General features: G+C 49.3%; 9 protein-coding genes across 22 annotated transcripts; 7 read left to right on the forward strand and 2 right to left on the reverse strand.

Annotated features, from left to right (window-relative positions):
- Positions 1 to 924: 924 nt before the first annotated feature.
- SPEGNB (SPEG neighbor) lies at positions 925 to 2808 on the forward strand. Its single transcript, XM_049889001.1, is given in 6 exon segments — positions 925 to 1052; positions 1385 to 1440; positions 1443 to 1622; positions 1625 to 1684; positions 2279 to 2420; positions 2585 to 2808. Coding segments are annotated over 6 exon segments (705 nt in total). The 3' UTR covers positions 2724 to 2808.
- Positions 2809 to 3739: 931 nt separating this feature from the next.
- Positions 3740 to 13809, forward strand: GMPPA (GDP-mannose pyrophosphorylase A). Of its 7 annotated transcripts, XM_049888289.1 has the most exons (13): positions 3740 to 3826; positions 4660 to 4720; positions 4832 to 4929; positions 5696 to 5799; positions 6058 to 6244; positions 6565 to 6624; positions 8365 to 8495; positions 11981 to 12115; positions 12236 to 12333; positions 12499 to 12545; positions 12750 to 12842; positions 13067 to 13235; positions 13519 to 13809. In XM_049888289.1, the coding sequence occupies exons 2-13, from the start codon at positions 4681 to 4683 to the stop codon at positions 13617 to 13619; spliced, it is 1263 nt and encodes a 420-aa protein (XP_049744246.1). In that variant the 5' UTR covers positions 3740 to 3826; positions 4660 to 4680; the 3' UTR covers positions 13620 to 13809. The 7 variants fall into 7 exon arrangements, with proteins under 7 accessions (XP_049744246.1, XP_049744240.1, XP_049744245.1 ...); XM_049888283.1 differs by having other exon boundaries at positions 12499 to 12842; XM_049888285.1 differs by having other exon boundaries at positions 3778 to 3826; positions 4666 to 4720; positions 12499 to 12842.
- A 7673-nt stretch (positions 13810 to 21482) lies between these two features.
- On the forward strand, positions 21483 to 47268 carry ASIC4 (acid sensing ion channel subunit family member 4). 2 transcript variants are annotated; one of them, XM_049889004.1, is made up of 10 exons: positions 21498 to 22079; positions 42881 to 43025; positions 43123 to 43250; positions 43408 to 43570; positions 44063 to 44119; positions 45011 to 45164; positions 46226 to 46317; positions 46399 to 46478; positions 46840 to 46944; positions 47155 to 47268. In XM_049889004.1, exons 1-10 carry the CDS (start codon positions 21498 to 21500, stop codon positions 47266 to 47268), a joined length of 1620 nt encoding a protein of 539 aa, XP_049744961.1. The 2 variants fall into 2 exon arrangements, with proteins under 2 accessions (XP_049744960.1, XP_049744961.1); XM_049889003.1 differs by lacking the exon at positions 44063 to 44119 and having other exon boundaries at positions 21483 to 22079.
- Positions 47269 to 48351: 1083 nt separating this feature from the next.
- On the reverse strand, positions 48352 to 53898 carry CHPF (chondroitin polymerizing factor). Its single transcript, XM_049888290.1, has 4 exons — positions 53238 to 53898; positions 51664 to 52237; positions 50381 to 50560; positions 48352 to 50082 (listed from the first exon to the last, which is right to left on the reverse strand). Exons 1-4 carry the CDS (start codon positions 53549 to 53551, stop codon positions 48823 to 48825), a joined length of 2328 nt encoding a protein of 775 aa, XP_049744247.1. The 5' UTR covers positions 53552 to 53898; the 3' UTR covers positions 48352 to 48822.
- Positions 53899 to 54289: 391 nt separating this feature from the next.
- Positions 54290 to 59871, forward strand: TMEM198 (transmembrane protein 198). Its single transcript, XM_049888291.1, has 5 exons — positions 54290 to 54378; positions 54664 to 54868; positions 57028 to 57603; positions 58658 to 58860; positions 59194 to 59871. Exons 2-5 carry the CDS (start codon positions 54703 to 54705, stop codon positions 59329 to 59331), a joined length of 1083 nt encoding a protein of 360 aa, XP_049744248.1. The 5' UTR covers positions 54290 to 54378; positions 54664 to 54702; the 3' UTR covers positions 59332 to 59871.
- A 1005-nt stretch (positions 59872 to 60876) lies between these two features.
- Positions 60877 to 83512, reverse strand: OBSL1 (obscurin like cytoskeletal adaptor 1). Of its 2 annotated transcripts, XM_049888293.1 has the most exons (20): positions 82168 to 83512; positions 80138 to 80407; positions 79803 to 80054; positions 79339 to 79641; positions 78921 to 79217; positions 77307 to 77579; positions 75723 to 75995; positions 73138 to 73410; positions 68802 to 69074; positions 67402 to 67677; positions 67040 to 67327; positions 66592 to 66867; positions 65671 to 65940; positions 65242 to 65514; positions 64002 to 64268; positions 63027 to 63139; positions 62310 to 62466; positions 61983 to 62144; positions 61562 to 61666; positions 60877 to 61263 (listed from the first exon to the last, which is right to left on the reverse strand). In XM_049888293.1, the coding sequence occupies exons 1-20, from the start codon at positions 83177 to 83179 to the stop codon at positions 60986 to 60988; spliced, it is 5691 nt and encodes a 1896-aa protein (XP_049744250.1). In that variant the 5' UTR covers positions 83180 to 83512; the 3' UTR covers positions 60877 to 60985. The 2 variants fall into 2 exon arrangements, with proteins under 2 accessions (XP_049744250.1, XP_049744249.1); XM_049888292.1 differs by lacking the exons at positions 60877 to 61263; positions 61562 to 61666; positions 61983 to 62144; ... (7 more) ...; positions 67402 to 67677; positions 68802 to 69074 and adding an exon at positions 72198 to 72768 and having other exon boundaries at positions 82168 to 83505.
- A 659-nt stretch (positions 83513 to 84171) lies between these two features.
- Positions 84172 to 86956, forward strand: INHA (inhibin subunit alpha). The gene is made up of 2 exons (XM_049888295.1): positions 84172 to 84519; positions 85898 to 86956. Exons 1-2 carry the CDS (start codon positions 84249 to 84251, stop codon positions 86755 to 86757), a joined length of 1131 nt encoding a protein of 376 aa, XP_049744252.1. The 5' UTR covers positions 84172 to 84248; the 3' UTR covers positions 86758 to 86956.
- A 13036-nt stretch (positions 86957 to 99992) lies between these two features.
- Positions 99993 to 126506, forward strand: STK11IP (serine/threonine kinase 11 interacting protein). Of its 4 annotated transcripts, XR_007517970.1 has the most exons (26): positions 99993 to 100071; positions 100258 to 100343; positions 102493 to 102698; positions 102884 to 102958; positions 103236 to 103331; positions 103673 to 103780; positions 103957 to 104028; positions 104393 to 104519; positions 104786 to 104889; positions 105021 to 105116; positions 105341 to 105382; positions 105578 to 105724; positions 105908 to 105992; positions 106537 to 106896; positions 107106 to 107311; positions 107631 to 107738; positions 107848 to 108025; positions 110248 to 110469; positions 110586 to 110689; positions 111774 to 111871; positions 111965 to 112143; positions 112363 to 112444; positions 112691 to 112761; positions 113311 to 113558; positions 114248 to 116234; positions 117194 to 126505. XR_007517970.1 is itself a non-coding variant. In XM_049888296.1 (25 exons), exons 2-25 carry the CDS (start codon positions 100283 to 100285, stop codon positions 114395 to 114397), a joined length of 3225 nt encoding a protein of 1074 aa, XP_049744253.1. In that variant the 5' UTR covers positions 99993 to 100071; positions 100258 to 100282; the 3' UTR covers positions 114398 to 126506. The 4 variants fall into 4 exon arrangements, 3 of the variants coding, with proteins under 3 accessions (XP_049744253.1, XP_049744255.1, XP_049744254.1); XM_049888296.1 differs by having other exon boundaries at positions 114248 to 126506; XM_049888297.1 differs by having other exon boundaries at positions 100035 to 100079; positions 114248 to 126506.
- Positions 126507 to 136805: 10299 nt separating this feature from the next.
- On the forward strand, positions 136806 to 151507 carry SLC4A3 (solute carrier family 4 member 3). Of its 3 annotated transcripts, XM_049888300.1 has the most exons (23): positions 136806 to 137033; positions 137125 to 137268; positions 137580 to 137745; positions 138340 to 138620; positions 138740 to 138855; positions 139368 to 139567; positions 141139 to 141287; positions 141424 to 141604; positions 142018 to 142153; positions 142400 to 142583; positions 142982 to 143081; positions 143507 to 143691; positions 144360 to 144585; positions 144746 to 144964; positions 145848 to 145996; positions 146137 to 146331; positions 146816 to 147046; positions 147397 to 147486; positions 148217 to 148383; positions 149011 to 149264; positions 149612 to 149781; positions 149946 to 150119; positions 150973 to 151507. In XM_049888300.1, exons 2-23 carry the CDS (start codon positions 137218 to 137220, stop codon positions 151048 to 151050), a joined length of 3702 nt encoding a protein of 1233 aa, XP_049744257.1. In that variant the 5' UTR covers positions 136806 to 137033; positions 137125 to 137217; the 3' UTR covers positions 151051 to 151507. The 3 variants fall into 3 exon arrangements, with proteins under 3 accessions (XP_049744257.1, XP_049744256.1, XP_049744258.1); XM_049888299.1 differs by lacking the exons at positions 136806 to 137033; positions 137125 to 137268 and having other exon boundaries at positions 137281 to 137745; XM_049888301.1 differs by lacking the exons at positions 136806 to 137033; positions 137125 to 137268; positions 137580 to 137745; ... (1 more) ...; positions 138740 to 138855; positions 139368 to 139567 and adding an exon at positions 140314 to 140670.
- Positions 151508 to 281092: the final 129585 nt, after the last annotated feature.

Consider the following 281092-nt stretch of genomic DNA (forward strand, 5'->3'; position numbering starts at 1 on the left):
CACCAGTTTATGTCCCAAGCAAGGACTGGGTGACCTAGAGGAGGAGCGTTGGTAGGAGTAGTGCTAATCTACAGGGACCCTGCCATGTTGGGGGGCGGGGAGAGCAGTGGAGCTGAGGAGAGGGCTTTCTTAAAAACCTTTCCAGTCCCTTCTCTGTTTATCTCGATTTACCGCCAGGGGGCACAGTCTGGAAATGACTACCCTGGAAGTAAGGCGCTTCCCGATTGGTCCTGACAACCACGTGGCCCTCCCGTGATTGGCTATAAGGACAGAGAACTCTGCTGTTACTCAGGCTTCGTTCAGGGACACCCGACAAACACTCGCACCCCCTTATCCGACGGTGTCCCGGGAGCACGTGTGGTCCAACTGCCCGGGAACAGGCCTGAGTGTGGCCCCAGTAGTGACCTGAATCTCCTGTCCGCTAGGGGCCGTGCCTGGCCCCCCGCGAGTGGGATGGATACCCCCGTCCTGGGAAGGGATGGGGCCGCGTCCAGCTGTGCAGCTGTTCGATGCCCCCCAGGCCGCTCGAGTTTCCCCCCCGGGTCTGCTGCAGCGGCTGAACCAGCATCGCAGGCGTTCTTGGGCTAAATAAGGAGACCGCATAGGTCAGGGAGCTGGGGCTGGGGTGCCGGGGGGGCTAAGCGCAACCACGCCAAACAAGGCAAGGAGGGGAGCGATATATAAAACCGAGGCCCGGGGCTGAGCACCTGCCCGCGGCCCCACTGTGCCATTCGGAAGGGCTCGGTGCAGCCAGCTACCCAGCCGGTCAACCCAAGTCCCAAAGTCGCCCCTCCACGGTGAGTCCCGATTTCCAGACCAGCCCCTAACTCTCCCATCCTCAGGAAGTTCTGACAAGGCTGGGACAGGGCTGAAGGTCGGAGCCTCTCCCTCAGCCTGTCCTCATATTTGTTGTCCGCTCCTCAGATGTCCAAAGCAGCTCCTCCCAAAAAACCAGCTCCTGCGGCCCCGCCCCCGGGTTGTACCCTGGATATCAAGGACCCCAAGGTCCGGAGCGCGGCCATTCGCATCCAGGCCTCTTACCGCGGCCACAGGTGAGGGGGAGCCAGGGAGTCCTCAGGAAGAAGGGAATTGGAGCTGCAGAGGCATGTTCCTGCATTGGTGGAGGAGGAGACGAGGATGGGCACAGTGGCAGGGACCCTTGGGTCACTGGACTTGGGGAAGAGCAGTTATTGTCGTGTGAAGCGGGGCCGACCAGAGTGAATCATTTCATGATAACAGTCCAGGAGCAGTCCCTTCCCCCCATCCATTTAGGGGTCTGGTGGGCTGAAGAGTCGGGAGGGGCCAATATCCGGGCGGACCGGACGGCAGGCGGGCGGGAGTCATGTGGTGGGGTGCTCTGGGCCCTGACCTAGCCCGTGCGTAGGTCCCGGAAGGAGCTGCGCGAGAAGGGGCCGCCGCGGGTGCTGGAGCCTCTGAAAGACTGATCGATGGCAGCGCGGCCAAGCTGACTTGCCGCATCTCGGCTTTCCCGGACCCGTTCATCCGCTGGAGCAAGGACCGCAAGGAGCTACGCGACGGGCCCAAGTACCGCTACGTCTTCGAGGATCCTGACCTAGTGGCTTTAGTGGTGCGTGACGGAGAACTGGCTGACCTGGGCCAGTACAGATCAACGTAACCAGTCCCTTCGGCCAGTGCTCCGACTCGGCGCGCATCCTCGTAGAAGGTACCGGCGCACCCTGCGCACCGCATCCCCGCCCAGCGCGCGCGTCTCCGCTGGGCCTACCCGAGTCCGGATAGGGTCGTGGCCCGCCCAGCCCTGGCAGAGCCTGGAGCGCAGGTCAGGGCGCAGCGCCGTGCCCGCCGTGCATGTCCTTCTCTGCCTCGGGATCCGACCCCTCCAAGCTGAGACGTCGCTGTGGGCTTCGATCACTCCATCGCAGGGCCCCAGGGTCACAAGGCGAGCCTGAGGCCGAGCCAGGGTTAAGCCCTGGTCTTCTGGCGCCTGATCCAGGGCAATTTCCACGACCGGCAGCTGTTTCCAAGGCCCCACGAGATGTGAACCGAGATTCCGAGTTTTCCCCTCTGTATCTCTGATTCTGTAATCAACCTTTTGCAGTAGGAGGGGCAGGGATTATCAGTCCCGTTTAACAGTTGAGGAGGAAAAGCCCCAGAGGTTAATGACCTGTCGGCTGCGAGTTTAGATGCAGGTCAGACTGCTAGTTTTTAGGGTTCGGGTATTGGCTGGAGAAGTTGAGCCCCCTGCCCCGGCTCACCTCCGGGTGCCTTTCTGTGTCGTGTTCCCCTTCTTTTTCTCTAGTCCCGGCGAAGATTCAAAAGGGACCGGATAACACCAAGGCGCGCACAGGCACCACGGTGACGCTGACTGCGCAGATCATGGGCGAGCCTGCGCCAGACGTGGGGTGGAGCAAGGACGGGGAGGACATCGAGGAGGATGACAGGCAAGGGCGGGGACTTGAGATTGGGGCCTGGACAGGGACGGGGCCCAGTAGCCCAGCGGGAGTGGGACGGGGGGCAAAGGAGAGGCAAATGAACACAGCTGGTTAATATCCGGGCCCAGAGCACCCTTAAGCTGACCCAAGGCCCTGCCCTGCCCTGCCCCCAGGGTGTTCTTCGAGATCGGCAGCACCACCACGACGCTGACCATCCGCAGGGCCACTCCGGAAGACAGCGGCAAGTATGAGATGTTTGTGGAGAACAGCCTGGGCATGGACCAGAGCTTCGCTCGCGTGGACGTGGCCTGAAAGGGTCCCGCAGACCTCTCCCTGGTTCCAAGTCCAGGGGCGAGTGGGACCCACAATCTTCCTTCGTCTTGTTTAATAAAGCTGTTCCCTCTGACCCCCTCGTCTGTTCTATTCTTTAGCGTCGCCATTCCCTCTCCCCAGATCCAACACCTGCACCCACAATTATTCCATACCCACCAAGGTCACGGAACGTTGGGGTCAGAGGGAGTTTCGAAGAGTGCGTACCCCAGTGCTTCGTTTTACAGGTAGTACACCGCAGACGGGCTTTCTCCACTGCCTCTTGCCTCTACACTTCCCGATGGGTGGGCAGTGGAAACAGTGACTCCGCCTTCTCGCGGTTCGTATCCCTCCAGCCCCACCCCTGGCGGCCATTCGCGCTCTGGCCCAGGCCCTTCGGCATTGGCCACACCCCCCCTCATTTCCAGCTCCGCTTCTCCCTGGGACCTAGTTCTCTACTTGGAGTGCTGCCCCTGCGCTAGCTCTCTCTCGGACACTTCGGGCTGCTGCTAACGTTAGGTCCCAGCCTCGGCTTCTCAGGCCCCAACCCCTCTTCTCACCTAGACCTGCCCCCTGGATCTTTTGGCCACGCCCCGCATCCTCCCATAAATTCCACTTTTATCCTTTCTCAGAGAGTTAAAAAAAAAAAACAAAACCAAACCCGTTGTCATTGAGTGGATTCCAACTCACAGCGACCCTAGAGGACAGAGGAGAACGGCCCATTAGGGTTTCAAAGGAGCGGCTGGTGGATTCGAATAGCCGACCTTTTGGTTAGCGGCGGATCTCTTAACCACTACGCCACGGTTTCCAGAGTTAGAATACCAAACCGAAAAACCAAACCCAGTGCCGTCGAGTCGATTCCGACTCACAGCGACCCTATAGGACAGAGTAGAATTGCCCGATGGAGTATCCAAAGAGCGCCTGGCGGGTTAACCACTACGCCACCAAGGTTTCCCAAGGTTAGAATTAAACAAACAAACAAAAACCTTTAGAACTACAATTCCCGGCAGACCCTGCGAAGAAGTTCTCGCGATTTGCGAGAAGACACGTGCGCCAAAGGAGCCATCAGTAATCCGGCAGCAGACCTGGAGTAAAGGGTGCTAGTGGTAAAGGAAGCTGATGGTGGGGTGGTGAAAGGGGTAGGGGGTGGGGGACGGCCCCTAGAGGGAGGATGGGCTTGGAGGCCCCGGCCGGCATGTCTACGCCAGTTTCGATCCCATGACCCCGGCTACGCGGGGCCAGGGTTTGTTGAACAGAGTTAGTTTTGGGGTTCAGAGGGTCGGCAATAAATCCACCGAATCCGGATGCTCAGCACCAATCGTCAGTATCGGGACTTGGGAGGTTGGTAGGTTCAGTGTTTGGGATGCCAGGGAACTTGTCTTTTGATTTGCCGTTCATCTCCTGGAGGTCAGGGTTTAGGATTCAGGATTCATCATCTAGAGGGGTTTCGCTAGAACTTAGGTTTCCTCAGGTGCAGATCAGCGTTCAGTACTTGGGGCTCACTCTTAGGATTGAATTAAATATCTGGGGCTCACTTAGGGTTTGCGGTTCAATATTCGGGGTTCATTATTGGGATTCAGGGTTCAACGTCTAGAATGGGGATACCAAGATTTGGGGATCTGTTGGTGGGCTTGGGGCTTCAGTTTTTCTGAGGCTTGGGGTCTGAGGAAGGGGTCTTTGCTGAGTTTGCTCAATTAGTTCGTGGCCAGAAGGAAGTCTTTTGGGGTTCAAATTGTGGGGTGTGAGTTTTGGAAGGAATCAGTGAGGTTTGGGAGTTGATTGGAATCTCAGTTGGTATTTGAGGTGTGTGGGATTTGTGAGGTGTATGTCCGGGGATGTACCATACTGAACTTAGGGTTGACCGCCCTGGGAGAGGGCTAAGTGTAAATTGGGGTTTGGGGTGTGAGGTCTGAGCTTGATTTCTTTGTTGGGATTTGAGGTTTAGGTAGCGATCACCATCATGCTCAAAGCTGTGATCCTGATTGGAGGCCCCCAAAAGGGTGAGAAATCAGGGATGGTAGGTGCTGGGGGTGGGGTGGACTGGAGTGGTTGGTGTGGTGGGGCAGGGCAGAGGGAGGCAGGAGACTGAAATATTCTCTCTCCTCTCTCAGGGACTCGCTTTAGGCCTTTGTCTTTCGAGGTGCCCAAACCGCTGTTCCCTGTGGCAGGGGTTCCTATGATCCAGCACCACATAGAGGCCTGTGCCCAGGTAACCCCATAGGCACCCCCTCTCCTGTACATCTCCTTCACGCCGCATTTTCCCCTTTCCAAACATGATCTCTTCCCACTAGGCTTAACTCCAGGGACCACCATTCACAGATGACAGTAGGAGTTGCGCCCCCTGGAGGTCTGCAGTGTAGCTGCCCTGCTTTCTCCACCTGATCTATTCTCTCATCTGGCCTCTTCCTGCTCAGATTTCACTCCTATTTTTATGGAATGTGAGATCTGACGAGGATCAATCTAAAGCCATAGCCTGGGGAACCTTAAAGATAATAAAGCACAGAACTCATCCCCTTGCTCACCATGGATATCATTTCTTTATTGCTTTTGGTGTTGGGACAGGCAAGCGTGGGTTCAAATCCAGGCTCTGCCACATACCTGCTGTAAGGCCTTGAGCAAATTTCTCAACCTTTCTGAGCCTCAGTTTCCTTGGTTGCCAGGCACTTGGTGGTGAGTGGTTGCCCTTTCCTCATGCAGATCAGATTGGCAGATAATAAAAATGGAACACAATGAATGGATTGTTCTTTAATGCAGCTTGATAGGCAGAATCTTTCCAACGGGAGCCCCAATCCAGGTGGGTGAGGGAGGGGGAAATAATAAGAGAATAAAATAGGTCAGAGTGATTGAGGGAGTGCCCAGGGTCCTCACAGCTGAGACTAAAACTGGCTTCTGGACTTCTGAGCCAGTACCAAGGATTTGCCCAAAATTCCCTCCTATCAGATGTTTTTCTTCCCAATTTCTTTCCCTGCCCTCAGGTTCCTGGAATGCAGGAGATTCTGCTCATTGGCTTCTACCAACCTGATGAGTCCCTTACCCGCTTCCTAGAAGCTGCCCAGCAGGAGTTTAACCTTCCGATCAGGTGTTTGCACGCACATGCATACCAGGAGGGGTGCCCCAGACCTCTGAGTTCTCGAGAGTAAATTGAGTTAACACTTCCCAGAGTTTCCCCTTGTACACTAGGAGAATTTCTTATTTGGGCATCTCTGGATCCCTGAATATATTGCACTTCCTGTTTGGCTTGGGCAGGAGCCCCTCTGGGAGCAGGCACAGGTGACCAGGCTCTTGTTATGTGTCTCTTCTGATCTCACCAAGCTGGCTCTGGGGTCCCTGGGGACAGGTACCTGCAGGAATTTGCTCCCCTGGGCACGGGGGGTGGTCTCTACCATTTCCGAGACCAGATCCTGGCTGGAAGCCCTGAGGCCTTCTTCGTTCTCAATGCTGATGTCTGCTCTGACTTCCCCTTGAGTGCTATGTTGGATGCCCACAGATGCCAGCCCCATCCATTCTTACTCCTAGGCACCACGGTGAGGGGGCTGGGAGGGTTGGGGGGTGGGGGAATGACCCAGAGAGGTTCCTGAGATGCAAAGTGTCAGGGAGGCAGGAGCAGCCTGGGGAGTTGGAGACATGCTGGAAGCCCTAGCGGTAATGGAGGTCTCAGTGACAGCCCCGAGCCCTTTGGCTGTTCTGTGTAGGGAGGGGGAAGGCTGCTGTCAGTTCTCACTCTTGCTGAAGGCCTGTCAGTGGGAGCTGTGTGCCAGGTGCTAGAGGTGAGGGAAGAAAGAGAAAACAGGCCTCGCTGCCCTGGAGCAGGCGGGTCACTGTCTCCGGCGTGTCTGTCTTTCAGGCTAACAGGACGCAATCCCTCAACTATGGCTGCATCGTTGAGAATCCACAGACACATGAGGTGAAAGCAGAGAGGGGGCTGGGTGGGGCCTACCCTGTGTATCATTGTCCTTCCCACCCCTTGGCCTCTACAGAATGTGGAATGCTATGAGACGAACCCCAGAAAGGAACCCTCAGTCTTGATCATCTCTTACCAGTTAACTGGTTGCCATCAAGTCGACTCCGACTAATGGCGACTTGGTGTGTGGCAGAGTAGAACTGTGCTCCATAGGATTTACAATGGCTGATTGTTCGGATGTAGATTGCCAGGCCTCTCATCCAAGGCACCTCTGGGCGAACTGAAACCTCCAACCTTTTGGTTAGCAACGAAGCGTGTTAACAGTTTGTACCACCTGGGGATTCCATAGTCATCTCTTATGTCCTTTTAAGTAGTGATGTCCTCAGAGAGGTTGGCAAGGGAGAAGGGATAACAGTTAATGTTCAGAGATGTGGCACACTGAGGGGAGAGTGCCCAACCTTGCCTTGCCTGGGTGGGAATGGGGAGAGCTTCATGGAGAAGCTGAGTTGGATTCGGCTAAATGATGAAGGGAACAGGAAGGTATTGTAGGCAGAGGGAATGATGTGTGCAAAGAACCGGAGGCAGGTAACAGCATGTTGTTGTGTGCCATTGAGTCTAATTCCAGCTTATATCGACCCCAAGTGACAAAGTAGAACTTCTCCATAGGTTTCCTAGGCTGTAATTTTTACAGAAGGAGCCCTGGTAGTACAGTGGTTAAGCACTTGGCTGCTAACCAAAAGGTCGGCAGTTGGAACCTACCAGCTGCTTCTCAGGAGAAAAGACCTGGCGATCTGCTCCCATAAAGATTACAGCCTAGGAAACCCTATGGGGGCGGTTCTGCTCTGTCATATAGGGTCGCCGTGAGTCAGAATCAACTCAGTGGCAGACAACAGCAGCAGCAATCTTTACAGGTCTTTTCTCCTGCAGAGCCACTGGTGGGTTTGTTCACGGGTTCAAACCCCTGGCTTTTCGATTGGCTGCTGAGTGCTTAACCATTGCACCACCAGGGCTCCTTGTAAACAGCTTAGTGCCTCCACAATTATGGAGGTGGGAGTATGATCAACAAGGCAGAGGGTCTGTGTCCCTGTCTGTGAAACTCCTTGCCAATGAGTCTGACTCCCACACACCCCTTTATGTGTCCATGCTTCAGTGTAAAACTTACATATATGAACATACACACATATACATATGTACATATATACACACATATATGTACATACATGTTTTTAAAGTCTTGTGCCAGGCATTAGCTAAGTGTGAGAGAAACAGAGCCAAAAAGGACACAATCCCTGCCTCACAGGACCCTCAGTCTAGTGGGAGAAACAGAGTCAAAAACCAACCATTGCAAATGACACAGGTGAGGTGTGACCAGAGCCCAGGGGTACCCAGGCCCGAATGGCTAACTCTGGGCAGGCACCGAGAGTGACAGTGTTTTAGAAGGTAAGTTTTCCAGATGAAGAGGTGGGAAAGGGCATTCCAGGCTTAGTGAGCAGCATGCAATGGCATGGAGTTGTGTTCCGGGAGTGCTGGGAGGTGGGGCGGGGAGGGAACTTAGTCTTGAAGGTGAACATGAAGGGCAGTCACCACGGGTTTAAAGCCAGGCTGTAGTGGATATGCTCTGCATTTTAGGAAGACTCTTCTGGCCAAAGGGAGGAGGGGCGGGAGGGCCCGTGATCAGAGAACCTGCTAGGGGATTGTGGCAGTGGTCCCTTCCTCTCTTAAACCCCACCACCCTATCCTCAGGTTCTGCACTATGTGGAGAAACCCAGCACTTTTGTCAGTGACATCATCAACTGCGGCATCTACCTTTTTTCCCCGGAAGCCCTGAAGCCCCTTCGGGATGTCTTCCAGCGTAATCAGCAGGACGGGCAACTGTGAGGCAGGCCCCATGGCCCCATTACCCCCAAGAACCCCCAGACACAGATGCCTCTCCTCCCAGTCTCTGCAGGCTCCATCTCAACCTGCTCACCTTCTTCCTCCTCCTATCTCCACTTGTCATCTCCAGCCCGAGCCTCCCCTGTCCCTCCCCTTCTAACCTCATTCTGTCCCTCTTCCTTATCCATTCCAGTTCCTTTTCTGTCACTGCCTGCCCACTCCCCTTCTGGTCCATTTCTCTCAAGCCCTGAGTATCCCAGAGACATCTTTTGGAACAGACGGCAAGACACACCCGGGTGCACACATGCTCGGTTGCAGACATACGCATGTGTCCTCTCGGGCTGAGGCCCCCCTTGGATCGTAGCACCCCAGAGCCCTGCTCAGTCCCAGGGGTGTCCTCCTGGGCCATGGCCTGTACCCTTCTCTGCATCCCCTGCCTTCCTTCCTCGCTTCCCCAGCCCATCTCCCTATCTCCCGCCTCATCGGTTCGGAGCCATCTTCTCACTCCCACCCACTTCTCTGCTCTCTCTCCGTTTCTCCTGGCCTCTGTCTCTGTTTCTGCGGGGCTGGCATCTCTACCATCTCTCTCTCCCTCTCTCTGTGACTGTCTCTGCCCTCAGCAGCTGCCTTGCTCTTGGGTGAGTCTGTCTGTATGTCATTCCATCTAGTGATGGGAGGGTGACCTTGAGGGTGAGAGGAGTGAATGGGGGGAGAGGAATGTGAAAGTGGGGGGAACCCAGGTCTGGTCCAGCTCCTGGACATGGGACAGGGGTGGGAAGCAGGTAAGTACCTGGGGCTCCCTCGTGATGGGATCCCAGCCTGGGGGATGGGGTGTCATAGTTATCTAGTGCTGCTATAACAGAAATACCACAAGTGGGTGGCTTTAACAAGAAGAAACTTATTTTTTCATGGTTTAGAAAGCTAGAGAAGTCCGAATTCAGGGTGCTGGCTCTAGGGGAAGGCTTTCTTTCTTTGCCAACTCTGGAAGAAGATCCTTGTCTCTGAGCTTCTGCTCCTGGGCGATCTTCATGTGACTTGGCATCTCTCTTTCCTCATCTCTGCTTTTCGAATCTTGTTTAATCTCCTTTATATCTCAAGAGATTGACTCAAGACATACCCTACACCATTCCTGCCTCATTAACAAAGACAATCCATTTCCAAATGGGATTATAACCACAGGCATAGAGGTTAGGAGTTACAACACATATTTTGGGGGGATGCAATTCAATCCGTAGCATACTACACTTTGGCCCTCAAAAATTCATGTCCTTCCCACATGCAAAACACATTGACCCCATCACATCATCCCAAAAGTCTTAAATAAACTCCAAGTGCAAAAGCTCATCTTCTGAATCATCTAAATCAAATATGGGTGAGACTTTAGGCGTATTCCATCCTGGGGCAAAATTCTTCTTCATCTGTGAACCTGTGAAATCTAGATTACAAATTATCTGTTTCCAAAGTTCTGTGGTGAAATGACACAAGGTAGACATTTCCATTACAAATGGGAGAAATTGGAGGGAAAGAAGGGATCATGGGCACCAAGCAAGTCCAAAACCCAGCAGAACAATTTACATTAGTTCTCAAGTCTCGAAAATAATCATCTGTTCTCTGAGATCATGTCAGCAATGGCCCTGCCCTCTAGACTCTGTGTGTTGGCTACACCCTCTGGATTCTGGGTGGAGGAGGCCCCTCGGCCCTGGGCTTCAGCTCTGCCTTCCAGGCCCACAGGGATAACATCTCTGCTCCCTTGGCTTTGGGTGGTCCCATTCTCCTTGTCCATCTGAGTGGTAACCCTACTTCCTCAACCCTGGCAGGCCCCATTCTTCTGCCTCTTGGGCATGGCAGCCTCCTCCCCTCAACTTTGAATGGCAATGGTGACCCCATCCCCCTGGCACACTTTAATGGTAGCCCCACACTTTGGACTCTTTGAAACCTAGAAGGCTGTGGCCCCCCGCTTTGAGATCCAGGAGACCATGGCCCCACCCTTTGAAACCAAGAAGGCCCTGCTTCCTGTGTTCCTTCCAACAGTTCTGCTGACCTCCAAGCTGCTCTAGGGATGGTCTTTTTCTTTTCTTGGAGGACAACAGATGTAGCTCCTTTGACCTGTTTCCTGAGTGTAGGATTCCAAGAGGCAGACAGCTTTCTTCCCTTTTGTTCTTTTTCTGTCCCCTTCAGTCTAAGCTGATGGGTTTTCTACTGTGGTAGTTGGATAGATCAATCAGTCACAGGCTTAATCTCTTTAGCAAAAGATTGTGTAGCTGTGTGCTTGGTGAACATTCTAGGACATGTGTCCTTAATTTGTACAACAGAATTTTCCAAATCTTTAAGTGCTGTCTTCATTTTGCACAGTTCATTTTTAAGTCCATGTCTTTCCTTTCACATTTTGCTGTAAGTGGCAAGGAGAAACCACATGGCCCCTTTAAGGTCTTGGTCAGAAATCTTATCAGCCATATATCCAAGTTCATCACTTACAAGTTCTACCTCCTATCAAACATTTGAACATACTTCAGACAAGTTCTTTGCCACTGCATAAAAAGCATTGCCCTTCATCCATTGTCTAATCACATGTCCATTATTTTCTTTTAAAGCTTCACCAGAAGTAACATTTAGTGTCCACATTTCTAGCCACATTTTGTTGCTGGCACCATATGTATTCTCTAAGACAATAGAGTTTTTCTCTATAGCTCTCCTCACATCCTTCTGAGCCCTCACCAGAATTGCCTTTGATGTCCATAAATCCTACCAACATTCTCTTTGAGGCAGTCTAGGCTTTTACTATTCAGTACCTTAAAACTCCCCATTACCCAATTTCAAAACTGCTTGCACATTTGAGGTATCTGTTAGAGCAACATCCCATTCTCCTGGCACCAAATTCTGTCTTAGTTTTCTAATGCTGGTATAACCTAAATACCACAAGTGGTTGGCTTTAACAAAAAGGAATTTATTTTCTCACGGTTTAGGAAGCTAGATGTCCGAATTCAGGGTGTTGGCTCTACAGGGAGGCTTTCTCTCTCTGCTGGCTCTGGAAGGTCCTTGTCTCTTTGAGTGTCTGCTCCTGGGCGATCTTCATGTGACCTAGCATCTCTCTTTCCTCATCTCTGCTTTTCGAATGGTTGTTTACTATCTTTTATATCTCGAGAGATTGACTCAAAACGTACTCTACACTAATCCTGCCTCACTAACATAACAAAGACAACCCATTCCAAATGAGATTATGACTACAGGCATAAAAAAAAAAAAAGAGGTTGGGAATTACAATACATTTTAGGGGGACACAATTTAATCCATAACAGGGAGTAATGTGCGTGGGGGTGGTAGAAGGGACTGGGATGGGCACGCCCCTCCGGACAGGGTCTTACCTGTCTTGCGGAGGGGCCCAGGGAGATGGGGAGACCCCTCTGATTCCTGTCCCAGTCAGACTGGGTTGCCCCCCCCCAAGCTGGGACTCAGCTGGGGAATGGCTGTCCTTCCTTCCCAACAGGGAGGATTCTCCAGGCCTCTGGCCAGGGGCGGGCACCATTCGGTTGGAGCAGGATGTGTTCTCAGCACTGGCCGGGCAGGGCCAGATATACGTGCACCTCACTGATGGCATCTGGAGCCAGATCAAGTCTGCAGGGTATGTGGCAGGGAGAAGGCTCTAAAGGGGAGGTGGGCTCTTCCAGGGCTAAGAGACTTTGGAGTGGTGGGCACAGGTCGTGCTGGCCCCTGAGCCCTCCCCGACTGTGTGGCCCCCCAGCTCAGCCCTCTATGCCTCCCGCCTCTATCTGGGCCGATACCAGTTCACTCATCCAGAACGGCTGGCCAAGCACACCCCAGGGGGTCCACGGATCCGAGGTACCACCCTGCCGTAGTGCTTCCCCTTGCCCCCAGCCAGCCTTCTCTGCCTCTCTGAGCCTCGACTCCCAACTCTGACCCCAGGGTTGAAGTCTCAGTCCCTGCCCCACCCGCTCTGCATACGGTTTGGGGTATTAGCCCCCAGGCCCTCTCTTCTGCTTCTAGGAAATGTTTACATCCACCCAACGGCTAAGGTGGCCCCATCTGCTGTGGTAAGTGGTGGGTCCAGCCCCAGAAGAGTCAGGGTGGCTGTCAGGATGGATAGGGGTTTCAGATACCTCCTAAACCCTCGGTGCCAGCCTCTCTGCTTTATCAGAACCTGCTGTGGGACCTTGAGCAGCTCCTTTCGCCCTTATCTGTTGTGGGGATTGGATTCAAGTCCCTCCAAGGCTCATGATATGTGCTCCTTTCCACAGCTGGGGCCCAATGTCTCCATTGGGGAGGGGGTGACAGTGGGCGAGGGTGTACGGCTTCGAGAGTGCATTGTCCTTCATGGAGCCACGCTGCAGGTAGGCACCTGGGCACACGCAGCAGGGTGTGGCTCCCCAGGAGGCTGAGGGGAGGGCCTGGGCATCCACCCCAGGGCACAGAAAGGTGAATCCCACCGGCCATGCATCTGGCCTCTTCTCTCACAGTTCTTGCTGCCTCCCACCCTGCATCCCCTTGCACCCTCCTCACCCTGCATTGGCTCTTCACCCAGCACCGCCTTCACCCACACTGTCCTGTTTGGCAGGAGCACACATGCGTGCTGCACAGCATCGTGGGCTGGGGGAGCACTGTAGGGCGCTGGGCCCGAGTGGAGGGCACCCCTAATGACCCCAACCCCAACGACCCCCGAGCCCACATGGACAGCGAGAGCCTTTTCAAGGATGGGAAGCTGCTGCCAGCCATCACCATCCTGGGTATGGTCACCACCCTGGGCACAGCCTCCTGGGGCCCAGGGCTGTGAGGTCAGGAGAAACTTCCACAGGTCCCGGCCATGCTCTGTGGGAGCATTTATTCTAGAGTGTGTGTATTTATTTGTTTAGCAAACATTTGCTGAATGCCTGCTGCGTGCCAGGCCCCATGTGAGTCACTGGGGGCACAAGGCCAGGGCACAGATGGGTAGGGAGGGATGCCTCCCTATGGCCATGGCCCCCAGCTCCCCTTCTCATGACCTCCTGGGTTGCCCTGGTCCTGCTGCAGGCTGCCGTGTCCGTATCCCCGCCGAGGTGCTCATCCTGAATTCGATTGTTCTGCCACACAAGGAGCTCAGCCGCAGCTTCACCAACCAGATCATCCTCTGAGAGGGTCCACTGGAAGGCCTCCCCACTCCTCCCTGCTCCTCTCCAGCTCCTGCCTGCCTGCCTGGCCATCTTCTGTCCAGAAAGGCCCAAAGGAAGCCAGGCGGGAGCGGCACAAGGCTGGGAGCAATGTGGGTGGCCCTGGGACTCCAGCCTCCCTCCCCATTCGCTAATAAACCCCGTGAACCTTGGAGCCAGCACCTACTCTCGCTTGTGCATGGGCTGGTGGGGGCAGAAGGGGCGGCAGCTGAGTCAGGCCCCCCGCCCCACATTAGCATTTAAATTGGAGTCCTTGCTCCGGGCTCATGAATAATGAATCCAGAGCCCTGGTAAGTCTCCCCTCCCACCACCTCAGCCTCTTGCTCCAGAGGCAGGACCTCCAGGAGCTGCAGCCTCCTGGGCCCCGCCTTCACCCCTGCCCTGCTGATGCCTGCCTGTTCCCCTTCACTGGGCCTGGCTCAGGCTCTTGATGCCAGGTTTCCAAAGGCAAAGGAGAAGGACTCTGGTCGGGAAGTGGGGTGCGAGCGGCAAGCCCAGAAAATAGGGACCCTAGGCCTGGAGGATGATCACCCGGCAGCCTGCTCTCTCCTCGGTCCCTGCCGAGCCCCAGCCCTGGCTTGCTTTCCGCTTTGCCAGCTCCATCTGCTCCCAGCCTGGCTCTTGGCGGGGTGGGGGTTCTCCCGACCAGAGGCCTCGTGTGTCTGTCTCCTGCTTCCCTGGCAGGCAGGGAGGACAGGATTGGTGCCAATCTCCGGAAGCACAGTGGGAGGCACTCAGTTCTGGGAGGGCCCCGGCCACCTCTCGCCACCTGGGCTCAGCCCTTTGGGAGGTCTCAGCCTCCTGTTCACATTCCAGAAGCCCCAAAGAAACTCACCCATCTATCATGTGTGCCCATGACCCCCACGTGCCCCTTTTGGTGCCTCCCCCCTTTCCCCAGCTGTGGGTGCAGAGCATCCTTGCCAGATGAGCTAGTAATGATCGTAATCTGCTAATTGAGAGGAATCTAATTACCCGGAGAGAATGGGGGGGCAGGGCGTGGGTGGGAGGGAGAAGGGGGTCCTGGCAGCAGGCAGAGATGGCAGGCAGCAGGGTGCTGGGGCCTTGTTATCAGCACCCTGGGTGGGGGTAGGACCCAGGATGTCACAGCTTTGTAGCGGGGCTGGGCTGAGGGGAAATGGGCTAGCCCTGTTCAGGCCCTGCAGGCTGGGTGAAGGGTTGTGAAGTGACCCAGGGCTGAGCAGTTGTGACCTCTAATGTGGCCCCCCCCACCCTGTGTTCTTGCTCCCACCTCTAGGCTAGACCTTCCATCATCTCCCTGCGGGGGTGGGAGGGGCTGCAGATGCTGACTCGGGGCCTGGGGTCTCCTCCCAGAGGAAGGGGTGGGGAGAGAGTGGGCCATGGGGCCAGGGGCTGGATCCCTTCCTCCTCCTCCCCCACACCTGACCCTTCTGTTCCAAGTGGTTGGCAGAGGCCATGGCAGCTCCATCATAAATATGATAATTTAATTATTTTCTCAGCAAAACACCGTGAAATCCAATAAGTCTGTGTCAGGCCCTGGCCCCCGGGACCCCCCTCCTAGGCCTGGGGGTGGGGTGGGGACTGGGTGTGAGGCACTAAAAGGGGAAAGGGTCAGTGTTTGGGGGAGGGGGCAATAAAGCTGAGGTCTTCGTGACATGATCCCCCCCAGGGTGGTAGAGTCACTGTTGTGTGTGTGTGGAGGGGTGTCTAAGGAAAAAAGAGGTTGTAGTCCCCCCCCCATCTCCAGCTCTTGCTGCCCTGGGAGGGCCCTGGAGTCTCATCCATCTCTGAGGGGACAACCAGGGCCCAGAATGTGGAAGTCCTGCCTCTGGGGAGGGGACAGCAGGGGGCCCCCCTCCACCTCAGGGACCCTTCCCTCAACTTCATTGGCCCTGTAGGGGTAGGAAGGCGCTGGCCCCTGGAAGGGGTTGAGGTGGGAGAATCAAGAGGGAACTGGGGTGGAAAGTGGGGGTTGAGCAGGGGGAGGGATGCGGGGGAGGGGTGCGCTCCTGCCATTAGCGCTTTTTTCGGTTTCCATAAAAAGATTATTCTGTAAAATCAGCCAGGGGGAAAGAGCTGGGGACCGGGGAGGGGGCCAGGTCCCTGGCACCAAGCTGGATGGGGGGACAGGGGAGGAGCGCTGGGGACGGGGACCAAGTATGGAGAGCGATTTGGATGGGCTTTCAGGAGCCAAGAACGCATATGGGGGAGGCTGGCCAGGCCCGGGCGGGGGTGCCCGGGGCCCCGGCCCCATCCCCAGCTGGCTCCCCTCCCCTCCCCCGGCACTTAGAAGCCATTATCGGGGGAGCAGATTGCAGCCCCCCCCCCCACTCCGGGAAGCAGGCACAGCTGGGGCCCCGCCACATCTGCCTCATCAGCACAGAGCACAGCTGGGTGTGCCTAGAACCAAGCTCCCCAAAACACAAAGGAGGGAGGGCGGGGACCAAGGAGAGCCCAGACCCCCGAGATAGATACACTGACGCCTCTGCCAACAGACACGCACTCCTCGAGGCGCAGCTACACCCACCAACACACACGCTCCCTCGTGCGCAGACAGGAGAACTGACAAACACGCAATTACTCTGCCCCGCCCGCCACCCCCGCTTCCCTTTCCCCACCCCTCTCCTCCTCCCCTTCCTTCCCCTCACGCTCCCCACCACCAGCATGGCCACCTCAGAACCGCCGTCGGCTGTCATCTGGAGGGAGCATGGGCCTCCCGCTTCAAGCACACCCTTTGGGGTGGCTTGGAGAGCAGGAAGGCAGGGCTTGGAAAGAGGCACCCATGTTCAAGGCACAGGCCCTAAGGAAGCCACGTGTCCTCCCTCCCAGCCCACACCCGTCCCCACAAAGACCCCTCCTCGGGAACCCCGACACTCGCCACAGCCTGGCCAGGTGGGCTGGGCGCCCTTCGCTGTTCTCTTTGACCCGCCTGTATACCATGGGCCACCTCAAGGAGGCGCAGCGTGCCGTCGGTCTCTAGCCGTCAGCTGCGGGCCGGGGCACCACCCCTGCCACGCCCCCTCCCACTCCCAGGTACCCTGCCTTCAGGAATGCACCCCTCCGCTAGGCTCTGCTGCCCGTGCCATGCACAGGGCTTGGGGGCTCCGTCAATGGCAGGAAAGCCCACCTCCCGCTCCCTGGAATAGGGCCTCCCCAGAACAGACGACCAGGAGTTCCTTCTTTCCTCCCTCGTTCCAGTCAGTGGTCACGTCTTGGCCGCCCGATTCCATCCCGTCGCCTTCGCAGCCCTCATTTTGCCCACTCATCTCCTTGGCCGTGGTGTCTTGCCCTCAACTCTCTCCTCCCTGTCCCCCCACCTTGTGTCCCACGCTGCGCCGGCCCCCCTCCTCCGCCCCTCGGTGCTTTAATCCCTCCGCCGCTGTGTGGCCTTATCTGCTCCCAGCAGCTTTAGCTGCAAAAAGCCCTCTCCCCCTCCTTCCCGGGATCCTCTCCCTCTCCTTTTCCAGGCTCTCTCTGCTCCCTGACCACCCCACATCATCCCCGCTGGCACTCAGGTCCTATCCTGGCTCCTAGCTGCCACCAGACCTGCACCCCAGTGCCCTTTGCCGCAGCTCATAAGATTCACCCAGGCCCACCTGGCCTCCTCTCACCCGCCCTGCCCCGGCAGATTCAGTGTCTGGCCTCTACAGCCCCACAGACGTCGTCGTTCTGTCCGGCCAAGATTTTTCTTCTTTCCTTGCCCTCCTTTTCTGGCCCCCTCCCCAGTTCTTCTGGACGTCGTCCATCTTAGGCTTGGTCCTGTCCCTTCAGTCCCGGTGACCATTACCTTGGCTTGGGAGTATATCTTAACGGGGGCGTGGGGGTAGAAGCCACACACAGGAGAGGTTGCTGGGCTGGACTTGCCCTAGGGAGACCGGGTGGGGGGTGTGCAGAGTGCTGGCGGGTAGTGGGGGCAGGGCCTGGCGCAGGACGCTAACCCTCTCCAGCCGCCTCAGATCACGTCCGGGCCTCCCCACCCCCTCTTGCTGGGACTCTCATTAACCGCTTCTCCTGACTCGTCCGCGGCATAAATAACCCAGATAAATCAGCCACCGTCCGCCCCCCGCCCCTCGCACAGCCCGTTTGTCACAGCCGCTCGCTCACCAGCCAGGCCTGGCCCAGCCCCGGCCCCCCCCATCTTTGTCCCTGCCCGCCTACGTCTGCCCCACACTGGCTCATCCCCCTTTCTGTACCAGGGCCAGGTGTCTGGACTGGGGAGGGTGACAAGTGGGTGTCCCCCGGAAGCAGGGGAAGGCTGGGAACTCTCTAGGGCAATGCTGTCTAGGTGTTCGGGGTTCATGTCCTTTATGAGTCTGGGGCTCACAAATGGCACAACGGGCTGGCGCACGGGTGGCGGGGGTCCCAGTACTGGGAGAAGAGGCACAGACCCAGAGAGAAGGTTGCTGGGGTTCCCTTGGAACCCCAAGCTGAGTCCTGGGAGGTCTGTGGTCTCCCTTTGGAACATTTTGCCCCAGTAAAACCTCTAGACCTCTTCCCAGGTACCCCGAGCCAGCGCCATACTGCCAGTCTCCCCTCACCCTCAGCCCCCCAATTCCTACGCTCTGCCTTGTCAGGCTGTGCCAATATCACCCTAAAAGCTCCGCTCCCAGTTCCTCTTCCCTTCTGTCAGGAAGCCTAGGGCATCCCTGGGGGAATGAAAGGCAGAGAATTGGACTGTGAGCAAATCTGGGGAATGGGGACAGTTGGAGGGCAGAGGAACCCTGGCTGAGGCTTCACATCCTGACCCTGCAGGGTGTGAAGACCGCACCCCCTCAGCCCCAGGGCCATCTACCCCTACACATCCAGTTCAGGTTGAGGCCAGCCACACTTGGCCCTGATACTTCACTAAAGGGGCAGCTGGTCCCCTGAGAGTGAGGGGGAAAGCAGGGAGAGGATGGGGGAGCCTGGGCATAGGATTGGGGATGGGGGTGGGGAAGAAGCTGGGCCGGGCCCCAGGGACCAGCTGGGCAATGAGCCGGGGAAGCAGCCGGGAGGCTAAATGAGGGAGATTATCACCCAACTGCAGCCGGGCAGAGAGGGAGGCAGGCAGGGAAGCGGGGAGAGGGAAGGGAGTGGGAACGGAGGCCAGAGAAGGGGGTGTAGAGAGACAGGCTGGCAACCAGAAGAGACTGGGGAGGAGTGAGGGGAAAGGCCAAGAAATGGGCTGGAAGGGTGAGGGGGACTCCCACTAAGCATAACCAGATTGCTGGGGGCCTGGGAGACTGGGTGATGGGGACTTGGGGACAATCAGAGACAGTTGGCTGCGGGGCAGTGGAGGGGGTGGGTGGGAGCAGGTAATTGCTGCTCCATTTCCTAGTGGCTGGAGCTCCCCTCCCCCCATACCCGGTTGCTACCCAACTTTATTGCTGGTAGAGGTCAAGGGCTCCCTGCCATTTCCTCAGGAGGAAAGAGTGTGATTTGGGCTCATGATGGAGGCCAGTATGTGGGTGGGACCCTGAGATCTCCATACGTGGCAGGAAACTTCAGGGGCATGTGTGGACTCCAGGGCAGCAAGGAGTGCTGGGGAGAGCTTGGGGGGCAGCTCCCCATTTTCTTGGCAGAGCCCCAGACCGAAGTAACCTTAAAAAAGCAATCAAATCACCAAAAAAAAAAAAAAAACCCAGTACAGAAAAATCAATACTAGGAAAAAGGGGAAGAGAGAGAAGGATAGGGAGGAGGGGAAAGTGCTAGGACTGCTGGGGAACCTACCCGAGGGAGGAGCTTGGGAGGGTGCTGTTTGGGCAGGGGGCAGTGAGAGGGGGCTGTCTGTGCCACTTGTACACTCTTAGCGCTAACTCAGCAGCTGCTTCCCGTTCCAACCCCACCTTCCTCTGGGGGAGGCTGAGCCCAGCTGGAAGCCGCCACTGACCCCAGGGGTCTCATTCCAGCTGGGGGAGCCGATGACCAAGGCTCATCCAGAGGCTTGTGGGAGCCCCGATGTGGGACCCCTGGGGAACAGCCACTTCGCTGAACACTTGGAGCAACCCAGGCAGGGTGCCAAGCGTGGCCAGGGCTGGGTTGCATGGTGAGTGCCCCCTGAGGGGGACCTGATCTGGCCTGAAAGCCAGGGTAGGCAGAGTGGCTCCCTGCCCCCCAGAGCCACCCCTGGGCCCCTCCCCGGGGCCAGGCCAGGGCTGCGGTCTCGGTGAGCCCAGCCTTACGTAGGGGAGGGGTGGCCGTTGGGCAGCGGCGGGTAGACCTCAGGCTCTAATCCCCAGCAGCTGCCGTTTTCCTCAGATCGATTCCCTTCTCACTTTTTTTTTCAGCTGCTGGTTTCGTGGCTCCGATCGATGGAGCCGCCTCCCCCGCCCCTCCGAGCTTCCTCTCCCTGCTGCTCATTAGCGCCCCGATTAATCAGCCCCCCCTTTCCTCCAAGGGACAACTGCTTCCTTCCCCTGGAGGGCTCATGCTCTCACGCGGGTCCCCCAGAGCACAGCTGTTCACTCTTTCTGCCCTCTACCCTGGGGGCACCGATGTCGCCCCTCCTGGCCAGCCAAATGGGCTCCCACCCCTGCCTGGGGTAACAGTCCCTGGACCTGCTTCCCCTTCCCCAGGAAAACACAGCCTGCCAGGGCTTCCCTGCCCTACTCTGCCAGGCAGCCAGGCACCCCCTACGTCTGGTTCCTTAGGACAGCGACCCCTTCTGGGAAAGCCCAGCACCTCTCCCCACTCTCCCCAGTGCCCCCGCCTTGTGTCATTCCTCTCCCTCCATTCCACATCTTCTCCTCCCCATGTGTGAGGGCTCCCCTACGTCTGTTCTGCTCCCTGGCCTGTTTCCCTGACACCCTCCCCAGCCTGGCTGTGACAAGCGGTTTGGGGACATTTGGGGAAGCAAAGTGGCCACAGACATGCAGGTCAGCCAGACAGCCCTCTGTCTCTGATGCATGAATGGCTGAGATGGGGGTTGGGGGCCAAGTTGGAGAGCAGGAGGCCAGCCTCACTGAGGGGCAGGGGTATGGTGGGTGCTGAAGTCGGTAGTCAAGCTCTAGAGCAGCTGAGAATCTTGGTGGAGTCAGAGTTGTCCCCTTGTCTGTCTTGCCTGCTCTCTTTTCCCCTCTGCACCCTCATTCAAACAAGTGGCTCTCCCAAGGAGTTTCTGGAAGCTGCTTTGAGCGGGCTAGTGAGCTGAGATGGTGGCTGGGTGCTAGTGAGGAGTCAGGGATGCCAGGAGGTGTGGTGGGGGGTGGAATTGGCTGACCCTCATAGGGCGTGGTCCAGAAAAGTGGCAAAGAGGAGCCGAGGACTCTGGGTATGGCACTCTTTCCTGGGTGGCCTGGGAATGGGGCCAACTGGGGTCCCCATGAGTGGCTAGGGTATAGCAAGAGTTTTGGGGGGCAGCCCGACAAGGTCTTGGGCAGGGATGACCTGGGATCCCTGTGCTGGGCTGGGGCTGCCCCCTCGCCAGCCAGGCTCCTGCAGCCCGTGCCGCCGGCGAAACGCTGTTGACATGTCCTGAATTATTAAGCATGGGGTGGGCTCCGGAGCACATGCTGAGTGGAGCGGCTGGGGCTGCGCGGCGTGGCGGAGCAGCGCTCTCGCTCCCTCGCTCGCTTGCAGGGACACACGCAGGGGCTGACAGCTGTGCTGGTGCTGATAAGGGAAGCCACAAGGAGACGATCGAGGAGAGAGACAAGCGGCAGCAGAGGCAGCAGCGGCAGAAGCAGCACCAGCGCTGCGGAGCTGTTGGGAGTGGGAGTGACTCCCCCAGCTCAGGCCCCCACCCTGTCCCCATCCTCCTCACGCTTGCCCTGAGTTTAGAAGAGCAGCCGCTGCCACCACCGCCACTCCGGAGGGCACCAGGGCTGCTGGCCAGGGAGGGACAGGGGCAGGGTGGCTCTGGCCAGTCCCAGCAGCCAGGGACAGATGCCGATCGAGATTGTGTGCAAAATCAAATTTGCTGAGGAGGATGCGAAACCCAAGGAGAAGGAAGCAGGGGATGAGCAGAGCCTCCTGGGAGCCGCGCGGGGGCCCGCAGCCCCCCGGGACCTGGCCACCTTCGCCAGCACCAGTACTCTGCATGGGCTGGGCCGGGCCTGTGGTCCAGGCCCTCATGGACTGCGAAGAACCCTGTGGGCACTGGCACTACTCACCTCTCTGGCAGCCTTCCTGTACCAGGCAACCAGCCTGGCCCGGGGCTACCTCACCCGGCCTCACCTGGTGGCACTGGACCCGGCTGCCCCAGCACCAGTGGCGGGCTTCCCAGCCGTCACCCTCTGCAACATCAACCGCTTCCGGCATTCGGCACTTAGCGATGCCGACATCTTCCACCTAGCCAATCTGACCGGGCTGCCCCCCAAAGACCGGGATGGGCACCGTGCAGCCGGCCTGCGCTACCCAGAGCCTGACATGGTAGACATCCTCAACCGCACTGGCCACCAGCTTGCCGACATGCTCAAGAGCTGCAACTTCAGTGGGCACCACTGCTCTGCCAGCAACTTCTCCGTGGTGAGTCCTGCCAGCTGGCCCTCCCTGCCCGGGGTGGCCAGAGACTGGCGGGGAGGGAGGGTGCGTGGGAGCATCCTCAGCAGGGCTTCCCTTCCTTCTGCCACCAGAGGCTGGCCTCGTGTCTCCCCCAAGTCTGGTGTTTCCCTCTGGCTTCCCAGCCATGGAGCTGGAGTTGCTTGGAGGGGCTTACCCTGTCGCTGCTCCACGTCTTGGTCCTGCTGCTCCTGCAGTGCCAGGTCTGGGGGCCTGGGGGCTCCTGGGAGTGGGCCCAGGGGTCCTGAAGCTGGTCAGTTTGCAGGGAAGGGGTGCACCCTCCCAAGGCCAGGCCAACGGACTCCTACCTTCCTCTTGCTCCCTTTTCTTCTGCAGCTATGGGATCCCTCTCCCCACCATGCAGAGAGTGATAGAGAGGGCGTATCTGGGGGGCTTTAGCTGGGGAAGGAGTCAGGACTGCCCCGACAGGCAGGGTGGCTAGAGAAGACCGTGGTGGACACTCAGTGCCACTGTCTCTTCTGTCTCTGTGGGTCTCACAGCCCCCTTTCACAGACTCCCGCACACATCCCTCTTTCATGCTGTCCCTCCAGCTCTCTGCTTCCCAGTCCCTCCCTCTGGCTGCTCCCTTGCCCGTCTCCAGCTCTTACACTGAGAATCACTCATTCACTCTCATGTGCATAACTCACCCTGGCTGCTGCCCAGTGCTGGCACATACACATACACACACACGTATACACATCCTGCTCAGGGACAGTTTCTTGCACACTGCCTCTCTCATACACTCTCAGTGTCCCTGTCACTACACTCATGTGCATACCTGCACACCCACACACCGCACACCCGGAGAGCTACTCATCTCCATGTTCACATCCCAGCTCTGACTTCACTGCCAAGGGTAGGGCTGCACTGTTACTATCCCCTCTTGTGACACCCCCGGCTCCCCATGCAGGGGTTGCTGGTACCAGCTACCACACACGTGTGGATACAGCATACACCCTCTGCACTGGGAACGAAGTGTCAGCTTGGGCTGCTTGCCTGTACACACCTCACACCTTCAACAATTGGGCCAGGGCCCTCACCCATGTGTGTGAGGGTGGGTGTGTACGTCTTCTATGTTGTCTATCTGCCAGGGCTCCATTTACCCACAGTTACAGGGCATCTATTATTCATGGTGCTGGAGATGCCTGTCCCCAGCCCAGTTTACTCCCACCATTGTGTATGTATGGGTGTGTTTGCATCCTTGTCACCATTGCCCACTGCATATGCAAATATGTGGCGTCAACATGGTGCCCACTTGGGCCCAGCCTCCAAGGCCAGTCCCAGAGGTGGGAACTTTACCTGCTTTCTGCCCAGTGCCCCCTACCCCATCAGACCCCAAGTTCTCACTCACCCACTGCCCCAGCTTCACCAGGAAACAGGCTCCAACTAGGTTCCTTGCCACCACCATGCCTGCCCCTCTGGGGCTTCCTGCCACTGGGTGGGGGGAGTTAGGAGAAATGGAGGAAGGGAAAGGAAGGAGAGGATTTGCTGGGAGAAGAGTCAGCCTGTTGTCCAGCTGTACTCATACTCCCTCTTCTAGGAAAAACCACCATTCCCCAAAGCCAGGGCTGAGAGAGTCCCCAGGGAGGTGGTGTGTGGAGTATGAATGTGGCCTCTAGGATCCCTAGGCTCTCTGTCCCACATTCTCACCCCTCTGAGTTGGGAGGGGGCAGAGCCCAGTCTCAGCAGGTGCTGATGGGGCAGAAATCAATGAGATCTTTGTGTCCCTGAGCAGGAGTTTGTGTCTCAGGCCCCTGTTGGGGGTGGGCAGGAAAGGGGAAGGGTGATGAAACCTCAGTGGGAGAGGAGGGGGGAAGAGATGGAGGAGAGCAGTGAGGGAGAGGGTGAGAGAGTCAGGGGTTTCCTGCCTAGCTTCTAGGAAAGGAAGGGGTGTCTGGAGGATGTGGGAGCAGGGATTCCCCAGATCAGGCTGGTGAGTCCCTCTGCATCTTGGGGGTGGCTGGGAGGAGGAGGAGGGGGACTTCCCTTTGATTCTCTGGGAGCTGGAGAGAGGAAGTTTATGGGGCTCAGCTCAGGGGATCCCCTCTGGGAATCCTGGTCTCCCACCTGCCCTCAGCCCAGCCTAGTCCCCTTACTCTTTGCCCACATCCCTTTCCCTATCTGCTGAGTGTCACACTCCCTTGGACCTGGCATTCTTGGGCTGAGTCTGCTGCAAACTCAGAAACTGCTGGAATCAGTGGGCTAGGACGAAGGCCCAGGAATGGGGAAGATGGGGTGTCTGATGGGGTGAGATTGGAAACGGGGTATAGAGATGAAGGTCTGGGGTCTGATGAGGACACAAGCCCATGATAGACTCTGTGATGAGGAGCTGGGGTCTGTGATGGGAAGATGGGTGCATGAACCGTTTGGTGGGGAATCATCCAGAACGTGGGTTGTGAGCTAGGCAGTGACAGCGACAGCTTTGGGTAAGGGGCTATTATGTTTTCTCTTGCTTTCCCCTGTTTCCTTCTCCCCACTCCCCACTCTGCTGTGACCTTTCCTCCAGAATCCAAGTTAATAAATGTCACATTTTCCAGCCTATTTTTACTCTGGGTAATGCACCCTCCCCCAGTCCCCTAAGCTGCTGCTCTTGCTTCTGCTATCACTGCAATCACTCTCACCCCCACACTCCCTAATAGCCCCATCAGACAGTCAGCCAATCAATCAACATGATGCTCAGCGAGCCTACTATGAGCCAGGCTCCCTGCTAGGTACCGTGGGACAGAACAAAGAAGGGAAAGCCCCAGTCCCCCATATGTCCCTGTCCTCAAGCAGCCTACAGTCTTGTGGTAGAGTGGGGACAGGGACCCTCAGAAGCTTAACCAACCATGCAAGAGTTAACCAGCCATGCACACCATGTCATAAGGTGCCAAGATTAATTGCCAAACGAGGTGCATGGTTCAGAGCCTGAGTTCAGAGACAGAGGCCACTCTGGGCTGAAGAGAGTTGTGAAGGCTTAAGGGAGGAGGGAGGCTGGGGGAGGCTTGAAGAGGAGGAGAAGGAAAGGGAGAGAGAGAGAAGAGGGCTCCCAGTGATGGGGAAGGATGGGGACGTGTTCTCTCTCCCTCTCTCTCCACCCATGCTCCCCTCCACCCAGGTCACCCTAGCTATTCCTTATCTCTTTTTCTCCTCCTGTTTCCCCTCCTCACCTAGCCTCATACTAATCCAGTCCTACCTACACCCCCTACTCTCACTTATCAGTGTCTCTCCCTTCCTTCCCACCCTACCTTCATCTGCTCCCCTACCCCAATGCTCCAAGCCCCATCTATTCTTTACCCAACTTGAGGCTTGCTCTCAGTCTGCCCACTTAAAAAAAAAAAAAAAAACCCATTGCCTTCGAGTCGATTCTCATAGTGACCCTATAGGACAGGGTAGAACTGCCCCACAAGGTTTCCAAGGAGTGGCTTGTGGATTTGAACTGCTGACCTTTTAGTTAGCAGCCGAGCTCTTAACCACTGTGCCACAAGGGTCCACTTACTAGAAGGCAAAAAATTCCTCTTTCTCCCTAGGCTTAGTTTCTTCAGTTGTAAAATGCAAGAGTAGCCCTAAAATTCAGCACTTCCTCTCAGCTGGAATCAGGACAGCAAGCGGGCTCTGGAATCAGACTGTCTGGATTTAAACCTCGGCTCTTCCCTTTAAGCTGCGTGGCTTTGGGAAGTCAAAAGGCTTCCATGAGCATCCGTTTCTGCAACCGTTAAATAGGATATTTGCTGTTAGCTGCTGTTGAGTTGGCCCCTGAATCATGGTGACCCCATGCACAATAGGTTTTTGTAGGCTGGCTTTTGGGAAGTAAGTCACCAGGCTTTTCTTCCTAGTCCTTCTTAGTCTGGAAGCTCCACTGAAACCTTTTCAGTATCATAGCAACACGCAAGCCTTCACTGACAGGTGGTGGCTGCACTTGAGGCACACTGGCCAGAAATTGAAACCAAGTTTCCAGTATGAAAGACGAGAATTCCACCACTGAACCCTTAAACCCATTGCTGTCAAGTCAATTCCGACTCATAGTGACCCTACAGGACGGAGTAGAATTGCCCCCTAGGGTTCCAAGGGGCAGCTGGTGGATTTAAACTGCCAACCTTTTGGTTAGTAGCGTGAGCTCTTAACCACTGCACAGCCAGAACCTAACAAATCCGGGTTGTTGTGAAAATTAAAGAGAGGATGCCTGTAAGGGCTGAGCACACTGCCTGACATGTAGTATACACTCTGTAACAAGTACCACCGCCCCAGCCCTGGCTATTGTTAGCCTGACTGTTCTCAGCACCACCTACTGCTTTCTGACCCATGCACTGGCATCACCTGGTCTCTAGACCCACCTCCTCTACCCTATCGCAGCATTCCTATTCTATCCAGCGCTCCCAACTATTCATGCACATGTGCGTACGTGCAGGCGTGTGCACACACTCTAGCTCAGTGCCATCCGATAGAACATTCTGTGATGATGGAAATGTTCTGTACCTGTGCTGTTCAATGTGGTAGTCACTAGCCACATGTGGCTATTGAGCACTTGAAATGTGATTTATGTGAATGAAAATCTGAGCTCATTTAAATGGCCACATGTGGCTAGTGGCTACCATATTGCACAGTGCACCTCTAGGTGGTCCTGGGAGTGAGACCCCAAGTGCTTGGGTTGGGCGGGGCTAGGAATTACAACTCGGACCAAAGGGTATAAGGCGATGACCACAGGCTGTGACTGGAATTTTGGGCTGAGGTCCCCACTGGGCTAGGATCAGTACAGCCTTGTCTGGGGGAGGGGGTTGAGGTATCCGGAAACACCATGTGAGCAAACACCCTCCTTCCCAGGTGCAGGCCATGACCTTGGTCTTTTTTCTTGTATTCCACTGTCTGGAAAATTGAGGCGTGGAGGAGGTAGAAAATCCCTGAAGGGGGAGGGAAGGGCAGGACCCAGCCCTTCTTGGTGTGGCATTCAGGGGCCCAGGCACCCCCTAGTGGGGCAGGAGACCAGGGAACAGGGACCTGTGGGTGCCTCACTGTCTCCGTCCCCTCTTGGCTCTCAGGCTCTCGTGCTTCTCTCCCCCCGCCCACACGCTGGTGACTGCCGTGCCTATTAATCACTCGCCCTGTTCTCTTCCTCTCTACTAATCAGGCACAATTAGACAAGGCCTCTTCCAGCTGGGCAGTCCCCCTCCCTGCCCTCTTCTCTCCTCACCAGCCCCTCCCAGCCCTCATCCACGACAGCTCGGAGGAAGCGGAGCAGAATGCCCGTTATCACTCTCTGCCCTCTCCCCTACCCCCAGTCGGGGCTACTCCGCAATCTCTTTCCTTCCCTCCAACTTTGCCCTTGGCCCCTTCTCTTCCCTGGTGTGGTCAGGCCAGGATTGATAGTCTCAGCCCCTCCTTGGTCATGGGAGGGGCTACTCACACTCCACCCCAGCTCTATACCTTTCCCATTGGGTCAAGGGTCTGAGGGCTGCCCCTTGCCCCTTTGGCTCTGGGAAGAAGGGAGTTCCCACTGAGGTTGGTGCAGGCCTCTTATTCGCCAGATAACCCCCACCCCCTGTCCAGCCCTCTATTCCCTTTGGTCCCCATCTTCTCCTGAGACATAAATCTTGAGAACATTTAGTTCAACATCTAGTTCAGGGTTGGTTCTGCCTTCAGGGGACAGGCAATGAGGAGCCAGGGCACATCATAGGGGGAAAGGTGGGGTCTGAGGAGCTGAGATCACCCATCCTTGAAGGGTGCAGCTGCTCCTTAGCTCCAGCTAACTGTTGCCCTATGGTGAGGGATGCCCAATGTTGGCAGGCCTTCCAATTGGTCAAGAGAAGCCTCAAACCTTGATTATTTTAAAAACACTTTTCCTCATTTGTAAAATACTCTGAGGGCTGCCTAGAGCTCAGACCAGGCTGCAGTTCTGCGTCCACACTCTCCCCACTGCCTGCCCTGCCACTGGCTGTTGCCCTTCAGGTCACCTGGAGGGGGCGCTCTTACCTCTGGATGCTTCCAACTTGGCAATGGAGTTGATGGAGGGGCATTTATCGTGTGGCCCAGCAGGGAAGGTACGGCTGTTACTGTCACAGAGGGCCAGTCTGCAAGGGCAATGGGAAGGGCCATGAGGGAGGTGCCCTACCCGGCCCCACTCAGCAGCCCTGTGGCCTCTTCATTAATCAGGAATCGGCCCCGAGCTGGGCTCATTATCAGCTCAGCTTCTGGAAGCACTGCCGGAAGATGCTGATTAGCATTTGAAGAAATGGCCCCCATGTCCCCCTCCCAGCCTCCTACTTTCTTCTCTCCTACCCGTGCTCCTTCCTGGACCCCTACCCCTGCCCTCCTGTTCCCAGGAGGAATCCGTTCCCTCTCGGGGCTGCCAGGCTCAGGCGGGGGGGCAGAAAGGACATGGAATGGCGGGCAGGGAGGCAGGGGCATTCCAGGGAGCTCTAGAAATGCTGAGTCTCAGGCTGCTCTGGCTGAGGCCCCTGAGTCAGTGGGGTCCTGCTGGGTGGGAGGGGTGAATGAGCTGGGTGGTCCAGGTGAGATGGACAGCCAACCTAGCCAAGAGGTGAGAGGGCAGGCTGGGCTGTGAGTTATCAGTGCTTCCCTGCCCTTCAGCCTCTCCGGCAACCCCACCTCCTTAAAGCAGCTGGACAGAAGGGGGTGGGGACAGCGGGAACAGCAGACTGGAGGACTGAGAGGAGGAGACCTGCCTGTTTTTGGCAAATCATGGTGGAGGCTTAGGGTACTCAGAACCAGCAGGTCCAGCCCCGATGGATGGGGGCGAGAAGGCAGGAGGCCAGAGACCCCGGGGGTGGAGACAGGAGGGTTCAGAGTTCTTGCGTTTTCCAGGAAGGGGGAGCCGGGGTCTGCACTTCTTCCCTGGGCTCCCAGGCAGGAGGCGGGGTGGTGGTGGGGGGAAGCCCTGAAAGCCAGCCCCCCTCCCAATTTTCCCCATGCCCTTGGGACTCCCATTTTGGGTCGGAGGGGGACAGTTCCAGAGAGATGGGCAGAGGCTGCAGCAGCCGAGGCGGCAGCCAGAGAGTTCAGAGAGGAGCCACGGGATGATTAAGGGGAAATGGAGGATTGATTTAGGAGGAAAGATTAAAGGAGCTAAATCCGTGGCGCTTGGCTCAGCGGTGACTAAGCGTGGACAGGATAATAGCTTACAAATGTGTGAAAGGTGTAAATACCAAACGGGGGGAGGGGAGGCGCTTGGCGGGCCCGGGGAGCCGGCACTGGGGTTGCACAGGCCCCCCGGGGGGCTGGGGACCCCTGGGCGACCGCCCGGGAGGCTGGCCCTCTTCCCATTGGGGGCGTGGGGGAGCCGTGGGCTCCAAGTAGGGGTTTCTTTCCCGGGCCGCGGCTGCCCTGGCCTGGCGCTGACCTCCACGTCTCACTCCCGCCTGCCTCCTCGGAACTGAGGGCCTGGGTTCAAGTCCCACCCCGAGTCTCTCAGCGCCTCTCCACACCCAGGCCTTTCGGCCGTTCCCCAGGCCCGCCGGTCGCCCTGGCTCGGCACCCATCCCCTCTAGGCCCCCGCCCTGCGCCGGAGCCCCCGCCCCGCGCCCCTCCCCAGCTGTGGCGGGCAGCGGTGTCCCCCTCCGCCGTGGAAGCCTCTGGTGCTGCTGTGTGCGGAGGTCACTTTGCGGAGGAGCCGGGAGCCGGGGGAATGCAAATGAGGCAAACCGGGAGTGGAGAGTGGTGGAGCCCGCGGAGACAGAGGGAGGGCGCGCAGTGCGGTGATGGATGCCTGCCCCGCGGGAGGGAGCGGGCGGCGGGGAGCGAGCCGTGGATGCGGCCCTGGGGTGCTGGCAGGCAAGGCCGGGCTGCCGGGGGATGCGGGTGGAGGACGCTGGGGGGCTCCCACTCACCCACCAGCACCGCTACCACCACTGCAGGCCGCAGACCCTGAACTCCCGCCCGGCCATGGGGGTGAGCTCCACAGTTTTAAGCAAAACTCTTCCCCAAGAACTTTGCATCGAGGGGCGGGAATGTCAGGGAGGGACTCTGTTGTAAATTAAAAACATTCCCGCCTGGAAAATTGACTTTCTACGGTTTGAGGCCTAAGCGGTCGCTACCTAGAAGAGGCTTGGTTGTTTACCTGGGGGCCCTGAGGGCTTCTCCTCGCCTTTGGAGACGCTGCTCAGGCCTGAAACCACCGCCTTCTTGGACGCCCCAGCCCTCCCCGGTTCCCAGCTCTGGCCTCTGCCAGAGTCACGGACACTGACCCACCCTCCTACTTCTCTTCTGCCTCCCCTCCCCTGGCCGCTACAGCTCATACATTTACATTTGAACACCGCCACCATTTCCTCTTAGGCCCACAAGCACCACGCCCCCCAAAGGCACGCAGGTGCCTGTGGGGTGGAGGCTGAGCGACTGCGTTGATCCCTGGCAGAGGAGGGTGGGGAGATGTATGCACGTGTAGACGACAGACCTGCTGGGGAAGGGGCATCCCCACTGTCCTGACAGTGGCCCGAGCCCATACCCTTCCTGGGTGGGCAAGGCCACTTGCTGAGGGAGGCTTTTCCTGACCTGTTCCCGTTATCACAGCACAGATGGAAACTGGTAACCATCCATCTCTTTGTTAGTTTTGTGTGTTTGGTTCCCGGCTGTATGCCCAGCACTTAGAACATGCCTGGCACATGGTGTAGATGCTCAAATAGCACTTTTGAATGAATGAATGCCTTGGCAGCCAGACAGCACATGCCTTGAGGGCAGAGACGGGTCCATTCTGTTCTCTGATGCATCCCCAGCAGCGAGCATGGTGCCTGACACGATACACAGACTCAAAGACAAGTAAGTATTGTTGGAACAGTCATGATTTCTCAAGCACCTACTATTTGTAGGTTCTGTACTAGGTTCGTATCGCACAATAGCTGTGAGAACAGACTCCAGTGTACCTACGGTATAGGGTTTTTGTGAGGATTAATGAGTTATTTTATATAAAATGCTTAGGACTGTGCCTAGTGCAGAGTAAAAAAAAAACAACCAAACCCACTGCCGTTAAGTTGATTCTGACTCATAGCGAGTCTATAGGACAGAGTAGAACTGCCCCATAGAGTTTCCAAGGAGTGCCTGGTGGATTTGAACCACTGACCTTTTTTTAGTTAGTAGCACTTAACAACTATGCCACCAGGGTTTCCTAGCACAGCCCAGTAAAACCCAGTGCCGTCGACAGAGTAGGCACAATATAAATGTTGTGTGCCATTAAGTCGATTCCAACTCATAGCAACCCTATATGACAGAGTAGAACTGCTCCACAGGGTTTCCTAGGCTATAATCTTTTTTTTTTTTTAATTTTTATTGTGCTTTAAGTGAAAGTTTACAAATCAAGTCAGTCTCTCACACAAAAACCCATATACACCTTGCTACACACTCTCAATTGCTCTCTGCTTAATGAGACAGCCCGCTCTCTCCCTCCACTCTCTCTTTTCATGCCCATTTCGCCAGCTTCTAACCCCCTCCACCCTCTCATCTCCCCTCCAGGCAGGAGATCCCAACATAGTCTCAAGTGTCCACCTGATCCAAGAAGCTCACTCCTCACCAGCATCCCTCTGCAACCCATTGTCGAGTCCAATCCATGTCTGAAGAGTTGGCTTCGGGAACGGTTCCTGTCCTGGGCCAGCAGAAGGTCTGGGGGCCATGACCACCAGGGTCCTTCTAGTCTCAGTCAGACCATTAAGTCTGGACCTATGAGAACTTGGGGTCTGCATCCCACTGCTCTCCTGCTCCCTCAGGGGTTCTCTGTTGTGTTCCCTGCCAGGGCAGTCATCAGTTGTAGCCAGGTACCATCTAGTTCTTCTAGTCTCAGGATGATGTAGTCTCTGGTTCATATGGCCCTTTCTGTCTCCTGGGCTCGTAATTGCCTTGTGTCCTTGGTGTTCTTCATTCTCCTTTGATCCAGGTGGGTTGAGACCAATTGATGCATCTTAGATGGCTGCTTGCTAGCGTTTAAGACCCCAGATGCCACTCTTCAAAGTAGGATGCAGAATGTTTTCTTAATAGATTTTATTATGGCAATTGACTTAGATGTCCCCTGAAACCATGGTCCCCAGACCCCTGCCTAGGCTATAATCTTTATGGGAGCAGATTGCCAGGTCCTTTCTCCAGCAGAGCAGCTGGTGGATTCAAACTGCCAACCCTTCACTTAGTGGCCGAGCGATTAACCATTATACCACTATTCATGTACATTCTCTTTCCTCTTACCACCTCTGAAGGGTGCATATTATTATTCCCATTTTACAGACGGAAAATGGAGGCTCAGAAAGGTTAAATCCCACAGACAGTAAAGGGCAGGGCTAGGGCATGAACCAGGTTGGGCTGCAGGCCTGCACCCTCTGTGCTGATTCTCATTTGGTAGGAGAGCCATGTCTCAGAGCCTCAGGCTGTCGTCTGCCAGAGCTCTGTCCTCTAGGAAACACCAACCAAAACCAAACCCGTTGCCGTCGAGTTGATTCCTCCTCATAACGCCGCTATAGGACAGAGTAGAATTGTCCCATAGAGTTTCCAAGGGGTGCCTGGTGGATTCGAACTGCCCACCTTTTTGTTAGCAGCCGTAGCTCTTAACCACTACACCACCAGGGTTTCCTTAGGAAACACAGTGGCGCTCACACTACAGAGAGGCTTTACCAAGGTGCACGATGCCCTAGGGGGTTGGTGCAGTGGTGATCCAAGATCAAAATGGCGGCCTTATCTTGGCAGGAAGCTCTAGCCCTCAAATGGGCTGCCCTCTCTTAAGCATCTGCCATACACTACTTTGAATTTATCTCCAATCCTCACAACTCACCTTAAAAAAAAATGAAAAAACCATTGCTATCTTTTTTTTTTTTTTTATCAAGTCGATTCCTACTGATAGCAACCATATAGCACAGAGCAGAACCACCCATAGAGTTTCCAAGGAGCACCTGGTGGATTCAAACTGCTGACATTTTGGTTAGCAGCTGTAGCCTCTTAACCACTAGGTCACCAGGGTTTCCTCACTTACCATTTTCCTTTTACAGATGAACAAATGGAGGCTCAGAGAGGTTAAATCACATAGCTAAGGTTTTTTAAGGTTAGCTAGTGGCAGAGTTAGAATTTGTTCCCCTTTTGCTGTATCACCTACTTCCAGCACACATCCGATGGTCAATCTCTGCCCAGCTTGGTTCTCATCATTGGTCTTCACAACACCCTCGTCACTAATATTGAGACCTTGTATATGGGATTTCAGTTTGCAAATGCCTTTCACAGACTTGTCTCTTTTGAGACTTACAACTACTTTGTAAAATAAGTCAGGAAGGAATTTTTATCTCCACTTGACCGATGAGGAAACTGAGGTCCAAAAGAGTTAATAAATCACTTGGCGCCCTGGAGGCACAGCGGTTAAAAGCTTGGCTGCTAACCAAAAGGTTAGCAGTTTGAATCCACCAATTGTTCCGTGGAAACCCTATGGGGCAGTTATACTCTGTCCTATAGGGTCACTGTGATTTGGAGTTGACTGGATGGCAACGGGTTAACCAAGGTCACACAGGCCATCAGTGGTGGAGCTGGAGCTGGGACCTGGGTCTACTGACTCCCAGGGAGGAGGGCCCAAGGGTAGTGGAAGATGTCTGGGACAGTGGGGAAGGGAGCTGTGTTCTATTTCTGATCCAAAAAAACAAACAAAACCCGGTTGCCTTTTGGTTAGCAGCCCAGCTCTTAGCCACTATGCCACTCTTCCTGAAGTTGCCCCTATTTTCTGTGTGCCTTTGGATATGTACCTTGCCAACTCTAGGCTTCAGTTTCTGCCTTTGCACCACAAGGGGTGGGACTGAGTGACCTGGAAGCTCTGACCAGTGCGGACACCCCAGGTATTCAGAGTTGCTGTTGCCTTCTTCCTGGGCCCTTGGAAGAGCAGGAGGAGCCTTTGAACCTGGGCTCCAGGCTACATCTGAGTAAAGCTGGGAGGGAGCTGTCCAACCCCAGGGGTGCTAGTCACAACCCAGGGTGGATGGAAGTGCACCCCCCTCCACTGGCCCACCCTGGACCCCTGGCACTGCAGGGATACCAAGAAAAAAAAAAAAAAAACAAAACCCGTTGCCGTGAAGTCGATTCCGACTCATAGCGACCCTATAAGACAGAGTAGACCTGCCCCATAGAGTTTCCAAGGAGCACCTGGCAGATTTGAACTGCCGACCTTTAGGTTAGCAGCGGTAGCCCTTAACCACTAAGCCACCAGGGTTTCCACTGCAGGGATACAAGGGTTCATTTCAGGGGCCCCAAGTGAGACACGTGGTGGACCGGCTGTTGGATTTGGGGGGTGGTGCTGCCATGGAAAAGCGGGGTGGGGGGTGCCAGGCCTTGGCAGAAACAGGGTGCACAGAAGGAGGGGAAGATAAAACCCAGGCCGGAGATTAGCTCTGGGATTAGCCCAGACTCGGCTGCTCCTGGCTGCTTCTTATCTCCTGGCAGCCTGGAGCCCTCTTCCCCCACCACTTCAAGCCCTGGTCCTGCTAATTGCCTGTTAACCCCGTGGGCTCCAGGACTACAGGGAGGATGAGGTGGGGGAGGTGGGGAGAATGTAAGAAAGGCAGCCAAGGAAATGGGAGCTGTGGATAGATGGAGCCCAGGGGACTGAGAGGAGCCACCAGCGGGAGGAGCGATGCCTGGACAGATCTCTTCCAGCCCCTTTGCCCTAGAGGAGGGAGAGGGGGAAGGCGAGGGAGAGCCCCTGAGAAGGGCCCTGACTCTGGAGGACAGGGAGACAAGAGACAGAGACTGGACACTCAGGCTAAAGGAGATAGAGATGCAGGGGCAGAAATACTGAGAGGCCAGAGGCAGCCAGGCCAATGGGAGAGAAGAACAGAGGCCGGGGGATAAACAGAGTGACAAAGAAACAGAGGTGAGATGGATAATCAGATGTCAGGGGACAGACAGGCCAGGGGAACAGAGAGGGACTTGAGAAAGGATGAGATTAGGCAGCAGAGGCTGGGGGGTGGACACATACCCAGGCGGGGTCCAGGGCAACCTTAGAAGGTGGTCAGAGAGCCTGGCAGGGGGCTGGCTGGAGGAAGGTGGTGGAGTGGATTGAGGGCCTATTGCTGCGTCCACAGAGTTCTGTCTAGAAGCTGCCCAGCCTGAATCCAGAGGGCTCTGGGAGGCCACATGCTCAGGCTAGGGCCAGGAGGGTGGGCCTGGGGGCTAAGGCACAGGGCCAGGGAGGGCTGGGAAGAGGGGGGAGCTGAAGTAGGGGTGAATCTTCAGGTGAGGCTGGTCTAAAGGCAGAGGGCCTATGGTGGTTGACCTGGAGCTAGCCTCTCAGCCCATGAGCACTCCCTGGACTGGGACCTGCTGCTTTCTATGACTGGGTCCTAGACTCTCAACTTCTGCCCACACCCCCTCCAGGCCAGTCCATGGGAAGGGAGCAGCAGTGGACAGCCAGTGGGACCTTGTGGCTGAGCGGCGTGCCGTCTCCATGGAAGAGGCTGTGGGCTGTGCTGCCACCAGAGTTCTGCCACTTAGGAGCTGGCGGCTCCACCCGCCGCTGCCTGCTTGGCCCAGGGACCGTCTCCAGGGCAACAATGTGCTCTGCCCAGCAGTAGGGCCTGACCTGGGCTGTGCAGGTGGCCTGGCACCACAAGGCTGTCCTGTCTACTCCCTGCCAATTGTCCCTCAGACCCAGACTACTTCCACCCACCGCCATTTGTCACTCCCATGCTCCACAAACCAAGGGTAGAGTGCTAGGTAACCCCTTCCCCCAAAGTCAGGCATTCCCCATTGGCTCTGGACTCATGGGTCTGGGCTCAGTTTCATGCAGCATGTGTCTGTGTGTGTCTGTTGGAAGTAGGAAGTGGGGAGGCAGCTCCAACCCCACCCAGGGCCAGGAGCCTACCAAAGTCATTCATTCACTGACCACCCATCAAGTGTTTTATAAGCGCCAACTGTATAAATGATCTTTGGCATTGGGCTCAGTCCTGTTTCAGTATCAGCCTTCACTTATTTGCTGTGTGCCCTCAGGCAAATCATCTTCCCTGTCTGAGCTTTAGTTACCTCATCATGAAATGCGGGCAACAGTACTCACGTCACGTGGTTTTCTGGGGAGGCTCAAAAGAGAAAATAGATAAAAAGCACCTTGGGCAGGGCCTGGTACAAAGCATTTGCTCCATGCTCCATCCCACCTCTCGCCTCTTTCTGCACATCGTGCTGGGCTCTGGTGGTGCCTCAGGGAGTTCCCGGTCCTGTGGGTGAGGCTAAGCTGTGGAGAGGCCAGGCCCTGTGGTCAGGGCCCATTGAGGTGGTGCTGAACGCTGAAGGGACATGAGATGGCAGCTCACAGGCCGTGTTCACCATGCAGCCCAGGCCTTGTTTAGCCTCTCGACTAGAAAGTACTCTCAAAACTGGTTGTATCAGCAAGTGCTGATTCCAGCATCTCCTCAGCCTGGAATATGAAGAGGGTGAGCATTTTGAGATTTTTGGCAAATATTTGTGTATCCCCTCCATCTTCCTTTCCCACACCAATAGGGACCCAGGAATCCTGCACCCAGCCCACCTCAGAGTCCTCCTCTCTCCCAGTGATGTGTTGTGAGAGCACACACAGGCCTAGAGTTGGCTGTCTCCCTGGGCTTTTACCCTTTTATCTAGGGCCTTTCTACTTAAAGTGGGGTCCCTGGATCAGCAAGTTGTTAGAAATGCAGAGCCCTCTGCCCAACTCCCATACACATCTACTGAATCAGGATCTGCATTTTAGCAAGACCCCGAGGTGAGTCATGTGCGTATTAAAGTTTGGGAAGCATCGATCTTACAGACCTTGGCAGATCAGCCTCTCTGAGCCTCCATTTAGTTTCCTCATCTGTAGAATGGGGAGAAAACACCAACCTCCTAGAGTGGCTGTAAGGATTCCATTTAATTAGGTGTTGTGCATTTAGCACGTGCCTGGGGCATAGCGATGCCCACTCCTGTCCACAGGTGGACCCAGCCTCACTGCTGCTGTGAATGAGGTAGAAGGGGTGACAATGTGTTCTTCTCTCCAGTGGGGCCATGATGGACAGGGGCCTGGGGCAGGGGCAATTCAGACAGGGTCAGGGACTAGAACCCAGAATCTGGTGAGGGTGCAGTGGGGAGGAGGGAAGGGCAGGTGAGGAGCTGAGAGGCAGCAGATACGGAGACGAAAGAGTGAGGAAGGTACAAAGGAGTGGAGTGGAATGGCAGGGGAAACAGGAGCAAAGGCGGGGAAGGCATTGAGCCACAGTCCGTGCTGGCTTCAGCTGGATGGCCGAGGAAGGAGCTGGGTTTGGGTGAGGTAGGCTGCGGTGGGGGCTGCCAACAAAGGGTTGTGGAAAGGGCTCTGGAGCCTTGCATCTAGGTGAGTTCCAACTTTCTCACTTGCTGTGTGACCTTGGGCAAGTCATTTCACCACTCAGCTTTGGTTTCCTCACCTGTAATAGTTGGGATAATCATCAAACCTACCTGATACCAGGATTGTTGAGTGGATGAAATGGGGTAGTACTAGATGGGGACACATTTTATAAGGGGCTTGTTATGCCTGTGGTTTTGTTTTAGGGGTCTCAACAGGATGCTGGGGGATAGAACTGTATGAGTGGGGAGGATCCTGGTCGCTAACTCAGCGGGGGGTGGAAGATTTAACCCTATCCCACAACAGAAGTCCTCACCCCCACTGCCCTCAACTCAGCCGCTCTCCCTTCTACACTGTCCTTCAAAACCTAGGCATTTAGGATATCTTTTCCCTTCAGCGGAAACCCTCGTGGTGTAGTGGTTAAGAGCTCCGCTGCTAGCCGAAAGGTTGGCAGTTCAAGTGCCCCAGGCGCTCCTTGGAAACCGTATGGCGCAGTTCTACTCTGTCCTACAGGGTCGTTATGAGTCGGAATGACTCGACGGCAACGGGTTTGGTTCTGGTTTTTCCCTTCAACACTGCCCCAAGCCGTTTCTCCCAGCTTTTACCAGAGTGAAAATGTTCCCGAGGAGAGGGGAGGAGGAGTGAGAGAGAGTGATTGAGTGCGCCAACCCCTGGCCCCGAGGGAAGGTGCTGCCTGTGATGGGTTTGACCCGGGGCTTGTCTCTGCGGGGGTGCGGCTGGCTGGGGATCTAGCATTCGCCTCTCCCCTCAACCTCTTCCCACCCCTGCTGCTGCGCAACTCTCCGGCCTGGAGCCTCAGCGCCATCTCCTGGGCCCCGGCGCCATCTGGTGCCCATGGGGGAGAACTCTCCACCACGGAAAAGGGAGCTATGCCGGTTCCATTCAGGGTTGTAGTAGCCTCTTAAAACCAGAACCACCTTGCCTTGGAGTCAATTCTGACTCATAGTGACCCCATGTGTGCTAAGACTAGAACTGTGCTGCATAGGGTTTTCTTCTCCTTCTTCCTTTTTTAAAAAGATTTTTCCGCTTCCTGTGTTTATTGACCATTGAAAATTTATGTCATGACAGAATCAATTATCAGGGTAATGTGAATCTCTCAACATTTTAAAAAATAATACTTTATTGTATTTTTGGTGAAAGTTTACACAGCAAATTAGGTTCCCATTTGACAGCTTCTACACAAGTTGTTCAGTGACATTAGTTATCTTTTCCACAATGTGTCAATATTCTCGTTAATTATATTCTGGTTGTTCCTACGTTTTTTTTTAATTTTAATTGTGCCTTAAGTGAAAGTTTACAAATCAAGTCAGTCTCTCATACAAAAATTATATACACCTTGCTATATACTCCTAACGGTTTTCCCCTTAATGAGACAGCACACTCCTTCCCTCCACTCTCTCTTTTCGTATCCATTCAGCCAGCTTCTGACTCCCTTTGCCCTCTCATCTCCCTTCCAGACAGCAGCTGCCCAAATAGTCTCATGTTTCTACTTGATCCAAGAAGCTCATTCTTCACAAGCATCATTTTCTATCCCATAGTCCAGTCCAATCCCTGTCTGAAGAGTTGGCTTTGGGAATGGTTCCTGTCTTGGGCTAACAGAAGGTCTGGGGACCATGACCTCTGGGGTCCTTCTAGTCTCAGTCAGACCATTAAGTCTTGTCTTTTTTAGGAGACTTTGAGGTCTGCATCCTACTGCTCTCCCTCAGGGGTTCTCTGTAGTGTCCCCTATCAGGGCAGTCATCGGTTGTAGCCAGGCACCATCTAGTTCTTCTGGTCTCAGACTGATGTAGTCTCTGATTTATGTGGCCCTTTCTGTCTCTTGGGCTCGTAATCGCCTTGTGTCGTTGGTGTTCTTCATTCTCCTTTGCTCCAGGTGGGTTGAGACCAATTGATGTACCTTAGATGGCCGCTTGCTAGCTTTTAAGACCCCAGATGCCACTCTCCAAAGTGGGATGCAGAATGTTTCCTTAATAGGTTTTATTATGCCAATTGACATAGATGTCCCCTGAGACTATGGTCCCTAAACCCCTGCCCCTGCTATGCTGGCCTTTGAAACATTCAGTTTATTCAGGAAACTGCTTTGCTTTTGGTTTAGTCCTGTTGTGCTGACCTCTACGGTATTGTTTGTTGTCTTTCCCTTCACCTAAAGTAGTTCTTATCTACTCGACAGCACTGGGTTTTGGGTATCTAATTAGTGAACATCCTTCTCCCCTCCCCCATAACCATCAAAGACTATATCCTTCTGTTTAAACTATTCCTCAAGTTCTTATAATAATGGTCTTATACAATATTTGTCCTTTTGCAACTGACTAATTTCACTCAGCATAATGCCTTCTAGATTCCTCCATGTTATGAAATGTTTCACAGATTCCTCACTGTTCTTTATCTATGCGTAGTATTCCATTGTGTGAATATACCATAATTTATTTATCCATTCATCTGTCGATGGGCACCTTGGTTGCTTCCATCTTTTTGCTATTATAAACAGTGCTGCAATGAACATGGGTGTGCATAGATCTGTTCGTGTAAAGGCTCTTATTCCTCTAGGATATATTCCAAGGAGTGGGACTGCTGGATCTTATGGTAGTTCTATTTCTAGGTTTTAAGGAGGTGTCAAATCGATTTCCAAAGTGGTTGTATCATTTTACATTCCCACCAGCGGTGTATAAGTATTCCAGTCTCTCCACAATCTCTCCAACATTGATTATTTTGTGTTTTTTGGATTAATGCCAGCCTTGTTGGAGTAAGATGGAATCTCATTGTAGTTTTGATTTGCATTTCTCTAATGGCTAATGATTGTGAGCATTTCCTCATGTATCTGTTAACTGCCTAAATGTCTGCATTAATGAAGGGCCTGTTCGTATCTTTTGCCCATTTTTTAGTTGGGTTATATGTCTTTTTGTCGTTGAGTTTTTGCAGTACACTTCGTGTAGATTTTAGAGGTCAGACGCTGATCAGAAATGTCATAGCTAAAAACTTTTTCCCGGTCTTTAGATAATCTTTTCACTCTTTTGGCGAAGTCCTTGGATGAGCATAGGTGTTTGATTTTTAGGAGCTCCCAGTTATCAAGTTTCTCTTCTGCATTGTTAGTAATGTTTTGTATACTGTTTATGCCATGTGTTAGGGCTCCTAGCGTTGTCCCTATTTTTTTCTTCCATGATCTTTATCGTTTTAGATTTTATATTTACGTCTTTGGTCCATTTTGAGTTGGTTTTTGTGCCTGGAGTGAGGTATGGGTCTTGTTTCATTTTTTTGCAGACGGATATCCAGTTACGCCAGCACCATTTGTTAAAAAGACTGTCTTTTTCCCATTTAACTGATTTTGGGCCTTTGTAAAATATCAACTGCTCATATGTGGATGGATTTATGTCTGGAGTCTCAATTCTGTCCCATTGGTCTATGTGTCTGTTGTTGTACCAGTACCAGGCTATTTTGACTACTGTGGTGGTATAATAGGTTCTAAAATCAGGTAGAGTGAGGCCTCCCACTTTGTTCTTCTTTTTCAGTAATGCTTTACTTATCTGGGGCCTCTTTCCCTTCCATATGAAGTTGGTGATTTGTTTCTCCGTTTCATTAAAAAAAAATCTTTGGAATTTGAATTGGAATTGCATTGTATCTATAGATGGCTTTTGGTAGAATAGACATTTTTACAATGTTAAGTCTTCCTATCCATGAGCAACCTATAGGCTTTTAATAGCTGATTTTTCAGAAGTAGATTGCCAGGGCTTTCTTCTGAGGTGTCTCTGGATGGACTCGAACTTCCAACCTTTCAGTTAGCAGCCCAGTGTGTTAATCGTTCACACCACTTGGGGACTCCAACTTCATACTAAAAAAAAAAAAAAAGCGCCCCTTTAATAAGGGATTGGGCAAGGTGCTCATTGCACCTGGGCAGCACACACTGTAGTGAGTAAGGGAAGATGGACAATGAGGGAAGAGGTGAATAAATGGGCAACAATCTCAGGTGGTGAGAAGTACTTTGAGCAAATCAACAACAGGAGGAAGAATGGAGGATAACCTCATGAACGCGTATGTCTGAAAAAGCGACACATGATCTGAGGCTTAAAAGATGAGCAGCTTGCCATGCCCAGGGTGGTGGTGGTGGGAACATTCCAGCAGAGGGAACAGCATGAACAAGAGCTCCGAGGAAGGCAGAGAGCAGCCCATGGGTTTGGATTGTCACAGAGATTTTGGGCTGAGTGACTCTCCGTGAAGCAGGAGAGAGTGGCAAGAGTCACTTCTTGTGGAGACTTTCAGGCCTTCATTCTGAGGGCAATGGAAAGCTGTTGTTAAGTTTTAAGTGGGTAAGTGACTTGACTGACTGTAAGTACTTTAAGGGAAGTCCCTGGGTGGCGATAATGGTTAACGCTCAGCTACTGACAGGAAATGTTGGTGGTTGGAGTCCACCCAGAAGTGTCTCGGAAGACAGGCCTGACAACCTGCTTTTGAAAGATCACAGCCTTGAAAACCCTATAGAACACAGTTCTACTGTGCACACGTGGGGTCGCTGTGAGTCAGAAACAACTCCACAGCAACTAACAAGTACTTTCAGGAGTCCCTGGGTGGCACAAAAGGTTAAGTGCTCAGCTACTAACGGAAAGGTTAGAGGTTCAAGTCTACCCGGAGGTGCCTTGAAAGAAAGGCCTTGTGATCTACTTCTGAAAACTCTATGGAGCACAGCTCTACTTTGACATACACACGGTCGCCATGAGTCAGGATGGAATCGATGGTACCTGGTGGCGTAGAAGCGCTTTAAAAGGAGAATGGACTGGGGCAGAGACAAGAATGGGAGAAGGGAGGCCAGTTAGGAGGCCACCACCATGATCCAGGTGGAAAATGATGGTGGTTGGGGTCTCTGGAGATGGAGAGAAGGTGGATGGATTCTAAATATATTTCTGGAGTAAAATTGTTCCAGATAGCTGTTGTATCGGATGTGGGGGTGAGGGAGAGTGAAATTTCAGGGTTTCTAGCTTGAAAAACCAGGTAGGTAGAGGGACCCTTTACTCAGAAGGAGGAGACTGGTGGGGGACAGGGTTTGGAGGGATATCAAGAGTTCTGTTATTGATGTAATTTGGAGATGTCTTTTGATCATCTCAGGGAGGATGAAGGAGCCCTGGTGGTGTGGTGGTTTAGTGCTCCGCTGCTAAACAAAAGGTTAGTGGTTCAAATCTACCAACTTGCTCCTCGGGAGAAAGGTGTGGCAGTCTGCTTCCATAGTGATTAAAAATATTACAGCCTCAGAAATCCTATGGGGAAGTTCTCCGCTGCCCTATAGGGTCACTATGAGTCAGAATTGACTCAACGGCACAGAACACACACACAAGGGAGGATGTCAGTAGGATAGATGGCAATCAAGGAAGAGGCTGGGATATGGGACATGGGTGTCCAGGTAGGTCTGGTGGAGGCCTCTGGGAGCCCATAGGGAGATAGAGAACGCTGAGATGTCCTTAGCTCCTCCTTCCATCTCTCCCCCTCTTCTTCTTACCTCCAGGTCTATACTCGCTATGGGAAGTGTTACACCTTCAACGCAGATCCACAGAGCCCACTGCCCAGCAGAGCCGGGGGCATGGGTAGTGGCCTAGAGATCATGCTGGACATTCAGCAGGAGGAGTACCTGCCCATCTGGAGGGAGACAAGTATGCAGGCAGACAAGGGACAGGACCCACCTGGGGGCTCTGTCCCAGGCCCTCTGCCTGGGATGGGTTTCCACAGGTCTCCATTTCCCCTGTACAGACGAGACTTCGTTCGAGGCCGGCATTAGGGTGCAGATCCACAGCCAGGAGGAACCACCCTACATCCACCAGCTGGGCTTTGGCGTGTCCCCAGGCTTCCAGACCTTCGTGTCCTGCCAGGAACAGCGGGTATGCACCTCCCATTGGGCCCTGGGTTGGTTGCAACCAGACCTTCCCTCCAGAAGCCCATAGTCCACCAGCTCACCCATCGACTCTGCTGGGGCTATGGATGCTGGAGGGCTGGTGAGACTCCTGGACATGACCCCATCCTGCCCTGCCTCTGCAGCTGACCTATCTGCCCCAGCCCTGGGGCAACTGCCGGGCGGAGAGTGAGCTCTGGGAGCCCGAGCTTCAGGGCTACTCAGCCTACAGCGTGTCCGCCTGCCGCCTGCGCTGCGAGAAGGAGGCCGTGCTGCAGCGCTGCCACTGCCGGATGGTGCACATGCCAGGTGGGCACCCAACCCCAGCCAGGCCTCTGGGCACCGGCTAGGCTCAGAATCTGGGGGAGAGCACTGCTGATGTGCTCAGGCAGGTGCATAAGCACAAGAACGTGCGTGCGTGTCTATACACGTGTGCATGCATTTGTGTTTGGGATTCTATGCATGTTTCACATACGCATATGGGAACGCACACATGCATGTGTTTGTGTGCATGCTAATATGTATTTTTGCACACATGTGCTGTGCACTTATGTGCTTGTATGTGTGTGGGGGTCGTGCTCATGTATTTGAACACCTGTATACAAATGTGTGTGCATACACATATGCATGAAATTGGGTGCGTGCTGTCTGACAGATCCATGTGTACATTTTTGCGCTTATATGCATAAGTGTGTACAAGGTCATCTGTGCATGTGTGTGTGTGCCCATATATGGGCGTGTGGTTGGGGAGGGGGAAAGTGACCATAGAGACCCCAGAAATAATCTTCTCTTTCCTTTCAGGCAATGAGACCATCTGTCCGCCCAACATTTACATCGAGTGTGCTGACCACACACTGGGTCCGTGCCGCCTGCTCCCTTCCCTCCCCCTCCCTCATCCTCCTCTTTATCTCCCAGTCCACCTTCTCCTCACTGCCTTGGAGCCTTTCCTCCCAGTCTCCCCTGGAGGGTTCTTCCTGGGTGGGGGGAGAGCCTTATCCCATAGCTCAGGGGGTCTGAGGACCTGGGCCTCTGCAGGTGTGGACACTTAGGTAAGTGGAGGTGGGGGGGTGGGCGGGCAGCAACCCAGGTCTGGGAGTGAAGGGCTGGGCTTCTTGCCTTGGTTCAGCAAATGAGCTTGCCCTTGCTGGGGAAATGGAATCATTCCTTTCTTGATCTCAAGAAAAATGCAGTGCTGGCTATCCATGTGGGTAAGGCAAACCCCTCTGTCCACAGACCTCACCTGATCTGCCATCCACCCACCCACCCACCCATCTACCCATCCACCCACCCACCCATCCATCCATCCATCCGTCCGTCCGTCTGTCCATCCATCCACCCGTCCATCCATCCACCCATCCATCCATTCATCCTTTTATCCTTCTATCCATCCACCTAAGCCCCCTACCTGAGCCTCCTTGTGTGTCTGAGGCCTCATGTGGTGGCTCTGGTGGATGGGCTCTACCCTCTCTCTGAGCTGTGAGGGCCTCCCTGCCCCAAGAGGGCTGCAACTGCAGAGGAATAAGCATGGGAGGGTGCTGGGAGTTTCTGCCTGCACCCGCTCTCTTGGGTAGTCTGAAGCTGGTCCAGGAAGGGCCCCCAGCCAACCTCTGTAGGCAGTACCAAGGCTGTCCAGTAGAGACCCTCAGTGTGGACGTGCCCGCCTCAGGGCAGCCACTGTGCCTCCTCCTTGCAGCTAGTGGGCCAGGACTCCTTCCTCCCCCCACTGCAGTTGGTGTCTCTGTGTTGCAGACTCCCTGGGTGGGGGCTCTGAGGGCCCGTGTTTCTGCCCTACCCCCTGCAACCTGACCCGCTACGGGAAAGAAATCTCCATGGTCAGGATCCCCAACAGGGGCTCAGCCCGGTACCTGGCAAGGAAGTACAACCGCAATGAGACCTACATACGGTATGTGTGCATGTATGTGCGCATGCATGCATGTGTGTGGCAGAGACTAGGGGTGGGCTGCACCTTTCTTCACGGTAAGTCCCTGACAGGAATGCCTTTCACACTCCCTTTCTTCTGAAGAACCCCTACTGAGCCTTCACATCCAGGTCTTCACCTCCAGGAAAGATCCTTTCCTCTGAGCCCCACAGCACCCTGCACATATCTCTGTCACAGCTGCATTACCCCATTTAGAACCCTCTGCTTTGTGTCCCACCCCAGCAACTCAGGAGCCAATAGATGCAGGTCAAGTGACAGCGGTGCTCGGGAGGGGATCCGGATGGGATGAGGGTGGAACAGAGTGGTGTGCAGGGCCGCGGGAGCCCTGGGTTTGGTTTCTGCCACCAGGCAGCAGATGTGGAGCACCCTCAGGCTGCCTGGCCAGTGCTGGGCCCTGTGGAGACACGATTAGGACCTCAAGCCCATGAACAAACCTACTTCTGATGGTGCAGGACTGATTCTCAGACTCCAGGGTGGCGCAGAGGATGTGGGGGAGACATGAGCTGAGGACCCCAGGTTTGGATCTGTGAGAGGAGGAAGGAGGGGAAGCATCTGGTTAGAGAACTGTGGAATGGTGCAGAGACCAGCCTGAGCAGAGGGCAGCAGAGAAGAAAGCACTTTGGATCAGAAGGAGCAATGGAGCAGGTCAAGGGCAGCCTTGAAAGTTTGGAAGAGACACTTTGGAGTGGACTGTTGGGCAACAGGGAGCCACTATATGTTCTAAAGAGGCATAAGGATGAGACAGAGTGAACACTATTCGCTGCTTTAGAGAGGAGGCAGAAGGGAATCCTTCAGGCCCAGGGGTTTTACTTTGCTCTCGGGCCCTCTGCTTTGACTCAAAATCTGAGGTGAATGTGCATCTGGGATTGCCTCCCCTCACAGCCTCTGGGAGCCTGAGGGGGTGATCACCAGCTTCCTGGCCCAGGGTAGGGGTGTCAGACCAGGATCTGCTGGACCTGGGATGCCCGTCAGCCACTTTCTAAGGAAATGTGGTCCCATTGATACCCTGTTTCTGGCCTCCACAGGGAGAACTTCCTGGTCCTAGACGTCTTTTTCGAAGCCCTGACCTCTGAGGCCATGGAGCAGCGAGCAGCCTATGGGCTCTCAGCCCTGCTAGGTGAGACCTGGCCCCTGTTCTGACTCTCCTGGGGGTGGGTCAGCCCAGCCTCCTCCCTCTGACCCTGCTCTCCTTCTCCAGGTGACCTCGGGGGACAGATGGGCCTCTTCATCGGGGCCAGCATCCTCACGCTGCTGGAGATCCTTGACTACATCTATGAGGCAAGGGTGGGAGGTCTGGCATGGGCCACCCAGCCAGGGGTGGGAGGAGGAGTGGAGAAGGGCTGTGGGAAAAACCAAGGGGGCAGGGCAGGCTTCCTGGGCTGAGCTGGTCTGGGTGGGAAGTCAAGCTCAGGGTCTTTGCCAGGGTCCCCTGACTGGCTGGAAGGGCTGGGCCCACTTCACTTCCATGCTAAGGCCTGAGGGCTCTGAGGAGCCAGGGAAAAAGGAAGGGCGGGAGGATAGGGGAGTTAGGGTGGGGGCCTGCTGGGGTAGCAAGTCCTTTAAGGTAGGCCTGGAAAGGCCCTCCTTTCTCTACCAAATTCCCTGAGCCCCTTGCCATCCCCCTACCCTGAACCCCAAGGTGTCCTGGGACCGACTAAAGCGGATGTGGCGTCGTCCCAAGACCCCCCTGCGGACCTCCACTGGAGGCATCTCCACCTTGGGGCTGCAGGAGCTGAAGGAGCAGGTGAGGAGGAACCTGCAGAGTTGCAGCCCAAGCCCCCTCCCCAGGATGGATACCCCCACTCTCCCCAGGACGGGATCCTCCTATCCCTACACCAGAACCAGCCGGGGGGGGGGGTGGGTCCCTGACCTCCAAGGACAAGGAAGGCTGGCTGAGCCAGGCTTGGAGGCACCTCTTGAGCTCTCCCTGTTCTGTTTCCTCTTGGCCTTGCAGAGTCCCTGCCCAAGCCGAGGCCATATTGAGGGTGGGGGAGCCAGCAGCCTGCTCCCCAACCACCACCACCCCCATGGTCCTCCAGGAGGCCTCTTTGAAGACTTCGCTTGCTAGAATGGTGCTGTGTCTGAAAAGACCCAGGAGTCTGGGACCCCTCCCCAGGCCCCCAGCATCTACTCTCACTCCTGGGACCTTGAAGGCCTGGGGGCAGCCTAAGGCTGTGGGGGAGGGGAGGTGCTCACTGGGAGGGTGGGGACTCAGTTCCTGTTCTCTCCCCCCTCCCTCCGCCAGCTGCTTTGCACAAGGGTCCTTCTTGTCTGCACCCCCCTCCCCCAGGCTGGTGCCCAAGGGAGGGCTGGAGATCAGGCCTTGGGCCCCATGGAGGGGATGAGAGGAAAGGAGAGGGAGGTGGAGGAAGGAGCCCACCCCAGGAGGAGTGGAACCCTCTGTACATTTGTATATATTTAGGGAGGATAGGGTGGGGGTGGGGTACAGATGTAGAAGGCTGGGTGGGGCTGCAGGGAAGGGTGATTCAGGGACAGCCAGGGTCCCAACCTGAGTGTCAGCAGGGGAGGGTGAGCCCCCACGACTCAGGAGTGCTGAGCCACCCTGCTTCCTGCCCCTCTCTGAGCCCAGCTCCCCTCTTGGCAGGGGGAGTGGGTGGCCCAGCAGGCCTGGCCCAGCTCCCAGTTCCCCCTGCACCCACCCCACCTCACCCCAGCATCCCCTCCATAAGGAGCAGACAGAACTTTCAGAACCTGGCAGAGCTTGGGGGGTGGGGAAGGGTGCCTCCTCAGGCCTCCCTCCCTCCCGTCTGGTTTTATAAAGTGCTGATGAAATTGAGAATAAAGAGGCATAAAGAATTTGTGTGTGTGTGTGTGACCTAGCACGTGCAGGGGCAGGGCTGGGAATACACATGATTTCCTGATAAGAGGAAATCCAGGCCCAGAAGGGCAAGTGAGCCTCCATCCTCACCCCTGACCCCACCTCGACTAAAACCAAAATACCAAACCTTATAACCACCAAATTGACTCCGACTCATGGCAATCTCATCTGTTACAGAGAACTGCTCCACATGGTTTTCTTGGCTATAATCTTTACGGAAGCAGATCACCAGGCCTTTCTTCACAAGTGCCACTGAGTTGTTTTGAACCACCAACCTTTATGTTAGTAGTTGAGCACAGACCATTTTTGCCACCCAGGGTGCCTTCCACAAACTCAGAACCACTAGTCCACGCTCAGCCTGTTTATTCAAGGCAGGGAGCTTCATCAGGGGTACAGAAGGGAGAAGTTCAAAAATACACCTACTCTATTCTCTCAGCTCCCCCTTCCCTTACAACTCATCTGCAGCCCAGCCCCCAGGGCCGACCCAGGAGGTGGGCTGGCGTTAGGCAGACTGAACTGCATAAATACGGAGACCACAGCCGGAATCAGCAGTGTCAAGGGACAGGGAGGTCGACTGGGGTGGGAAGGGGTGGCTCAGAGGGCTCCTTCCCCAGGTCTTGTCCTGAGCCTGGGGACCCACAAAGCCAGAGAGAGGGGGCTAGTGGCCGCCCTGGGGTCTGAGGCTGGGGCCAGCCCTGTCCGGCGAGGCTGGCAGGGGGCTCCAGGATGTTGGGGAGGAGCTCGGCGGGTGTGGCTGTGCCAGGGCCTGGGGGCCTGGCGGGGTCAGGTGCTGTTGCCCTGTTCCTGCTCAAAGAGCAGCATGGCGAGCTGAGTGCGGGAGCCGAGGCCCTCAAGCACACTCTGGCGGCAGCGGTGGTACAGGTCCTCGCTGAGCCGTGCACTGCACGGCTGGGCCCGGTAGCGCTGCAGCAGTGCGGGTTCAACCGCCCGCAGAACGTGCAGGCCCGAGAACCGCAGAAACAGCTCATACACGTCCAGGCTCTCCACCAGCTCCTCCTCCTGTTCTGCAGCTGCCGCCAGCCGACTGCGGGCTGCCACGTAGTCGGAGTTGTAGAAGCAGGCCTCACTGGCTGCCTGGCGATCGAAGCGGCCTGTGTCACGGCCCAACTCTGGTGGCCCAGGACCCTGTGGTGGGGCCACGGCCGGGTGGAAGGCCTGGAAGTGCATGGGAAAGAAGGCCTGCCAGCCGGAGATGGCATGCATGCGGCAGCGGTTCAGGAAGTCAGGAGTGAGCACTGTGTCTGGCCCGGCCAGCAGGAACAGCGTGTCCAGTGGGTGCTTCTTGGAGAGCAGGTCCATGAGGCGCAGGGCTGAGGGGGCTGCTGTCTGCACGCTGAGCCAGGGCACCCGGGCACCAGGGAAACGCCGCTCCAGCTCTGCCACATGGGCTTTGACAGGCGCAAAGACATCTGCGTGGGCTGCCCGCTGGGCCTGGCGGGGCTCATACAGCAGCAGCAGAGTCAGGGCTGCTGCAGCATCGCCAGGCTCCAGTGCTGCAGTGGCAAAGGCCTCCAGGAAGCCAGGAGCCAGGTCACGCTCAGCTGCAGCCAGGGGCAGCAACACAGTGAGACGTGAGGCCTCAGTGACATAGGGTACAGGCAGGATCTCCACGCGGCTCAGCGGCCGGAGCAGCTGTACTCGGCGGGTGAGGGGCCAGCGGCCACCCTGGGGAGTCAGCGCCTCTAGCTGCAGGTCCAGTGTGTACTCCATACCCCGGGCAGGATCAAAGCGTCGGTAGCCATTAACCAGCTGCTGCTTCTGGAGCCGCAGTGCTGGATGGTAGCGGCGGTTCAGCTCCTCCAGGGCTGCCCCGAGAACATCAGCTACGTCGGCTCGGTCAACCCCACGGAGCGGGCAGCGGGGCGAGCCATCAGCACAGGAGAAAGCATGCTGTTCTGTGAAGTATTCCCAGCGCAGGACCTCAAAGCGGGAGGCCGGGCGGGAGGGAGCTGGAATACCCACAGGCCAGGCAGCTGCTCGTTCGCCATCGGCTGCCAAGCGGCTGGTGTTCTGGATCTCCCACTGTGTCAGAGAAATGGGCCATGAGCAAGGCAGAGGCCAAGGAGGCCAGGCCACGGGTGTACTGGGCAGTCCGCAGGTGCCACGCAGGATGGCTCCCCAGTCCTCTGCCAATCTCTACCCAGCCAGACCTTCCACCCATCCTCCCCCTAAATGGAGGCAGCCTAAGGGCAGGGGTAGGGGGGATAGTTCTGGAGGGGGTCCTCAGAGGAAGGTGGAAACACACAGGGGCTGAGAGGCAGGTTTGCTCTGTGATTCTAAAGCTCACTTTGTATCTCCCTGGGGTCTGCCCAGACCATACCTGCAACTCCTGGATCTCCTCGTACGTGCGCTCCAGCTCAGCTCGGGCAAAGGCCTTGTGCAGTTGGTACATGTGCACAGGGTCACGCACAGGATGGGCTGTCAGGGTACTGCGGAAACGAGGGTCCCCCTCCTGTACAGGTTCCCCAGGGCTCAGCTCCAGATAGCTATAGTGCACCCCCTGGGAAGAGGAAGGGAAGGGGTCCATAATGGGAAGAACGATAGGACATGCTTTCTCCTTGCCTCATGGTGAGTGTTTCATCTCCATGACCTGTTGTGGACTTGGAGTCAGAATTCAGTTGGATTAAGTTTACCTTGATCTGTTGTGAGCTTGTGTGACCTCGGGCAAGCCTCTGCTAGCTCATCCGTGAAATGGGCGTGCATACACCTAACCTATCTCACAGACACATCGAGGGGCTTAAATAAAATAACATCTAACACCAACACCTACCATGTTGCTGTTCTTAGGTGTCGTCAAGCTGATTTTGACTCATAATGAGTCCATATGACAAGAGTAGAACTGCCCCATAAGGTTTTTTAGTCTGTAAATCTTTACTGGATCAGACGCCAATCTTTTCTCCCTTGGACCTGCTGAGTGGGTTTGAACTGCCAGCCTTACTGTTAGCAGCTGAGAGCTTAACCATTGCACCACAAGGGCTCCTTGATACCTTCTATACCAAAACACCAGAACCACTGCCGTTGAGTGGATTCTGACTCATAGCGACCCCACAGGGTTTCCAAGGCTGTAAATCTTTTTGGAAGCAGACTGCCACATTTTTTTCCCATGGAGCCACTGGTGGTTTCAAACCACTGACATCTTGGTTAGCAGTTGAACGCTTTAACCACTGCACCACCAGGGCTCCTTGATACCTACTATAGAACCAAAAACCAAACCCAGTGCTGTCGAGTCGATTCCGGCTCATAGCGACCCTATAGGACAGAGTATAACCGTCCCATAGAGTTTTCAAGGAGCACCTGGCAGATTGGAATTGCCGACCCTTTGGTTACCAGCTGTAGCACTTAACCACTATGCCACCAGGGTTTCCGATTCCTACTATAGGCCCCTTTATTTCCTTATAACAACCCCAAGCAATAATTAATTCTGTTGGCATGGATGAGGATACTGAAGCTCAGGAGATTTAATCATTGGCCTGTAGTCACAGGGATAGAAAATGACAGAACCAGCACAGAAATCCAGGCCTGTATCTCCACTGCCCTTTGCCTTTGAGGGGGAAGTATACAAGCCCAGCTAGGAGGCACCAATGGGGCAGCTTGTCGTCCCACCTCGTGGTCTCCTGTGCAGCCCACGCCGGTGGCATCGAGGATGCAGCGTCCCAGCCACTCGTCTGGGCGCGCACTGACGATGTCGTTGCGGCAGCCTTCCAGGTGGGGGCGCAGCTGCTGCAGCAACGTGCGAGACAGCAGCACCCCAAAGCTGCCGTGGCAGTAGCGGCCTGGGGCGGGCTCCCCGCCAATGAAGTCCTGGGGCCGGCCCAAATAGAGGTGCGTAGAAGTGGCCAGGCTGAGGCGGCCAGCTAGGCGCACCAGTCCATGTGCCTCGGTGTAGGTGGCATCGGGCACTAGGAAGAACCAGTCAAAGTCGTCACTGTGCTGATCCAGCAGGTGGCGCAGTGCCAGGTGTAGGTGGCCAATGGGCCGCTCCTCACCCAGCGTCACCACGGCCATGCCTGGAGGTGCCCGACGCCCCCGAGCACCGGTCAAGAACACCACACGCTCTAGCCGATGCCCCAGCGTGCGGTTCACAGCCACACCCAGAGTGGGCAGCGTGGCCTGTGAGGTCAGCACCGCCACGAGAAGCCTCTGTCTGATGCCCAGCTCTGTGCTGATGTAGCGGGTCCTGGGAGAGGAGACAGCAAAAGGTTATGAAAAGGCAACAGGGCAGGCAGGAGGAAGTATACATGGATTCTGGCCTGGGGCAAGTTACGTCCTCTCTGGGCCTATTACCTCGCCTCTGAGTAGGGTCACAGAATTTAAATAAAATATTAGCCTTACCTACATAGTGCTTTGCATTTGGGATATGGAAATATTCATGCGGATATGAGAAATATGGTGTGGGTTTAATTTTTGGTTTCACTACTTAGTAGTTATGCATCCTTGAGCAAGTTATTTCACCCATCTGAGCTGCGGTAGTCTCGTTGTAAAATGTGGATGACTATTAACTACTTAAAACACTTAGCCAAACTCTTGGTGCCTAATAGCTACTCCATATACTCATCTCTGTATAAACATACCATTATACCATAAATGCACTGCATAAATGATATAAAGGAATATATGGCATTGAATATGTTCGGGGAAGGGGCAGTCTGAGGCTTAGGGGGTTCCAGCAATTTACCTGCCATAAGGCAGAACGCAAGTTGCAGAACTGAAATTTGAACCCAGTGTTACTTAGGAGAAATTATTTAAACTCATCAGGAGAGACATGAATGGGATGGGTACCACCTCCCCTTTAGGTGGCCCTTGTAACCTATCCAGGTACAAGAGCTATACGTAAATCCTAGGCTTTTCTTTCTCTCTCTATACACCCACCTTGTATACCGGTAATTCCTCCAGCCCAACATCCCAGCCAGGGAGCTAAGAGGATTTGGGGGGCGGGGGGACAACTGAGGTCCAGCAGATTTAGGGCAAAGGCGGCCAATTTCAGCCTAGCCCGGGACAGAGCCTCAGACGGGTCCCACAGTTCCCGGGGAAGCAAGGCATCGGAAGTTATCGGAGCCCAAAGACTTCCTGGCTGGCCAGCCCCTTCCTTCCGGAGCCTGACCCGGCCTCGATGGCCTCCCCGGCGCGCGCTCGCCGGCCGGTGCCCAGGGGGCGGGGCGGCCGGGGCTGACCCCTACCTGACGGCCTTTTTGGCAGCCTGGCCAGGCTGAGCAGGGTGGTAGGGCAAGACGCGCGGCTCCCAGTTCTCCCCGGCGCCTGCGCCGGCCCCGGGCCTCTCACGCTCCCCGCCAGGTTGCACAGAATTGGGCCGGCGGGCCGCGTTGGTGTTGCCGCGCTGCGGCAGCTCGGAGTCTCCAGGCTGGGGGGGTCCTGGACCGCAAGGCTCCTCCACCCAGGTGACACTAAGCAGACTCAGAGTGAAGCCCAGGGAGATGCCCACGGCCACGGGCCCCGCGGGCCGCAGCACCGACAGCAGCAGCGACGCCCGCATGGCGCCGGGACCGCGGGCCCCTGGCCCCGTAGCAACCCCAGAGCAGCCGGGGGAGGCTCCGAGGGGGCGGGACCGGGGAGGGGGCGGATCCGGGGTCCGGGCCCAGCGGGCGGGCCCGCTCCCTCCCTGCCGAGCCGAGCCCGCGGCCCGAGCCGGATACACCGCGTCGCGCTCCGATCCCCCTAGCTGCCACTCTGTGCCCGCGCGGTCCTCGACTCGGCGCCCCAGCCGCCGCCGCCGCTTCTGTCCGACGTGTCACTGCGCGAACCCCGCCCCCGGGGTGGGGTCTCGGGCTCCGGCTACCCGGGAGGGAGGAGAAGGGGGAGGTTAAAGGGGAAGGGCCCCCGGAAGTGCCCCCTCCCCAGTGAGGGAGAGGGAGACGTCGGGGGTGGAGTTCCCTACCTCCCCCTGCGTGGTTGGTGCGTCCCAGGTGACGTCAGAAGCAACCCGCCCCTGCCTGGATGGTGCGCTCCGAGTGACGTCAGGAGCAGCGGCCGGAGCTGTTCATCAGCACCAAAGGCCGCGGGCGGGCTCAGGGCATGGGGCCGCGGCTCTGGGGCAGCCCGAGCCCCTGCTCCTCTTCTTTTCCATTCGCCAGGAGCCTGAGTCCCCGGACGCCGCGGGACTGGAGTGCCAGCCGGTGTTGGAGGCGGAGCAGCGACGCCGCCCCGCAGAGACCGGGCCCTCTGGCCCAGCAGCCCCTGTCCCAGCACGGTGGACTTTTTCCGGACCCCAGTCAGTTGGGGGTTCTGGCGCCCCGCATCCCCGGACTCTCTGGCCCCTGCACCGCCTCTTCAGCTCAGAAGCTCAGGTCACCTCCAGCCCAGGTAGATCTTGGACAATCCCAGACCGAGCCGCCCACGAGTCTCCCAGCTGCACACTGCCCTCATCTCCACCACTCTCAGTTCTCCTTTTAACTTCTCTGCCCAGCTCCCTCTAGCCAGGCACTTCTGTTTATATTTCTTTTGCACCCACTCCAGGGATGCTTCCAGAACTGCATGATGTGGGCACCCTTCCTTTGTCCACCGGGCCCTGGCCTAGTTCTCCCACTCCCACCCTCATCTCAGTGGAGACCCAAGACTCCTCCTTAACCCCAACTTCCTCTCTCTCAGGTTGACCTGGGAGGGTGACTCCCCTCGGTTCCCAGCACTATGCCGGGCACTGTGGCGACACTGCGGTTCCAGCTACTGCCCCCCGAGCCAGATGACGCCTTCTGGGGTGCACCCTGTGAGCAGCCCCTGGAGCGCAGGTACCAGGCGCTCCCAGCCCTCGTCTGCATCATGTGCTGTCTGTTTGGAGTCGTCTACTGCTTCTTTGGTGAGATCCCCATCTCAACCCTTACCCGGGCTCCTCACTGCTTCCCTGAGTTCTTTTTCTGGGGCACCCCAATCTTCTCTGGAACCACCACCACCATGAATAACTATTTCTTATACATATTTATAGATCAGGTAGGCCCTAGATTCTAGAGAACACAGGTTTTCTAATTAGACATGCTTAAGTTTGAACCTGGCTGTGCACTTTACTCATTGTGCTACCCTGAGCACATTAACCTCAGTTTTCTGAGCCTCAGTTTTCTCATTTGAACAGTGGGAACAAAATTTGTCTCACATAAGGCTGTTGTGAAAATTAGCAGGTGCTCAATAAATAGTAGCTACTACGGAGAAGATAACAGTGTTTGGGTCACTGCACTAGATAGACTCTGAAACCATTTAGCAGACTGAATAAACATGGCCCCTTACAGGGGGAAAGACTCCTGCAACATTCACACCTGTGATACATATTAGACTGGGCTGGTTGAGGGCTGGATGACACTCACACACATGGAGTTTGCCTACAAGCAGGCTCCAGTAATCACGGCTGTTGTGAACAGTTGTACAGGATGTGTACCGCACAAAGGAGCTCAACTGATTAGGAAAGTGGGGGCGGAAATCCAGCCCATGCTCCACTCGCCAAACTCTGGGTCTTAGCACAGGGCTTCTTTGGCCTAAAAAAAGGCAGCTTGGGGTAAGTACCCAGTGATTCTACAATAGGGGAGTGAGTTCTATAGGTTAGAGACCCAAATAAAGCCTCCAAGAGGAAGATTATGGGCTACCAGACGCACTGGCAACAAAAGAGGATAGGAGGTTTGGGTTTCAGGCTGGGCAGAGGTGGGACAAAGCGTGTTCTGCAGGCTCCACATCTCCCATCCCCCGGAATGGCTGAGTAGGCAGGAATGGAAGCCAGATGGTCCCTCCCCTCCCACCCCCAAATTCTGGGCTGAACAACTGCAAAGTGGGCAGGAGGAAGTGCCTGCCCAAGGGTTTGGGACACATTCTGGGCCTCCAAGGACTGTGTATCACCTCACCCCTTCCATTGTCTATACCCAGTACCACTACATGGTGCTCAGTGCAGCCTCATATTCCCTCTCCTGGGCTGCCCTGACACCCCAGCCCTCTTGGATGCCCCCACTCCCAGACTCTTGGACTCTGACCCGATTCATGCCCTGCTCTTTCTCTGATTCCAGAACCTTCTGGATTCTGATACTTCCCCTCATTTCTGGAACTGAATTTCACCTTTATGATCTTTCTTTGGCTATCCCTGACCCCTTGGTCCCCATCTCTGACTTCCATCTTCCCAACTGCTCTGGATCCTTTCCAGGTACCTCATTAGCCCCATAACTTCCATTTTTCTGAAACTCCACAACCACCATTTGCTCTATAAACCTCTTTGACTGTCTACGACCCCTTGTAAGACCTAGTCACCTCCAATTTCCCCTGCACACTTATCTCATTACTTTCCATCTCTCTGGCCCCCTCTGTTACTCCTATCTCTGATCCCTGGTCACTCCTAACTCTCTGATCCCTATGACCCCACTGTCTGATTGCCCCTCCTCCAGCATGATCTCCAGTGATTCCATTTCTGACTTCAATGTTCCTCTCTCTCAGAAACCCTTTAATACTCTCAATGATTCCACCTCTGTCAACCCGCCTGACCTGCAAAGACCTTATCTCCCAGAACCTCTCCCCAGTAACCTTGCTTCTCTGTTTTCTAACTTTCCAATGATGCCAACAGTCTGAACCCCTGTGACTCATCAAAGACCCCATCTTTCTGACTTCCAAATACCTTATCTCTCTGAACACTCCCTCCCCAAAGACCCAACTCTCTGACTCCTGTGATCCCAAAGACCCTATCACCCATTCACGCTTGACTCCAATGATCTATCTCTGACTCCTCTGACCCTCAACGACCCCAATCCTCTTGTCTTAATGACCCTGTCTGTTTTCCCAGTGACTCCTAATGATCTTATTTCTGTGACCTCCTCTAACCTCAATGCCCCCATCACCAATGCCCCCATGACTCCAATGACCCCCAAGTCTCTGATCTTAGCATCCTTGTCTCTGATTCCTCTGTGACCCCATGTTGCTGACCTCTCTGACCTCTTCCTTCCAGCTCGGTGTCCTTGTTTTGGCCCCTCACTAGCCCCTGTTCCCCTCCAGGTTACCGCTGCTTCAAGGCAGTGCTCTTCCTCACGGGGTTGCTGTTTGGCTCAGTGGTAATCTTCCTGCTGTGCTACCGGGAGCGGGTGCTAGAGACACAGCTGAGTACCGGGGCCAGCGCAGGCATTGCTCTGGGTATCGGGCTGCTCTGCGGGCTGGTGGCCATGCTGGTGCGCAGCGTGGGCCTCTTCCTGGTGGGACTGCTGCTCGGTCTGCTGCTCGCTGCTGCCGCCCTGCTGGGCTCTGCACCCTACTACCAGCCAGGCTCCGTGTGGGGCCCACTGGGGCTGCTGCTGGGAGGCGGCCTGCTCTGTGCCCTGCTCACACTGCGCTGGCCCCGCCCACTCACTACCCTGGCCACCGCTGTGACTGGTGCTGCGCTCATCGCCACCGCTGCTGACTACTTTGCTGAGCTGCTGCTGCTGGGGCGCTATGCGGTGGAGCGGCTGCGGGCCGCCCCCGTGCCCCCACTTTGCTGGCGGAGCTGGGCCCTGCTGGCACTCTGGCCCCTGCTCAGTCTGATGGGCATCCTGGTGCAGTGGCGGGTGACGGCCGAGGGGGACTCCCACACAGAAGGTGAGAGGGCAGAGGTCAGGGTGGGCATGAAAGGAGTGGATGCCCAGGGATGGGTGGGGGACTAAGCAGTTGGGAAGTAGGAAACAGAGGCCTCAATGGGGTGAGATAGCTGACTCCTCAGGGCCTGGGAGGATAGGACAACAACATATGGAACTTAGGCTCTGGGCTGACCCTATTCCAGGCACCAGCAATAGAGCAGGCAAAACAGAGAAGATCCCTACCCCTGTAGACTAACATTTGGGCGGGGGGGGGGGCAGAGACAAAGAACTCAACTCCTACGTTGCCACATAAACAAACAAAGTAATTCCCACTGTGTGGAGTGACATGAAAGAGATGCACAGGATACTGTGAAAGAATGACCTATTATAGGTGGGTGGTCAGTGAAGGCTACCTGGAGGAGGTGACATGTAAGCAGAGACGTGAAAGATGAGGAGTCAGCCATGTAAAGAGAACAGGGAACAGCAAGGGCGAGGGCCCTGAGAAAGGAATGGGCTTGGCTTGCTTGAGGAGGTGGGGCTGGAGTGTAGTATGTGAGGGACAGCAATTGGGCCAATCATCTGACCCCTCTGGGCCATGATGAGGACTCTGGATTTTATTAGAAAGGCAATAAGAAACCACTGGCCGGCTTAAAGTAGGGGTCGACAGAATCGAATTTAGCATTTGGGATGGTCATTCCAGCTGCTGAGTGTAGAAAGAATTGGAGGGAGGCAAGTGTAGAAGGGGGAAGTAGGAAGTAGGAAGCAGCTGTAGTTGATCAGTTGAGCAGTGATGGTGGCTGGCCCAGGTGAGTCACCTATGGCTCAGGCCTGGAAAAGGGATAACAGCCAGGGAAGAGGTGCCTGGAAGTCCAAGGATCTTTCATAAAGACCTTCCAAAGACAGGAGTGGGTGCAGAGAGTCCCATTTAGAAGGTGAGAGACCAAGAAGGGGCGGGTGAGGGAACAAGGACAAGGGGAATGTGGGAGCCTGGAGCACCAGGTAGGAAAAGACATGGAGGTCTGGGGGAGATGAGGCCCATGGGCTTTGAGACCCCTGCTCTGCCCATCCCCTCAAAGTGGTCATCAGCCGGCAGCGAAGACGTGTGCAGCTGATGCGAATTCGGCAACAGGAAGAGCGCAAGGAGAAACGGCGGAAGAAGAGACCCTTGCGGGCCCCCCCAAGAGGTCCCCGGGCTCCTCCAAGGCCCGGGCCCCCCGACCCTGCTTATCGGCGCAAACCAGTGCCCGTCAAACGCTTCAATGGAGATGTCCTCTCTCCGGTGAGTGCCCCAGCCTCTCCAGCCCAAATCAGCGAGAAGGGACTGGCTGAGCTCTGTCCAAGCAGGGCTAGCCTCTTCTGGGGCTGGTCACTGTCTACAGTCAGCCTAGACTTTGTGCACCGATCGTCACCCCTATACCAGGAACCTGGTGGGTCCAGCTCTGGGGCTGGGGGAGAGGTGTCCCAAGTATGAGTTTTAAATGGGGTGTGGCGTGTGGTCTTGGGGATGTGGACTACGGGTGTAGTGAGGTGCTGGGTCTACGGCTGTCTGCTTTATGGCTTTCAGGGCAGGGTCTGCAGTCGGACTCACACATCTGTGTTTACTTCCCCACAGAGCTACATCCAGAGCTTCCGGGACCGGCAGACAGGGAGCTCATTGAGCTCCTTTATGGCCTCACCCACTGATACAGACTATGAGTATGGGTCCCAGGGGCCGCTGACGGCCTGCTCAGGCCCTCCTGTGCGAGTATAGCAGGACAGATGCTCCCCACCTGCTTAGACTCTTGTTACCAGCTCTGCCGGACTGGCCCTGTGGCCCTTGGCTGTCCCTCTCCCTAGACTGGAGAGGATTGGCCTGGCTGCAAGAAGGAAGACCAGTCCCAGGCGAGGCCTGGCCAGAGGTGACAGCCCCCTCTAAAGCTCCTGAGGGGCTCCCGAGGGATGTGGGGTGTGAGCCCCACTGGGGTGTGCTCAGGGTTCTTAGTGTGTTGCCTGTGTGTGTGTGTGGAGAGGGTGGGCTTGGAGGGGACACTGGGACCCTTGCCTTAGATTTCTGATTGGTAGGGCTTCTCCAAAGTTGGCCTGCCTCCTCTTCCCCTCTGGGGGCCATGGGCCACTCTCCTGCATGTCTATGTGGAGGAGACCTGCCTTCCCCCCACCATCTCCCACCTCTCAACCAGACTCTCCATCTAGGGGTTCTCGTCCTTGTCCATGGGGCAAAACTGCAGCACTCCTCACCTGATCCTGTCCTCTGCAAAGCTACCAGTCCCAGAGGGCAGTGGCAGGGGATGGGTGTGGGGGTTGCTGCTCTGGGCTGGGCTGGGGAGGGGGGCTGGAGGGAGAAGGGTTCAAGTGCACGGTGCATGTTTGGTGTCTGTTGTGCCACCCTGGACACCTCATGCTTCTGTCTTCCCCTGCCCCACCCTCTTTTACATCTTTTATAAACGTGCCAAACTGCATGGCCTTTGCCAGGAGTGGTGGTCTTTGGTGGCTGGCCAAGCTATAAGCACAGCAACCCTTGATCCCTGTGTCCCATACAAGGGCTCTGGACAAGGTCTGCCTTCCCATATCACACAGAGAGACAGGAAAGGAGGCTGCACCACTTTTATTGTCTCTGACACCTCTGGCTCCCCTGCCACCACCACCACCACCACCACCCACCCCCCCGCCCCAGGGTAAGGGCCTCACTTTCCAAGTTGTCTGAGGCACCGCCTGGCCAGCTTCAGTCTTCCTAGCTCCCTACAGAGGAATGACTCCATGTGGGGCACAGAACAATGCCCCTTCCTGTCCCCTGGCATAGCCCGGGCATCCACGTGGGAAGTGCTGGCCCTTACCCTCTTCCACACCCTTTCTGGGCTTTGAGTTCTGTCTGTGGGGATCAGGAGGTGGGTCAGGTGAAGGGTGGGGTGAGGCCCAGCATCTGGAGAGATGTGGGGTAGATGGTGGGGCATATCCCATGTTTAAGAGAAAAGACAAGGAACCACTTCAGGAGCCCTCTGCCCAGGCCGGTGTGGAACTAGCGGAGATAGGCAGAAGCCAGCTGGGCAGAGAGCAGGAGGGAGGGGAAGGACAGGTGAGGGGTATAGGCCAGTGGGGGATAGTGTGGAGGAGAACTGGGGCATAAATGGGGAGTGGGGTTGGAGGAGTTCAGGAGAGACAAACTGGAGGCAGGAAGGGGCCTAGGAAGGGTGGCTTGGCCAGGACAGGAAGGGGCCTAGGAAGGGTGGCTTGGCTAGCCTATAAACAGGGCTCCCTCCTCTCCTCAACCCTACCCCCAATACATCCCAGAACAGACCTGCCTTCCAAAACCTGCAAAACTCCCTTAGGTGTGTCTCAGCCCACCCGTTACCAGGTGCCCTCTCCTGCCGCCTCAGCGGCCTGCCCCTCTGACCTCTGCCCAGACGGTTTTACTCACCCTCCACCAGGAGTCGAGTGTGGGCGCTGTCCTGGCCGGCCTGGCAGCAGTAAGTGCCCTGGTCCTCGGGTCGCACGTCATGGATGACCAGGCTGTGGGTGGGGCCGTGGCTGCGCAGCTCATACTTGTCTCCAGGGCACAGCTCAACCCCCTCCCGCAGCCAGCACACGTGGCCCCCCAAGCGGGACACAGTCACCTCCAGCACCGCCCGGCGGCCGACCAGAACGGTCTTCTCGCGAGGGGGCCGGCGGCACATCTGGAGAGGCAGTGCTAGGGTTGGGGGGCGGGGGCTCAAGTTAATGGGACACGCAGGACACCCAGGAGGAGAGGCGTATCTTCCCTCCCTGGGACCTCCACTTCCGGCTGCAGGCTTCTATGCCACCGGCCGGTTCCTTCGTACCTCAGTCCCAAATCTTTCCCTCCCCACCTCTGCCTCAGGAAGCGCGCTGCCCTCTGCGAACCACCCTCGAGGGCAGGGAGGCTGGGCTCCTAGGACCCACCGCCAGCCGCCGGTCGCAGGGCAAGAAGTGATGGCCACTCCCTGGCCGCCCCCGCCCCGGTGGCTTACCCTCCACCTCCAGCTGAGCCGCGGACTGGGCGGATCCCGCCTGGAAGCGTACTTCTCCGGCGTCCTCAGTGCGCAGCTCGCTCAGCACCAGCATGTGTTTCTTCCCTGGGTGGGAGGGGGGCGCTAACAAGGCCGGAGCCGCCTGGGAGAAGGGCTGGGGGACGAGGGCAGGGCCGGAGCAGACCCCAGCTAAGCGTACGCTGGAGTGGGCGAAATGGGGAGACTGTGGGGGACCTGGGGGTGAGGAGCGGTCGGGCGCTGCAGGCTCAGAGCCGGGGGACGTGGAAGATGGGAGATGAGCTCGTGGGTCAGGGGCGGAGCTCATTCGAGCCGCAGGTGGGGCTTATCCTAGTGGGGCGGGGTCTGCCTGAGCCCTGGACCGGGCAGCACCGGGCCTGAGAGGATGGAAAGGCAGGCAGACCTTCCTGTCGGATGCGGACGCGGCCTCCAGGTCTCAGCGAGCGGCCTCCGAGCTGCCAGCGCCCCGTGGTCTCTGCCTCCGACACAGTGCACTCGAACGTGGCGCCGTCGCCTTCCCGGGCGCACACCGACCGGAGTTCGGAAAGGACTGCCACTACGCGCTCTGGGGCGGAGCCGAGGGTGTGAGAGGCGGGGCGGGGGCGGCACCCACCACCCACCACGCCCACGCCCCGCCCCTCTCCTGTAAGCGCAGGGTCAGCCCCCGGGCAAGTCTCGACCGCGGCTCCGCGACCCCGCAGTGCCCGGCTCCCGCATCGCCCATACCCACCGCGCACGGTCAGGCGGGCGGGCCCGGCGCGGGCCGTCCCCACCGCGCAGCTGTAGGTCCCGGCGTCCGAGGGGCCGCAGCGCCGCAGCTGCAGAAGGCGGCGCGCGCCCAGGGCCTGGAGCCGGAGCCGGGGGCTCGGGGCAAGTGGGCGCCCGTCCTAGGGGCGGGAGTGGCAAAGGGTGGGCGCCCTGTAAGGCGGCGGCGCCCTCTGTTGGTGCCAAGCGGCTTCGAGGCGCTTTTTCTCGTCTTGTGTCCCCCAGGCTGGGTTCGGGCCTGCCCAGGGTTGGGTCCGCCGGCCATGGGCCGTCCCGCGCCTTCAGGGCCGCTCCAGGAGCCTCATTGGGAAGATGTCACCCTTCAGGGTCGAGATGGGGTGCCATGGGCGCGGGAAGCCCAGAGCCATGTCTCGACGGCACGGGCCTAAGTCAGGATGCTGGAGATAGGCAAGCCTGGGTTCAAACATGGGCTCTACCCCTGTTGTCTGGCCCTGGGCAAGCAACTTCACAGCACTGAGCCTGTTTCTTTATCCCTAATATGATGATAGCAAAATCTACTTCATAAGATTGTTGTAAGGATTAAAGGATTAAATGTTATGTACATTTAGCACAGAGCCAGGCACATCGTTTTCAATGAGTGTTAGTTGTCCCTGTTCCAGACGTTACTATTGTTGTTACTGTTATTATGACGAGGTGGTTTGGGCTGGGGCTGGGCTCTGACCTTCTCCCAGGTGACATCAGCCAAGGCCTGGGAAAGCTTGCACTCAAACGTAGCTGTGTCGCCCTCAGTCACCTCTAGGTCCTGTGGTCCCCACATAATGGTCACTGGGGCCTCTGGGAGTGGGAGGAGGACAGTGCAGAAGGAGCAGGGGTAAGGGCAGGTGGGAATACAGTGAAGGACAGATGTAGACAAGGTGATCGGCGGGGGACATGCTGGACCAAGTGGTCCAGGAGGGTGTTGGTCACTGGGGGACACAGCAGGATCAGAGGGGTCAAGAGGACGAGAGTGGCCAGCTGGGGGGTTCCACTTTAAGGTGGTCACAGGGGGACATGCTGGGGCTAGAGGGGCATAGGGGAGACTGGAGCAGAGAGCCCGGTGGACTATTGGCAGGCATGGACAGTGGGGGCCACACCTGGCACAGTGAACAGTAGAAGACACAATGTCCAGTGGGGTACACAATGGGTTCAGAGGCACAACGGGGGGACCCTAGAGCACGTGTGGTCTGTGGGGAACACAGTGGGACTGAAAGCAAAAACTGGGGAGACTGGATAGAGCAGAGCTGCTGGTGGAGCCCCCCTTAGGCAGGCAGTCAACAGATCACAGGAACAGGAGTGCCCAAGGCACCACACTCAGGCAGGCAGCAGGCAGCAGGCAGAAGGGGTCATAGAGGGCAGGCATGGTCAGTGGGGCCACACTCAAGTGGTCAGTGGGGCGGTGCTCAGGAAGACAGACACCAGGGCCCACGCTGGCACAGGCATGCCCACAGTGGCACTGTCAGTGGGTCCCACAGGGACGGAAGTGATCGTATGGCCACACTCAGGCAGGGCTACCACTGGGGGGGTCACCTGGGGTTAAAGGCTCAGGGGAGTCCCACTCTGGTAGGGAAGTAAGCAAGGGCCACAATGGGACAGGCATGGTCAGTGGGGACACACGGGTGGGGTCAGTAGAGTCACACCAGTCAGCAGGCAATCGCACCTCTCACAGTGAGTCTGGCTGCACAGCGTAGTGAATCCGCAGTGAAGGACACGCAGCCAGAGTCGGCCCGGCCCAGGCCACTGAGCACTAGGCGGTGGCTGTGGCCCTCTGCGTGAATGTGGCACTTGGGCCCCGGCTCCAGCCGGACTCCACCCCGGGCCCACTCCCCTGCCACGCCCTCCTGGGACAGCTCCAGCTGGAAGGTGGCACTGCCCCCCTCGCTAATGGTCACATCCTCCAGAGGCTGAAGGGCTCTCAGCTGCTTCGCTGGCGGGGGAAGGCAGGGAGAAATGGAGGATGAGGGCTCCGGCTCAGGGTGGGAGGCTGTGGGGGAGCTCACCACCCCTTGGCCCTGCCTGCACCACCCCCAACATCCAACCTGCTGACAGGAGTTCAGAACCAGGGTGCAGGAAGAAGGGAGCACAGTATATTGGGGTTAGGAGAGGACAATGAAAGGGTGAGGTGTGGTTAGGAGGCTGGGGAGTTTGGGGAAGGGGGCTGTGACTCTGGAAGGAGCACGGAATTTGGAATCGGGCACACCTGGACTGGACCTTGGCTCTGCCGTGTTATCTATATGCTATGTGACCTTTGGCAAACTGCTTGACCTCTCTGGTCCTTAATTTTCCCACTTGTACAAGGTGAATGGTGTTGAGACAGGTTTATTGTGAGGATTCAATGAATGAAATAAACGGGTGGAGAATACATATCACCACCAACAACCATTTACTAGGCTCTGTGCAGGCGTTTTTCATACATTATCTCAGTTAATGTTCCTAAAGGCCCTTGAGGTAGAGGTCAGTCCTTGTTTCAGGCAACAAGACTTGGCTCAGAGAGGTTAAGTAACTTGCATGAGGTCACACAGCTAAGGGGGGGGCCCCAACTTGGGGGCCAGAGGGTGCTATTTGCCTGCTTCTCAAATGGGCACGTGAATTCCTGAAGGCAGAGGGTAAACAGAGCAGGTCTCTCTGGAGTAGCGCATTTATGTTTATAGCAAAGCCAACTTAGAAATAGGAAATGGAATGCAAAATCCACATGGACTTGGAAGGCAAAGTAGAAAACATTAGAAAAAGACAAGTTTTGCTTTGGGTAGGCAGCATCGGGCCACACCCCTGGACCAGGACGGCCAGGGCTGACTGTCCTCAGCGCTGAGGGGCACTTTGGTGGGGTGTGAAGGGTCCTGGGCCAGCCGGGCAGGGCTGTGCCTCAGGCAGGCGATGTTAGGAGAGGACAGGGCACTCACGCCTCACGCTAAGCCTGGCCAGGGTGCGGTCGTGGTGGCTCTCGCAGCCATAGGTGCCCTGGTCAGCCAGCACAACTCCGTGGATGACGAGGCGGTGGATGTGGCCATCCTGGGCCATGGACAGGCGAGCATCGTGGGGCAGGGGCTCCCCGCCTCGCACCCAGCGCACAGCCCCAGCTGCGCCCACCCGGCCTGTCTCCACCTCGAGGCACACGTCCTGGCCTTCCTCCACTCGCACATCCTGCAGCCGCCGAAGAAAGAGCAGCTCGGCCTCTGGGGAAGGGAGGGAAGGGCCATGGAGTCTGGTTCGGGCTGAGGCTGACCCCCCCATCTCACTGATCTGTCCTTGGGCAGAAGGGTCACGGCTAGGGCCAGGGCTGGGAGTACAAGGGCGGGGAGCAGCCCATTCTGTCCCCATCAGGACCAAACCTCGAACATGGAGCCGGGCGCTGGTGGCCATGCCCCCTGCCCGGGCAGTCACAGTCCCTGCGTCTTGGAGCTGGCAGCCTCGCATGGTCAGTGTGTGGCTCAAACCATTCTGGGTGATCTCCAGCTGCGGCCCTGGGGTAACAATGGCCCCATTGCGCAGCCAGGTGACATCGGTGTCTGGTGGGGAGACTTCACAGCGGAATGTGGCGTCATCGCCCTCATGGACAGTTAGTGGGGTCAGCTCTGAGACCAGCTTCATGGGTGGCGGTTCTGGGGGTAGATCAGGCAGTGAGCTGCCTGAGTACCCGCCTTCCTTCCTTTGCACCCTCTCCTCAGGTCTGTACCCTCCTTCCTGTCACTTAACTACTGTGTGTCAGCCATGAGGGTGTCCCCAAAGTACAAGATGCCAACTCCCTACCACCCCTTACTCAACCCCCTCAACCCTGGCTTAGCGCCCCCCCCAACTAATAATAATAATTTACCATGGACCCTATTTATAGCATTTAATTGTCACCATAGCCAATAAGACATGCACTGCCCCTGATTTCAGAGCTGCGGCTCAGAGAGGTGAGGCAACTGGCCCAATGTCACACAGCTACTGGGTAGCAGAATCAAGATCTCAATCTGCTTTGAAACTGAGTAGGTCACCATGAATCAGAATCGACTCAGTATCAGTGGGTTTAGGTTGACTTCAGGGACCGGTGTAGGTGCCTGGCTTGGTGCCTGGGAAGGTTCCTGCTTTTGACTACTGGGCTATGCCTCCTCCTATCTGAGGGTTCTGGAAGGGGAGCCCGAGCCTCCTCTGAGTAATCCTTGTGCATGCATGGGTTGGAGCCAGAGGCAAGGAGACGAGGGAGTGCAGGGATGGGGCATGGTCCTTGGGGGTGTCAGGGCCCAAAAGGTGTGGGGGTGCACTGTTACCTTCCACGCTGACAAGGAAGATGCGGCTGTCCTGAGGTGCGTCGCACAGGTACTCCCCTGCATCCCCACTCCGTGCCCCCTGCACCCGCAGCACCTGCCTGGCCCCGGCCTGCTCCAGCTGCACCCGCCCGTGGCTCGCCAGGCGCTCCCCATCCTTGTACCAGCGCACAGGGCCTCCTGGCCCAGAAAGGTGCACCACCAGCTCTAGGTCCCCACCTGGGGTGCTGCGGACTCTCGTCTGGGCTGCCTCGGGGGCCACCACCCGGACGGGGGGCTCTGTGGGGTCAGAGTTGGGGGTCACTGGGCAGGGAGAGGCTTAGGGGCTGCACAGAGGGTGAGGAGGAGGGATGGGGAACAGTACTGAGAGAAGTGGGGTGAGGGATGGACAAGGCATGCTAGACAAGTAGGGAGACCCATGGGGTCTGGGGTGCTGCTCTCATAAACTTACCAGCCACCTGGACGGTGAAGCTGAGGCTGGGGGCCCCTGGGGCTGCCCTGCACTGGCAGGTATAGAGGCCTGCATGGGCCAGGGTAGCAGCCCGGATGCACAGGACACGGCGGGGGCCCTCTGCCTGCAGCTCCAGGCCCTCGCCCTCCTGTACAGGCCTCCCGTTGTGGCTCCAGAGCACGGGGGCGCTGGCCCGTGACAGCTCACAGCTCAGCACCACCAACTCCCCGGGGGCCACACAGAGAGGGCTGGGGGCCGTCTCTGGGGCTAGGAACTGTATGGGGGGCTCTGGACAGAGAGAGGAAGGTGTCAGCCTGGGTTGGCTCCCACCTCTCCCACCCGCGCTGGCTGGGATCACCCACCAGCCAGGCTGACATTGAAGGTGACAGCCTCATCGCGGGTCTCGCACATATACTCCCCAGCGTCCTCAGGCTGGGCATGGGGCAGGGTCAGGGTGCGGGCGGGTCCCTCGGCGCCCAGCTGCAGGGTGTCCGATGCCTCCACCTCCAGCCCATCTCTGTACCAGCGCACCTGTGACCCAGCTGGGGCCACTTCACAGCGCAGCTCCACACGCCCTGGAGCCCGGAACTGCAGGTCCAGAGCTCGGGCTGCAGGGTGCACGATCCTCTCTGGGGGGGCTGGCGGGGGTGGGGGGCAGAAAAAGCATGTGTGAACTCGGCCAGCAGGCCTCTCCCTGCCTCCTCCACCCATTCTCTGACCCCAGCAGCATGGCTCCCTTCAACCTTGGGACCAGGACAAACTACAATCCCTGGGCACGAATTGTATACCAGGTGCTGTGCTGGGCTCACTGTGGCCCTTTTCTTGATGGCTCCTGACCACTCCCTAAGAAGAGCATTGCTGTTGGCTTCACTTTCCAGATGAGGACACTGAGCCTTGCCTCTGCCCAAGGCTGCAGAGACAAGGAGGTAGACTCACACCCAGGGCTATCTGACCCCAGTGCATGGCTTGCCACCCCCCCACTCCCTATCCCCTTTCCCTTCTTTTGCTCCAACAAGCCATGCATTTTACTCATTCTTTTTGTAACCTACGTGAAAACAGGAGGTTTGGTCTTATTAGTTCACTACTGTATCCCCAAGATGGGGTTTTGGTATCCCCAAGAAGCCCTGGTGGTGCAATGGCTAAGCATTTGGCTGCAACCGAAAGGTTGATTTGAACCCGCCCAGTGGCTCTGCAGGAGAAGACCTGGTGATCTACTTCTGGAGATTCACCGCCACCACCCGCTGCTGTCGAGTTGATTCCAACTCACAGTCGCCCTACAGCACAGAGTAAAACCGCCCCCTAGGGTTTCCTTGAGTGTACTCTTTACAGAGGAGCCCTGGTTGCACAACGGTTAAGAGATCAGCTGCTAACCAAAAGGTCGGCAGTACAAATCCACCAGCCACTCCTTGGAAACCCTACAGGGCAGTTCTACTCTTCACATGGGGTTACAACTGTAACTACAGCCTCAAGAATAGTGCCTAGCACATAGTAGTTGCTCAATAAGTTTCTATTGAATAAGTGAACGAATACTGAATGCTCCTAATGGCTAGGCTCCCTCCTGCCAGACGTCTTAGCACTGTCCCAACCTGGTTTGAGCAAGGCAAGGCTCTCTGAGGGCTGAGAATGAGGAGGCTGGGAGCAGGGCAGGCTGGAGAAGGAGAGGGCTGTGTGGGGCAAGAGGCTGGAGGAGTGGCTATGGGAGGTGGGGGAGAGCTTGGGCCCCTGCCTTTCTGCCTCCCCGGGGCACCCAGAAGATGCTCACCTGTGACAGTGACAGTGAAGAAGGCTGAGTCATCTCCAGCATCACACACGAACTCGCCCCCGTCCCCAGGCTGGGCAGCAGGCAGCACCAGGCGGCGGCGAGGCCCGTCGCTCTCCAGGACCAGGGCCTCGCTCTCCTCCACCTCCAGCCCATCCTTGTACCAGCGCACAGGGGCGTCGTCCCTCGACAGCTCGCACAGCAGCACCACACACTCCAAGCTCACAGCAATCAAGGTCACCTCATCCCGGGGGTATATGATCCGCACCGGGGGCTCTGCAGGGTGGGGGCAAGCACAGCTGTCACAGACTCATCACCCTCCTCCCCGGAGGCACATGGTTACAACAGTGATAATGACAATAATAAGAAATAATAGGTCCCCAGTTCAGTGTTTGAACTCCCTGAGGCCAGATGTGTTTCAGACTGTCCTGGGTTGCAGGAATGGTGCATTTATCACGTGTCACATACCACCCTCAGCCCCCACCAGGACACTCCATGTTCAATCACATTAACATTTCAGCAGGGTAACATAGAGTCACCCTAAGCAGGACAATTAAAGAGAATAAATACCTTCATGTCGGTTAAGCTCAGGTTTTACCAAAATGACTTTGGATACCAAACTTACAAAAAGTCTTTTGATTTTGAGAGATTTTTCGATGTTGGAATTTGTGGATAAGGGATTGTGGACCTGTAATAGCAAATGAAGGAGCCCTGGTGGTGCAATGATTAAGCACTTGGCTGCTAACTGAAAGGTCTGTGGTTCGAATCCACCCAGTGGCTCCACGGGAGAAAGATGTGGCAATTTGCTCCGGTAAAGATCAACCCGTTGCCATTGAGTTGATTCCGATTCATATAGTGACCCTATAGGACAGAGTAGAACTGCCCCATAGGGTTTCCAAGGAGCTGCTGGTGGATTTGAACTGCTGACCTTTTGGTTAGCAGCCGGTCTCTTAACCACTGCCGTCACCAGGCCTCCCCTGTAAAGATTACAGCCTTGGAAACCCTATGGGGCAGTTCTCCTCTGTCACATGGGGTTGCCATGAGTTGGAATCGACTTGATGGCACCTAACAACAACAACACCCATTGTTGTTGATTCTGACTCATAGAGACCCTAGAGAACAGAGTAGAACTGCCCCATAGAGTTTCCAAGGAGCAGCTGGTGGATTCAAACTTCCGACCTTTTGGTTAGCAGCCATAGCACTTAACCACTACTCCACCAGGGTGTCCACAACAATAGCACACCTTTATTCACAGCTTCCCAAGGAACCTGGCACAGTTCTAAGCACTTTGTTAACTCATTTGATCCTCACAACAATTTTGTTGCTGCTGCCCAGTCGATTCCAAATCGTGGTGACCCCACGTGTTGCAGAATAGAACTGTGCTCCACAGCGTTTTCAACGGCTGTGCTCCTTTGGAAGCAGACCTCCAGGCTTTACTTCCGAGGTGCCTCTGGGTGGGTTTGAACACCAACCTTTCATTTAGTGGAGCCCTCATGGCACAGTGGTTAAGAGCTAGGCTGCTAACCAGAAGGCCAACAGTTCAAATCCACCAACCGCTCCTTCGAAACCCCATGGGGCAGTTCTACTCTGTCTGTAGGGTCGCTATGAGTCAGAATTGACTTGACAGCACACAACAACAACTTTGGTTTAGTAGGCCAGTGCTTAACCGTCCGTGCCACTCAGGGACTCCTACAGCAATCCTATAGCAATCCTAGGAGGTATGTATTGTCTTAACCCCATTTTTCAGACTAGGAAGCTGAGGCAGTGTTTCAGCAACTTCCTTAATGTCACAGGTAGTTACACCTACTCTACGGCAGGAGGGAGAGTCCGGCCTGTTAAAGCAGCTTTGACTGTGCTGGCAGCAGTGGATTCCAAGCCAAGGCTCGCAGAAACTCAGTCACACTATTCGCATCTGGGTTTGTGAAATGCCTACACCTGTCTGAGAGCTCCCCAGGGATGCGAATCCCTGATTCTACCGGCTCATCTCCAACTGTTCAAAAGTGGCTCACCCCTTCACAGAAAGGGAGCCGTGTCAATATGGGCAGTGACCAGCACACTGAACCCCCGGGGCCTGCCCGTGCTCCCACCCACCTGGGAGGTATCCTAGAATCTTCAAGCTCCAGGACACTTAGAGCTCAGGTTTGTTCTTTTTTTTTGGTTAGCGTTTGGCCCCCTTGTGGCCAGGCTGGGGAACTGCTGGATTCCCAGGCTTGGGTTTGACAGGGGCACGCGCCAGCAGGTGGGCATGCAGGCCCACATGGGGCCTTCGGCAGAGAGCCCAGGAACCCCACCTCCCTAGCTAGGCTTGTTCTAAGAGTCTGGAGGTTCCAGGCTGGTTCTCTGGGGCTTAGCAAGGCCTGGGGATTGCAGGAGGCAGCTGGCTGAGGTGTGAGGCAGGCAACCAAGGCAGTGGGTGAGAATAGGGGGTACAGCCGGGGTGGATGACCCAGTAAGCAATGTAAGTACAGGCTTACTTGTGCGTACTTAGTAATGTGTGGTGAACAATTTCATGGTGAAAAATGTGAAGTTGTTCACTACAGATTAGTCAGTAAGCATAAGTAAGTCTGTGCTTACCTTGCTTACTGGGTCATCTGTTCCTGTCAGGGGCCATAAATTTGAAAAGAGGCTTTGATTCTGTAGGAAAGTGCTGTGCGATTGGGAGAGAGACAGATACCAGCCATACCTAGAAGCAGAATCTTGATGTGGTGAAAAAAAAACGTGAAATTCTTCACTACAGAGGATTTGGTAAGCAAGGTAAGCACCATGCTTACCTTGCCTATTGGATAGTCTGGCCCTGGGTGCAGCCATGGGGCTGGGGTGCCCTGTACAACCCTGGGACCTCAGCTTGGCATCAGATTTGACTCTCCCTGGCCCACAACCGGAGTGGTGTTTGTGTGAACTTCTCCACAAAGAGCCTGGTGTTTTCTGGGGAGGCCAAGTGTGGGCTGGGATTTGTGTGGTTATGGTCCTTACGTCTGGCCAGGATTTGGAGAGTAAGTGGGTAAAGGTGACTCACTCTGGGCAAGAACACATGTAGTGGCCTTTCTGTGGGCTGTGTGTGCCAGGCTGCATTTTCTGGGGCACGGGGGGTGGCAGGTCCCTAAGAAGCGCAGCCTGAACTGGGCGCTACTCCTAGGGCAGGGTGGAAGAGAGGTTGACAAGACTGTCACAGCAGATGGCCACTCCAGTGCAGCAGCTGGGTTCTTCTGTGCCATTTAGAGCTGCCTAGGTCCTCCCCCAACCCCAACAATGGAATGGGCGGTGGGGGTACCATGCCACTTTTACTTCCACAGTCATCCTGTGCTTTTTCCACTTTGAACATCCTCCCCGCTACTGCCACCACTCCCACCCCACTTAGCCAGCTCAGCCGTGTCCTACGTACCAGCTCTGAAGGCACTTCCTGTCCCCTTGACCACGTCAGCAGCCCCACTGCACCCTATCATGACCCTTGACACCCCATGCTCTAAGACCTTTTCCTGTGTCTGGCTTCCTGGTGGACAGTGTGCTCCAGGAGGGAGGGGCTAGGTCTGTCTGTGTGCTGCTCAGTGTCCGAAGCGCAGCCGGGCCGCTCCTGTGTGGAAAGGCGGCTTTCTCCAAGGCCCTCTCTGCCCTCTCCTGTTCTGTTCTTTCGAGCCCTCTGCCCCTTCCTTCGCAGCGCTTTTCACGAGGTGTCACTGTACATTTATTTGAGTGTTTATTGGTTTAACACAGGGGTCGCAAACTCAAATGCCCTTAAGGACCTGGGAGGTAAGGTCAGTGGCTGAAGCGGTCTGGTGAGAGACAAAAAGAAGTGGCGGGGAGGGTGAGGACTGTGGAATGCGGGCCCCATAGGATGGGGGCAGCTGCTACTCAGCGCCTGCTGTTCGTCGCCAAGGGGGGAAACGGGACCAGAGGCGCCGGGTCTTCGGCTTTTTCAAGAGGACGCATAAATCCGGATTGTTATTTGAACTGTCCTGACTTTGGTAAGACTCTGCAGGCCAAACACAACACATCTGCGGGCTGGAAGGGGCCCTGGGACTGCCCATTTGCGACCCCTGGTTAACAGCTGCCTCCCCAGCTAGACTGTAAGCTCTGAGGGCAGGGACCACGTGTGCTCAGCCTCCTGCACCTGGCCCAGCTCAGCACACAGAAAGTGCTCAGTGAACGAGCCAGGGGAATGTGGCTGTTCTCGGCCTTGGGCCCTAGGGAAGAGCCACTTACTCAGATAGGCCCTGGGCCTTCTGTGCAGGGACCCTGGTGCATGCACCCATGAGTCTGCCTCCCTCCTCCCCGTGTGCCATTTCCCCCAGGGCTCAGGAGTGTCCTCGGGTGGGGCTGGGGGTCTGGGGTGGGCCCACACCTGTGACAGTGACAGTGAAGGAGGCCGACTCGTCGTCGATTTCACACAGGTACTCGCCGGAGTCCTCGAGCTGGACAGCAGGCAGCACCAGGCGTCGGACTGTGTCCTCCTTCTGCAGGAGCAGCGCCGGGCTCTCCACCACCTCTTCCCCGTCCTTGGTCCAGCGCACCTCAGCCCAGGGCCGGCACAGCTCACAGGTCAGCACCACGCGCTCCAGGCGCACGGCAGCCACATATACCTTGCCACTTGGGTACACGATCCATGAGGACACATCTGAAGGATAGGGACAGCCACCACTGAGTGTGAGGGGCTGGGCCTATGTGCCTGCCCGCCTGCCCTGACTCAGGCCTGTCTCCTACCCCAGGAAATGGGCCATGTGTTGAAGAAGAGAAATCCCCCCGCCCCGCGACGGTCTCCCTGCAGCTCAGTTACGCACAGCTGGAGACACACTCTCCCCAGGGAGACACAGCCATAGTCACCCCCAACACACACCAGATATGCTGGGCAAGTTGGGGACCAGTCTCAGGTGTGGGAACACTCCGTATTCTAGGGGTTGGCCAGAGAAGGGGGGAGCTGGGGAAATGAGGGTTGGATCCTCAGATGGAGCTGGGGTCCCTGCAGGGCAGAGCCAGGTGCTCAGGCCCTGATATCTCCTGGCCTCTCTAGTGCCTGGGCCTACCCACCGCAGACTCTGCCTTAAAGTAGAACTGCCATGCCCAAAGAATGCCCTTGTAGGGTATTTTGAGAGCTTGGGAGAGCAAGGATCCCCTCATGCATGCTAGCTGTGTCCAGTGTGTTTATGACAATGCATTTCTGGGGGTTGGAGGGGTGGCTGAGCCTCAGGGTACAGACTATAGGTGGGGAGAAAGGAGGGTGTTATGAACTGTGTCCCCCAAAAATGTGCTGTAAATCCTAACCCCTATACCTGTGATTGGAAACGCTAGTGGCATAGTGGTTAAGAGCTATGGCTGCTAACCAAAAGGTGGGCAGTTTGAGTCTACCAGGTGCTCCTTGGAAACCCTATGGGGCAGTTCTACTCTGTTCTTTAGGGTTGCTATGAATCTGAATCGACTCCACAGCAATGGGTTTTGGTTTTATACCTGTGATTATAATCCCATTCGGAAATGAGTTTCCTTTGTTATGCTAATGAGGCTGTATTAGCATGGGGAGGAGCCCTGGTGACTCAGTGTTTAAGCACTCAGCTGCTGACAGAAAGGTCAACGGTTAGAACCCACCAGCCACTCCTTGGGAGAAAAATGTGTCAGCATGTTTCCGTAAAAATTAAAACCAAAAAACGGTTATGAAAGCAGAGACTGGAAGGAGGAAGCGGGCTGACTCATTAGGGGGAGAGTAAGTGGGAGTATGTAGTAAGGCGTATACAAGTTTATATGTGAGAGACTGACTTGATTTGTAAGCTTTCACTGAAAGCAAAATAAAAATTATGAAAAAAAAAAAGATTCCATAGACGACGCCTGATCAAAAGGGGGGAGATGTAGAACAGAATTTCACATTTTTATGAACTCCAGGCTTCCTGTAGCCATAAAGGTTGGATGAAAACTATTGAAACTATTGCCCTTAGATAACCTTTAAACCTTAAGCCAAAAATATTCCCTGATGTATTCTTAAAATCGAAGATGAGTTTGGCTTAACTGGTAAAAAGTAAGCCCGAGTTGAGCATTATGGTCTTTTAAAAACTATCAATACGGGATCAAATTGACAATAGCAACTTAAAAGATTAGATAGGAACCTTAGAGGGTGGTGAATCTATACTAATGGAGTAGGAAGTACTCAGAAAAGGAGGGTGGAAATGGTTATACAACTTGAAAAAAAAATGTAATCAGTATCACTAAATGGTACATGTAGAAACTGTTAAACTGGTGTATGTTTTGCTGTGTATATTCTCAACAACAACAAAATAAATAAAATTATATTAAAAACGGATAAAAAAAATAAAACCACACCCACTGCCGCCGATTCCTACTCACAGTTTCTTGATGGAGGCAGACTGTCACATCTTTCTCCTGTGAAGCGGCTGGTAGGTTTGAACCACTGACCTTTCAGTTAGCAGCCAAGCAATTAACCACTGCACCAACAGGGCTCCTTTCCATAAAGATCACTATGGGGAAGTCAAAACTGACTCGGCAGCAACAGGTGTCAGTGTAATATGTGTCTTGAATCTATCTCTTTTGAGATATAAAAAGAGCAGATTGAGCAAGCAAGCAAGCAAGTAAGCAGAGATGGGGGAAGGCAGATGCCAAGCCACATGAAGATGGCCAAGAAAAGAAGCTCAAAAAGAGACAAGGACCTTCCTTGAGGGCTATCAGAGAGACAAAGCCTTCCCCTAGAGCCAGCACCCTGAATCCTAACGTCTAGCCTCCTGAACTGTGAGAAAATACATTTGTTTGTTAAAGCCACCCACTTGTGGTATTTCCGTTATAGCTGTACTAGGTAACTAAGACAGATGGGGTCCAAGCAGCTGGTGGAAGGGAACAGAGGTTAGGAATTGTGACCAAGGAGCAAGAGTACAGCAGCTACTCAGGCGGGACACCTCCCTCCTTGACCCTCCAGGCCCTCCGGACCCCCACCTGTGATGGTGACAGTAAAGTAGGCACGCTCCTCCCCAGCGACACACTGGAACTCCCCGCCGTCCGGGGGCTGGGCGGCGGGTAGCACCAGGCGGTGATGGGGCCCTTCGTTCTCCAGCACCAGGAAATCGCCCTCCTCCACCTCCTGCCCGTCCTTGTACCAGTGCACCTCGGCGTCCTCCCGGTCCACCTCACAGGTCAACATAACACACTCGGAGGTTATGGCGTGTACGAACACGTGCTCCTGGGGGTCCAGGATGTGCACTGGGGGATCTGGTGGGGGGGGGGGCAGAGAGGGAATCACAGAGATATCACACACATGAGAGTCTAAACTGGCTGCTTGGCCAGAAGACACTCTCTCCTTGTGGTGGGGGGGGGGCGGTGGGAGGGTTAAGGCTGTGCTTTGCAGGGGCCTCAGGGCAAAGGCCTCCCCCCTCTGCACCCCCATGGGACTCCGAGGGCAAGGCAGGAGGCACAGCAGGAGAGCAAGTGGCACCTGAGTGCTCGCTCGCTGGGTCAGAGAATCAGAGGTGGCTGGGTGGGGACATGGAGGGAAGGGAGGCACAGAGAATTCACACAGTGGCAGCGGCCGTTTGTTTAGGCTGTGGGAAGTCATTCCTACAAGCCCCATCAGGGCCATGCTTGCTGCTGCTTTTATAAGGAAGCCCATGTCTACTGTCCCAGGATGGGAGGAGGTGCAGCAGTGGGATGGCCGATGCCTATGTGGTAGTGAGCTCCCTGTCCCTGGGAGCATCCAGGATTTCTAATAAAGTTAGAAGTTGAGCTAGATCTATGGTTCCCTAAGCTGCCCACTCAGAGTCTGCGTTTGTGAAAACGGGATCCCCAGGCTTCATCCTGCATGTTCTAGTTCTGCAGGTCTGGGGGTGGGGTGGCCCTGGGATATACATTTACAACCTTCTGAGGCAGGTCTGAAGCAGTCAGACCATGGACCAGCTCCTGAGAACCACTGGCCCACTGCACTCAACACTTCTAAACAGCTCTGCTTCAACTGGAAAGCTGCAGGTGCCAGTGCCAGCTATTGTTTGTTGGCTGTAAGACGATGGGGAAGTCACATATCCTCTTTGGGACTTGTGTCCTTATCTGTCACCTGGAGCTATCATGCCCTTCATCTAGTGAAGATTAAATTAAGAGTGTATATTTGAAGTACCTAGCATAATACTTAGCATAGTTTGAGCAAAGGGCTCAAACATATGGACAACTATGAAGATGATGCAGGATTGGCCACCGTTTTGTTCTGTTATCCGTAAGGTCGCCATGATTTGAAGCCAACTCAACAGCAATTAACAACAAGGTGCATAGTACTTGGCTCACTGTAGGCGCTCAGCAGATGTTATTCCCACCTCTCGTTCTCTTAATATAGGTCCCTCCCCTACATTCAGCAGATGGTATGTATGGGGAAGTGTGCATGGGAGGGTTAAGAATCAAGTGCAGAGTGACATAAAAACATGTCCCCTGGCCACTAGGTTCTCCCTGTAACGACCCCCAACCAGGCAGACCAGGGGAAGGGCATGCACAGCCCTTAATCAGCCTCAGCTGGAAGCGTCCAGGCCACGTGGTCCTGACCTTGGACAGTGACGCTGAAGAAGGCTGAGACCCCTTCTGTCCTGCACTCAAACTCGCCGCTGTCCCGGACTTCGGCTGCTGGCAGGATGAGGCGGTGTTTGCGCCCATCCACCTTCACCACCAGTGACTCGCTCTCCATCACCTCCTGCCCGTCCTTGTACCAGCTTGCAGGGAAGTCCAGCCTCGAGAGCTCACAGGTCAGCACCACCCGCTCTGAGGTCGTGAAGGTCAATGATACCCTGTCCTGGGGGCTCAGGATGTGCACTGGGCTCTCTGCGTGGGGAAAAGCATGGTCACACGCCTCACTGCAGCACGCTCTGGCTCGGGGAGCACCCCTACTCTGGTGTGTGCTCTCAGCACAAGAGCTGGGCACATCAGACCAGACAACTGCTATCAGTACAGGGGACACTGGTCAGTTTTAAAAAACAGGTTTGTGCTTACACACCAACTCTCAAGAACAGTGGTTTCAGTGTGCATAAGAATAGGGGAGCCTGCTAAAAATGCAGATTCTAAGATCTCGAAGTATAGAGGTGCCAGGGAATCTGCAAGATAAACCAGCCCCATGTGATTCTGATGGTGGCGATCCCCGATCAATTTTGGGAAAGCTGCACTCATCGCTGGGTATTTCCAACCTGGCCCTTGGCCTGCGGTTCTGGCAGCTAATGGCTTCAAGGCCTGCGCTCAGGTGCCAGTGAACTCCTCAGCTAGTCTTACCAACTCCAGTGATGGTGAGACGCAAATGCTAGTGTCCCGCGAACCTTCGGGCCCCATCCCCACTCTTCTTCAGGGTTGCCTCCTTCCCTCTCCTTCCCCGTTTCACCAGGTGGCACGGTGTAAGACTTGGGAGCCAGACTGCCTGGACTCATAATCCAGCACCACCACTCACTAGCTATATGGCTTTGGGTGCATCACTTCGCTACTCTGTGCCTCCATTTCCCCATCTGTAATATAGGGACAACAACAGAACCTATCTTACTGGACTGCTGAGAGAATTAGAATAATCAGTATAGGTAGAGTGATTAGAACTGTACCTGGCTCGCAGGAAGTTGCAATGTAAGTGTTAGCTATTTAGACAATAAGGCAGAAAGCAGGCAAGGACTAGGAGTCAAGGACCGAGTCTCTCAGATGAAACAACAAACGTGATAGAATTATGTAACCCCTAAAAGCACTTCAGTGGTGCAAACGGTTAACGTGTTCACCGCTAACCTTAAGGTTGAAAGTTTGAGTCCACCCAGAGGCTCCTTGGAAGAAAGGCCTAGCAACATATTTCTGAAAAATCAGCCACAGCAAACCCCATGGAACACACTTCTACTCTGACACACATGGGCTCGTCACCAAGAGCGGGGGTTAGCTTGACAGCAACGGGTTAACATTTTTTTAGAAGTGCTCCAGAGAATTTGGATACGATGCTGACGGAGGTAACAATGGGTCCCCTGGCTCTTACATGTGCGTTGAAATAGCCCCTCAGGACCATGAGGTCCTCGATCTCAGCCCACCATGGATGCCCCATGCTCTCCTGGCCCAGATGTGAGGAGGGGGAATAGCACCTGCCTGTTGGCCAACAGGACTTGAGTCTTGACCCCACCTGTGCACCCTGGTCCTCCCTGTACCCACCTTGGATGGTGAGGGCGGCCGAGTCCTGCACACCAGGGCAGCTGAAGCCAACCAGGGCCCCGCTGTCCTGGTGCTTGACAGATTGGAGGATGAGCCTGTGCTGCAGGCCCTTCTGCTCCACACGGTACCACAGGGCCCCAGGCTCCACCTGGCCCTCCGGCTCATCACTCTTGAGCTCTTGCCCATTGAGGAACCAGGTACCCTGGATGATGGTGGAGAGATCAAGGGAGAAGACGGCGTCCTCCCCATCGTATACCTGCACATCCTCCAGACCTGCCACCAGGCGAGCTGTGGGCACTGGGGAGGGGACAGAGGGCACAGGTTGGAAGGCATCTAAGAGGACTGGGGGCTGAGAGTGCAGAAGGGCTGATGGGGAGGGCATGACGCTGGTGGGCAGGGTCTGGCAGGGCCAGCTCACCGAGGTGGGCAGAGCCCTGGAACACCACATGGGAACTGCGGCCGTGCTCGCTGACCGTGCAGACACGGAAGCGGTAGTCGCCCTCAACAGGCACACAATCTCCTGGCACCTCCACGGCGCCAGCTTTCTCAACGCTGAAGCACTGGACCCAGTCTTCAGAGCCCACCTCCTGCCGCTCCAGCCTGTAGATGAAGGGGGTCTCGGGAGCCGGCTCGGGAGGTTTCCAGGTAAGCAGGACCGTGTTCTTGTGGCCCTTGAACATCTCTGCCAGCATAGGAGGGCCTGGTGGACTGTGCTTGACGCCTAAGACAAAGACAGGGTTTGCGCTTGGACCCCAGGCATACCTCCCACAGCCCTACCACCTTAATCCACTTCGCATCCCATGCTCTGGCATCCAGTTGCCTTCTTGCCCTGGTCCTCCTGTCCCACCCTGGAGAACTCTGCCCCTGCCTCTATACCCTCACATTTGACTCTGAGCAGAGTGGTGGTTCGGGAGTTGCCCACGTTAAAGGTGACCTCGCCAGCATCCTCTCGGGTGACCCCCGGCAGGACCAGGGCATGCATGTGGCCAGAGCTGCTCTGGCAGGTGGCTGGCAGGTCCTCCCCGTCACGGCTCCAGCGCCCCTCGATTCCAGCCTCGCGTGTTTCCACCAGCAGTACTGCGTTCTCTCCTTCCAGGACGTCGAGCTTCCGCGGCAGCCGCTTCAGGATGGGCCCTGGGATGCGGACAGGACTCCATCAACCCAGGGTCTGGGCACCTGCCTGCCTCAGCCTTGCCTCCTCCCACTGGTCGGCTGACCTTTGACTGTCACGTTGGCCACAGAGCGCACACGGCCGCGCATCTCGCACAGGTAGACGCCATCGTCATCGGCCTTTAGCCGGTGGATGATGAGGCGCCGGACGGTGCCCTCCTCGATCTGCTCGTACTTGCGGCAGGGCAGCAGCCGCTGGTCCTCACGGAACCAGGCCGTGGGGATGCGCGAGTTGGGCACTTTACATTCCAGCACAACAATGCCATGCTCCCGGCCCTCCACATCCTGCAGGGGCCTCGTGAACCGGAGTCGGGGCTCTGTGGAGAGGGTGAGACAAGAGAAGGCTGTGGAGCGGGGCCAGACCCGAAGGAGGGCTCCTCCTGCATCACCTAAGTACACACCAGCTCACGCTGTTGGCTGTGTTGCCCCAGCCAGCTGGCACTGTGGAATCACAGCAAACCCCCATCAGAAGGCCCCGACACTGACCAGCTGCATCCCCTTGAGCTTGTCCACTTTAACGATCCTGGGCCTCAGTTTCCTAACTTGTAACATGGGAAATGGGAGGGTAAAGGGGCCAGACCAGGGATTTTCAAACTGTTTCCTAGGCCCCTCAGATGTTGTTGGTTGCCATCGACTCGATTTCGACTCCCGTGTGTGCAGAGCAGAACCACTCCATAAGGTTTTCAAGGCTGTGACATTTCAGAAGCAGACTGCCAGGCCTGTCTTCTGAGGCACCTCTGGGTGGGTTCGGACCACCAACCTTTCGGCTCGCAGTGGAGTGCTTAACCATCTGTGCCACCCAGAGGGCACCTCAAATTCTGCGAGGGTCTGAGTTGGATTTCATTTTTGAAGTATTTTAATCATTTTCAAAACTGCTTTTAAAAAAGAAAGCCTGATGGCAGAGATGCTCAGTGGGTTAACCTGAGCGGCTGGAGAAGCAAGTTTTTACACAGCTCTGGGCAGCTTCGCTTGCCTTCCCACAGGGCAGCACTGGCCTGGCGAGTTTGCATACATAAAGGTGCACCAGGGAGAGCATACGGCATAGGTGCAACACACTTGACTACCTGCCGGGCAGGGCGCAGAGGAATCTGCCAGCTTTTTCTCCTCCGAGGGAAAAAATCTGGCAACAACTAGTGAAGGTATAATCCTGTGATGAAATTCTATTAATGAAGGGCTTTAACTTCCAGTGTGAGTTTTCGGTATTTCTTCTCTAAACATTCTGCTTTTAAGTAATACAAGCATTTATCAGACATAGCTGGTGATGCAATGTTGAAATGTAAATTTCTTTTCCTCTGACTTCTTTCAAACCTGGGAAGCAGTTTAATTCTATAGTTTTAAAAAAATGCAGGATAGTTTCCCTTTTTCAACGTTTCTTTTACTATAAGGAGCCTGGTGGTGCTTGGCTGCTAACAGAAAGGTTGGCAGTTCAAGCTCACCCAGTGGCTCTGCTGGAGCAAACCCTGGTGATCTGCTCCCATAAATATTACAGCTTAGAAAACTCCGTGGGGCAGTTGGATGGCCACATGGAGTCACTATGAGCAGGAATCGGCCTGATGGCAGCTAACAACAACCTTTAGTGTAAATTAGGTATTTTTCCACAAGATGCTATGCAGTCAGGCCTTCCTCACAGGGGTCAGAGACTAAATGGGGTTATGGAGGCAGCCTCCGTTCAGAATGTTTGTAAGTAGCTCCTTTGTTCTGACTGATTAGCTTTACAAGTATACGTTAGAATTGGGACATATATTTACTCCCGTAAAATGCTCCTTTCATCTGTTTTGTACATTGGGGCTCCAGATAGGATTTCAATGGGGCAGGGGGAGAGTAAAAAACAATAAGGTTGGTTGGAAACCACTGGACTGAAGAGGTCTATCCCCTCTCCGTTTGCATAGCAACCACTCCTCCAAGCCGTTTTTTTCAGAGTGGTTTTGCACCTTCTGCCTCAGACTCCCTTGAGGAGCTTGTTAAGAAGTTTCCAGAATTCCTGGAAGGCTTAGTCTCCTGCGGGTTGGGTGGAAGACAGAAAAGGGTATGTTAGCATTCCCCTCCCGTCTCCCGTCTCCCGGGGGCGCCGCCGCACCTTTGACGTGCAGCCGCACGGCGCTGAGCGTCTGGCCCGCGGAGTTGCGCGCGGCGCACACGTAGAGCCCGCGGTCCTTGGCCTGACAGTAGAGGACCTTGAGCACGAAGCCGCCGTCGCGGTCGCGGTACATGAGGCGACGACGGTCAGGCAGCAGCGGGCGGCCCTCCCAGTGCCATTCGATCTCGGGCTCGGGCTTGCCCATCACGTAGCAGCGGAACTTGGCGTGCTTGCCCTCGTTCACCCAGAAGGTTTTGGGCGCGCACTTCAGCGGCTCCACCACGGGCGGGGGCGCCTCGTCGGGGTCCGCGGGCGGGCTTTCGGGGGGCTGGTGCACCTGCAGCAGCGCGCCGGCCTGCGCGTGGCCGTGCGGGTTGCGAGCGTGGCACACGTAGACGCCCGAGTCTGGCAGCCGCGCCGCCAGGATGCGCAGCGCCAGGCTCACGCCTCGGCCACCCTCGGCGCGGCCCGGCACGAGGGCGAAGTGGCTGCTGTCCCACACTTCGTCCAGGGCCATCCCGTCCTTCTCCCAGTACAGCGTGGGCTCAGGCAGGCCCCCCACCTGGCACGTCAGCACCACCTCGGCCCCCCGCAGCACCCACTGCGACCCGGGCCCCGTCAGGAACACCGGGGCGCCCTCCCCGGCCCCGGGCTGCGGCAGTGGGCGCTCGGCGGCCTGCGGCTCGGGCTCGGGCGCCGGCGGCTCGAGCACGGTAACGGCGGCCGCCGCGTAGGCCTCGCCTGCGGCGTTGCGGGCGCGGCACACGTAGACCCCCGCGTCGGTGGGCAGCGCGCCGCTCAGCAACAGGCCGTGCTCGGCGCCGTCGACCGGGAAGCTCAGGCGCTCCGATGCCGCCAACGGCTGCCCGCCCTTCTCCCATACCACAATGGGTGGCGGCTCGCCCAACACCACGCACTGGAGCTCGGCCTCGCCGCCGCTCACCACCCGCACAGGCCGCGGGAAGCGCAGGAAGCACGGAGGGCTCCCCTGGTCCCCCGAGCCCGCCTTCATCGCGGCGGCTTGGGACAGCCCGCGGGGTCGCGGAGGACTCGCGGGCGGCTAGCACCGGCCTGCAGACGCGCGGAGCCCGGGAGGCGGGGCGCGCGGGGGCCGGGGCGTGGAGACCGCGGAGCTCTCCCTGGCCGCCGCTCCCGGCTCGCCTCCTTACCCTCGGCCCGGAGCTGCGTTTCTGCGCGGAGACTCCCAGGCCTGAAGCTGAGCTCGGGGGGGAGTGTTTCCTGTTTGCCTGTGCAGCGGGGGCCCGCAGCCTCCTCTGCCCGCGGCCTGGCTTCCTGCTCTCGCAGCCTCTCTTCCCAGCCCCCTCCCACAGCCGGGGCCTCTTTCCCCTCCTCCCTCCCACCTCCAGCCTCCAGGTCCCCAGCGGCCCGCCTGCCTTGGGCCTGAGTGGCAGAGGCGCCTGCAGCTGCCAATCCCAAAAATATTCTCTGATGACACAGCTGGACGACAGGAGCCCAGGCTGGCTCCTCCAGGCTAAGTATAGAGCAGGCGGGACCACCTGCGCCCCCCTCTCCCTCCACGGCCTAGCCCCAGTTCTAGCCCCAGCTCCAGCCCCAGCCCCAGCCCCTCCCCCCAGGACTGGCGGAGCAGCTGCTTGGTTGCAAGGGGCCCTCAGAAGGTGTGAGGGGCTGGCCAGTCTGTCTCTCTGACAAATAACACCTTCAGGAGCTGGCAGACCCCACCTCCCGGGCTCTTGTCCCACTCGATGTCACCTGTGTGCTGGCTGCTCACACCATCTGTGTAGAGGGGGAGGGGTTGTATGTGTGGGTCAGGTCACTTGGGGTGAAAACCCTCACCAGCCCCCTCCCCCACATTCCTGTCCGGAGTGGGAGATAAGGCTCAGGGCCACAGACGTCTGTGTCAGAGATAGGAGGTCTCAATGCCATGGGCAAGGGCAACTGGGACAGCTGGGCGTGGGAAGGACTGGGGAAGACTGGGGTGAGAAGGGTAGAAGAGGGCGGGTGGTGGATGGGGAGGGGAGAGTGGGAGGCCCTGGGCAGACCCTGACAAAAGGGGCACAGGGCAGGGTGTGGGTTTGCAATTGGCAGGAGCCAAGTGAGCCATGGTGCCCCCAAGGCCACTGCTCTTCCTCTTGCTACTGGTCCTGCAGGATGGGGACGGCTGCCATGGGCCAGAGGTAGACCGGGAGCTTGTTCTGGCCAAGGTGAAGGCTCTCTTCCTGGATGCCCTAGGGCCCCCGGCAGTGACCGGGGAAGGTGGGGACCCTGGAGTCAGGCGGCTGACCCGAAGACATGCCCTGGGGGGCTTCGTGCGCAGGGGCTTGAATCCCGAGGAGGAAGATGTCTCCCAGGCCATCCTTTTCCCAGTCACAGGTAACGAGGATGGGGAACTGGCAGGGCGACTTTGAGAGGCAGTGTGGTATGGGATCCAGGCAGACCTGGATTTGAATCCCAGCCCTGCCACTTCACTGGCTTTGCAGCAATGGGCAAGTTACTGATCTCCCTGAATCTATGTCTCCTCATCTGTACAATGGGCTGTAACACCTACCTCTCAGGATTAAATGAGACAGTGTATCTAGAGTACATCTGGGAGCTATGTGGAAGACCAAGGGTCTCTAGAAAAAGAGCTGCCTGAGGTTGGGCCCCTTCCTGCCACCTTTTCCTCCTACCTCTGCCTCTGCTCCCTGCCCTAAACCCTGTATTTTCAGCCCCAGGTGCCTGAGACTTGAGAAGACTTTAGGGATGCAGGAGAAGGAATAGTTGGGAAACTAATCTACCTCCTCTTCAGCTCCTGTCCCACCTCCTTAAGTATTTCCCCATGCTCCACTGATTGCACAAAGGAAGCTTGCCTCTGGGTGAGATTCTTGTATCTGGCCCCCATTTCCCTGGGAGAGATTCCTTGCTTCCCTGCCCTTCAGCCCCATGTAGCACAGTGGTTAAAAGTGTGGTTTGGGGGTTTGGCAGAATCCCAGCCTGGCCACTGAATAGTTGAATGCCACTTCACCTCTCTAAGTCTCAGTTTCCTTATGTGCAAAATAGACAGTTGTGAGGATTCTAATGAGAGAATTCGTTTAGCCCCATGTGCCAGGCCTTTGGCTGGTGCTGGTCCATGGTTAAGTGTTCAGTAGAGCCTTAAGAGCTTGGCTGCTAACCAAAAGGTCAGCAGTTCAAATCCACCAACCACTCCTTGGAAACCCTATGGGGCAGTTCACCTCTGTCCTGTAGGATCTCAGTGAGTCTTACTTGACTCGCTGGCAATGGATTTGGTGGGTTTTTTTTGATGTACATGCCAGAGTAAGGACCCAACTGCACTTTCTTGGAAAGAACTGCCTTCTACTCTGAGTTATATTTTTTCTACTTTTTTTTTTTTTTGGTGTTAACATGTGTTTTTAAACATGGAGTTATCTTAAATAATTTATCATGCAATATTGCTGACACACAAAAAGATATTATAAAGAGTAAGATAAGAAGCACCCACGTACACATCATTCAAGTACCACTGTATGCTATCAGATGGACAAAAGAATAAGTCCAACAAGTGTCAGTGTTGGTGAAGGTGGAGAGGGCCAGGGCTTCTTAAGTCCTTTAATGATGAAATAAATGATGGGTAGCTTATGTCATTTCCCCAGGACCGTGGAGTCCCCAAGTGTGGTGAGGTGCTTAGCAGAATGCTTGGCACATGGTCAGCACTCAGGAATGGAGAGGTCCCGGGCCCCTGCCATCAGGGCTGTCCTCTCCCTTCCCTCTGCAGGTTCCAGCTGTGAGGATGAGCCAGCTGCTGGAGAGCTGGCCCAGGAGGCTGCCGAGGGCCTCTTCACGTATGTGTTCCGACCATCCCAGCACATACGCAGCCGCCAGGTGACCTCGGCCCAGCTGTGGTTCCGAACCGGGCTGGACAGGCAGGGCCCAGCAGCCTCCAATAGCTCTGGGCCCCTGCTTAGCCTGCTGACACTGTCATCTGGGGGGCCCATGGCTGTGCCCATGTCACTGGGCCAGGCGCCCCCTCGCTGGGCTGTGCTACACCTGGCCTCCTCTGCTCTCCCCCTGCTCACCCACCCAGTACTGGTGCTCTTGTTGCATTGTCCCCTCTGTTCCTGTTCAGTCCGGCCTGAAGCAACGCCTTTCCTGATGGCCCACACTCGGGCCATACCAACCAGCGGAGACAAGAGAGCCCGGCGCTCGACTCCCCCACTGCCCTGGCCTTGGTCTCCAGCTGCACTGCGCCTGCTGCAGAGGCCTCCAGAGGAACCTGCTGCCCATGCCAACTGCCACCGAGCCGCTCTCAACATCTCCTTCCAGGAGCTGGGCTGGGACCATTGGATCGTGCATCCTCCCAGCTTCATCTTTCACTACTGTCATGGGGACTGTGGGCTGCCCATCCCACCCGGCCCGCCCCTGCCAACCCCTGGGGCAGCCTCTACCCCTATCCAGCCCCTCTCTTTGGGACTAGGGGTCCAGCCCCTCTCTTTGGTGCCAGGGGCCCAGCCCTGCTGTGCTGCTCTCCCAGGGACCATGAGGTCCCTACGTGTCCGCACCACCTCAGATGGAGGCTACTCCTTCAAGTACGAGACGGTGCCCAACCTTCTCACGCAGCACTGTGCCTGTATCTGAGCGCTGCCTGCCTCCTGACCCCTTGGCTGCTGGATGAGCCACATCATCCACTGGGAGGCCACTCTGGAGGAAGTTCCAAAGATGGATGCTTCCTAGTTTCTCTGTCCTTCCACTTGTCTGCCTGAGGGCTCACCTTGTCCCTCCCCCATGCCCCCTGTCCCATTGGTAACATGTGACAATAAACAGCAAAGTGCATATGACTTGGCATGCATTCTCAGGCTTCTTTAATGTGGGGTGGGACAGTCTAGGACCCAGGAACATAGGACTGTGGGACCTCAGGACACCCAGCCTCACCTGACCTCAGAGACCTGGGGTTCAAGAGCTGCAAATGGATGTGTAGCTGTTGGGAAGCTACAATGCTTGGGGACAACACAGATGTCCTCCAAGCACCCCAGACAGCCACTCTGTAGACAGAACTGGCCCCGTGCAAGCCGAACCTGACATGACATTCAGATGGCTTCCCCTGCCCCTGCCACACCTGAAGGAACTGCTTCACACAGTGCCCACACCCAAGGCTTCTGTCCCCCCTCCCTGCCATTCTCTGCTCTAGCTGATGGACACCCAGCCCAAGGTCAGCAGATTCAGAGACTGGCCAGAGATGGTGGCCTTTGGGGCCTATGAAATGGTCAGATTTTGGCATCTCTTGGGAACTCAGGTGCGGAATAAAAAAAAGATGCATGAATCGCAGGGTCAGAAAGAAGTCTACCAGAGCAGAGGTGGCTTTGTGTTAAGGTCAGATCACCAGGTGAAGACCTGTGAATGTCAACTTGCCAAGGGTCCTGGGACTTCTTTGAATCTATCACTGGCTCCTGAGGTAGTCTGCGTGGGGCCTTGTTGTCCTGGGATTTTGATTCTCGAGCCCTTTGGCTCCCTCGATGCTCCATGTGTATTGTTGTAACCCCTTAATGTGAGGAGGGTGGAAAGGCAGAGTCCATTGCCAGGACAGAGCTGCTCCTTTGTGATTATGTACTCAGAGAGTGAATAGGGTGCAAAACAGTGCTTTTCTCTTTGCATTTCCTGTCAATCCAGTCTGTCTCCGCCTTGATTGGGGATCTCTCTTCTCTGACCCTAAACAACAAAACTAGTTGCCGTCAAGTTGACTCCGACTCATGGTGATCTCATGTGTCAGAGTAGATCTGTGCTCCACAGGGTTTTCAATGGCTGAGTTTTCCGAAGTAGAACAGCAGGCCTTTCTTCTGAGGTACCTCTGGGTGGACTTTCAGTTAGCAGCCTAGCACGTTGACCGTGTGCACCATCCAGGGTCTCCCTTTTCATTCTCCTGCCCATCCTAAGGTCCTGGCTCTCAGTCAGTTGGTTCTAACCTATCTCCCATTAAGGAATGTGGGGTGGGGTGGGGTGGGGTGGGGGTGAGGATATTCAGGTCCTTCAGACTGAAACTTTAGGAGTACTTTCTGAGACTGACTGCACAGCTCTAGTGTGTATTTATGCTAACAGGGTCTGTGACTTGTCAAAGAGTATCTTCTATTAGCCAAGCTTGCTGGGGTGGGTGGGTGGGTGAGGCCTGCCCCCGGAAGCAGATGTGGGAGGGGAAAGAATCACATCCAGTCACATTTGTGATAACACCCTTTCCCCCACTTGAGCTATCCTGAATGAGGTACTGTTCTTTGCAGCCACAAGAGCCAGCCAGAGCAGCCCCACACATGCCACAGTCTCTGTTGACACTGAGTCCCCAGGGAGGGTGTTGCTGCCCTCGAAGAGGGAACGTGCCTGTTGGCAGCCCTGAAGTCCCCCAGCACCTTTATCCAGACCCTGTGTTGGAAGCTGTCTATGCTCTGGGCTCCTGGGGGCCCCAGGCAGGTGGTGAATGGGCAGAGCACCAGTTGGGATGGGCAGTGGTGGGATGAGAGATTTCCTTCTAGACAGCTTGTGTTCTACTATTTCTGCCCGGCTTCCCTTGCTGGATCCTCCTGCCCTAAGAGTGAGGCCTTTCCCTGGGATCTTCGATCTTTTTATGAGCCATGGAATACGCATCCTGCTGGGACCCATAACTGAGGGCTCTGTGTTGTCCAGATGTTCTATGTCCCAGGGATGTGATGCAGTCTAAGGCTGGGAGCACTCCAGTGCTGAAGGAGTCTCCATTTGGCCACTTAGCAGATTGGCATTGGTAGTAAAAAATTTTCACAAATTTGAGACCCAGGGAGAAAAGCAAGTACAAAGAGAGAATCCTTCACAAAGCCAAATGTACTCATTTTAAATGGCTGTCCTTTATACTAAAGTGATCCCTTTTTTAGTGTGTGTGTGTGTGTTTGTGTGTGTGTGTGAAAGTGTTATTTCTTTTATGATATTGTGGTGATGGTGGATGGTAGTATTTTGTTCTGGTCTTTAAGTTTTCACTTAACAAAATTAAAACTTGGAAATTCTAGTTTGGACCCTAAGATTTTTCTTTGAAATTTGGCTGCTTTGTGAAATCCTAAAGCCTGGGAGTCACTGGTCTGGCTCACCCCTCCGAGGGTCTCTAAAGACTTATTGTTGGGTGTCATTGAGTTGGCCTATAGTGACCTCATAAAACAGAGTAGAAAGCTGCCCTATAGGGTTTCCTAGACTGTAATTTTTAGGGGAGCAGATCACCAGGTCTTTCTCCCATGAAGTCACTGGGCAGGTTCAAACTCCTGACCTTAGAGCCACCAGGACTCCTAGCTCTAAAACCTTTAGGTTCTGCTAGATTAATGACTCAGGAAGCTAAGTCGGCTTCCCACTAAGACAGGCCCTTTGCCATGAGACCAAGAAGAGTAGGCTTCAGAGACGCTCCCCCTTCCCAGTGTTGATCGTTAGGGGTACTCTGTGAATACTCTCAATTCTGGGTCTCTCAGAACTTAGACCAAAAAAGGAAAAAAAAAAATCACTGGTTCGTCTTAAGTCCATGGGCACAACTGGCTAAGGCTTGGCTTGGTTCTGGGCTCTAAAGACACTACCAGGGTCCATTTACAAGCTCTGCTTCCCCTGCGGCTCCCTCTTAGGACCACTGTGGCCCTGGGTGGCTCCAGGCTCCCATTATCACACCACTTGGTCCAGCAGGAAGAAGTTTGTTTACAAAAGTTCCAGGAGGGTCTTGATGGCCTGATAGGCCTGATTAGGGTCATGTCCTTCTCCTTAAAAGGTGGCCTGTGGAAACTCTATGGGGCAGTTCTACTCTGTCCTACAGGGTCGCTATGAGTTGGAATCGACGGCACCGGGTTTGGCTTGTTTTTTTTTGGGCGGGGGGAACAGAATGAATTAATGACTTAGTCTAGATCATGTGTCCTACCCCTGGAGAACAGGGCCTAAAACAGAAGGACTAAAGGCAAAAGACAGTGGTACCCCCAATGTAGGGTACAGCTACTACAAAAAGTTGGGAAAGGGTAGATGCTGAAAGGGAAGAACTATTAGTTCCACTCTCTAATTATCTCTTAAATCATGCTTTTTTTCTCCACCTACATAGACACCTTTTTGTCGTCTAGGGACTTACTCTTGATTCGGCAACTCAACAGCCTCCTTAACGAGTCTCCAAGCATTCAGTCTCCACTCCTCCAGTTCATCCTCCACATGGCTGCCAAAACCACCCGTCTGATATGATCATGTCCCTTACACCCAAACCGAACTAGTTGCCATTAAGTTGGTTCCAACTCACAGCGATGCTCTATGACAGAGTAGAACTGCCTATAGGGTTTCCAAGGCTGTGTGTCTTCACGGAAGCAGACTGCCAAATCTTTCTCCTGTGGAGGGGCTGGTGGGTTCCAACCACCAACCTTTCAGTTAGCAGCTGAGTACTTAACCACTGTACAACCAGGGCTCTTTTAATGTCCCTTAGGTGGCCTAAAAAAAAAAAAAAATCATCCAAGCAAAGTTCAGCCTTCTTCGTATGGTACAAAAACCCTTTACAATCGACCCTAAACCTATCCTTGCAACCTTATCTCATATCCCATTCCTCCTTTCCTCTCCCCACCAAACCACACACACCCAAACTATGTTGATACAAATTCTGGCCATTGCTCAAGTACATCATTTTCTTCTCAAGCTGTCATATCTTTACCATGTGTTGTTCCTTCTCCTCCTTCCCCGGCAATGCCTCCTTCAAGAACTAGTTCTGATACCATCTCCTCTGTGTTTCTTTCCTTGACTCCCAGATGGCAAATTTAGCCACTCCTTCCTCACTGCTTCTTGGAACCTTATTTTACTTGTTGTTGAGAATATGCACAGAAAAACGTTCACCAATTCAACAATTTCTGCATGTACAATGCAGTGACATTGATTACATCCTTAGAGTTGTGCAACCATTCTCACCCTGCTTTTCTAAACTGTCCCTCCGCCATTAACATAAACTCACTGCTGGGCCCTTGGTTTTTTAATTTTCAAAATATGCTGTTTGTATAATTTTATAAGTAACATACAGATACATTCTCAAAGTAAAGATTAGAATAGTAAAGGTAAAGCTGAGGCTCCGCTTGACCATTACTCCAATTCCAGTCCCTTCCAGAGACGTATGTATCCTGCCAGACATATTTCTATGAGTTTATGTAAATATATATCTTGTAGAAATAGTCTTTTTTTCTTCCACAAATGGTATCATACCATATATATTGTTCTGTAACTGTTAGCTTATATTCTAAAAAGTTCGTTTGACTTTGTTTTCCAGTGCGTATATTAGATTTTCTTTTTAGCAATTACACTTTTAATCTCTGAGATTTCTTGTTATTTTAATGCACCCCCCCCCCCCCCAATTTTGTCTTACCGTGTAGTTTCAAAAATTTACTAAGGTCTTTGCTAGCCCTTTTTTTTTTTTTTTTTTTTGCTTTTTCTTCCTCTTGGATTCCTTTTTCTTTGTGCTGCTGTGTCTCTTTCATTGTTTCTTTCAGAGCAGGTCTGTAGGTGATAAACTTTCTGAGAACTCGCCTAACTGAAAAATCCTTTTTATTTTCACATTTGAATGGCGATTGGGCTGTGTATATAATTCTAGATTCAAAGATATTTTTCCTCTGAAATCAGAAAAAAACCTCTTCCTTTTCTTCATGCACCTCGTTTCTCAATGAGAGATTTAATGTCAATATGACTCTCATACCTTCATAGTTCATCTACTTTTTTTGCTTATTAGAAGTTTTCAGGATTTGCTCTTAATGTCTGAAATTGCATCGTGATAGGTCTATGTGTTTAAAAAAAAAAATGGATCCTGCTTTAGTATTTGCTGGGCCTTTTTCAAACTGAAGAATCATAAAAAAAAAACATAGTTTTCTTTAATTCAGGAAACGTTTCTTCTTTTATTTATTTGAATGTAACATCCCCTCACATTCTTTCGTTTTCTACTCAGAACTTTTATTAACTGATATTGCAACTTTTAGATCAATTCTCTGCATATTTTATCCTTTTATTTTTTAATATGTTTTGTATTTTGTCTTGTGCTATGTGCTAGAAAAATACTTTTTCTCAATCCTCCAGATCACGCGTTGGCGTTAGTTACCTAGTGCTGCTACAACAGAAATACCACAAGTGGATGGCTTTAACAAAGAGAAATTTATTCTCTCACAGTCTAGGGTGCCAGCTCTAGGGGACGGCTTCCTCCCTCTGTCAGCTCTCGGGGAAGGTCCTGTCATCAGTCTTCCCCTGGTTGAGGGGCTTCTCAGTGTAGGAAACGGGTCCAAAGGACGTACTCTGCCCCCATGTCTCTCTGCTTATTTCTCTCTTTTGTATCTCAAAAGAGGCTGGCTTAATACACAACCTAATTTTGTAGACTGAGTCTTGCCTCATTAACATAACTGCTGATAATCCCACCTCATTAACATCATAGAGGTAGGATTTACAACCCGTGGGAAAATCACATCAGATGACAAAATGGCGGACAATCACACAATACTGGCAATCATGGACTAGCCAAGTTGACATACATTTTTTGGGGACACAATTCAATCCATAACATACACTGTCCTTTAGTTGTATCCATTCTGATAACTGAAGGCTTTTGTTGTTTATCACATTTGATTTTTCAGTTGCCTTTTTTTTTCAAAGATTATAAAAAATCTTTTTGCATCTGAGAATATTAATTATAATTATTCTAATGTCCTCTTCTTATTCTATGAACTGTTTCACTGGGTGAAAGTTCTTCTATATGTATATTTTGGATTTAATGTCTCTCTTTCACAATGTTGACATTCTTCAAATTTGGGTAATTATTGGCTGGAAGCTCAACCTTTAGCTGAGACTGCCTGTTATGGATTGAATTGCATTCTCCAAAAATATGTGTTGAATTCCTGGCCTTTGCACCTGTGGTTATAATCCTGTTTGGAAGTAGGGTTTTCTATGCTATTTTAATCAGCCCCAACTCATGGTAACCCCATGTGACTCATTGCAAGCCCATATGCAACAGAAGGAAACACCTATGCCAGGTCCTGCACCTATGGTCATCGGTATGTTTAAGTCCATTGTTGAGACCACTGTGTCAATCCACCTCACTGAGGGCTTCCCTCGCTTTCACTGGCCCTGAGATGGAAGCTATGCGGTTGATATTTCAAATACCTAATGGCAGGGTAGTGGTGGACAGTTTCAGCCAAGCTACTAGACTAAAACTAGGAAGAAAAGCCTGGAGATATACTTCTGAAAATTAGCCAATGAAAACTCTATGGATTGGCTCAATACCAAGTAGGAAAAAAAAAAAAAAAAAAAAAACCCTTGCTGTCAAGTTTACTCCAACTCTCTAAATCCAATCATTTCTAAATTATAAAAAAAGCAGATTAGACACAGAGACAAGTACACATGGGAGAAGACAGGCGCCATGTGAGTATTGCCTATAAGGAATGTAAGGAACCAAGGAATGCCTGGAGCTATTGACAAGGAAGGGATCCACATGGCCAAGACCCTAATTTGGACTTTTAGCCTCTAGAATTGTGAGAAAATAAACTGTTCTTTAAAGCTACCCATGTGTGGTATTTGTGTTATAGCAGCACTAGGAAATGAAGACATTTCCTGTTAGACCGTTTGCCCTCTCTGTGCACTGTTTAGTGGAAGGGGTGTGCGATAATGCCAAGGCATAGGTCATGGTCTATTGTCAGTAATCATTGGAAAGAAGCAGAATATGTTGCTGGGTGGGATACTTTGGAAGTTCATCTTCTGAAAGCAGCGCTTCCATTTCTTCTTAGGTGTCACCTGCCACCAGGAACGCTGTCTTTTCCACTTCAAAATCTCATATCCATTGCTCCCATCTGAAGACAACCATATTGCTGGAAGGCAAGAAGGCGAGTGTGGAGTGGTTGACATGCTTGGTGGTACCTGGTATGGAACGCTAAGTCATCATCGCCCTCTTGGTTTCTCCTGAGCCTTCCCCTGCTCCCTTTGGGTGTGGGGTACTCTTGGTGGTGTTTCTGTTGCCTGTGGCAATCTACTCCTAGGTACATTTTGGGCTGTGGGTTTCTTCTCTGATCAGTTTCCACCTTTCATCCATCTTTCAGGGATTCCTCATGGCTTCTGGTTCACCAAAGGCTCCCTTTGTTGTCCAGAAAGTTGTCCAGAGTGGTTATGAATTTATTTTTGGATCTTTTCTGTTATTTCTAAGCATTTGGGGGTGGGAAGGAGAGGTTGCAGCATGCACTCAACTTTCAGTCTTGGACTGGAACCAGATCCCATAGTGCTGTCTCTACCATAACACGCATCATGTTTGTGGTAGGCAGTAACGCCCCCCACAGATGGCCACATCCTAATCCTATCCTACGTTAGGTAGGTGGTAAAGGGGAATTAAGATAGCATCTGACCTTCAAATAGGGAGATTATCCTGGATTATCCAGGTGGGCCCAATATAATCATTGTTCTTGTTAGCTGCCGTGGAGTTGCCTCCGACTCACGGTGACTCAATGTACAACAGAATGAAATGTTACCTGGTCCTGTGCCATCTTCACAATTGTTGGTACGGCTGTGGCCATTGTGTATTCTGAGTGCCTTCCAATCTAGGGGGATCATCTTTAGCATTCTATTGAACAATATTCTGTTGTGAGCTATAGGGTTTTCATTTACTGATTTTTGAAAGTGGATCGCCAGGCCTCTCTTGCTAGTCTTAGTCTGGAAGCGCCACTGAAACTCATCTGCCATAGGTTACCCTACTGGTATTTGAAACATAAGTGGCATAGCTTTCAGCATCATAGCAATGCACAAGCCACCATGATATGACAAATTGACAGACAGGTGGTGGAAATGTAATCACAAGGGTCCTTAACTGTAAAAGAGGAAGGCAGCATTGTCAACGTCAGAACATCTCCATGTAAGGAAGACCTGACCAACAATTGCTGGCTTTAAAGATGAAAGGGTGCCATGAGCTGAGGAATGTAAATAGCCTCAAGAAGCTGGAAAAAGCAAGAAAACAGATTCTGTCCTGGAGCCTCCAGAAGGGAAAGCAGCCCTGCTGACACCTTGATTTTAGCTCAGTGACGCCCATTTCGAACTTCTGACCTCCAGAGCCGTAAGATGATAAATGTTGTATTAAGCCACTACCTTTGGAAATTTGTTTCAGCAGCAATAGGAAACTATGACAATGTTGCAATGTGATTGTTGGTGCCTGTCTCTCCCTCCAAACTGTGAGCTCCTTTGTCTCCTTTATTGGCCCAGAAGGTAGCACAGGATCTGGGTACTAGTCGGGGCTCAGTAAATATTTGCTGAAATGACTGAAAGAATGAAAGACTGCCCTGATTTTGAGCTTCTACAGAGACTCTTAAGATTTCAAATTCCTCCCCCAGCCCTGGAGACCCTAAATCCTGTGAGCTCAGGTTTCTCTTGCTTCCTTTTCCCCACTAATTCATGTTTCCCGTTGCTGGTCTTTCTCCTATTCATTTGCAGCTTTCTCCCTCCTGTCTCCAGCCCTGTGTGCAAGGAAAATTGACAATGGAAGACATGTGTCACATATACATCTATGTGACTTTGCTCACAGGCCTTCTGTGGGGTATGCCTGGAATGGTGTCTTTTTCTTCCTCTCCCGAGTTCTGACTGCTTTCTCTTTTTTCCCTCCACCTACATTTCCTATCAGAGTCTGCTATTTTCACAGCAGCTTGGATGGGGAACATAGCCTTCATCTCTCTTCCTTTTCCTTTTTGTGTCCTGAATTAAGCATGTTGTCCTGGTCTTTCTTATAGCCCTTCTTGGCCCCGGATTCTTGAATAGACAAAGAAAAGGTACTCTCAGGTTACCTACTGCAGGTTTATTGTAACGACAGTCAGTAAATCCTTCAGCTTGTTTTGTGCAGAATGGCAAAGTCCTCTCAGATTGGGTGACCAGAGCTACAGCTGCCTCGGTGTGATACTATCTCGTAGCTGCCTTTTCAGCCAGCCATTCTCAAGCCCCCGTTTTTCTGCTTTCCCAGTGCACGTGGCTTCAGCCTCTCCTGCTTTCCCTCCGTAGGCCTCGTGTTCAGGCTTGCCAAGAGCCAGGCTCAGGGGGACTTGCTCAGTTACAGTCTAATGCACAGTTCACGTGCTAGACTTCTCCAGTGCTGCTGATGCGGCCCAGATGTTTGACTTCAGTGACCGGCTAATTCCTGGGCTAATCTTTGATGGCCGGGCCTGGTGGCAGAGTCAAGAGACACAATGTTTGGTAACTTATGTGGAAAGAACTGCTCTGGCCACTCAGCCCTGGGGCTGTGAGCGTGCCAGGTACATGGGCTTCTCTACAACAAAACCTCTTACCAAAACTGTTTGGAGGTAATAGTCGTACCTCTTCATTCCCCTTGTACCTGCCTGCTTTTCCCACTCCACGAAGATAAACCTATTGATGAAACAAGTAGATCATTCAGTTGCATCCCCCAAATCCAAACTTAAGTGGGGCATTTTCATTTGGGAAGATCCTTAGGTCTCACTCGGTATCTGCTGTAGATGGCTGTAGCACCAGTGTGGTGAGGTCCAGACCCAGGACAATGGCTCATGTCCTAAAGCTGAAGTATCACTTCTGTTCTCCCATGGGCAACAGTCCTGGGCCTAACACCCCCTGAGATATCAGAAACAAAGAGGCTTTCGAGCTGGACTCTGAGAACTCTGAGAACATCTATTCTCCTGCAGGTGACTTTGTCATCCTTGTATGATGATAGGCCTTCTTTCTATGCCTGCTACCTAAGGTTAGTAACCAGCATACCTTTTCTTACTCTTTGTATCATAACCATTTTGCAGAGGTTTTTTTTTTACTCCAGGGAACTTAGGGGTGGCAGGGAAGCTACCAGTGGTAGGCTGCTTGCAACCCCACTCTCTCCTCACATGACGACATGGAGGTGGAGCCTGAAGCAGATGAGCTGATCCACTACCTTGCTGGGAGGTCTTTGTTATGTGATTGGCTGAACCAGCAGCTATTTCTAATCTGAGGTGGAGTGTTACTCCTGGGGAGTAAAATTCAGAAGAGTGTTTAAAGTTAAGAGCATAATATCATAACATTTCTTTGAGAAACACAAGTTAATTCATGATATTAAATTATACAATAACAGGGAATACACATTGTTACCTTCTAAAGACAGCATTTTTTGAAATGACATTGTATGTCCTTTTAAAAATGGTAATTCTTTGAAAAGTGGATTTGAACTTCAAACTTAAAGAGTGTTTAGATTTAATTAAAACAATGTTTAGCTCCTTAATCCTTCTGGAATTTAATGTGCATGCTGTGAGGGAAGGAATTAGTTTTTTTTTTCCAAACAGACAGCTTGTTGTCCCAAAACTATTGAATAACTCATTATTGTTTCCTTATTTTGTCTCACTGATGTAGCAGTATTTGTCTATTTCTTTGCCAGTATCACGCTGTTTTCGTTACTGTGGCTTTAGAAGACATTTTGCTATCTGGTACGGAGGTCCCCTGTTAATGCCTCTTGTTCTTTTTATTCCTCAAAATCTTGCGGCTGTGCTCATGTGTTTAGTCTTCCAGATGAATTTTAGAATCAACTTGTCAAGTCCCAAAAATCTTCCATTGGGATTTTGGTTGAAGCTGCATTAAGTTGACATCATTCCCACTCAAAAACATGGTATCTTTTCATTTATTTAGATCGTTCTTTAAAAAAAGTCTTTAAAGTTCTCTGGTGTTCTTGAATATTTCTCAAAATGTTTTTTATATATTATATATATTTTTCTGTTATAGTAAACAGAATACTTTCTCAGACTTCATTTTTTCATGATTTTTATCTTAGGCAAGGTTCATTCTTATGATAGCAACTCACAAAAATAAACTCAATCTAACTTAAGCAAAAAAAAAAAGACAGTGGGGGAGGGGGGAATTCTTCGGAAGGCTGCCAAGGGCTCTCCTGGAGGCCAAAGACAGAAAGGGGAGTGGGCCTCCAAAGGGGGCTGGAAACAAGAGCCCTTCAGTCTCCTGCTGCTGCTTCTCAGCAGACCTGTTTCTCTCCCTCTGCAGTTCAGCTTTCTTTGCTGCTTCCTTTGTCCCACTTTCACATTCCAGGAAAGCAAGGGGATGTAGAACAAACCTGGCTACAGGGGCCCATCATATGATTGAAGCAATTCACTGGGCAGGCATGCCTGAAACAGGTTTCAAAGCACTGCAATGTCAGGAACTTCCAAAGAATCTGTTTCTTTCCTGAGGGGTAGAGTTGGCAGTTAAATTATGGTAGGAATCGGCCCCAATTCCAGGTGATTGATAAACACGGATTGACAATCATCACCGTTATGGGATTAGTTAATTCAATAAAAATATATTGTGCCCCTGCTCTGACTTTACGCTTGTATACTGCTTTGCTGTTCACGGAAGCCCAGGTGGTATAGTGATTAAGAGCTACAGCTCCTAAACAAAAGGTCGGCAGTTCGAATCTACTGGCTGCTCCTTGGAAACTGTACGAGGCAGTTCTACTCTGTCCTATAGGGTCGCTATGAGTTGGAATTGACTCGATGGCAATGGTAACGGGCTGCTGTTCACGATGTGCATCCACTTACTTAACTTTCCTTTAGGCTTTTGGCTCAGATCATATTATGTCAAAAATGCTAAATTATCTAGATTAAGGGCATAAATTGTCATTTCAAATATTTAGTCATTAGGAAACGTTGTTGTTGTTAGTTGCTGTCGAGAAGATTCCGACTCATGGCGATTCCACATGTACAGAGTACAACTACTCCATAGGGTTTTCAAGGCTGTGACCTTTTGGAAGCAGATCACCAGGCCTGTCCTCTGAGGCTCCTCTGGGTGTGTCTGAACCACCAACCTTTCAGTTAGTAGTCCACAGTTTAACTGTTTCACCCAGGGCCTCCCACCAAGAAATATGATCCTCCAAATTTGGCAACTTGAGATAAAGATGAATAGGACCCTACTCCTACCCTCAACTGGCTTACCATATGATTAGTTCTGATTTTCCTCTTAGAGTAGCACCTCATAAAAGAAACTCTCCCACGAGAAATTCTGTTAAAAGGCATTCGTCTTTACTTAACCTAGTTCTGTAGTTGATGTTAGTATTTGACTGCGAAACTGGGAAAAGTTACAATGGGAACTTAGAATCATGAACTTGGCAGTCTTGGCTCTGTTGGTTACTAATTAAACGACCTTCACAAGTAATCTAACCTCTGTGAACCTGCTTTCTCATTTTCAAACCCGGGATAATACAGGTGTTATGAGAAAACACAATAAAAATAAAGGACTAGGTACGCACACAGCATTCTCAATCGCTGATGCGGGAGCCTGATACTACATGCTAGTTTGGACGAGACTAAGAAAAAAGAGGAGCCCCGGTGGCGGAGTGGTTAAGAGCTTGGCTGCTAACGAAAGGTTGGTAGTTCGAATCCATCAGCTGCTTCCTGGATAAACCTATGGGGCAATTCTACTCCGTCCTATGGGGTCGCTATGAGTCGGAACGGATTCGACCCGCAACGGGTTTGGTTTTTTTGGTTTAAGGAAAAAGAGGCAAAGGGCCCTCAAAGGTGACACCCCTGCCAGCTTCAGCTCTTTCACACAGAATCTGAAAAACTCCTCCCTATGGCAGACACGCTCTCCTTGGAACACTTGGAAAACAAGTGTTCGCTTTGGACGTGTCTTTTCCTGAACATTCCATTTCTCCAAACTCTGCTTCCCCACCCAGTCTACTAACAACATGTCAGGTTTTCCTCACTGCCCAGGGGGCCTCCGCGAGCCGAGCGGGCGCCCAGGCGCTGCGGGGCCCAATAGGCGGGGCTGAGGGGTCGGGGGCCCAGCTCGGGGCCTGAGTTCCGGACCACAGCAGCTGCAACAGCCGAGGGACCGCCCCCATCCGCCACGTCCACATGACTTGGGCGTGGCTTTCGGCAGCGGAGGCGCGTCTTCCGGTCGCGCATCCGCCTCGACATTTTTCCGGGGCGGGATTTCCTGTCCATCATTGTTAGTCGCCCGGCTGCCGAGCTGGTAGGAAGGTCAGACGGGAGGGTCAGTCTGGCTGGCGAGGCTTCATGTCTCTCTAAAGAGAACCCGGGAGGACGCTCTTCCTCACTCTCTTGCTTCTGCCTCCCCTCGAGGCCTCGGTTTGCGCGGACGCCCTGCGTTTTTGGCACTACCACTCACCCGAGGTCCTTCCGCTTCCTCTTTCCCTAGGCTCCGCCCCCAGCGTCCCGTGGCCATGACGACGGCCCCGAGGGACTCCCTGGTGTGGAGGCTAGCGGGGCTGCTGCGGCAGTCCGGTGAGTGGACTTCCGGTTGGTCTGGGGCGAGGTGGGATGCTCCCTTCCTTCCGGAATCACGCCCCCATAAGGGTTACGGAGTTACAGCTTTTTCGGGTTACTGGGGTCTGGGTGTCAGAGTTCACTTATTTCTTTAGTTCTCCCCGGTGTGTTCCTGTGGTCCAGCTGCCAGCAGTGTTCTTTGTCTTTGACATTCTGAACCATAGCTATTCTTCGAGGCCAGACTCCAGTGGCACTTTTTCTATGCATTCTCTGATACTCTCAAAGGGAAGTGATTATTAGTCTTTTACTATAAACCACTTGGAGCCAGGAACTGCTCATAATTACTGTTGGGTGGGAAGACATTAAATATAGCATAGTTCAAAGTAATAGATCTGAACTCTGACCTCCCTGGGTTGGAGTTCCAGCTCTTTCAAACTTGGCCAAGCTGTTTAAGTTTTTGGAGCCTCATTTTTCCTGAGCAGACAGATGGCATAACAGTTTTTTTTTTTTTTTTACCTCAAGGGTGGCTGTGGGGATTGATTTTAATTCACATAAAGCATTTAGTACAGTGTTTGCAGTATAATGAGGGTTACCAAATTGCTAGCTATTGTTATAGTTTCTGCCCTCGGTGCCCGGGCACAGTGGGGCCTTGGTAGTTGATCAGTCAGTACGTGGTTGGTATTAGTTGTGGTAGAACAACCCTTGACTTTTGAGTTAAGACGGAAGTAACAACTGCCTACTAGCTGTATGATCTCAATGGAGATTCTTAACTTCTCTGAGCCTCAGTTTTCATGTCTTTCAGAAGGAATTAATAGTGCTGGCCTGTCAGAGATTCTGATGAGGTTTAAATGAAGAAACATGTCAAGCTGCCTGGCAATAATACTCAGTTAATGTTAGCTGTCTTCCACCACTCTGCACATTGGTCGTATCTGTGGAATTCCTTTTTATAGCACTTTTACTTTTTGGCTTGTATTATATAAATGTGCACATGTTTTATCTCCTTTTGTAGACAGCAGGAGTCCTTGATCCATGTCTGTATCTGCCATACCCTAGTGTCTAGTGTGTAGAAAAGTCATTCACACAAGGTCATAAGATTTGTTAACTTATTCAGCAAAAATCTGACATGGCTCCAGGGGCAAGGGATGGTGAGAGGAGAGTGTGTGACTATAAAGGAGTAGCCTGAGGGAGATCTTTGAGGTGATGGAATAGTTCTGTACCTTGATCGTGGTGGTTACAGGAATCTACACATTTAATAAAATGGCATAGAACTATACGCACAGGTATCAATGCCACTTTTTTGCTTTTGGTGTAGTGGTATAGATATGTTAAATGTAATCATTAATGGAAACTCAGTGAAGAGTATATGAGATTTTTCTGTTCTATTTCTGCATTTTTTGGCTCTAAATTTTTTTAAAGCTAAAAAAAAAAAATCAGACATGTCTACCTTGTACCTGCATTCTTAGGTGCAATAATGTCTCCCAAGGTGACCAAAAGATGAGCTAAGGGATGGCTGTCTCATGAGAGAGCAGTTTTAAGCAATAACAATACTTTAGTGCTATAATCTGTAGTTCTATCCGTGATATGTTTTTTAGTATTGTTTGAAAGTTTCGGTAAGTGTGCATATTATTTTTCTAATTTAAAAAAAAAAAAGATAAAGCATCTAGTCAACTTTTATGTAAAGTGAGTGAATACAGTGTAAAGATTGAGCATGTTGGCTATTGAGAAAGCTTTCTGGAGGAGGTAGCTCTTAAGCTGGTCAGAGCAGAAGGAGATGTATCAGAAAGTGAAGGAGCTGTGAACCAAGCTGACTGTATTTCCAGCACTGGGAGTAGATCAGACTCTCTTTAGCAGAAGGTTCATGTTGAGGAGAAAGTGGGAGAAAATTTGGAAGGGGCTGTTGAAATCATAATGAAGCAGTTTCATATATCAGCTAGGATTCTTTCTTTTTGAAAATGAGGGGACCTATTGAAGACTTTCGAGCAGGGGAGGGATGGAAAGTTTGATCCTTCAGGGGAATATCTACAGTATGGGTTGGAGTAGCTAAGTCTTGGTCTTGCAAGGTCTAGAATTAACGTAAAGATCAGCTGACAGGCTAGGATGAGGTCCATGGCCATCCCATGATGAAGATCCATTATGCCCTCCTTCCTCACTGCCCCTCTCCCCTCAGGGGATGTGGTCCTGTCTGGCTGCAGCACATTGAGCCTACTGACTACCACCCTGCAGCACCTGAACCACGTGTTTGAGCTGCACCTGGGACCATGGAGTCCTGCCCAGACAGGCTTCGTGGCTCTGCCCTCCCACCCGGCTGACTCCCCAGTCATCCTCCAGCTTCAGTTCCTCTTCGATGTGCTGCAGAAAACGCTTTCACTCAAGGTTCTGGGGTTGGGAGTGGGGCAGCATGTGTAATGGTGGAGGCAGGGGGTAGGGCTGGGGGGTGGGTGCAAGAAGTCGTGGGGCCAAGGGCTAGATGCTGTCAGAGCTACAAGTGGTGGCTCTAAGGAAGGGATGCTAAGGAGAGAAATCTGGTGTGTCCATGACCTGAGTGCTGTTTCTTTTAGCTGGTCCATGTCCCTGGTCCCGGCCCCCCAGGGCCCATCAAGATTTTCCCCTTCAAGTCCCTTCGGCAGCTGGAGGTATGGGGGCCTTGGGAGCTGTTGGTGCACAAAACCCGGCTTGAGACAGCCATTTGCGGACGGGGAAGGAGAAACAGCCTCATTCTCTGGGGAGGCCAGGCCTGAGTGTAGCTGTTGCCCTCCCATAATGTGGTGTCCACTTCCTGTTCCGATTACTGCTTCCTTGAACTGTGGCTGAGCTTTGCCATCTTCTTCCTCGTCCCACCACCCGGGGGCGGGCATGAGGCCTTTGTCTTGTGTGGCATTCTGCCTGCCTACCTTCCTTTCCTTATGTCAGCTCCGAGGTGTCCCTGTCTACTGCCTGCGTGGCCTCCGTGGCATCTACTCCCAGCTGGAGACCCTGATTTGCAGCAGGAGCATCCAGGCATTAGAGGTAAGCAGGGTGGGGATGGGCCCAGATGCCTTGTCCTGAGAGACACGTGGAACCAGGCTCTGACGTTTCCCTCCCCTGTAGCCTCCGCTGCCTCCTGCCTCCCTCCTCTGTGCTTCCATGGCACTGGTACCCTGTACCTCCCACATATTTTACCGTAGTGTAGGAAATCTTCCAGCATCTGACTCCCCACTTGGGGTCAGGCATCTGGGCTTTCTTTAAGCCTGCACCTCCAGACCAAGCCTAGTACATGAAGAATGAGTGAATGACTGGGTGATTGAGCAGGGCCATGGTGTGGGGAGGGCTGAGAGTGGAGGTGGTAAAGCCCCCATCTGCCCGCTCAGGAGCTCCTCTCTGCCTGTGGTGGTGACCTCTGCTCTGCCCTCCCCTGGCTGGCTCTGCTCTCTGCCAACTTCAGCTACAACTCCCTGACCGCCTTAGATGGCTCCCTGGTGAGTGCCACGGTGGCCGGGGTGGGGGGGGTGCGGGCGGAGGGTTGGAGAAGGGGCCCCTGGGGGGATGGAGAAGGGCTGGGATAGGCCTTTGGGGAGGCAGCAGCTGGCTGCCTGGGAGTGTCCTTGCTGCGAGACCGAGACTGGTTCCCCACCTCCTCTTCCCTTCCCCTCAGCGTCTCTTGTCAGCTGTGCGTGTCTTGAACCTGAGCCACAATCATGTCCAGGACTGCGAGGCCTTCCTGATGGTGAGTATTGGCAGCCTGGCTGGGCCTGTGGACCTGGGCTTTGATGGCTCTAACCCTCTCTCCTGGGCCCAGGGTTTCTCCCACCCTGCCCTTGCCACGAGTGTGGAGCCACATCTAGGAGATAGTTCTGTTTGGGGGCACAGGCTCTAGCATAAGACAACCCCGGGTTTAAATCTCAACTTCCAATGTCTGTGCGATAAATAAAAGTACCACTTTTTTATAGTACTAAAGTGATTGTAAAGAGAATTTGACGCTACTTGTGTAAAACTTTGAGCCCAGTGCCCAGCTCAGAGAACAGTAGCTTTTGTGATGGCGGTGAAGGACCCTTTTCTCATCCCCTGACCTCCGGCTCTCTACCTGCCAGGACTTGTCTGAGCTCTGCCATCTGGACGTCTCCTATAACTGCCTGCATTTGGTGCCCAGGATGGGACCCTCAGGAGTTGCTCTGGGGACCCTGATACTGCGAGGCAATGAGCTGCGGAGCCTGCTTGGTGGGTGGGAGAGGTGGGAGTGGAGTAGGGGGATGGGACAGGGATGGGACAGATGTGGAGGGGCATGGGGGGAGTGTGCGACTCAGGGTTGGGAGAAGTGGCCTGGAGTTCACATGCCTCTGGAGCCTCGCTGGCCTTCCAGGTGGAGATGAGGGGCTCAGGTGTGACTCTCTGCCGTGCCCGTGCCCTCCTCCACACCACACCCCGCCACACCCATGCATAGCCGTTGTCACACGCATGCCTTCCTGTTTTCTCACCACCCCCAGGCGTGGAGCAGCTGAGGAACCTGCGGCACCTGGACGTGGCCTACAACCTGCTGGAAGGACACGGGGAGCTATCGCCACTCTGGCTGCTGGCTGAGCTCCGCAAGGTGACACGGGGTGGTTCAGGCACCTGGGAGCCAACTTTGCGGGCTCTCCCTTCATGCCGATTTGGTCCGTGGTCCTTCTTCATAACAAGAGGGCCCCGGACCCACCTTATTGTCCGCTTCCTGCCCTGCAGCTCTATCTGGAGGGGAACCCTTTGTTTTTCCACCCTGCGCACCGAGCGGCCACTGCCCAGTACTTGTCACCCCGTGCCAGGGACGCTGCTCCCGGGGTGAGTGACCTTCTTGTGTCCACTCTGATTCCCCTTTCCTGCTAGTCCCACCCCCACCCTGCAGCATGTTGCCTCTCCCCTGCCACATCCCTTATTATACTGTTAATGCCTGCCCAGCTTGGTGACCATAGATGACATGGAGGGCTCCTGCCCCACCTGGGAGCACACACAGGGGCCTGCTCTCCACTGTAACACTCTCTCTCTGCCTTTTGATCTTTGCCCAGTTCCTTCTTGATGGCGAGGTCTTGTCATTTACTGATTTTCAGGTCAGTGTGGAGGTGTGTGGGGGTGGGAGGGCAAGGATTGATCTGGAAGGATGTGAGGGAAATGGAGGGATTTGGGGCTAAGGCTCTCCCCGGTCACTTGGAAAGTACGGTGCCCCGTCTTCTGGCCAGCTTGGGCAGGATACAGGTGCTTCCCTGCTCCCCAACCTCTTTTTTCTTCCTGTTGTTACATGCCAGACCTCCACCTCCTCAGGGCTTGGCCCTGCGGCCCCGCCTGTGCCCTGGCTAGTTGGGAGTACCACTGAGACCTCAGGTGGCCCCGACTGGAGTGACAGTCCCTCCTCTGGGGGCATCGTGGTCCGTCCCTTGCTTCGGAAGGTTAAGGTGAGTGGTGTCCCAGGCTGCCTGTGCAGGGTCTCCTTGGGCCTCCTTACAGGGGCTCTGCGTTGCTGATGGGCTAGGAATACTAAAGCCTTCCCCTTGCTCGTTCGGTGGGTGTTATGGTGGGTTGGGTGGTGGCCACGGGCCCTGGCTTTCAAAGAGCTTCTCTCCTCTCCCCAAACTCAGAGCCGAGTTCGCGTGAGGCGGGCCAGCATCTCTGAACCCAGTGATACTGACCCAGAGCCCCGGACTCTGGACCCTGCCCCAGCAGGTGAGTCAGCCCCTATCCCACAAGCCCCCTCTCCTCCCAGGTCAGCACATGCTAACCTTTTAGTTACTGTGAACGTATGAGAGGAGGAATCTTATCTTTGGTGGGATGGAGGGTCGTTAGGGGTCTCTTTGTTTCTCCTTTTCTCTTTTAGTTTAGGGAAAGAAAAAGAAACTACTCCTGAGCTGCCTGGTTGAAAGTGTATTTCAAGGACCTTTAATGTTGTGGAGTGTCAAGAGATTTTATAATAAAAGGGTTCTGTAGCCAGATAAGTTTGGGAAATGCAGGGTGAACCAAAATTAAACAGATTTCTGTGGAATTTCTCGGGACCTTAATTATGCTAGCGTGCATTGCGAATCTCTGCAAGTAGCCCGTGATGTGAGGTTCTGAATTGCATGTCATTGCAATGTTCCATAGAACATGCCGCCAGGGGAGCCTTTAGCCTTCCTCTGACCACCTCCTTACATGTGTAACACCCATAGAGTAAGGCTGAGGTCATTGGGGGCGGTGCAGGCTTGTTAAGCTGTGCGCTCCCCCACCTGCCCAGGCTGGTTCGGACAGCAGCGCCGGGAGCTTGAGCTCATGAACAGCTTCCGGGAACGGTTTGGCTGTGACTGGCTGCAGTATAGGAGTCACTTGGAAACCTCTGAGAACCCCCTTCCGGCAACCTCCAAGACATCTGACCTCAGCACTGTGCCCCCGGATGCCCTGGGCCCGGAGCCTCCGCCCAGCCCTCTGCCTTCAGAGGAAGCCGACAGCCCTGAGGAGTCAGTGCAGGAGGCATCAGAGGAGGTCAGGGTGGGGCCGGAGCCCCAGGAGGAAGAGGAGATGGAGGAACTGGAAGGAGGAGAGGAAGGAAAGGAGGACCAGGAGGAGGAAGAGGAGCAGGAGCAGAACGAAGTGGAAGGTGGGTGCTCTGTGGCTTGCTTTCCAACTGTGGAGGAACCATGAGGGGAGATGGGGGTTGAGAGATGTTGGTGTGTCTTGGGAGGGTTAGAAGAGCTCAGACTTGACAGTGGGGGCTGATTCCTTTTGGATGGAGGCCCACCCATGGGAGGGCAGGGTTTCTGGGCACCTTTCCCTCCCTACAGGGCACCTCCCTGGGTCTCTCTGCAGCGGAGCTGTGCCGCCCCATGTTGGTGTGCCCCCTGCAGGGGCCTGAGGGTGTGCGGGGCAGGGAGCGCTTCCTCCGGGTCACCTCAGCCCACCTGTTTGAGGTGGAACTCCAAGCAGCTCGAATCTTGGAACGGCTGGAGCTTCAGAGCCTGGAGGCAGCTGAGATCGAGCCTGCAATGCAAACCCAGGGAGAACCAGCAGCTGGCGTGAGTGGGGCTTGGAAGAGGTGCTGGGCTTTCTTCAGGAGCCAGCTCTGACCACATGCCCGGGTCCCAGACACTGGGCTGGGCACTTCCCACTCGGTCTCCACTGGTGCTTGGCGCCAGGGAAGGGAGCTGTGGGGAACAAAGGCATGGCCCCAGTGTTGTGGGAGGCCTCGGTAAGACAGAGCTTCTATGCCGGAGATTGGATGCCAGCAAAAGCCTTTTTGTGGGGCCCAGAGCTGCTGTTTGCCTCCACGTTCTCGTTGTAATCCTGACCTCCGACCCTCTTTTTGCCCCTTTTCTCCTTCCCCTTCCTGTGCAGGACTCAGAGTCGCTCCCAGTCCTTGTGCTGCGCTTCTCCTACATCTGCCTCGATCGGCAGTTACGCCGCTACATGGTGCTGGAGACTGATGCCCACACAGCTGCCCAGGTGGGCCCGGGGGTCTCTGGTGGATTAGAGGATCCTGCAGGAGTGGCCCCCAGCCTGTGCGGGCTGGGGTGCCCCTGCTCACACTGCTCTCTGGCTCGTGCTGTTTCAGGAGTTGCTTGCTGTGTTGACCCCAGCCACCACCATGGCTCGGTGTCAGCTTGGGGAAGTGAGGGAGCCTCTGGGGGACAGATTCCAGTGTCTGCGTTGTGGCCATGAATTTAAGCCAGAGGAGCCCAGGTTGGGACCGGACAGTGAGGACGGCTGGAGGCCTCTGTTCCAGAAGACTGGTACGAGGCCGACCGTGATGTGCCCACATTCCTGCCACCATTTCAGGACAGTGGCTTTGAGGAGCAAACAGGGAGGAGGAACCCTGGGGAGGAGAGGACGCGCGTAATAGGAGCAGCTTTCCCGCCTGAAGGCCAGTCTAGGAAAAAAAAAAAAGTGCTTGCCTGCTACACTTACCAAAAAAAGAAAGAAATTATATCTCAGTCTTTTTTCCCCCTTAAAAGTCAAAATGCAGTCTTTGTAACTGGGCTTAAACGTGCCCATAATTTTTTTCATAATGTGAAGTCTCTTTTATACTTGGCTAATATTTCAGAAACTACGTAAGACCTAACGAATCCTCACTGCAGCATCTGGCCTGTAACGCTGCCTCTCTGAGCAGGCCTGGCTGTTGAGTAAGATACTTTGGCAGCTGGATTTGTTTGTCCTTCCCCAACTGTTTTTGCCAGTTCCTTGATGATGTTGAACAGTGTCTCATACCGTGTCTTCAACCTCTGTTCTTTACACCAGGACTTGATCCATCGTAGGTGAGTCAGAATAGAGCCCTGGTGGCGCAGTGGTTAAGAGCTCAGCTGCTAACCAAAAGGTCATCAGTTCGAATCTTCCAAGTGCTACTTGGAAATTCTACGAGGCAGTTCTAATCTGTCCTGTAGGGTTGCTATGAGTCAGAATTAACTCGACGGTGATGGGTTTTAGATAAGGCAAAAAGCATTGTCTTTAGATCTTGGATACAAAGAAATATTTTTGATGACATTTGTGTTGAAATGCATGGTTTTTTTTAGCTATTTTTCTCTTCTTGGTCGCTGTTGGAGCAGGGGTCTGTTTTTTTTTTTTATCAGAAAACAGAACCCTCCTGCGTTCCCCACCTGGCCCTGCCCCAGGCAGCTGCAGGCCTCAGCACACTGGGCAGCACAGCTTGTGGCCTCCATGGGGTTACTGTGGCCCCTGGGGTTCCTTCTTGGTGGCATTATTAATAAACGTTACTGTTTGCCAAGCTGTTTTTTTATTTGAGCCTCAGTTTTCTCATCTGAACAAAGAAGAGAATGAGCTTACCTTGTTGCGATGTTATGGGATTTAAATGTGACCGTAAGACGCGTGGAGCCCTGGTGGTGCAAGTGGTTAAGCGTTTGGCTGCTGACCAAAAATGTTGACAGTTCGAGTCCACCAGCCGCTCCTTGGATACCCTGTGGGACAGTTCTACCCTGTCCTATAGGGCCACTATGAGTCGGAATTCACTCAACGGCATCGGGTTTGGTTTTTTGGTTTTGGTAAGGTGCATGGAAGACGAAGGTCCTCCTTTCTCTCAGCTCCGCCATCTTGGACAGAGTGTGTAAATTATTTGATCTTTGCTTTCCTCACTTGCAAGATGGGAGGGGAGAGTTTTGATGGAAATGAGATCAGATAATATTGGCAAAGGAGCCCTGGTGGTGCAGTGGTTAAGTGCTCGGCTGCAAACCTAAAGGTCAGCGGTTTGAACCTACCAGCAGCAATGTGGGAGAAAAGACCTGGCAATCTGCTCCTGCTTTGAAAACCCTATGGGACAGTTCTACTCTGTTCTGTAGAATTGCTACGAGTCAGAATTGACTCGATGGCACACAACAACAACAGTATTGGTAAAATCTCTAGCATGTTCGCAGCACGTTGTGGCTGCTCACAGCGTATCTTCTCTCACTGCCTATCCGTGTCCTACGCTCTTTACCTCATTGCTTTCGTTTCTCATGACAACCTTGTGAGACTGACACCATCATCATCCCCATTTTTCAGATGAGGGACCAGGTGCAGAGAGCTTAGGTGACTTACCTTAATCGATGGAGCCTGGAACAGGACCCACCAGCATCCTCTCTGCCTTCCCCAGTCTTGGTTGCCAGTCTTTCAGGGATTGCTGGTAGAGCATCAAAGTACATGGTCAGCCCAAGGCTGTGGGGGCGGCCAGAGGAGGGCTTGGTTGAGTCTGGCCCTCTCTAAGAGAACCTGAAGTTAGAAGGTGGGGTGTATTTTGAGGAGACTGTGGGCCCTGGTCTGGGTTTTCTGCCCTCTCCCTGGGGAAGGGGACGGTCAGCAGCAGTGGCTGAAGAGGGAGCTTGTGGGTTAGGAAACGAGGGGCTGTGTGTGAAGCTGGAGATGTGGCCAGGGAGGTGTGAGAGTGGGTGGGGTGCATCAGGAGTGTGGCGAAGGTTGTTGGCACTGTTTTTGGGGGTTCATGGGGACTGTCCATTTCTTTCTGCAGATTCTCCTGCTGTGTGTCCAAACTGTGGTAGTGATCACGTGGTTCTCCTGCCTCTGTCCCCCACTGGGGAGCAGAGACAGGGAGAGCAGCCCCCAGCTCTCTGTCTGTCCCTCAGCCCTTTCCGTGACTCTTCTGGCCACAGTGACCCCCACAATAGAGTTGACAGTGTCCCATCTCAGGCACTGCTCTCCCAAAACCATAGCAGTTGGAGCCTTACTCCCCGTGAGTATAGACGAAAACAAGACAGAGGTGGCGTTTGGCAAAGGGAGGGGTACTGATGGGGCGGTGGTGCTGCAGCCATGGGCTCCCAGGGCTCACAGCCCACCGCTGGCCTCCAGCCCCTGACAGCTGTGGTCTCCGTGCTGTGGACCACCGGCTCCGGCTCTTCCTGGATGTGGAGGTGTTCACCGATGCCCAGGAGGAGTTCCAGTGCTGCCTCAAGGTCTGTGCCTCCCTGGCTCTGCCCCTGCCCCTCCTGACCAGGTGTCCACTGTCCCCACCACAGCAAATTGAGCCAGAGGACGTGCTCCACCGCCACCAGGTCTGGCTTCAGATTCCAATCCAGCAGCTACCTGCTGTGTGGCTGTACACGCACATTGTTATTTAAGTCTCAGTGTCTTGTCTGTGACAGAAATGATAATACCTGTGTGTGATAATACAGCATGTGGGGGGATGAGAGCTAAAGTCTGAAGCTGTCTAGCACAGCATCTGGCCCTTGATAATGGGACCTCCTCTTGTGATCATAAATACAGGATGTTACTACTGGATCCTCTTCTTTGATCGTCTGTTGTATGGTAGACACTAAGGATCAGGGCAAATCAGTCTTGCCCACGAGCTTATACTCTGGTGGGAGAGACTGTGACAGCTGAAAGTGCTGTCATAGGCTTAGGTCTGAGAAGGGACATCTAACCCTGCCCCAGCGGGCCAGGGAAGGCCTCCTGGGGAGGTGATGTCTAAGCCACGTCCTCACCTGTGAGTGAAGGAGTAGGGGGCGATGTTCCAGGTGAAGGAGGCAGCACGTATGTGTGCAGGGAGGAGAAGGTACAGCTCATGGACAAGGTGCCTGTGGTTGGGGGAGGTGGGGGTGGGGTCAGAGGTCCAGAGAGGAGTCTGAAGGGGCAGGCAAGGCCGCTCAGGAGCAACTGTAGACATCTGCCAAGGGTTTGGACTTTATCCTGAGGGCTGTGAGGAGCCACCGAAGGATTCGAAGCAAGGGCAGATCGATCAGTTCTGTGGTTTAGATCAGCCGGCCTGGCCGGGTGTGGCATGTGTTGGAGGGGCCAGAGGAGAGGCAGGGAGACTGGCTGGGAGGGGAGGTTGCCAGGGGCTGAGTGAGGCAGGGCTGGGGCTGGAGACAGGGACAGAGGTGAAGGTGTCGTGCTCAGGGCAAACTTGGCAGGACTCCGATGGATTAGCAGTGGGGATGCCGGGCGGAGGCACCGTCACAAGTAACTCAGCTCTCAGCCTGGCACCTGCCTCCCTGGTTCTGTGTTCTTGTTTCTCGTCACGTTTCCTCTTCCCCTCAGGCGCCACTGGTGTTGGCAGGCCACACGGGTGAGTTTCTGTGTCTCGTGGTGGTGTCTGACCGCAGGCTTTACGTGTTGAAGGTGACAGGGGAGATCCGGTAAGTGGGCTGGGGCACAGCCGGGAGGGTCAGGACCCCTGCTGTCACATACCTCACTCTTTTCTGTCACTCTGCCCCTCACTTTCTCCCCAGTGGGCCTCCAGCTGGCTGGCTGCAGCCTACCCTGGCCGTCCCCCTGCAGGATGTGAGCGGCATACAGTTGGGCCTGGCAGGACAGAGCCTGCGGCTGGAGTGGGCGGCTGGAGGGAGCAGCTGTGTCCTACTGCCCCGAGATGCCAAGCGTTGCCAGGCCTTCCTGGGGGAGCTCACTGGTGAGACAGGAAGGGAGAGACAGGGCGAGTGGGGTAGGGGCAGCAGGGCCCAGGGCTGAGCCTCTGTGTCTGCACTCGGCAGTGAGACAGATTTATGTCCTTTGAAGACATTTCTGACATCGGGAAATACAGGGAAGGGGCAGGTGTTGGGGGTGGAGAAATTGGGGTGGAGGCAGTCAGAGTCTTCTGGGGGCTCCCTCTCTTTACTGGCTGGCCCAGATGTCTTGCAGTCTCTGCCCCCCACCTGGAGGAGCTGCGTCAGTGCCACAGAGGAGGTGGTGACCCCCCAGCACCGGCTCTGGTGAGTCAATGGGAGGCTGGGGCAGTGCCCTGGTGGCAGCCCTGGGAGCACAGGCCCTCTCCCCACAGAGCCCCATGCCTGGTCCTGCACTGAGCAGCCCCGAGCTGGCCCTTTGCCATCACTCCCATACCTGCCCATAGGCCCTGGTGCCTCCTTCTGGCCCTGGCGTTTCCTGCCAGTTCCCCTCCCTTGCCCTACTTTCTGTTCCCAGCTAATGGTCCCTCCCATGACTGCTGCGTCCCCCAGGCCACTGCTGGACAAAGACTCTTCGGTGGAGGCTCCCCGGTTCTTCTACCTTCGGGTGTTCCTGGTGGAAGGTGAGGCCACTGGCTGCAGTCTTTGGGGGGCTCCCAGGGACTGTGCCTCTCCATTTCCTGTACCCATCTTGTCCCAGGCCACCAGCCAGTCCCCAGCGCCTCTGCAGTGTTCTTATGGCACGTCTCAGTTCCCAGCCCTGGACTTCCTCTAGCTCGCAGGCGTACCTGAATGATAGCTTGGTGCTCCCTGCCTCTCTAGGGGTGTGGCCTGGAGCTGCCCTGACTCAGTGCCCAGACACCTCCGCTTTCAGGCTCAGGTGGAACAGTTCGGGGCTGTTCTGCCTCACCCTGTCAGAGAAGGTGGGATTGGATCCTCCCATCTGAATGGGATGGGAAGTGGGCAGGTTCCCTTTTTCTTGGGCATTCCAAGCTTTGGGGGCTGGAGATCTCTGGAGTTTGGGAAAGGTCAGCCATGGCCCCTAGGGGGACAGGCTGCTCTGCAGCCCCCTCTGAGTGTGGTTCTCTTCTCTCCTGAGCAGTACGAACACTGGCCCAGAGACTGGGCTGCTCTGGGTTCTTCCACCACCTCATCTACCTGTCTTCCTGCAGGTCCCTCTCCATGCCCTGTGTCCCTGCTGCTGACTCTGTCCACCCTGTACCTGTTAGATGAGGACCCTGTCGGGCCCCAGGCAGAGGCCCCGCCTCCAGCAGCATCTGTCGAAGCTTCTGAGAAGGCTGCTCTCTTGGGGCCCGGCCCTTCTGTGGGTGTCAGGGAGCAGCAGCCACTCAGCAGCCTGAGCTCAGTGCTGCTCTACCGCACGGCCCCGAAGGACCTGCGGCTGGTCTTCTACGATGAGGTGTGTGGGGGGCTGTGGGTGAAGGGGCAGGTGGAGGTGTAGTGGGCAGTGAGGGCAGCGTGGGAAGTGGGCCTGGAGAGGCTAGGAATTGGGGGTATGGAACTTAGGGGTTGGTGTCATGGTAGAAGGAACATAGGAAGAATTCGGGTGAGAGGGAGTAGGGGCCTCACTGGGTTTGGACGAGCAGCAAGTAGAGCAGGAGGCAGCTGCAGGCAGTGGACAAACCCCGGATGGGAGCCCAGCCACGTATTGTCTGCGCGGCCTATAGTAAGGTACTTGGCCTCTGTGAGTTTTCGTTTGAGTCCTTGCTGTGCGTCAGGCGTTTGAGCTTTACAAGCACCACATGGGGTTGGTACTGTTACTAGTCCCGTTTTACAGATGAGGAAACTGAGGCTTGGGGATGTTAACCAACTTTTCCAGGTCACAAGTGGTAGAGTTAGGATTTGAACCCATGCAACTTGACTCTAGAATTTACATTCTGTAAGACAGGGAAGTTGGGAGAAATAAGATAGTAATGTGAAAGCCCTTCGAAGGCCCAGACTCGGGATGTTTGATGGGGAGAGACACAGACTTGGGGGTGGGATGAGGGGATGAGCCAGGAGGGGCAGCAAGTCCCCCCTGAGCCCTCCCTGTCCGCATTCTGGTGTGGCCCCGGTGAGTCTCACCTCACTAACTGCCTGGCCTGCCAGGTGTCTCGGCTGGAGAGCTTTTGGGCACTCCGTGTTGTGTGTCCTGAGCAGCTGACAGCACTGCTGGCCTGGATCCGGGAGCCCTGGGAGGAGTTGTTTTCCATCGGATTCCGGACTGTGACCCATGAGGCTCTGGACTCTGACCAGTGAGGCTTCCACCACCACCCCTGGCCCTTGCCTCAGGTGCTGATGTTCCTCTCCTGGGCTTGGGGCCTGGTTCAAGACAGGTGGCAGACTTCTCCAGCCTTTGGGCGCTGGCCAGTGAGGCCCCGAATGACTCACAGCTCCAGGGAGGAGCAAGATTTCCCTTGCCCTGGGCTCCCAAAGATCTGGCCTGAGGTGACAGGCTAAGTGGTCCGTTGGAATGTTCAGCCTATACTTTTTCTCAGGTGTTAATAAAGTCATTCCCATTCCAGATACCAGGGGTGTACTTAGCCGTATCAGTTGTGAGGCCTGCTCTTCCTATAACCTCTCCTGACAAGCTGCCCAGCCATAGCTCTCCCAGAACAGGCAGATCCATGGAGCCTTGTTTTGTGCTGTGAGACCCCAGTGCCAGCCCACTCTGGCCACTGCTGATTGGATCAGAGCTGGACACCTGACCCCGGGCTATTAGATTCTCCCTCAAATTTCAGTTGGGAAACAGTCTCAGGCCACTGGCAGTGGGTGCTGAATCTGAAGGGTGTGTGGGAGAGGGCATGAGAGGAAGCGGGCTGTGGAGGAATGGTAGCCTGTGGTGATTTCTGCTCTCACCTCCTCTGTCAGCACCACCTCAGTCTCAGCCACGTGGTTTGGGTGGGCCTGACCCTTCCTCTACCTCTGTCTCTCTGGCCACGGTAATCACTTCAAGAGTGCTCGTGTGACCAGGTTTGTCCCATAAAGGCCTCATTCTGGGCTTTTGCTGGAGCAACCAAGAAAGAGGCACTTTCCTCATCTGGCACTTAGGAGAAGGTAAACCACTTGCTGCTGGCCCTGAAAGTAGAAGCATGCACAGAGAAGAAAGCAAGCCAAGAGGGGATGAGGGCAGGCCAGGTCCTGGTGATGCATGGGAACCCAGGATCCCATTGTGCCTGAAGCCAGATACCCTGGGATTTTATGTTATGTGAACTAAAGAATACCCCACCTCTCCCTTTTTTTTTTTTTTTTGGTTTAAGGTGATTTGAACTGAGTTGGAGCCACGGAAAGGATCCTAACTAAACAAGCCCCTGACTCTGACTTGCACACTTGCGCCAGCCTGAGTAGGGTCTGTTTCTTGCATCAGGAACGAACACGATATCAGTAATACATCCATATATTTGTGTGGAGAGGCACTGGTAAGAAGGCTTGGGGAAGAGTACTGGGGGCTCCAGTCAAGTTGCCCTTGAGGAGCCCCAAAGCGGGGACTCTGGCTGAGGATGTGTGTGGATGGGTTTGGGCGCTAATGGCAGCTCACGTGGAGCATTTCCATGCCAGGCACTCAGGTGCCTAACAACAGTGGCTGTTCCTTAGGGGGGTCCTGAAGTGGGGGGCATCTCCTTACAGGTGAGGAAACGGAGGCTGGGAGGAATTAAATGACCTGTTCGAGATCACAGAGCTGCTAAATGGAAGAGATTTGACTTGTGTCCAGTCTGTGTGGCTCTATGCCCTGGCCTGTCTGCAAGCCGCTGGGCCCTGTGGGAGGCCTGTCTGTGCACAGGCCCTCTCACTGGGGCGAGAATTGCTTCACTGGATGTGGGGATTGCTGAGTGAGATGCTACACTTGTCCAGGATGAGCATATCCAGATGGACATTTTCAGTTTCTCGTTTCTCCATAGCATGGTGGGATATTAGGGGAAGTATTCATTCATGGGTGGTTTTCACCCCTCCCAGCTGAACTGGAGAGCTGCCATCGCTTTAGGGAGAGCCCACGGCAGGGAACGAAGATGCCGGAGCTCAAGGGGTAAGCCATAAGAAGAGATTCAGAAGGGGCCCTGAATGGATAGAGACTTCGGAGAAGACTGTTGGAAGCAGTGTAAGAGCAATTCCTTTTGAGGTTGGGGCTCCCAGGGTGGAAGAGACCTAGGCTGTACCCACTGTGTGGAACCATTGAGGACTGACCTGTCAGATGCTCCCCACACCACAAGGGCAGATGGAGAACCTTTGCATGGCAGTTTGGAAGGACAGGACAGGGCTGGTGACAGTCCACTGGGCTTCTCTTGATTGGAGGAGGGAGGTGGCTCAGAGAACCCCGTGGGCCTCAGTGGGGCAGGGCGGTTAGCTGAGTGTGAGCTGGAGAGTGCAGGGTCACTGCAGGAGAGCCAGATGTGCCCAGCCCGAGGGGGGGATGTGGCCAAAGTGAATTGTTTCAAGTTTAGACCAGGTCACTGCAGGGCTCACCTGAAAGAGTTTTTTAGCCTCAGCTGTGAAATGAAACACTGTGAACCCTCCTGCCAGCGTGGATTTGTAGGATCCCTGACCATGGAAGAGTTCAAACTGATGCCTCTAGGTGGTTTAGCCAGTGAATCAGAGTCTGCTATGAATGCTGGGACAGAAAGGAGGGGAGGTGGGTAGGTGGGGTGGTAGTGTGGTGGAGTGGCAGGGGGATACATTGGAGGTATCCGGATACACAGTGTCTAGGAAATGGTTCTGTTAAGGGAGATTTGTCCAGCCAAGGAAGAAACCCTGGTGGCACAGTGACTAAGCACTGGTCTACTAACTGAAGGCTCAGCAGATTGAACCCACCCAGCAATTCTGCGGGAGAAAAGATCTGGTGATCTACTTCCATAAAGACTGTTGTTGTTAGGTTCCGTTGAGTTGGTTCTGACTCATGGCGACCCTATGTACAACAGAATAGAACACGGCCCAGTCTTGTACCTTCCTCGTAGTCTTTTATTATGCTTGAGCCCATTGTTGCGGCCACTGTGTCCATCCATCTCATTGAGGGTCTTTTTTTTTCCATGACCTACTTTACCAAGCATGATCCTTCTCTAGGGACTGGTCCTCCTAATAACATGTCCAAAGTGTATGAGATGAAGTCTCGCCATCCTTGCTTCCGAGGAGCATTCTGGCTGTACTTTTTCCAAGATGGATTTGTTCGTTCTTCTGGCCCAGTCCATGGTATATTCACTATTCTTTGCCAACACCATAATTCAAAGGCATCAATTCTTCGGTCTTCCTTATTCATTGTCCAGGTTTCCCATGCATATGGGTCAGATTCACCTTAGTCTTCAAAGGGACATCTTTGCTTTTTAACATTTTAAAGAGGTCTCTTGCACCATATTTGCCCAATGCAATACGTGGTTTAATTTCTTGATTGCTGCTTCCATGGACGTTGATTGTGAATCCATAAAGATTACAGCCTAGGAAACCCCCGGGGTTGGTTCTACTCTGTCCTATAGGGTCACTATGAGTCAGAATTGACAGCACACGACGACAGCCTGGGCTGGGGCTGGTGTTGGAAGGGGACTCAGAATTCAGAGGCAGGAGTGGATTTGCTGCTACTTGGTTTGTATAAACAGATTTTTCATAAACTTCTGGACAAATTTTAATATGTTAAGAATTAAACGAAAACATGACATTTAGGCAATAGTGCCTTGTATTATAAATCGCCAGTATTAGGAGATCAGGTAACTAAAAATAGCAGGCAAACAGTTTGACAGTGTGGGTGTGACCAAAACCATGTTCTGTGTATCCTGTAATGCGCTCTCTCCACTGACTGATGTGACTTTAATCAGAATGGAGTGTATTCTTCACAGCACTTAAGCATAAGGATGGTGAGTTGGAGCCTGTCCTGGCTGCCACGTGGATGGTATTCACATAGGTTCAGGAGGATCTCCTGAGACCAGGGGTCCCCACTCCCAGATCCATCACCCCCTTTAAGATCATAGATAAAATCTACCTGTCTTAATCTCCTAGGGTGTTGTAACAGAAATACAAATGGGTAGCTTTAAATAACATAATTATTTTTTTACAGTTCAGGAGCTGTAAGTCTGAATTCAAAGCGTGGCTCTAGGGGGAAGTCCTTCCTTGTCAGTAGCCCTGTGAGTTTCTTGGTGCTCTTTGGCATCCGCCTTCCCCCTGCGTGTGTGTCTTAGTCATCTAGTGCTGCTGTCACAGAAATACCACAAATGGATGGTTTTAACAAAGAGAAATGTATTATCTCACAGTCTAGGAGGCTAGAAGTCCCTATTCAGGGTGCCAGCTCTAGGAGAAGGCTTTCTTTTTCTCTATTGGTTCTGGGGGAAGGTCTTTGTCATCAATCTTTCCCTGGTCTAGGAGCTTTCCAACACAGGAACCCCAGGTTCCAAGTTCTGCCTTGGGCACTGATTTCTTGGTGATATGAGGTGTCGTTTCCCCTCCCCCTCCCCCCCGCCTTTGCCCCCTTCTCTCTTTTATATCTAAGAAGACATTGACTTAAGACACACCCTACTCTTGTAGATTGCGCATAACCTCATTAACATAACTGCTGTAATCCTACCTCGTTAGCATCATAGAGGCAGGATTTACAACACATAGGAAAATCGCATCAGATGACAAAATGATGGACAGCTGTACAATACTGGGAATCATGGACCAGCCAAGTTGCCACACATTTTTGGGGGGCACAATTCAATCCATGACAGTGTGTCAGTGTCTATTCTGCTTTTTATAACTCAAGAAGTGATTAGGCTTAGGACCCACTCTATTCTGGTATGCCCTAGTTAACATAAAAAAAGAAAACCCCTATTCCAAACAGTGTCAAATCTAGAGGTGCAGATGCCCAGACTTTAATATATATGTTTAGGGGAACACAATCTGTAACACTACCCAATCACGTATTTCACAAAATTAGCATACTGCCCAAAGTGAAATAGGAGAAATAAAATGAAAATAATTTTTAGAAAAAATATGCACTCTGACATGTAAAGGGTCAGGCATGACTAAACTAGAAGACAAAACCCCACACCAGAACATTGTCTCTGTGAAGAGCCAGGTCTTTGAGTGCCTGAGGCTTGGGCCTGCAGGGCTGGGCCTGCACCAACTAGTGAGTCTCTGTCTTGTGACCAAGGGGCTGAGGGGAGTCCATGGGCTAGTGTAAAACAGGTCACTGTCAGAGAACCAAGTATAGTAGATGGTCAGTAAAGGTACGCTGCCCTCAATATATACAGACACACACAAACATGCTCATACAGATGTATACACTCACGCACACAGATAAACTCACGCACACAGACACACATTCCATCTCGTGTCCATCAGCCACCCTTGATTTTGTACCCACTTTCCATCTCCACCTTGTGCACATTCTATATCCTGTGTCCACCCTCCATCTTGTGTCCATCCTCCATCTTGTAACCATTCTCCATTTCCATCTTGTATCCATTCTCCGTCTTAGGTCCACCCTGTATCCTCCATGTTGTAGCCGTCTTCCATCTTCCATACTCTGTCTTACTCATCCTCCACCCTGAATATTGGGTCCACTGTCCATCCGCCATTTTGTGTTCATCCTCCATCCTTCATCCATCCTCTATCTTGTGTCCACTCTCCATCTTGTCTCCACCTGCATCTGCCATCTTGTACCTGTCCTCCACTCTCTATCTTGTATCTTGCCTTTACCCTCCATCTTGTATCCACATTCCATCTTATATCCACCGTCTCTCTTGTATCTGTCCTCCATCTTGTATTCATCATCCACTCTGGATCTTGTGTTCACCCTCCATCCTCCATCATGTGGCCATCTTCCATCTTGTATCCATCCTCCGTTATGTATCCACCCTACATGTTTTGTCCACCCTTCATCTTGTCTCCACCCTCCATCGTGTATCCGTCTTCCATCTTATAACCGCCTTCCATCTTGTACCCACCTTGCATCCTGTATCTAACCTCTATCTTGTAACCCCCTTCCACTCTCCCTCTGTATCCTCCTCCGTCTTGTATCTTCCTCCATTTTGTCTCCACCCTTCCATCTTGATTTATTATATTAGCTTATGTAATTGCTAATGGTAAGGCAGTGATGGTTCAGTGATAGAATTCTTACCTTCCATGCGAGACACCTAGGTTCAGTTCCTGGCCAATGTACCTCAAATGCAGGCACCACCCATCTGTCACACGAAGCTTGTGTTTCTATGGTGCTGAATAGGCTTTAGTGGACTTCCAGACTAAGGCAGACTAGGAAGACAGACCTGGAGATCTACTTCCAAAAATTAGCCAGTGAGAACCTTATGGATCACAATGGTCCAACCCATAACCAATTATGGGGATGGCACAGGACGAGGTAACATTTCATTCCATTGTGCATGGCGTTGCAATGAGTCGGGGACCAACTTGACGGCAGCTAACAACAACACCAAACTTAAACAATTGCTCTTCTCCATATAACTTGAGATAGGGTTTTATGTATCCCCAATTTACAAAAGTAAACTGAACATGGCAAATATTAAGAACTGTTAAGAAATAAAGCACAAATTAATTATAAGGTATATAGTGTTTATTTGAGCACTTACTCTGTATGCATACAGGGAGATCATTTTTTCAAAAAAAAAATGAATGGCTCAATGCAAGCTATTTGCAATGAGGCTTTTAAGGAGACGAGGAGGAAACAGAAAAAGTAACCATTGGCTAGTCTCAACAGAAGGAACCCTGGTAGTGTGGTGGTTAAGTGCTCAGCTGCTAATCAGAAGGTCAGTGGTTTGAAACCACCAGCTGCTTTGCAGGAGAAAGATGTGGCAGGCCACATCTGTAAAGATTATAGCCTTGGAACCCCTATGGGACAGTTCTACTCTGTCCTGTAGGGTCACGATGAGTTGGAATCGACTCGACAGCAATGGGTTTGGTTTTAGTCTCAACATGATGGATTGAAATCATGCCCCGTTTTCTAAGATCAGTTGACATCACGTTACTAGGTGGTTTCTGTCGTCCCCAATCATTTGAAATTGCCTAAAGTTAAATTCTTTGTACAAGAGAAACTTTAAATAGATTTATGGTTCTCAAAGCTGTTTTATTCCTGAGGGGGTTTGCAATTATATGATTACCTGTCTCCCTGGTTGCTCAGTGGTTGAGAGCTCGGCTGCTAACCAAAAGGTCAACAGTTCGAATCCACCAGCTGTTCCTTGGAAACCCTATGGGGCAGTTCTGCTCTGTCCTGTAGGGTTGCTGTGAGCCTGAATTGACTCTGTAGCAACAGGTTTTTTTGGTTTGGTTTTCACAGTATTTCTTTTTATCTGCTCTTGGATACATTTCACCTTGGTCAGTAACATTTGTGAAGGTTCCTGTACACTCAGAGAATCTGTCAATTCCTGTATCTCAGTTTCTCTCTTTTAACAAAAGGTTCCCCAAGATTAGAGAGCCGGTTGTAGTAGGTGATGAAATGATTTAGAAGGAGCTGGCTCCCTCCAAAATGCAGCTTCTCTTACTGTCCCTTGCCACCTTCTACAAAAACCCAGGTGTAGCGAGTTCACATGAAGTCTCCCAATGAATCTTTATAACGCCCTGTGAGGCGTGCTTTATCATTTCTACTTTAATGATCAAGTAATTAGCTCTCAGAGCTGCTCATGATCACATGCGCCAAGTTCAGCAAGCGTGGGCACTATGGGTCTAAACTGTGATGTATCTCATTGCATAGAATTAAAGCGAAACCTGTGAGAGCCAAAACTTGATGGGACTGCCTTGTTTTTCCGGGTCTTGCAAGTTTTCTGCCTTTGACAGGGTGCAGTGTTACGACTTTTCCATCACTCTCTATTAGTGGAAAATATTTTTAGTTTTCCTTCTTTAACAGGTTTCCACCTTACACAGGTTTTACTGTAAATCCAATATCACTTTTCTAGCCAAACTTTGATTAATCTTAAAGTTAAACAGAACTAATTTTTAATCCCCAAGTAGCTTCCCATGTCCCCTCATTAGATGGTATATACTATGCCTTTCTCTTCACTGATACCTGCTTTCTCACAGGGTGAAAAGTCACCTTAATTATAAAGTAAAAGTGAAATATCCTACAGAGAACAAACCACAAAGTGTAGCATTCATAAGTATAAAATCCAAACAACTTTTAATTAATCACTTAGCAGTATATTCATTTCCATTCCTCATAGTTGTTTATATTTGGATGTTGTTGTTGTTGTTAAGTGTTGTCTTAGTCTAAGTTCTCTAGAGAAGCAAAACCAGTCAAGTATGTGTGTGTGTGTATATATGTATACACACACACAGATTTATATTAACGAAATGGCTCATGCGATTATAGAGCCTGGAGCGTCCGAAGTCTGTGGATCAGGATAGAGCTTCTCCTGATTCATGTAGCTGCAGGGGCTGGCTAACCCAAGATTGGTAGGTCGGAGAGCTCAGCTCTTGTTCACTGGCTGTGAAGATTGATGAATCCCAAGATCAGCAGGCAAGACCGCAAGGCTTCTCCTGATTGACTAGGTGCAGGGGCTGGCGAACCCAAGATTGGGAGGTCAGAGAGCAGGGCACTTGCTCACAGGCTGTGAAGATCGAGGAATCCCAAGATTGGCAGATAGGCTGTTAGCTCAAGTCCCAGGAACTGGAGGTCAGATGAACGGGCAGCAGCTGCAAGATCCAGGGCAGGCAAAACCCAGAATGTCCACTTATATTTGGATGCAGGCCACGTGCCCAAGGAAAATCCCTTTCAACTGATTGGCTACTCACAGCAGATCCCATCATGTGGGTGGTCACACATAAACACTGAGAATCATGGCCCAGCCAAGTTGACACACAATCTTAACCATCACAGGTGTCATCAAGTCAGTTCCAACTCACAGCGGCCTTATGTACAACAGAACAAAACACCGCTTGGCCCTGTGCCATCCTCACAGTCATTGCTAGTTTGAGCCCATTGTTGCAGCCAGTATGTCTCTCTCATTTTCTGCTGACCCTCTTTTCTGCTGACCCTCTACTTTACCAAGTATGATGTCCTTCTTCAGCAATTGGTCTCTCCTGATGATGTGTCCAAAGTAAGTAAGACTAAGTCTCACCGTCCTTATTTCTAAGGAGCATTCTGGCTGTACTTTTCTCCAGGACAGATTTGTTCGTTTTTCTGGTAATCCATGGCATATTCAATATTCTTCACCAACACCATAATTCAAATGTGTCTGTGTGGAACACCTGGGGGTGGGTGGGACCATGCAAATAAGGTGCATGGAACCCAAACGAGGGAACTGGTCAGTTTTGCCATCCTGCTTAGCTTTAAGGACAGCCAATCTCAGAGCAGAGAGGGGGCCTCATTATCAACAAGAAGACCCGGGAGTGAAGCACCTGCTTTGGACCTGAGGGCCCTGTGTTGAGAACCTCCTAGACCCAGGAGACAGAGCTGTAATATTGGAGACAGTGCAAGACAGCGAGAAGCAGTATCAGAGAATGGCAGCAGCAGAACCAGGAGACCGGTGTGAGATGGTACAGTGAGTAAGCTTCCTGGCCCATGAAGTGAGACAGCTACTGTGGGTGTGCTGATCCATGGAACGAAATAGCTGAGCACTTTCGGGCAGGAGGCTTCCTGGTGGAGTGGGGCTCCTCCAGGCATTTATTGGCATTGCTGAAGAGCTTTGTAACTTTTGCCTGAGCAGGGCAGAGGCTGGGCCGAGGAGTCGAGAGACTGAGGGCCAGAGAGAGGTCTTCCTGTGGTCACAGCTTAGAAGCTGTCCTGACTGAAGAACTGTATCCTGGGTCATTTCTGATCCTGAATTGTAACCTGTTACTTCCCTGATAAACCCCAAAACTGTCAGTATGGTCTGTGAGTTCTGTGTGGCCACTGCAACAAATTATCAAAACCCAGCAGAGAAGTGGAGAGTGCCATGGGAGGACGGCTGGTGCTGGAATAAGGTTGGACGTCGGAGGGCATGTCTGACCTCCACTCCATAGCAGTCAGCCTTGAGGTGTTGATGCTGATAATGACCCTCTTTTCCCCTGACGTCAGAGGACCTCTGATGACACCAAGCCATTTTTACACAATTTTCATTGTCATTGTTTGACTTTTGCGTGCCTATGAGGTGATGGCATAGATCTTGGCTTGGGTCAGGTGCACCTTAGTCCTCAAAGTGTCATCTTTGCTTTTTAACACTTAAAAGAGGTCTTTTGCTGCAGATTTTCCCAATGTAATACATCGTTTGATTTCTTGACTGCTGCTTTTATGGACATTGATTGTTTATCCAAGAAGATAATTTTGCTGATTCAAGAAGAATGAAATCCTTGACAACTTCATTCTTCTTGGGTAATAACTCAGCTTCTCCACTCCCCTCTGGACAATGAATAAGGAAAACTGAGGAAGAATTGATGCCTTTGAATTATGGTGTTGGTGAAGAATATTGAATATACCATGGACTGCCAGAGATTGAACAAATCTATCTTGGAAGAAGTACAGCCAGAATGCTCCTTAGACACAAGGATGACGAGACTTTGTCTCACGTACTTTGGACATGTTATCAGGAGGGACCATTCCCTGGGGAAGGACATCATGCTTTGTAAAATCCTCACAACTGGACCAATAAGCAACATCATGATCAACGGAGAAAAGATTGAAGTTGTCGAGGATTTCATTTTGCTTGGATCCACAATCAACGCCCATGGAAGCAGCAGTCAAGAAAACAAACTATGCATTGCATTGGGCAAATCTGCTGCAAGAGATCTCTTTAAAGTGTTAAAAGAACAAAGATGTCACTTAAGGACTAAGGTGCTCCTGACCCAAGCCATGGTGTTTTCAATCACCTAATATGCATATAAAAGCTGGACAATGAATAGGGGCAACTGAAGAAGAATTAATGCCTTTGATTTTGGTGTTGGTGAAGACCACTGAATGTACCATGGACTGCCAGAAGAACGAACAAATCTGTCTTGGAAAAGTACAACCAGAATGTTCATTAGAAGCAAGGATGGTGAGATTTGTCTCACATACTTTGGACATGTTATCATGAGGGGCAGTCCCTGGAGAAGGACATCATGCTTGGTAAAGTAGAAGGTCAGCAAAAAGGAGGAAGACCTTCAATGAGATGGATTGACACAATGGGCTCAAGCATAACAATGATTGTGAGGATGACACAGGACTAGGCAGTGTTTCCTTCTGTTGTACATAGAGTTGCTATGAGTTGGAATGGACTTGACAGCACCTCACATAAAAACCATTCCCCCCTCTGCTACCTGGCTTTCTCACTTGCCTCTGGATATATCTTTTCTACATCCTCATCGCTGAGGTTTGTACCCCACTAGCCTCCCAGCCTTCTCAGCATCGTTGCCGGCCAGCCCAGCCAGTTTCTTGGCTCCTATTTCTGGATGAGGCAGTCTGGTGAATTCAGCTCATTTTTTGTGTCAGGCCATGGGCCTGAGGCATCAACCAGTTTATGGATTAACTGCCCTTGGGACTGCAGGAATGGGGCTACGTCACGGCTGAGGCCTTTCGTCAGGAAGGGCTGTGGGCAGGGCTGCCCTGGCCTGGCTAGCTTACCACACCTCCAAATCCTTGAGGTTCAAGTATTTAAAAATTAAAAGGGGTCATTTAAAAACTTTTTGTTTGAAAATTAATAAACACACCCATTAAAAAATTCAAAATGTGTGAAAGGATATACAGTAAAAAGCAAGTAGCTCTCACATCCCTGACCTTCTAGGACACCTTGTCAGAGCCAAGCATCATTACCTGTTTTTGTGTAGAGATCTTTGTGCATGCACACCCGTATGTATACATTTCCCTCAGAAAAGGATAATCATTTAAGAAAAGACAGATTTCTAAGATCAGTGTCTCCCAGCAGGTCTGGCCTGGTGGAGAGTGGGGAGGAAAGGGTGTGATGCTGGGGACTGGCCGGCTGGGAAAGACTGGTTGGGGTGGAGGGCCTGGTGCTGCGCCTGCAGAGGGGCCTGAAGGGACTCTGCAGAGACATAGAAAAGTAAGCTCACCTACTTCTGTTTTGCTTAGAGCTGGCCTGAATTTTTAATGAAGCAAATTAAAACATCCCAAAAATATTAGTCCACTTTCTTGGCAACGTGCACACCCCCTTCCCTGGCAGTGGCTTTGCACCATCTGCAGACAAGAGGCAGTGCTGGTCCTGTGGAGAGCCCTCCCCAGCCTCTGCCCTGAAGCTACCATCACATAGGCCTGGCCCACTTACCATACTTTCCCAGGGGCCAGGGTGAGGCAGGGTCTAGATGGGACAAAATAATTTCCGGCCATTTTAGGGTGCTTTGGAGTCCTGGGTGGTGCAAATGGTTAATAAGCTTGGCTGCTAACCAAAAGGTTGGAGGTTCAAGTTCACCTAGAGGTACCTCAGAAGGCCTGGCAATCCACTACTGAAAAAATCTGCTGTTGAAAACCCTATGGAGCACGGTTCTACCCTGATACACATGGGGCCACCATGAGTCAGAATCGACTCCACAGCAAGAGGTTAATGACTCCTGCAAAGAGGTACGATGCCGGGGGAGTTGGTGCATTGAAAGAGGATCTTCTTCCATTTTCTTTGTGCTTAAAAGCTCAGTGAACATCTTCATTTTCTTTAACACCCTTTGTCCTCTGGGTGTTCGTCCTTTGGTGACTCAGGAGATAGAGGGCTGGTGCTGCCAGCCTAGGAGGTGGTCCAGGGCGAGGCCATTTTCACTCCAGAGCTGTCTGACCTTGAGCATTGGGCCTCACCGGGAGAAGGTGCCTGGATGTACCTCCTTCTCACGCCCTGCGCCCTCTGAGAGAACTTGACCGCCTTACCTCTGACACCGGTACACAGATGTCCATCAGTCAGGAGCTTATTTCACACACACCTTGGACGGTCCCCACAGATTGACTCAGATTGTCCTTTTCTCTTCAGTCAGTGCTTATCGACCTTGTGGTGTCTGGCCTTGGGTTTGCTGGCAGGAGGGATGCTGAGGCTTGGGGTGTAGACTTGCCTCTGAGAAACAGTAAGGAAAAAGTACTCGCTCACCTGGAACTACAAAACAACACTGTGCTACATTTTCTGTAACAAGGAGAGGTGGGGAAGTGGGTTAAAATATATGTTCATGTTTGCTTGCATTTGTATAAATTAAAGGGATCAACAAGAACTTGGTAATGGGGGTAAAGGTGAGGACAAGGCAGAGGCAGAGGGAACGGGGTAGTATTGAGTTGTTTTACTTTTTACTGAAGAAGTTTTTTAAACACTCTGAATGTATTGTTGATTCAAAAATTATATTTAAAAAATTATATGAGGGCTTAAGAGGTTAGTGGAGTCCCTGGGTAGTACAAACTGTTAAGCTCCTGGCTACTAACTGAAAGATTGGAGGTTCGAGTCCACCGAGGGGTGCCTCAGAAGAAAAGCCTGGCGATCTACTGGAAAAATCAGCTATTGAAAACCCTGTGGAACACAGTTCTACTCTGACACACCTGTGACTTGGCATCGATTCTATAGCAACTGGTTTTTTAAAGGGTTGGTGGCCAAACTGAGTGGTATGAACATTGATTCCTAATACTTTGAAACGGGGGGAGAGGGCCAGCTTCAAGGACTTGCCCCTCTCTCTTAATGCAAGAGGGTCCGTCTTTACTGATGAGTCATTTCACGTGGAGTGAGGGGGTGATATCCTTCCTCAACCTTTGCCAAGATGCTTCGGTGATTTCTGGAAGCCCCTACCAGATTGGCTAGCTGCAGTTGGAAATTCCACCACGGTTCTGCGTTGTGCTTTGTCTGTCTCCGGGGGTGTGCAATATTTTGCATGTATCCACTCAAGAGCCAGCGTGGTGTCGTTGTGGTGTAGTAGAAGGCAGCATGGATTTAGATCCAAAAGGCCCGGTTCTACAGCTCATGTTTAACCATGGGGAATAACTCATCCTTGCTGACCCTCGGCTGCCTCATTTACTACAGTGTGAGTATGACAGCAATTAATCACTTACCTAGTTCATCAAATTGTCGAGAGGCACAAGTGTAATAATGTATGCAGAAGTGCTATGTCAACTATAAAGCAGTAAATTAATGCTGGTTAGAAAACTGCTTGCTAGTCGTTAAAACCTGCTTTTGCTGCGTATGAATGCTCTTTGTAACCGGAACCGGGGAAGCCTGCGCCTTATTGCCCTCATAGAAACATGACTTCCCCACTGAGTCTGTGTGTTTATGAGCAGATATCTCCCAGTATGCTCCGGAAGCAACCTCAGGGCCCGTCGGGGACGTGAGTGAGCCATGGCGTGTTTTTTCTTGGCCTGTCTTCTGTCATTTGAGCATTTGGATTCAGTGACTTCTCTGTCCTCCACAAAAGCATTCTTCAGTTTATTAGTTACTATAATTACTTGCGCACTCGCCTAAATGCCACAGACATTTATCGAGCTCTTAAAATGTGCCAGGCTCGGCGTGAGAAGGTGGGGGCACTACGGGGATGAATCCAATAGGCTCCCTGCTTTCAAGGAGCTTACAGTCCAGTAAAAAAGAGGACGGACAGAGGCATCTTGCAGGATGAGTAAGATACAGTGGGAGAATATCAGGATAACTGCCATTTTTGAGCACCTACTTTGTGCCAGTTTTCATACTAATCATTGTATTGACATTATCTCAACACAATAACCCTGAGGGAAAAGCGCCATCCTCATTTTATAGATGAGGAATCTGGTGCTCAGGTTAAGTAAGGCGATTCTCACCAAGGGAATGCTAGATCTCACATTCTGACTGCAGAATTTGAGCTCTTTCCTCTAAGCTGTATTGCCTCTTAGACCTTCTAGAATGCCCATTCTGGTTCCTCCTCCAGCCCTTACATATCTGTCCCTTTGTGGGACCAGCTTCCAGGCCTGCCACATCCCAAGAGGAAAACACCCCCAGATCCTCAGTACCCGAAGTATACGTACAGATCCCACTCTTTGCCACAGGGCCTTTCTGGAATCTTCCTTCTGCCCAGAATGCTCTCCTCTCCTACTTCCCCAACCTATTCTTCACTGCTTGGCTGATTCTTTTGAATCCTTAAGGTCTTTGCTTAACCGTCACCCTGCTTACAGAGGACGACCTTAACTCTGCCACCTGCCAAATGTTCTCTGTAAGTGTGTTTTGCCTTTGTGGTATCTGCCATACTTCTCCATAATTGTATTTTTATTTGTTCATTGTTTTTAGGCTCTAAGCTGCCCAAGAACAGCTGCCCAAGGGCAGGAACCACGTCAGTTGTTTCACCAGTGTACACGCAGCAACTGGTGTAGGATGCAGGCTGAGTCTCAGTTTACACATTTAGATATTCATGAAATATAACTTGGCTACATTTTCAAAACAGCCTTTTATTTCTATGGGATTGGCAGGACTCACCAACCTCACTCTTTTCCTTCTGCTCCAGCCTCGGGGTGCCTCCTTCTGCATTGCTGATTGGGGAGGGCAAGGGGTCAGCTCCTTCACCCCCTTCTCAGCTTCTGGCTGTGTATACCCCTGCTAACCTTCTTTTTCCCTCCTCCGCAGACCTCTTCAGATTTCTTAAGGCGAGCAAAAGGCAGGAAGGCTTGCAGGCTATTTCTACTTGCCATCCTACCCATTCCCCTAAAACAGCAAAGTTCAAAGCAGGTGATCTGCTGGGGGGTGGGGGAGGAGGGGAGGAGGAGGAGAGTGAAGGACATAGATGCATATCTCAAAATATTATCTTAGCCACCAATGAATCAGTAAGTTTGGAGCTGAAAGGTGGGCTCTGTAGGAGTGAGAGCACCGTCAGGGACAGGTGGCACCACTGTCTGATACTGGATTTGATTCAAAGCTGAGTCCAAGTTTACTGAGGGACACGTGGATTATGATGGGATAAACCACTGCAGAGTAACAACAATAGTAAATAAGAATGACATTTATGGAGCTCCTATTTTGTGCCAGGCATTGAACTGGCCTTTTATATATAGCATTTCTAACCCCAGAGTCTGGGCTCTTTCTCAATGCCATGCTACCTCTTGTGAAAAATAAGATCTTACTCACCATAAGGCCAGTCAACAGCAAATGGCACTGGGTGCTGTGTTCATGAGGAGCTGGAACGAGATGCTCTTGGTGATAGGGAATTCCAGACCAGTCTAAGTGACAATCCTACCCTCCTCCAGGAACTCTTTAGCCTGCTGAGTTAGGGTTCCATATGCAAAGACTGGCCCATTGGCCAAAGTCTGCTGGAATCTTCCCTGGTGGAGGTAAAATCAATTGCAGACCTCTCTACCCTCTTCGAGTTTGATGGTTAAAAAATCAATTTGGCTCTTACACGTATCACCCTTTACAACATTTTCAAAACAACCTTACACTTATTTCATGTGTGTACATTTTATCGCTTTTCCTATTGCAAGCTGTCTGAGGGCTTTTTGGTACTTGCATCTCTAAGACGATTTGCCACAATATTGAAAATAGCTAACATTTATTGAGCACTTACTATATGGTAGACACGGTTCTAAGTACTACTCTAAGTGTTGTCATGGATGAACTAATTTCATTCTCTCAACAACCCTGTGATGATCTCCACTTTACAGATGGAGCACCTGAGGCCCAGAAAGGGTAAATAACTTGCTGTATGTCATGTAATTAACAAGTTGGCAAATCTGGACTAGAGCTCAGGCCCCTTGGCTCCCTAGGTCTCACTTAACCACTCCCCTAGCCCTCCTTCACTAGCAAAGATGCAGTCTCCTTGGAAAAATCAGCTGGGCAGGTAGTGGTATATTTCAGCTCGTGTGCATGGTGTGGAAGGTTTAACAGTAGTGGGAAGACCTCAGGACCTCAGGGGGTGGGTGCTGAAACGTACAGGCATAGATATTAGATATGAAGCCAGAAGATGCTGCCTTCATGTCTTGGCCATGATGCCTACTAGCTGTGGACCTAGGCAAGTTGTGAAGAGCCAGTGGGAATATGTATATAAACACCCATTGCTGTCGAGTTCATTCCGATTCATTGCGACTCTATAGGACAGAGTAGAACTGCCCCATTCGGTTTTCAAGGAGTGACTGGTGGGTTAGAATGCCAGCCTTTCTGTTAGCAGCCTGAGCTCTTAACCACTGCACCACCAGGGCTCCAAAGTGGTCTGTAACCTGGAAGCCCTGGTGGCGAAGTAGTTAAGAGCTTGGCTGCTAACCAAAAGTTCAGCAGTTCGAATCCACCAGCTACTCCTTGGAAACCCTATGAGGGCAGTCCTTTAGGGTCGACTCTTTCATTGCAAATACCTTCTTTCACAACATAAACAGCGACTATACACATGGACCTCACCAGATGGAAAACACAGAAATCAAATTGACTACATCTGTGGAAAGAGACGATGGAAAAGCTCAATATCATTCAGTCAGAACAAAGCCAGGGGCCGACTGTAGAACAGACCATCAATTGCTCATATGCAAGTTCAAGCTGAAACTGAAGAAAATCAGAGCAAGTCCACGAGAGCCAAAATATGACCTTGAGTATATCGCACCTGAATTTAGAGACCATCTGAAGAATAGATTTGACTCATTGGACACTAGTGACCGAAGACCAGACGAGTTGTGGCATGACATCAAGGACATCATCCATGAAGAAAGAGGTCACTGAAAAGACAGATAAGAAAGAAAAGACCAAGATGGATGTCAGAGGAGACTCTGAAACTTGCTCTCGAATGTCGAGCAGCTAGAGCAAAAGGAAAAATTGATGACGTAAAGAACTGAACAGAAGATTTCAGAGAGTGACTCGAGAAGACAAAGTAAAGTATTATAATGACATATGCAAAGAGCTAGAGATGGAAAACCAAAAGGGAAGAACACGCTCAGCATTTCTCAAGCTGAAAGAACTGAAGAAAAAATTCAAGACTTGAGTTGTAATAGTGAAGGAGTCTGTGGGGAAAATATTAAACGATGCAGGGAACATCAAAAGAAGATGGAAGGAATACACAGAGTCATTATACCAAAAAGAATTAGTCGATGTTCAACCATTTCAAGGGTGGCATATGATCAGGAACCGATGGTACTGAAGGAAGAAGTCCAAGCTGCTCTGAAGGCATTGGCGAAAAACAAGGCTCCAGGAATTGATGGAATATCAATTGAGATGTTTCAACAAACAGATGCAGTGCTGGAGGTGCTCACTCATCTATGCCAAGAAATATGGAAGAAAGTTTCCTGGCCAACTGACTGGAAGAGATCCATATTTATATCTATTCCCAAGAAAGGTGATTCAACCGAATGTGGAAATTATAGAACAATATCATTAATATCACATGCAAAGAAAATTTTGCTGAGGATCATTCAAAAACTGCTACAGCAGTATATCGACAGGTAACTGCCAGAAATTCTGGCCGGCTTCAGAAGAGGACGTGGAACCAGGGATATCATCGCTGATGTCAGATGGACCCTGGCTGAAAGCAGAGAATACCAGAAGGATGTTTACCCGTGCTTTATTGACTATGCAAAGGCATTTGACTGTGTGTATCATAACAAATTTTGGATAACACTGTGAAGAATGGGAATTCCAGAACACTTAATTGCGCTCATGAGGAACCTTTACATAGATCAAGAGGCAGTTGTTTGGACAGAACAAGGGGATACTGATTGGTTTAAAGTCAGGAAAGGAGTGCGTCAGGGTTGTCTTCTTTCACCATACCTATTCAATCTGTATGCTGAGCAAATAATACAAGAAGCTGGACTATATGAAGAAGAACAACCTGCATTATGCAGATGACACGACCTTGCTTGCTGAAAGTGAAGAGGATTTGAAGCACTTACTAATGAAGATCGAAGACCACAGCCTTCAGTATGGATTGCACCTCAACATAAAGAAAACAAAAATCCTCACAACTGGACCAGTGAGCAACATCGTGATAAATGGAGAAAAGATTGAAGTTGTCAAGGATTTCATTTTACTTGGATCCACAATCAACAGCCATGGAAGCAGCAGTCAAGAAACCAAAAGACGCATTGCATTGGGTAAATCTGCTGCAAAGGACCTCTTCAAAGTGTTGAAAAGCAAAGATGTCACCCTGAAGACTAAGGTGCGCCTGACCCAAGCCATGGTATTTTCAATCGCATCATATGCATGTGAAAGCTGGACAATGAATAAGGAAGACCGATGAAGAATTGATGCCTTTGAATTGTGGCGTTGGCGAAGAATATTGAATTTACCATGGACTGCCAAAAGAACGAACAAATCTGTCTTGGAAGAAGTACAACCAGAATGCTCTTCAGAAGCAAGGGTGGTGAAACTGCGTCTTACATACTTTGGACGTGTTGTCAGGCGGGATCAGTCCCTGGAGAAGGACATCATGCTTGGTGGAGTACAGGGTCAGCGGAAAAGAGGAAGACCCTCAACGAGGTGGATTGACACAGTGGCTGCAACAATGAGCTCAAGCATAACAATGATTATAGGGATGGCTCAAGACCCGGCGGTGTTTCATTCTGTTGTGCGTAGGGTCACTATGAGTCGGAACTGACTTGATGGCACCTAACAACAACAACAACAACGACAGGGGTGCTATGAGTCGGGATCGACTAGACCACAACAGGTTTTGTTTTTTGTTTTTTTTTACTGGAAGCAGTGCCTAAATTTAAGGTAATGAGGTTATCATTGTTGTGTTATCATTAATGGCTGGAGATGATGAGAATGACATAATAATCATAAGAGACTGATTCTTGTCTTTCCAAGTGGAAGCTATCAGACCCAGTAATAAAAGGGCCATTCTTTCACATCCACTCTGCCAGCTACCTGATGTCGGTACCAGTAATGCCTGCTGCCTCCTCGGCCTGGGCCCTGAACTCAAAGCCCATTTCCTGATTCTACTAGGACTCCTAATTGCAAACAAGCTGGAAAGGAATTTATTAAAGGAAATAATATTAGATGGTCTTTAGGGGAGGACTAGAGTTAGGAATAACAACTAGCCACTTGATGAGAGCTTCTCTAGTGGAAACACTACTATTGCTGAACACGAAAACCTCTACCACTGCTGCACCCAGGAGAGCCGCATGGCCCCCCACTGTGATTGCAGAAGATTTTGTCCCCTGCCCACACTGTGCACTTCTGAATCCAGGCCTTGCACAGGTGCATCTGATTGGTAGAACCCAGGTCATGTGTCTGTACTCTGTACTCTAGCTGCAAGGGAGTCTAGGCATGTGTCTGGCTTCCGCTTGGAAAATGACCCAATGTGGAGAGGGTGTTCAAAGATTTGGGTGGCCACCTATGACAAATATCCACTACACCAATCTAGTTCCCAACAGGTTTGACCTAGAGACAATGATTCTAGGAGATGGCCGTGAGACGAAGTCCTTCTAAGAGGGCTCCCGGTCCATTTGTGACAATTCCAGAGAATGGTGTGCTATGTCACCTATTCTGGGTGGTGTGTGTGATGCCTTCTGCTCACTTGGACTATGGGATAGGACTTGGTGGGGCTACATGTCCCAGCTATGCTTTTTGGGGCCCCAGCATGGGGGGGTGGGCAAGTTCAAGTCAGACTGGTCTGAGGAGGAGGGTGTGAGGGAGTGGATACTGCTATGGGGCTGCCTGTTGCTGGATTCTGCCTTTGCTGTCACGATTTGAGCCTCTACAGGCTCTGAGCTGCGAGCTGACAGAATGTCCTTTCTCTCTCTTACACACACACACAGCACACATTCAGTGTTCATCTCTTGTGCATGCAACGAGCACTCTTTTGTCACCTGAATGAAGGCCCATCAGGGAACACACCATTGGGGGCTGACAATTACAGGTGACCTGGGGGCAGGAGAACACAGTGGAAAAGCCTCCAGGAGGCCAGCAGATTTGAGTGGGAATGTGAAAGTATACATTTATGTCTAATCGGATGCGCTAGTATGAAACAACTGGTGAATGTCAGCCTCTCCTTCTCCACCCTCACCCTGGAAGGAGATGAACATGGGCTGCTACAGGCCCTTTGAAAAGAGATTTTACTCTATCTTTGCAGAAGGATAGGAGATAGAGCACAGTGTTTGCAAGGGTAGAGGTCAAAGCTGCTGACTCTGGGTAGGTGGGTGGGTGGAGGGAAGTCTACAAGACTGGGAAGAGGATGAGAGTTTTGAGGGCTCCAGAAGAAGATGACTTTGTATCCAGCATCTTCTCTGAGGCATGGTGGGGCCTCAGATAAACAAGCTATGTGATAAAATAAAAATAAAAATAAATTTTTTTTTTCTTACATACCCTCATGGCATCACAGCGTACAAGGGGTACAGGGCCCAGTGCACCAGGGTCTTAGGTTGGTAACCCCCTCCTCGGGCTGCCTTGGTATTCGGGTAGCTGCTGTCCAACTTTATAGGCTAGAAGAGAGGGGCTGGGACCATAGCAGGACCAAGGTGTTGAGGGTGGACTGAAGACCAGAAAGTCCTCCCAGAATGTTTCAGTCTGGGGAAGGCTCAAAGGCTCTTGTGTATCTCTAAGGAAGTAAAGGACCTGCCAGAACAATACTCAAGGTAGAGACTGGCTCAGAAGATAAAGGATGAGATGGTTTTCCTATCCTGGGCTGGGGAGCACAACTTACCCACAGCTGACCCAGCCCTCCCACCACCCTGTCTTCTAGTTTCACCTTCTCAAGCCCCTGTGAGGATAGGAGGCCAAGCACAGCTCTTTCAGTGAAAGAGGCCTGAAGCCATCAGATGGCCCTGGCTCTGCTGCTCACCGGTGATGCCCAAACCTGCCTGCAGTCCTCTTACCAGCTGTGATCATGGCAGGCTGAAGCGCCACCCTGAATTTTGATGTCAGCCGAAATGGGAATACTAATAGCCCCCCTCCTAGGGTTGTGGTAAGGCTAAGATTAGGCAGAATTTGGAAAGGGCCTGGCACAGGGTCATGGCACAAAACAAAGTGGGTGCTCAACTTTCCACTTTTCTTTCCCTCTCCCCACCTGGATGGCTCTGAAGGGAGAAAACCTTTCCTTGGGTGGAAGCGAGATCCAGAACAGGGCAGGGGCCACAGGGGGTAAATTACATGCTTAAGGTCACAGGGCTGATCCTTTTCCCGATACACAGCACAGTCACAGTCAGCGCCCTCTTCCCTTGCTGACCTCAGGCATTTGTCCCCTTGTCCTCCTGGGTCTGGCCAGTTCTACCTTCTCCTCCCCATCAGCTCCAGCCCCAGTTGTCCCCCTACATTCCATCAGGGACTAGAGTTCAACAGATTTTTACGAGGGGCTGTGATGGGCGTGGCATGATGCTAGGTGCCCAGTTTCAGGGGGACCCCTTCAAGGCCAAGTTAGGCCCAGTGGCTCCTGCCAAAGGCTCTTGCCCTTGGAAAAGGCGATGTGACCTCAGGAGGTGGGGGTAGGGGAGAGGAAACAGCCGCAGAATCCTGGATAAAACTTTGAGACACACTTCTTCCAGGCCCTTCTGGCTACAGATGGGGAAACTGAGGTCCAGGAAAAGGAAGTAATTTGCGAAGGTCAAATGTTGGATGGTGCCAGGAGGCAGAAGGCAGGCCTTGGAGGGGCATCTTGGGTCTGTCTTGGAACTGAAGGGAGTGGGGGCTTCCATGACTGTCCTAAGCTCAGTGCCCAAGGATGGAGGGGCTTGTGTCTGCGGAAAGGGTCCCTTCAGAGCGGCGAGAGGAGGGGTGGCTAAAAGCAAGGGTGAATTTGGGGATTGTGGGAATTCGCGATCGTGCACCGCCCTCAGCACTGCGCGGGGCGCCTGGAAAAGGGGCTGGTGGACTGTGGGGTCCCGCGGGGGCTGCGCGTGGGGGCCGGGCCGGCCGGGGCGGGGTGAGTCACGGCCCGCCTGCTCCCATTGTGCGGCCGGCGGCGGCGACGGCGGCGGAGCTGCGGAGCCGAGCGCGAGGAGGTGGAGCCGCGGGTGCGGGTGCGGGCTCCGGCGCCTGCGTCTGCCTGGCCCGCTGTGCGCCGCGGCCGCAGGCTCCCCGTCCGCCCGCTGCGCCTGAGAGGCCGAGCGGGAGCCAGGCGGCCGCGCCCGGAGCTAGCGCGGGAGGGGATGGGGTGCAGCGGCCCGCCCAGGCCCTGCTGGCTCCGGAGCCCCGAGGTACCGCGGGCGGGCAGGGCAGGGAGGGGGCCCGGGCGGGGAACGAGCGGGGAGGTGCCGCGCAGACCCTAACCCCGCCCTCCTCCCCCAGGGCGCCCCACTAGGCCTCCGCAGCGCCCCCTTCTTCTCACCCGGGTCACGGGTCCCTGAGTGAGCGAGAGCCTCCCCAGCCACCGCCCCGGCCATGGCCAACGGAGTGATCCCGCCGCCCGGGGGCGCCTCCCCCTTGCCCCAGGTGAAGGACTCGCAGGGTAGGGGAAGAGGAGGAGGGGGGACCCCACGGAGGGGAGGGGTGTCCTCTGGCCGACTCCGAGGAGGATGGAGGAAGAAAGGTTCTTTGGGTATTTTTCGGATCTGTTGCCCCTATCCTCCCAAGCCCTGGGAACCTGGCAGGGTGGGTTCTGAGGCGCTGACCCTGGCCTGGGGTTCAGAGATGAGGGGCTGTTGACGATGGAGCCTGCTGGCCACCCCCGCCACGAACCAGGGCTTAGTGTGGGGGTGGGGTTCACAGGACAGGGCCTTAGGAGAGGCTGTCTGGGCCTGCAGGTCCGGGTGCCCTTGGAGGAGCCCCCTCTAGGTCCAGACACCGAGGAGGACGACGATGACTTGGGCAAGACCTTGGCTGTGAGCAGGTTTGGGGACCTCATCAGCAAGCCCCCAGCCTGGGACCCTGAGAAGCCCAGCCGCAGCTACAGCGAGCGGGACTTTGAGTGTGGGTAGCCTGGGGACCCCTAGCGCAGGCGGCCCCCACCACCATCACCTTCACCACTGTCACCTTCATCGCCATCATCACTGCTCACCACGGCTTGGCCACCAAGTGCCGTCCTGTGCTGGCGCTGTGCTGGACTTTGTGCTGGGCCACCATGCAGTGTGGAGTCATCCTGCCTCACTCACCCATTGCCTGTCCGCTGCAGGGGGAGCAGGGCTCAGATGCAGAAGAGATGTAGGGACATGGGCCTGGCCTTCCCCCTGACCTTCATCTTCCCCTTGGCTCTGCCTCACCTCTGGCCCCACTGTCTCTATCTGTGGCCCCTCATTAGCTCCTCTGATGCTGCCATCCCCTACCTTGATGTATCATGCCCCCCCATTTTCCCTTCCCCCTTCATGAGCCCCTCCATCACTCCCCCACTCAACAAGCCTCCCTAATGGCAGGTATATGGACACAGGTGTTGGGGGGAGCCTGGCTTTGGAGGAAGGACTAGGGTGACCTTGTATGAGGCCTTGAGCTAGAATCAGGTGTGTGCCCCTAGGGTGGTGAGGGGCCTGGTCCGTGACAGGGCCCCAACCTGCTTTCCTGCACCCCCAGTTCACCGGCACACATCCCATCACACCCACCATCCGCTATCGGTGCGCCTGCCTCCACCCCACAAGCTTTGGCGACCGCCCCCCACCTCTGCCCGGCACACCAGGAGGAAGAGGAAGAAGGAGAAAACCTCTGCCCCCCCCTCTGAGGGGACTCCTCCCATCCAGGAGGAGGGGGGAGCAGGGGCAGAGGAAGAGGAGGAGGAAGAGGAAGAGGAGGAGGAAGGGGAGTCCGAAGTGGAACCTTCGGAGCCCCCACCCTTGGCATCTCCACAGAAAGCCAAGGTATGGGGCTGCCCCTTGGAGGAGGGGTGCAGAGAGGGGGAGGACAGGGTGGAGGGGCCCAGGGGAGGCTGAGTGGGAAGTCTGGGCAGGGGCCCAGGTGACATTTTGTTTGTCCACAGTTCTCCATTGGAAGTGACGAGGATGACAGCCCTGGGCTTCTGGGGAGGGCTGCCTCTGCTAGGCCTCTGCCCTCAGTGGACCCTCATGCCGACAAGAGCCCCCAGCACTCCGGCAGGTACTGGCCTCCCTGCGTCTCAGTGGGACCCAGCCCAGAGCAGTCAGGTCCAAAGCTTCTGACCTTCCCCTTGGGGCATGCCACCAGCTCTGACCCCAGAGAAGAGGCGAGGAGAAGGGGTAGAGGAGGCAGGAGGGGAGGGCCTTCCCTTCTCTGTCCAGGAGGAGGGGTCAAGAGTGAGAGAAAGAGAAGGGAGCAGAGAGGAGAGGGCAAGTTCTCCAGGACAGGGGGAGAGGTGTGGACGTGGGGAGGAGGATGGGAATAAAGGAAGGAGGCCTGGAGAGGAGGAGGGACAGTGTGATGGGGTGAGGAAGGCCCAAGCGTGGGTCCTTTTCTGTCTAGGAGGGGCCCGTATCTGTGCCCAGGAGGCCACTCCAGACCCATCTGAGCTGGGGGAGGGTAAGGGACTCTCTCCAAGTCTCCAGGGCCTTGCCCACCCCTAACCTGCCCTGGGCCATCCATCTCCACCACATTTCCGTGTGATGCCCAAGGCTGCCATGTTGCCTCCTCAGCAATCCCAGCCCCAGGGCCCGGGCCTCACGAGTTGCTGGGGAGAAGAGCAGACCCTGGAGCCCATCGGCCAGCTATGACCTTCGGGAGCGGCTGTGCCCTGGCAGTGCCCTGGGCAGCCTGGGTGGCCCAGAGCAGCAGGTGCCCACTGATGAGGCCGAGGCCCAGATGCTGGGCTCTGCAGACCTGGATGACATGAAGAGTGAGTGAGACCCTGCAGTCAGCCCATGGCCTCTCCATGGCCCCCAGCCTGCAATGGACATTGGAGAGGCTCTGTGCTGGCCACCACCCAGCGCCAAGTCCCCTCAGCAGTATCCCCATCTGCTGGAATGTGGCCAGCAATGGAGAGCTCACTACCTCACCAAGCTACATCTCTGGTGCCAGATCTGAAATTTCCCTTCTTGACACCTCTGCCCTTTGGTCCTGATTCTGTCCTCTGAGTCACCCACAGAATACAGCTGCTGTCTCTATGTGACATTTGAAGACATCTTTGTCCCCTCTCCACAAGGCTCCTCCTCTCAGGGCAAACACCCTCCGCTCTTTGCCTCCCTTTCTAGCCAGCCCCTGGGTCTGAGCCACTCTGCCAGGCCCTGCTTCTTATAGGCTCCCCGGCCTATGGCAAGGCCCCCCACTCTGTCCCACCACTCTTGGCTGGCCTGGCTGTGATCTCGGCACATTCCTTCCATCTTATCAGTGCCCTGGTTTTCTGTGCCACCTGTCATCACCCGTGGGGCGCTGTGCCCAGGCCAGGGGCATTGCCGACCCCGCCCTCCTCCCCCTCAGAATCACAGTGTGTGGGTGAGGGGGGAGGGCTTTGAGCTTAGTACGTCATGGAAAGTTGCCAGGGCCTGAGGACAGGGACAGGAACAATCCGATGGCAGCAGCAGCAGTGGCTGCGGGGTTGGGGGGGAGTCAAGGGAAGGGCGTGTTTACAGAGCCAGGGTGGGGGCTGGAAGCAGTAGGGAGCCAGGCTTGGGGCCGTGAGGAGTTGGGGTTGGGTGGCCTTGCCACCTCCAGCTCTGGTTGGGTAAAGCCCACTCCTGTCTAGGCTCCTCTAGGAGACCTGGGGCTCTGAGAGGGAGCAGGGAATGACAAGCCCGCGGGAGGACGTCGCTGAGCCCAATAGGGCTCTGAGCCTTGGGCCCAGGGACAAGGTGGGCCACGGCCCTGGGGTGGCTCCAGCTCCCAGCCCTCACGACTCACTGGCCTCAGAGGACTTAGAGATGTTTGTGTTGGACTTTGAGGATTATGACCTGTGGGAATCCATCAGGGGCCAGCTAAGCCCCATGGCAAGGGGACCAGCTTGTGAGTACCTGGGCTGCAGGCCTGTCTCCCAGCTGTTGGCCTGGGAGGGGCAGGTGGGGAGAAAGGGAGAAGGTCTACCTAAGGGTACCTAGTTGTGTACAGGTGGTGTGGAGATGTGGGTGCAGAGACAGGTCACAGGAGCAGTGGAAGGGTGCTCCGGGTGGGGGACCCCAGAGTGAAGGGCAATGGGCACAACAGGGCTGAGGGCCCACTGGGACTGTGGACTGAGGTGGGGGTCTGCCTTTTTTTGTTTTGAGGTTTGGCCAGTGGTTTGTTGTGTGACTTTGGGCTGGTCTTTTCCTCTCTCTGGGCCTCAGTCTCCTTATCTATGAAATAGCTTTGTGGAACTGTGTGGTCCTGTCAACACAGCCCTCACCAAGTGGACAGAGTTAGGGCCTGGAATGGCTGGGCCATGACCCTGTGGCCCTGAGCTGGACTCTGGGACCACCAAGCTGACCTTCTCTGTAGGTCATCGGCTGGAGGACAACCCTGGCGTGCGGCGGCACCTCGTGAAGAAGCCATCCCGGACGCAGGGCGGGAGGGGCAGCCCCAGTGGCCTGGCCCCTGTCCTGCGCAGGAAGAAGAAGAAGAAGAAGTTGGACCGGAGGCCCCATGAGGTATAGGACCCTGAGTGGCTGGGCCCGCACTTCCTCCCACCTCTCCAACTGGAGCCCTCCTTCCCTCCTTCCCTGCTGTGATGTCCCTGTGCCAGCCTGTCGCAGCCCCAGGCCTTACCCTTGGCACCCACCCTAGGTGTTTGTGGAGCTGAACGAGCTGATGATGGACCGTGGCCAGGAGCCCCACTGGCGGGAGACAGCCCGCTGGATCAAGTTTGAGGAGGACGTGGAGGAAGAGACGGAGCGTTGGGGCAAACCCCACGTCGCCTCGCTCTCCTTCCGCAGCCTCCTGGAGCTCAGGAGGACCATCGCCCATGGTAGGGACCTTGCAGGCCCTAGGGGCTACACGCTTTCTTCACTGCTCCCCTGGAGTCCTGGGCCCAGTGAGGTCTGGCCACCATTTTGGTGACATGGGGTCTGACTCCCCCAGCAGCCCATAAGCTTTGAGAAGCAGGACTGTGCTGATGGAGCCAGCACTGTACTTGGCACAGTAGGTGCTCCGTACACATGCAGTCACCCTTCCTTTCCTGGGTGAGGAGGGGCCCATGCTTTCAGCTCTCTCCTCCCTCTCATTCTTTCCCTGGTTGTCCTGTGGTGAGTGGTCCTAGTAGCCTCCTGGTGCACTGAGTGCTTTGCTCGCTCAGCACGTGTGCCTGCCCTCGAGGAGCAAGGCAGCATAGGGGTGGTTTTCCTATCTGACGTGGCTATGCCTCTCCCGACTGTGCCCCAGGAGCTGCCCTGCTGGACCTGGAGCAGACTACCCTGCCGGGTATTGCACATCTCGTGGTGGAGACCATGATCGTGTCTGACCAGATCCAGCCGGAGGACAGGGCCAGTGTTCTTCGCACCCTGCTGCTGAAACACAGGTGCCGGGGCTGGGCACCTGGGTCAGGGAGCCTAGTTCAGCTGCCCTTCAGGGGCACAGACTTCCCCCAGTGGCTTCCTAGTGACAGGGAGCTTGCTGTTTCATCTTTGGGCAGAAATAACCAATAGAAAGCTCTTTCTTACTCTGAGGCAGAGGGAGGGAGGCCCTGACCCTCTGTTTCTCACTTCCTCCTGACTTCAGGCCACCATGGGCCCCTCCTCCTGACCCATCTTTCCTCTCTCACCAGTCATCCCAATGATGACAAGGACAGTGGCTTCTTTCCCCGAAACCCGTCGAGCTCCAGTGTGAACTCAGTTCTGGGGAACCATCACCCAACCCCCAGCCATGGCCCTGATGGTGCAGTGCCCACCATGGCTGATGACTCTGGGGAGCCTGCTCCACTCTGGCCTCATGACCCTGATGCCAAGGAGGTCAGTTGCCTTGACCCGGCTTGGGGACTGACAGGGTTTCCAGCTTCAGTGGAGACTGCTGATGACTGTATTGAGCGGGTCAGGATGCTTGATGCCTGGCACCATGCTAAGCATGTGGGGGGACTTCGAGGAGGGGGTCCCAGCCCTGGAGAAGCAGAGGTTTAAGTGGGATGATTTGGCTGACCCAGGGGTGTCATTTAACCAACAGGGCAAGGCTTAGAGGAGGGTCCAAATCCCGGGGCGGCCCCTCCCGATGTGGGCCCTGCCCAGCTGGGAGGGAGAAAGAAGGGCCCAGGTCCAGGGGTTGGAGAGCAGAGTCCAGGGCTGGAGCAAGAGTGGGAGGGCCTGCCACGGCCTCCGGTCTGGGTCCCAGCCCTATTCCAGTTCTGCGTCCTCAGAAGCCCCTCCACATGCCTGGGGGAGATGGTCACCGGGGGAAAAGCATGAAGCTGCTGGAGAAGATCCCTGAGGATGCTGAAGCCACCGTGGTGCTCGTGGGTGAGGAGGGCTGGGCACGGGGGACGGGCAGCAGAGCGGGTGGGCCTCCATGGGGTCTGCTTGTCTTGAGCTCTGGCCTGGAGGCTGCCTCTTCAATCCCCACCTCACCCTGCTTTTCCTCACAACCCATCCTATCCCTGGCCCTTTCCTCTCTCGATCCTGCTTCCCATCCAGTTTCCTGCTGTCTCGGACTGCTGCTAGTCCATATAGCATCTTGGTGAGAAGTAGAAGAAGGCAGCCTTCCTTAAGACCCTTAACTTCCATCTATAGGTAGATCGTAGTAAACATACAGTTGTGTAAGTGAATAGGGCCTCTTTAGATTGGGGTTTCTTTGTGCAGTGTGCAACCTGCTCAGCTGTACATGGTGGCCCCAGACATCCCTTCCAGGGGTCTTTGCCTAGCCCTGTGCCTTCCTCTTCTCCCAGGCTGTGTGCCTTTCTTGGAACAGCCAGCGGCAGCCTTTGTGCGGCTGAGCGAGGCTGTGCTCTTGGAGTCTGTGCTCGAGGTCCCTGTGCCAGTCCGCTTCCTCTTCGTGATGCTGGGGCCCAGCCACACCAGTACTGACTATCATGAGCTGGGGCGTTCCATTGCCACCCTTATGTCTGACAAGGTGGGCTGGGTTCTCCAGGCCTGTCTCCCCAACCCTGCTTGTTCCCTGGTCCTCCAGTTGCCCCCAGTGGTGCCCTTGGATGCAGGGCTGGGAGAAACCTTTCCTGGGTGGAAACAGTTCTCTGGAGGGTGGTGGCAGAGCTGCTGGCCAAGCAGAGAAAAGGAGCCTTGGGCTGGGGCTGTGGCAAGAGTGTGTGTGTGATGGGATTCAGGGGCAGAACCCCAGGCCCTGAAGCTTGGGATGTGACAGAAGGCTTAATGGGAGGGTTGGATGTGACTCCTCTTGGGCTTGGACAAGAGGGTCCCCTAGCCAGCGGTGATGTTCAAAATATTTATTAAGCAGAAAGGTATGGGCACCATCCAATTAGAATGGTCTGGAGGTCCTGGCTATGCCAAGGCATTACTCCTTTAGTTGCTGCATTATAGAAAAATCTGGAAGCTCCTAGGGGATTACAGGGCACTTGGGGTGTTCGAGGCAGTGGCTGTTGCCAGCCCACAGGAATGTGTGTCCAGCTGGTCTAGATGGGTGAGTGTGGCTGAGTGTCCACCTGCCTCTAGCCCTGTGATGCCCAGCACTCCCTCCCGAAGTCCTCGTCCCAGAGGCCCCTTGCTTGCCTTAGCACTCTGCCTCCCAGCCTGTCCTGAGATTCATGGCCCTTGTGCCCCCAGCTGTTCCACGAGGCGGCCTACCAGGCGGACGACCGGCAGGACCTCCTGAGCGCCATCAGCGAGTTCCTGGACGGCAGCATTGTGATCCCGCCATCCGAGGTAGAGGGCCGAGACCTGCTGCGCTCCGTGGCCGCCTTCCAGCGTGAGCTGCTGCGGAAGCGGCGGGAGCGGGAGCAGACCAAGGTGGAGACGACCACGCGGGGCAGCTATGCGGCCCCTGGGAAAGGTCAGACCCACAGGCCCCGCCTGACTCCTGAGTCCTTTGTCCTGCGGCCACTGGAACCCAGTGTCTCCACCCATCCAAGCCTGTGACGGGTTGGGCCTGGGCCTAGGGCCTCCAGGCTGGAGGGTGGTAGCCTGTGTCCCAGCAGCCCCTTGTTCCCCAGAGCTGTCTCTGGAGTTGGGGGGCTCTGAGGTGACCCCTGAAGACGACCCCCTGCTGCGGACCGGCTCAGTGTTTGGGGGGCTTGTGCGGGATGTGAAGCGCCGGTACCCCCACTACCCCAGTGACCTGCGGGATGCCCTGCACTCCCAGTGCGTGGCTGCCGTGCTGTTCATCTACTTCGCTGCCCTCAGCCCTGCCATCACCTTCGGAGGGCTGCTAGGTGAGGGGGCTGCGGTCCCTGGAGGGGCTGCTAGGTAAGGGGCCTGCGGTCCCTGGAGGAGCTGCTAGGTGAGGGGTCTGTGGTCACTGAAGGGGCTGCCTGGCCAGGGAATCCCAGTGATCACCTTCGGGGGGCTGCTAGGTGAGGGGGCCTGCAGTCACTGGAGGGGCTGCTGGCCAGGGAATCCCAGTGATCCCCTTCAGGGGGGCTGCTAGGTGAGCAGGCCTGTGGTCACTGGAGGGGCTGCTGGCCAGGGAATCCCAGTGATCACCTTCAAGGGGGCTGCTAGGTGAGCGGGCCTGTGGTCACTGGAGGGGCTGCTGGCCAGAGAATCCCAGTGATCACATTCGGGGGGCTGCTAGGTGAGGGGGCCTGTGGTCACTGGAGGGGATGCCTGGCCAGGGAATCCCAGTGATCACCTTCGGGGGCTGCTAGGTGAGGGGCAAGGAGTGGGAGAGGTGAGGGGGTCCTGTGGTCACTCTGGGGACCACAGTGATCTACTTTGGGGGGCTGTTATGTGAAGAGTGAGAAGGAGGGGTTAGGAGAAGGGAGGGGGCCCAGTGTCGCCTACAGGGTTTCTGGGTCAGGATGTCCTAGGGACTACCTTTGGGGGCTGATTGGTGAGGTGTGGTCACTTCCGGGAGCTGCTGAGTCTGGGCATCCCAATGATTGTTTTTTGGGGGGTTACAAAGTAAGAGGGGTGGGTGAGGTGGGGAGCTGGTGGCGAGGGGCTGGGAGGGATAGGAGTGGTGAGGGGCCTCCTCTACCACTCTGGGAGGCTGCTCTGTTCTTGCTGGGGGCTCCAGCTTAGGAGGAGCTGGAACAGGGAGGGGGAGGAGGGGGGGAAGAGCCAGGGCAGGTCATTGCCAATCTTTTCACCCAGGAGAGAAGACCGAGGGGCTGATGGGTGTGTCTGAGCTGATTGTGTCCACGGCTGTGCTGGGTGTGCTCTTCTCACTGCTGGGAGCCCAGCCGCTGCTCGTGGTTGGCTTCTCGGGGCCCCTGCTCGTCTTCGAAGAAGCATTCTTCAAGGTGACAGCCCCCCGCTGGCTCCCCAGGGCCACCTGCCGTTTCTCTCTGGCCCTGGCTCCCCTTCGGGGTTCCCCTAGCCTGTTCTGTGGGCCACAGTATCCAGGGCAGAGCACCTGTGTAACCCCCTCTTTTGCCTCCAGTTCTGCCGAGCCCAAGACCTGGAGTACCTCACCGGCCGCGTGTGGGTTGGCCTCTGGCTGGTGGTCTTCGTCCTTGCCTTGGTAGCCGCTGAAGGCAGCTTCCTGGTCCGCTACATCTCGCCTTTCACCCAGGAGATCTTTGCCTTCCTCATCTCGCTCATTTTCATCTACGAGACCTTCTACAAGCTCTACAAGGTGGGGGTCCAGACAGGCCTTGGGGTTGGGGTGAGCAGGAGAGGGAGGGGGCTTTGGGGGCAGAAGGGACATGGAGGGTGTCTCCGCTGGGTGTGGGATGGGGGAGGTGGGGATGCACACTGGACTAGGTTTGAGCTGAAGGCAGGGGAGTCAGATCCAGAGTGTCAGGGTTCAGGGTGCCAGGCAACTGGTTAGAGGTTTAGGAATGAGGACTCACCTGCACACGTCTGTGGTAGAGTGGGGGCCCTGTCATCTCCAAGGGGCAGGTGGCCTTGGCTCACCTTTTGTGGTGATGTGTGTGTATGCGTGTGTGTTTGCATGTGACTGACTGTGTGTGTGTGTGATGTGGCTGGATGTCTGTGTGTCACTGTTGCCTGTTCAGGTGTGTGAGGGGCCAGCCTTCTCCTTCACAGATGTATTGATGGTGAGGAAATCAGGGTCACCTGCCCATGTAAGCAATAGGGCGTCCTTGTTGCCTACACAGGTGTTCACTGAGCACCCACTGCTGCCGTTCTACCCACCTGAGGGGGCACTGGGAGGGGCGCCGGAGGCCAGCCTAGACCTGAACGGGAGCGCCCCGCCCCCCACTGAGGGGACACTGGGCCCACGTAACCAGCCCAACACAGCTCTGCTGTCCCTCATCCTCATGCTTGGGACCTTCCTCATCGCCTTTTTCCTGCGCAAGTTCAGGAACAGCCGCTTCTTGGGCGGCAAGGTGCGTGGCTGCCAGGATGGGGCTGCAGAGCCCTGTGGGCCCTCCCGTGATTCCTGTGACTGCTGCCAGGCTCTCTCCAGAGGGGCTGGTCAATCTGGGGACTCCCCCTCCACCCAATGTGCAACCCCCCCTCTCAGGGGCCTCTCCTAGGGTGTCTCTCTGCTCCTGCCTCAGGGAAGTTGAGTCAAGAGAGAGGAGTGGCCTCTTAGGCTGGGCTGCAACCTGAGGGGGGTTTAGGGCGCTGGTTGGGGGGCTTCTGGCTCCAGCTCAACCCCAGGAGGGTTGAGGTAATAAGCCCCAGGTTGGTTTCCTGACCCTGACCTAGATCTTCCCCCTACTGGCCCCTCCAGGCTCGCCGCATCATCGGGGACTTTGGCATCCCCATCTCCATTCTGGTGATGGTCCTGGTGGATTACTCCATCACAGACACCTACACACAGGTGAGTGAGCCCTGAGCCGCCTGGCCCTGGTCCTCACCCTGGGCCCTGAGAGGGAGGCCATGACACATGTCCACTGCCCAACGGCAAAGATCAGGGCTGGCACACAAGTCCCAGGGGTGACATGCTCGGGCCACAGGGGGGTGGGGGAGTTTCTGAAGTCCCCATGTGGCCCGGCTGAGGAGGCTCCCAGGGTGTCTATAGGCCTGTGTGTGGTCTTTAGTAAAGAACTGGGAGGAACAGGGGTAGGACTGGGGCAGGATGCCAGGTCTTCCCAAAGTAGGCCGGTCAACGGCTCAGGGCTCAGGGCTCAGGCCTTGACTTGAGGTAGTTATGTTCTATAACGTCCCTGCGGACACTGAGTTAGTGAATGCTGAACCAGTCTTGTGTGTTGGGTGGCTCAAATTTTTCACTGCTTTGGACATGTCCGTGGATGATATGCGGTGAGTACTGATTTTGGTTTTACAAATACATTTTAGCGAGTAGGTGAATTCACAAATATGAAATCTGGGACTAATGAGGATTGACTGTACTTTGTTTTTCTGTCCTCTGCTGGGACCTTGTTGGGACAGTGACTTTGAGAAGGCAAAACTCACTTCCCCAAGATCAGTTCACACCCAAATTCCCAGAAAGCACCATCGGCAGGATTGGGGTGCTGGGGACACAGAGCTCCATGGCAGCAGCCATTCGGGGTGTCTCCTGTGCCCCTGAACTCTGCCTTCTTGCTCTGCAGAAGCTGACAGTGCCCACTGGGCTCTCGGTGACCTCTCCCCACAAGCGCACGTGGTTCATCCCGCCCCTGGGCAGCGCCCGCCCTTTCCCGCCCTGGATGATGGTGGCAGCCGCTGTCCCTGCCCTCCTGGTCCTCATCTTGATCTTCATGGAGACACAGATCACCGCGTGAGGGCAGGAAGCCCTAGTGGGGACGGGAGGAGGGCTGGGCTGGGCTCCTTGGCTGGGTTCCTGGTTAAGGCGGGGACATCATCATCAATGTGGGGCGCTGGGTGGGTGGGGGCTTCTGGGAGACCTTGAGGCAGGGAGTATGTGTGTCGGGAGCTGGCAAGGATGGAAAGTGGGGGAGGAACGGTGGAGAGCGGTGGGATCGGCCACAAAGGGGGGTCCATGTGCGTGGGGGGCAGGGGTTTCATATGAAGCTTTGAGGACATTTGTCTACTACCTCCGCCGTGGGCAGGGGCCACTTCCCAGCCCTCGGAACACCCTGACAGCGCACTCTCTCACCCAGCGACGCTCATGAGTCTCTCATCTTGGATAAACCTCAATAATGTGTGCTATCTGGCAGCTGCTTTTTGTGTGTCTTAAATCTTCACAGTGTGGGAATCTGGCTCAAATAAGCTTAAATGTGAGAACTTCAGTCTTACATCTGAAAAACTGAAAGAGGAAGCGGGCCAGTCCCCGGGGAGGGGCACTCTTCTCTGAATGTCCTACTGCCGCTGTCCCATCCTTCTCCTGCCTGGTCCCTGGCCCCTACTTCCTGGCCTGACCTCCCACTCCTTGGTCTCCCCGCAGTCTCATCGTCAGCCAGAAGGCGCGGAGGCTGCTCAAAGGCTCCGGCTTCCACCTGGACCTGCTTCTCATCGGCTCCCTGGGTGGGCTCTGCGGGCTCTTTGGGCTGCCCTGGCTCACCGCTGCCACTGTCCGCTCGGTCACTCACGTCAACGCATTGACTGTGATGCGCACTGCCATTGCCCCTGGCGAAAAGCCCCAGATCCAGGAGGTGCGGGAGCAGCGGGTCACCGGGGTGCTCATCGCCTGCCTCGTGGGTGAGCCTCGGCCCCCACACCCACTGCCTGGGACCCCTATGGCCTTAGACCCATTCTGCCCAGACCTGCTGCCTGGGACCCCTGGCCTTAAACCTGGTCCTTCTCCCAGGCTTGACCCAGGCGCCTTCCCAGTCTCCAAAAGTGTCACGTCCAGCCCTTGCCCTGACCCTAGATCTGCTTTCTGACACTCCATGTGCCTCTTTTGCCTGGACTCATTCCTGGTTCTCCATCCTGCTCCATCTTCTCTTGTTCCTGGTGACGAGGGCTACGCTGATCAGTCAGATGTGCCCTGTCGATTGTCACAGGGCTGTGCCGAGGGGTCAGGTAGGTTTGTGTCACCTCTGCAGGCCTGTCCATCGTCATGGGGGCTGTGCTACGCCGGATCCCTTTGGCTGTGCTCTTTGGGATTTTCCTGTACATGGGGGTCACGTCACTTTCTGGGATCCAGCTGTCCCAGCGGTTGTTGCTCATCCTCATGCCAGCAAAACACCATCCTGAGCAGCCCTACGTGACCAAGGTGAGGCCAGGGCATGGGGGTGGGGTGATGGGGCAATGGGGTGTCCGGAGGGGTCCTCGGGCCAGAGATGGACGGACTGACTATGAAGGATAAGTGGGGACATGGGGAGTGCATAGGGGGGTAGGTGGGGTGCTGTGTGGCGAGGCTTGCTGCCCATTCCCCAGGTGAAGACATGGCGGATGCACCTGTTCACCTGCATCCAGCTGGGCTGCATTGCACTGCTGTGGGTGGTCAAGTCCACGGCAGCCTCCCTCGCCTTTCCCTTCCTGCTGCTGCTCACAGTGCCTCTGAGGCGGTGCCTCCTGCCCCGGCTCTTCCAGGACAGGGAGCTGCAGGCGGTAAGGGATAGTGGGTTGGGTGGCAGCATTAGGACAGATGGGTGCTGGGACCAGAGAGGCCTGGGTTCAAATCTCTGCTGGGCCGCCTGCTAATTGGGTGACCTTAGGCAAGGTGCCTAATCTTCTGAAAATCTTACTTTCCTCATCTGTATAATGGGGCTAATAATAGATTCCATTTTACAGGATTGTTGTGAGGATTAAATACTAATCCAGGCAAAGCACTTAGTGTGGTGGTAAGCACAGGGCTGCTGTGGACAGCTGTGCAGGTCATGCCCTGAACAAAAGCATCCAGCCAGGGGCGAGTAGGGGTGGGGTGCTGAAATCCAGCCTGACCCCTGCTTTTGTCAGTGGGGATATCTTCTTGCAATACATCCATTTAAATGAGGGAACTAGAAGTGGCCCTAGGAAAGCACTTAATATGTGGCCGGTGCTCTCACTAGGAGTTCCTGGGTGGTGCAGATGGTTAAGCACTCAGCTACTAACCAAAAGGTTGGCAGTTTGACTCTACCCAGAGGCTTGTCAGAAGAAAGGCCTAGATCACTACTTCTGAAAGATCACAGCCATTTGAAAATCCCATGGAGTGCAATTCTATTCTTACATACATCGGGTCACCATGCATTGGAGCCAACTTGATGGCAACTTTTTTTTCCCTCTCTCTCATTATTAATTATTATTATGAGGTGGTGCCAGGGGCCTGGGGGTAACCTGAGGTATTAACCAGAATGAAAGGTGAAATTGAACCTGGGCTCACAGTCCCTGCTGACAGTGGTGGCTGCTGGTCAGAGGAGGCACTGGGGATGGAGGGGCTGGGTTTGCTTCCCTGCCTCTCCCAATCTTCTGCTCCCTTCTGCAGCTGGACTCGGAAGATGCGGAACCAAACTTTGACGAGGATGGCCAGGATGAGTATAATGAGCTTCACATGCCAGTGTGAGCTTCCAAGATAGGGGCTCTCCAAGACCCCCAAGCCCCAGTCAGAGCCAGGGTGCTCCTGAGGACCCTGAGATGTGCCTGGAACCATGTCTGCTGCCACGGCCAGAGTGGCCCCCTGACTCTGCCTGGAGTGCTGGCCTGTCTCCCCAGGCCTCACACAGACCAGACCGGCACCGGCTTTGAGCTCATTACAACCACACTTCTTGTCTTGTGTCTGCCTCACTTTCTTGGTTCCATCTCTGGTTTCTCTGGTCATACTTATCCATTTGGAATTGGAAGATTTCTATCCTCAGGGTCATCAAAACCGGGAGAGGTTTGGGGCAAGGAGAGTCCTTGGAGGGAAGGGAGAGAACACGAGACCACAGAAGGTCAGAGGTGGGCCTTATCGTCACCTTCTGTAGCTCCCTCAAGTGGAGCTGAGAAGGGGGAAGTGCAAGGCCTTGCTCAAGGTCATGAGACTGTTAATCCAGATCCTGCCTGGAATGGGGAAGGGGGGTGAGGGGGGACAGGGGAAGGAGGCTACTCTGCTTTGACCACTAGGGAAAGAAGTGTCTCCAGCAGCTGTGGGAATACAGAGGGGAGTGCAAAGTGTTTATCTGCTTTTCTTGATCCCTGTCGTTCCCAGAAGCAGGGCCAGCAGCCCAGTCCCTTAGACGCCAGGGTGGTGTTGGATTTGGGGTCCCTGGACCGTTTTAGATCCTCCTGGCTTAAAAGAGAGGCAGTTCTGGGATTCCTGAGGCCACTCCTTGTGCAACAGTCTGTTTTGCCAGAAATAACCTGAGAGGCCTTGAGGAGGGTGGAAAGGAGCCCACTGCGTCACAGTTGCTAGGCAACCAGTAGTGTGTTGGAGCCGGCTGTCCCTGTGTTGCCACCCGGTGGCCGCTGTCACACACTGCAGGCTTTGTCCAGACTGGGCAGAGGTAGCACTGCCATCTGGTGGATCCACAGTGGTCAAGGGTCCCATTCAAGCAGTTACTCCTAGGGAGACAAGTTGGGTCAGAGAGATTCTGTGGACTTCTACAGCCCTGGGCAGCTCCATGCATCAAGAGCTGGGGATACCCACAGCTCCACACTGTGGAGCTGGCCCTACTTACTCTTCCCAATTTCCTCATTCTTTCATTTACCTTCCAGGTGTTCAGGCCAATGGTTAGTGTTGTGAAGCTGGTCAGGAGGGAGGGTACAGACCATTGTGAGACTGTTTGTTCATAAGGAAGAGACAAGCCCTTCCAGCTGTCTTGGATTATCATCCAGGTTTAGACATTTCATTCCAGTCACCCTGGCTTCCTTAGTCTCAGGCGCCGGGTGGCCTCAGACTGCATCAGACTCCCTTGGCTTCTGTGAGAAAAACTCTCTTTCCCTTAGATTGGCCAAGACTAAGTGGAATTTCAAAGGAACTTTGCCAAAGGACAAAAGGAAGGTCAAAATGTAAAAACTAAGGACACCAGCATGTACACAGCAGATTCCAGACATGGAGATGGCAGGGGCCACTCACAGCCAGGCTTGGATGAAAGGCTCTGCTCGCGGAACCCCAGCTCGTTTCCAAGCCCTAGATCAGGTCACCTGCCCCCCTGTTTAGTCTGGGGGATTCCTAGACCCCCCACAAGAACCTGCTCTAATTTTCCTTCAGCTGCTCCCAGAGAGCTCCTTAGAGGAAGTGGAAGCCTGAGCCAGGAAGTCTTGATTCTTCGTCAGACAAAAGCTGTGTCAATCATCTCTGCGTGGCCAATAGCTGAGAGCTATGGGTGTTCCTCAGCAGAAGAGTGGAGAACAAGAGGATGGGGGGCTTTAGAAACAGGGAAGGAGTTCTCGGCCTGGCTGGTGGGTCAGGGCTGCCTCTGGTAAAACTAGGCCTGAAGCTAGGGCTCAGAGCAATAGGTAATAAAGCTTCAGTGAAAGGCAGAACCAGACATAAGCTCTGGCTAATGAACCCATTGGGAAGGAAATGAGTAAGACTTAAGAGCCTGGAGCCTTGAAGACCTGGGCCCCTGTCTACTCTCCTTCCCTGCCCCCAAGGGAAGGCAGCTGCAGTTCATTAAGTCCAAAAGTCCAGAGTCTACTAACACATACTCTGAGCTGGGCCTGGTTGAGGGATTCTTTTCCACCCAGCGTGGGGGCCCGTTCAGGGTCTGAGAGGGCCAAGGTGGCTGCAGCAACCCAAAAGATTAACAGGAATGGGTACCTTGGGGAATAGGGGAGGAGAACGACAGTGGGGACCAGGTTGGGGATGTGAGAGACAAAAGATAGGAGATACTGAGACAGGTGCAAACCCATAGCAGGGCACCCTGGCCTGGTCTGGGGCCTAGGTGATCAGAGAGCGTGTTGTTTGAGGACCTTTGGAATTTGTCCTGAAGCTTTTGGAGCCCCGCGTTCCCTCTGACTTTCTCTTCACTGGCCTCCATCCCTATCCCCTTTCTGGCAGGTGTAGAGGGAACTCAACAGAGAGGAGCCCCATCCAGCTGGATGGCATGGCTTGAGGGATGTGACAGGGCAGGTGACTCAAAAGGGGATAGAGGCCATGGTGTTTTTGAACAATAGGCCCCACTTTATATGAAGTGGCTTGGGGAGTGGACATGGGCACAGAGGCACAAGATTCTTCCTCTTAAGCAGGATAGTGGACCCACTGCCATTTTACCCCTTCCCTGTGGCCTTCTGGGCTGGGTTATGGCTACATCTGGGGCAGCTGCCCAAAGCTTTCATTATCCTTGGACAAGCTCAAGTGTACTTCCAGCCCAAGTGAGTCCTAGCTCAGTCGTCTTCTTAAAAACAAAACAAAACAAACAAATAAAACACAGCTTTATTGAGATATAATCCACATACCGTGCAATTTGCCCATTTACGGTGTACAACTCAATGGTTTTTGGTATAGTCACAGATATGCATAACCATCACCACAGTCAATTTTAGAGTACTTTCTTAGCTCATTCTTTTTACTTTGAGCAAAGAGGGTGGCTGCCATTTTCTTGTTCCATACTGAGGATTCACCTCACTCAAAAGTCTGCTGCCCTCGTGAAAGCTTCTGGTGGTCAGAGCTCCTAGACCATCTGTTTGGATTGCCCTGTGCCCCTCTAGGGCACAGACCCTGGCAGTAATATGTCCAGCTTGGCAGCCTGTGTGACATCTTTTCTTGTATCGTATCAGATGGTTCTTAAATAATGACCATGCCTGTTGACACTTAGACCTCTCAGGGAATTCCGAGCAGCAAAGGCGAAACGGAATTCAAGGCCACTTGTTCCAACCTCTGCCTGTTCAGTTGGCAATTAAGCTATGGGGGAAGACAACACTAAAACAGGTTCTCTGCAAGCACCAAGTGGTGAGTTGAATCCAAAGTGGCAAACAAGGAAGCCCAAAATGAAGCAGTTAGGTTCCAGAGAAACAAAGGGTACAATCGTCCGAGGGAGAACTTGATGGGTTGCGTGGCTCACGGTTTGTGCAGAGAGCAGACTCCAATGTTTGTGTGATTTATGTTCTAGAAGGAAGATTGAATATTTGAGTCCTCTGCTGGGATTGTTTTTAATTTAGTTGGAGATGTTTCTTTTTATTGAACAACACTTTATCGAGTGCTGACTCAGCAGACAGCCGTTGGGCTGTTCTTGGGGTGGTGGATGGATGAGTCATATTGATCTGAGGGATGTGGTGAAGGACCAGGGAACTCCTTCATGCCCATTGTCCCCTCTTTTGGGACAGGGCTGCCAGAACCATAGGAGACGAGCGACAGAGAGCAGGTGGGGGCACAGCTGGAGATGGGGCAGGGGCAGGGAGTAGGGGGTTCACAGTTCCTGGAATGATACAGAATGGGGTGGGAGAAGGAGAGGCATTAAGGAGGGTGCCAAACAAGACTTTGATTTGATGGTCCCTTTTAGCATGGCCTGGTGGCATAGTGTTTAAGCATTCGGCTGCTAACCTAAAAGTCGGCACTTCGAAGCCACCAGCAGCGTTGTGGGAGAAACATGTGGCAGTCTGTTTCTGTAAAGATTACAGCCTTGTAAACCCTATGGGGCAGTTCTACTGTGCCCTGTAGAGTTGCTGAGTCGGAATTGACTCCATGGCAATGAATTTTTTTTTAGCACATTCCAGCACCCCTTGCCATGGGGCCTCTCCTTGTGCTCACCAATGACTTGTATGTGTCTGTCTCCCCTCTAGATGGGCAGGACCTTGCCTGGGCCTTGTTTGTATCCCTAATGTCTCCTGCAGTGGCTGGTTATGGGGGCACATGGAGGTACAAAGGTGGGCAGGTGACAGGGTGGATGACTCAGCCTCATTTAGGATCCAGTGAAGACCAAGAAAGATACTAGCAGAATTTCTTTTTTTAAAAATTTTATTGTGTTTTTGGTGAAAGTTTATACGGCAAATTAGGTTCCCATTTAACAATTTCTATATATGTTTTTAGAAACCCTGGTGGTGTAGTGGTTAAGTGCTACAGCTGCTAACCAAAGGGTCAGCAGTTTGAATCTGCCAGGCGCTCCTTGGAAACTCTATGAGGCAGTTCTACTCTGTCCTGTAGGGTCGCTATGAGTTGGAATTGACTCGATGGCACTGGGTTTGTTTTTTTTTGGTATATATGTTTTTCAGTGGCATTGGTTACATTTTAAGCAATGTGTTAGTATTCCTATTATTTCCATTCTGGTTGCTCTGTTTCCTTTAATCTAGCTTCCTTGACCCCCCCCCCCACCCCTTACCTTCTCATATTTGTTTTAGGATAAATATTGACTGTTTGGTCTCATATAGATGATTGTTTGAAGGAACACAGTAATCATGGACGATATTGTTTATTTTATGAGCCACTCTGTTATTTGGCTGAAGGGCGACCTCCAGGAATGGCTTCAGGACACTAGTAGAACTTCTAAAGAATTTAAAGAATTCTGATAATGTTTTGGTTTTTGTGTTTGATGGCTTTAATTATAGCTGTCACTTTTTCTGTGTCTCTTCGTAATAATACCCTCAAAACTCAAAGTGGCACTGTGGGCTTTTTTCTGAGCCAGCGGGAGGGAGAGATGCAGGTGATTCTATATCCTGTGTGCCAGACAGTGACAGGTGGGAAAGGGCACTGGCTGCCAGAAGCCCCGGGAGATGAAGAGACAAGATGGCGGTGGATGCTGGAGAGATGGCCCTCGGGCTGGAGCAAGCAGGAAGGCCCTGTTTTCCATCTGAGCTGTCATAGGGCTCTTCCTGCTCCACCAGTGGCTTTTCAAAATGCTAGCGATGGATGGACCAGAAGCATCTTGTCCATTCTTGGTTTTGGAGAACCATTGTATACAGGGCCCTTGGAAGAGATTTTCAAAGGCCAGAACCCCTTACGCACAGGTTTCTGTCCTCCACGCCCTCCTCTAGGGCAGAGTTTCTTAGCGCGTATTCTGACGACCATCTACATCTGAGTCACCTGAGGAACCTGATAAAACTGCCAGTGCCTGGATTCATCCTCAGAGTCCTGATTCAGTGGGGCTTTGTGGGGACCCAGGAATCTGCTTTTTCACAAGCTCTGAAACCTAATTCCTCTTAGAAGCCTAATACTGGGGATCTTAAGCTTCCACCTGAAGACTACTCAGATGTCTTATGCCCCCTAGCCTGCTCTCACAGTGGCTCATATTCATCGTTTGTTTACTGTGGATTTAAGTCAAAGTGTTGTTTTGAGTTTCCTCCCTAACTATGGAGTCCTCCTGGCCTTGGTTAGGAGAATTCTCGGTGTTAGCAAGTTGGTAGGGGATGGGTTTTGGGCTCCTGCTTTCCCGAAGCCTTTAGGTTATGCTTTTCTAATTAGAATCCTCACTCCACAGTGGTATAGTGTGGAGGGAGGGGTGGAGGTGGGGTGTGGAGTATGTTGGGTTGGAGCCCCCTTCTTTCTCCCTGGGTGAGCTGTAAGGTAACTGTGTGTTGCAAATGGTCTGTGTTTGGCTACTAACCGAAAGGTTAGCAGTTCAAATCCAGCCAGAGGTACCTAGAAAAACCTGGAGACCTACTTCTGAAAGATCACAGCCATTGAAAACCCTATGGAGCGCAGTTCTACTCTGAAATACATGGGATCGCCATGAGTCAGAATCAAACTGACAGCCTTTTTTTTTTTGGTGAGCGAAAAAAACGGTTTATAGCAGTTTATCTCTTCTAAGAGAACATCACAGTTCTGATGCTCTAGGGGCACAAAGATCATGCAGCTTTTCAATGGACTGGGAGAAGAGGAGATGGGTGGAAGGGTGGGAAGTTAGGAGGGACACTCTCTTGGGAAACGGCTTCTCCTCCAGGGACTTCCAGCCTTAGCCTGTAAGCCCCCTAGCAGTTGGCTAGGACATCAGACTTTTGAAATAGGTGGAATTTTCCCAGGAGCGTGGCACACACTGCAGACAACATTTTAAAATAACCAAGTCATGTCAACAAATACAATTAAAATCCCCAAAGCTACGGGGAAGCCCAGAACTGTGGGAAATTTCTCTGAATAGAGAAGTTCTATGTAGAGTTTCCCAGCAGGCTGCCCTGATGGTGGCATGTGAGATGATTTTGATAGAGTTTGGATATTTTACCTTTGAACAGTTAGGTATTTTCATGTATATTAGAAAAGTCAAAACAGAAATCGTCGGCTCTATGATTTGCAAATAATATTGTACAGGAGGAGGCTAAAGTAAACGTATAACTTAAAGAAAAAATATTCAGGTTATAACTGTACGGTTTTTGTTGTTAGGTGCCGTTGAGTTGATTTTCAACTCATAGTGACCCCATGTGACAGGGTAGACCTGCCCCATAGGGTTTTCTAGGCTGTAATTTTTATAGGACCAGATCATCAGGTCTTTCTCCTGCAGAGCAGCTGGGTGGGTTCGAAAGGCAAACGTTTAAGTTAGCAGCCCTGCGCTTAACTGTTGTGCCACCAGGGCTCCTTAACTGTATGCTTAGTAGATGTATGTGGCAAAAATTGTGACAATAGTGGGGAAGGGGCTTAGTAATTGTTTTAAGCCATAGGTTCTTAACTTTGGCTACACAATGGAATCACCTGAAATGCTTTTAAGAAATATTGCTGCCTGAGCCTCATTCCCACAGATTGTTTGATTTGGTCTGGTGGGCCACATTGGTATTTTTTCAAAGTTCTCCCTCCAGGAGATTTGCAGTATTAATTACTTTTGTGTGTGGCCTTTCTAGCCATGGTCTTGAACCTCCCACCCAGGTGACTGTGTGATAGGGTGATTTTAGCCCACTAAGAGGATTGGTCAGTTTTGCCTTAAAAGAGAGCCAATTCTAAAAGAGACAGGAGGGGCCCACCATCACTAATGAAGGCAAGAGCCAGAGGAGAGACCTGGCAGCAGGATACGGTGTGGTGGGGTTACTGACCCCTGGAGAGAGAAACCTGAGTGACTTTGGACAGAGACTGAGGGCTAGGGACAGGTGTGCCTGCGAGCACAGCTGGGAAGAGCCTATCCTGATGGAAGAACTGAATCCTGAGTGTTCCTGAGCTTGAATTGTTACTTCCCTAATAAACCCCATAATTGTGAGTGTGGTTTGTGTGGCCATTGCAAAGAATTATCAAATCCAGTAGAGAGTGCTTTGGGAAGGACAGTTGGTGTCTGAACTGATAAGAGATGGTGGAGAGAGGAGGTGTGTCTGACTTCCACCTCACAGGAATCAGCCTTGGGCTGTTGATCTTGGTTCTCCTTTTGAAGTAAGAGGAGGTTAAACACTGCTCTCAAGCTGTTTTTACAGTTGGCGTCAGGAGTGGGATTCTTTGCAATGGCTCTAGACTCATGAAAGCGCAGGACTTTGTGTAGGATAATGAACCAAGGGGCTTGGGAAGTGAAACTTCCGATTCTTAAATGGTTGCTTTGGTTGTTACTTGTAATGGCTGAAAAGCTGCAGCTGGAGAGGCCTGGGGCCAAAGGCAGACCAGATAAGGTCGTGCTGCAGCTGAGGGTAGAAACCCCCCACCTGGAATGTCCTGGAGCCGAAGCCAGGCCAGAAAAGCAGGATGATTGATAGGGGGCCAGAGGCCCAAGACCATAAGCATATAAATGGCAAGATAGTTAAAGTGAAAAGATGAAACTGGAGTGTTTTAAAAGGGTTATGTTTAGGAATATGTGACCCCAATACTCCCCAGCATGTTTTCTCCTTTTTCAAAACGGGCAACTGAGAGCTTAACATAACTAAGGCCGTGATAAACCTATAAGTTGTTCTTGCTCTGTCTGCCTCCTTCACATACCTCTGTTAATGACTTTGTTTTGACCAAATGTTAATGACTTTGTTCTTTAAACTGATGCAAATAACCTTTTGTTCTGTCCGGACTACCTGTGGCATACAACCCCCACGGGAAAGTTGGAGCCCAGGTATCAGATATGTATATCTTTAGCCTAATAAAGAAATGTCTGGCAGGGGACTACAGAGACGCTTGTGACCCTTGTAAGATTCTATATAAGCTCTAATGTAAAACTGCTCTTTCGGACTCCATAGAGACATCCTGTGTTGCTGCTGGGTCCCTGGTGATGTATGCATCTCCTTAATAAGCTTTCTCACTCTTTCTGACTTGGAGTATGTTCCATTGGCTCGACTGCTCCAGGGCAAGGACCCTAATCAGGTAACGATTATGTGTTTAATTGAATGTACTATGGATATTGAATCTTTCTCCTACATAATGTTGTAAAGCAGACCTAAATGTATGCTAGAAATGAATATTGAGTATTGTAGATTACAGAGAGTGTGTAACTCTGGCTTCAGCTAATACTTGCTTGGATATGCTAAAATGGGAACTAGGATTTGCCCCAGGGAAACACAGGCTGTTTGAATGCGGTAGCCCTGTGTACAGGGTGGGAGCTTAGGTTTAAAACCTGATCCCCACCCAGATTTGCATTTGACAAGACATGCAGAACCACACAGGACTGCTGAGAGAACAGAAGATTTGCATTTGCAGAAAAATAGTGACTGTTTTGCTTTTCGAATTTCAAGCAAAACAGTTTGCTGTTAGATGCACTCAAGCAAGAAAAGTCAGTGTCCATCAGAAGGAACCTCTGCCAGGAATGGAAGTTAAGGGGAGCAAACGAGAAGACAGCTTGGCCTGCTTACTTGTGGTGACTGTTACTGCAATTTCTTGAGTTAGAACTGCCTGCTGCAACCAGCCAATTCTTGAGATGAGTGAGGTAGGTAGGAGACAGAGGGGGATGATCGCTTCCTAAACCTGCCTCCCCGAACTGGAGGCCAGCTGGAGGTTTTGAGGAAAGGGGACATGGGTTTTAGGAACTCGGGAATGTCTGTCCTCCATTTGTGTGGTTACGGTGGCCATGCTTCAGACATGTTGACCTTTTTCCATCACTATCTCATCTGCTCAGTGGGTGACTGGCGCCATCCTGGTTTCTGGTCACAAGATGGGTGCATTGTTCCATTTGACAGACTTAGATCGATATCACTTGTCTTTCCATGGTCCTATTTTTTTTTATAGGGGAACACTGGTCAATTTTAACTTTTAGAGGAAGTGACCTACAAAAACAGCAAAATCATACTTGGAGATAGAGACAGGCTAGGGAAGGAAAAATGGCACAGGTTCTGTTCAAGATACGGCTGAGCAGCCTGTTCCGTGACCACCTGGGTGCACTTATGAGTGGAAGTGAGGGAAGTGTAGCAATGAAGAGATGGGCTGAGTTTGGACATGTTCCATTGGCACCCATTGACCTAGCCCATGGAAGCTAGGGATGAGAGAGAGGCAGGGCTGCCTGGTCAAAAGTAAAAGGTGTTGTTGGACTCCTGAGGTTTACCGGTGGAACCTGTTGACCTAGCCCAAGGGGGCTAGGGATGAGAGTGTGAAGGGGCTGTCTGAAGTGCGGGGAGGTGTGTGTGAACTCTCAAGCCTAAGACTGCTACCCATGTGACCTGGCTTGGATGGCTAGGGATGAGCTGACCAGAACCGATCGAATGAAGAGCTGGTGTAGATTGCTGCAAGTTGATGGCTTGCTTTGGACTGGACTTTGCTGTGGATGCAGATGCTTAGAGTATGAACTGGAACTGAAGATTCTTTAAGACCAAAGAACACTCTTGTCTCCTCCTACTGGTTTGATAGGGAGGGGAAATTTAAACATTGGCTGTCTGAAACGGGGCAGGGGAGTGGGAGAGATAAAGACATGAAGCGGCTGCCTTACACTCTTTCATGGGTGTGCTTACACTCCAAAGAGGACACGGGAGGACCCCCACTGCATAGATTGCCCTTTTCCTGATAAGTCTGAAGAAGAGAGGGTGGGGGAAGATATTGATAGCATTATATGATTCAGCTGTGAGTGGTGATTATTAAAACAGCTAATTGTGATTGTAAAAACTGTAATGGTAGACACTGTAAGTATAAAACAGTGGACTAAGGAGGAGGCATTGCTGGATTAGAGTACAGTGCCTGAAACTAAAGTCCCTTATAGGTTTCGCTGTGCTGGTACCTCATGAGGCTCAGAGCAAGGGAATAATCCTCAGTTTAAATTTTACCAGAGGTCAGAAAGAGTGAAGGTAAGACAAACTGCTGGAGAGCCTGACCGAATCAGATGGAAACCCATAGCAAACCTGAATGGCTAGTACCTGAGTAACCTCACCCCTGTGGACTCTTTGCCCTATTGAAAGAAGAATTGTTAATGACTGTTTTGGACTGGTAAAATGATTGGAAGGGGGAAGTTATCCTCCAAATACGAAAGAACCATGGCTAGAAAAGCCAGGGGGTGGCCTGTAGTATTAATTACTTTTATGTGTGGCCTTTCTAGCCATGTTCTTGTAACTCCTACACGGATGACTGTGTGATAGGGTGATTGTGGCCCACCAAGAGGATTGGCAGTTTTGCCTTAGAGCCAATTCCAGAGCAGAGAGGAGGAGTCCACCACCACCAAGGGAGGAGAGACCAGGCAGCAAGTGACAGTGTGGTGGGCTTCCTGGCCCATGAAGGGAGAAACCTGAGTAACTGGGCGGAAACTGAGGGCCACGCCTCCAAACACAGCTGGAAATAGGCTATCCCAATGGCAGAACTGTGCCTTAAGCTTTCCTGAGCCTGAATTGTAACTGTTACTTCCCCAATAAACCCCATAATTGTGAGCACTGTTTGTGAGCTCTGTGTGGCCTTTGCAATGAATTATTGGACCCGGTAGAGACTGCTGTGGGAGGGACAATTGGTGTCTGAACTGATAGAGACAGTGGAGAGAGGAGGTGTGTCTGACCTCCACCTCTCAGGAATCAGCCTTGGGCTGCTGATCTTAGTTCTCTTTTCCCCTTGTGAAGTGGAGGTCAGACACTGCCCTCAAGTCATTTTTACAAGATTCTAATACGAAGTCAGGTTTGAGAATCGCTGTCCTATACCAACGTGCTGTTCCCATGGACATTTTCTTCCCCCATTCCCCATATAGTTGAACGTGTTTTCTTATTACGGCTTCTTCTTTGTGTGGAAATACAAATACACATTAAGCATGTTTATTTTAGAAAGCATGCTCCAGGGCAGGGACCATGCCTATTTCTATTCTGTTTACCAAGCAACAGAAAAAGGTTCTATGTGCCACAGTCTAATGTTTGGGCTGGCGGGTCGGGGCTGTGATTAACGAGCACCTTTTTTTTTTTTTCCTTACTCTGCTGGTTTTGCTGTCATTGAGGGCATTGTGGTCAAGTGGCTAGGGCATGGGGCTGGGAGGTGGGAGTCCTGGGTTCTAGCCTTGGCTTAGGCACTAGTTTGTGACTTTGGTTATGTTACCTCACCCTCCTGTGAGATTCTGTGTGGACCTTGCTCTTCCAGCTGACCTTGACCCCTGCAGTATTTGCTCGGGGGAAGGGTAGGAAGCAGGGGGCTGTAGTGCCGTGGGAACCCCCAAAACAGCTCCTGAGTGAAGTTATTGGAAACTAAGCCAGTTGTTGTTGATTCTGAATCCTGCAACCCCATGTATGTCAGAGTAGAACTGTGCTCCATAGGGTTTTTGAAGCCATTACCTTTCAGGAGCAGGTTGCCAGGCCTGTCTTCTGAGGTGCCTGTGGGTGGATCTTAACCACCAACCTTTTGATTAGTAGCCAAGGGCTTAACTGTTTTTGTCATGCAGGGACTCTGATGTAGGAACTTTTCCTTTAGCCTCACCAGGTCAAATGGAACACAAGATACTGGGTGAATGGTGTGAGCCCACGTTTCCATTTCCAGGAGAATCAGGAACTCAGAGACTTGCAGAGGGTAAGACAGGGGGCTGAGAAGGGTTGAGCAATGACCTTGGAGAATGACTTTGGGAGTCGTAACTGAATAGTTAGACAAAGCTGTAAGAGAACCAGAATTCAATCAGATATAATTTTATTATCTGTGTGGGTTGATATTGTGTCCCCCCTGCCAAATGTATGCTGAAGTCCTAATCCCTAGTACCTGTGAATGTGACATTATTTGGAAATAGAGTCATTGCAGATGTAATTAACATGAGGTCATTAGGGTGACTTCATATCTTTATGACTGGTGCCCTTAAGAAAAAAAGAAGAGCCACAGAGACCCACAGGGAAGAACACTACCTGACAACCAAGGCAGAGACTGGAGTTCTGCTGCCACAAGCCAGGGACCTTCTAGGGCTTCCAGAAGCTAGAAGTGATGAGGAAGAATCTTCCCCTAGAGCCTTCCAAGAAAGCAGGACCCTGCCAACACCGTGAATTTGGACCTCTGGTCTCCAGAGCTGGGAGAGAATACATTTCTGTTGTTTTAGTCACCACTTGTAGTAATTTGTTATGACAGCCCTAGGAAATTAATACAATATCCATTAAGAGTTGTGTGCTCCTAAGAGATAAGAGGAGCCCTGGTGGAGCAGTGGTTAAGAGCTTGGCTGCTAACTAAAAGGTCAACAATTTGAATCAACCAGCCACTCCTTGGAAACCCTATGGGGGAGTTCTACTCTATTCTGTCGGGTCCCTGTGAATTGGACTCAACAGCAATGTTTTTTTTTTTTTTAAAGAAATAAGCATATGAAAAGAATGCAGAATCCTTTAGAGTTATACAGAAAAATACAATTATATACCTCCCCAAAAAAAGGGTCAAATAAATGCAAGATCAGGTGTAGCCCCTTGGGTGGGGGTTACAGACTGGATTCTGGCTTGAAAATTAGTAATCTAATCACTCTCACCTAAGGCAGTGGGCTACTCAGCCACCTCCATCTCTAAGCTAGGAAGTTAGAGACTACAAATAGGTTCATAGAGTCACCAGCTGGGATGCAGTCAGCATCCCACCCGAGATCTCTGGTTGACTAGTAACCTCAGTAAGCTGAGAAAGTAAGCTGAGAATGAAATTATCTCTTTTGTCAGTAGACAGTTTAGTAGCACTGGGAAAACTTAAAATTAAGCACACAAATGATTAAGGGAATCAAAACTGTGGTTTTCATATTTTTAAATTAAATCATTTGCCACATATATGATACTTTTTTTGTTGCTGTCAAGTTCATTCTGACTCATGGCGACACCACGTGTATAGGCCACTCCGTGTATATAGAGAACGACTCCATAGGGTTTTTAAGGCTGTGACCTTTTGGAAGTAGATCTCCAGGCCTTTCTTTTGAGGTGCCTCTGGGTGGATTTTAACCACCAACCTTTTGGCTAATAGTCCAGAGCCTAGCCATTTGTGCTACCCAGGGACCCCTTAGGAAACCCCGGTGATGTAGTGGTTAAGTGCTATGGCTGCTAACCAAAAGGTTGGCAGTGCGAATTAACCAGGCGCTCCTTGGGAACTATGGGGAAGTTCTACTCTGACCTATAGGGTCACAATGAGTGGGAATTGATGGCAACAGTTTTGGTTTTGGGACTTCTTACATGTTTTATGTAAGTATAATTTTAAAGAGAATTTGGCGTATTAGAATAACAGGTCACCCTTAATATCCTATTTTAATGTTTGCACTTAAATAATTGAGATTTATTATTTTAAGTTAAAATCTTTTTAAGTTTACATATAGTATTAGTCATTTAAGAGAATTTAAGGTTCACTATTTTTTGTGTAGAAGCCCTGGTGGGGCAGTGGCTAAGAGCTCAGCTGCTAACTGAAAGGTTGGCGGTTCAAACCCACCAGCCGCTCTGAGGGAGAAAGATGTGGCAGTCTGCTTTCATGGAGATTATAACCTTGGAAACCCTACAGGGCAGTTCTACTCTGTTCTACAGGGTCATTATGAATCAGAATTGATTCGATGGCAATGGGTTTAGTTTTATTTTTTGTATGCTTAATTAAACCTATAACAGTCACTTTAGTACTGGGGAAGGTTTGTCAGTCAGATGAAGTCCTTAGGAGTTGAACATATTCAATTTATAAATGCAGTCTAAAACGTTAAAGAGGTTTAATTAAGTAAGTATATAAATGGGACCAAACATTAATCAAAAGCCCTCTCAAAGTGATTGTTAATACTTGCTAGACTTGTAATAGGATAATAAGATTCAGAAGCTGATTTTAAAAGCTTTGGAAAGAGCCATAAATTTCTAAATCTATAAATTTAATAAATTAAACAGTAATTTTCAAAACCCAAGTAAACCTCTGAGTGGTCTTTTCTGTGCACAGAAGCCACCCTCAAGGACATAAAAAATTTTCCTCTAACCAGTGTAATAGAAGTTACAGGAGGAAGGGGGGTGAATGGGAAGTAGAGAAGGGAAAACAACATTCTAGTCTCCTTGAGATTATCTTGTTCCCAAGGTCAAGGTAGTTAGTGTATTCCACCCAGTGCCACATTGCTCATCTCACAGGGAGAGACTATATTATCAACATTATGTTGCCATAATGAGACTATAATTAAATGCACGCTCACTGCATGTGGGATCAGAGTTGCTGAGGATACTGGTATTTGGTCAGTAAGAAAGCGGGTTAAGTGGTAATAGCTTTGGGCTCCTAGCAGCCCCTCCTTAGTAAGCCTATCTTTGTGGAGTTCCACTGTTCCGTTTGCTGTTAAGTTATTCCTCAAATCATTTCCCCTGAGCAAGAATAAGGACATTCTTTGGTGGAAGGTAAGGTTTTTTCCCAGAGGGGTTTGAGGCTGAGAGCCAGTAGGGATGCACATAAGTCTTATATGTACCCAACAAAAGCCAGCTCTGGCTGATTTAAGCAGAAGCCGAGTTGTTGAAAGGGGTCATTCACCAAACCACTTGCAAGGTAGGAGAACCCAACTCAGAAGTGATGTGGCTAGAACCATGGTAAAGACATGCCACAGAAAAAGTCTGGTGAGGATGCTGCTGCTGTCACTGGACATGAGATGTCACAGTTTGAGAGCCTGGTGGTAGATGTCACCCCTGGTCTTATTGCCACTGCTGCCCCAATCAGCCACCAGGATTCTCCACTCTTTCTCTGCATCACTACCTCCAGATCCCAGGTCTCAGGTGGATGCATCTTCTTGGCCAAGCTTAGGTCATATGCTATAGGGAAGGCTGGGAAAGGGAGTATGGGGCATTTTCAGCTTCTGTGGTAGGAGGTGGGCTCTGACTCCCACCAAGCCAGCTCGTGAGAGCTGCTTGTTAAAATTTCAGGAACGTGTGAGCTGGTTGTTAAACATAGTCATTATGAAAAAGTAAATTATAGTAAACATAATTTTCCCTATTCTTACTGCAAGGTACAGCTAAAACCCCTGGACATTATGTAAAAAACAGACATAAGATTCTGAATTGAGGAGAGAGAAAGTAGATCAGCTAGGGACCTTGGGACCCTAGGAATGACACAGTGATAAGTTCCCTGAGCTTTCTTTCTGCTTCATATATCCCATACTTGGAGCTGAAGAAGCCAGCAACCCAGAAATGCCAATGGACACAGACAAAAAAAGCTCCAAAAAAAGTCTGCCCTTTTTAGTCAAAGGACTAAAAAAAGTAACAACAGAAAACTTTCAGACAATAACTGCTCTACTCCAGCCAAGCATCACAGAAAGGAAAACAACAAAACAAAAAATGGTGGCCCCCCCCCACCCCCCAGGTCAACAAAGACTAAGTAAGGGAGACTTCCAATTTCAAGAGACTGCAACAAGGCACCTCACCACTCCTGCTGGGGTAATGTCATGGAAGGCCAAGTAGGGAACTGGGACCTTCATCTTCACTGACTTGCAATGAGCCCTTATGTCTCCTGTGTATCAGTGGAGACTATGAGGGGCATCTAGACTTCTACCGCCATCTAGCAGTAATGAAGTGTCCTTTTCTCTCTCCGAGAGGTGATGTCAGAGGAGGCCTAGTGGAGAGTCAAGACTTTCACCATTGCCTAGCAGTAATAGACCACCCCCCCAGAACTCCCACTCCCACCCAGCAGTAACAAGGACTACACCCCCCTCCAAGTGTCAACCAAGGCCAAGTGGAAAACCTGGACTTCTACTTCCTTTTATCAGTAATAAAGATGCTTTCCCCCCTTCCACTGCTGGAGTGGTGTCACAGCAGGCCAGTTAGTTACAACAGAAAGTTTAAATAAGACTCAGAGTCTTATCGCATGAAAATGTCCAGGTTTCAGTAGAAAATCACTCCCCATACCAAGAGCCAGGAAGATCTCAAACTGAAGGAGAAAAGATAATTAGGAGATGTCAACATCCAGATGTTAGAAATGTTAGAATTATCTGAAAAAGATTTTAAAGCATCTGCTTTAAAAATGCTTCAGTAAACAATTATAAAAATGCTTGAAACACATGCAAAAAATAGAAAGCCTCAGCAAAGAAAGGGAAAATCTCGGAAAAAAAAAATTTAAGGAACCAAATGGAAATATTAGAAATGGAAAAATACAATAATTATAATAAAAAATTCAATGAATGAGCTCAACAGTGGAATGGGGACAGATGAAAGAAGCAGTGAACTAGAAGATAAAACAATATAAATTGCCCAATCTGGACAACAGAGAAAAAATAGACTGGAGGAAAAAAACAAACAAGAAGCTCAGGGACCTGTGGAACTGTAACAAAAGATCTAGCATTTGTGTCACCGGAGTCCTTGAAGGAGAGGAGACAGAGGGTGGAGTTGAAAAAAAATACTTGAACACATGACTGCAAAGCTCGTATCTAACAAAGAACTGGTATCTAGACTATATAAATAACTCCCAAAACTCAACAGCAAAAAACAATTTGATTAGAAAATGGGCAAAGGACTTGAAGAAACATTTTACTGAAGAAGGTATACAGATGGCAAATAAGCACATAAAAACGTTCAATGACTGAAAAAGTGACAACACTAAATGGTGGTGAGTATGCAGAGAAACTGGATCATGCGAACATTGCTGGCAGGAAGGTAAATGGTACAGCGACTCTGGAAAACTGCCAAACAGTTGTCAAAAACCTAAACACACAACTATCATCTGAAGTAGCAATTGCACTCCTGGGCATTTATCCAGAGAAATAAAGACTTATGTTCAAACAAAAACCTGTACACAAATGATTATAGCAGCTTTATGTGTAATAGCCAAGAACTGGAAACAACCCAACTGTAATGAGTGAATGGTTAAATAAACTAGAATATTATTGAGCTTTTTATTGCTCAATAATTAGTTTAATAAAAAGGCCCTGGGTAGTGCAAACTGTTAAGCACTTGACTACTAACCAAAATGTTGGCAATATGCACCCACCCAGAGGTACCTAGTGATCTGCTCCCAAAAGGTCACAGCCTTGAAAACCTTATGGAGCAGCTCTACTCTGCACACATGGGTTGGCATGAGTCAGAATTGACTCGATGACAACGAACAACAATAAAAAGGAATGAATTTTTGATTCACATAAACTGGATGAATCTCCAGAGAATTATGTTGATGAAAAAAGCCAATTGCAAAAGGCTGCATACTTTAATAATGTTCATACATACTTATGTAATATTCTTAAAGTGACAAAATTATAGAAATGGGGAAGAAATTAGTGGTCTCCAGGGGCAAAGAAAGGGGTGTGGGTGCAAAGGAAGTTTATGTGGTTATAAAAGGGCAATACGAGGGATCGTTATGGAGGAAACTTTCTGAACCTAGACTGCAGCAGTATCAGTACCCTAGTTGTGATAGCCTTACAAGATATTGCCGTTGGGGAAAACTACATAAAGAGTATAGGGGACCTCTCTGTATTATTTCTTAACACAGCGTGTTAATCTACAGTTATTGCAAAACAAAACATTTAGTTAAATGATATAAACTCACCATTAAATACATCATAGTGAAAACAAAGGTATGAAATACTCAAAACTGGTTTCTAGTTATAGTATGTAGCTACTTCGCCTATTTATGCTCTTGAAGTTATTATGCCTGTTGTATATATGTGTGGTGGAAATATTCCATAATGGTGTACTTCTGAGAATCTCTAATTCTACCTTCCATGACATCAAATTGATAGCTTGAAACTGGCCACAGTGGGAGTATGTACACCATAGCAATCACAAACACTGCAACTTAGACCTCCCCACCCTCCCACAGTAGCAGGTTGTTCAACTTTTACCAGGACAGCACTGCTTATAAGGTAGGGAATTTCCCAAACATAGGAAGTACCTCTAGATGCTCTAGATGCTGGCCGACCTCTTCTTCCCCCTCCTCCCCGCCCCCCACCCAGAATACATGAGAAGGTGATGGGCAGGGAAATAAAACAGGAGAATGAAGGATTTACGTAGGATTTGAGCCATTTCTTTCCTGGATAAAGTCTCAGATCAGTTATGAGAGGAGGAAGAAGCTGGGCCCTTTCTAAGGATATTTCCTCTTTACCTCAGTGCTACCTTCACTTTATACAAGGCCGTTGTGGGCTACAGACGAGCCAGATGCTGGGCAAACGGCATCCTGGCCCTTTATAGTCTCATTTTTCAATATTCAGCTGAGAAGTGGCAGGATGGAGAAACTACAAAAAATTGGAGCCGTATGAACGAATGTTCAGGTAACTTTATACTTTTCCCTAGACAATGCCCTCCTTGCTCTCTATCAAATTCCTATTCTTTCTTTAGCACCCTGATCTAGGAACCATGTAGCTATTGGTTTTGCTCTTCCAGCAAGCTTTTCCTTCCCATTCTTCTCTTATTTGGCCTTGGGTAGGATGGGAGTGGAGAGAGGTGGGCTCTGTGGATGCAGACCTGATTAACCACCCTATCCCATCTTCCTGCTACAGTGATTGGTCCAAAGGGTAGGCATGGCTAGACAAGGAGATATGGGGATACTGGGTATAAGCAGTTCTCTTCACCCACTAGGAGTCCCTGGGTGATACAAAAGATTAACGTGCTTGGCTGCTGACAGCAAGGTTGGCAGTTCGTGTCTACCCAGAGGTACTTTAGACAAAAGGCCTGGGGATCTACTTTTGAAAAAAATTAGCCATTGGAAATCCTATGGAGCACAGTTCTACCCTGTGCTCCGTACATACATGGGGTGGCCATGAGTTGGAATTGACTCAATGGTAGCTTGGTTTTCATCCACTATCAAAAAAAAACCCAAAACAAAACAAAAAACCAGTTGCCTTTGAGTCAGTTCCGACTCGTGACCACCCCACAGGTGTCAGAGTAGAGCTGTGTTCTCTACGGTTTCTAATGGCTGATTTTTTCAGAAGTAGAACGCCAGGTCTTTCTGCCAAGGCACCTCTGGGTGGACAAAAACCTCCGACCTATGGGTTAGCAGCTGAACACGTTAACTGTTTGCACCAGCCAGGGACTCCTTTCATTCACTAGGGTTGCTAAACCAGCACTGCCAGTGTCCATGCTCCCTGCCACAGGAAGGGGGCCTCTCTGTAGCCAGAAGATGGCCAACACAGAGCCAGGCAGAGATGAGAGACAGAGAGAATCCTTTTGGGCCAAATGTCCTGGAGTCCTGAGACCTTGGTCCCTGCAGCTCAGTATCCTTCCTAGCTCAATTCCATTTTTGGCTTAAGCAAATTCTATTTGAGTTTTTGGCACTTGCCCATCCCAGAATTCCAGATAAACACATACTCCTTATAAAGCCTCCCCCGGTCTCCATGGCTTCTCTCCATCTCCGTTCCCTGTATTTGGAGTTTAAATGTGCAATTGAAAAGTGCTAGTCACAACCTCAGCCAAGAGAGACCTCCGTTTCACCTCCCACTATGGCTGATTTCAACCAGAGATCTTCTGGTTGACTTAAAGATACTCTCAGGCTCCCCTGAGAGGGCTGTTCTCCTCCAAGTGTCTTTGGACGCTGTATCCAGCCACGGAGTTGAGTCACAGGCAGGCTAACAGCATGATTCTGCTGTTTTATAGCCTGAAAGAAACATTTGCGCAGGATACTTTTTTTTTTTTCCAATATAGGAGAAACCTCCGAAAATCAAGCCAAATGCTTTTGAGAAACATTCTGTGGTGGTAAACTTCTCGGGTGTTAAGACACCACTGCCTTTAGCGCCCATATTCCCTGATTTATTTTGAGACCAGAGCGTCTGTAGTGCCACCATCTAGCCACATGTTAATTTTTTGTCTACACAAGGGTGTAAGCCGCATATGGTTTATTTCAATTAGCTTAATTGTTTTTGGTTATTTAATAGCTAATTGTCTTAATTAGCTTCCAAAGCACAACAATGCCGACAACGGTAATGACTCCATCTTATCCATATGGTTACAGAAGACAGATGACTCAATTTCCCATCCTCGGGCTCTGTGAGTCCCAGGAGGAGGATGGGGCAGGTGCAAGCAGAGAAAGATGGAAGTACTGGGGAGGGCTGACCTGGCCTTGAATGCAAAAAGCTGCATATTAAGAGTAAATGAGGAGGTGATGGACAGGGAAATAAAACCAGGGAATGAAGGATTTATGTCGGGCTTGAGTCATCTATTTTCTTAATGTAGATACCATAGAGTGATGCTGGGTGAATAATAGTAAGAATAACAACAAATTTCACAGGTGCCAGCAGGCTATATATTGGCCCTGATCTGAAGAGGCAACGTTTGAAGACCAAATTGTGAGAAGACATTGAGAGTGAGAAATGTCCCAGGGGACAATCTGTCTTAGGAATAGCTGGGACCAGTCAAAGCCTGGCTGATGTTTCCCCGGCAGAGCTGGCTTGGAAGTAGTTCAGAGCTAGTGCCTGGCATCTTTTAGGAACTTAATCTATGTTTTAATCAGCCACCAGGATATCCTTTGAGCATGACCTTCAACGTGTATCCAGAACCTGACACCTTGCGCCCTCTTTAGTGCTGCTAGTCCTGGCTGGTTCAAATGGTTAATGCGCTCGGCTGCTGACACAAAGGTTGGTGGTTTGAGTCCACCCCAAGGCACCTTGGAAGAAAGGGCTGGCAGTCTACTGAAAAATCAGCCATTGAAAGCCCTGTGGAGCACAGTTCTACTCTGACACACATGAGGTTGCCAGGAGTTGGAATTGACTCAATGACAACTTTTTTTTCTTTTTTACTGCTGCTGTCATTGTCTGATCCACTATAATCTATGACCTCCCAACTGGTCTCCCTGCTCCTACCATCGGCTTCTAAAGTTTATTCGCAATACAGCTGCGTGAGGATCCTTTTAAAACATGAATCACGTCACATGATTTCTCTTCTCAGAACCCTCTAATGATTCCCACCATCCTTGGAATAAAAGCCAGCGTCCTCGCAATGGTGGACGGAGTCCTGCCCGTCTTACCTTTCTGAGCTAATTTCCTCTTCCTCCTTTGCGCTGACTACGTATCCCTCACACATGCATGCTGTACGACTTCGCTGCCTAAATTGGGAGCCACTAGCCACACATGGCTATTTATTTTTAAGATAAATAAAACATTTAGTTCTTTATTAGCATCACCACCACCATTCAAGTGCTCAATAGCCACATGTGGCTGGTGACTACCACACTAGGCAGCTCAGATCCAGAACACTTCCATCATCACAGAAAGTTCTCTTGAACAGCGCCATTTAGACACTTTACACCAGACAGGGGCAGCAGCCAGTGTAGAGAGCCTTTTCCAAAGATAGCCACATGGCCAAGTCCCTCAACCCCTTAGTTTTTTACTCAAATGTCACCTTCTCCATGAGGCCCACCCTGACCATTCTACCTAAAATCCCAGCTTACTGCCCAGCTCCCTGCCCTAAGCATTCCTGCTTCCTTACTCCACTCTATTTTTTGCATAGCACTTAACGCCTTATAACATACTGTAGTTTAGTTATTTGTTATACTCATTGTTTATTGTCAGTATCCCCCCAAGAGAATATATGTGTGTATGTTCCCAAAATAGGGGCGTTAGCTGGATTTGCCCACTGTTGTAACCCCAGCACCCAGATAGTGCCTGGCATGGAATAGGTGTTCACTAAATACTTGTTGAAGCAATTAGTGGATTGATATATTTGTTGAGCAAATGATTTGTGCTAGGCTCTGGGGATATATGTTGGCTGCCATCGAGTTGGTCCCTGGCTCACGGTGACCCTGTGCACAACAGAAAGAAATGCTACCTGGTCCTGCCCCATCCCTGTGATCAGTTGCAGATTGGACCATTGTGATCCATAGGGTTTACATTAACTGATTATCAGAAATAGATTGCCAGGCCTTTCTTCCTAGTCTGTCTTGGTCTGGAAGCTCCACTGAGACCTGTTCAACATCATAGCAACATGCAAGCCTCCACTGACAAACCGGCGATGGCTTCGCAAGGTCCCTTGGCTGGGAATTAACTTAGGTCTCCCACGTGGAAAGCAAGAACTCTACCACTGAACCACCACCACCCCCTCTGGGAATATATAGAAGAATAAAATAGACTTGTTCCTGCCATCATGCAGTTTCTATTCTAGTGGGAAGGACAAGTAAACAAATATCTAATACAAATATCTAACAAACAAATATCTAATACAAGTTCTGAAAAGTTCTACGAAAGAAACAGAGATAGAGGCTAGTGTGTCTGTGTGGGGGGTGCGTGGCGGGGAGGCTTTCTGATGAGGACAGCAAGCTATGTGAGGGGCAGTGGAGGGGCAGGGTTGCTAGGTGGGATTGAAGAGCACTGCAGAGGAAATAGCATGTGCAAAGGCCCTGAAGCAGGCAGGAATGCGTGGCGTGGGTGAGTGGATAACACTCGGGAGACAATCCACGTGTTATTAATCACCAAGGATAAGTTGCAGATGGGGAGTTCTCTTTCATGGTGATGCTACTCAGACTGTGGTCTTGAACCAGTAGCATCAGCATCATCCGGGATCTTGTTAGAAATGCAAATTCATAGGGCCCACCTAGGCCTACTGAATGAGAATCTCTGGGAGTGGGGCCCAAGAATCTGTGTATTAACAAGCTTTCCAGGTAATTCTGATGCTCAGTGCTCTGCTGTACCGCATCCTCTATGACACCTAAGCACGTAAGGGACCCCCCCATAACTATTGTTCGAATGAATGAAAGAAGGAATGAACTAGAGGATGTGTTTTACAACCCCCACGGTGCCTGTTCCCTGATGTTCTCATCCTTTGGCTGAAACTCAGATGCTAATTAGCATGGGGTACAAAGGAATGCTTTCTTTATTGAGCCAGGGGCAATTGTTAATTGGAAGAATGAACTGAGAAGGAAATACCTGAGTGTCATAGGAACTCAGAGATTTGGATTTAGAGAGGAGGGAGGAAGCCATTCCTGACTGGGAAAAGCAAGGTTTGAGGTTTGAGCGTGGCTTGATGAGGGGAGAAAGAAGGCAGCCCCTAGGCAGAAAGGGCAGTTTGTCTGAGGGGAAGAGGGGACGGTTCTGGAAGGTAGACTTGATCCTACCTGGGACAGGTCTCTACCACCGATGTAGAAAGTAGGCAAGGGGAGCTGGTCTCTGCAATTTTTTTTTTAGGAAGGTACTGTCACCGTTTACAAGCTGGTTACTACTACCTCCTACCCATTGCCGTTGAGTCGATTCTGACTCATAGCAACCCTAAAAGACAGAGTAGAACTGCCCCATAGGGTTTCCAAGGAGCACCTGGTGGATTCGAACTGCCGACCTTTTGATTAGCAGCTGTAGCTCTTAACCGCTATGCCACAAGGGTTTCCACAAGGTGGTTAGAGTGACAAAATATAGAGTCCCTGGGTGGCATAAATGGTTATGCATTTGACTACTAGCCAGAAGTTGGTGGTTCGAACCCACCCAGAGGCGCCTCAGAGGAGAGGCCTGGTGGTCTGCCTCTGAAAGATCACGGCCTTGAAAACCCTATGGAGCAGTTCAGTTCTCCTCTGCACACACGGGGTTGCCATGAGTAGGAATCAACTCAATGGCAACTAACGACAACAACAGTGTCCCAATCTGCAAGGTGGTAGGAGTGACAAAATGGGTAGTGGTCTAGGTATTACTTATAGAATGCTTTAGCTGTGTGTGTAATGTTTGGTCAAGCTACCATATAGCACTTTCTATACGTCAGATAATGACTCAGCATTTTACCTGCATAAACTCATTAATCCTCACAATTCAGTGAGGTGGCTACTCTCACTATTTGATCGATGAGGGAGGTGACTGGCACAGAGAGGTCAAGAAACTTGTCCAAGGCCACTCAGCCAGTGAGTGGTGAAGCCTGTGTTAAATCCAGGCAGTCTAGTCCCATTCATGCAACCTCTACACTAGGAAGCTTGTCTATACTCAGAGTGCAAAGGCCTTGCTTCTCACCAGGCCTCTTGGAGTCTCTCTGGGTGGGTGATGGGGTGCTTTAGGAAGTCCCTTCCTGGCTCCTTCCTCTTCCTCTCAGGCTCTGTTCTCTCCCTGGGGCCCACTCCTCCCTCCACTACCCCCTGGTTTCTATGGTAGTGGGTAGAAGGCTCTAGTTTCCCATCTCAGGAGCGGGGAGGGGCAGATGGCTTTATGTCCTGTAAGTAGGGGGAAGGGACAATGGGCATGGCCCCTGTCTGGGCACTGGTGGGTCTGGATTTTGTGGTGCCTGAAGTTTATGCTTATCTTGGCAGTCTTCTTTAAGCTAACCCACTGCCGTTGAGTTGATCCTGACTGATAGTGACCCTGCAGGGCAGAGTAGAATTGCGCCCAAAGGGTTTCCAAGGCTATAAATCTTTACGGAGGCGAACTGTCACATCTTTCTCCCTTGGAGTTGCTGGTGAGTTCCAACCGCTGACCCTCTGGTTAGCAGCCAAGCGCTTTAGCCACTGCACCACCAGGGCTCCTTCTTTAAGCTAAAGAATACAAAAAGGCCTTACTCTTGGAAATGTTAAAAAACCACTGACCACGTAAGTCCCTTGCGAGGCTCCCACCCAGGCTCTCGTAAACCCTGAGCTGAAGCCCCATTAGCCTCTTGGAAAATCTGCTTCTGGGCCTGGGCCTGGCTGTTCTGGCCCTCCCGGAGCAGAATGTCTCCAAGACAAACATCTCTCTCTTGCTAACACTGAGTCCCTCCTAGAGCGAAACTCCAGTGCTTTCATATGCTCCTGGAATCTATTTTTCCAAAGCCTTAAGGTGGTCCTCTATCATTCTAGCTTGTGAGAGGGCAAGAAAAAAGTGGATTTATTAAAGGACAAGGCAGTAGGTAGAGGGCTCTGCAGTGTTTGAGTCCAAAGTTAGGACCCTGCTTTTGTAAATAGGGCCTGTGAACTATTTGCCACAAACCGTTGCCACTGAATCAATTCCAGCTCACGGTGAACCCATGTGTCACAGAGTAGAACTGAGCTCCATAGGGTTTTCTTGGCGGTAATCTTTATGGAAGCAGACTGCCAGGCCTTTCTTCCGCAGTGCAGCTGGATGGGTTTGAACTGCCAACCTTTTGGTTGATAGCCGAGTATAAACTGTTTGTGCCACCCAGGGACCTTGTTTACCATTCTCCCAGGGGGGTTCCAAGGGAAGGCTGCCACCGATTTCAGTAGATGACTCCAAATCCTTCTCCTTCTCCAGCTGTATGGTTATGTTAGCCTGTTTCTACTAGGCATGTTTTGTAAACTTGGTCCTATCAGGGGGTGGCCTGGTTTCAGCCTCAGCAAGAAGCTGGCTTTTCATAAGTACCTTAGCAGGTAGTGGAGCTGAATAGGCAGCTTCTGTGCCAGAAACCAACCCTGGCCTGTCCCTTACAGAGGGCTATGATCAAGGTGGCTTTTGGTGTTGTTGTTGTCGATAGTTGCTATTGAGTTGGCCTCCGACTAATGGCAACCCCATGTGCAGTGGAATGAAACCGTGCCTGGTCCTGCGTCGTCCCCGTGATCAGTTGAGAATAGAACAGTTGTGATCCATAGGGTTTTTTCATCAGGGCTTCCAGCAGGCTCTTTCCAGTTCAAACCCCTGCCGAGAATTTGCATTCCTAACAAGTTTCCTGCTGAGAATTTGCATTTCTGACGAGTTCCCAGGAAGTTATTTATACATAAGAATCACCTGGGGACCTGTTAAACTATAGATTCTGATTCAATATATGTGGGGCAGAAATGCAAATTCTCAGCAGGGAACTTGTTAGAAATGCAAATTCTCAACAGGGGCTCGAACCAGAACAAACTGGTTCCGAGTCTTGGTTTTCACTGACTGATTTTCAAAAGTAGATTGCCAGGCCTTTCTTCCTAGTCTTAGCCTGGATGGTCAGCTAAAATCCGTTCAGCATCGTATGAACACATGGGTCCCCACCGACAGAGAGGTGGCGGCTGTGCATGAGGTACGTTGGCCAGGAATCAAACTCGAGTCTCCTGCATGGAAGGCGATACTTCTACCACTGAGCCACTGCTCATTGAAGGGTTTAAACAGGATGGCTTCAAGCCTGGAGAAGCAGAGAGACAAGCATGAGGCTGAAGGCCAGAGGATGAGAATTGAAAGTGGGAGCTGGTGGTAGGGTCAAGTTCATATATTTTCCATCATCATGACCTAATAGTTTCTAAAGGACTAACATGCCACTTCAAAGGGGGTGGCATGTGGTCTCAGCGGGTGTACTGTCAGCGTCACTGTGTGGTCTTAGCGTCACTGTGTGGTCTCAGCGTGTTCTGTCAACTTCTCTGTGATTCTTGAAAGCACTCACTTGATATTCAAATATTCCCTCTTTTCATTTTCCTCTCCCTCTCTCGAAGGAAATTGACTGTAAATGGCAACTTCACAGGCAGTCCTGAGCTGCAAATGAGACTTAAGCCAGCAGTCCTGGGATTTACAATCATAACGTCTTGGAATTGAGCTATTAGCTAATCCAAACACAACTATATTAAGTTGCCAACCCTGGCGTTAGCAATTACCAAAGGCACTGCTCATCCAATAATTTCAAAATGATCGGAATCGCTGCCGTCTCTTTAATCAGGTTTCAAGCTTGGGGAAGCTGAGATTTTCCTTTTTTTCTACCTCCCTCATGTTTTCTCTCAGAGAATTGCAGGGACTTGAGTGGGGACATTGTAAAGTTAGGAAACAGTCCTCATAAGCCTCCACTGACAGAGGGGTGATGGCCGTGCCTAAGATGTATTGGCTGAGAATCAAGCCCGAGGATATGTAAGCAACAGGCAGCGTTCACCTAGAAACTTGATAATGAGTGAGTTGTAACAGAAGAACCTGTAGAAGGTAACAGGTTAATAAGGCAGACAGACAGCTTGAGAGCAGGGTTTATTTTTATTGAGGTCATGGTGTAGTGAATACTAGTCCTGACTCCCTGTATGTGAACCGGGGCTGGCGTGTCTCCTTTTTGACTTAGGCTGCTCTTGACCAGGAAACCCTGGTGGTGTAGTGGTTAAGAATTTGGCTGCTAACCAAAAGGTTGGCAGTTTGAATCCACCAGGCCCTTCTTGGAAGCCCTATGGAGCACTTCTACTCTGTCCTATAGGGTTGCTATGAGTTGGAATTGATTCAACAGCAATGGGTTTGCTTTTTCGGCTCTTGACCAGTGGGTCCTGAAGTATAGGGATTCTAAGTGGTGGATGCATGTCATTACGGATCACCATTTTCTTGCTAAAGGGATTGTCTGGTTTTGAATCCTGGGTTTGAATCCTGGCTTTGCCATTGACTAGGTATGTGACCTTGAGCAAGTTAAGCTCTCTGTGCCTCAGTTTCCACACTTCTCAAGGGGTTAATATTAATACCTGCCTCTTGAGGTTGTTTCAGGAGAACTGTGCCTGGCCCATGTTGTTGTTGTTAGCTGCCATCAAGTTGGCACTGACTCATGGAGACCTTATGTATAACAGAATGAAACACTGCTTGGTCCTTTGCCATCTTCATGGTCGATAGTAGGTTTGAGCCCATTCTTGTGGCTATTGAGTCAATCCGTCATATTGAGGGTTTCCCTCGTTTTTGCTGATTGTCTACTTTACCAAACAGGATGTCCTTTTCTAGTGATTGGTTGGTCTATCCTAATGATATGCCCAAAGTAAGAGAGCAATAGTCTTGCATCCTCACTTCAAAGGAACATTCCAGGTATACTCTAAGACTAATTTGTTCATTCTTCTCGCAGTCCATAGTATATTAAATACTCTTCACCAACACCACAGTTCAGATGCATCAATTCTTCTTCTGTCTTCCTTTTTCATTGTCCAGCTTTCACGTGCATATGTGGGGATTGAGAAGATCACGGCTTCAGTCAGGCACACCTTAGTTACCAAAGTGACATCTTTGCTTTTTAACACTTTAAAGAGGTCTTTTGCAGCAGATTTGCCCAACGCGATACATTGTTTGATTTCTTGATTGCTGCTCCTGTGGACAAACCTAAGTTAGCTTTTTTATTAACAGGAGTAATTAACAAGTGGTACGGAAATCTTTACGGACTCAAACTCAATACCTTATTGATATAAACTGGGCTCTTTATTATGGATAGATTTGTTCCTACTGAATACATAATCAGACTTTAATTCTGTGGATGAAGATTTGAGTTAAGGGGAAGAAGACCTTTACCTTTCCATTGCACAGCTTTCAATAGAATCCCCTAGTGGGAAATATTTTTTTTTTTTATTCTGGAATAATATGCTATAATGCTTACAGGAAGATTTCTTACTCACCAGTAAAACGGTTGTGTTATTTTGATTACATTCTTAGTCCTTGGTAATTGTCTCATCTTCCTTTTGTAAAAGGAATTCAGACACCTGACACAATTGTGGCCTGACACCAATTCAGGCTGTCATGAAGAATTCTGCTGATACAATTCAGTGAGTTGTGAATACCTTCTTTGCCCACATTTGGTTTCCTCAAATTATCTGTGATTCATAGGTAGCACAGATGTTCCCAGCTGCTAGAAAATGGAGCTTGAAGTTCATGCTGATAAGAAGAAAAATACCTAATTCAAATTCTAAGAATTATTTGCAGTAAATCAATTTCCACTTGAGAAAATGAGGTCAACTCTCTGTACCCTACAAGCACCACCCAGGTGATTAAAAAGTAAATCTTGAAGAATTAAATTATGTTGCTGCTCAGCTTTCATATGTGCACTTAGGGGACAAAAAAAAAAAAAAGCCACAGAGCATCAAAGGCTGTCGGAATAACTCAATTTAGTGATGGTGGCAAGCATCGCTGAAAAGGGCTTTACCAGGCAGCTAGCTTTGCTTGGGGGAGCTGCTGCACACTTCAATTGGTATCTGAGAGAAAAGAAGTCTTTTAAATGAATAATTTTATGACTTTCCACCACAAACATATTGCTTGAATATGAAATTATTTTAAATGAGAACTTCAAAAAGATCCACCTGTTAAATGAGTAAAAAGCTCCAAACAGCTGCCTAACAGAACAAAGGGATGTGGATTCTCACACCCAAGAGAAGGGGCAGGGGAAGGGCCTTATTGTGCCCAGGTTCCTAAGACACATGTACAAGGTAGTTTACCCTCTGATGGGAAGGGGGATGTTGGACCTCAGGGTTTTGAAGATAATCAAATCCAGCTCCCCTTGTTTTGCAGATGAAAACCCTGAGGCCAGAATACAGGTCTCTTGCCATGCCTCTAGCCCCGCCCCATTCAGTATCTAGTCCAGACATATCCCCAGTTACCCAGAAACCCAGTGCCGTCAAGTCGATTCCGACTCATCTCCCCAGTTAGTGCTTCCTAAGTAGCATAGGAAATAGTGACTGATACACTGTTCCGGGCTGTGGCATTAGAGAAAGACAATGATTTATGCGTGTCAACTTTCCTAGATCATATTTGCATTTTAAAGGGAGACTTCCGTGCCTTCAGCCCAAAGAAATGATCTGAGGCTGGGATTTTCAGGCAACTGGGTAGGATCAGGAGTCCCTGGTGGTACAAATGGTTACACACTCCGTTATTATCTGAAAGGTTAGTGGTTTGAACCCACCCAGAGGTGTCTTGGAAGAAAGGCCTGATAATCTGCTTCTGAAAGATCACAGCCTCAAAAACCCTACTCTGCATATATGGGGTCACCATGAGGCGGAATGGACTCAACGGCAACTAACAACATGGATAGGACTGGGAAGGGAGACCCCCTTGTAGCCCCCAGTATCTTTCATAATGAACAAACAGATACATATTTCTCAAGTTGTCCACTGAGTGTTGTAGAGGAAAATCTACCCTGGAAAGGTAGTGGAAAGAACCCTTGTCCTGCTCTCATTTAAAATAATTTGATATTCAAGCAGTATGTGTGTGGTTGTAAGTCATTCAATTATTCATTTGAAAGAATCTGCCACCAAATGAACCATGTGTGACCCTGGGTAATTGGCTTATCCAAGTTGAGCTTCAGGAAACTGGGCTGGCAGATATTTTTCTTGAGTTTTGTCTCTCTCAGGAAGTCATGAGGAAGATAGGAACCAAAAAACCAGTTGCCATCAAGTCAATTCTGACCCGTGGCGACCCCTTGCGTAGATCTGTGCTCCATAGAGTTTCAATGGCTGATTTTTTGAAAGTAGGTTGTCAGGCCTTTCTTCTGAGGCACTTCCAGCTTTTGGGTTAGCAGCCAAGTGCATTAACCATTCGTACCCCTCAGGGACTCCCAGAGGAAGATATAAAAAACCAAAACCAAACCTGTTGCTTTTGAGTTGATCCTGACTCAGCGATCCTATAGGACAGGGTAGAACGGCCCCATAGGGTTTCCAAGGATCTGCTGGTGGATTCCAACTGCTAACCTTTTGGTTAATAGCTGAGCACTTGACCGCTAGGCCTCCGGGGCATATAAACCCATTGCCATCGAATTGATTCCAACTCAAAGCGACCCTATAGGGCAGAGTAGGACTGCCCCCATAGGGTTTCCAAGGAGCACCTCATGGATTCAAACGGTCAACCTTTTGGTTACAGTTATAGGTCTTAACCGCTATGCCCCAGGGTTAAAGGGAAGAAGACCTTTAACTTTATGCACACCAGGGCACTTAAAAGCAAAAAACCAAACCCAGTGCCATCGAGTTGATTCCAACTCATAGCGACCCTACAGGACAGAGTAGAACTGCCCGATAAAGTTTCCAAGGAGGGCCTGGCAGATTTGAACTGCCGACCTTTTGGTTAGTAGCCGTAGCACTTAACCACTACACCGCCAGGGTTTCATAGGCTCTCGAAGAAGAAGATGCTCTGGGAACTAGGAAGAGGCAATGGGATGACCTTACCTTCATTCAGCTGGGAAGGAGCACCAGTTCTGATAACAGCTATCCATCCTGCCTCGTGTTGGCCCTTGCCGGCTTGCTCAGTCCCCAGGTCTGCCCCTAAGTCTTTGGGTCCTGGAATGCAACAGGGCAGTCCCTAGGTGGCACAAATGTTTAAGCACTCGGCCACTAACCAAAACGTTGGTGTTTGAACCCACCCAGAGGCACCTTGGAAGAAAGGCCTGGCAATCTGCTTTTTATAAAAGTCATAACATTTTATTGTGTTTTTGGTGAAAATTTACACAGCACTTTATGTTCCCATTCAACAATTTCTGCACACACTGTTCAGTGACATTGGTTATATTTTTTATGATATGTCAACATTTTCATTATTTCTGTTCTGGTTATCCTGTTTCCATTAATCTAGTTTCCCTGCCCCCCTCCCCTTACATTGTCATCTTTTCTTTAGAGAAACATTGATCATTTGGTCTCATATAGATGATTTTTTAAAGGAACACAGTACTCATGGGTGGTATTGTTTATGTGCCAATCTATTATTTAGCTGAAAGGTGACCTTTGGGTATGGTTTCAGTACATAGGTCAGGGAGATAGTCTTGGGAGTTTCTCCAGTTTCCACTGGTCCGTTGAGTCTGGCCTTTTTTTCTTTTTGAAGAATTTGAGTTTTATTCTGTATTCTTTTTCCATTCTAACTGGGACCATCTATTGTGTACTTGGTCAGAACGGTTGGTAGTGGTAGCCGGGCACCATCTTGTTCTTCTAGTCTCAGGATAGATGACGCTATGGTTTGGGTAGGCTATTAGTTCTGTAGACTAGTTTCTTCTTTGATTTCGTTCTTTCTCTTTTGCTCCAGATGAGTGGAGACCAATAGTTGTATCTTGGATGGCCACAGGCAAGCTTTTAAGACCCCAGATGCTACTTACCAAACTAGGATGTAGAACATAAACTTTATGAAGTATGCAATGCGGATAACTGAATTGTCCCATGAGACTATGTTCCTAAGCCTTCAAATCCTGTAAAACAATGCCAGGTGGTGTTTGGTTATATCTAGGAAGTATCCATAACTGTGCCCTATGTGCTTTATTATGTATATGAATGTATATGTAGCACACACATACATGTATATACATATGCCTATAAGCAAGGCTATACTTGCACCCGTATATACACACATATACCTTCCTATATGCGTGTATGTATATATATACATATGTAACCATTGTCATTGCTATTGGCAGCCTGTTTCTGAAAGGTCATAGCCATGAAATGTTGCAGCCATGAAAACTCTACGGACCACAGTTCTACTCTTCTATACATGGGGCTGTTGTGAGTTGGAATCGACTCAACAGCAAAGGTTTTTGTGTGTGTGTATGTGTGTGTGTGTGCATGCAACATGTCCCCAGGAGAGGAGAGGTGATTCATAGATGTGGATTGTCCATGCTGGTCAGCAAGTCAGCTCCTCCTCACCCGCAAGCCCAGAGCCATGGGACCAGGAAAGCACCTGCAGCCTCACTCCCATTGGCCCAAGAAGAATTCTAGGCTCTGCCTTCCCACCTTGCTTTCCACATTTCTTTCTTTCTTTTTTTTTATCTCACTTCTCTGATCTCTGGCTCCAGATGGGTTTTCTCCCACTCTGCCTTATCATCTGCCTGGCTTTTTAAAAATTCAAGTAAAGCTCTCATTAGAGTTTTAAAGTTTTTCTTCATATAGCTTCTGCACATTTATTATTAGGTTTACCCTTTGGGTTTTTTTTTTGTTTTTCTTGGTGACTTTTTTTGGTTGCTGCTTTTTAAGTGGGATTTAATCTTGTATTATATTTTCAAATTAGTTGTGTGTATGTAGTAAGCTATTGATTTTCATATAGACATTTTTATAGCTAGTCACCTTATTGAATTCTTCTTTTATTTGAACAATTTTACTTTTTGACTCGATTCTCTTTTGTTTTCCAGGGATAGAGTCAAAATCAGCGGCAAGTAATTATAATTCTCCCTTCTTATTTATGTTTATGGCTTTTATTCTCCCAGGTTACAGCGGAGAGTGGGTAGTCTTCCCCCGTTTTCTTGGCTTTTCAGTTTGATTTCTCCTGAGCATTCTGGCTCTGATTTTGTTTATGATCCAAGTGCTAACTCTGAATTTTGACCTAGCACGCCAGGCTCATTGATTTTGGAAGTGGGGATCAGGGAGATGTGAAAAGTTCTTAAGGTGGGGTCCCCAAGGCTGATGGATCGCTTCATCCTCTTCTCTACATCTACAGCATGAATCCCTGTCCCCATTCCGGTCCCTCCTTGGAGCCTCTGGCTTGACTTGTATTCTTGGGATCTTAGCAAGCGATCAGAGGTGAAAAAAAGAAAATACACTCACAAAAATGTAACAGTATTTCAGTATAAAAACAAAACAAAACCCAGTTGCTGTCGAGTTGATGTCAACTTTTAGCGACCTGGTGTATTCAGTGTTGATAGAACTGTGCTCCGTAGGGTTTTCAATGGTGGATTTTTTGGTTGTAGATTGCCAGGCCTTTCTTTCTAGGTGCCTCTAGGTGGACTTGAATCTCTAACTTCTCGGTTAGTAGCTGAATGCACTAACTGTTTGCACTATCCATTATTTCAATATAGTAATTTTTGGGTTTTTTCAATTATGCAATTAGGGAAATGTCAACATTATGGATGTATTTCTAAGTATATTTTTGTCCCCCACCTTTTTTTTTTTTAAAACAGCTTAAGCTCTTTTCAGGTGCCAGTGACAGAAATCAAACTCAGCCCAGCTTTAATAAGAAAAGAATCTTATGAAATGACCGATATAACTGTGCTGCAGAAGGCTGAGTGTAGCTCCTTTTACTGGTGCTCTATTTACTCTCCCTCCCGCCTCCTCTGAGGACTGACTTCCTCTCTCAGGCTGGCTACTAGATATCTCTGGAGCTGACTTCTTTAAAATCATAACCACCATCAGTTGAAGTCTTAGTAGTCCCAGGCACTGTTCTAAGCACATTAAATGCTCCATCTCATTTAATCCTCGCACACCCCTATGAGGTGGGTATCAATACCCCCATTTTGCAGGTGCGAAAATGGCACCTTGGTGAAGAAACTTCCCAACAAAGAAGTGGGCTAGGATTTGGAGGCTCATAGTGACCCTATAGGATGGAGTAAAACTGCGCCACAGAGTTTCCTATGCTGTAATCTTTACGGGAGCAGATCGCCAGGTCTTTTCTCCCACGGAGCACCTGGTGGGTTTGTACCTCTGACTTTTTGGTTAGCAGCTGAGTGCTTAATTATCGTGCCACCAGGGTCCCTTCTTTTTTTTTTTTTAATTTTATTGTGTTTAGGTGAAAGTTTTACAGATCAAGTTAATTTCTCATTCAAAAATTTATACACATAGTGTTTTGTGACATCGGTTGCAATCCCCACAATGTGACAGCACTCTCCGCCTTTCTATCCTGGGTTCCTTCCCCGTGTCCATTTGTCCAGTTCCTGTCCCTTCTTGCATTCTCATCTTGTTTTTGGGCAGGAGCTGCCTGCTGGGCCTCGTGTATTTGATTGAACTAAGACGCACGTTCCTCACGTGTGTTATTGTTTGTTTTACAGGCCTGTCTAATATTTGCCTGAAAAGTGGGCTTCGGGAGTGATTTCAGTTCTGAGTTAGCAGAGTGTCCGGGGGTCATATTCTCGTGGGTTCCTCTAGTGTCTGGCCTTTTTTCATGGATTTGAATTTTGTTCTACATTTTTTCTCCCTTTGTGTCTGGGACTCTCTTTTGTGATCCCTGTCAGCATGGTTGGTGGCAGTATCCAGGCATCATCTAGTTCTTCTGGGCTCAGGCTGGTGGAGGCTCTGGTTCATGTGCTCCTTTAGTCCTTTGGGCTAATATTTTCCTTGTGTCTTTGGTTTTCTTCATTCTCTTTTGCTCTGGATGATATGGGACCAATAGGTGTATCTTAGATGGCCACTTGCAAACTTTTAAGACCCCAGACACTACTCACCAAAGTAAGATGTAGAACATTCTCTTTATGAACTATGTCATGTCAATTGACCTAGATGTCCTCTGAGACTGTGGTCCCCAGCCCCAGCAGCTTGGTTCCTCAAGGTGTTTAGATGCGTCTAGGAAACTTCTTCAGTCAGAACAAGGCCAGGGGCCGACTCTGGAATAGACCACCAGTTGCTTATATGCAAGTTCAAGTTGAAGCTGAAGAAAATTTGAACAAGTCCATGAGAGCCAAAGTATGGCCTTGAACATATCCCACCTGAATTTAGAGACCATATCAAGAACAGGTTTGATGTGTTGAATACTAATGACTGAAGACCAGATGAGTGTGGAATGACATCAAGGACATCATACATGAAGAAAGCAAGAGGTCATGAAAAAGACAGGAGAGAAAGAGAAGACCAAAATGGATGTCAGAAGAGACTCTGAAACTTGCTCTTGAACATCGAGTTGCTAAAGTGAAAGGAAGAAATAAAGAAGTAGCAGAACAGCAGATTTCAAAGTGTGGCTCAAGAAGACGAAGTGTTATAATGACATGTGCAAAGACCTGGAGGTAGAAAACCCAAAGGGCAAAACACTCAGCATTTCTCAAGCTGAAAGAACTGAAGAAAAAATTCAAGCCCCGAGTTGCAATATTGATGGATTCAGCTGGGAAAATATTAAAAGATGCAGGGAGCATCAAGAAAAGATGGAAGGAATACACAGAGTCACTATACCAAAAATAATTGGTTGACATTCAACCATTTCAGGAGGTAGCGTATGATCAGGAACTGACAGTACTGACGGAAGACGTCCAAGCTGCGCTGAAGGCATTGGCAAAAAACAAGGCTCTGAGAATTGACAGAATACCAACTGAGATGTTTCAACAAATAGATACTGCACTGGAGGTGCTCACTTGTCCATGCCAAGAAATTTGGAAGACAGCTACCTCGACAACCGATGAAAGAGATCCATATTTATGCCTATTCCCAAGAAAGGTGTTCCCACCGCATGTGGAAATTATCGGACAATATCACACTCAAGTAAAATTTGGCTTAATATCATTCAAAAGTGACTGCAGCAGCATATCAACAGGGAACTGACAGAAATTCAAGCTGGATTCAGAAGAGGGTGTGGGATGAGGGATATCATTGCTGATGTCAGATGGAATCCTGGCTGAAAACAGAATGCCAGAAAGATGTTTACCTGTGTTTTATTGACTGTGCAAAGGCATTTGACTGTGTAAATCATAACAAATTATGAATAACATTGCAAGAATGGAAATTCCAGAACACTTAATTGTGCTCATGAGGAGTCTATACATGGATCAAGAGACAGTCGTTTGAACAGAACAAGGAGTACTGCACGGTTTAAAGTCAGGAGAGGTGTGCATTAGGGTTGTATCCTTTCACCATACCTATTCAATCTGTATGCTGCACAAATAATTTGAGAGGCTGGACTATATGAAGAAGAATATGGCATCAGGATTGGAGGAAGACTCATTAACAACCTGCATTATGCAGATGACACAACCTTGCTTGCTGAAAGTGAAGAGGACTTGAAGCACTTGCTGATGAAGATTAAAGACCACAGCCTTAGGTATGGATTACACCTCAACATAAAGAAAACCAACATCCTCACAACTGGACCAATAAACAACATCATGATAAATGGAGAAAAGATTGAAGTTGTCAAGGATTTCATTTTACTTGGATCCGCAATCAACACCCATGGAAGCAGCAGTCAAGAAATCAAAAGATGCATTGCATTATGCGATCTGTTGCACAATACCTCTTAAAAGTGTTGAAAAGCAAAGATGTCACCTTGAAGACTAAGGTGTGCCTGATTCAAGCCATGGTGTTTTCAATAGCCTCATATGCGTGCAAAAGCTGGACAATGAATAAGGAAGACTGAAGAAGAATTGATGCCTTTGAATTGTGGCGTTGGTGAAGAATATTGAATGTATCATGGACTAGGGTGGGACTAGAGAAAAATGAACAAATCTGTATTGGAAGAAGTACAGCCAGAATGCACCTTGGGAGCAAAGATGGCCAGACTTTGTCTCATGTACTTTGGAAATGTTTTCAGGAGGGATCAGACCCTGGAGGAAGACATCATGCTTGATAAATTAGAGGATCAGCAAAAAAGAGGAAGACCCTCAATGAGATGGATCAACACAGTGGCTGCAACAATGGGCTCAAGCATAACAACGATTGTGAGAATGGCACAGGAGTGGGCAGTGTTTCGTTCTGTTGTGCACCTCTATGACACCTAATAACAACAACAGCACCCTCCAGATTCATCCATGCTGTGAAATGTTTCACAGACGCATCATTGTTCTTTATTGTTGCGTATTATATGTATTTTGTGTGTATGTTCCATATTTTTTTTATTCATTCATCTGTTGATGAGCACTTAGGCTGTTTCCGTTTTTTGCTATTGTGAATAGTGCTGCAGTGAACATGGGTGTGCATCTGCTTATTCATGTGACGGCTTATTTCTCTAGGATATATTCCTAGGAGTGGGGTTGCTGGATTGTATGGTATTTCTATTTCTAGCTTTTTAAAGAGGTACCATATTGTTTTCCATAGTAGTTGTACCATTTTACATTCCCGTAAGAGTTCCTCCAATCTCCCTGCAACTTCTCCAACATTTTTTTTTTCTTTTTTAATTAGTTCCAGTATTATTGGGGTGAGAGAGTATCTCATCATAGTTTTGATTTGCATTTCTCTAATGGCTAATGATTGCAAACATTTCCTCACGTGTCTGTTAGTCATCTGAATGTCTTCTTTGGTAAAATGTCTGTTCATATTCTTTGCCCATTTTTTAATTGGATTATTTGTCTTTTTGTCATTAAGGTATTGCAGTATTTTGTAGATTTAAAAAATTAGACCCTTGTTGGATACGTGGTAGCCAAAATTTTTTTTTCCCGGTCTGTATGCTCTCTTTTTACTCTTTTAGTGAAGTCTTTTGATGAGCACACCTTTTTAGTTTTTAGGAGCTCCCAGTTATCTAGTTTCTCTTCTGGTGTTTATGCACTGCTAGTTATGGTTTGTATTCCTTTTGCTCTGTGTATTAGGGCCCCTAATATTGTCCTATTTTTTCTTCCATGATCCATATTGTTTTACATTCTGTAGTTAAGTCTTTGGTCCATTTGAGTTAGTTTTTGTGTATAGTGTGAGGTATGGATCTTGTTTCATTTTTTTACAAATGGACATCAAGTTATACCAGCACCATTTGCTAAAGGGACTGTCTTTTCCCATTTAATGGACTTTGACCCTTTGTCAAATATCAGCTGCTCCTAGATGGATGGATTTACGTCTGGGTTCTCAATTCTATTTCATTGGTCCGTGTGTCTGTTGTTGTACCAGGACCAGGATGTTTTGACTACGGTGGCTGTATAACAGATTTTAAGATCAGGTAAGTGCGAGGCCACCCACCTTGCTCTTCTTCTTCAAGAATCCGAGGCCTCTTCCCTTTCCATATAAAGTGGGCAATTTGTTTCTCCATCTTGTTAAAGAATGGTGCTGGAATTTGGATCAGAATTGCCTTGTATCTGTAGACGGCTTTGGGTAGTACTGACATTTTCACAGTTTTGAGTCTTCCTAAGCATGAGCATGGTACGCTTTTCCACTTATGTAGGTCTCTTTTGGTTTCTTGCAGTAGCATTTTGTAGTTTTCTTTGTATAGGTCTTTTACTTCTCCGGTTAGATTTATTCCTAAGTATTTTATCTTCTTGGGGGCTACTGTAAAAGGTATTGATTTGCTGATTTCCTTTTCAAAGTTCTCTTTGTTGGTGTAGAGGAATCCAACAGAGTTTTGTATGTTAATCTTGTAACCTGCTGCATTGCTGAAATCTTCTATTAGTTCTAATAGCTTTCTTGTGAATTCTTTGGGGTTTTCTATGTATAAGATGATATCATCTGGGAATAGGGATAGTTCTACCTCTTCCTTATCAGTTTGGATGCCTTTATTTGTTTTTCTTGCCTTATTGCTGTAGCTAGGACTTCTAGCACGATGTCAAATAAGAGTAGTGACAAAGGGCATCTTTGTATGGTTCCTGTTCTCAAGGGGAGTGCTTTCAGTCTCTCTCCATTAAGAACGATGTTGACTGTTGGTTTTGTATAAATACCCTTTACTATATTGAGGAATTTTCCTTCTATTCCTATTTTGCTGAGAGTTATTATCAGGAATGGGTGTTGGACTTTATCGAATGTCTTTTCTTCGTCGATTAAGACGATCATGTGATTCTTTCGTTTTATTTATGTGGTGGATTATGTTGATTGATTTTCTCATGTTGAACCATCCTTGCATACCTGGTATGAATCCCACTTGGTCATGATATATTATTTTTTTTGATACTCTGTTGAATTGTATTGGCTAGAATATTGTTGAGAATTTTTGTGTCTATATTCATGAGGGATATTGCTCTGTAGTTTTCTTTTTTGTGGTGTCTTTGCCTGGCTCTGATATCAGTGTTATACTGGCTTCATACAATGAGTTGGGGAGTATTCCTTCCTTTGCAATGCTCTGAAATAGCTTGAGTAGTATTAGTGTTAGCTCTTCTCTGAAAGTTTGGTAGAATTCTTCAGTGAAGCCATCTAAGCCAGGGCTTTTGTTTGTTAGGACTTTTTTTTTTTTTTTTTTTTTAAATTACCTCTTCTATCTCTTCTTTTGTTATGGGCCTGTTTAGTTTTTCTACTTCCGTTAGTTTAGGAAGATAGTGTGTTTCTAGAAATTTGCCCACTTCCTTTAGGTTTTCAAATTTGTTGGAGTGTAATTTTTCATATATAGTTATGATCCTTTTATTTCAATTGGGTCTGTTTTGATACCAATTGTCTCACTTCTTATTTGGGTTATTTGCTTCCTGTCCTGTTTTTCTTTTGTCATTTTGGCCAGTGGCTTGTCAATTTTGTTGATCTTTTCAAAGAACCGATTTTGCTGATTCTATTTTTTTTTGTTCTCTATTTCATTTATTTCTGCTCTAACCTTTATTATGTCCTTTATTCTGCTGCCTGTGGTCTTCTTTTGCTGCCCTCTTTCTATTTGCTCCAGTTGCAGTGTTAATGTTTTGATTTTGTCCCCTCTTTTTTGATGTGTACATTTATTGCTATAAATTGACCTCTAAGCACTGCTTTTAGTGTGTCCCAAAGGTTTTGGTAAGATGTGTTTTCGTTCTTACTTGATTCTGTGAAATTTTAAATCACATCCTTCATTTATTACCCAGTAGTTTTTAAGCAAGATGTTGTTCAGTTTCCATGAATTTGTTTTTTTTCCTTACTGTTTCTGTTATTGATTTCTACTTCTATGGCATTATGACAGAAAAGATGATTTGTATTGTCTCAATATTTTAGATTCTGTTGTGGCTTGCTTTGTGGCCTAAAATGTGATCTGTTCTGGAGAATGTCCCATGTGCATTAGAAAGGAATGTATACTTTGCTGCTGTTGGGTGGAGTGTATGTCTATGAGGTCAAGCTGATTGATTGTGACATTTACATCTTCTGTATCTTTATTGAGTTTCTTTCTAGATGTTCTGTCCTTCACTGAAAGCAGTGTGTTGTAGTCTTCTACTATTATTGTGGAACTATTTCTCTTTTCAGTGCTTTTAGAGTTTGTTTTATGTATTTTGGAGCTCTGTCATTGGGTATGTATATATTTATTATGGTTATGTCCTCCTGGTGTATTTACACTTTAATCATTATATAGTGTCCTTCCTTATTCTTTATGGTAGATTTTGCCTTAAAGTTTATTTATCAGAGATTAATATTGCCACTCTTGCTTTTTTTTTGGTTATTGTTTGCTTGATATATTTTTTCCACCTTTTGAATTTTAGTTTGTTTATTTTTTTGTGTCTAAGACAGCATATAGACAGATCTTTTTTTTTTTTTTAATCCATTCTGCCACACTCTGTATCTTTACTGGTGCTTTCAAGCCATTTACATTCAGTGTAATTATTGATAGGTATGAGTTTACTGCTGTCATTTTTTTGTGTGTGTGTGATGCAGACAGTTTCTTTGTTCTGCTTAATTTTCTGTGCTGAGTTCATTTTGTTTATGGATTTTCTTTTAATTTCTTTCATTATTGCTCCTTTTGTGTTTACTGAGTCTTTATGTTTTTCTTCTTTTTTTATTTTGATGGGTAGGTTTGTTAGCTCCCTTTGTGGTTACCTTGAAATTTACCTTTATTTTTCTAAGTTTAAACTAGCCTTTTATCTATTGATATCACCTTGACTTATTCTCCATATGGAAGTTCGATGACTATACTATTTATTTTGACATTGCCATTGTTTACATATTGACAGCTCTGCTTCCTTATTTTCAGTCTTGTAGTTTAGTTTTATTTTTGAGAATTCCCTACCTGGGCTGGTACCTGGTTGATCTGTCCTGTGACCTAATATTGGTTATTGTACGATGTTGATTCTCTAATCAGAGGACTCCCTTTAATATTTTTTTTTGTAATTTTGATCTACTTTTTACATATTACCTTAATTTCTGTTCTTCTGGAAATGACCTAATTTTGCCATCATATTTGGGAGACAATTTTGCTGTATTTTTTTTTTTTTTTAATGTAATTCTTGGCTGGCAGTTTTTTTCCTTCAAGAATTTGTATATGTCATCCCATTTTCTACTGGCCTGCATGGTTTCTGCTGGGTAATCAGAGCTTAGTCTTATTGGTTCTCCTTTGTAGGTGACTTTTTGTTCTTCTCTAGCTGCTGTCAGGATTATTCCTTTGTCTTTGGCAAGTTTGATTATGATACGTCTTGGTGACTTTCTTTTGGGGTCTATCCTGTATGGGGTTTGTTGAGCTTCTTGGATGTATACCTTCTTGTCTTTCATATTAGGGAAGTTTTCTGCCAACAAATCTTCAACATTTCTCTCTGTGTTTTCCGTTATCCCCCCATTCTAGAAATCTGATTACTTGTAGGTTTTTCCCCTTGATTGTATCCCACATAATTCTTAGGCTTTCTTCGTTTTTATTCATTCTTTTTTCTGATTTTTCCTCAAACAAATTGATGTCAAAGGATTTGTCTTCAGTCTCATTAATTCTGTCTTCTATTGTCTCAATTCTGCTCTTAAGTCCTTTTGATGAGTTGTCTAATTCTGAAATTTTATTGTTAATCTTTTGGATTTCTAGTTGTTTTTGTATGGTTTCTAGTAGTCTCTTTATTCTGTCATTTTGTTCTTGCATTGTTTTCCTGAATTCTTCTATTGTTTTGTCTGTGTGTTTCTTGGTTTTGTCTGTATCTTCCCTAATCTCCTTCCTGATCTCTTGCCAAGTTCTGTATATAAGTCTTTTGAATTCTTCATCAGGTAGTTCCATCACCTTACCTTCCTCTGGAAGGTTTTCTGGTTCTTTATTTTGGTCGCTTGCTGGAGCCATCTTGTCCTGCTTCTTTACGTGATTTGATACTGACTATTGTCTATGAGGCAGTACTACTCTGTCCTATAGGGTTGCTATGAGTCGGAATCAACTTGACGGCAATGGGTTTGGTTTTTTTTTAATTGTCTCTGAAAACCCCAGTGGCATAGTGGTTAAGAGCTATGACTGCTAACCAAAAGGCCAGCAGTTTGAATCTACCACGTGGTCTTTGGAAACTGTATGGGGCAGTTCTACTCTGTCCTATAGGGTCACTATGAGTTGAAATCAACTTGACAGCAATGGATTTGGTTTTTGGTTTGAATTGTCTCTGAGGCATCAAGAAGTTATGATATTTATTTATTTATTGTATATTTGCTTACTGGATCTTGAGTTTTTGTTTTGTTTTGATATATCAGAGTAGGCTGGGTGTGTGTGCTACTCTGGTCATTAATCTGGCCATGTTGAAGCTCTTACTTCCCGTGTCCAGGTGTGCAGAGCAGCTACTATGTGTGTGAGCATGGGACTCTGTTCATTCTTCTTGTGGGGCTGCTAAGGCTGTAGGTGGTGTTTTTGATGAGGTGATATATCTTTTATATTGGTCACCTGGCCATGGGTTTTCTCCCTGGTTATTGGGTTGGGTGTTGTGTATGTGCTCTGCTGCTTGCTGGATGGTCAGGGCAAAGGTGCCCAGGTTGTCAGTAACTGAATGTGTGGTGTGGAGACTCTCACTTACAGTCCTGCGTGGGCAGAGTTGCATGGGAGTATTTGGAGCAGGCACGAGTCTCTGGTTGCAGTGGGGGGTGATGTGGGGGTGAGGCAGGGGGCTGTCAGCTGCCCCTGGTTGCCCTGTTGGAGAGCATACACCTGTCTGCTAGATTGCATAGTGGCGGGGGGGGGGGTAGTGTAGCTGGTTGTTGGGTACCTAGTGCTGTTGACTGGTCCTCAGGCCCCCATCGTGGGTGGCTGAATGAAGTGGGCTGTACTGCCAACCCTCAGGCCTGTGGCGTGTATGGTTGAGGTCCCTTCTTAGGGAAAGGCTGGTGGTGAATGCCACAGGTCTGCAGTTCCCCCTTGGCTGCTGCAAGTGTGCTTCAGCTGGGAGCCCTGCCTGCCTTGTTCTAATGAGGACATGCTGTGCCAGCTTGGCTAGCAAGGCACTGGTGTGGGTGATCGGAGTGGGTGAAGGGCAATGCAAGTCTATGTCCTCCCTGCACCAGTGGCAGGGCAAAGGGGTGGGTGCCTCCAGACTGGGGCCATGAGTTTCTGGTTTGGGGGACATGGCAGTGTTGAATGCTGCCTGGCCAGTGTCTGAGTGGGAGGGGGATGGATGAAGGGGAGGGAGTTCTCCTTGGCTGTGGAGCTCTGCTGAGGGGGCTGTGGTGCATGTGATGAGCTGGGTGTGCGCGCTTAATTTTTCCAGGTCTGATATCACTCCTGTTTGATTCTGGAGGTGTGTGCAGAGTTTCTACTGCTTAGCTGCACCAGATGGGGTGGGTTCCAGCTTGAGATGCTGCTGCTTGTCTCAACTTGTCTGTTCTGTGCATGTTCAGCTAGCAGGACACCAGTGATCTGGTGATCCATAATTCTCCATTTCCACTGGTTTTGAATTTTCTCTCCTTCCACCTGTTGCCCATTCAGATTCTTCAGCTTTGTCTTTGATGCTTAGGGTTCCTAGATTATCATGAGTATCTGATTCACTTATTTTTTCAGGTCTTTGTGACAAGAGGGATGACGTGAAACATCTGACTATTCTGCCATCTTGGCCACACCTCCAAGGCTACCTTGTTGGGCTCTTAACCCTGTCTACAGTCCTCCCTTCTAAAACGGAGCAGAGAGAAAAGCGAGCTCCTCCCCTAACTTCAGTCAGAGGCATTCCTGAGGAAGGGCTCTGATTGTCCTGGCCTGGGTCATTTGTCTATCCCTGCATCAATCACTGATGTCAAATGGATCATTACTAGGATCAGCCTAGCTGGGTCACATGCCCATCCTAGGGACAGAGAACCATGGTGTGGCTGGAATGATGGAGGAGTTGTTCCTCCAAAGAAGTTGAGGCTGTTGTCCCCTAAAGCAGTGATGATTCAGGGGTAGAATTCTCACCTATGCGGGTGACCCTGGTGACGTAGTGGTTAAGAGATATGGCTGCTAACCAAAAGGTCAGCAGTTCAAATCCACCAGGCAGTCCTTGTAAACCATATGGGGCAGTTCTACGCTGTTCTATAGGGTCGCTATGAGTCAGAGTTGACTCGACAGAGACTTTTTTTTTGTTGTTTTAATGCAGGAGACCTCGATTCGATTCCTGGCCAGTACACCCATCTCTCAGTGGAAGCTTGTGTGTTGCTATGATGCTGAACAGGTTTTAGTGGAGCTTCCATACAAAGACAGACTAGGAAGAAAGGCCTGGTGATCTACTTCTGAAAATCAGCCAAATGAAAACCCTATGAACCACAATGATCCAATCTGCGTTGGATCATGGGGAATGCATGGGACTGGGCAACGTTTCGTTCAACTGTGCATGGGATCACCATGAGTTGGGGTCTGACTTGATGGCAGCTAACAACATAGCTCCCACAACCAAACCCTCCATTCGAGGTAAGCCAGTCAACTCAAAGCTTAGGGAACAAGCCTGGCACATTCCTGCCTCCCATCTCTGTCCATGCCATTTCCTCCATCTGAAATGCCCTTTGCTCCTGAGTCCTAGGTAGCATGCTCCTTCTTCCTATGTGTGGTACCTTTCTTTAGATAGCATTGAGCTTCCTCCCTCCCTGCAGATTCTGGGGGAGTAACTTCTTAGATTTCTCAATCATTTTGACTGAGAAGAAGGTGTTTCTATTTTCTGGGGGAAGAGAAAAGTTTCTTCCATTCACTCTTCCATGATCTTGCCCACCCCTTTGAACTTTTCAGCTGATGGAACTTTGCTGAGAAACAAAGTAGTTCAGGGTGCCTGTGCCAAGGTATTAGCATACTCTGCCCCAAGCAAAGACACTGCTGGAGTGCTCCATCTGTTTTGCCAAGTTCTGTTATGTAAGTGACAGCTGAGGGTGTCTTTTAAGAAACGTAGTGTTTGTGAATGACGTGTCTTAATAGAGGAACAATGAGACACATCAGCATGCAGAGCTTGCTTTGGGGGAGCAGGTTTGGTGCGGGGGGATAATCTGGAGGTGAAAAGATATGCAGAAGGAGTGGCAGTTAGGTGGGGTGGTTGGTGACAGCAACGAGAGAGAGATAAATCTTCTCATTTGTGAAGAAGTTCCTAGAAGCAGGTTGTTGGTGACTGAGACCCCTGTAGGGTTCCTCTCTTGGGGCAGGGTGATAGCTCTTGACCTGAAACTCTGAAGGATTTGCTGGGGTCACCCATTATCCCTTCTTTTCCCACCCAGGCCAGAGACTAGCCCGTGTCTGGCCCATTTGTGGTTCTATATGTTATCTCTAAGCTTGGGAGCAATAATGTTCTCTTGGTCAAGGAGATGGTTTTATTTATTTTTTCATTTTGCATATCTTTTTTTTCTCATTCAAAAATTTACACACATATTGTTTTGAGACATTGATTGCAATCCCCACAATGTAACAGCACACTCCCCTTTCCACCCCGGGTTCCCTGTGTCCATTTGTCCAGTTCCTGTCCCTTCCTGCCTTCTCATCCTGCTTTTGGAGAGGAGCGCCCCATTTAGTCTTGTATATTTGATTGAACTAAGAAGCACGTTCCTCGTGTGTATTATTTTTTGTTTTATAAGGCTGTCTAATCTTTGTCTGAAGTGTGGGCTTCATGAATGGGTTTTAGTTCTGGGCTAACAGAGCATCCGGAGGCCATATTCTTGGGGGTTCCTCCAGTCTCTGTCAGATGTGAATTTGAATTATGTTCTACATTTTTCTCCTGCTCTGTCTAGAACTCTCTGTTGTGTTCCCTGTCAGGGCAGTCATTAGTGGCATCCGGGCACCATCTAGTTCTGCTGATCTCAGGCTGGTAGAGTCTCTGGTTCATTTGGTCCTTTAGTCCTCTGGGTTAGTATCTTCCTTGTGTCTTTGGTTTTCTTCACTTTCCTTTGCTCCAAATGGGATGGGACCAGTAGCTGTATCAAGGAGGTGGTTTTAAAATGTGACTCTAACATTCTTTGACACTTCCCACTGAGGAGATGATTTATCTCTGTTCCTCATGAGTCTGGGCAAACTTGTGTCTGCTTCAACCAATAGAGTACAGCAGAAGGGCTAGGCCAGAAAAGTCCATGCAGCTTCCACTTGGTCCTCTTGCAGCTCTGACTCTCCAGAGACTCCCTCTTGGGTTTTTCATGCTGTGAGAAACCCAAGTCAGATGAAGAGGCCACGTGTAGGTTCTCTGGTGGTTAGCCCCAGCTCAGCTGCTCCTTCATTAGCTGATATTGGAAGTAGATAGCCAGGCCTTTCTTCTTAGTCCATCTTAGGCTAGAAGCTCTGCTGACCTGTTCAGCACCATAGCAACACGCAAGCCTCCACTGACAGATGGGTAGTGGCTGCACGTGAGGTGCATTGCCTGGAAACCTAACCTGGGCCTCCAGCTTGGAAAGTGAAGCTTCTACCACTAAACCACCAAATGCCTGCAGAAAAAGTACGTTGTCTGTAGCGAACACAATAACAAAATTGAAGTCAGTCTTGCTTTTATTATTATCATGCATCATCAGTTTTAAATGTCAACGAAATATGTCCCTGCAGGGGTTGAAGATTTCCACTGTCTCCTTCTCTCAAACCCTGGTATGCTGCTGAACAAGGACATGATTTTTTTCCCCATCCAAGTTCACAGACCCCTTGGAGGTCTGCAGACTCCAGGTTACAAACTATCATTGTACAGTGTCCTGGTTTAGTGCATGTACTTTGGAATCACAAGGACTGGGCTGGAGTTGGCTGTGCCGTTGATTAGTTATGTGGCCTTGAGAAAATCGCTTACCTCTTTGAGAATCAGCTTCCTTCTCTAGAAAATGGTGTATAATCATAGAATCCTTCCTATCATCGTTGGGAAGATTCGCCGAGATCACAGAGCGGGTGAGCTGTTGAACACTGCGCTTGGCCTGCAGGGAGAGCTTGACAACAGTGGTGGAGTTGGCGGTTGTTGTAACAGCTGATCTTCCCAATGGTGCTGTGAGAAAGGTACTACCTGTATTTCAGGTGAGAAAATTGGGTCTTTATACTTGCTGAGGACGTTCAATGGGGTAGGAGATGCCTGCTGCACTGTGGCTACCCACCTGCCAAGGATGGCTGGCCTTTCTGATTGGCTCCTCTTCTTCACCATCATTGCCCTCTTATTACCTGCTCCTAGCTCTGCTCAGGCTGGAACTGACTTGGATGGGGAGAGTTCTCCTGGGGGTGTTGACACATGGTGGGTTCAGCTGCCCAGTGGGAAGGCTGCCTGGCATTGCAAAGCCTTGCTCAGGTCCTTCCTGTTGCATGGAGCCTCTGGACCTGGGGGATTGCCCTCTTGTTAGAACTCTTGAAGCCCTCCTGCTCTGTGCCCCACATTTGGTACTTGATGCATATATTCTGTTGTTATTTTTCTTATGCCAGCTGCTCTCCTTGGTTAGATTGTAAGTGGGCAGGCACTGCAAGATAGTCCCCCTGGATGGAAGGTACCTGAAAGGATACCATCAGCACTTTATCTCTCTCTAGCTGAGGAGACTTGCACATATTAAATACTCAGTAAATGCTTGTTGAATGAGTAGATGGACCAGTGCACGAAGTGACCAATCGTAGCTTCGTGGCTCTTGTTGCACTTCTGAGAGTGCCAGCTTTGGGCATTGCTGCCGAAAGCCCAGGTCTGCTCTTGTTGTCACATGTCTGAGAGCCCTTCAGAGTTTACACGGTGCCTTTGCATCCACCAGCTGGATTGCCTTGTGAGATTGGCAGGCAGGTTGATCAGGCCCTAAAGTCAAACAGCTGGTGAGGCGTGACATCAACCCTCGACTCCAGGGGTTCTGATTCCAAGAAGGGCACCTTGTCCATTTACCTGTAGTGCAATACCCTAGCCCCAGGGATTCAGATTTAATGGATCTGGGGTGGGGGCCCTAAAACTCCCCAGGTGGTTCTATCCTGCATCTCCAGGTTGAGAACCGCTGCCCTACACTAACATTCAGGTGGCCTAAGCTAAGTAGGTGTGCTTTCATGGGTTGTTCGGAGCCTGAATTTTGGTGTGAGAGACCAGGATTAGAGTCTAGGCTCCCCCCACTCATTAGCTATGTGATCCCGGGTAAGTGACCCAGGACGTTTGAGCCTCAGTCCCTCACCTGTAAAATGGGGTAATAGCAGTGCCTAGACCCTTAGGGAAGTCAAGATGATCTAATTAGATGATGTGTGCAATGCTCTTAGCTTGTTGTAAATGCTTAATAAAGGGTAACAGCTATTATATTATCAAGGTCCCTGGGTGCGGCATGTGGTTTGCAACCAGCTACTAACCTAAAGATTGGCAGTTCAAAGCTACCCAGCGGCACTGCTGCTATTAAGATGACAGCCAAGAAAACCCTGTGGAGCAGTTCTACTCTTTAACACATGGGGTCACCCTGAGTCGACATAGACTTGATGGCAAGGGGTTTGGTTTGGTTTATTATTTCACTGACATGTATGAGTGGTGGAGCCCTGGTGGCGCAGTGGGTTAAGAGTTCGGCTGCTAACTAAAAAGTTGGCAGTTGGAATCCACCAGCCATTCCTTGGAAACCCTATGGGGCAGTTCTACTCCGTCCTCTAGGGTCACTATGAGTTGGAATTGACTGGACAGCCATGGGTTGTGGGTTTGGTATGAGTGGTGGTGGAGTAGAAGAGTTTGGGCCATGAAGATGTGGCTACCCACTTACTCCTTGCATGGTGGTGTTATGTGGGTCTGTATTCAAAACCCCAGCAACCACACACCCCCTGGTGCTGTGCTGTGCTCTGAAAAAGCCAGCCTGGCTGTCCCCAGCCCCTTTATCACAGCGGGCCACAGAAGTTTTGAACTGTAACACTTTGCAGACAGAAGGAATGTAGAAGATGAAGAAGAAACTTCTACACTTAAAGCATTTTTGCTTTATTAAGAGCCTTTCTAATGTAAAAACTGCTCACACAGTCACTTTCCTTAGTAACTGCATCACCATTATTTTCATCACCCTGAGGACAAAATGAGATTCCGTGTGGGGAAGGGGCGAGGCAGGGTGAGCATTCAAGAGCTGGATTTAAATCCAGTTCTGCCGGTTGAGCCTGTGTTAATGCAGTATTATAGGATTTGGTGGCAAGGGCCTGTGTGGCTTGATCCAAGGTTTCTTCAACATTTGGGTCATTGGCAATGTCACTGCTGCTTTTATTCTAACTACTCCAAGGGGAGAGTCGGGAAGAGAGCTAATTCTTAATTCTCACACTCACTTGCCTTTGAGACACCCAGTAGACACTCCTGCCAGCGAACCCTGTTGATCACAGGAGACCTGAAATAGAAATGGTTTACCCATTTCCGATGATTAGACAAGGCATGGGAATCTGGGTACCTGGTCTCTTTCCACTCCATCCAGGTGAATTTCCAACAGGAGTGCTCAGAGATCAAAGGGAGATGCACATTTCATGACACCACGGCAACCCAGCATCTGCTCAGCCCGCCAGGAGGACGAGCGCCTGCGCACAAGGCCGCACACACATGCAGCAAGCACGTATTCATCAGAGTGGCGGTGCTAGGCCCTGCAAATGTGCAATGATGGAGAACTCAGTCCCTTCCCAGAGGGCATCCAGGGTTTAGTATGCAAAAAAGTATAATAAAATACCGCTGTGACTAGGGCCTTAAGAAAGAGAAGTAGACACTATTCCTAGGCTGACCTAATAGGTGTTCTCAACCCACTTCTCCCTTTCCTGACCTACTATAGAGACAGGGGGAGTTAAGCGTTCATTTGGAAACCCTGGTGGCGTAGTGGTTAAGTGCTACAGCTGCTAATCAAAGGGTTGGCAGTTCGAATCTGCCAGGCGCTCCTTGGAAACTCTTATGGGGCAGTTCTACTCTGTCCTATGGGGTCACTATGAGTCAGAATTGACTCAACGGCACTGGGTTGGATTTTTACTGCAATTAGGGGAGCCCTGGTGGCTCAGTGGTTAAGAATGGGGCTGCTAACCAAAAGGTCAGCAGTTTGAATCCACCAGTTGCTCCTTGGAAACCCTATGGGGCAGTTCTACTCTGTCCTATAGGGTCGCTATGAGTTGGAATCAATTCAATGGCAACTGGTTTGGTTGGTTTCAGTATTGTAACTAGAAGGTCCCTGGGTGGGGTAAATGGTTTGTACTCAACTGCTAACCTAAAGGTTGACAGTTCAAACCCACCCAGTGGCGCTGCAAAGGAAAGGCCTGGAGATCTGCTTCCATAAAGATTACAGCCAAGAAAACCCCATTGAGCCCTTCTACTCTGTAACACTTGGGGTTGCCATGAATTGGAGTCCAGTCAATGGCAATGGGTATTACAACTTAGAAGTGGTCAGTGATGCAGTTTGGGGCATGAGTTATAATTTGAAGTCTGCTAGTAGGTTTCAGGAAAGCTTTTGCTCCCCCAATAAAACAGGAGAAGCAGCTGGCTCTGCTGCTTCTCCCTTCTTGTCTGGAAAGCAATTATGGTGCCTGGATGTGGTCAAACCAAAACCAAACCCACTGCTGTCAAGTCGATTCCGACTCATAGCGACCTTACAGGACAGAGTAGAATTGCCCCATAGAGTTTCCAAGGAGCGCCTGGCAGATTCAAACTGCCCACCTTTTGGTTAGCAGCTGTAGCACTTAACCACTATGCCACCAGGGTTTTCACTGGATGTGAAGCAGCCTTCTTATGACCATGAGGCAATAAGCCTAAGAGAGAAGCCACTGTAGAGATGCTGTCGTGATACTGTCAGACCTTCAGATCAAAGCTGGCAGCTGTCTTCCTCAGGACTTTTTGTTACGTGAGAAAAACAAACCCCTATTTATTTAAGCCACTGTGAGTCAGGGTTTCTAGTCCTTGTGGCCGAGTGTAATCCTGATGGACACAGAAAAGTATAGAGGGGCCTAGCGAGGTAGAGAGGTGAGTTGGCACAAGAAGGGATCAGGGAAGCCTTCATGGAGGAGATGACATTTGAGTTGGGACTTAAAAGACTTTAGGATTAAATATGTAAAAAAAAAAAAAAAAAAGAGATGAGAGAAGCGTAAGCAATCGTGTGAGCAAAGGCAGAAGTGGGAAGTGGAATATGGACAGTGGAGAGTGATAAATTAGTGTTGGCTGTTTTTGGCTGCAAGTTGCAGAAACCAAATCCAATCTAGATTGAATAGCAAGGCTTGTGTGATTGGAAAGCCCAAGAATTGATTTAGCTTCAGGCATGTCTGGATCCAGGAACATAACTTATGTTGTCAGGGGTTTGTCTCTGTTGTCTTTTTAGCTCTTCTCTCTGGCTTTGTTCTTGGAAAGCAGACAAGACAACCAGCAGTATTGCCAGACTGACATTCTCCCAGCTCAGAAACCTCCATCAAAAGAGAACTTTAGACCCTTAATATTCATATGGTGGGCCGCACAAGACTGCCATTGACCTTGCTCGATCACTCCTGATCAATTCACTGCAGATATGGAGATAAGGGGGCCTCTGAAGGAAGCCTGAGCCAGGGTCCTCACTTGCAGTATCCCTGCCGTGTTTGACAGCCCCAGAGAATCAGAAGAAGACAGTGGGGAAAGCATCCTGGGTAGACAAAAACTATAGTGATAGTAGTCCTCAATGAGCAGATCGTCCAGGTACAACTAGACTAGGAAGAGGCTGGGCACCAGATCTCTCTCTGACCACTTGTCTCAGGGTTGTCTGGTCAGCTCACCCTTTGCTAAAATTGTGAAGAACACAAACAAGGGCAGGGCTGGTCAGGCAGTGCACCAGTAGCCCTTCCAGGGGACATGAGGTGTCTCCTGAGGCCAGCCTCACTGTTGCAAATTTCTCTCAGGTTTATCACTTTTTTTTCTTCTTTCACCTGCCTTCCAGTTGGAGGCATGATCATGGCTTACTGTTCAGAAAGCATCTCTTGATCCTGTTCACATTAAAGTAAACAATGAGGCAGGAGAGGGATGGTGTTATGGATGGAATTGTGTCCCCCACAAATTTATGTTGGAATCCTAACCCCTATACTTGTGAATCTAATCCTGTTTGGGAATAGGCTTTTCTTTTTTGGTTAATGAGGTCATATCACTGTAGGTGTGTCCTAAACCTAATCACTTCTGAGTGGTATAAGGGACAGCATAGACACAAAGTCGAGCAAGCACACTTGGGGGAAGGATAGATGCCATGCGGAGACTGCCAAGGAACTGAGGAACACGGGGGTGACAGAAGCTGAGACAAATGTCTTCCCCCAGAGCTGAGAGAAAGAGAGCCTTTCCCTAGGGCTATTTTTTTTTAGTGCCCTGAATTTGGACTTCTGGCCTCCTAACAGTGAGAAAATCAATTTCTGTTCATTAAAGCCACGCACTTGTGGCAATTCTGTTACAGTAGCACATGGAAACTAAACCAGATGGGAAGAACAGCAAATCTCAGGCTGGACTCATTATCTCCGGGCTGATGAGGGTGCAGGGAGGGTGGCATCTAGGAGCCACCTTGCCCTGCTCCCTCCGCATCCTGCACGGGAGGGGGGGTGGGGGGCGGGGTGGGGGGTTGGGAGTGGGGGTGGGGGTAGAGATGGGTGAGGGAGGTGTTGTCCTGTTCTGATCTCTCCTGGAGACTTTGAGAGGTTCAGCCTCTAGAATTTTCTGTAACCCCTCCCTCCACTAAGGCTTCGACAGCAGAAACAAAACTGCTATTCTCTGACCAGCTGGAAACTGTCAGGACCCAGGCTTGCAGGCTTAGGCAATTAGACAAAGAATGTAGCTTTGTGCAGCTCAGGAGAGAAACTTAATTTGGACGCTCTCGGTGTCTTTGTTTTTGCTCAGTCCCCGGAACCACCCCACTCCCTCTGCAGTCCTCTGCCATTAAAGCTGTCGGGGACTCTGCCTTCTTCCTGATTCCTTCCCCAACTATTTATTGAGCTCTCATTATACACCAGGCACTTTTCACAGGTCAGTTCCTTGGCCAAGCAAAGAATCCCTTGGAACTTTTGGCCACCAAATGTAGCAGGTGCCTCTTTTCTCTGCTTTAGGGTGACCCCTTTGGAGTTTAGTGCCATCTTCTCTCTTCCTTCTGCCTTTGAGTTGTCAAATCCGCTGCTTTCCTCCCTTCTCCCTTCATTCCTGTTCTTTTTCCTCCATGACCTCCAGCCCCATTTGGACAACATCCCTTGTTTATTGCTGGCTGTTTTTAATATATACCAATCTTTTACTCTAATTATGATTTATTTTGGAGTTCCTGGGTGGGGCACACAGCTAAGTGGTTGACTACTAGCTGAAAGATTAATTGCTCAAATCTACCCAGATGCACCTCGGAAGACAGGCCTGGCGATCTGCTTCTGAAAAGTCACAGACTTGAAAACCCTGTGGAGCACAGTTCTACTCTGCACTCATGGGATTGCCATGAGTCAAAATCAACTCGACAGCAGCTACAGCTTTTTTTCTTAAAGGACTTTTGGCTGTTACAGAAATACTTCTATTTGGAGGCAGCAAATGTAGCAGGAAGAACAGGCAATTTTGGAGGGAGAAGGGTTATCAGTTTTGAGTCCAGGCACCTCTACTCACTATTGTGACCTTGGGCAAGTTCCTTAAGCTCTCGCAGTCTGTTTCTTCATCTATGAAATGGCTATGATATTAATACCTACCCAATAGATCTTTTATAGGGTTACACGAAGTGATCCGCCGGAAGGTGCTATGTATGCCAAAAAGCACAATGCAGACATTTCACAAGCAAACTGTGTGGAAGACAGCTTGAGTCCTGACTACGGCCCAGAACTGTTCACATCCGACCTGGGAAACGTCCTTCATGCCCCGATTTCAAGATTGGCAAAGCCCTTCATTTCCAGTGCTTCCCAGCTTCGCCCCAGGGGCAGGTGTTAGAAGCTAACTGAAATGTTTTCTGGATGAATTGCACCAAAGAATTCAGGGCTTTATGTTTCAGAATGTCTGACCAGGATGGAATGTTAATCTCCCTTCTGCCACTCCTACTCTTATTTTGGAAAGAGACAATGTCACATTTTTAAGATTCTGGATGTGTGTGATCCACTGCCACTGAGCTATTTGGAGCCTCCGTTTGCTGCTGTTTTTTACCCGGGACTCTTGACCAGGCGTTGCCTGCAGCTCTGAACTCGCCCAAAGCCCTGGGGCTCTGCCGGGTCCTCCCCACTCTCTGGCCTCAGGTTTTGTGTCCTTCCTGACTCTTGGTCTCTGATTTACATTTGGCATCGGGTTCTTTGGTTACTGACTCTATCCATCCCACCACTCCTCTCCCGCCCTTCCTTCTACAAGCCCATTAGGGGCCACTCAGCCCTCTAGGTGGTCCAAGGCCTTCTGGAGCTTTCTGGTGGGATGACGCGCATGTAGATAGGTACCTGCTCCACCCCTTGCCATTAAGCAGCACTGCTTTCTTTCTCTCAGCTGGAACCAGTGAACTGATCGAGTTCTTGGTGCTGCAGAAACACTTTATTTACTTGTACGTGGGACACATTCCTCGCTTTCTCCCAAATTATATATCATATATAGAATATATTCTTGGATTGTAAAGCCAGAAAAACCATAATGACCCTATACAACAGAGTAGAACTGCCTCATTGGGTTTCCAAGGAGCGGCTGGTGGATTTGAACTGCCAACCTGTTGGTTAGTAGCTGAGCTTTTAACCAGCGTGCCACCAGGGCTCCAACATACGTATTATGTATTATTGTGAGGATGACGCAGGACCTGGCAACATTTTGTTCTGTTGTTGCCATGAGTGGGAATTGAGTTGATGGTAGCTATAAATTTTTTTTTTATCTACCTATCATTATATATTATAGATAATATATATTGTATCATACTAAACTCACTGCCCTTGAGTCGATTTCGACTCATAGCTACCCTATAGGACAGAGTAGAACTGCCCTGTAGAGTTTCCAAGAAGCACCTGGTGGATTCGAACTAGCACTTAACCACTTCGCCACCAGGGTTTCCAACTGTATCATACAACATATAATTGTTTATTCCTCGTTTTCCCTGTAAGTCCAACACGTTGGTGTTAGGGATACAGGAAAGCTGAAAGGTAAAATAATGGGTCGTGCTACCCCCTAGTGGCAGAGCATGGTAACACATCTCAGCAAAGGTGAAAGTTTTATATAGCCTCTTATCAAAAATAAAAAGCTAGAGACCACAGAGATGAATGTAGAGCTTGGGTAATTCTCCCTGATGGCCAACTTGTATTCACAGATATCACTGTATTTCTTTTTAGCTCTATTCTTTTATTCTTTCTTTCAAGGATAATAAACTATTACTGCATGTTACAGATATTATTTTTTATGAATTCACAATACTATGTACTGTATTTATATGAATGAAAATTTCTTTTCCCATAAACTTCATGCATTTTTCCACCAAAGACCTTCCTTGTAAAGTTCAGAAGTGTCTTATACCTCTGGGTATTTTACATGCTGGCAAACGTAAACGGCTGGCTCCAGGCGCGGACAGCCTTTGCACGCTCACCAGTGCTTCTGTGCAGGGCGGATCCTGAGTGCGCTCACTGCACCCTGTTAGGGAATCCCTGCAGAAGCCCAGCAGCCAGGGGGTTAGTCCAGATTTGGGTCTGTTGCAGCTCGTGGGCCTCTTTGCTAGTGCTCAAGCTTCCTTCGATGCGTTTCCCTTCATGCTTTTGAGCATCTCCACCTGCTTCCTGCGCAGGGCCCAAGCCTGGGACTCTGGCAATCGGCTTCAACGACCCTCCAGCTGCAGCCCAGACACTGGGCATGGGATCTGCAGCACCCTGATCCTGTCCCAGGCCCTTACCACACTGAAAATACGTAACACTTGCAATACATTAAAGCAGGGGTCGGCAACGTTTTTCTGAAAAGGGTCAGAAAGTAAATATTTGAGGCTCGTGGGGCACACGGTCTCTGTTGCAAACACTCAGTTCTGCTGTTGTGCAAAAGCAGCCACAGACGGAACGGACACAAATGGGTGCTGCTGTGTCCCAATAAAACTTTAGGGACACTGAAATTTGAATTTCGTATCATTTTCATGTGTTGTGAAATATTAACCTTCTTTTGATTTTTTTTTTCCCCCAACCATTTAAAAATGTGAAAATCATTCTAAGCTTGTGGGCAGTACAAAAACAGGTGACAGGTCAAATTTGGCCCACGGGCCATAGTCGCTAACCTTGCATTAGAATATTCCGTTACCCCCTTCTAAACCCGTTGCCATTGAGTTGAGTCGGGCTGATGGCAACTCCACGAGTTAACGGAGCAGAACTGAGCTCCATGGGGTTTTCTTGGCTGTAATCTTTATGGAAACAGATGGCCAGGCCTTTCTTCTGTGGTGCCACTGGGTGGGTTTTTAACTTTTTTTTTTCATCAGAAATCTAATGATTTATTTGAAAGATAACGCTCTGATGAACATCTTGGACTGGAGAAGGAGCCTCCAAGGGCATGCCCCAAATCAACAAAAGTGAATAGGATAGTTTTTTTTTTTTATAACTTTTATTAAGCTTCAAGTGAACGTTTACAAATCCAATCAGTCTGTCACATATAAGTTTACATACATCTCACTCCCTACTCCCACTTGCTCTCCCCTTCTTGAGTCAGCCCTTTCAGTCTCTCCTTTCTTGACAATTTTGCCGGCTTCCCTCTCTCTCTATCCTCCCATCCCCCCTCCAGACAAGAGTTGCCAACACACTCTCAAGTGTCCACCTGATATAATTAGTTCACTCTTCATCAGCATCTCTCTCCCCCCCGGTAACCAGTCCCTTTCATGTCTGATGAGTTGTCTTCAGGGATGGTTCCTGTCCTGTGCCAACAGAAGGTCTGGGGACCATGGCCGCCGGGATTCCTCTAGTCTCAGTCAGACCATTAAGTTTGGTCTTTTTATGAGAATTTGGGGTCTGTATCCCACTGATCTCCTGCTCCCTCAGGAGTTCTCTGTTGTGCTCCCTGTCAGGGCAGTCATCGATTGTGGCCGGGCACCAACTAGTTCTTCTGGTCTCAGGATGATGTAGGTCTCTGGTTCGTGTGGCCCTTTCTGTCTCTTGGGCTCTTAGTTTTCGTGTGGCCTTGGTGTTCTTCATTCTCCTTTGATCCAGGTGGGCTGAGACCAACTGAGGCATCTTAGATGGCCGCTTGTTAGCATTTAAGACCCCAGACGCCACATTTCAAAGTGGGATGCAGAATGATTTCATAATAGAATTATTTTGCCAATTGACTTAGAAGTCCCCGCAAACCATGTTCCCCAGACCCCCGCGCTTGCTCCGCTGACCTTTGAAGCATTCATTTTATCCCAGAAACTTCTTTGCTTTTGGTCCAGTCCAATTGAGCTGACCTTCCATGTATTGAGTGTTGTCTTTCCCTTCACCTAAAGCAGTTCTTATCTACTGATTAATCAATAAAAAACCCTCTCCCACCCTCCCTCCCTCCCCCCCTCGTAACCACAAAAGTATGTGTTCTTCTCAGGTCTACTATTTCTCAAGATCTTATAATAGTGGTCTTATACAATATTTGTCCTTTTGCCTCTGACTAATTTCGCTCAGCATAATGCCTTCCAGGTTCCTCCATGTTATGAAATGTTTCAGAGATTCGTCACTGTTCTTTATCGATGCGTAGTATTCCATTGTGTGAATATACCACAATTTAACTTTTTGATTAGTAGTCAGGTGCTTAACTGTTTGCACCACCCAGGCACTTTCACCTCTTTCTGTTGTTGTGGTTGTCAGGTGCTGTCTGCTGTCGAGTCTGTTCTGACTCATAGCAACCCTTCATGCAACAGAACGAAACACTGCCTGGTCCTGTGCCATCCTCACAATTATTGCTATGTTTGAGCCCATTGTTGCAGCCACTGTGTCAGTCCACCTCATTGAAGGTCTTCCTCTTTTTCACTGACCCTTAACTTACCAGGAAACCCTGGTGGTGTAGTGGTTAGGACTTACGGCTGCTAACCAAAAGTTTGAATTCACCAGGCACTCCTTGGAAACCCTATGGGGCAGTTCCACTCTGACCTTATAGGGTCACTATGAGTCGGAATTGACTCGAGTGCAATGGGTTTTTTTTTTAACTTTACCAAGTATGATGTCCTTCTTCAGGGACTTGTCCCTTCTGATAACACATCCAAAGGACGTAAGATGAAGTCTCATCACCCTGCTTCTAAGGAGCATTCTGGCTGTACTTTTTCCAGGATGATTTTGTTCTTTTTTCTCCAGACAATGGTATATTCACTATTCTTCACTAATCCGTAATTCAAAGGCATCAATTCTTTTTTGGTCTTCCCTATTCATTGTCCAGCTTTTGCATGCATATGAGGTGATTGAAAATACCATGGCTCGGGTTAGGTGCTCCTTAGTCCTCAAAGTGACATCTTTGCTTTTTAAGACTTTAAAGAGGTCTTTTACACCAGATTTGCCCAGTGCAATACATTGTTCGATTTCTTGGCTGCTGCTTCCATGGGCTTTGATTGTGAATCCAAGTAAAAGGAAATCCTTGGCAACTTCAATCTTTTTTCCATTTATCATGATGTTACTTATTAGTCCAATTGTGAGGATTTTGGCTTATGTTGAAGTGTAATCCATACTGAAGGCTGTAGTCTTTGATCTTCATTAGTAAGTGCTTCAAGTCCTCTTCACTTTCAGCAAGCAAGCTTGTGTTATGTGCATCACGCAGGTTGTTAATGAGTTTTCCTTCAATCTTGATGCCCTGTTCTTCTTCATATAGTCCAGCTTCTTGGATTATTTGCTCAGCATATAGATTGAATAAGTATGATGAAAGGGTACAACCCTGATACCCACCTTTCCTGACTTTAGACCATGCAGTATCCCCTTGTTCTCTTCTAACGACTGCCTCTTGGTCTATGTACAGGTTCCTCACGAGGACAATTAAGTGTTCTGGAGTTCCCATTCTTTGCAATGTTAGCCATAATTTGTTATGATCTACACAGTTAGAATGCCTTAGCATAGCAAATAAAACACAGGTGAACTTCTTTCTAGGCAGTGGCAACTTTCCTCACAATCTTAAATAACTGGATTTGGGCCTCTACTCTATCCAGTTTTCTGGATAAAACATAGTTCCTAACAGGTTGGAAACCCTGGTGGCTTAGTGGTTAAGTGCTACGGCTGCTAGCCAAAGGGTCGGCAGTTCGAATCCGCCAGGCGCTCCTTGGAAACTCTATGGGGCAGTGCTACTCTGTCTTATAGGGTCGCTGTGAGTCAGAATCATCTCGAAGACACTGAGTTGGGAACAGGTTAAAAGTTTCTGTCAATTCCAAACAAACACGTATTTAGGTATTTTGAACTCCTCAATGGAGCCCAGCCTCTTATTTCCTCCAAAGAATTTGTTGGTCCGTTCCAAAAGCAACCTCACGGCTTTGTTATAAAAGTCTAATTTACAACCCTTGGAACCTCACTGGGTCACCTCAGGGTTCTTTTCTTTCCGTGTCCACACCTCTGTCCATCCTCTCCTTTCTTCTTCCTAATTAGCTGAGTCTATAATTAAACCTTTCCCCATTTAGAGGGTTTGAGCCCTCACTGACATGCTAATCACCCATGGCCCTCCTGTGGCCTCTTCTATTTCCTTTTGAGATGAAGTGCCCAGAACTCAATAGCGTCAAGGTCGAGCGGCCTGCATTTGTATTACAAACTAGCACACCATTATCATGGTGTTCCGTTCTCCCTTAATACAGACTAATAGCTTGTTCTCCTCCTTGACCTCCAGAAACATGGAACAGCCCAGCCGTCTTCACTGAACCCTTTGTGGTAATTTCAGGATCTTTTCTTTAGGAAGTTATAACTAATCAGGACCCATCAGCGATCATAAATAGTTTAAATTGCTCTTTCGAGTGTGAACTGCCTCCCATGGGTTGCTTAATTTGCCAGGTGTCCCCTGGCTGTGCTCATCCCATGACCAGCCCCTGTCTCTGTCCTTATTAACCTGGCTTCTGTACTTTGGTCCAGTCAGGAGAGGTGGAACTTACACTTGGGAAGGACCTGGTGCTCTGCTATGGGTCTGCCTACCAGGTGCCCTGGAGTCGAGCCTGACTCAGGGCAGCCCCACGTGTGTTGGAGTAGAATTGTTCTCCATAGGGGTAGATTTTTCAATTTTTTTTTTCTTTAAATCGCCAGGCCTTTCTTCTGAGGAGCCTCTGGGTGGATTTGCACCTCCAACCTTTTGGTTAGCATTGGAGCATGTTAACTGTTGGCGTCACCCAGGAACATGGACCTGCCTGGCAATACCTTAAAGATGGATTTAATCTTATTTGAAGTTTTTTAAGCTCAGGGGGGGTGTCTCTGGAGGATTCTCAAGAGGACAAATAGATCCTGTGATTGTGCTTGGAGATGGTTTGCTTCTTTTCGGAGAAAACCAAGAGATTTTACTCCACTTGAAACTTTCCCAGTTTTTTTTTTCTTTTTTTGGTTTAAATAATTCTCCACCTCTGGAGAGCTCCTGAGACAACGTTCAGCCCGGTTGGCTAGACTAAGTTTTTTAGCTGTCTCATATTGGTAATTATTAAAGATGTTTATGAACACTAATTAAATTGGTAAAATCTGAATGTTGCTGTTGTTAGTTGCCATTGAGTCAACTCTGAGTCATGGTAACCCATGTATAACAGATATAACATGTGTATAACATATACGTGAAATATATATTAGGTAATGGTGCTTTGTCAATGATAAATCTCCTCCATTTGATAATTGCTCTGTGGTTATGGAAAAGAAAGTTCTTGTACTTGGTGGATGCATGCTGAAGGATTTAGGGCTAAGGGATCGTAATGTTGGCATTTTATCTCAAATGGCTCAGGAAAAAAAAAGACAGAGAATAATAATATATATAACAACCAAAACCAAGCCCATTGCCATCAAGTCTATTCTGACTCATAGCTACCCTATAGGACAGAGTAGAACTGTCCCATAGGGTTTCCAGGGGGCAGCTGGTAAATCCGAACTGCTGACCTTTTGGTTAGTAGCTGCCGTTTAACCACTGGGCCACCAGGGCTCTGATATGTGTAATAGCATTCACTAAACACCAAAAATTCTCTGCTGTTGAGTTTATTCCGATTCATAGCAACCCTATAGGACAGAGTAGAACTGTGCCATGAGGTTTCCAAGGCTATAATCTTTTTTTTTTTAATAATTTTATTTATTTTGCTGTTGTTGTTGAAAATATACACAGCAAAACATACACCGATTCAACAGTTTGTACATGTCCCACTTGGTGACGTTGATTACAATCTTTGAGTTGTGTAACCATTCTCACTCTGCTTGTCTGAGTTGTTCCTCCCCCATTAACATAAATTTGCCACCCCCTAAGGTTTCCCTCTAGTCTTTTCAGTTGCTCTTGTCAATTTGATTCCATGTAGATAGTTCTTAAAAGAGCATAATGCTCAAGGCAGACATTTTTTTAGATAGTTCTTAAAAGAGCATAGTGCTCAAGGCAGACATTTTTTACGAGTTAAGCTAAACTATTATTTGGTTTTAAGAAGACTTCAGGGGATATTTTTGGTTTAAGGTTTAAAGATTATCTCAGGATAATAGTTTCAGGGGTTCATCCAACCTTCATGGCTCCAGGAAGTCTGGAGCCCATGAGAATTTGAAATTCTGTTCTGCATTTTCCGCCTTTTGATCAGGATTCTTCTATGGAATCTTTGATCAAAATGTTCAGTAATGGTAGCTGGGCACCATGCAGTTCTTCTAGTTTCGTGGCAAAGGAGGCAGTTGTTCCTGGAGGCAATTAGCCACATCTTTCATATCCCCCTCCTTGTCCTGACTCTCCTCCTTCCTCTGTTTTCCCAGGTGAATGGAGACCAACTGTTGTGCCTGGGAAGGCTGCTTACAAGCTTTGAAGACCCCACATACTACACATCAAATTAGGAGGTAGAACAGACACACTAAACATGTTCAAAGTTGTAGTCTTTATGGAAACAGACTGGCACATCTTTCTCCCGCTGAGCGGCAGGTGGGTTCCAACAACCACCCCTTCGGTTGGTGGCTCAGCACTTTAACCACTACGCCACCAGGGCTCCTTACGCTAAGCACCCACACTTAAATGTACAGAGATAAAGCAAATGTGGCAAAATGTTAACAACGGGGTGAATCTAGGTGAAGGGCATATGGGTGTTCATTTATAATGTCTTTGCAACTTTTCTGTTCATCTCAAGTTCTTTGAAAATAAAAAGTGTAATTAATTCGGCCGGTCAACTAGGGATAATAGTAGCACCTGAGACATGAGTATGACTGCTGGCCTGGCCACGCCTTCTCCACACAGCACTGGTGTGTCCTTGGATCTAATTCCTGTGTGGAGCCGATCTGCCCTTGTGCATCTTCCCTGCTTTGTTCTTCTGGTCCCTGCCCCTGCTGGTCTGTCCCATTTCAGCCAAGAAGTCGTCAAACATGGACTGAACCCCAGTATGCGCCAGGCACTGTGTCGGGGACAGGGGCGTAGTCAGTAAACAGACATGGTCCCCATCCGCAAGGAGCTGTAGTCTAATCTGGGAAGACAGAAACCAAACAGAGAATCACGAAGAGCTGTCAGGAAGAAGTGCAGGCTGCTGCAGGAAGCCAGTGGAACTCCCCAGCCCACTGGGGGCCTCGGAACGCTTCCTGGGGGCAGTGGTATTTGAGCTCAGACTTGTGGGACAGCGCGGAGTGGCTTGGCAAGGACAGGGTGAGGGCGTAGACAGGTCTTGAGAACAGAGCAGGACTTGGGGCCCAGCATGGGGGAGCTAAGGGGGAAAAGGTGGGCTGGGGTCAGAGTAGACAGGGCCTTGTAGGTCACGGTGGTAACTTCTTTTTCTTTATTAAAAAGAGGCAGGGACGTCATGATTAGATTTGCATTTTGGAAAAAATTCCTTTAGCTGCAATGTAGCCAGTGAATTGGAAAGGGCATTATTGGTGGTGGGGAGAGAAGCCAGGAGGCCACCTTAGCTGTCCAGTGAGCGGCGAGGCTTTCCTGCACCAGACGGTGGCTACGCGGATAGAGAGACCCGGGGGGACGTCAGAGTTATGTAGGGGGTGGACTCGGCAGGATTTGATGGTTGATTGGATTCTCCTTTTCCGACGCCCTTTTAGTGAAATTTTTTGTTTTTCCTTTTTATTTATAGATCTCATTGGAAAATACTTTTTTTCCCAAAGGTATTTTCAAATATACCCATTTAACCCGTTGCTGTAGAGTCGATTCCGACTCATGGTGGCTCCACGTGTTCCAGAGTAAGTCGTGCTCCATAGGGCTTTCTTGGCTGTGACATTTCTGGAAGCAGATGTCCAGGTCTGTCTTCTGTGGCACTGGTAAGTAGTTGGAACTGCCAATTTCTGCTTAGTCAAAACCCAAACCAAACCCACTGCCACTGAGTTGATTCTGACTTGCAGTGACCCTATTGGACAGAACAGAATTGCCCCTTAGGGTTTCCAAAGAGCGCCTGGTGGGCTCGAACTGCCGGCCTTTTGGTTAGCAGCAGTAGCTCTTAACCGCTGAACCACCAGGGCTCCACATCTAGTTAGTAGTCCAGGGCAAACCATTTGAGCCACTCATGGCTTCAGTTAATTGTCTTGCTTATATATTCCTGATATGAATGTTCCTCAAATAAAGACAATGGTTTATGTCATTCAATAAGTTTGTGCTAATTAGGAATTGAGACTTATCCATCTCACATATTCTGGAAACTTAAGATGGAGGGAATAGAAATTAATGTAATTTAAAAAATCTATTGCACTTTTTTTTTTATTGCACTTATGAAATGGCACATTAGACAATAGTGCTTATATGGAAAGATATTAATTTTGACAGGGAAGAGGCCCTGCATGGTGACATCACAACACTGACAAATAAATGCCGTTGTACTTTTCCATGCCACGAATGATTTACGATTATAGTCGTGCATCGTTCTTTTTGATTTATGGTATCCTGTAAGCCGTGGAATTACTTAGCAAAATCAGTTTGGCTTGATGTAAGATTTTTTCCTTGCTTAGAAAAAATTTTGGCCTGAAGAAAAGATGACATTAATTTAGGAATAGTGGAGTTATCATTGAGTTATCAAAATAAATCTGAGGACATAAATCAATTCTACTGCTTGGAGAATGCTAAATCGATAAGTCCAGAAAGACTTTATTGATTTCAGGGCCATCACTCAAGTGTTCTTCATTAGATTCCTCAGCCATATGTTTAATTGAAATGATAATGTTGAAAACTTTGGGTAAACCCACGCATCCTGACTTTGATGCGTGTTGTTCAAGGTAATGGAAACAATTGGGCCAGCCTGGTTCTCTCCTTCAGGTGCAGGAGGGGACACATGGGAAGACTTTGCATCTTCTTCCTGCCTTCTGGAGCTTCTACTCTGGGAAGGTGCCTGCCCAAACAGTTTTAAGTTACCTCTTTTAAATTCAATTAAAAAAATGGTATGAACAACCTGATTACAATATTAAGGGAACATTGAAAAAACTACTCATAATTAACACCATCTGTACGTATTTGCAACTGTTGTACTGAACTATATTATGTTTCTGTGACTTGTCTCTCTCACTTAAAAGATTGTGAGCAATGGAGCGCAAGAGTGTTTTATCTCAGTTTCCTCTAGACCTTGCTTAAATGCGTGAGTATTTTGACATAGCTGGACTACTAATTGAAAGGTTGGTGATTCAAATCCACCCAGCAGTGCCGCAGAAGAAAGGCCTGGTAATCTATTTGCATAAGACAACAGCCACTGAAAACCCTATGGAGTGCAGTTCTACTCTGAAACACGTGGGGTTGCCATGAGTCAGAATGGACTTGACGGCAACTGGTTAGGCTTCTTTGGTTTTTAACATTTACAAAGCACGCCCATATTTATTAGCTTATTTTATACTTCTTAAGATTTTTGTTTCTAGCAATTTACATGTAGATGGAGAAGGGGAAGTTTTATCACAGCCCCTCCCTTAGATGTGCACTCATTCCTCTCCAGGACATTGTTGCTTCTCTAACATGGTATTAAAGATGTTTCCTGCACTCTTTATTATCCCATTCTGCAGTGAATTCAAGGCAGGAAACAAAACCCCTTAAGGGGGTTATTAACAGTTCAAGTGGAACGAGAAATCTCACTTGCCAAAAGTAAGTACAGATATATGTTGTCTTTGAATCTGTTTTTCTCCTTAGGGGTGATGGGTGGGGAGAAGGGGCTACATAGAAAAGCGCTGTATTTTTACCCAAATAATGTGCACTTTCTACATTTGTTTGCCAACCCTGTACTCCGTCTTGGAGGTATTTTCATAAGCATCACTATGCCAATTTTTTTACATGTTGCTGTAAAAAAAATTAGCATAGCACCCTTACAAAAATACCTTTGTGGGTGTACGTAAAGGGGAGGAAACAGCTGCCTCAAGCATTGTGGAGAGAGGTCCTGACCATTTTCTAAATATCTGTGCTAGCTTTTCTTCTGTGGAATACGTATTTGTATGTATACACACATATATGTACACAGGTAGTCCCCGACGTAGGACGTATCTGAGTTAGGACATACCAGACTTATGCTGTTTTTTGTACATCTTACCGGTAGTAATACGTATGTGCTCATACAGTCCTGTGGTGCATAATTTGCTGATGTTATTGCTCTCAGATGTTAACTCACAGGTGTTCAGTGTTATGATTTACAGCGAAAGTTAGGTAAAGTTTTTTCCAAACTAAATCAGGGGCTTCGGTTGCTGGAAAATATAGACCCAAATGCTGATCGGTTTGCTCAAGTTGATAGGCAGATTCGAGAAGCAGTGAGGTGTTACTGTAAAATATATGAAGAAAAGAAGAAAAGGACCACAGAGACAACCCTCATTAATTTTCTGACTAGGAACAGTATCCCCATTCCCAGGGATAATCCTGATGACCCAGAACCTTCCACAAGTGGAGTTATTACTGAAATTGACAAAATGCCAACGTTGTCCAACTCTTCTTCATAGTCGGAGTAAATGTTTATAATGTGTGTATTTCTTTAATGTACGTGTCTATTAAAATATATTTGTAAGTTTATATGTAATGTTTCTGACCCCCAAAGACAGTTAAAGATCGGATTTATAAAGATACTGATAATAAAAGACTATACTGTAATAATAAAAACTAAAGACTTACGTCAGAACCATTTTATCACTGAGTCATTGGAATGGAACCCCAGCGTAAGTCGGGGACCACCTGTACGTATGTATGTGTATATAGATAGACACATATATGTATATGTGCATGTAGTTCCTGGGTGGTGCAAATGTTTAACGTACTTAGCTGCTAACCGAAAGATTAGAGGTTCAAGTCCACCCAGAGTCTTCTTGGAAGAAAAGGCCTGGTGATTTACTTTAAAAAAATTAGTCACTGAAACCCTATGTATTACCGTTCTACTCTGACATACATGGAATTGCCGTGAATTGGAGTCAACCTGTTGGCAACTAGCTTTATATATACAGTAAAACCTGTGAAAGCTGGAACCTCGTAAGGCAGAAGTCTGTCAGGGAAGGGAAACTCAAATATTTTCCACTAAGATGAGTGATAGAAAATGGTAAGACTGCACTGTGTCAAAGGCAGAAAGCTATCAAGATCTGGAAAAACAAAGCAGTCCCATCAAGTTCCGGCTCTCACAGGTTTCACTGTACATATATGTATATATGTGTGTATATCTATGCACACACACATATATACATACATATTAATATTACAATGGAGGAAAACACCATCCAACCCAATTATTTCTTTCTCGTTGTTGTGATCAACATTGTAGCATGTAAATTTTGTTCTGAAAAATTCTGCATAGACTAAGGTATGAATTAATACAAAAGAATGCTCATTTCTAATGGCTCATGGCCGTTAACAGCAATTAGGTCTCTCCAGCCCCCAGGGTGTTGGGCGTTTGGCTCTTCCCCAGTCAACATGATTGATTTCCAGAGCTACGTGGGAACTCTCAGAATTGCAAACGGGCATTTGGGACAAAAGAACTGGTCTGATGATCAACCTAAATCAGATTGTTACCAAATCTTTATTCCACTTTATGCTGCGTGAGCTTTGATTGTCGAAAATAGCGTCCTTGGCATGCTTTGGAATGAAAAAAAAATTCTATTTCAAAAGTAATTGCAGCTCAGGAAGAAAAATAATTCAGAGGACAACGCATGCATACAACAAAGCCCAACTAATTAAGCCCACAAATGCCCCTGAGGGCTGCAGAACTGATGCAGCATTTTATCCAACACAGGATTGCAAGATATATTTTTTTCACCAAGGTTTGCTTTTTCCCCCTTAAGTTATTGATTACTTTTGCCAAGGAGAGCATATTGACATGTGCAGAAGACCGTAACGGGTTGAAATCGTTTTAGATAGAGTATCTTTGGCAGGTCTTCGTGTTCAGATTTAAGTGGGAAACACTGAGGTTCTGAAATGGCTTCTATGACCAGTTTCATCACAGACCTAATCACCCAAAACATCATTCTCTGTAATTTGGCTGAAAAGCAGTGAGACAGCCAAAGCTTCACTTCTTGAAAAGAATTTAGCAGTCAGCCAGCTTATGCTTATTAGAAACACCCTTACCCCATCTCTTCCCTTCTCTCTCCACTCCAACCATGGCTAAATGAATCCAGAGGCTGGAATCAAGTGTGGAGGTGGGAGGAGCAAGGGAAGGGACCAGAACAAACTCCTGGGTGAAAACCAGTTTGGTTAAAAAAAAAATTAAGCCAGATCTCTCTGTCCTACAGAAGTTGAAGTCTCAAAAGATTGAGAGCTTGAAAAGTGAGTCATCTTGTTTATTTTTAGAGGACAGGCAAGGACACACAGTCAAACCAGATTAGAGTAGAAAGCACCCAACACTGGATGGGCCTTTTTTCCACTGTGTGACTTTGGACAACATCATTTGCCTCTCTGAGCCTTGGTCCCTGGCTGAAGCTGTTTGCTTTTAGGTTCCTTCCAGTTTTAAGATGAAGATTCTTTAAATACTTTGCTCTCATATTGGATTGTCTTAATTTTTGTGCTATGGGTTTTTATTTAGCAAGCATTATGGTATTTCAAAACTATATCGGGGTTCTTTGGGAAGGCCAGATGTTTTTGGAAATGTATAAACCAGAAGACTAGGAAAGTGCCACCCTCCAGGCAAGTCTACATTGTCACAAACCAGCCCTCATTTCAATTGTTTACACTGTAGCACTGAATAGAAAAAGCAGACACAAAACGATGTATACATGTCACCCAAGCATCTGCCTTCTCCTTGTCAAGGGTCACCTTCCTTTAATGTATTGTTTCCTGTGTACACATTTGTCAACCTCCAGCACCATCTTTGTCTTCACTGCTGCTCTCTCATGTCCATGCTATCTCTTGGGACTGCCTTTACCTCTTACTTGCTTCACCCTCTGTTGGAAACCACCTGTCTCCCTCATACCCCCAACATACCAGTGATAAAATACAGGTAGATCAGACCTACACTAAATGTTCTGAGGTGTTCCAAAAAAAAAAAAAAAAAACCAAGGTTGTTGCCTTCGAGTCAATTCCGACTCACAGTGACCCTGCAGGACAGAGTAGAACTGCGCCACAGAGTTTCCAAGGAGCTCCTGGTGGATTTGAACTGTCAACCTTTTGGTTAGCAGCTGTAGCATTTAACTACTATGCCACCAGGGTTTCCTCTGAGGTGTTAGAGGGTGATTATAATGTGGGACGGAGTCCCCGGGTGGTGCAAACAGTTAATATTCTCAGCTGCTAACTGATAGATTGGAGGTTTGGTCCACCCAGAGGCAACTTAGAGGAAAGGCCTGGTGATCTACTTCCCCAAAAAATCAGCCATTGAAAATCCTATAGAGCACAGTTCTACTCTGACATACGTGGGGTCACCATGAGTAGGGGCTGACTCCTTGACGGCTAGTTTATGGTGTAGGACAGGGAACAAGTTCAATGTTAAACATAAAAACTGTTCTTAGAAATATATCAGTGAATCCCTACTGTGGTGGGTACTGGTAATGGAGGCGGGGGAACAGGGTGTGACTAAATGGAACATTTAACAGCTATCCTTTCTTCCTTTCTCCCTTATTATTAGCCAGGAATGGGAGCTCCGGATAGAGAAGGGCAGGGCTAGAGAGGGGCAGGGCTAGAGAGGGGCAGGGCTAGAGAGGGGCAGGGCTAGAGAGGGGCAGGGGCGGGCAGGGCGTTTCAGGGCAGCCGAGGGAAGGGGAGGGAGCTGAGCTGCTGAGAGCCAGCTGCCTTGTTCACAGTTATTTATTTATTTTATTATCGTAGTGTAGATGAAGGTTTACAGATCAAACTAGCTTCTCATTAAATAATTAGTACACATATTGTTTTGTGACATTGCTTACCAACCCCATGACTCGTCAGCACTCTTCCTTCTTGGCCTTGGGTTCCCTAGTACCAGCTTTCCTGTCACCTTCTGCCTTCTAGTCCTTGCCCCTGGGCTGGCGTGCCCCTTTAGTCTCCTTTCATTTTATGGGCCTGTCTAATTTTTGACTGAAGGGTGAACTTCAGGAGTGACTTCATTACTGAGTTAAAAGGGTGTCCAGGAGCCATACTCCAGTCTCTATCAGACCAGTTATTCTGGTCTACCTTGTTCACAGTTTGCCTGGAGCTGGCTCTGTTAGCAAGAATCCCCCAACAAGAAGACCTTTACCAATTCCTTTGGCTTCCCACATCTGGGGCGCTACAACACCAAGGCTGCCTGATGAGGTTGGCCTAAGCCCCATATATTTCTCCCTTAGCAATCACACAGGTCTGTTTTCATAAAAGCTCTTTGGGGGTGTTGAACCATCTAGTGACAGACGGGAGGTTTAATGACTTTCAGGCCCTGGGTTTTCTTGGTGGGATGAAGAAGCTCTTCTGCTCTCGCTCATCAGCCCCAACTTGTCTTCAGACCATGTTGAAATTCCTTCTTGTCACACCCCACAGATCACAATGAACAGGCAGATTAGCCTGATGATGGAGGCGCACCAGCTCAAGGCTTTTAGTTAAATGATGCTCCCTGCGAGCCACAGAGCAGAGCTGCGCAGGGTGAGCTCAGCGCCTATTACCATGACTTCATTTAATAAACTCGCTGTCAGCGTCTTAATCCTCAGTCAAGTGTAAGCATGAGAATCCTTGTTAGAGCTGTGATGAGGCGACATTGATGGCTAACCAAATTGTCTCATCCCACAGGATTCATTTTCATTAAAAGTCTAAATTGATTTAAAAAAATTTTTTTTTCGACAAGTGCCTCTGATTGACGGTGACTTTATGGGTTTTTACAATGAAGACCTGTGACAAGTAAACCATTTCACCTGTTAAGCTGGATTTTACATTTGGGCTTATGCTGGGATTTGCTTCCTGTATGGGTTCAAATCCTTCTGCCTCCTCTTCTGGCTTAGCTGGATGTGGGTCCTGTAAATCTAACTGGCTAGGTGCTCCCCACATCCTGGTCATTCGAATGAGGGGTGCAGACTATTCCCCATAGAAGGGTGGAGTAAGGAGTGGTCCACTGTGTGCCTTCCCTTTAGAGCCTGAGGTAGGCCGTGATGGGGTCTTGGCAGTGCCCCAGAATCTAATTAGATTGGTGGAATCTCCCCTGACTTCCAGCTCTTTTCTCTACCTGCTCCCTCCTGGGGAGCTGCCATCGTACCCCCACACCTGACACCGTGCTGGGTGCACTGTAAGCCCTCCGTGAATGTTTGCAGAATGAAGAATGAGGGTCCCAGGTGCTAAAGATACGACTGTCATCTCTTTTCTTGAGAGCTATGTTCATCTGGGTTCTTGGAGAAGGAAAGGCCGAGACAGGATTAAACACCAAGGATTTTATTAGGAGAAAAGCCTGTGTAAGAGAAAATGAGGAGACAGCTGGGGAAGTATGGGAGCGTTGTCAGATTCAGGTGCAAGCCTGACCCCAAGTGATGGGGAGAGGGAGAGTTGGGTGGTAGTGTCCTCGACTGGCATGCAGGCAAAGGAAGGTCCAGCAAGGCTGCTGGGGAGTCCTCGGGTCAAAGTCAGACCTGCCTTAGCCTCTCTGCCAGACACAGTCGTTGGCTGGGAATAGCCACTGGGAAGCATTCAAAAAAAAAAAAAAAACCCAGTGCCATGGAGTCGATTCCGACTCATAGTGACCCTACAGGACAGAGTAGAACTGCTTCATAGAGTTTCCAAGGAGCGCCTGGCAGATTCAAACTGCCGACCCTTTGGTTAACAGCCGTAGCACCTAACCACTACGCCACCAGGGTTTCCCTGGGAAGCATTATGTAGGTGCAAATGTGGCACTAGTTTTCAGAGTGCAGCAGCTGAGCCCCTGATGAACTATGCTATCTGGAGTTGGGGCTCTGAGTGTTGCCTTACTATGGCTGCCACAGAGCCCATGGCTGTTGTTGAGTTAGCTGCCGTCGAGTCAGCCCCTCACTCGTGGGAACCCCATGCACAATGGGATAGGACCATTATGATTTATAAAGTTTTCAATGGCTGGTTTTTGGGAAGTAGGTTGTCATACCTTTCTTCCTAGTCTGTCTTAGTGTGGAGCTCCACCGAAACCTGTTCAGCACTATAGCAACACACCAGCCTCCACGGACAGACGGGTGTTGGCTGCGCAGGAGGTTCATTGGTCTCCCTCATGGAAGGCAAAAATTCTACCACGGAACCAAAGGCTGAAATTACTTGGTTCAGAACTCACATTCTCTAAGTACCAGTGTACTTTTACATTTAAATACGCTGCATGAAAGAGCAATCGTTATCAGAAACAGCAGTGAACAACCTTCTAATCTCTTTAATGCAATTAATTAATTTGTAAATTGCTACCGATTTAAAATGCGATGTGCACCCAGAGCTTGTGTGCGTAAAAAGCTGCAGAAATAAAAAATGCACTGTTCTCACATTGGCACGTTACAATGAATTCTGTAATGGAAAGCAAATGGCCTTCTACTGAACATTTCATGGGTTGTATTTGTTCTAGTGGGATTTTATCTGAATTTTTGGGCATGTGAAAGAAAGGAACTAGGTTCCAACTTGAGAAAAAAGAATAATAGGAGAGGTTTCTGTGGTGATTTTCAAGTATTGCAGGGAAAGGACCCATCAATTTGATTCCACATCTAATATACGGGGAATTAAAAAGATTTAAGAAAAAGGAAAATAAATGTACCATAAATATGGCAGCGTGCCCTACTGGAAATTAAACCTGTGTTTTCCCTCTGTTCTAGAAAGAGAGGGATTAGAAGGAAACTTGGTTGTCTTCTCAAGTCACTGCAAGTATCCCCATTCTGGTGCCCACAAAGAGCTTGGGGATCTCTGCCAACCAGTTGCCATCCTTGGGTCGATTCTGACTCCTGGGGACCCCATGTGTGTCAGAGTAGAACTGTGCTCCATAGTGTTTTCAGCAGTTGATTTTTCAGAAGTAAATCAACAAGCCTTTTTTCTGAGGTGCCTCTGGGTGGGTCTGAACCTCCAGCCTTTCAGTTAGCAGCCAAATGCTTTAACCATTTGTACCACCCAAAGTTTCTGGGACCCCTGTAGATGCTGAGAAAATGATAGGTAGGTAGTTCCCCATTTTCCAGAGTAGGGAATGTAACCACATGTTTTGGGTCCAGGGTCTGGGAAAAGCTAATAACCCCCTGAAGGAGGCTTGAGGAAGAGAAGTTGCCTGGGGACCTGGTTTGTGAGATGGCGAAGGTTGAGCCCACCTGATCCTGCATTCTAGGGCTGGCTTGCAGTCTAGGAAGTGGAGAAGGTTGGGAACAAGAAAGGATCGCTGTGGTGGGCATCCTGCCAGTACCCATGGCAGGAGCTGGGCACAGGACCTCGCCTGGCACCATGCTCTTGGCTTGTCCCTCCCGCCTCCTCTGGCTCTACTGCCAGGGCTCTCTCGAGGGTCCCTGCAGGCAATGATACCCCCTCATAGGAAGCGGGGCTTAAGTGCCTACACTTTGGAGAGAGCCTGAAGCATGAAAGTGCACCCTGGGGACGTGTGGGTAAGGTAGAAAGGCTGGCCATCTCAGTTACATAAAGCTTCACGGTGAGGCAGGCTTTTCTCATAATGAGGGGTGATAGTCATTGGGGTGAATCCCTGGGTGGTGCAAACGGTAAATGCGCTCAGCTGCTCACTGAGAGGTTTGAGATTCAAATCTACCCAGAGGAGCCTCACAAGAAGGGTGTGGTGATTTACTCCCGAAAAATCAGTCATTAAAAATCCTATGGAACACAGTTCTAACACTGACACACATGAGGTTGCCTTGAATTGAAGTCGACTTGACAGCAGTTGGTAATCATTGAAGACCCAGTGGACTTTCCTTGGGGACATTTAAAATAGAGTCTTCTCTGGGGTGAATTTTGTGTGGTCTTCCCTGGTGGGGAACAGCGGCTGGGGCTCGAGGAGGAAGGTAATAAAGGCCAACAACACAAATGGACTTCTCATGCTGGGATTATCTGCTGACTCATCTGCCGGAATCTGGATGGGCCCCACCATTGTTCCTGCTTCTCCTGGTTTGCTAGAACACCTTCAGGGCACATTAAAAAAAAAAAAAAAAAAAATCGGGTGCATTATCCTTTATGCTTGGTTTCATAAAAATTAGTTACAGGAAAAATGTATGCTGTGACGTACCCTTTTTATCCTACTGAGAGAGGAATCATTCTCTCGTGAATAGAACGCAATAGTTCTCCATTGTATAGTATAGTGGCCTTGTAGTTATGTTTGGAGTGGTACTGAATGTAATTACAAGCCTGTCGAGTTTGGCATTTAAGCCCATTTTGGGGGGATGTGGAGCTCAGCTTTTTTCAATCACATGATTAAACTCGGCATTCAAGTTTTTGTATAAAGCTGGGGCTAGCTGGTTAATGAACATTCTGACCACTGGTGTGAAGAGCCATCAATTCCATTCAGGGTCCTCAGCCAACCTGCCTGGGTACTGCTGTTTCCACCAGTGCCCTTTCGGATGTCGTGCTCATGCCTGATTGGTCCATATCCATGTCATACGAGCTGTCAAGTATTTTGAATATCACCTCTGACTACCTCTCTAGTTTTTTTCCCATATAGGTTGGATTACCAAGCTGCAACCCATGATACCTTGTCCAGCCATGAAAATAAAAAATAAGCATCAGCTAACTTGTCTAACATTTATGGGCAACTGATGATGTGAAATTGATTTACCAGTAGTAAGCCCCAGGCATCATCAGATGAGGCAACTGAATAGTGTTGCAATAATTGTTTTACTTACAGCCTATTTAACTTCCAGTGGATAGACTTTTAAGCTGGGCTTGGTCATACCCGGGACCGAAGATGAATAACATCCCTTACATGTGACCGTTTCTCCCTGGTGCTCAGTTTGGTCTATATGCTCATGTGGCCTAATCATTGTCTGGCCTCCATGACTCTGGTGGGTCAGCTTACTAGGCCAACTCGTGTGGAGGTGGGCACGTGCTTTCATGCATGAAAGTTGGTCTCCTGGACCCCAGGAATCCTTAGTTCTGAATGTTGTACCTTGTACTGAATTTCTGAGATATCTCATTCTGCCTAGAAGGACTGAAAATTGGGAAGAAGATAGGGATAAGGTAAAAAGCCTTGGGATGTATAGAACAGTGGTGAAGCTGGAGATTACCCTTCCCTCGTCCAATTTTTTTGGCTTTTGTAAGGTCTTCTTGCCTAAGAATAGCCAGTCATCTGTTGTGACTTGTCCTAACCTACTATTCCAAATATGTAATTAATAATAGTAATAGTAATAAGTAGAGTAGTATCTGTCACATAGCAACAGGAGCAACTGGAGTCCTGGTGGTGCAATGGTTAAGCGCTCGGCTGCTAACGGAAAGGTTGGCAGTTCGAACCCAGCCAGCAGCTCCATAGGAGACCCGGTGATCTGCTCTTGTAAAGATTACAACTTAGAAAACCCTATGGGGCAGTTCTACTCTGTCACACGGGTTCCCTATGAGTCAGAATCAACTCGATGGCACCTAACAACAATAACAACAAGTGGGGCAGAGCTGCCATGTGTCAAACCCAGAACCAGATGATTTCACACATATTATCCCATTTAATTTCAGAACAAGAACCTTGCAAGTAGGAATTATTTTATAGACAAGTAATGTGAGGCTTTGAGAGATTTAGTAACTTGCCCAGACTTAGCCCTGTTGGGTCCAGCACCAAAGCCCACAGTCCACCCTTAGCACCATGTCGCCTCCCAAGGCAAGCCAATGGCCCCACCTGTCCAATGCACTTTCTAAAGCGAGGTAAGTGTCCCATGTGCTCTGAATTTGTATGCAAAGTTCATATTTCCTTTAAAATTACTCTGCTCACCCCTGCAGTCAAGGTTGTCTTGGGCACAGAAAGTTCTTCGAATGTTCAGACCACCTGTCACCCAGGGAACATACTGAACCTTGACAGCCTCTGAAGTGGTCCTCCCCTTGCATGCAAATGGCTCTGTCTGGCCCATAATTAGAAGTGAAATAATTGTAAATGGTTTCCACACGGCTTAGCTTTCAAAGAGGTTCCAGTTACATATAACCTCACTTAAACAGATAATCAGAGGCCAGAGCAGGGGAGCACAGTTCCTGCCTGCTAATTGGCTTGAAGCAGAGACATCTGCTTTGCATGAAGCCTGGGTCAGGCTGTCCCTCTCATCTGTGACCTCCTGTGGTTGGGAGGAACTTGCCCTTGATTACATAAAGACTTCACAGGAACATTGAAAAACTGGATGACATCAACTCCAACAGAAAATCTAATTGCTTTGAATCCTTTCGTAACGATCAGCAATTATTTTGGGATTGATATCCCAGCTTATAAAATAAATTTTTCCGTTCTCAAGGTAGAATTTCTTGCCTTGGTTGCAAGGCCAAAGAATTTCACTTACGACGCTCCAACAGACACCACGCTTCGTGTTTAAGATAAACTTTGCAGATTGGAGACTATGAAACACATTTATTCAATTAATTTCTTCCCAACCCACTCCTTCAACTCCTCAACACACACACACACACACACACACACACACACACAACTACAGTACTCACTTGCCTTTATTATCATTTAAAAAAATTTCTTGACTGGGTAAAGGTTAGGGGGGTGGAGAAACTGCAAGCTCTAGGGCCTGTATCTGAGGTTTCCCTCGAAACTGCCATTGGTGTTCAAATTTCTTGCTTTCCTTTCCAGAATGTACTCCAAAGGTACCTGGAATCTAGGGCCCTTAGACACCTTCTTCAGAAATATTTTGAGTTCCTAAGAAGACTGTGCAGAGCAGAAGGTCGCCCAAATGAGGCCTGGAGACCTGATGTGTGTTTGTGAGACAGGCAGAAGGAGAAGTTTTTCAAAACTTTGGTATAGGGTTCTAGCACCCCCTGCCCATGCCATTTCTGTTTCTGGGACCTGAGAGATTGGGCCAGGCAAGTGAGAAGAGGCTAGTAGGAAGAGGGCCAAGACAGAAAGTGAGCAGGCGAGCCCTGGGGCCTGAGTGGGAGGAAAGGGTTAGGTGGGCAAGGCCAGGTTTGCAGGAACATGCCTGGTCTTGGCATAGAGAGACTTCTGGGATTCCCTGACACAAGCTGAAGGGGAGTGCTAGGGAGGTTCTGAGGGCAGAGAATTACTCCTAGCTTTTGGGGACCAGGGCAGGCTCCACAGAGGAGGTTGAATGTCATTTGAACCCTGAAGGACAGTCCAGGTTTGGCACCTAAAGCCTAAAGGAAGAGTGCAGATTATGGTTAAAGACAGAGGGGCAGGAAAAAATGGGTGAGGCTGTGAAATAGGAAGTAATCGGGTTTCGTTGAGACAAGAAGGGAAGGAGGAGTAAGAATGAAACGTAGGTAGGGGCCAGATCCTGGTGTAGTTAAGGAAGTTGGGCAATGTAGTGTGGGGGTGGGGGGGCACTGAAGGCTCTGTGAGGGTGTAGAGCTGTGCTTTAGGGAGGCTGCTCTAGCAGTAGTGTGGAGAGAGATTGGATGGAGAGAGACCGAATGGAGAGAGATTGGTAGATGCAGAAAAATCAGGAAGCCTTTGATCTGGGAGAAAGAGAGAGATAATGGGGTCTGGATTAGTCAGGATTAAGCTCTTCTGCCTGTGACTTTCACAAGTTAAAAGTTTATTTCTCTTTCACAGAAAAGAAGTGGTGGTAAGCAGTCAAGATCTGATATATAGTTTCCATAAAGTTATTAGGGATCTGATTTTCTTGTAGCTCTTTGCTCTGGCTTCCTTAGGGTGTTGCTCTTGTCCTCAAGATGGCTTCTAGAGTTCTGGGCATCACATCGCCATTCCAGGCAGCAAAATGGAAAAAGAGTATAAGGCGAAATTTTTTTTAAAGGAAACCGCCCAGAAGACCCACACAATATTTTTGCTTCTTTCCCTTTGGCTAGAACTTAGTTAGTCACATGGCCACAGCAAATTGGAGGAGAGTCTGGGAAATGTAGTCTTTTAGTTGGGTGGTCATGTGTCTGGCTGTCTTCTATTAAAGATAAAAGGAAGAAGGGACGTTGGGAAAGGCAACTTGTAGCCTGCCTCAGTCAGAATTCAAGATGTGGCAAAGGCAATGGAGAGGAGGGGAGAATATGTGATATAAAGATTGATCAGTCATTATTAACTGATTGTAAATGGGTTAGAAATTTTAGTCTGGGTAAAGTGAAGTGGTGGAAATGATAGCTAATTTGTGCGAGGCACTATTCTAAGTGTTTTCTCATGTATTTCACACTGATTCCTCATAACAACCTTATGAGGTAGGTACTAGTGTCATCTCCATTTTACAGATGAATAAAATGGGGCACAGGAAGGGTAAGTTGCTTGCCCTAAGTACCACTCAGTAGCAGAACCAGAATTTCACCCCAGACAGCCTGGCTCCAGAACCTTTGCCCTGAACCACTCTGCTTGTGGTGGCAGTGTTAGTAAAGAGAGGAACACAGGCATGTGTAGCTTTGAATGCTCCTATCACTTCTTTTCTCCACCTTATTCTCCTTCCTCTTTGATTCTGTTTAACCTCTGTAGTGCTCAATGGTAGACGGTAAAGAAAGCTTGTGGAATTGATGTTTGTGCATGGCCTGGAAGAGGACTGGAAGTGCTAACAACCTGACCCTTGTTTTGGTCATTGACAGTTTCAAGCTTTGGCTTGGGGTGGGCACTGAGCACTGGAAATGCTTTGTGGGGGTTGGGGGTGGTTCTGGGAGCTGCATCCCAGGAGATTTCCCAGTTGGTCAGGAAGTAAGACAGCCAATAAGGAAGTCAGTGGGCCCAGAGCCTTGGGGAGCCAAGCCTGGAGAAGCCTGGATGGGAAGCCTGGAAGGTAGGCCGAGGCCAGATTCAAAACAGGGAGCTTTCAGTATGTTTCCTGGGGGCAGGGGGGCAGTACTGTTCTCCAAAGCCTTGGGAATCCAGCCCTAGAAAGGACAGAAGGCATTTATTTTGTGACCAAATGTAACTTGGAAATAGTCTTCTCTGTCTGCCATTGCTGTTTTGCGGAAAGCATGATTGAGGTCAAGTCCATGCCAGGGCTAAAGACCAAGAATGGAGTAACGTCTGCAGAGAGAAGGGCAATTAGCAAATTCCTTAATTAGAGTTGGGTTCCCATTTCTCCAGTCAATTCTAATCACTTGTTAAGTGTTAACTCAGGTCTTTAGCTTGTAGTATGGAGCCACGGAGTTCAGGAAAACAGGATGCAGGTTTGGCCTCCAGAAAATCAGGACCCATTGATTCTGGATAAAGTAACTAAGACCTGGTTTCCCTGTCTGTGAAAAGGCTATCACAAAACTTACTTCTTGGGGTCATAAGGACCCCAAGAAATAATACATGAAAGTGTTGACAAGCTATCAAGTTTAGTTATTACATTAGTGATAACGGTGCCTTATTAGTCATTAATGCCTGCTAGTAGAGGATTCTGTGATTAAATTTCTTGCTTCATTGAGTCTCACTGACTTCAATTTCTCACTGAGGTCCCATTGCGCACTGACACCTATAATCAAAGACTGGAAATTTCCTAGACACCAAAATATCAATCTTGACAAATTTTCCATTTTTTTTTTTTTCTGTTCACTGGGTACTAGCCATCATCTCAGGGCTGTAACATCTTCCTCCTAGTCTGATGGGAACGATTTGTATTTAAACATATGTTTAGAATACTTTGTTGAAAGGCTGCAGTGAGTGGACTGTTGGAAAACTATCCTTGTCGAGCAAAAACTCACACTGGAATGAACTGCGACGTCTTGGCATATTATAGTGCCTCCATTCCAGATTGTTACTGGATATTTCTATTCTTGCATTCCATTTCTCCTTCTTTCCCTTCAACCACTATTAATTGCCAGAGACCAAGCTCATCTACAATTGGTCTGTGCTAAAGATTCAGACAGGAATAAGACATAGTTTCGCCTTTAATAAGCTCAGTCTGGAAGAGAAGGCGAACTTGAAAATAATTGTACTGTGGTGATGTAAACCAAACCAAATGAAACCCATTGCTGTCAAGTTGATTCCGACTCATAGCAACCCTATAGGACAGAGTAGAACTGCTCTATAGTGTTTCCAAGGCTGTCATCTTTATGGAAGCAAACTGCCACATCTTTTTCCCCCCGGGGAGCAGCTGGTGGATTCAAACTGAGGAACTTTCAAAAAGCAGCTGTGCGCTTAACCACTGCGCCATCAGGGCTCCTTATATTATGGTTTTGCAAGAGAATGTCTCTAGTCACAGGAAATATACTGATGTTTTTAGGATAAAAACCAAAACCAAGCTAAAAGAAACAAACAAAACCAAACCCGTTGCCGTCAAGTCGATCGCCACTCATAGTGACCCTATAGGACAGAGCAGAACCTCCCATAGAGTTTCCAAGGAGCTCCTGGTGGATTTGAACTGCCAACCTTTCGGTCAGCAGCCATAGCACTCAACCATTACGCCACCAGGATTTCCAATTTAGGCTAAGAAGCTCTGAATATGCAAATTTCTCTAAAATGGTTCAGGGGAAAGTATGTATGCATATATACATGTGTATGTATGTATAGGTATATACGCTTATTCAGAGAGGAAGCAAATGGGTAAACTTAAAATAGGTGGGTCTGTGCAAATGAAACACAGCTTTTTATTATTGTTCTTCTTGCAACTTTTCTGCAAATTTAAAATTATTTCCAAGTAAAAAGTTAAAGATTCCATCTTGCATATCCTGCTTTGGTGCAGGGATGTGTACTATTTTGTTTATCATTTTTGGTTGTGGGGACGAGGTCGATTCTGACCACTCCTTAGAACAGATAAAGTCAGTAATGACAAAAAGCTCTCTTTTTTCTTCCTGTTGATAGTAAAGCTCTTTCCAATGAAATCTCGTCGTGTTGTAGAGCAGATGGAGGGAGGGCTTCTCTGATGAAAGCTCCCGTGCTTTGTTGGGGAGAGAACATTAGCATCCTGCCAACCCCCACCTCTATCCTGGCTGGGCGGCCGCAAGGCACCTTTGGGAACGGAGTTTGAAAACCACACTCTAAATTAAAGTGGGCATGGTTCAACTGAGTGGGTCTTTGTGGCTTGAGTAACCCCTGAATGAGAATGACTGTTGTGTGTGATCGGGCAGAAACTCCAGGATGACTTCAGGCCAGTTGACCTGGGCTTTTTGGACATAGCCTAATATGTGTTTCAGTGATAAATGACCAGTTCCTTTTCTGCCTCTCTGTGAGATTATTCAGTCTTTGACTTGCTGTTCACACTTGACAGCTATTCAACAGCAAGGCCCAGTATGTCAAGTCCAATGTGCGGTTGTTCCAAAGAACAGAGGTGTTTCTGAAGAAGTGATAAATAAGGCTTGTGTAAATAGAATCAGTCTCATAGCTGCTCCATGATCCTTTGGGACTCATTTTCCGATGGCAGTGGTGTCTCGCAGGTGGGGTTTACATTTGTGTATCCAACCTCCTTCTTCCTTTCCCTTTCTCTCAGGTGGCCTTTCTCTCAGGTAGCTAAGAGTCTTCAACACATTTGGTGGCAAGAGAGGAGTGTGGTATTTAAAGAAATCCTTGGCAAACACTTTTTAAAGTGACTAAACAGTCTCCAACTTAATTGCTCTGAAAGTTGGTATCTCCATATATTTATATGTATTTTAAAACTCAAACCTGAGTCAATCCCACATTTAAGAGTACCATTTATTTAGGGAGCCTAGGAAGTCTGCACATTTCTTTTGTGAAAGGAAATAGAGCTGTCTTCTTAGTGGTTTGCTTCCACTCTCTGTAAGGCTTTTTGTAACCTCCAAGACCCTAATTGCTACCTGCCCTGTTGTTCTTTTCATAGGAAAACAAGTCCCCCACTGGGAACATCGGGCTGTTGTAAAGCTGAGGACAGACATGGCCCTTGAGTTTCATCTCTTGTGGCAATTCCTGTTGATTGGTAGTGACTTCCTGGAATCCTATGTTGACTGAAGTTTCGTACGTTGAGAAGGCTTCTGGGACAGCATCTGGGCTTAGTGAGAATGAGTGCTGTGATCCATTCGTGATGTCTGCCTGCCATATGGGAGGGGGGACTTATCTAGCACATGCAATGCTCCTGGCCTGAAAGTACATTTTTGGGGCTCTCTGGTGAAAAGAACACATTTCCCCTTGATCGTGGGCACTGATGAATTTCATGTGGTGGTTCAGTGGCAGAATTATTTCCTTCCATGCAGGAGATAAAAGTTTAATTCCAGGCCAATGTACTTTATACACAGCCACCACCTCTCTGTCAGTGGAGGCTTGGAGGCTTGTGTGTTGCTATGATGCTGAACAGGTTCCAGCAGAGCTTTCAAAGTCAGACAGACTAGGAAGAAAGGCCTGGTGACCTATTTCTGAAAATCAGCCAGTGAAAACCCTACAGATCACAACAGTCTGATCCACAACTGATCACGAGGATGGAGCAGGAGTAGGCAATGTTTTGTTTCGTTGTGCATGGGGTTGTCATGAATTGGGTGCTGACTTGATGGCAGCTAAGAACAACAACAACAACTTGGCTAAACAGGGAATCCTGGCTGTGGAGCCCTAGACAAGATATGTGAAAAGCTGGAGAATCATCCGTCAACTCTTGGACCCTGGCTGAGGCTTTGTGATGTTTTTCATTTGCACATATTTCTGCCTGATGCTGCAATGGAATCCTGAGTGGAGGGTAAGGCCAAAACCAGTGTTAAAAATCTCTCATGCCTTGTTTGCATGCAACTGGTTTCAAAATCTTGAAATTTAGAATCCTAGCCTTCCTTTTTAAAGACTTCAGAACCTTGAAAAATCTTGTGCAAACTCAGTGAGTTTTTCTTGTAATTTAAGTGGCAAGAAAAATTGACCCTGATAAAATCCAGCTCCTCTCAGCGCCTACTCAATACTGCGGCATGAGAAGCAGAACAGAACTTAGAGAAAATTCCACTGTGAAGCTCTGCCTGGCCCTCAGAGATTGATGCGGAAGTCTCCTTTGATTCTCAGAGCGTTTTGTACCCCTCTTAGATTAGCTTGGAGCCCTGGTAGTGCAGTGGTTAAGAGGCTCAGCTGCTAACCAAAAGATAGTTCAAATCCACCAGCTGCTCCTTGGAAAACCTATGGGGCAGTTCTACTCTGTCCTATAGGGTTGCTATGAGTCGGAATGGACTCAACAGTGGGGTTTTTGTTTGTTTGTTTTAGTTTAGCTATGCTGAGCTGTTTGACTTCTTTCCCACTAAGATCGCCTCTCTCTTATTTACCTCCCCCCCATTAGATGGTAAGAACCTTTCAATAAGCATTTAATCAGTAAACATTTGAAAAGGCCAGTTGTTATGTCTTGCTCCTCTTTGTTTTTCCACAGTGCCTGGCAATGTTGCAAACTTTCTGAGACCCCAGTACATGTTTGCAAAATGAATTGTTTCAAAAATATTTGTCTTAGGAATTATTTTTCAAGGTCAGAATAAATAAGACTGGCTGAGTGATGTTAATCCAGGTGATTCATGATGGAATTGTGCCTTCTCCATCCTCATCCCCCTTTCAGCCCTTCCCCAGATGTTCAGATTCGAGTTACTTTTGAAAATCTGCAAAGACCAACTTCCTGAAGCAGAAAAGTTGAAGGTGTTCTTACTGGGAGGTAGGGTATTAAAGGCAGTACTCAGAAAAGTTCAATGAATGTTTTGTTCACAAACAGCCCTGAATAAAGAAGACTTTGTGTGAATGTTGTCATATTTCCCAGTAACACTTGCTTGAATTAGTCAGTGGCAACCCTCCCTTCCCCAAAGCAGAAAATAGCTCATCATCTATGTACCGCTTTCATCGCTGGCCCTGTTTTGATGGATACTTGCCTACGTGTGTTCTAACTTTGGAGCCCCTTAATAAACCTGGGGATGGAGATAAAAATACCTGTATCCAAGAAAAGTCACAGATGGAAGTGGGACCCCACAGAGGAGTAGAAATAGGTGTGGTGGACTGAGACTGGGGGGTTTAAGGAATGCTATTTAGAGCAGAGAATGAGGGCCCATGTTCCTATTTTGAAAATTGTGTGAAATGTGTCTTAGGTTCCTAGGGCTCCCATAGTAAAACACCGCAAATTGAGTGGCCTTAAAGAATAGAAATCTGTTTTTTTGCGGCTCTGGAGGCTAGAAGTTTGAATTCAGGGCATTGGCAGGACTATGCTCTCTCTCTAATTGAGGGGGAGAGTCTTCCTTGTCTCCTTCAGTTTCTGGTAGCCCTGGGCATTTCTTGATGTTCTTTATCTTGTAGCTGGATCTTCACATGGTGTTTTCCCCTGTGTGTGACCCTGTTTCCACATCTGTCCTTTTCTAAGACACCACTCGGAAGGCATTAGGGTTGGGACCCACCCTACTCTGGTTTAATTTAACTGATAACATCTACCAGGAAAAACCCTATTTTCCCCAAACAAGGTCACATTTACTGGTGCAGGGGTTAGCATGTCAACGTATCTTTTTTTTTTTCTGGGGGGGAGGGGGACATAATTCAACCCATAACAAAATAGCTCTTTCCTGTCTCATTTTCTTCTGTATTGCCACCCCCTCTTTGCTGAGGAATCTGTGATCTTTTCATTAAAAAGTTGAGAAGAAAAAAGAATTACAAAAGTGACTTCTATAGATGAACTTTATTTCTTTGATTAAAAGAAATTGAAACCGCATCAAAATGAGAGCTTCAGAGAATGTTCGTGTGATTTTCCCTTCAACAGACTGGCCGGCCCAATTCTATTCCATACAGGTGGGTTGTCTTGACATGACCATGGTTTGAGAAACTTTGAAGGGTCAAAGAGAATAATTGTATCGTTTATAGGAAATGTAAAAAACTTGAGGTATTTAGTATTTTTGAATTTGGGTAACTTGTTGCTAACAGCCAACTGGACCCTGAAGTCTGACAACAATTTAAAACTCATACATGTCAATATATACCTTATACCCCTGCCTGTCTTCCAAACTCACCTCACCTCATTTTTCCTCACTCACCAGAGCCCAGGCCTTAAACATGCCCTTCCTTTCCTGTCTCAGAGTCACCTCAGGGTGCTGTTCCCCCACCCGGAAGGATGTTCCTCACACCACGCTACCACAGTCACATGGCCTCTTCCTCCAGCTTAACTTTTATCTGGTCAGACTGGCCTTCCCTGATCACCCTAACTGAGGGGGAATCTTCTTATTAGTGTTTCTTTTAGCCTCTTTTTTTTTTTTTTCTCCCTTAAAGCAGCATCTATTAAATTTACAATTACTTTCTTTGCTTGTTTGCTAGTTTTTGGTTTCCCTGAAATGTCGTTTCTTAGAGGACTGGAACCATGGTGTTGCCTGTAGAGAAATCATACCTGTTGGATAGAAGGCATTTGTGCAGTGGGTAGAGCCCCTAAACGGAGCTGGCAGGAACAAAACCCCCACTGCCAATTGCCGACAGGGTCCACAGGTGAGTGAGGTGTTTCCATCAATAGTCGTCTTGCCTGTGAAGACTGTCAGGGGTGGGTCAGTAGGTGCTGGTGTGGAAAAACAGGAAGAGGGAAAGCTGAGCGACTTATGATTCACTTTCTGTGCTTTAGTGTTGAGGTCAGGCAATCAGCCTAGGCATGAGCGGTGGCTGTGGCGTTTCTGGCAAAAGGTGGGGGTGTTTATCAGAGGATGTGGATCACAGCTACTGCTTTTAATATTAGAAAGGAATACAGCTTGGAATTTTTCCTGGAAAAATGTGGCCTTTTAATAGCTGACATTCCATAAGCTCTGAAGGTGTTTTCTCAGCTAGGCGCAGTGCTAGGGCAGAGGGCACAGGGATGAAGGTGACGGTGACTCGGTGTTGTGGAGAGACCAATGTATAAACAATTATAACACAGAGTGACAAGTGCTCCTGAGGAGAGAAGCACGGGTGCTGGGGGAGGGCAGGAGGGTGGAGGGGCTGTGGGCATCTGTGGAGGGAGGTCACTGAAGGTTTTCTAGAAGGGACAGCCTTAGCCTGCCGGTTCCTTCTAGTTCCTTAAAAGAGGATATGGTGACCTCTGCTGGGGGAATAGACTCCAGCCTCAGCTAGGGGAGCTGATGGCAGGAGAGGGGAGATTTGAAGCCCCAAAAGGCTTTCTGAAGTGAGATTCTGGGTTTAATAGATAAAGCTTGGAGATTTGACAAAGGGTGGTCGAGTTCATTTCAACTCATAGAGACCCTGTAGGACAGAGTAGAAATGCCCCATACGGTTTCCAAGGCTGTAATCTTTCCGGAAGCAGACTGCCACATCTTTCTCCCGCAGAGCAGCTGGAAGGTTTGAATCACTGACTTTTCAGTTAGCAGCTGAGTGCTTAACCACTGCACCACCAGGGCTCCTCCCTTAGGCCAAGAGTCATTATGAGTTAGAATCGACCTGACGGCAATGGGTTTTTCACAGACCAATTGCAGCTAGAAAATACTTTTGAACAAGGAACAGAGAGTTGGGGAAGCTGGCAGGGGTAGGGGAGCGGCGAGAGTAGAGGGAATAACAGTTCCCCTGGATGGGGAAATAGAAATGGAGGCCCAGCTAAGCGGGTCCAGTTGGCTGGGGATTCGGAATGAGGAATACTACTTCCAGGAGTTTATTCTAAGGAACCCATCAAGTGCACATGCAAAGATGTCTATTCCTTCGTTAATGGTAAGCACTGGGGATCAATGAAATCATTTGTGGAATACCCAGAGAGCAGAATACGATAGGATCATTCACAATGAGAATATAGTTATGAAATGGAAAGATATTCAAGAAATATCGATGAGTAAAAAACCAGGTTATAAAACAATATGAAAACATATAGAGGTCTAGAAGTAAACACAAAGTCTAAGGGGGTGGGGGGTGGTGGGGTGGGGTGGGGTGGGGTGTTAAGAACAATTGTTTATTTTTTGCTTTACATTTTAAAATAGTTTTTTTTTTTTAATTCCCACAATGAGCAGACATTAAATTTAGAACCAGAAAATCAGTAAAGGTGATTCTATTTTGAAAGAAAAAATCCACAGGGTTTTAAAAGGGATTATTAGGGCCTGAAGGCCCTTGAGTGGTGCCAACTGTTTGTGTTCCACTACTAACCTGAAGGTTGGCAGTTTGAATCTACCCAGCAGTGCCGAGGAAGAAAGGCCTGGAGATCTGCTTTCATAAAGATTACAGCCAAGAAAACCCTGTGGAGTAGTTCTACATTGCAACACATGGAGGGTCACCATGAATTTGAATTGACTCCATGGCAACTTTTTTTGCAGAGTCTGAATTCAAATTGAATAAGCTATTAGGAAATACTCCTTCTTTTTCCAGACCCTCCAAAGACAGGGCTGCTGGATCTTGTGGCTTTGACTCTGACTGGGGAGAGCCAAAGTTCCTTGGGCTTGCTTCCCCCATGCCGACTGGGGGTGGGTATGTGCTTCTCCCCCCACCCCCCACTCCCCGCCCCTTTATGGTCCAGAACAGGCCTGCCCAGAGGAGGCACCTCCCCAGGCTTCTGGGGCTAGCGGCTCTTCCTCCGGCTGCATGTTAGAATCACTAGGGTTGCTGAAAATAACACTAGTGCCCAGGCCCCACCCTTTGACTAGTTAAATCCCAATCTCTGGGAGTGAGACCCAGGTAACAGGCCCAGGTGATAAGCTCTACAGTCAGGGTTGAGTACCTCCTGATTAGAGGATACCAAACCTGTTGCTGTCGAGCCTATTCCAATTCATAGCAACCCTATACGACAGAGTAGAACCGCCCCATAGGTTTCCAACGAGCAGCTGGTAGATTCAAACTGCTGACCTTTTGTTTAGAAGCTGTGCTGTTAACCACTGTGCCACCAGGGCTCCGATTAAAGGATAATGAATGAGACATCAACAGACAGCATGCCAGACCTGGGTGATGATCCTTGAAAACAGTGTTTCTCCATCAGAGTCTTCTGCACCTCACTCTAGGAGAGCCAGTCTCGCAGCCCACGAGAAAATGAAGGCTCAGGGAAGTCCTACAGTAATGGTATCTGTTTGACTTTGCTTCACCCGGTGTATCCATAGAACCTGAGCATAGAAGCCTTTCTTTGTCTTGGGTAACCCTTTGTCTGGGGTTATGGTGGGAGTGGCAGCAGAGCCTGGCTGTTGCCTGGAGTCTTCCACATGTGCCACCCAGCTTGGCCTCCCTGTGGGGACACTTCTCCACAATGTCGCCAGGACACTGGTAAGACCAAAGCAGGTCTATGAACACCCAGCAAGGTGAAGAGGAGGAGCCCCCAGTCTGAAACTTTGGGGTAAGCCAATGACCCACTAGAGCATCCTGACCTGGGACAGTGGGGAGGGGACATCTGGCTACAGAGTTGGGTGTCCATGTGAGGAAAATGAAGTCCAAAGAGGTTACTGAGGGGCCCAGCAGGGACCACAATCCGAGCTTACTGTTTCTCAGCCAGACTCTCCGCTCCTTCCCCCACCAAGTTAAAGAAGTTACCTCAGGCGTTTTATGATCTTTGAATAAAGGGGCCCGGCCTTGATTACTGAGAAGTTCCTGCCTTCTTATTCCATTTTATGTTCCTATCTCCATCTGCCAAGAGGACACTCAAAGCTCTAAAATATCACTCAGATGTGGGAAATGTTTAGAATTGAAGAGCTGGCTTGACACAATTAAAGGTTCCAGAAGGCTGTTATGGTGCCAGTTATTTACTTAGCTATAGCAAGCTATTGAAATTTCATTATGGGGTAGAAAACAGTGAGATAAGAACAAAATATGGTCAGGCTGACTGTGACCTCAAAACCCCTGCTCTTTTTGTTCTTAAAAGATAGCAGAAGCAGGACATTCTGATTCAAGGATCATTCTGTTAAACTGTGCCTTAAGTGGAATTGTTTCTTAATCTCTGTGGGTTGCTAATGGGCCATTTATCAGAATCTCCAAGGCAAAGTGTATCTGGACCAAATGGGGCTGCCAATTTGGTGAGGGGCCCCTGTATTGCAGATGGTTGGACAATGACTCGGTGTCCCCCGCTTTGAGCTGATGAGTTTCACAATTGTAAGGTCATAAATATCTCCCATCTCCGAAGCAAACAAAGGACTAAGTCATTCTCCATTTTCTCCACTCCCTTTTACACACACCACTTTGTTGCAACTCCTCCTGCCCCCAGTTCCCACTCAAGGCTGTTTTCTATAGTAATTTTAATCTTACCATTCCCAATGACACAATTTCTCATTTTGTTCTTCCTATAGAAGGTAGTCCCTGGGTGGTGCAAAGGGTTAAGTGGTCTACAACTAGCTGATGAAAGGTTGCTGGTTTGAACCCACCCAGAGGTACCTTGGAAGACAGGCCTGGCGATCTACTTCCGAAAAGTCACAGCCTTGAAAACCATATGGAGTGCAGTTGTACTCTGCACACATGGGGTCGCCATGAGTCAGAATTGACTTCACAGCAACTACCAACAACAACAAATAAGATTCAGGAAGGAGCTGTAGGGTATGACATGGCAGAGTGGAGGATCTGGTTCAGGAGGCTGCCAGAAGGCGCCCAAAACCAGTTGCCCTCAAGTGTGTCATAGTAGAACTGTGCTCCATGGGGTTTTCAATGGCTGATTTTTTTGGAAGTAGACCACCAGGCTTTTCTTCTGAGGTGCAGTGAGCATATTAACCATTTGCACCACCCAAGGACTCTATGCCAAAAGGGACACTTACCTTTTTAATTGCAGGCAGTATAATTTACATACGGTAAAACTAAGCCTTCTTAGTATGTAACTTATGAGTTTTAACAGATGAATATAGTTGTACAACTACTACCAAAATCAAGGTATAGAACAGTTCTATCCCCCCAAGAAGTTCCCTCCTGCCCCTTTTGTAGTCAATTCCTTCCTTCCACCCCCAGCCCCTGGTAACCATTGATCAGCTCCTGTCCCCGTAGTTTGTCTCCTCCACAATGTCACATGAGTGGAATCGTAGAGCTGTAGTCTTTTGAATCTGGCTTCTTTCCCTTAACGTAGTGCATCTGAGATTCATCCGTGGTGTTGAATATGTCAATAGTTCTTTCCTTTTTGTTGCTGAGTAGTATTCCATCGTACGGATATACCACAGTTGGTTTATCCATTCATCAGCTGATGGACATTAAGGTTGTTTCCAGTTTTGGGTGATTATGAATAAAGTGGATATAAATGTTTACATACAGGTTTTTGTGTTGGTATATGTTTTCCTTTCTCGTGACTAAATACTGAGGAGTGGTATTGCTGGGTCCCATGGTAAGTGTATGTTTAAGTCTATAAGAACTTTGTATGTTTAATTTTCTAAATAATACATTTTTGGTTTTAATTGTTTTTCATTTTATGAAAGGGTATCATGCTGAGGTAATCTTTTGGGGATGCAGTGCAGTGAATTAGTTAATATGGCCCTTCTAGCCGTAGTCTTTGTAACTCCCACCAAATGGCTGGGTGCTTGTGGCCCACCAAGGAGATTGGAGAGCTTGCTAATAATGTAAATGAGTGGAACCCTTGGGTGGGTGGGACAATGCAAATAAGGTATATGGAACCCTAATGAGGGTATTGGTCAGTTTTGCCATCCTGCTAGGCTTAAAATGAGCCACCCCAGAGGCTAAGAGGGGGAACCTGACTACCACCAAGAAGAGCTAGGAGTGAAGTGTGTCCTTTGGACCTAGGGTCACTCATCTGAGAACCACCTAGACACAGGAGACAGAGAGAGAGAGCAGTAACATCAGAGATGGCGAGAGATGACAAGAAGCAGTGGCAGAGGCATGGCGGCAGCAGAGGCAGCAGAATCAGAAGACTGGCGGGAGACGGTGCGGTGGGCTCCCTGGCCCATGCGGCAAGGTGGTTACAGTGGGTGTGCTGACCCATGGAGCGATAGACATGAGTGCCAGTGGGAAGGAGGCTTACTGGCGGAGTGGGGTGTCTCTGGGCACTTACTGGCGGAGCTAAAAGAGCTTTGTAACACTCGCCTGAGCAAGGCAGAGGCCAGGCCAGCCCAAGGGGCCTGAAGGGCTGAGGGCCAGAGAAAGGCCTTCCTGCGGCACAGCAGAGAAAAGGCTGTCCTGCTCGAAGAACTGTATTGTGAGCTTTCCCCAACCTGAATCGTAACCTGTTACTTCCCTAATAAACCCCATAACTGTGAGTGTGGTCTAGTATGGTCTGTGAGTTCTATGTGGCCATTGCAATGAATTATCGAACCTAGCAGAGAAGCAGAGTGCCATGGAGGGGATGGCTGGTGTCAGAATTGCTAAAAAGGTTGGAGAGAGGAGGTATGTCTGACTTCCACCTGGTAGGAATCAGCCTTAGGTTTTTGATGCTGGTATTGATTCCCCTCCCCCCTTGTGAAGTTAGGAGAGGTCAGATGCCTCCGCCAGGCCGTTCTTACAGGAATTACTTTTCTTTCTCTGAGCATCATTGTTACGATTTATCCATATTGGGGTATATGGTTGTGAGTTCTTCATTTTGACTGCCATGTAATATTCTAGCAGGCTGGTATACCACTGTTTATTCATCTACTCACCTATTGATGGACATTTGGTTATCTCTAGAATTTTGTTTTTGTTTTGTTTTACTATTTACATTCTTATATATGCACTATGAGAGGGCTTTGGTGATTCAGAATGTCAGAAGAGACTCTTTAACTTGCTCTGGAACATAGAGTAGTTAAAGTGAATGGAAGAAATGATGAAGTAAAAGAGTTGAACAAGAGACTTCAAAGGGCGGCTCCAGAAGACAAAATAAAGCATTATAAGGAAATGGGCAAAGACCTGCAGTTAGAAAACCAAAAGGGAAGAACATGCTTGGCATTTCTCAAGATGAAAGAACTGCAGAAAAAATTCAAGCCTTGAGTTGAAATATTAAAGGACATTATGGGCAAAAAATTGAATGATGCAGGAATCATCAAAAGAAAATGGAAGGAATACAAAGATTCACTGTACCAAAGAGAATTGCTTGACGTTCAACCATTTCAGGAGGTAGCATATGATCAAGAACTGATGGTACTGAAGGAAGAAGTCCAAGCTCCACTGAAGGCACTGGCAAAAAACAAGTTTCCAGGAATTGATGGAATACCAATTGAGGTGTTTCAACAAACAGATGCAACCCTGGAAGTGCTCACTTGTTTATGCCAAGAAATTTGGAAGATGGCTAGCTACCTGGCCAACTGACTGGAAGAGATCCATATAGCCGCCTATTCCAAAGAAAGCTGATCCAACAGAAAGTGGAAATTATTGAACAATATGGTTAATATCACATACAAGTAAATTATGCTGGACATATTCAAAAATGGTTGCAGCAACACATTTGGAGGGATATGGAACGAGAGATAACATTGCTGATGTCAGGAGGATCCTGGCTGGAAGCAGAGAATACCAGAAGGATGTTTACCTGTATTTTATTGACTATTTGACTGTGTGAATCATAAGAAATTATGGATAATATTTTGAAGAATGGGAATTCCAGAACACTTAATTGTGCTCGTGAGGAACCTGTACATAGACCAAGAGGCAGTTGTTTGAACAGAACAAGAGGATATGGCGTGGTTTAAAATCAGGAAGGGTGTGTGGCAGGGTTGTATCCTTTAACCACACTTACTCAATCTGTATGCTAAATGAATAATCTGAGAATCTGGACTATATGAAGAAGAAGGGAGCATCAAGATTGGAGGAAGACTCGTCAACAACCTGCAATATGCAGATGACACAACCTTGCTTGCTGAAAGTGACGAGGACTTGAAGCACTTACTGATGAAGATCAAAGACTACAGCCTTCAGTATGGATTACACCTCAACACAAAGAAAACAAAATCCTCACAGCTGGACCAATAAGCAACATCATGATAAATGGAGAAAAGATTGAAGTTGTCAAGGATTTCATTTTACTTGGATCCACAATCAACACCCATGGAAGCAGCAGTTAAGAAATGAAACGAAGTATTGCACTGAGCACAAATTTGCTGTAAAAGACTTCTTTAAAGTGTTAAAAAGCAAAGCTGTCACTGTGAGGACTAAGGTGCACCTGATCTAAGCCATGATGTTTTCAATTGTTTCCTATGTGTGCAAAAGCTAGACAATGAATAAGGAAGACTGAAAAAGAGCTGATGCCTTTGAATTACAGTGTTGGTGAAGAATATTGAATATACCATGGACTGCAGGAAGAATGAGCAGTCTAGGAAGAAGTACAGCCAGAGTGCTCCTTGGAAGCAAGGATGGCAAGACTTTGTCTCGCATACTTTGGATATGTTGTTAGGAGGGACCAGCCCCTGGAGAAGGGCATCATGCTTCCTAAAGTAGAGGGTCAACAAAAAAAAAGGAAGACCCCTGATGAGATGGATTGACACCGTGGCTGCAACAATGGGTTCAAACTAGTAATACTTGTGAAGATGGCGCAGGACTGGGCAGTGTTTCGTTCTGTTGTATATAACTGACTGGGTGGCACCTAACAACCACAACATTGATGATTCAGTGGTGGAATTCTTGCCTTCCATATGGGCTACCTGGGTATGATTCATGGCCAATGTACTGCATGCGAAGCCACTACCTGTCTGTCAGTGGAGGCTTGTATGTTGCTGTGATACCGACTGGGATTTAGAGGAGGTTCCAGACAAAGACAAACTAGGAAGAAGGGCTTGGGAATCCACTTCCAAAAATCAGCCGATGAAGCTGTATGGAACACAACAGTTCGATTTGTAAATAATCACGGCGATGGTGCAGGACCAGGCAAAGTTTCATTCCATTGTGCACAAGGCCCTCATGAGTCAGGGACCGACCATCTCATGGCAGCTAACTACAAATATGTGTATTAGATTGTGTGTAAAAATGACATGGCATCAGACCTCCTCTAACTTCAAGGGTAGAGAGGAAAATCACCATCAACTTCAACCCAAAGCTGATTCCCATGAGGTGGAGGTCAGACATACCTCCTCTCTTCAATGTTTTTACCAATTCTGACACCAGCCATCCCTCCCATGGCACTCTCTACTTCTCTGCTGGGTTTGATAATTTGTTGCAATGGCTATACAGAACTCACAGACTATACTCACGTTGTGGGCTTTATTAGGGAAGTAACAGGTACAACTCCGGATCAGGATGAGTAGGCTACAACTCAGGATCTAGTTCTTTGATCATGACAGCTTCTTCTTGGCCTGGGCCCTGTGCTCTCATCCTAGGCCCTGCGCTCCTCAACGCCTTGGCTTCTTGGCCTCTGCCCTGCTCAGGCAAGTGTTACAAAGCTCTTTCACCCTCCCAACAAGTGCCTGGAGGCACCCTACTCTGCAGGTTAGCCCCCTTTCAGCTATCTCACTCTGTGGGCTGGGAAGCTCACTATAGCTGCCTTGCTCTGTGGACCAGAAAGCCCACTGCACTGGCTCATGCCCGTCTCCTGGTTCTGCTGCTGTCATTTCTCTGCCACACTTGCTGCTTTTTCTTCCTTCTCCAGTGTTACAGCTGTCTCTGTCTCCTGCATCTAGGAGATTCTTAGTGCAGGGACCCCGGGTCCAAAAGACATGATCCGCTCCTGGCTCTTCTTCTTGATAGTAGTGAGGCCTTCTCTCTGCTTCTGGGATTGGCTCCCTTTAAGCCTAGTGGAGTGGCAAAACCGACCAATCCCCTACAAAGGTACCATGTACCTTATTTGCATAGCCCCACCCCAAGTGTTCTATGTACCTTATTTGCTTTATTAGGAGGCTGTGCAATCCACTTCGTGGGTCACAAGCACCTTATTTGCTTTTGTGGGAGTCACAAGATATGGCTAAACCAAAAACCAAACCCACTGCCGTCGAGTCGATTCCGACTCATAGCGACCCTATAGGACAGAGTGGAACTGCCCCATAGAGTTTCCAAGGAGCGCCTGGTGGACTTGAACTGCCGACCTTTTGGTTAGCAGCTGTAGCACTTAACCACTATGCCACCAGGGTTTCCAGATAATGGCTAAAAGGGCCATATTAAGTAATTCACTGCATTGCTCTCTGTGTGTGTGTGTATGTATATATTTTTATTTGTCATATATGCCATATTTTAATGAAAATAACACACACCTTCTACATTTGTTTGCCAACTGTACTCTATGGGGAAGTATTTTCACAAGTGCCACTATGCTAATTTTTTTTACATGTTGCTGTTAAAAAAAATTGACATGATGTGCTTATGGAAATACCTCAAGGGGGGAGGGCGAGGTTGGCAAACAGACATAGAAAGTGTGCATTATTTGCATAAAAATACAGTATATTGTATTAGTTAGCGATTGCTGTGTAACAATGTTATCAAAAACTTACTTAGTGGCTTAAGATAATATACATTTTTTTATCTCACAGTTTCTGTGCATGGAGAGTCTGGGTATGGCTTAGCTGGGTCCTCTGCTTCAAGGTCTCACAAGGCTACAGTCAAGGTGTTGGCCAGTGCTGGGGTCTGATCTCAAGGTTCATCCTTGCAGGTTGTTGGCCTCAGTTTCTTGCTGACTGTTGGCCAAAGGCCTCCCTCAGCAACTTGCCATGTGAGTCTCCCCAGCATGGTCACTTGCTTCATCAAAGCCAGCAAGGGAGAGAGTCTGCTGGCAAGACAGATGTTACAATCTTATGTAACAATCATAGACATGATCTCTCATCCCCTTTGCCATATTCTGTTGGTTAGAAGCAGGTCACAGGTTCTGCCCGCACTCAACAGCAGATTACACAAGGGAATGAGTACCAGGAGCAGGGATAATTGGAGCCATCTTCAAGTCTGTCTGTCTCACTTGTACACATCCATGACTTTCTCTTGACTTAGAATTAGGAGTGGAATTGCTGTGTCCTAGGGTACTCTCAAGGAGGCCTGGTAGCACAGTGGGTAAGTGCTTGCTGCTAACCAAAAGGGTTTTATGGTACTCTCTTTATCCCTCATAACGCTTTTTAAAGACTGTTTTATCTGGAATTAATATAGCGAAGTCAGTTGGCTTTTTGTTAATATTCGCCTGATATGTCTTTTCCCATTCTTTTGCTTTCAACATTTGCATGTCCTTTTGTTTGAAATACGTCTCTTATAAATAGTAGACATTAGAATTTAAAAAATAAATCCAATCTGTCCGTTCTTGTTTTTTAATTGACGAGCTCCATTCCTTTTCCTTCCTTATAATAAATGACATACCTGGGCCTGTTTCTGTCATTCTAATTTGTTATCTCAGTTTGTACTACTTTTCCAATCTTTGTTCTAATTTTTCGTACTTTTATTTTTGATGACATGTCTGTATCCCCCTACTAATAAAGAAAAATATTAGAATTCACTGCTCTGTCCCCCATCCATCCATATCACACCGATGTACCCTGGGCTTTTAATTTGGAATTATTATAGATGTAATTCCCCTTTTTTCATTGGTCTTAGCTTGCTTTTTAATTAAAAAAAAAAATTTAAAGCAACAAGAAAGTTTATCAAGGGATTTGTTTACTTTTGCTCCACAGGTCTCTTGCAGAGTGTCCTGTGTTTTTCTCTCATTGCACTTCAACCAAAACAGTTTCCTGCATTTGCCGCTTTGTATGTCTGAGAATATTTTTATTTGACCCTCGTATTTGAAAGATAGTTTGATGGACTATAAAATATTAGGTTCTAAGTTCTTTGTCCTTCGATTCTGTGAAAACATTATTCCATTTTTTTTCTCATGTAATATTACTGAAGTCCATCTGATCCTTTTCCTTCGGTGTGTGGTCTGCCCTTTCTCTGATGGCTTTTTTTTTTTTTTAATTAAGCTTCAAGTGAACATTTACCATTCCAATCAGTCTGTCACATGTAGGTTTACATACATCTTACTCCCTTCTCCCACTTGCTCTCCCCCTATTGAGTCAGCCCTTACAGTCTCTCGTTTCGTGCCAATTTTACCATCTTCCCTCTCTCTCTATCTTCCCATCCCCCCTCCAGTCAAGAGTTGCCAACACACTCTCCCGTGTCCACCTGATTTAATTAGCTCACTCTTCATCAGTATCTCTCTCCCCCCCACTGACCAGTCCTTTTCATGCCTGATGATTTGTCTTCGGGGTTGGTTCCTGTCCTGTGCCATCAGAAGTTCTGGGGAGCATTGTCTCTGGGATTCCTCTAGTCGCAATCATACCATTAGGTGTGGTCTTTTAATGAGAATTTGGGGTCTGTATCCCATTGGTCTCCTGCTCCCTCAGGAGTTGTCTGTTGTGTTCCCTGACAGGGCAGACATCGATTGTGGCCGGGCACCAACTAGTTCTTCTGGTCTCAGGATAATGTAGGTCTCTGGTTCAAGTGGCCCTTTCTGTCTCTTGGGTTCTTAGTTGTCGTGTGACCTTGGTGTTTTTCCTTTGCCTTTGCTCCCGGTGGGTTGAGACCAATTAATGTATTTTAGATGGCCGCTTGTTGGCACTTAGGACCCCAGGCGCCACAATTCAAAGTGGGATGCAGAGTGTTTTCATAATAGAATTGTTTTGCCCATTGACTTAGAAGTCCCCTCGAACCAAGTTCCCCAGACCCCAGCCCCTGCTTCGCTGACCTTTGAAGCTTTCATTTTATCTCGGAAACCTCTTTACTTTTAATCCAGTCCAATTAGGCTGACCTTCCTTGTTTTGAGTGTTGTCTTTCCCTTCACCCAAAGCAGTTCCCATGTACAGATTGATCAATAAAAAGCCCTCTCCCTCCCTCCCTCCCTCTCCCCTTTGTAACCACATAAGTATGTGTTCTTCTCCGTTTTTTCTATTTCTCAAGATCTTATAATAGTGGTCTTATACAATATTTGTCCTTTTGCAACTGACTCATTTCGCTCAGCATAATGCCTTCCAGATTCCTCCATGTTATGAAATGTTTCAGAGATTCGTCACTGTTCTTTATCGATGCGTAGTATTCCATTGTGTGAATATACCACAATTTATTTACCCATTCGTCCGTTGATGGACATCTTGGTTGCCTCCAGCTTTTTGCTATTGTAAACAGAGCTGCAATAAACATGGGTGTGCATATATCTGTTTGTGTGAAGGCTCTTGTATCTTTAGGGTATATTCCGAGGAGTGGGATTTCTGGGTTGTATGGTAGTTCTATTTCTAACTGTTTAAGATAACGCCAGATGGATTTCCAAAGTGGTTGTACCATTTTACAATCCCACCAGCAGTGTATGAGAGTTCCAATCTCTCCGCAGCCTCTCCAACATTTATTATTTTGTGTTTTTTGAATTAATGCCAGTCTAGTTGGTGTCAGATGGAATCTCATCGTAGTTTTAATTTGCATTTCTCTAATGGCTAATGATCGAGAGCATTTTCTCATGTATCTGTTGGCTGCCTGAATATCTTCCTTAGTGAAATGTGTGTTCATATCCTTTGCCCACTTCTTGATTGGGTTGTTTGTCTTTTTGTGGTTGAGTTTTGACAGAGTCATGTAGATTTTAGAGATCAGGCGCTGGTCTGAGATGTCATAGCTGAATATTCTTTCCCAGTCTGTAGGTGGTCTTTTTACTCTTTTGGTGAAGTCTTTAGATGAGCATAGGTGTTTGATTTTTAGGAGCTCCCAGTTATCTGGTTTCTCTTCATCATTTTTGGTAATGTTTTGTATTCTGTTTATGCCCTGTATTAGGGCTCCTAGGGTAGATCCTATTTTTTCTTCCATGATTTTTATCGTTTTAGTCTTTATGTTTAGGTCTTTGATCCACTTGGAATTAGTTTTTGTGCATGGTGTGAGGTATGGGTCCTGTTTCATTCTTTTGCAATGGATATCCAGGTATGCCAGCACCATTTGTTAAAAAGACTATTATTTCCCCAATTGGCTGACACTGGTCCTTTGTCAAATATCAGCTGCTCATACATGGATGGATTTATATCTGGATTCTCAATTCTGTTCCATTGGTCTATGTGCCTGTTGTTGTACCAGTACCAGGCTGTTTTGACTACTGTAGCTATATAATAGGTTCTGAAATCTGATGGCTTTTATAACTTTCTTTTTAATATTCTTTAATTTCATCATTATATCTAGGTGTGCATTTTCCCCGATTTTCATATGAAATGCATACCCTACACATGAGATACACACACGCATGCACGCACATGCACACACACACAATGAAACCTGTGAAAGCTGGAATTCGACAGGACTGCCTTGTTTTTCCAGGTCTCGCAGTTTTCTGCCTTTGACAGGGTGCAGTCTTACCACTTTTCTGTCACTCGTTTCTGTTTCTGCCTTACACGGTTTCTGGCTTTCACAGGTTATACACATATTTATATACAAATCATAGCGACCCTATAGGACAGAGTAGAACTGCCCCTTAGGGTTTCCAAGGCTGTAATCTTTACAGAACTTCACTGCCACACCTTTCTCTTTTGGATCCGCTGGTGGATTCAAACCACCAACCTTTTGGTTAGCAGCTGAGTGCTTAACCACTGCACCATAAGGGCTCCTATATATATATTTTTTTCTAAATGTAAAGAAATGATCTTTATTATGTCCACAAATATTTCCTTCTCTCCATTTTTCTCTCTTTGTATTTCTGAAGCTCCTGTTATCTAGATGTTAGCAGCCCTATGTCTACCCTTCATGTCTCTTAGTTTTTCTTTTGTCTGTTTCTTTGTTGCTTTCATCTTCCTTCTAGGGTATTTCTTCCATCTGATCTCCCAATTCACTAATTTGTTCTTCAGCAATATCAATTCTGCTCTTTATTTCTATTATATTTTTATTGCTTATATTTCTGTGTGATATTTATATTTTGCTCTTATTATCAATTCTTCCCTGTATCTTTTAATCTATCATAAGTAAAAATCATACTAGTTTAAAAATACTTGGTTCATTTGTTCTAATATTTATGCTTCTGCCGGAATCTGTAATCCAGGAGGTTGTTTTCATTTTGAGATGGTCGTGCTCCTCATATGTCTTGTTAGTTTGTTTTGTGAGCTCATTTTTCTCCTAGGATACTACTACTCAGTCAGGCAGTGCATATGGGGAAAGGCAGACCCCAGTTCTTGTTAGCCTCAGTGGGCTCAGGGGTCAGGGGTATGTGAGCCCCACTGCAGAGCCCTGACACCAGAAAACTACATCCAATTGCTCCTAGCCCCACAAAACAATCTCTTGGATCGGGTCTTTAACTATTGTTCTCCAGAGACAAGCAGATTAGGAAGAGACACTCAATTCATTTCTGAATCCTCACTAAACATTCAAATCACCTGGGAAGCTTGTAAATGTCTTGATGGCCAGGTCATGCCCAGACCAATTTCACTGGAATCTCTGGAGGTGGAACCCATGCATCAGTGCTTTTTAAAGCTCTCCAGGTGATTCCAACGTGCAGCCACATTTGCAAGCCACCATCTAAAATTGATTGCAATGCTCCAGTCCTGGGGGTTTGGAAGGGATATGGAAATAAGGTTAGCTCCCCGTGGCTTTTCTGTTTCTTCTGAGGACACCTGGACCGGATTTCTGAGCCTTGGGTGGGGTGCAGGCACTGTTTGCCCAAGGTGATGGGGAGGGTGTGGGGGAAGCAGTTGCAGAATTCCATCAATTCTTACCATATTTTATCCTCCACAGCCCCGCAGTCCAGCTGGGCTGCCTCCTGCCCCAGGGCAAGGCCACTACTCTGCAAACACCAGACCAGAACCCCAACCTTGTTGCTGTCGAGTCAACTCTGACTCATAGTGACCCTATAGGACAGAGTAGAACTGCCCCATAGGGTTTCCAAAGAGCAGCTGGTGGATTTGAACTGCCAACCTTCTGGTTAGCAGCTAAGCTCTTAACCTCTGTGCCACCAGGGACCGTAGAACAGAACAGCACCCATAAATCAGGAGTTCATTGCAATTTTCTCCTCTTTACCTTCCTAGTTTCTACAGAATCGATAGGGGTTTGGGAGTGGGGGCGGTGGTGGGGGAGAAACCCTGGTGGCTCAGCTGTTAGCTGAAAAATCGGCCGTTCAAACCCACCAGCCTCTGTGCAGGAGAAAGATATGGCAATCTGCTTCCGTAAAGATTGCAGCCTTGGAAACCCCATGGGGGCAGCTCTACTCTGTTCTATAGGGTCACTATGAGTTGGGATCAACTCCACAGCAACGGGTTAGGTTTTTTGGTTTGGGGAGTGGCAATCATGCCACTTCAGCATCGTGACCTGAAGTGGAGCTATGCAGGTGTAGTCTATGGACCAGCTGCAGCAAATGGCTCCAGCTGGAGCTTGTTAGAAATGCAGACTCTCAGGCCCCACCCGGACTTATGTGTAGTCAGCCTTTGCATTTGAACGAGCTCCCCAGGTGATTCCCCTGCACGTTGAGGTTTGGCAGGTGCTGCTTACACAGCAGGATGCTGAACAAATAGATTTAAATAGAATTAGGCACCTTTTTGACCCAGCACGTCAGAGTTGGCTGGGTCATGTTGTGCCTATAAAAGGTTGATTTTGGCTTCTTTGATTTGTACTTTTGGTGCCCTAAGCCAGAGTTCAGCAATGCTGCATTTGCCTGCCTTGGAGATGGGTTTTCTTTTCTTTCTTTTTAAAAGCATTCTTTAAGAAAAACAACGCTCAAGTGGCACCATCTACCTCTTGGTTGTAGCACTCATCGCTGTGGTAATTTTATATTTACTGGTGTGGGTAGCTGATTGATGTCTGGCCCTCCCATGGTATCGTAAGCTCCAGAAGGACCAGGAAGATGTCTAGCTTTATTAGGGGTGTCCCCGTAATGCCCAGCACTGTGTGTGGCACCCAGCAGGTGCTCATTAAATATTAATCAAATAAGAGAAAAGACTTAGGCACTTACAGAGATCTACTTAATTGATGGTGGCTCATTGAATGTTAATAGTAATGATTACACCCAGCAAGTGGTCTTTTGCTGATAAATATATGTAGTTTGGGGAATATGCATCTTCCATCATTACTACTTCTTGCCATTAATATTAGATATGATTACTTGAATTTGTTAGCATTCCATGTTTATTTTTTGAAACTTGAATTTATTATTATTTTTTAAAATAAATGCCAACATTTGTTAGCTGCCATTGAGTTGGTCCCTGACTTAAAGTGATTCCATGCACAACGAGATTGGACTGTTGTGATCCATAGGCTTTTCATTGATTTTTCAGATGTAGATCACCAGGCCTTTCTTCCTAGTTCTTCGTAGTCTGGAAGCTCCACTGGAATCTGTTCAGCATCATAGCACCATGCAGACCTCCACTGATAGACAGGTGGTGGCTGTGCTTGAGGTGCATTGGCCAGGAATTGAACTCTGATCTCCTGTCTGGAAAGCAAGTTTTCTACCACTGAGCCATCACTGTGCCCTGCTAACATTGACTTATTTCTTAATTCAATGTCTACAATTTTTTTTTTTCATAAAACCTAACAAAAAATATTGCTGTCAAGAAACGTCACATCTCCCTGGTATTCTCAGAAAAGAACAAATACGTTTATTATATGATATAAAAAAGCAAGGGGAGAAGGAGTCCCAGCCTGGGATGGGAATGAATCCTATTTGAACTCTTCCTACTGCTGTTCTCCTCTCTCCCCTCCCCACCCCAGTTTAGGCCCAGGACAGCAGCCCAATCAATACCTATTGTCTCCTCTTTCCTCTTCTCCATCCTCGAGGCCAGATTTCCCAAGGGGTGTTGACCATAAAATAGTGTGGCCTCTCATCACACCAAGATTCATGGGAGGGAGTACGCACTGGCTGAACAAGATCACCTGAAAGGACACAATTCTTCTATTACATAGGGAGATAGGAACATGCATTTAAATAAACAATTTGAGTGTTAAATTTTATTGGTAAAGGTAGTACATGGGTTCCATTATACTGAATACTGATGTCTTTTGTACGTGTGGTTCCCCAAAACTTAATCCAGTTTATATAAATCTGAGAGTGGAGTCCAAGCCAGCTTTCCTGTGCACCCCCTCTTTTTCTCCTCCCCCCAACAAGCCTGATTACACACATACTTAATAATTACATGTGCAACAGCATTAAAAACAAAACCCAACCCCCTTGTCTTCAAGTTGATTCCTACGCATGGTGACCCAAGTATGTCAGGGTAGAACTGTGCTCCATAGGATTTTTAATGGCTGATAGAGATTGCCAGCCCTTTCTTCCAAGTTGCCTCTGGGGGGACGTGAACCTCTGAACCCATAACCTTTTGGTTAGCAGCCAAGCGCATTTACCCTTTGCACCACCCAGGGACTCCAACAGCAGCATTGGACAACTTAAAAAAAAAAAAAAACAAAATCTTTAAAAAGACCTTGCCCAGTTTTTCTATGGAAAACTTGAAATCAAATATTTTGCTTTAAACTTGGCAAAACTAAAGACCAAAGCGATGTCTGTGATCCGGAAAAGTCTGACTAATAATTGAATGCTATTAGAAAGCCAGTAGCACAACACATGTTTTTTGCTTGTCAAAAGGTGATGAAAGATATGCCAAGAGGCAAAATCAGACAACTGAACAAGAATGACATGGAAATGGTTTTGTTTTAATCATTGCTAAATTTTAGAGCCAAGTGACTGATTTCAAGTTTTTCATTAAAACATGGAAATGTAAAATGTAGAGGCCATTGAAAAGTGTTTAATCTTTTAATGTATAAAATATGGACTCACCCAGCGAATGTAATCCTTCATGAGATCTTTGTGGGCTGTGGTTTCACTTGTCCCGACTCACCCATACATTTCAAAATCTGTTGCAAATTCTTCATTTGAGTAATGCAATATCAAGAAACAAAAACCAAAAAAAGAAAAGAAAAGAAAAGAAAATAAGACAAATTATTGTGAATTCCAAATGAAAGCATTTATTTTTTGTCTAGGGAATAATCATTAAACAATGAAAACCTAGTTGAAGCTCATTTCTGCACATCATTAAAGAGTTCTTGAGCCAAACAAGGACCTTTTGCTGATGGAACTGTAAAAATTACTAGTGTGGAAAAACAATCATTTGTTCAGGGTGGACTTGGCCGTATCCCTACCTCCTCCCACTCTGGCTTCTTTTTTTCTTTGCAGAGTCGGAGACAGATAAAAAACTCATTTCACCAGCAGAGGTCACCCTTTCTCCTTTATCATTCCCAATAAATGGCTTATTAGTCATGATTCCTTAGTCCAAGGAAATGCAGGAGTTTTCAGCTTGAAGCATAGCCAGAGGGCTGGTGGAAATATATGTATCATTCGCATTACTGTATCTTCTTACATATGCACTGTGTAAACGTATCGTTCTACCTGGACTCAAAAACATAGCTCACAAACAGGTAATAAAATTCATTAGATGATGTGGAACAACCCTATTCTTTAGTTAATCCCCCTCATTAAGCATTCGTTCAATGCTTACTGGTGCCCAGCTCAAATCTGCCCAGTTCCCTGACTCATGGACCAAAGAGTAAGTTGTTATGATGGGGCTGGCACAAGCCCTCAGAGAGAATCCCCTTGTGAGCTTCTACAGGAAAAAGAGGAAGAATTAAATAGGATGAGGCTGCACTGAACTTTGGCCAAACGCAGAGCCCAGTGCTGGGCACTGAAAGGTAAGCTTATTGTCGTTGTTGTATGGTTTGTTGTTGTTAGGTGCTGTTGAGTTTGTTCGTACTCATAGCAACCCTCTGTACAACAGAGTGAGACGCTGCTTGGTCCTGCACCGTCCTCACAATCATTGCTATGTTTGAGCCCACCGCAGTTACTGTGTCAATCCATCTCATTGAGGGTCTTCCTCTTCTTTGCTGACCCTCTACTTTACCAAGTATGATGTCTTTCTTCAGGGACTGGTCCCTTCTGACAAAATGTCCAAAGTACATGAGACGAAGTCTCGCCATCCTTGTTTCTAAGGAATATTCTGGCTGTATTTCTTCCAAGACAGATTTGTTCATTCTTCTGGGAATCCATAGTATATTCAATATTCTTCACCAATACTGTAATTCAAAGGCATCAGTTCTTCTTCAATCTTTCTTATTCATTGTCCAGCTTTTGCATGCATATGAGGCGATGGAAAATACCATGGCTTGGGTCAGTTGCACCTTAGTACTCAAGGTGACATCTTCACTTTTTAATACTTTAAAGAGGTCTTTTGCAGCAGATTTGCCCAATGCAATTTATTGTCAGGTACAATCGAGTCAGTTACAACTCCTAGCTACCCTATGTACAACAGAACAAAACACTGTCCTGTGCCATCCTCACAATCATTGCTATGTTTGAGCCCATTGTTGCAGCCACTGTGTCAATTTATCTCATTGAGGGTCTTCCTGTTTTTCTCTGACCCTCTACCAAGCATGATGTCCTTCTCCAGGGACTGATAACTCTTGATAACACCTCCAAAGTATGTGAGATGTAGTCTCTCCATCCTTGCTTCTCAAGAGCCCAAGGCAGTGTTTCATTTAATTTCTTGGCTGCTGCTTCCATGGGCATATTGATTGTGGATCCAAGTAAAATGAAATCCTTAACAACTTCAGTATTTTCTCCATTCATCATAATGGTACTTACTGTCCAATTGTGAGGATTTTTGTTTTCTTTGTGTTGAGGTGTAATCCATACTAAAGGCTGTAGTCTTTGATCTTCATCAGTAAGTGCTTCAAGCTCTCTTCGCTTTTAGCAAGCAATATTGTGTCATCTGCACGTCACAGGTTGTTAATGAGTCTCCCTCCAATCCTGATGACGTGTTCTTCATGCAGTCCAGCTTCTTCGATTATTTGCTCAGCATACAGATTGAATAAGTATGGGGAAAGGATACAACCCTGACACACACCTTTTCAGACTTTAAACCATGCAGTATCTCCTTGTTTTGTTCGAATGACTGCCTCTTAGTCTATGTACAGGTTTCACACGAGCACAATTAAATGTTCTGGAATTCCCATTCTTCTCAGTGTTATCCATAATTGGTTATGATCCACACAGTCAAATGCATTTGCATAGTCAATAAAACACAGGTAAACATTTTTCTGGCATCTTTGCTTTCAGCCAAGATCCATTTGACATCCACAACGATGTCACTTGTTCCACATCCTCTTCTGAATCCAGCTTGAATTTCTGGCAGTTCCTAGTCAATGTACTGCTGCAACCATTTCTGAATTATCTTCAGCATAATTTTACTTTCATGTGACATTAATGATATTGTTCATTAATTTCCACTTCCACTGAGTTACTTTTCTTTGGAATAGGCAGCTATATGGATCTCTTCTAGTCAGTTGGCCAGGTAGCTCTCTTCCACATTTCTTGGCATAGATGAGTGACTGCTTCCAGTGTTGCGTTTGTTTGTTGAAACATCTCAATTGGTATTCCATCAATTCCTGGAGCCTTGTTTTTCCCCAGTGTCTTCAGTGGAGCTTGGACTACTTCCCTCAGTACCATCAGTTCTTGATCATATGCTACCTCCGGAAATGGTTGAACGTTGACCAGTTCTTTCTGGTACAGTGACTCTGTGTATTCATTCCTTCCATCTTCTTTTGATGCTACCTGTGTCGTTCAATTTTTTGCCCATAATATCCTTTACTATTTCAACTCAAGGCTTGAATTTTTTCTTTAGTTCTTTCAACTTCAGAAATGGTGAGTATGTTCTTCTCTTTTGGTTTTCTAATTCCAGGTCTTTGCACATTTCATTATAATACTTCGTTCTTTGAAATCCCCTGTTTATCTATTTTACTTCATCATTTCTTCTGTTCAGTTTAGCTACTCTACATTCTAGAACAAGTTTTAGAGTCTCTTCTGACATCCATTTTGATCTTTTTTTCCTTTTCTGTCTTTTTACTTTCTTTGTGTATGTTGTCCTTGATGTCATCCCACAACTCATCTCATCTTTGGTCATTAGTGTTCAATGTGTCAAAACTATTCTTGAGAGAGTCTCTAAGTTCAGGTGGAATATACTCAAGGTCATATTTTGGCTCTCATGGACTTGTTTAATTTTCTTCAGCTTCAGTATGAACTTCCATATGAGCAACTGATATTCTGTTCCACAGTCATCTCCTGGACTTGTTCTGACTGATGATATTGAGCTTCTCCATTATCTCTTCCCATGGATGTAGTCAGTTTGATTCCTGTGTGTTTCATCTGGTGAGATTCACATGTATAGTTGCTGTTTATGTTGTTGAAAAGACGTATTTGTAATAAAGAAGTCGGTGTCGCAAAAGTCTATGATGTGATCTCTGGCGTGGTTTCTATCACCAAGGCCATATTTTCCAAGTACTGATCCTTCTTTGTTTCCAGCTTTTACATTTCAATCACTAGTGATTATCAATGAGTATTGATGGCATGTTTGATCAACTTCAGACTGAAGAAGTTGGTAAAATCTACAATTTCTTCATCTTTGCATTCGTCGTTGAATAATGGTTATATTAACTGGTCTTCCTTGTAGGCCTCTGGATATTATCCTACCACTGACAGCATTGTATTTAAGGATAGATCTTGAAATGTTGTTCTTAATGATGAATGTTATGCCATTCCTCTTTAATTTGTCATTCTCAGCATAGTAGACCATATGATTGTCCGATTCAGAATGGTCAATACCAGTCCATTTCAGCTCACTAATGCCTAGGGTATTGATCTCCATGTGTTCCTTTCATTTTTGACAACTTCCAATTTTCCTTGATTCATAGTTTGTACATTCCACGTTCTGATTATTAATAGATGCTTGCAGGTATTTCTTCTCATTTTGAGCCGTGCCACATCAGCAAATGAAAGTCCCAAAAGCTTGACTCCATCCACGTCATTAAGGTGGACTCTACTTTGAGGAGGCAGCTCCTCCCCAGTCGTATTTTGAGTGCCTTCTGATCTGAGGGGCTCATCTTCCGGCACTATATCAGATAATGTTATCTGTTACTGATAAGGTTTTCATTGGCTAGGTTTTTTCAGAAGTAGATTGCCAGGTCTTTCCTTCCAGCCTATCTTAGTCTGGAAGCTCTGCTGAAATCTGTCCACCATGGGTGGCCCTGCTGGTATTTGAAATACTGGTGGCGTAGCTTCCAGCATCACGGCAACACACACGCCAGCATAGTATGACAAACTGACAGACGAGGGGTGGTATTGAGTGCTAGTGAGGTATAAAACCCAGGCTTTTGCTTTGAGAATTGTTTTGGAAATAAAAGCGTATGTTTTTAGTTAGTTTGAGGACTAACAATGAACCACAGAAAGAAATTCTAAATGGGCTACACACACATGTCCCGAGTAGGGTTCAGTTCATAAGTATCATCTTCAGAAGGTCAAGGGTAGGAAGTGATGGAATTGCATCATCCTGCTGGCTTGTGCTGGGGAAAACACTCAGCATGTGCTTGATCAGATTCAAAAACAGACTTCAGGGGTTCCTTTTCACTTTATGGGGGAAATAATAGACATTTTCTTGGGATCTCTGGTGACTTAGTTATCTAGTGCTGCTATAACAGAAATACCACAAGTAGATGGCTTTAACAAAGAGAAGTTGATTTTCTCACAATAAAGTAGGCTAAAAGTCTCAAATCAGTGTGTCAGCTCCAGGGGAAGACTTTCTCTTTCTGTTGGCCTTCTCATCAATCTTCTCCCAGACTAGAAGCTTCTCTGCACAGGGACCCCTGGTCCAAAGGACACACTCTGCTCCTGGCACTGCTTTCTTGGTGTTATGAGGTCCCCCTGTCTCTATACTTGCTTCTCTCTTTTATATCTCAAGAGATTGCCTCAAGACACAATCCAATCTTTTAGGTTGAGTCCTGCCTCACTAACACAACTGCTGCCCATCCTCCCTCATTAACATCATAGAGGCAGGATATACAACGTATAGGAAAATCACACAATACTGGGAATCATGGCCCAGCCCAATAGATACACACATTTTTGGGGGGATATAATTCAATCTATGACACCTGGGAAAGCTGGGCTCATTGGTTTTTCAGTGGTTGGTGGTGAAGATCTATTCTAAATTCCCTTCCTTCCCTCCCTTTCTTTTGTCTGTAAACCAAAGCCCTTGTTGGCATTTTAGAAGTTTAAAAATGCAGTAGATTTTAAAGATTTTCTCTGACTGCTGATCTTCCCTTGGGCTCCAGATGGCACAATCACTGTTTACAGGGAAGAGGTAGATGCTTGCTCAAGAACTGAAAGACCTTTCTCCCTCCTGCAGTGGCGAGCAGAACGACCGTGACGACATGGAGCGCCATGTGCGCTTGTGAGGAAACACATCCAATAAGGAAGGGCTCACTCAGGACCTGCCTGTGCTCCTGACTTTACCTTCTGCTTTCTCCTCTTTCTGCTTGCTGAGTGTCATGGATTGAATTGTGTCTCCCCAAAAATGTGTGTCAACTTGACTAGGCCATAATTCCCAGTATTGTGTGATTGTCCACCATTTTTTCATCTGATGTGATTTTCCTATGTGTTGTAAATCCTACCTTTATGATGTTAATGAGGCAAGATTAGAGGCAGTTATGTTAATGAGGCAGGACTCAAGCTACAAGATTAGGTTATATTTTGAGTCAATCTCTTTTGACATATAAAAGAGAAGGGAGCAGAGAGATTGGGGGACCTCATACCATCAAGAAACTAGAGCCAAGAGAATAGTGTGTCCTTTGGACCCAGGATACCTGCACTGAGAAGCTCCTAGACCAGGGAAAGATTGATGACAAGGGCCTTCCCCCAGAGCTGACAGAGAGAGACAGCCTTCCTCTGGAGCCGGCACCCTGAATTGGGACTTCTAGCTTCCTAGACTGTGAGAGAATAAATTTCTCTTTGTTAAAGCTACCCACTTGTGGTATTTCTGTTATAGCAGCACTAGATGACTAAGGGAAACTCTGGTGGTATAGTGGTTAAGTGCTACGGCTGCTAACCAAGAGCTGGGTAGTTCGAATCCTCCAGGCACTCCTTGGAAACTCTATCGGGGAGTTCTACTCTGTCCTATAGGGCCGCTATGAGTTGGAATTGACTCGACAGCAGTGGGTTTGGTTTGGTGGGTTTTAGATAACTAGGACACTGGGCTTCTGCTTTTGTGCCTGGTCACTTGCCACCTGACTATCTGACATGCTTTGTATTGCTGGAGCTGTCAGGTGCTGACTTACCAGAGACTATTGTTAAATATTCAAGAATTTTACTGGCTGGTTGTTAAACCATTGCTAGCTTAAAATTAGCCTTGGTGAAAGTATTTATAACACAGAAGTCAGCAAACACTACAAATCAACACCTCCTCCCCCACCTTACCAGCCCTTCATAGCTTCTACCAAAAAATACTCAAACTCACCAGCTGCCGCCAAGTTGATTCTGACTCATAGCAACCCTATAGGACAGAGAAAAACTGCCCCATAGGGTTTCTGAGGAGCGGCTGGTGAATTTGAACTGCCGACCTTTTGGTTAGCGGCGGAAGCACTTAGCCACTAGGGCCCTGCAGAGCTTCTATGCACCTCTTAATATCGACTGAGTCATACTAGTTGCTGTTGATTGACTTTGATTCGAGGTGACTCCATGTGTGTCAGAGTAGAACTGTGCTCCATAAGATTTTCAATGGCTGATTTTTTCAGAAGTAGATTGCCAGGCCTTTCTTCGGAGGCACCTCTGGTTGGACTTGAATTGCCAGCCTTTTCAGTTAGCCATCTAATGGATAAACCATATCAGCACCCAGGGACACTGACTGAAACACACCCACATCCTTTTTTGTCACCTTATTTTAACAGAGACAAGCTTGGAAATATTTTGACATAAATATTTAATAGGAAAAAGAAGTCTCATTTCCTTCTCCTCTTCTTTAAAAATTTCGGAAACAAAAGTTTTTATTGAGTATAGATTTCTACCCTTAATTTTAACCAAAGTTTGCTTAAAAGACAGGCATGCCCCAGATTTCAAGCATGGTTCCTCAAGCCCCAACTTGGCCTGGGTAGTTTCCCTCTGTAGTGGGTTGAATGGTTAACATGCTTGGCTGCTAACTGGAAGGTTGAATGTTCATGTCTGCCCAGCGATGCCTTGGATGAAAGCCCTGGTGGGCTACTTTTGAAAAATCAGCCACTAAAAACCCTATGGAGCGGTTCTACTCTGAAACACATGGGGTCACCATGAGTTGGAATTTACTCAAAGGCAGTTGGTTTGTGAGTTGAATGGCGGCTCCTGAAAACACATGTCTAAGTTCTAACTCCTGGTACCTGTGAATGTTACCTTATTTGGAAAAGGGTCTTTGCAGAGGTAACTACCTTAAGGATCTTGAGATCAGATCATCCTGGATTACTCGGGTGGGCCGTCACTAACTCCAGTGACAGGTGTCATTATCAGAGTGAGACAGGAGGAGATTAGACACAGAGAGAAGAGCCGAAGACTACGTGATGATGGAGGCAGAGATTGGAGTTATGCAGCTACAAGCCAAGGAATGCCAGGAGCCAACAGAAGCTGGAACAGGCAAGGAAGGATTCTCTCCTAGAGGCCAAGGAAGGATCCTCCCCTAGAGGCTTTGGAGGGAGCATGGCCCTGCTGACACCTTAATTTCAGACTTCTGGCCTCACAACTGTGAGAGAATAGGTTTTTGCTGTTTGAAGCCAACAAATTTGTGGTAATTTGTTCCAGCAGCTTTAGGAAACTAATGCAGCCCTGACATTCTCTTTTCAAATGTCTCCATTTTTCTCTGTCTTCTCTGGCTTCCTGAAGGTAACTTTTCCCTGACATTGTCCCTGGTCTAAGACCTCAGGCTTTTACTGGCCCTTTTTGGCTCAAGAAGATTTTCCAAATCTACAGACCCACATGGGCCGCCAGCTCTACTTGGGTTTCTCTGTGAGGGACAATAGGCTATCTCTGATTTCTCCACAGCACCATGCTCTTATTTCCTTGACAGGGCAAGACTGGACGCCATAGCGTTGCACCTTGACTATGACTGGGGGCAAGTCACTGGTTCCCTGCTTTCCTCGCCCAGACAATGAGCACGGCCCTTCTTTCTTCTGAGGAAAGTACAGCTGCGTAGGCCTGGAGGCCAGTGGTGTTAGTGTGTGTGTGTGGAGGGGAGCCAGGGGGCTGCACACCACATCCAGTGACACTGTCACGAGGGTGACACCAAAATGACTGTCTATAAAATTTTTGTGCAGTGTTTCAGCAGAAATATTTTTTACAAAAATATCCCTGCAGTTAGTTACAACAGGAGCCCTGGTAGTGCAGTGGTTAAGAGCTATGGCTGCTAACCAGAAATTTGGCAGTTCAAATCTACCAGGTGCTCCTTGGAAACCCTATGGGGTAGTTCTCCTCTGTCCTATAGGGTCACTATGAGTTGGAATTGACTCGATGGCAGCGGGTTTGGTTTTCTGGTTTAGTTATAACAACAAGAATTTTTTCATAAGCCCAGCTTACTTGTACCAACACACTTTCAAGGCTAAAACTCTATGTTAATTTACTTTTTGAACCTTCTAATGAGCTCTGGTCAGAGCTGTCGTTATTACCCAACTACAGTGACGCTTTGAGTCACACGGTTTTGTCTGCATGCATTACAAGCACACGCTGTTGTTTTCGTTGCTGGTGTTTTAACTACAATATTGTGGTAATTAGCGTGGGGGGGTGACACCATGAGTTACCGCACTGGGTGGCACCAACCCTAGTGACACCGCTGCTGGAGGCAACATGTTAGAACAATGGACAGGTATTTTAGAACCAACGAGGTAGAAGTCTTGTGAGGAGGTTGCTCTGGCCCTGCTGGGGACGTTGTCATAGTTCCTGGCATAAACCCAGTTCCTGGAATAACGGTTAATTCTTCTTTGTTGACTGACCCAGCTCATCCCTTTTCCTCAGGCAGCAATAGAGCTTCCACCACAAATGGGAATTAATTCTGTTTTAAAAATATTTACAGAAGAAAAAAGTGCTCTCACAATCTCCTTTGATTCCCTCCTTCTGATTTAACAACTCTCTTTAGGAAAGTCTCCGACATGTCCTAAATCCTGCTTAATGCATGGTGAAGCCATTTTTCTCTTTCCAGCCTCAGAGGGGAGGGCAGGGAGCTAACCCTAATTCTGCGTATCAGTGGTCTCCATCTATGTGTCTCCATTTATCTGTAAAAATTTCTCCATTCGAAATTAATTTTTATTCATTCAAATTTAAATAATAAACATGTGTAGTAATTTAAGGAGAAGTACGTGTAGCCAAGTCAAAAAAACAGTGTGGGGGCTTTATAACTCTCAAAAGTAAGAGATTTTATTCCTTAAAAACCTTAATAACACAGAGGAATTGAAAACGGCCATTGTATTATTCCTTATCCTTCTCTGCTTTTCCAACTAAAACAATTCCAGTTTCCTTCATTAGTTGTGGAGGACATAACATAAATCAGGATGGAAGTCAGACAGCAGGCCTGACTGTTTACTTCTCATTTCTATTCAGGTTTTTCTTCAGACGGTTGGGTTTTGTGCCTCTCTCCAGGGGGAAAGGCAGTTCTCCTTGTGTTTGTCAGATGCCTTTGCTCTGAGCTTGGGGGACTGGGAAGTGGCAGCAGGAGCTGTCGAATGTTAGTAGTGCCATCACTAGGGGAATGCAGGGGGTGTGGGCCACACCAAGTGACACTGTCAGAGGGGGTGACACCAAAGTGACTGTCTATAAAATTTTTATGCAGTGTTTAAGCAGAAATTTATTATTTTTTTAATAAAAAATATCACTGTGGTTAGTTATAAATTTTTTTCATACATGTATCAATATACCTACAAAGTTAAAACTTTATGCTAATTTACTTTTCGACCCTTCTAATACACTCCCGTCAGGGCTGTCATTATTACCCAATTACAATGACACTTCAAACCATGTGGTTTCGTCTGCATGAGCTATCGCTTTTGTTGCTGCTGGAGTTTTTATAGTAGCTGATTTTGTGAAATTTTCTGGTGTTTTAACTATAATACTGTGGTAATTAGCATGGGGGGTGACACCATGAGTTACTGCCCTGGGTGACTCCAAACCCAATGACACCACTGGTGACATTGGGAAAAAAAGCCCAAGGCTGAGTGCACCTTACTCTTCTGCGCATGTATGCATTTAACGGGAAGCTTCTGGAAGCAAGATAGATGCCTAAATGCAAAGAATCTTAGTGTCTGTGTTGAGGATTCCAGGCAGGCCTGTGAGGGAGATATTTCGTGGGCTGTATGGGGACTTCCTTCAAATCACACTTTCTAGATAAGTGTCTGCCTCTCCTTCCACTCAGGTGAGGGTGGCCCAGAGACCTAGGGGCTAGGGGGCAGGCAGGGCTGAGGCTCAGCCACAGAGAAGTGTTGGAGGTGGGACCTGTGTTTGCGATGCACACATATATTCTCTAGTCTGCTTGGGTTATACCTGACTTGAGGTTCCTTTGCCATGTGTGGCCCCAGGTGCACAGGCTTGAAAGGAGCCAGACCTGGGCCATGTCAGGGGTGCGTCTGGCAGTTGGCAACCCCAGGGTTTAGCCTCCTTTTCCCCAGCAGAATCCTGCATCTAAGGACTTCAGAGCTGGGGGGCATCTTAGAAGTCAACCAAGTATAAGCCTTTCATTTTGCAGATGAAGTCACTGAGGCCACATAGAGGTCCACCCACCCTCTGGGCTTGTCAGAGGCACTTCAGAAATACATGTTGACTTGACATGACCCACTATGAAATAGGCGTAACAAAACTCCCCACATGGCAGCTGGATTAGGCTACTGGCAGCTGGGAATGATTCTCCCCTCTGTTGGTATAAACCTAAATGCGGCGGAGGTGGGGGGGGGGGCGGGGAGTGGCAAAGGGCATTGTGGGAAGCTTTCTCAGGTTTTGGATGGTACAAATGACAGAGTGGAGGCTGAAAGCCCTCCTTCACAAATGAACTCCAGTAGAATGTCCGAGCCAGACCAGGACCTTATACATCATTAAGTTCAACCCTTTCAGGCTATAGATGAAGAAACTGAATGTTACGGATTGAATTGTGAACCCCCAGAAAGATATATTAAAGTCCTAACCCCTGGTACTTGTAAACTTGGCCTAGTTTGGAAATAGGGTTTTTGAAGATGTTATCAGTTAAGTTACCGTGAGGTCATACTGCGGTAAGGTGGGTCCTAATCCCATGTGAGTGGTGTCCTTATAAAAGAGGAGAAGAGGCATAGAGGGAAGATGCCGTATGCTGTATGACCATGGAGTTATGATGGTAGCTCCCAGCTATTAGAAGCTGGGAGAGACAAGAAAGAATTTTCCCCTAGAGACTTTAGGGCACACATGGTAGGGCTGAATTGTTGATTTGGACTCCTAACCTCCTCCAGAACTGTGAATCGATACATTTCTGTTATTATTAAGCCACCACGTTTATGGTGCTTTATTATGGTAGTCCTAGGAGCCTTGGTGGTGCAGTGGTTAAATGCTTGGTTGCTAACTGAAAAGCCAGTGGTTTGAACCCACCAGCTGCTCAACAGGAGAAAGACATTGCTGTCTGCTTCCATAAAGATTACAGCCTTGGAAACCCTATGAAGCAATTTTACTCTTTCCTATAGGATCGCCATGAGTCAGAACCAACTCAATGGCAATGGGTTTTTTGGAGGCAACTAATACACTGAGGCCCAGAGATGGGGAGGGGAGTGATTTGTCTAGTGAGTTGCCGGGGGGAGCTAGGCCTTCAACCCACAGCCCGCAGCTTCCAGTCAAATGTTCCCTACTTTGTCATGGTGTCTCCTCTCTTGGCAGCAAGTTGCAAATCTGAGATGGATTGTATTGTTTGGATTCATGGGATACATAAAACATAACAAAAAGGAGGAGAATGTAGGGAAGTGAGCAGGGAGGGCCACAAAGCTGGGCACAGCCTTGTTTTCTTTTATGCCACCATTTTGTGACAAAGTAGAATAATAGTTACTGTTCCACCAGTGAAACAAACAAAAAAAAACCAAACTCAGTGCCATCGAGTTGAATCCGACTCATAGCGACCCTGTAGGACAGAGTAGAACTGCCTCATAGAGTTTCCAAGGAGCACCTAGCGGATTCAAACTGCCAACCCTTTGGTTAGCGGCCATAGCACTTAACCACTACACCACCAGGGTTTCCACCAGAGAAACAGACCCATATAAATTAACACTGCAATGAACTGTCTGCTGAAGGTGTGAACAAGGCAGATAAATCCCTTGGAGCTTAGGAAACATCTGCTCCTTACCTTGAAGGTGGAAACTTTACCAAAAAGCAGGAAAAGTCAGGACTGAAATCTTTCACTTTCTCTGAAGGGATATGTATTGATTTGGCCGAAACCTCAGATAAAATCCATAACTGAGGGAGGTTTTGTGAACAATCAGCTAGCCTCCCCCTTTCTCCGGCATTAGTCTCGATGTTTTCTTCTTCAGCCATGTCTATGTCAGTTCTTCAGCTTCCTTGTGTTGTTATACAGTCATGGAAGGACATCTTGACCTTGTCAAGGTACTTCCTGCAAAGCCCCAGTGGTGGTAGTGGGTGGTGTAAATCTGAGTCAGGGGGAGGAATGTCAAGAAGGTTGCCAGGCTGAACAAGAATCAAAAGTGGGCCAGATCACCAGACCGGTGTCAGAATCCCTGCTTAAAGATTAGAGTCCGAGAGCAGGCGTGGGGAACTGGTGAAGGGAAGGGGCAGATGGCAACAACAGGTGATGTCAAATACCCAGAAAATCAGAATTAGATTACTACTCTGAGATCAGGAATCTTGGAATCAGAGGAGTATGGGGAAACACCATGATATAGGCTGAATATGTGAAAGGCAAGGAGCCCTGGTAGCACAGTGGTTAAAGTGCTCGGCCGCTAAACAAAAGGTTGGTGGTTCAAACCCACCAGCCGCTCCATGAGAAAAAGATAGGGCAGCCTGCTTCCATAAAGATTTACAGCCTTGGAAACCTTGTGGGGAAGTTCTACTCTGTCTTGTAGGGTTGCTATGAGTCAGAATTGACTTGACAGCAACAGGGGTGGGTATATGAACGGCTGTCGGGACTAAGAAGCAGATTTTCAGGAAAGAGGAGTTGCCTTCAAAGCAAGGATTGCAGATAGGTTACATCTTGCTTGCTGACCCCAACTGAATGGTGGTGGTTTCCTGAAGTGTGGCGTCTGGGAGGATCAGAGTCCTTGGCTGGTTGAAGAGTGCTGTGACCCGTCGATGATATCTGCCAGGCTTAGCTAAGGAAGAAACTGTATGGTGCTACATATTATTCATTCCTACTTCGATACTTTACATACCTGATGACTCCTTCCAATATTCTTTGTTCCACCTAACCTTGGTTTGCAGATTATACCTATATGCCCAGTCTACCCATAATCTTTCAGAGCTATGAACAGGTGCTATGGTGTCCTGGTGGACCAAGTCATGACTTAGATATGGACTATCTCTTTCAACTTAACCCCTGTGGTGGAGTCTATATGTTTGTTCTGTCTATGTGCTATTACGTCCAGTAACAAAAGGTATTATTGTGTATATAAAGTTCTTTAATATTTATCAAAACCCACAGCCTATGGTTGGACCAGGACCACCAACTTTGTCCCTGTGGTCATGGGGTCCCATCTCTCATTCTCTCATGTTGCCCTGTGGGGGACATTGGCAGTGTCTGAAGACATTTTTGGTTGTCACAACTGGGGGTGGGGGTGGGGGAGTGTTGCTGCCTCTAGTGGGTAACGACCAACTACGCTGCTCCACAATGTTAGATCTGTCCTCCTCAACTAATCCTTTAAAAAAAAAAAAATCTTTTTTTTAAATTCCTGAGCTGAAACGTGCTCCTCTCATGCTCTCTCTGAGGAGTGTGAGTAGCCTGGGAACCTGGTGGATGATCATTAATGGAGAAGCAAGGTGGTTCACGCCATGCTCCTCATTCTACACCAGGACGAACTCTTACTTTTCCAGGTTGATAAACAATGGACATTTTAATAAGCAGTTGGTAAGTGAAATGAAGGAGTCCCTGGGTAGTGCACATGGTTAAGTGCTCGGCTACTAACCAAAAGGCTGGTGGTTCAAGTCCACCCAGAGGCACTTTGGAAGAAAGACCTGGTGATCTGCTTCTGAAAGGTCAAAGCCATTGTTCTACTCTGACGCACATGGGCTCACCATAAGTTGGAATTGACTCAATGGCAACTTTATTATTATTATCTTTTTAAGTAAAATGAACTCTGCTTGGAACTGCAGACCATCAAGAGTTGTGTATGAGCTAGTCCCTGCCTTCAAGAGGTTACACTCTAGAGAGTATATGTGGCAGTCGGGGTGAGAGAGGAGGGAGCAGGGAGAATTATTTAGTTCTTGGGCCCCTGATTGTTAGGTGGCTGGCAAGGACCAGGGCAGTGAACTGTTTAGTTCTTTCAGTTACAGTCATATGGACACAGTTGTGCTTGGGTGGGGTGGGGGGCCAGAGAGAGAAAATCCATATTTTTTCTCCTTCCATTTCATCAGCACACATGAGATTGATCAGAGCAGCAACTTTGAACTTTTTGGTATTTCTCCAGGGGCAGGTGTTAAAATCCACTCATCTAGGAAACCGTGTGCATAGAGGTAAACACCTGGGAGTGAGGAAGCTTGGTATTGGACCGGGATTTTTCTCTAATTGCTTTCTAGTGTGACTTTGGGAAAGTCACTTGATCTCTTTTTTTTTTTTTTTAATCTGTAAGGTGGGATAATATGCCTTGCCTTACCATCTAATACGATTAAAAACAAAAATGAATATTAACATGTGAAACGGCTTTATACATTGTAAAACACTATAAAAATGCAGAGTTTTGTTATTATGAGATTAAACACAAATGATTGGTAGGTACAGAATGCATACAGATTGCTCTAAGATATGAAAAATGAGGCTTCTCTGGAGTGGGATATTCACTCCATATTTTACTCACTGATCTAGAATCCATAGTAGCATTCTCTGTACTCTTGGATGATGCCAAATTCCCAGTCAATAGTGAGAGCTTTTGAGCTGTTTTAGCAAAGAAACTTTTGAGCCATTTTAGCAAAAGTGAAGAATTTTCCCCCATTTCCTTCCACAGGCTGGTTGCTCCATGGAGAGAAAACAAAAACATCAAACCAGTTGCCATTGAGTCTATTCCGACTCATGGCGACCCTACGTATGTCAGAGTAGAACTGTGCTCGATAGGGTTTTCAGTGGCTGTGACCTTTTGGAATTAGGTTGCCAGGTCTTTCTTCTGAAGTGCCTCTGAGTGGATTTGACCCGCCAATCTTCCAGTTAGTCGCTGAGCACTTAACTGTTTGTGCCACCTAGGTTCTCCCTCATGCAGAGAAGGGGCTTTCATTTTAAGACGGATGACCAAGTGAAGGGTACAATCTTTGGCTGGAAAACTGAGCAGCACTAACAGGCCCATAGAGGTCTTGGTGTCTTGGTATCTTATGTTGACCAACTGGACCAGCTGGCCAGAGCAGGGACTAGGACAAGAACTGAGGTGGGTTATTTGAAGCTTGCTCTATTCAAGCATCTGACTCTTTGTAGCTTTGCCAGGGTTCGGTTTTTGTTGCTAGCAGACACTAGATTAGGCAGTTTCGTTGTGAATTTTTTTTAGTTTATTTAGGCAGAAGAAGGAATTCTCCCAGTTGAGTTTGCAGTTTGGAGAAAGCGCAGTTTGAGCTCAGGACTTCAACTGCTGTGCTGGTGACTCGTTTAAATTTCAATTCCTGTAGTTAGGACAGAGAGAGAGAAATCAGATTTCAAATGTCTTTTGCTGTAATGGTTAACTCCAATGAGGGAGTCTGTCTATGATTATTTGCTTCAAAGCTTTAAATGGCTGAAGCAGAGGAGGATTATCCAATAGGCAAGGTAAGCATGGTGCTCACTTTGCTTACCAGATCATCCGTAGCAAACAATTTCACGTTTTTCACCACATCAAAGATTCTGCTTCTAGGTATGGCTGGCATCTGTCTCTCTCCCAACCCCACAGCACCTTCCTACAGAATCAAAGCCTTTTTCAAATTTACAATCCCTGACAGAGGCGGATGGCCCAGTAAGCGAGGTAAGCACAGGCTTACTTGTGCCCCTGGCCTCTGAAGCCTGTATATTTGATCAGTAACAAAATGGTCTCTTCTTTCCTTCCATGTTAATAATCTTGTTTAATAGAAACACAGCTTTGATTTTTTTCCTGGGCTAAGTTGCTATTTCTCTGGCACTAAGAAGTGTTGGTTTAAGATTTTGCCACATATGAGATGTGGCAAAATTCCATCTTGGGAAATCTCCAAGCTTGGGGCTGCTCACGAAAATGGGACTGGAAGGAATATTCTTGGCCCAGCTGTGGGAAGCAGTTTGTTTAGATCAGAACGAGCCAAAGAGGTTAGCTTATGTGGAAACTTTATACCTGTCCCACATGTTTTAGGCACTTCTGAAAAAACAAACAGCTCCATATTTGCAGTTATAAGGTCAAAAAGTCGCATGTTGGCCCCAGTGCCAATCTGGCTAACTGAGTCCTCAAGGCGGCACTGACGCTGTTAAATAAGAGTATGATGTAGCCATTTAAGCAATCTCTGCACCTGGAAAAAATAAAAAATAAGAAAGAAAGCACAGTGAATTTGAAACCAGGGCGTGGGGTATGGTGACAGTGGTCAGACTCTGAGCTCCTAAGCTGCCTCTACATTCCAGACTTGGAGGAATATTTGGAAAGTATGCATCTTTATGGGCAGGATCACCTTAATCCATCCCTCAGGGGCAACACTAACACCCTCTAAGACCCATATGGACATGGATTTCTGGAAATAGGTTCTCATGCAAAGGGTCCCACTAACCATGTCATCTTTCTCTTCCTCCTCTGTCTTATGCCAGCTGGTTCATCTACAGAAATTCAATATGCTCCCCCCCCCCCTTTTCAGATATGTCAGTGCACAAAAGAGGTGCATGAAAAGGGACAGCTGTACCGACACCAGCAGGAGCTGCTGCAGCTGCAGACATGAGTTGTGCACCTGCATGGGGTTGGGGGACTGGAGATTTGTCAGGGAAGGAATCTCATGGAACATCGGGACTTTAAAGCCAGAAAATGAATGGCTGGGGAGGGGGTGGCAAACGGTATACCGCGGTGTTTGCCGGCAGGTCACGGGATCACACCTGACTTGAATTAGTCAAAGGGATTCCAGGATGATGGTTAGTTGGTAGTTTATGAATGAAGTGATTAGCTGGATGTAACAGTTCCCAGTAAACAGATTGTCCATATCAATGACATCTATTTAGAGAGCCATGAAAAAGTGGCATTTCTGTGACCCTCATGGCAGAGGGGAGCAGGATTGATGAGTCTCACAAGAGTCCTCTTAAGGCTGTGTCCTTATGTAGAATTGAGTGAGCTGGGAGCCACTGGAGGGTTTATTTAAGCAGAGGAATGACTCGAGCTGATATATGTTTTAATAGACTCATTCTGACCACTATGTTGGGGGTTGGTAACAAGGGAGCTAGGTAAAATAATCCTGCTAAACATGGTGCTGGGAGCATGAGGGTATTGCTGACCATAGTGAGAAGTGGTTGGATTCTGGGTATATTTTGAAGGTAGAGCCAGCAGAATTTTCTGGATTGGATTTAGAGTAAAGGATATCTCTGAGATTTTTGGGTGGAGCAACTGGAAGGGCTGAGTTTCCATCAGCTGAGATGGGAAAGGAATCGAGGAAGAGTAGATTTGGAGGCGGGGTGGATATCAGGAGATCCGTGTTGGTTTTGTTAAGTTTGAGATATCCCTTAGACATGCAAATGAAGAGGATGAGTAGGTATTTTGATCTTGAGTCTGGAGTTCAGGGAGAAATTCTAGACGGAGGTATGGATTTAGGAATCTTCAGTGGATTCATGGAATTTAAAACCAGGGGTTTGAACCAGGGTTTGTTCCGGTTTGAACCCCTACTGAGAATTTGCATTTCTACCCCAGGAATACCGAATCAGAATCTCCATTTTAACAAGATCCCTAGGTGATTCTTACGTATAACAAAAGTTGGGAACCACTGGTTTATTAGTGGTTCTCAGAATTGGTCCCTAACTAGCAGTATTAGCATCACCTGGAAACTTGTTAGAAATGCAAATTTGAACCAGAACCGACTGGTTCAAAGCCCTGTGTAAAACCAAAGGATTGAATGAAATCAACATATGTAGAGAAGAGAAAAGCCCCAAATGCTGACCCTGGGACCTCCAGTATGATGAGGTTGGGGATATGAGAAGGAGCACACAAAGGAGAATTAGAAGGAGTGCCCATAAGTTAGGAAGAAAAATGGAAGAGTGTCATGTCCTGAAAACCAAGTGAAGAAAGTTCTAAGAAGGAAGAAGAGAGCAACTGTGTCCAATTGGTGAGATACGTAGGATGAGGTTGGAGTGTTGACATTTGGATTTAGCAGAGTGGATGTCACTGGTGGCTTTGACAAGAGCAATTTTGGTGGAGTGCTGGAGGTAACCATTTGATTGGAAGTAGTATACGAAAGAATTAACAGGAGAGGATTTGGCGATAGTGTGTACAGACAACTCTTGCAAGGAATTTTATTATATAGGGAACAGAGAAGTGGGGTGGTAAATTGGGAGGAAAGTAGTGTGAGGAAAGATTTTTGTTCTATTTTATTTTTCTTTTAGAGTGGGAGAAATAACATGTTCATATGCCAATGCGAATAATTCAGTAGAGAAGGGAATTACTGAAAATGTAAGAGAGAGAAGTTTTCGAGTAAGAGACCAGTTGTACAAGTAGAGAGACTGACCTTGGAGCAAAAATAGTCCATCCATAATAAAGGAGGGAAGGCAGAGTTCATGGGGACAGATGCTAGCTGGTTGCTAGCAGTGGAAGTGGGAGTTGGGCAGTACTTTTCTGAATGCTTTAATTTTCTCAGTGAGGTAGGAAGCAAGGTTAGCAGCTGAGAGTGAGGATGGGAGGGGAGATGCTAGAACTGAGAAAGCATGGTCATCTTGGAGAGTGGGAGGGTGAGTGGATGAGGGAATGAGGTATGGTGGCCAGGCAGCATGAGGATACACTTGAAGTCATGGTAATGAAATACAGTAAGTCTAATGGGTGTGGTTGCATGATTTTCTCCAGCCATGTTCAGCTCTATAAGCACAGGTGCAGAGCAGGTGGGGAGTTGGATTTCAGGGGTTGCCACTGGAGTTCTACAAAGAAGGAGATGATATCTCTTTTTTCATTAAAAAAGAAAAACATACTGGTCACAGACCTACTAAACTGATTTAAAGATCGGTTAATAGCTTGTGACCAGTTAGACAGGCCTACTGGTCAAAATAGCATACTTATTTTTTTTTCTTTACTTGGCTTCTTCATGTAGAGATAGTCTTAGTGAGGATTAACCTGGAAATCTAGCAGATACCTAGACCAGTTTTTGATGTTATGGGGGGAGACAGAAGAACAATAAGACATCGACCTTGCCTTCAAGGTGTCAGATCTAACTAACGAGTTGGTAAGGAAATGAGTTAGGCATCAGCTGGTAGATGTTTGAGCCGCCCCCCGCCCCCCCCCTCATTAAGCATCTGGGTTAGATTTTAGTATTCAAAGATGGCACCACACTATGGTCTGCTATTACCTGAAGAGTAATGGATGCTGAGTGGCCAAAACGAATGTCCACCATGATGTCAGTCTCAAAACACCTGTACTCTACATGTGGTCAGATCAGTTCAGAAGACAGTCTTTTGTCTCCTTTAACAGGAGGGATCAATCCCTGGTGAAGGACATCATGCTTGGTAAAGCAGAGGGTCTGTGAAAAACAAGAAGACCCTCAAGGAGATGGATTGACACAAATTGGCTGCAACCATGGGCTCAAGCATAGCAATGATTGTGAGGCTGGTACGGGACTGGGCAGTGTCGTTCTGTTGTACATAGGGTCACTATGAGTCTGAGCTCACTTGATGGCACCTAACAACAGAGTCACACTTGCTGAGTGTGGTAAAGCCAGGGTCTGATGTCTCACATTTTGGTTCATTTCAAAATATAAGGCCCGCAGGGAACAGTATGTATGCAAGAGTTTTACTACATGCCAAAGAAAAAAGACTTAATTTGTCTTTTTGTTACTCTTTTTGGTCTTTGGTTTCAAAGCAAAAATGAGTAGGAAAAAGGCTGTGCATTCAAACCCATCTTCTAATCATATTTTAATTCAGTATAAGAGAAGTTGATTTCTCTCTGTGACATTCAATGTTTATGGCCCCAGATATTTTCCTTCTCTGTTTATGGTTTGGTTGCTTTGTGCTAACATATTTGCCACCGATACAGTTGGGTTTGCCTTTCCAGGCAACAGTTAAACCAGCAGGAGACCATTTGTGTGCAATTTGTTGGAATGAAATCTACATTTTGGGATTCGATTACTTACTTAGTAGTGCCATTTTGAGTTGAGTGGACTTTGTGGGTGGCCTCCAATAAACCCTGCACGTACGGCAAGTGTCAGCCCTAAGTGTCTCTAAGCAAGCTTGTAATGACTGTGCAGCGTGGTATTTACAAGAAAAAACAGCTTCCCTTATTTTTAATTCAGAGAATGCAGGGGCATGGATGAACCCACACAGAAGGGAGGCAAAAGGCGTATTGCCAGGGGCCATTCTTGGAGCAGTGTGATTTAACATTCTGTCCTCGGGGGATCAGGACAACAGCCACAAATGTCAGTTGGGGTTAACCAGTTAGGACATATGTCTTTAACAATGCCTGAAAGAGCTGTTTTATCCCAGGAATTTATAATGACCAAAGGGTGAAGGAGACCTAGTGGTGGAATGGTTAAGTATTTGGCGGCTAACGAGAAGGTCAGTGGTTTAAACCTGCAAGCCAAACTGTGGGAGAAAAGACCTGAATCTGATCCTGTAAAGATTACAGCCTAGGAAACCCTATGGGACAGTTCTACTCTGCCACAACAAAAGGGTTAGTTGAGGAGGACAGATCAACATTGTGGAGTGAACTGCATGGTTGGCTTAAGCATGAATATATATAGTAAATAACCAACAGTGTTCAGGGACCATCACCATGTGATTTTGGTGTTAACAATTCTCTAGGGAAGTGGTCCTCAACCAGGGGTGAATTTGCCCTCCAGGGGACATTGGAGATGTTTTTGGTTGTCACACCTGGAGGATGGGGTGAGTGCGGCTGCATCTAGTGGGCAAAGGCCAGGGATGCTGTTAACCATCTTACACAGAGAGTCCTCCTCTTCCTACATCAAAGAGTGATCCCATCCAAAGCATCAGTAGTGCTGAGGCTGAGAAAGCCTGCTCTAGGTACTGGTGAACCATTAACCTGGAGTCATGAGAGCAAAGCACTTGTGCCCTTCAAAACCCTCTTCCCTCCCTCCACCCATCATCCTTTGGTCCACCTTGATTCCAGTTGCCATTTAGTCAATTCCAACTCAAGGCGTTCCATGTGTGTCAGAGTAAAACTGTGTCTGTAGGGTTTTCAGTGGCTGATTTTTTTGAAAGTAGGTAACCGGGCTTCAGAGTGGTTGGAACAGGTTCAGTCATGGCTGATGAAGTGAAACTGGAACAGACTCGAATTGTAAAAATTTGGGTGACCTGGAACCATAATTGGAATGGGAAAAATTATGGGTCAAAGCCCTGCAACGGGAGACTCAGAATGAGGCACAGTAAGCCCTTTCAGGAGCCTGGCATGTGAGACTGGGTTATTGCTAGGGACTCAGAAGAGCGATATGCATTCAAAGTGGTGTGGTCAGTCACCGTCTTTGAGCGGCATACCTCTGTTTCTGACTCTATGCAATATCTGGTGGGCAAGAGATTTGGTTGCTGTGCAACAAGAATGCTGCCCTTGTTTTCTAAGAGGAGGATTAAGTTTCTAGCAGGCCTTCAACCTGTAATTTTTCCCATTCCGATTATAGTTCCAGTTCACCTAAATTTTAAAAATAAGGGTCTGTTCCGGTGTTACTTCCTTGGCCATAATCAAACCAGGAAGAACCAGTAAGTAGTCCTGGTAGAAGCCCTGGTAGATAGTCAGGCCTTTCTTTCTTCCTTTTTGTTTTTGAAGAAGTTAGGTTTATTATTTGTTGCAGTGAGGAGGAACACACACCATGGAGGAACAAGGGGGCATCTTAGTAAGAGGTTGTTACATAGGATTTGGGTTTGTTTTAGGTGATTTGGGGGAAGGTTTAAGAATGTGAAGCTTTATTCTGGATTGGATGTTATTAGGAAGTGGGTAGATTTTATGATTGGGTATCTTAATAAATGTTATCTATAGGAAGGGCAGAGTAAAGTGAGGTTAAAGCTGTAATTGATAATCACATTAGATGAGAGGGGGATATTTGGTAATTTACGGCTAGGGCAGCGCTCATGTTTTGTCTGTGTTCAAAGATGATTATGAAGCAGTGCTTTTTTTTCTTATACATCATGATCAAATATTGGCCTTGTCTGATATCAATGTTCTAAAATGGTTTGTTTAACAAGAGAGCAGCAAGATTCAGCTATGAATGGTGGACCAGCACCTAGAACACCAAGGTGTAGGTTATGGTACCAACTCAGCTGATCAGTGTCAGCAAAACAAACCAGATCATTGCTCTCAAGTCAATTCTGACTCATGGAGACCCCATGTGTTACTGAGTAAAGCTGCTCCATAGGGTTTTCTTGGCTGTAATCTTAATGGAAGCAGATCACCAGGCTTTTCTTCCCATTGCTGCTGTGTGAGTTGGAATTGTCAACTTTTAGATTAATAGTCAAGCCCAAATGGTTTGCACCATCCAGAAACCTTTTTCAGTGTGAGGGGCTGTTTTTCCCAACAGGTGGATTGGGAAAATAAGACATTAGAACAGTTACTGAGACTGCTAAATTTTGTCCATATTTCATAGTACACGTCCAAGGCTATTGTGGAAAAGGGATGAGTGTTAAAAAAAGAGAAAAATGAGGCTATATTAAGAAGGTTTGGCTAAGAAATTTTTCCTAATGCATGGGGTCAAACAAAGTCACATTGTGAAACTAAGCCTTGGGATAAACTTAAAGGATGAGACAAGGGTAGCTGGGTGAGGACTGTGGTGGACAAAGAAGGGTGAAAGATGGGACAACATGCTATAAACTGAGGACTGAAAGTTAATTTGTAGCTGTAGGGAATAAGTGGTTCAGAAAGCAAGTGAGACTAGGGATGTCCGTGTAGCCGCAGAGGTCAGTGACAGATCACAGAGGGTCTTATAAGCCCCGTGAAGGTGTTTCAGTTTTACTCTAAATGCAGCAGAAGCCACTGAGGTGATTTTATCTATAAAATATCTGTAAGCTTTTGTTTTATTAAAAAAACTTAAAAAAAAAATTATGCTTCAGGTGAAGGTTTATAGAAATAATTAATTTTCCATTCAATAGTTTATACACAAGTTGTTCTATAACATTGGTTGCAATTCCCACAATGTGTCAGCACTCTCCCCATTACCACCTTGAGTTCCCCATTTCCATCCACCTGGTTGTCCTGCCCCTTCCTGCCTTCTCATCTTTGCTTTTGGGTTAGATGCTGCCGGTTTGGTCTCATAAAGGAGCACTTTCCTCATGAGTTGTTATTGTTTTTTTTATAAGCCTTTTATTTGGTTGAAATGTGCTCTCTGGGAATGGCTTCAGTGCCAAGTTAGAAGGGTGTCTAAGGGCCACAGTCTTGGGGGTTCCTCCAGTCTCTTTAAAAAAAAAATAAAATAGTGCTATGGGGTCGTTTCCGACTCATAGCGACCCCATAGTGTTTCCTAGGAGCGCCTGGCGGACTTGAACTGCCGACGATTTGGTTAGCAGCCTTCCAGTCTCTTTAGGACCAGTAAATCTGGTCTTTTTTTATGAATTTGAACTTTGTTCTACATTTTTTTCCCCACTCTAACCAGGATCGTCTATTGTGATTGATGTTGTTGTTGTTAGGTGCCGTTGAGTTGGTTCTGACTCATAGCGACCCTATGTACCACAGAATGAAACACTGCCTGGTCCTGTGCCACCCTCACAATCGTTGTTATGCTTGAGTCCATTGTTGTAGCCACTGTGTCAATCCATCTCATTGAGGGTCTTCCTCTTTTCCACAGAGCCTGTACTTTACCAAGCATGATGTCCTCCTCCAGGATCCTTCCTGATAACACATCCAAAGTATGTAAAACAGTGTCTCCATCCTTGCTTCTAAGGAGGATTCTGGCTGTACTTCTTCCAAGATAGATGTGTTTGTTCTTTTGGCGGTCCATGGTATATTCAATATCCTTCACTAACACCACAATTCAAAGGAGTCAATTCTTCTTTGGTCTTCCTTATTCATTGTCCAGCTTTCACATGCATATGGTGTGATTGAAAATACCATGGCTTGGGTCAGGTGCACCTTAGTCTTCAAGGTGACATCTTTGCTTTTCAACACGTTAAAGAGGTCCTTTGTGGCAGATTTGCCCATTGCAATGCATCTTTTGATTTGACAGCTGCTTCCATGAATGTTGATTGTGGATCCAAGTAAAATGAAATCCTTGACAACTTCAATCTTTTCTCCATTTATCATGATGTTGCTCATTGGTCCAGTTGTGAGGATTTTTGTTTTCTTTATGTTGGGGTGTAATCCATACTGAAGGCTGTGTTCTCTGATCTTCATCAGTAAGTGCTTCAAGTCCTCTTCACTTTCTGCAAGTAAGGTTGTGTCATCTGCATAAGGCAGGTCGTTAATGAGTCTTCCTCCAATCCTGATGCCCCGTTCTTCATATAGTCCAGCTTCTCGGATTATTGCTCAGCATACAGATTAAATAGATATGGTGAAAGAATACAACCCTGACGTACACCTTTCCTGACTTTAAACCACTCAGTATCCTCTTGTTCTGTCAGAACAACTGCCTCTTGATCTATGTAAAGATTCCTCGTGAGCACAATTAAGTGTTCTTGAATTCCCATTCTTCAGAGTGTTATCCATAGTTTGTTATGATCACACAGTCGAATGCCTTTGCATAGTCAATAAAACACAGGTAAACATCCTTCTGGTATTCTCTGCTTTCAGCCAGGATCCATCTGACATCAGCAATGATATCCCTGGTTCCACGTCCTCTTCTGAATCCAGCCTGAATTTCTGGCAGTTCCCTGTCGATATACTGCTGCAGCCGTTTTTGAATGATCTTCAGCAGAATTTTGCTTGCGTGTGATATTAATGATATTGTTGTATAATTTCCACATTCAATTGGATCACCTTTCTTGGGAATAGGCATAAATATGGATCTCTCCCAGTCAGTTGGCCAGGAAGCTGTCTTCCATATTTCTTGGCATAGACGAGTGAGCACCTCCAGTGCTGCATCTGTTTGTTGAAACATCTCAGTTGATATTCCATCAATTCCTGGAGCCTTGTTTTTTGCCAATGCCTTCAGAGCAGCTTGGACTTCTTCCTTCAGTATCATCGGTTCCTGATCATATGTCACCTCTTGAAATGTTTGAACATTGACTGATTCTTTTTGGTATAATGACTCTGTGTGATCGATAGTCAGGCCTTTATTCCGAGGTGCCTTTGGGTGGACTCAAACCACCAACCTTTCAGTTAGCGGCCACGCTCGTTAGCCATTTGCACCACTCAGAGGCTATTACAAGGTTGCATAGCAGAGAATAGCATCAGCTTTGGGGGCTAGATAAGTCTGGGTTAAAATTCACTCTAATGCCTTCAGGTTGGGTGACTTTGGGACAAATTACTTAATCTCTCTAAAGCCGAATTTTTCTTTTTTATTTCAAAGTATGGAGACTATATTCCTTACCTCCCTGGGTGGTAATCAGGAGGGAACTTATGTAAATTTATCAGTTCTTAATAACCATTATTTTTCTCATCGCACATCCTTGTTTGTGATTACTCGAAGTTCAGTTTTTCCACCTTTAAACATTACCTCAGAAATTTAGTTTTATTGCAGAAAATTTGGAAAAAAAAGATAAGCAAGCAGGAAGAAAAAGAAATCCCTTGTATTCTCACTCCTCAGATATCACCGTTGTTGCTTTTTGTGGAGATACTGTCGTTAGCTGTTGGCGAGTTGACTCCAACTCATGGTGATCTTCATACAAAAGAAGGAGATGTTACCCTGTCCTGCGCCATCCATTACGATCACTGGTATGCTTGAGTCCATTGTTGCTGCCACTGGGTATTTTGAGTAACTTCCAACCTAACGGGCTTACCATTCAGCACTGTATCAGACAACAGTCTGTTGTAATCCATAGGGTTTTAATGGTTAAGTTTTGGAAGTAGATTGCCAGGCCTTTCTTCCTAGTCTGTCTTAGTCTGGAAGCTCTGCTGAAACCTGTATACCATGGGTGACCCTGCTGGCATTTGAAACACTAGTGGCATAGCTTCCAGCATCATAGCAGCAGACAAGCCATCACAGTATGACAAACTGACAGATGGGCGGTGGTTTGTGAATATATTTCTAGACTTTTTCTCTGCGTGCGTGTATGTGTGTTCACGCTGTGTATATTGGTTAGTGACTTGCTTTCTAGACTTAATGATGTATTTTAGGAACATCTTTTTCCATGTCAATAAATATAGATTGACATCACCATTTTTAAAAGCTTCCTAATGTTTTATTGTATCAATGAAACATAATTTATTCAATCGATCTCTTATATTCTTGGACACTTATGTTGTCAAGGTTAGGCTTTAAAGCCCAGAGAACGTCCCAGGCTGCACGGAGTCCCTGTTTTGTAGTTGTAGAACACCA

This window comes from Elephas maximus, chromosome 6 (assembly GCF_024166365.1).
Source record: "Elephas maximus indicus isolate mEleMax1 chromosome 6, mEleMax1 primary haplotype, whole genome shotgun sequence".
Taxonomy (NCBI): Eukaryota; Metazoa; Chordata; class Mammalia; order Proboscidea; family Elephantidae; genus Elephas; species Elephas maximus.

Excerpts from the sequence above, each read along its gene's own strand:
- INHA (XM_049888295.1), top strand. The coding sequence starts at position 84,249 with ATGGTGCCCCCAAGGCCACTGCTCTTCCTCTTGCTACTGGTCCTGCAG. Across the intron at positions 84,520-85,897 it reads CATCCTTTTCCCAGTCACAG|GTTCCAGCTGTGAGGATGAG; the intron begins GTAACGAGGATG and ends TTCCCTCTGCAG.
- TMEM198 (XM_049888291.1), top strand. The coding sequence starts at position 54,703 with ATGCCGGGCACTGTGGCGACACTGCGGTTCCAGCTACTGCCCCCCGAG. Across the intron at positions 57,604-58,657 it reads GGGGGACTCCCACACAGAAG|TGGTCATCAGCCGGCAGCGA; the intron begins GTGAGAGGGCAG and ends ATCCCCTCAAAG. Across the intron at positions 58,861-59,193 it reads ATGGAGATGTCCTCTCTCCG|AGCTACATCCAGAGCTTCCG; the intron begins GTGAGTGCCCCA and ends ACTTCCCCACAG.
- ASIC4 (XM_049889004.1), top strand. The coding sequence starts at position 21,498 with ATGCCGATCGAGATTGTGTGCAAAATCAAATTTGCTGAGGAGGATGCG. Across the intron at positions 43,026-43,122 it reads GCCCATCTGGAGGGAGACAA|ACGAGACTTCGTTCGAGGCC; the intron begins GTATGCAGGCAG and ends TCCCCTGTACAG. Across the intron at positions 46,945-47,154 it reads TGCAGGAGCTGAAGGAGCAG|AGTCCCTGCCCAAGCCGAGG; the intron begins GTGAGGAGGAAC and ends TTGGCCTTGCAG.
- CHPF (XM_049888290.1), bottom strand. The coding sequence starts at position 53,551 with ATGCGGGCGTCGCTGCTGCTGTCGGTGCTGCGGCCCGCGGGGCCCGTG. Across the intron at positions 52,238-53,237 it reads GCTGCCAAAAAGGCCGTCAG|GACCCGCTACATCAGCACAG; the intron begins GTAGGGGTCAGC and ends CTCCTCTCCCAG. Across the intron at positions 50,083-50,380 it reads AGGAGATCCAGGAGTTGCAG|TGGGAGATCCAGAACACCAG; the intron begins GTATGGTCTGGG and ends TCTCTGACACAG.
- GMPPA (XM_049888283.1), top strand. The coding sequence starts at position 4,681 with ATGCTCAAAGCTGTGATCCTGATTGGAGGCCCCCAAAAGG. Across the intron at positions 4,930-5,695 it reads ACATAGAGGCCTGTGCCCAG|GTTCCTGGAATGCAGGAGAT; the intron begins GTAACCCCATAG and ends CCCTGCCCTCAG. Across the intron at positions 6,245-6,564 it reads TCTTACTCCTAGGCACCACG|GCTAACAGGACGCAATCCCT; the intron begins GTGAGGGGGCTG and ends TCTGTCTTTCAG.
- SLC4A3 (XM_049888299.1), top strand. The coding sequence starts at position 137,484 with ATGGAGCCTGCTGGCCACCCCCGCCACGAACCAGGGCTTAGTGTGGGG. Across the intron at positions 149,265-149,611 it reads GCTCATCGCCTGCCTCGTGG|GCCTGTCCATCGTCATGGGG; the intron begins GTGAGCCTCGGC and ends TCACCTCTGCAG. Across the intron at positions 149,782-149,945 it reads AGCAGCCCTACGTGACCAAG|GTGAAGACATGGCGGATGCA; the intron begins GTGAGGCCAGGG and ends CCCATTCCCCAG.
- STK11IP (XM_049888296.1), top strand. The coding sequence starts at position 100,283 with ATGACGACGGCCCCGAGGGACTCCCTGGTGTGGAGGCTAGCGGGGCTG. Across the intron at positions 102,699-102,883 it reads AGAAAACGCTTTCACTCAAG|CTGGTCCATGTCCCTGGTCC; the intron begins GTTCTGGGGTTG and ends TGTTTCTTTTAG. Across the intron at positions 105,117-105,340 it reads CCAGGGACGCTGCTCCCGGG|TTCCTTCTTGATGGCGAGGT; the intron begins GTGAGTGACCTT and ends ATCTTTGCCCAG.
- OBSL1 (XM_049888293.1), bottom strand. The coding sequence starts at position 83,179 with ATGAAGGCGGGCTCGGGGGACCAGGGGAGCCCTCCGTGCTTCCTGCGC. Across the intron at positions 79,218-79,338 it reads CCAGGGCTCTGCCCACCTCG|TGCCCACAGCTCGCCTGGTG; the intron begins GTGAGCTGGCCC and ends TCCCCTCCCCAG. Across the intron at positions 66,868-67,039 it reads CTTCACCGTCCAGGTGGCTG|AGCCCCCCGTCCGGGTGGTG; the intron begins GTAAGTTTATGA and ends CTGACCCCACAG.